This window comes from Schistocerca americana, chromosome 1, assembly GCF_021461395.2.
Source record: "Schistocerca americana isolate TAMUIC-IGC-003095 chromosome 1, iqSchAmer2.1, whole genome shotgun sequence".
Lineage (NCBI taxonomy): Eukaryota > Metazoa > Arthropoda > Insecta > Orthoptera > Acrididae > Schistocerca > Schistocerca americana.
This window is the reverse complement of record NC_060119.1, coordinates 582,384,298-582,672,655: the sequence shown is the minus strand read 5'-3', so window position 1 is coordinate 582,672,655 and position 288,358 is coordinate 582,384,298. Positions and strand designations below refer to the sequence as shown.

General features: G+C 42.2%; 1 protein-coding gene across 1 annotated transcript; it reads right to left on the bottom strand.

The window, feature by feature from the left end:
• Positions 1-76,390: 76,390 nt before the first annotated feature.
• LOC124625179 (zwei Ig domain protein zig-8-like) lies at positions 76,391-262,820 on the bottom strand. Its single transcript, XM_047149153.1, has 6 exons — positions 262,192-262,820; positions 120,471-120,631; positions 91,432-91,642; positions 85,419-85,546; positions 79,931-80,099; positions 76,391-76,768 (listed from the first exon to the last, which is right to left on the bottom strand). The coding sequence occupies exons 1-6, from the start codon at positions 262,253-262,255 to the stop codon at positions 76,572-76,574; spliced, it is 930 nt and encodes a 309-aa protein (XP_047005109.1). The 5' UTR covers positions 262,256-262,820; the 3' UTR covers positions 76,391-76,571.
• Positions 262,821-288,358: the final 25,538 nt, after the last annotated feature.

Below are 288,358 nucleotides of genomic sequence, written 5' to 3'. Positions count from 1 at the left end.
AGACATTTTACAGTTAGTAGAAACAACAGAGATCGATCAGGGTCATTTAACGACAACAGATGAAACCATTTTGGCAACGGCAGAAGACGTCGAAACCAAAATTACAGCAACCAGAAATATAATGGATCGTATCTAAACAATTACCTGTAGGATCTAAATTTTTTTATCGTAAGAACCAGCAGACATTCAACGGCCAATATGAACCATTTCTGCCGGTCGCTGTGGCCGAGCGGTTCTAGGTGCTTCAGTCTGGAACCGCGCTGCTGCTATGGTCCCAGGTTCGAATCCTGCATTGGGCATGGATGTGTGTGTTGACCTTAGGTTAGTTAGGTTTAAGTAGTACTAAGTCCTGAAGACTGATGACCTCAGATGTTAAGGCCCATAGCGCTTGGAGCCATTTGAACCATTTTTTAACCATTTCTCACGTCAAGAGTTGTGGCCACAGTCACACACATACACAGTAGTAACTCAGGATATGCTTACGTACCGAGAACTAGCAATGTACACAATTACAGAGAATAACCACACCATCAGAACTCCAACGACAACAGACAACACTTACAGTATCAAAATATTGGTTATTGGAACAGGAATAACGCATACTGAAGAAGCGTATGTTTTAATAACCAACATAATCGTTCTTTAAAGCAACCAGAGAGCGTTTCTATTTACAGCAGCATTTTCCGAATAATCCGGAATAACAAAGAACAGTGCACATAGCTGAAGTTTCATCACACAACACACAGACATGACAGTCGTGGTCTACATTGACTAAGTGCAGGCGGCAGAAGATGCGCTCGGCGAAACAACACAGGATACTGCTAATTCAGAAGACTTTATCTTAAATATAATCTGTTAGAAGAAATTGGAAATTTGTAGTAAATTCTATGGGACCAAACTACTGAAGTCATCGGCCTCTAAGCTTACACACTACTTAATCTAACTTAAACTAACTTCTGCTAAGGACAACCTACACACCCATGCCCGAGAGAGGACTCGAACTTCCGACGGGGCAGCCGCGCGAACCGTGGCAAGGCGCGTAGACCCCACTGCTACACCGCGCGGCAATCTGTTAGAAGACATCAGAGATTTGCTTTACGAGAAAAATAAGAATCACAGAAACACGTTTGCCACCAAGTGATCTGTATGCAAGAAAAGATATACACATTTAAATACAGTTTTAGATTCAGGTTCTCCCGTCACTGTTACCAGTAATTAGGCTTTCAACAATTTTAATTCACACGGATTTTGTCCTTCCTTACCCTTACTCAAAATTAAAATAAAAGTTGGGGTTGCAGGAATATTACTTGATAACATATTACCGTATTTTTCACTACAGATTTCAAGTCCAGTTTTCGGCAAATTGGATTTCATCCATATTTCTGCCAATACTCAGTGTTTCTTTAGTTTGAAATCTGTTACCAATTTTGCAAACTCTTTCGTCTTGAGTATTTCTTCAGGAGAATTTATCAGAGGATTAGACTCCTTACTACCCGATGAGTCACTACATACGTCGATGACATAGTCATTAAGGAGAGGAAGTGTCACGAACAAAATAGCGCTTTAAACTCATTTTTGATATTTTTTCAAAATATTGTGTTCCTGTCAATCTGAATAAATTGTAATTTGGGAAGAGATCAGTTAAATTTGTAGGGTATCCGATTTCAGTTTCTGATATTAAGCCTGATGCGGACAAACGTCGGCCATTCGAGATGTTGTCACTCCAACAATTAAACGTCAAGTAAGAAGTTTTCTAGGCCCCATAAAGTTCTTTCGTCGGATCATTCATTGCAAGGCTCTGGACACAGCACGGTTGTTTCAGCTTAGTGGTAAAAGTACCAACTTGTGCTGGGACGAACAGGCTCAGAAAGAGCTTGACACTTTAAAATAGGTTTTGCCAGAGGACCGTTAGTTTCACATCCCGACCGTGGACGCGAATTTGATAGGCTACTGACACTTCCAAGATTGGTTTATATCTATTCCAAGGGATTTGAGAAGATGAATTGTTGTTCAAAATGGTATGGCATTTCCAATCTGAGTCATATCACCTTCTGGACTTATTATTCCATCACGGAGCTCGAGCGATCGGCAGTAATTTCGGCCTTCGCTAAATATCGACATTTCTTATTTGAAAGACAGAGATCACCGAGCCTTACAATTTCTCCAAACAGCACACTTTCCCATGATCGATTAATAAGATGGGAAACGTATTTACAAGAATTTAGCTTTACCGTTGTATACATTTCTGGCGTAGAAAAGGTTGTAGCAGATACTTCATCACGATCTCTTGGAGGAACGTAAGTACAACATGTACAGATTTATGTCCGTCCAGTTTCACCGTGCTGTACAAACATCAAGTAACATTCGAAAATTAAGTATCATCTGTCTTAAGGGACATGACAAGGAAACAAGACAAAAATTCGCATGTTTTTACGTACTTCGACAAATTTCATACACAACACGGAAAACCCGATTCGACGAATTCTAGTGAAGTTTAAAAGATGTCAAAAAGCTAAAACTTCAACAACTCCATACGTTGTTCAGTTACACCCTATCATTCCTATTAAACTATGTCATTTATCAGGCGTTGAAGTATTGACCAGTTACGAGTAGTAGACAAAGAGATTCCTAAATTTTTGTAGCTGTACGGCCTACTTCCTAATTCGCTTCGTTGACCTCATTGAGGTAAGCAACTTCCGAAATTGTCTCCGCGGCATTTATTAAGAACTTCTTAGGAAAAGTGGAACATGATGACGAAGCTCTATCGCAGAATGTATCTCAAGTTAGTTAAAGTTTTTGGAATCGCACATTAAAAAATAGGAAGATTATGTCAATTTTTACATCCTGCTACCATGCATCATGTAATCCAGATGAAGGATCATAAAGGAAATTGGGAAACTACGCAGACACAAAAAAACGAAGAAAATGGAACAAATACACCAATATTTTTCACGATATGATAAATTCTTTGCCAAACGATTCTGATCTATTTTCTCGTTATTTAGTGCTCAAAAACAAACTATCAGCAGACGGAATTAGAGAAATCGTACCAGTTCCAAAGTCACGATACTTACATCCTCACCAAACAATAGCCATTACACTAGCATGCATCAAGCAAGCAGCAGAGAAGAGGAAACGACTTCAAAAAGCAGAGACAGAACTTTTCAGGTGCTGAAAAAGACTTCATTAGTTCTGACCGAAAAGGTAATGAAATCATCAGTAAATTATTTTTAACTTACAGTGGTTCTTATCGGATTCGTCGAATTTGTCATCCCATTGCTTTTGAAAAGGCTTCATTACGGACTAAACGCCGCGTTGGCATACACCACGTTTCCTATTTCAGAAAGTTTCGCGAATAATGTCTACTTTTACACTTTTTATACTGTCCACACAATGTGATGAAGAGAGAATGCAGCCAGAAAGAGTACTTTTCTAAGGCATTTTGGAATATTTGCATACATCCAGAATTAAGACAAAACATTATTTCGAACTATATAGGCATTTTATCATTTATGTTGTTAGATGTAAGTGGAAACATTAGACAACCGATATTGATTTTTTTGATGATGCAAGTTGAACAATTTCTTCTATTTGTGCATCACATACATGTCGTCTTACAATTTAATCGCTGTTGCAGATTATATTTCACACATTATGCGTTATGCAATTTATTTTTAGAGCTACAACAAATAGAACAAAATAAAATGAAACGCAGATGAAACAAATGATGAACACATAAGAAATAGGTTAACAGGTACGACAACAAGACAAAAATTAATCTTACAGGAAGGCCATTGCTATACAGTGGCATTTGTAGGTAAAGGTAAAGGAGGTTGGACCCCTGCGTGGATCAAGTAATATTTATTTGAAGGAGTTGTTAGAATGTTGAAAGAATTCGCCATTTCGGCAAGGGCTACTGAGTCGAATTATGGCAGAGGCAGCATTTCTGGGCAAAGTCACTAAACGTTTTAGGTATATTTATTTTCATTTGAAGATGATTAATGTTGTATTGGATGAATTTTAGTAGTGCATTGGGTTTTATGTGGTTTATTTTTAATTGATGAATTGCTGATGTATAGGAAAATGCGAATATGGTTAGAAATCTTGTTGTTTCCTTACCATGCACACTTTGTAATTTTTCAGGATTCGTAACATTTTTGCCTGAGAATAAAATTTCGTGTGCATTGAGACAGGAGGTTATTGATAATGTTGTGGGGAGGATGCTACATTTGATCTGCCATGATGTACTAAACTGTTATTTATTCTGTAGTTCAGTAATATTTTTGCCTGAGAATAAAATTTCGTGTGCATTCAGACAGGAGGTTATTGATAATGTCATGGGGAGGATGCTACATCTGATCTGCCATGATGTACTAAACTGTTATTTATTCTGTAGTTCACTGTTACAAGAGGTTCTCACAGTGATTATGTTCAAAATTTGACAGTTATTTTTCTCATTAGGTCAACACTACTTTGTTTCACATGAGTTCTGTTTATTTCATAATGTTTATCAGTAAGCTTTGTATAACAACCATTTATTATTTACCCTCTACTTGACATATATTTAGAGTACATTATGCTCATACTACTTACATAAGACTTGTTAGTCAGCGCATACGTAGATTAGATGCCCCTGTGGCCAAAATCTCTACTTACGTTATGTTTGAAAGACTGAGGACCACTCTGTAATGAAATATTTCTTTCAGCAGGAACAAACAGGATGCTGTGCACAACAACATGAACCTTTTTTCTCCTATTTCATCTATTTATCTTCCTAGTACTTAGAAGTGCTCGTAAAATTCTGCTGAAAGCAGCATCTGTTGGAGATGTGTTTCACAGTATTAAGATAGGTTTAAACGGAAAAACATTCATTAATGACTGTATAAAGCAGATACGTTCTTTTGTAACTGAGATCTGTCAATGACTTTTTTCACAGATAATGTCACTGTATGTCATTAGTCATTGAGATTACTTTATTTTCCTGATGAGGAATGAACTTACAGTTTTTACTGCAAATGGAATTACGTCATCCGCTTAGCATTAAGATTTGTAAGATTCTAAGTAATGTTGACTGATTCTGTAACTTTTATGTTTTCCCACATATGTAATATGTTACAACTTTTACCTCTAAGTAATTCTTTGATTGCACATATGATCAAGGTTTATGCTTGGACACCTTCATTGTGGTAGGACTAAGCGAAAATATGTACGATTTCACTACACAGACAGAGTAGCTCTCATAAGTTGCAATGAAAAAACACTTCTTTTTCTGATATGGAACCTTACTCTCAGCAGCGCGTTGTAAGATATCTTTGGCTTTGAGTTGTCTGCGGAGAATTTAACAGACTAATGCAGTTTTCTCTGAGTCTGCTTCTAGCCTACTCACACCTGAACTAATCCGTGTGCGCTGTGATTGTCGGCATCAGTGGAATGAAGAGAATTTGTATCTTACACTGAGTCTTCGACAATGATCACTTTAACAAAGTATTCTACAAGACTTTACCGAATTTTGTGCATATATTTTACTGACGACAGTATTCTAAACTCAAGACACTACAAAAACAAGTGCAGTACAAATCTGACATTTGTGGCGAAACTAATTTTTTAGACTATGTGCTATTTATATATATATATATATATATATATATATATATATATATATATATATATATATATATATTTTGTATGAAAACAAACTAGCAACAACTTACAACAAGAGACGATGAAAGACTAACTGCGCTATTTCTATGTCATAAGAACATTCACGTTTGTTAACTTGTATCTCATGGTCACTATGTTTAAGCGTGAGACTGTGTACATCAGTTTATTTCTTTTGTATTCAGTATTCTTATTGTATTATTTAGATTTATGTACTTTTTCATTTTGATTGTAGTATTTCGTCAGAAGTTTTTAACTTCATTTTCGAAGTTTGCAGGTTAACATTTGTCAATTATAAATTTCAATCTGCCAAATTCTGGCCGGAGTGGCCCAGGGGTTGTGAAAGGTGGCTGTAGATAATCTCATGGGCATTTCTCTAGTATTTGGATGCCATGAACGCTTAAACGCCTTTGTATTACCTGAAAGTATAAGTGTGCAGTGTCACTGGAAATGCTATGTTCACTTGGACCATCTTTGCTTTCCAGGACGCACAGATTATGATTCGCACTGTTAACAGAGAGGTGAGAACACGCAGTAGACGATAGTGACGTGTATAGGTAGTACTACCGCATAGGCGCAGTTGCTGAGATGAGGAAGCGAATCATGTTGATTTAATAACTAAATATTTAACATGAGAACAAAGACTGAAGCATTTTGAGAAGGATATTTTCTTATATTGCTTTTGATGATGCAGTAGAGGAGGATTTAATTGAAGGTAATTGATTTCGGATTTTGTACTTTATTGCAGCAAATTGTAGTTACATATCATTGGTGCAGGTATTCGGAGACTTGAGTGTAGGGCAAAATAAACGGGATGCATAATTTTCAATTTGAATCAGGGAGTAGCAAAAATTGTTGAATGTTTAACGTCAATTTTACGAGTTGAATATTCGGAAACATGTGAGCTTAAAGACTGATAAGTTTGTTCACTCAAGAACTGCAATTTTTTTTATAATAGTGTTGTGAAACAAAGAAAGATATATTTTTCAATATAGAAATTTTCTAATTCCTAAACTAACTAAATCTGATGTTATAATTTACCCCAAGTCATAGTCCGCAACCAAATCCATGCGAGAATATGAGTTATCATGTTTACATATTCATATTTGTTATGAACCAAGTACATTTTCCCTTTTGTAAAAAGAGAGCGGGTTGCACCAGGCGCATCTCAATAGTTTAGTTCAACAAATACGATGGTCTTTGAAGACAAGAGCAGCGACACGGTTTTTCCACACTGCAACAGGTAAGCCTAAGTTAAATTAATAAATGGGGCCAACAGTTTACCAGTCTAAAAGTTTAATGATGAACAGTGTTAAACTGAACCAGTATTCTTGCCATTACGAATGTTTAAACAGACTCGGAACCAGAAGGCACTTTCAGGTTACTTTCTCGCAGTCAGATTTCTCAGATTCTCGCAATCATATTATGTATATAAAGTTCCCGAATTCCTATGTCGGAAGTTTACGTAAGCTTTTAGATAGGTTACGTAGCCAGTACGTAAAACTTTTAATCAGTAACAACTGTCTTATTATTTTTACTAATATACTATGTGAATATGGATTGGGGCTAAGAAATGAAAGAGGAAGCCGCCTGGTAGAATTTTGGGCACAGCATAGCTTAATCATAGCTAACACATGGTTCAAGAATCATGAAAGAAGTTTGGGTACATGGAAGAACCCTGGAGATACTAGAAGGTATCAGATAGATTATATAATGGTAAGGCAGAGATTTGGGAACCAGGTTTTAAATTGTAAGACATTTACAGGGGCAGATGTGGACTCTGACCACAATCTGTTGGTTATGAACTGTAGATTAAAACTGAAGAACCTGCAAAAAGGTGGGAATATAATGACATGGGACCTGGATAAACTGAAAGAACCAGAGGTTGTGCATAGTTTCAGGGAGAGCATGAGGGAACAATTGACAAGAATGGGGGAAAGAAATACAGTATAAGAAGAATGGGTAGCATTGAGAGATGAAATAGTGAAGGCAGCAGAGGATCAAATAGGTAAAAAGACGAGGGCTAGTAGAAACCCTTGGGTAACAGAATAAATATTGAATTTAATTCATAAAAGGAGAAAATATAAATATGCATTCAATGAAGCAGGCAAAAAGGAATGCAAACGTCTCAAAAATGACATCGACAGGATGTGCAATACGGCTAAGCAGGGATGGCTAGAGGACAAATGTAAGGATGTAGAGGCCTATCTCACTAGGGGTGAGATAGATACTGCCTACAGTAAAATTAGAGAGACCTTTGGAGAAAAGAGAACCACTTGCATGAATATCAAGAGCTCAGGTGGAAACCCAGTTCTAAGCAAAGAAGGTAAAGCAGAAAGGAGGAAGGAGTATATAGAGGGTCTATACAAGGGCGATGTACTTGAGGACACTATTATGGAAACGGAAGAGGATGTAGATGAAGATGAAATGGGAGATATGGTATTGCGTGAAGAGTTTGACAGAGCACTGAAAGACCTGAGTCGAAACAAGGCCCCCAGAGTAGACAACATTCCATTAGAACTACTGACAGCCTTGGGAGAGCCAGTCCTGACAAAACTCTACCATCTAGTGTGCAAGATGTATAACACAGGCGAAATACCCTCAGACTTCAAGAACAATATAATAATTCCAATCCCAAAGAAAGCAGGTGTTGACAGATGTGAATATTACCGAACTATCAGTTTAATATGTCACAGCTGCAAAATACTAACGCGAATTCTTTAGAGACGAATGGAAAAACTGGTAGAAGCCGACCTCAGGGAAGATCAGTTTGATACTAAAATGTAAACTTTCACGGCCGGAAATATCATGTCCATTATAATTATCCGGGCTGTTATGCCGTGGTCGGTTGATGAATTCTGTGGTGTTTCCCAACGTTTCGTCTCCGGATGTTGAAGATGTCTCCCGCAGTCGGAGACGAAACGTTGGAAATCACCACAGAATTCATCAACCGACCACGGCATAACAGCCCGGGTAATTATAATGGACATGAAGATCAGTATGTATTCCGTAGAAATGCTGGAACACGTGAGGCAATACTTACCCTACGACGTATCTTAGAAGAAAGATTAAGGAAAGCCAAACCTACGTTTCTAGCATTTGTAGACTTAGAGAAAGCTTTTCACAATGTTGATTGGAATACTCTCTTTCAAATTCTGAAGGTGACAGGGGTAAAATGCAGGGAGCGAAAGGCTATTTACGAGTACAATTTGACAGAAACCAGATGGCAGTTATAAGAGTCGAAGGGTATGAAAGGCAAGCAGTGGTTAGGAAGGGAGTGAGACAAGGTTCTAGCCTATCCCCGATGTTATTCACCTGTAAATTGAGCAAGCAATAAAGGAACCAAAAGAAAAGCTCGGAGTAGGTATTAAAATCCATGGAGAAGAAATAAAAACTTTGAGGTTCGCCGATGACATTCTAATTCTATCAGAGACAGCATGGGACATGGAAGAGCAGTTGAACGGAATGGGCAGTGTCTTGAAAGGAGGGTATAAGATGAACATCAACACAAGCAAAACGAGGATAATGGAATGTAGTCGAATTGAGTCGGGTGATGGTGTGGGAATTAGATTAGGAAATGGGACACTTAAAGTAGTAAAGAAGTTTTGATATTTGGGGAGCAAAATAACAGATGATGGTCGAAGTAGAGAGGATATAAAATGTAGACTGGCAATGGCTAGGAAAGCGTTTCTGAAGAAGAAAAATTTTCTAACATCAAGTATAGATTTAAATGTCAGGAAGTCGTTTCTTAAAGTATTTTTATGGAGTGTAGCCATGTATGAAACTGAAACGCGGACAATAAATAGTTTGGACACGAAGAGAATAGAATCTTTCGAAATGTAGTGCTACAGAATGATGCTGAAGATTAGATGGGTAGATCACATAACTAATGAGGAGGTATGGAATAGAATTGGGGAGAAGAGGAGCTTGTGGCACAACTTGACTAGAAGAGGTGATCGGTTGGTAGGACATGTTCTGAGACATCGAGGGATTATCAATTTAGTATTGGAGGGCAGCGTGGAGGTAAAAAATCGTAGAGGGAGACCAAGAGATAAATACACTAAGCAGATTCAGAAGGATGTAGGCTGCAGTAGGTACTGGGAGATGAAGAAGCTTGCACAGGATAGAGTAGCATGGAGAGCTGCATCAAACCAGTCTCAGGACTGAAGACCACAACAACAACATACTTTTGAATGGCTTATTGGCTTGTGATTGGAATACTACTATGGAATCGTCCTACAATTTGTAATCTACCCGTTCGCAGATTAAAACCATACGAAATACTTCGATAGAAGTTGCTATTCTCACAGAAACAGAAGAAGGAGAGATCTCCCTGATAGCCCGTAAACCAATGACCCCAATGGATTTACCCATTCATTTTAAGTGACTTCAATTCCCATTCAGTATTTGCTTTACAGCACCAATAAACAACCGTCAAAGACAGAGAGAAGAGGGAACAGGAGGTGGACAGAGAGGGGGAAGAAATGAAGACAGAGAGAGGGAAAGAGTAGGTGACAGAGAGAAGAGCAGGAGCTGACGAGAGAGAGAGAGAGAGAGAGAGGAGAGAAGGAGAGGGAGAATGAGGTAATGAACAGAAAAAGGGGGATGACGCAAAAGAAAGCGGAAACAAAGGAAGGTAGAAATATTATGGTTTAATGTCCCGTCGCCGGCCGAAGTGGCCGTGCGGTTAAAGGCGCTGCAGGCTAGAACCGCAAGACCGCTACGGTCGCAGGTTCGAATCCTGCCTCGGGCATGGATGTTTGTGATGTCCTTAGGTTAGTTAGGTTTAACTAGTTCTAAGTTCTAGGGGACTAATGACCTCAGCAGTTGAGTCCCATAGTGCTCAGAGCCATTTGAGCCAATAATGAATGCATAAAAATAAATACATAAGCTGAGGAATATTTATTTGTATCCAGTTTCAGAAATTCAGCTGCTTTCGCATATAGTTTATGATATCTGCATCATCGTTCAAATACGGCAGTCAATCCTTGTGACATGATATTTTGTACTTTTATCAAGTTTTTCAGAGTGTCTTTTCTCTGCTTTGTGTTCTCTGATACTTTTACCATTCCTGGGACGAAGATCACCTTTGAGACCGAAATTAGTGACTTTTTTAAACTTTTATTACGTTTGATATTGAGCAGTCTGTGTACCTCTAACCACATCTCCTAAACACGAATGAATGCTTGGTTGTATGAACGTAGGTGTAATTTTAAACACATGCACGTCCGTGAATTCCGATGTACTTTCTGGGTTCAGCCTTGTACAAGAGGCCAGGGAACGGCGATTGAGTTTAATTTTTGAAGGTAGTTTGACGCGTCACTCTGGCGAGAAGCTTAACTACCTGCACTGTTTTGACGTGCTGACTGGCTTGGTTCTTTCAGTTCTAGGTGCAAAGCAAGCGGTTATTCAAATTTTAGACGTTGAATCGACGGAAAATTTTGTGCGAAGGAAACAGACGCTGTTTCCCCCGCCTTCTGATTCGAGGAGACGCCTGGTACTAATTAAAGATACGTCTTGTCGATTGCTCAGTTCGCCTCCTTCAAGTTTCTTAGGTCTCTGTGCACGGAGGAGAGACAGGCTGATTTTTGTACAGGGTTGGTTGATCAGCCACTGAGTAGTCGCTATGCTGAAGTGTGACGAGTATGATGTGCCAGTTACGTGCACACTGTAGGGTGATTTTGGATGTGAGTTAATTAAGACTTTTATGTTTGGAATTCAGCACAATTTTTAAAGTCATTTGCGAAAAGCATTATTGGGCTTTTGAGAGTGATAATATTGCTACCGTTTGGGTAGATTAAGATGGGGTCGAACTTGTACTTTATCCATTCGCCATGCAATTGATACATCGTTATTGCGATTAAAGTTATCGTTTGTTTTCGCTGCACGTCTCGAGACAAGTTGTAATGACTCAACTTCTGTTAGAAAATTTTATCTTCCCTTGTTCTGTGAATGAATTTTCGTGTCTGACTATATGAACTCCCTTGTTAGGTTCCTCAGTCAACCTAATGCTCGTTGAACGATGGTGATCAGTATACTATTAAACAGTTTACTATCACACAATCACAGTGGTAGGCTCTTGAAGGTGTTACATGTTTACTCAAACAGAGGAGAATGCTCCAATCTCTGAGTATATGAACATCTGGAATCAGTTTAGTTCTTTAAACGCCTTCCCGATGCTCATACCATCACGCTTCCCACCTCTTGTAAACATTAACATCAGGTACCAGGTATGAGGCGTTTAGCGAAATTCAATCCCTGACCGGTCGAAATGAAGTCTTGTAGTTAGATTTCCATTGTGAAATTTTTTGTGATAGAACATAGGGCTAAATGCCATTAACTTTTATGAGTCTTAAGTTGAACTGGCACTCAGAGGACATTACTGTATGATAAGCACTATTTTGTTGAATAGTAATCGTAATCTTGTGCCTATGAAACGTCCTGATATATGGCAAAACTTCAATACACCAAGGAACCACGTACCAACATTTAGACGTTTTCGATATCACAATATGCAGTGGGCGCCTAATAACGTGGCTAAGAGGTAGTAATGGTAACGTCCACAGCTCGTAGTCTATGTCTATTAGTTAGTGTTCCTGCTTCAACATCACGGGTCCTGAGTTCGATACCCGTACGGGCGAGAGATATTATTCGCTCCGGGACTCCGTGTCTGTGTTGTCCTAATAATTTAATCTCTTCTTCATCGACGCGCAAGTCGGCAAAGTGACGTGTCATTATAAGTTTGCACCAAGCGGGCGAAGAATTTCAAACGGGTCTCCGCGCTAACAGTATCAATAACAAGGTCACATAATGATAACAATGCCAATGGCCTTGCTGCAGTGGTAACACCGGTACCCGTCAGATCACCGAAGTTAACCGCTGTTGTTAACCCTTGGATCGGTGACCGTGCCGTGCACCTAGCTTTGTTGGCCCTTCTGAGGCCAACTTAGGGCCTACTTGATTGAAAGTAGCGGCTTCGGCCATGAAATCAGACAACGGCAGGGTGAACGGTATGCTGACAACACACCCCTCCGTATCATCATCCAATGACGCCTAAGACACGGCGGTCGGTCAGTAACGTTGGACCTTCTAAGGCCTCTTCGGACGGAATTTAGGTTAATAATAACTACAGCAGTTAGTGGTTTTCCTAAATCTATTAATGAATGTACATGATGTTTCCAACGATTCGAAAGATTTCCTGTAACTATTATTTTCATAATTGATGACAGAAAGTCAGCATAACTTTTAACTTTACACAAACATTACATAGCTCCTCTTTACAGACGAACCAGTCGATGTTACAAACAGTAACCGTACATGTAAGCAAATACAACGTAGGTTTCTGTAATTACCTTTACAATCAAAGTTTTCGTTTACCTTACACGAGTGTTCTATGTGCTCTCTACCGGAAGCACGACAAGAATTCAGAAGACAGTCAGATTCATGCGTTAGTTTTGCGAGCGTGTGTGACGTCGCTACGCCCCATTCCATTAGAGGCAGATTGAATGTTCCACAAATCACGCAAAATCACACACAAATTGTTGTATCGCGAAATCAGACTATAGTGGAGCTCTATGATTCAATTCGAGATCCGTAGCCCCCCCCCCCCCCCCAACGGTCGATACAACGTTGAGGACCTCGTTGTTATAGAAATACACTTCCACATGGGTACCAATCCTGTGATGGTACTTCCCGTTGGAAAATGACTCACCTTTTGTTGTCTTACTGTCGTAGTCTCGACTCGTCGAACCTTAGGTAATGGACGATGGGCGAGCGGGAGAGAGAGCTAGACGGAGGGATGGAGATAGAGAAAGAGGAGGGAGAGAAAGAGACACAGAGAGAGAGAGAGAGAGAGAGAGAGACAGCTGGCTGCTACAGAGAGACCCCGACCAACAGCCTCATGATACGGCAAGGAAACTCTTTCAGTTTTGATACACAAATTTACTTTCGTCGCCAGTTTCTGTAATAATTCGTATAAAAGATATTGTCTTTGGAAATGCGATGATTATCGCGAAGCATTGTGTTGAAAGTAACTGTAGAGGACATACTGTCGAGTAACAATAATGTGACCGTTTTCAGCCGGGATCGTTGCGAGACGTGCAGGAAAAATTCAGTGATGTATTGGAAGGAAACGACAGGCATATGGCGCCAAGCCTAATCCAGTGCGGTGGGCCGCACCGGTAGGTTTCTCGACTGAGAATACTCACCGCTAATACCCGGACTGATTCTCGATTGAATTTAAATCCGGGGAGACTGGTGGTTTCTCTGCCTCGTGATGACTGGGTGTTGTGTGATGTCCTCAGGTTAGTTAGGTTTAAGTAGTTCTAAGTTCTAGGGGACTGATGACCATAGATGTCAAGTCCCATAGTGCTCAGAGCCATTTGAACCAATGTTTTTAGACTGGTGGTCAGGGAAGCGCTGTAACCTCATATTGGCACTCTCCGGACCAAGTACGTACACTTAGAGCTCTATCACAGGTTGCATCGTCCCCCTGAAAGATGCCGTTGTTTTGGGGAAACGCAAACTTCATGTGAGGGTAGACATGATAACCAAGGATGGATGCACACTAGTGCTGATGCACTGGGGCTTCCAATGAGTGCCACGAAAACATTTACAGGGTAATAACGCTCCGTCCTCCTGCCTGGACTCCAGTGACGTTTGCTCCAGTGTGATGCCTTCAACCACTTCACGCCGAATACGCCAACGTCCAGGTGCCATCTGAAAACAGCGCCTGTCACCAATCAGTAGATGCTAAGTTGCGGAACTGGCGTACAGATTCAAGCCTTCGTCGTCGATAAACAGCAGTCAGCATGGGTGGATGAACCAGGTGCCTGCTGCAGTACCCCATGCGTACCAGAGTTCGCTGAGCGGTCATTGACGCGACACCGAACGTAGCCCCTCAGTTCATCTGCACGGCCAGCTGTTCAACAGCTGCAGGTCTGTTCACTTGCACATATCTCCGCAGGCGTCGTTCACCCTGCCATCTACGGGCAGTGGGGCACCAAAGTTGGCATGTGTCAGTTCAGGTAAGTGTGACAGAGGGCGAACGACCACTGGTCACTGTGAGATAGCCACAGTGAACCAGGAGCAGGAACCCACCAATGAAAGCAAACATATCATAGAGCAAACTCGGATGTTAGGTTAAGTCCGAGGTCGAGGCGATATCAAACGTAGGTAAGAAACCGATGGAAATGTTTATGGAGAAAGAGAATTTTTTTAAGACTAACCATAAATCTTGGAAATGGTGTGAGCGGTTTAGGGGTAGCTGCAAGTGACTGGGGCCTGAAATAATAAACAATTACAAACAAACCTTATTTCAACACGATCCATTACGTGGTAGGAAGTGCAACTGAATATCAAGTAACGAGTATAACCTACAACTATTGGTCGGTAGCTTGTGTGGAAATCTGTAAAATGAACAGGACAGTTTTACAAACTTATTAACCATTAAATGCATAACTTAATCAAGAGAGGTTAGTCATCCAGCACTTAAGAACTATTTGTGCCAACTGACACAAGAGATTATAGCTTTTAGGCTTGCAGTTTTAATTTGACTAGAGTACAAGACACCAAAAATAATGTGCAAGACGAAATTAAGTTGAAAAGCTTCCAATGCAGATTACTTGGATGTAAATTAAACTATACTTCCTCAGACTACCCCTTTGCATAACAGGAAATGTTCAAATGGCTCTGAGCACTACGCGACTTAACTTCTGAGGTCATCAGTCACCTAGAACTTAGAACTACTTAAACCTAACTAACCTAAGGACATCATACACATCCATGCCCAAGGCAGGATTCGAACCTGCGACCGCAGCGGTCGCCCGGTTCCAGACTGTAGCGCCTAGAACCGCACGGCCACTCCGGCCGGCCAATAGGAAATGTAATTAGGAAATGTAATCAACAATAGAAAAAGCAATTAAAGTTGTTACAATCAACCATGGTCAACTCTAACTAGAAAAGTCTTACGTCAGTAGAGGCCAATTTGAATGCCAAATTTTGGTTGTCAAATGCAGTTGTATAGAGTTAAAGAAACTGTCGTGAATAATAAATATCGCGTAACCCTGATAACAGAATTACACTTGGTAAAGGGAAATATTTCCTAACAGTCAAATAGAAGAATTACATTGTGCTCACCCACAAGAGCTTCTAGTCAAGCAATAAGGAAAACTTTAAAATTGCAGTTTTAACAGCACGTATGTGTAGAATATTACAGTTAGGAAGTCTAAAAGCTTGCACCGTAAACGAACAGAACAGACAAACATGGCGAGTTAGCAGCACAAGTACCATCATAATAGAAGTGGGTGATTTAAAAAAGCACTCACAAAATTGTAACAAGACATTTCATTTTACTCAGTGGGCCAGTAAGATAAATAAGTGAAGAAATAATCCTGATGAACTACAGCCTTCATATAGATCAGAGTGATTCGGGAACGATAATAGGATTAACTAGGGAAAGAAAATATATTATACCATACATTTTTAATCTACACGTCAGTATTCGCATTGCTTGTGTATGTCCTGCAACATACAGTACACGACAGATGTCATGTGAAATTTTTCATTGCTGTATGTGACCATACAGTACTCACATTACACTCAGATGAGAAAAGTCATGAGCTAGCGAAATACACATATAGATATGGCTATAGTGTGGCTTACACAAGGTACAGAAGAACAGTCTATTGGCGGAGATATCATTTGTACTGAGGTGATCCACGTCAAAAATTTCCATTGCGATTATGGCCGCACGACGGTAACTAAGAAACATAGAACGCCGTATAGTAGTTGGAGGTATACGCATGAGACACTTCATTTCGGAAATCTTTGAGAATTCAATATTCCGATATCCACATTGAGAAGAGTGTGCCAGGAATACTATATTTCTGGCATTACATCTACCATGGACAGCGCAGTGGGCAACGACCTTCATTTTAACGACCGAGAGCAGCGGTGTTTGCGTAGAGTTGTAAGTGCTAACAGACAAGCTGCACTACGTGAAATAAACGCAGAAATCAATGTGGGACGTACGACCAAGGTATCCGTTAGGACAGTGTAGAGAAATTTGGATTTAATGGGCTATGGTAACAGACAACCGACGCGAGTTTCTTTGCTAAAAGTACGTCACCCGCAGCCCCTCTCCTGGGCTGACGACCATATCGGCTGGTCCTAGACGACTGGGAAACCATGACCTAGTCAGATTAGTCCCGATTTCATTGGTAAGGAATGCTGGCCAGATTCAACTATGGCGAAGACTACACGATGCCATGGACCCATGTTGTCAATGAGGAGGCACTGTGCAAGCTGGTGGTGCTTGGTGTTGGCTGTATTTACATTGAATAAACTTGGTCCTCTATTTCAACTGAACTGATGACAGACTGGAAATTGTTACATTCCGCTACTAGAAGACCATTTACACTCATTCACGGACATCATGTTGTCAAACAACGATGGAAATTCTATGGGTGACAATGCACCATGTCACCGGTACACAATGGTTTGCGACAATCCCCTGTTGACTTGTTCTTCAAACTTCTGGACGATTCGAGCTCATGGCTTGGTTACCCACAGCGCCAGACATGAATTCCATCCAACATTTATGGGACATAATCGAGAGGTTAGTTCGGGCACAATATCTGGCATCGGCAACCCTTTAGAAATTATGGAGGGCTGTAGAGGCAGCATGGCTAAATACACTTCTGGAAATTGAAATAAGAACACCGTGAATTCATTGTCCCAGGAAGGGGAAACTTTATTGACACATTCCTGGGGTCAGATACATCACATGGCCACACTGACAGAACCACAGGCACATAGACAAAGGCAACAGAGCATGCACAATGTCGGCACTAGTACAGTGTATATCCACCTTTCGCAGCAATGCAGACTGCTATTCTCCCATGGAGACGATCGTAGAGATGCTGGATGTAGTCCTGTGGAACGGCTTGCCATGCCATTTCCACCTGGTGCCTCAGTTGGACCAGCGTTCGTGCTGGACGTGCAGACCGCGTGAGACGACGCTTCATCCAGTCCCAAACATGCTCAATGGGGGACAGATCCGGAGATCTTGCTGGCCAGGGTAGTTGACTTACACCTTCTAGAGCGCGTTGGGTGGCACGGGATACATGCGGACGTGCATTGTCCTGTTGGAGCAGCAAGTTCCCTTGCCGCTCTAGGAATGGTAGAACGATGGGTTCGATGACGGTTTGGATGTACCGTGCACTATTCAGTGTCCCCTCGACGATCACCAGTGGTGTACGGCCAGTGTAGGAGATCGCTCCTCACACCATGATTCCGGGTGTTGGCCCTGTGTGCCTCGGTCGTATGCAGTCCTGATTGTGGCGCTCACCTGCACGGCGCCAAACACGCATACGACCATCATTGGCACCAAGGCAGAAGCGACTCTCATCGCTGAAGACGACACGTCTCCATTCGTCCCTCCATTCACACCTGTCGCGACACCACTGGAGGCGGGCTGCACGATGTTGGGGCGTGAGCGGAAGACGGCCTAATGGTGTGCGGGACCGTAGCCCAGCTTCATGGAGTCGGTTGCGAATGGTCCTCGCCGATACCCCAGGAGCAACAGTATCCCTAATTTGCTGGGAAGTGGCGGTGCGGTCCCCTACGGCACTGCGTAGGATCCTACGGTCTTGGCGTGCATCCGTGCGTCGCTGCGGTCCGGTCCCAGGTCGGCGGGCACGTGCGCCTTCCGCCGACCACTGGCGACAACATCGATGTACTGTGGAGACCTCACGCCCCACGTGTTGAGCAATTCGGCGGTACGTCCACCCGGCCTCCCGCATGCCCACTATACGCCCTCGCTCAAAGTCCGTCAACTGCACATACGGTTCACGTCCACGCTGTCGCGGCATGCTACCAGCGTTAAAGACTGCGATGGAGCTCCGTATGCCACGGCAAACTGGCTGACACTGACGGCGGCGGTGCACAAATGCTGCGCAGCTAGCGCCATTCGACGGCCAACACCGCGGTTCCTGGTGTGTCCGCTGTGCCGTGCGTGTGATCATTGCTTGTACAGCCCTCTCTCAGTGTCCGGAGCAAGTATGGTGGGTCTGACACACCGGGGTCAATGTGTTCTTTTTTCCATTTCCAGGAGTGTATTTCTGCAGAGACTTCTCACGACTAGTTGAGCCCATGCCACGTCGAGGCGCTGCACGACGTCAAGAAAAAGGAGGTCTGACACGATATTTAGAGGTACTGCATGACTTTTGTCAGCTCAGCGTAAAGTTTCATGCAGTGGAGAATGACTGGGAGTTTAGTAGCTACGGGCTCTATAAATAAACCTTCAACTTAACAGCCGAATAGTATCTTTGGTAGTAATAAAGAAACAGCGAAAAGTAGAAGAAAAATCCCACGAGAGGTGCAACTTAAAAACTGCCTCATGAACACGGAAATGTTAAATGGGAGAGAAGAGGCAAACGTTGGTGCATCCCACTCACGTCTTGCAATTTACACTGGGCAATGGAATTAAACGTTCTTTGAAACCCCGTCATGTTCCGCCAATTTGATGCACAAGTTTTAAATTGGCTCGAAGGTACCTACCAACCATTCCCTTTAATAGTGGGAAACTGTGGCGCCCTGAGCCCTCACGCTCGTACACGACGACGCTTCAAACAGCAAAGTGTCGAAACATACGATAACAAGGTCAGACCTTTGGAGCTGCTGTGACGTCTAAGGTGAGTGTATGACATCACGTTGGTATTGGATTCCATCATATTCGTGCCCAACGCCACCGTGGACGTGTCACACAATGGAGAGGTCGTCACTCCACCCCCGCTACTCACGTCTAACCCCTTCTGTTGACGCCTCTACGATGGAGACTCGCAGTTTTCTAATGGGTGGCCAAGGAAACGATTTCTGAAATGTTTTTCTAGGACCCCAATAAGAAAACTGCTTGTTTTCAACTCTTGGCGTCGTGGTTCTGATCTCTGTTGCTGAAGCGTCAAGAGGCGGAACGAAATATGGTTAGGGGTGCTAATACTACACCATAAACCCACTTTACATCTCACATGAACATCCGATCTTTCGTTGGCTTAAATCGACAGCTATGAGCCTTACACTGCTTGTGTTCATCCCACTAATTGTTTTCCATCTTCTATTACGGTAGTGTCGCCTCGTTTTCTTATTCCATTTACTGGCGTCACTAACTTCCTGCCTTACTTGCTCGTGAGTGGCAGCAGCTGCGCGTATCGGTAAGAGCACTCCCTTACCATCTCTGGAGCGACCCATAGTATTTCCGGGTCCTCCTGTGTCGGGTAGTGAGTGAATAGGAGACGCACCAGCAGTGCAGCCGCGATGGAGCAGCAGTCGCGGACTGTCCAGCAGTCCAGTCGGTCGGTTGGCGTGGAGCAGCAAGCAAGCCCCTGTCGCACAGAGTCGGGCTGGAGCCGCTGACGGCGTGCACGCACGGTTGGAGTGTGAGGTGCTGTTATCGAGTGCTACGAAGTTCGTCACCCACCTATCTTGGACTTGAAAGCTGAGTCTCACTTGACTTACTATCGAGCCGCAACTGTTTACGTTCCTTCGTTTGATCCTGGTTGGCGCATATCGGACGTTCCCTCGAGCAACAACGTGTGTGTATTTAAGTCGGCTAAGATTCCTGCCGTCTTACTGTGTAATTTAACTTAATTTATTCCCTGTGATGTAAGTTCACCAGCGGTATCATCTGCCTTGTGGCCGTTGACGTTCCAGTTACCTGCCCTGGTCGTTGTGTATTTTCTTCGTCGTGTTGTTGCTGTCCATCGCGGCGTGTAGTTCGACAGCTGAGGTGTTGTCGGTTTTGTCGTGTATCGAAATCTTGTGGTCGTTTTGATGGTTGCGTGGAGCGGAATTGATTCGGTTCATTGATCGGTCGGCTGTCTGTCGGTTGGGTTGCCTCCAGCATAAGAAGTCGTTGCACAGGCTGCCTGTCTCACCTAAATGGGCGTTAGTGTTACAGTCCCAGGCCGACCCTTTGAAACTTATGAGCGCCGTTCCTCGTGTGTTACGTAGTAATTTCTCTGTTTGGATTTTAGTTGTTTGGTTGACGTGTGGCTGTCAGTCGAGTATCAATATCTCCTTCAGGCATGAGATTGTTATTCTTTATTTTTATGAAATGTTTTAAGATACCCTGCCCCTTAAAATTGAAACTGTTCTTCTAGGGCTTAAACTGTTAAATTATTTCTTGGTGAGCGGCATTCAGCCGAGTTTTAATATCTCTTAAATTAGCCTTCTTCTCTTGTCCTTAAGGCATCAGATTGTTATGCTTTTGTATGGGGCCTTCAGTCGAATTTTGCATGAAATGTTTTAAGATAAAGACTTCTGCGTTTAATTGAAACACTTTTTATTGCTTAATGTGACGTCTCCAGCCAAGTTTCATTAAAATTAAATTTCCAACACCTACAGCCTGTTTAGATTGAAGATTTAGAAAATATTCTTGGGTGAAACCTCCAGAAGAGCATTGTATTTCAATTTTGCTTAAGCCTTGTGTCTCGGATTTTGAACGTTGCCTTCAGCCGATCTAAAGTTAATCAAAGCAGGTCGATTAAAGTTTTGAGTGTTTTACATCCTTGTTGTAATATTGTGTGTTGACAAGTAAAGTTTTTATGTTGAGTGCAACTGACAGGAGCTCATTTTGACCCCTTTCCACATCTTAATCCGCTCTGTCCAGCAAGGTCATGCATTTCAACCTTGTTGTCACAAGTGTCGCCGAGTCAGAGGGTGACCTCGCTTTACACCTTTGAGCCAAATTTTAATTTCTACGTCGCAATGGGGGAAAATGACGGGAATTCAAAAAGTGATCTTCTGATTATTTTGCGAAGTGCAAAAGCAGTCTCTTTGTCCGAGGACTGTGAAGTTTCTTTCATACATATGCATTGCACAAACCCGTTTTACTGAGAATGCAGTATGAGGTAACTCAAAATGATTGTACAAGAATTTAAAAAGTCTATTCTGTATAAAAAGGAATTACTGCTATCAACAATTATAAAGGAGGTTAAGAATATCTGGCTATTATTGTTTGAGTTAGTCTCGATCTATACGTCAGTCTGCCAGATGTCGTCCAACGTAACGAGCTGCATCTCGCACCACCGACCTCCTTTAAGCACTACATGACCTGCCATAGCTCTGACTCGCCGCGGGAACGGCCTCCGCTACAGTTTCGTAGCTCTGCTTCCTGCAGCTTAATAAAATATTGTAGTGTAGGAAGTTATTCGTTACACGCAAAGCGTCTACTTAAAGAAAATACATGAGAGTCCGATGGCAAAAATGTACACCACAACTCAAATAATTTAGCTTACAATCCACGGGAGAGAAAATCATATTTCCGGTAACACTCAATCAAGTGTGACAAGTACCTTGCTTCTATTTCCTAGGTTTCATTTCAGAGACTTTTAACCGTGAAGTTATTGCTTTTACTCGAAACTTATTTCGAACAGCGAATTCGCACTTAAGGGAACAAGAAATTTTTATTGTAGCATTGATATCCCGACAGAATTATTGTGCGCCTTTTCCCCTATGGGTACCGCTTGCTGTTCAGAGTTACAATATGCTACTGGCCCGAGGGAGGGTTGCACGTGTAGCCGTCCAGTCATGCGTGAAGTATCACATCTGACTAGCGGACCGCGTCGGACCGGATAGCAACCCAGAATAGTCCACGGGTCGCTGGCGGCGAACAAAGCGTTGTTACGACATTGCTGCTTCCATACAAGTGGTCTCTCCACGAAGATACACGTTACTGGAAATGCCTTTGACAATAGTACATCATATATTGTTTCTGAGTCTTCTTTGAACGTGCAGACTGGTGACGTTCATTCCACCTCAAGGAAAACTATTTTTGGTGGAGTTATTGAATGACAATGGCACATTAGTTATTTGTATTAATAAAGTTATCTCTTCGAAGTATTAGACTCCTGCATCGCCAGTGCTACGTTTTCAAAAGCATTCCTGAGGTAACAAACAATGTTAGTAATCTCCAACGTTAAACCAATGAGTTGCAATATGTTAATGGCATTATAGTAAATATGTCCAAAATGTCGATTCTTGAGGCCCACGATAATAGAAGACATGGGCACACAGATTTATGCAGCTGACAGAATAAAAATACCACAAAATAACAGTTATCGCTGAATCCTAGTGAACCTGCCATCAATTACTTTTTTTTTCCGCCATGGAGCGAGGACAAGAGATTCTGCGTACGATCGTTAGTGAGCTGGGCAGGCCTTGGGCAGTTATTCGAAATCATCATCTTTGATTTGGAATTTCTAAAAGCAGTGGGCGAAGTGGCAACCAAACGACTGTTCAAATCGCTATGTACATTCTGTGAGACTGGAGACGTACGATAAGATTTTCGGAAAAGTTGACGTTGATAAAAACCTCGAAGAACAGACAGTGACCGAAAAATCCGTCAATCCCGTAAGTCGCTGACAAGGACAATACACAGAAGAAAATAAAATAAAATGGAGTGTCTCATACATGATTGTCACTTTGGCTTTCGGGGAGGTAAAAGCATCAGGGAGGCAGTTGTTATGTGGCTTTCATAATGGAAGGAAACCTTAGGAAAAATCAGGACATGTTCATTGGCTTTGTTGACGTAGAGAAATGTGAAATGATGTAAGTTGTTCCAGATTCTCTATAGCTGACGCATTCTTCGCAGAAGAGCAGCAACTGTACTGCTGTTAAAGACTATTCTTGTTTAGTTTTCAGTCTCAATAGGACATTTTCAATATAAATTTTTAATATACGATTCGTTTCGAACTATCTGGATCTTCTTCAGATCTACATAGTTGCTTCAGCAAACCGTCCTGTCTGTGTCAGAAGTTCACTTCAGAACACTGTTTCAGAAAGTCATCTGATGCGGAATTCTGATACAGACACGACGGGTTGCTGATAAAGCTACATAAACTGCGGAGATAATAGCTCACCCTTCTAGAGGTTTCAGATACAATCATGACTTATTGTTGGAACAGTGCATATGGAGTACACGAGAAGATTACCTTTACAGGTCAATAACACAAGCGGTTCTGAGGTACAAGGTTCTGACCCAAGCTGAAACAAATATTTTAGTACGTGGTGTAGCCTCTACAGGAGGCTTTACAGCACTGATTCTGGCATCCAGTCGATCTCATAGACGACGAATACTGTCCTGAGACATGCTATTCCATGCGTGCTCGACCTGTTCACATAGTTCTGACAGAGCTGTTGGTTGACGTATCACACTAGTCATTCCTCTCACCTTCATATCCCACACGTGCTAAATTGGAGACAAGTCCGGAGATCATGCTGGCCAGGGAAGTTGCTGCACGTCTTGCAGAGCACAATGGGTTTCACGGGACATGTGTGGACGAGCATTACTCTGCTCAGAAAATGGCAAAGGAATGGCCTAGCACCGTTCTTCACGTTGACCAAAAGTGAACGAGAGCTGTAGATTGTCGTAACCCAGATAATAAAGGCCTGCGGTTTGGCCAGCGTGCATTCGACGAGTCCGCTGTACTGCACAGTACTCACCAGGTCTACGTCGCACGCGCAAACTATCATCAATTGTGTGCAGGCAGAATCTGCTTTCTTCGCCAAAGGCCACGAGGCGCAATTCCACGTAGTCATTTGACAGCACCAGTCCAGTTGTGCACGTCGATGCAGTGACGTGAGTGGTAGATGGCCTAGAGGTGTGCGCACCCATAGTCCCAGTGCTAATAACTATATAGTAACAGTTCGCTGCTGTGGTAGCTGTACGGTCTGCCACTGCTGCCATTACAATACGATGATGCTGTCGTTTCAGATATGGTGATATAGAAGGATGTTTGTAATTAGATGGGCTGATTAAGGTTCAAAGGGATCTCCGTTGAATCGGCCTGTACCCAACATTATTAGGTAGTTACATAAAGTAACGCATCTTTGTAGATCTAACTGTATGAATGTAATATACTGAAGCGCCATAGAAACTGGTGTAGGCATGCGTATTCATATACAGAGATATGTAAACAGGCAGAATACAGTGCTGAGGTCAGCAATGCCTGTATAAGACAAAAAGTGACTGGTGCAGTTGATAGATCGGTTACTGCTGCTACAATGGCAGGTTATCAAGGTTTAAGAGAGTTCGAACGTGGTGTTATAGTCGGCACACGGACGATGGGGCCCAGCATCTCCGTGGTAGCGATGAAGTGGGGATATTCCTGTACGACCATGTAACGAGTGTACCGTGAATATCAAATCTCCGACATCGCTGTGGCTCGAAAAAGATCCTGCGAGAACGGAAACAACGACGACTGAAGAAAATCGTTCAACGTGACAGAAGAGGAATCCTTTCGCAAATTGCTGCAGATTTCAATGCTGGACTATCAACAAGTTTCAGCGTGAGAACCAGTCAACCGCCGGCCGGAGTGGCCGAACGGTTCTAGGCGCTACAGTCTGAAACCACGCGACCGCTACGGTAGCAGGTTCGAATCCTGCCTCGGGCATGGATGTATGTGATGTCCTTAGGTTAGTTAGGTTTAAGTAGTTCTGAGTTCTAGGGTACTGATGACCTCAGAAGTTAAGTCCCATAGTGCTCAGAGCCATTTGAACCATTTTGAACCATTCAACCAAACATTATCGATATGGGCTTTCTGGGCCGAAGGCCTCCTCGTGTACCCTTGATGACTGCACAACGCAAGACTTTACGCCTTGCCTGGGCCACTGACATCGACATTGGACTATTGATGGCTGGAAACATGTTGCCTGGTTGGACGAGTCTCGTTTAGAAATTCTATCGAGCGAATAGACGTGTACGGTTATGGAGACAACCTCATGAATCCATGGACCCTGTGTGACAGCAGGGGACTGTTCAAGATTGTGGAGACTCTGTAATGGTTTGGGGCGTGTCCAGTTGGAGTGATATGGGACCACTGTTACGTCGAGATACGACTCTGACAGATGACACGTAGGTAAGCATCCTGTCAGATTACCCGCATTCATTCATGTCCATTGTGCATTCCGACGGACGTGGGCGATTCCAGCAGGACAATGCGGCACCCCACACGTCAAGAACTGCTGAAGAGTTTCTCCAGGAACACTCTTCTCATTTCGAAACCCATATTCTTGCAGCCAAACTTACATTATTGAGCATATCTGGGATGTTTTGCAACGTGTTGTTCAGAAGTGATCTCCACCCCCTTGTACTCTTATTGATTTATGGACAGCCATGCAGGATTAATGGTGTCAATTCCGTCCAGCACTACTTCAGACATTAGTCGAGTTCATGCTACGTCATGTTGCATCATTTCTGCGTGCTCTCTGGGACCTGCACGATATTAGGCGGGTGTGCCTGTTTCTTTGGCTCTTCAGTGTGTAAACGTAATACGAAGTAATCAAGCGAAATCAGTGTAAATACACAACAGGAACAGATCATGCATATTAGGAAATTATACAAAATAAATGGGTCTACTACTCGAAAAAATCTAATTTCATTCTACAAAATTTACAAATTTAGTAATAGATTAGAGGGGGCTTGTTATTTCTCCTGCAGCTGTGTAGGAACACTATATAACTTAATTAGATTGAAGTGATTCAGGATATTGATCCACAACCACGTAAAATTTGTTTATCAACGAACATTTTTATTCCAGCTTTTCATATGAATCTTATATATATCTAGTTAGATGTAAGTGGTACCCTCACACAGTAGGTTTTGCATTTTCTGATTATGCAAAGTAAACAGTTTCTTGTATGTCTACTTCACATATGCATGTCTTGGTAAAACTTAATTTGCCGTTGAAAGATTGTATTTCACACGTGGCAGGAGAACAAAACAAAATGAAATGAAAGTGAAACAAGTGATGAACACATATGAAAGTTTCAGGGGTACAACAAAAAAGGAATTGTTCTTACAGGGAGACAGTATCTGGCAGCTCAATTTACAGATAAAGGTAAATGAAGCCGAAAGCTTGTGCAGATCAGGTACCATTTGTTTGAAGGTGTTGTTAAAATGTTGGAAAAATTCGCATTTTACGACTACTGGGTCGAATTACGGCAGATGTAGCATTTCTGAGCGAAGTCACAGAACGTTTTAGGTACATTTATATTAATTTGAAGATGAACGACGACGGATTGGAGGAATTAACTAGTGGGCGTGACATGATGTGATAAAAATTTTACTTCGGTACAGACAAGGTGTATTATGTGACATAATTTTAAGTTACGTAGTGATGATGTATAGGAAGATGCGAATATGGTTAGGGAATCTATAATTTTCTAACTATGTACAATTTGTTATTTTTCTGATTTAGTAATTTTTTTGACCTGATAAAAGGATTTCGTTAGCATTAAGAAAGGAGGTTGTTGATAAGGTTGTGGTGAAGGATGCTACATTTGATTTGTCGTGATGTTCAAAACGACACATTTTTCACGGTGATTACGAGACATACTGCCTGTGTTCATGATCCTAATTTTGTAGTTGTTTTTCTCAGGAGTTCAACACCACTTTGTTTCACATGATTTCTGTTTATTCCATGATGGTTACCAGTAACCTTTTTACACCATCTCTTTATTGTTTATCATCTACGTGGCATATATTTAGGGTGCTTTCAGCATCTACTTCTTACGTAAGATTTCTTATTAGGTACATACATAGATTACATACGTTGTGGCAACAAAATTTGCTTGTCTTATGTTTGGGAGACTAATGACTTACCGATAAAATAAGGGTCAATTACCCTTCCTCCCATAATGTCGTACCATACATTATCCCGCCAAGGTCGCTGATGTTCCACTTGTCGCAGCCGTCGTGGATTTTCTGTTGCCCAATGGTGCGTATTATGCCGGTTTACGTTACCGCTGTTGGCGAATGAAACTTCGTCGCTAAATAGAACGCGTGCAAAAAATCTGTCATCGTCCAGTAATTTCTCTTGTGGCCAGTGGCAGAACTCTACACGACGTTCAAAGCCGTCGCCACGCAATTCATGGTGCATAGAATCTCAGCACCGACGTTTTTGAGATTCCCGATTCTCGCACAACTTGTCTGCTACTGATGTGCGGATTAGCAGCTAAAACACCTACTTGGGCGTCATCGTTTGTTGCAGGTCGTGGTTAACGTTTCACATGTGGATGAACACTTCCTATTTCCTTAAATAACTAATTATCCGGCGAACTGTCCGGACACTAGGATGATGTCTTCCAGGATACCCAGCAGCATACATAGCACACGCCCGTTGGGCATTTTGATCACAATAGCCATGCATCAACACGATAACGACCTTTTTCGCAATTGTTAAACGGTTCATTTTAACACGCGTAATATATCACAAAGCAAATACCGTCCGCACTGGCGGAATATTACGTGATACCACGTACTTATACGTTTGTGACTGTTACAACGCCATCTATCATAAAACGAAAAAAGTGGTCCAACCAAAACATTCGTATTTTTTAAGTACTACAGGAATACATAATTAGGAATGGGGGTTCCTATTTAAAAAAAACCAGTTGATATCCGTTTGACCTATGGCAGCGCCATCTAGCGGGCCAACCTCAGCGCCATCTGGTTTCTCCCATCAAGCGAGACAAGTATCGTTCTTTGTAGTGTTTTCGTTTGACGCTTATTTCGTGAGATATCTGGCCAGAACACGATGAATCGACCACCCTGTATAATTTCATTGGTATTTCCCTATTATTGGGATATCCTGAAAGCGCCAGCGCCTTTGTACTCTCGGAAATTACAAGAGTGTCTTTTCATCAGAGATACTGTGCTCACTTGGACCATCAAAAAATGTTCAGATGTGAGTAAAATCCTATGGGACTTAACCGCTACGGTCAGCAGTCCTAAACCTACACACTACGTAACCTAAATTATCCTAAAGGCAAACACACACACCCATACCCGTGGGAGGACTCGAACCTCCGCTGGGACCAGCCGCACAGTCCCTGACTGCAGCGCCCTAGACCGCTCGGCTAATCCCGCGCGGCATTTCGACCATCTCTGCACTGCAAGATGCGTGGGGAATGTGGCTCTCTGTTAGTCGTGCGATGAGGAGACAGTAGTCGGCAAAGGCGTGTTGTGAGGGGTAGAAAGGCATAGATCGATTTGCACGGTTGCAGTTATATTCTGAGGAAGTGGAACATACTGATTTACTGATTGATGATTTGAGATGAGGAAAGAGATTGAAACATTCTGAGAAGAATATTTAATGATGATTATCTTGTTGAGTAATAGAGAAGATTTAATTTAAGATAAGTGGTTTTAGATTTAGCGCTTTATTGCGGCAGCTTGTAGGTACGCATCCCTGGTTCAGAGATAAACCAATCTGAGTATAGGGAAAGATAAACTACCATGCATAATTTTCAGTTTGCATTTGGGGTTAGGAATGCGGTAGGTACTGAATATTTAATGTCATTTTTAAGAGTTGGATTTGAAAAGATCTTGTTTGATGTTAAAGACTGTCTAGGTTGTTCCACTCACAACTGTAGTTTTTGTGTGTATTAATATTTGTGTAGCAAAGAAAGAGATTATTTATCAATGTAGAGCTATTCTAATCAAACAACTAGTTAATCCGACGATATAATTTATAACAAGTCATTGTCTGCATCATTTTTACGGATTCTGATTTGTGATAAACCAAGTATCGTTTGCTTCTCTCTCTCTTGTTTTATTTTTTTGTTAAATGGCTTATTGCACCAGGGGAATCTCAGTAGCTAGTTGTAGCTCAGAAAATGAGACGTGCTTTCAAAATAACAGCAGTGTCACTGTGTTTCTATTGTGCAACAGGTAAGCTAAAAATTAAAGAATAAAAACGAGGACATTGAGCTCTTCCTGGGCTATTTATCAGTTTAACAGTTTAATGCTTCATAATGATCAATTTTCTACATTATTCTTGTCATTAAGAAAGTTTAAACAGATACGGAGCCAGACAGGCAGTTTCAGGTTACTTTTTCGCAACCAGATTTTGCTCACCACTGCCGGCAAGTAGTTTTAATGAACAACAACAATCTTATTATTTTTATTAAAAACAACTTTCAACATCGCATAATGTAATACCTTACGATTTCTGCAGGGTCTCTATTAAGTGGAGTATCCCTGCCAGTAGATTTGTTTACAGCTCCACACCTTAACTACGCCAAAGGGAAAATAAGCATTAATTTCTTGCTCTTGCCACTTGAACTGGGAGGCACTAACCAACCTAAAGGCATACGACCTGTGGTAACCGTCTTTTTAGTCTCCAAGTGATGAAAATACTGATGAAATGTTGTTCAGCACGCCCACCGCAGTCACCATTAGAATATCTGCTCTTATACCCCTTACAACCTGAATATTCTAGTTCCATTAGTCCGTATCCATCCTGCCCCCCTTCCTGTACATTACCATTATTCTGTCCATTTCCTCCTCCTCATATTTGTGCACACCTCCTCCGACCCCCTCTCTCAGCCCAGCCTCTCTTCCTGCCTCTCTCTGTCGACCTACCCCTTTTCTTTTATGTGTTCATCCACTCTTCCCACCTGTCTATCCATCCCCTCGCGTTTCTCTGTCCACTTGCCCCTCCCTCCCTCCCTGTCCATCTCCTCCTCTCCTGTACCTGTGTTCACCCCCTGCTTCTCATTCTCTGTCTGTCCATCTCCTCCACCTTCTTTCTCTCTTCATGGTATCACCCCCTCTCAATTGGAGGTTGCTGGTCATTACCCCTCAATCTCTCTCGCAATATTTCCCTCAAGATAATAAAATAGTATGTGCACCATTTTGTTTCAAATCGATCTAGAATTTCATTACCAGCTTTGGCCACATAAGAACATATCATAATTCACATCCGCCTAATATAGTTCCCACATAAATGCACACATATTTCACCCGTATTTGTAGCGAATTTCGCTGCTCTATTTTTATGGCGTCACATCTTCTGAACTACGTTTCGTACAATTGTATAACTTTGTAGGTACATTGTGTGGCGTATGTGGATGCAGTCTGCGAAATGTGTTGCGAGTCGAGTTAGTAGCGAATAAATAATAAATTTAAACGTCCCTCATCTTGCGGCGGATTTTCGGTGTGTGCAGTTGTAGGATACGTGAGCAGTTTGTTGGGCCAAACAATCCTGGGAGGCAATGGACTGGCCTGCTGAGTGTAGTTGGCGGCTTTACGCTTACTGGAGCCAGCTATTCGACGGCTGGAGGAAGCGTGCCTGCTCAGGGACTTGTTGGATGCCCATGTTGCGGGCTAAATGATGTGACTTTCTGTAGAGCGCAGTAATTTTGTTCCCAAACTGAGCTACTTTTTGGCCTACTTCATTTTGTGTCGTTCTTCTGTCTTCTGTTCTGACACAAAGGTGCTCGTTTTTGCTTTGGGGTCTGACTGTATTTGGCAATTTTATGGACCTATATTCGCGATTTATGGTGAATGTTCCCTAAATTTCAAATTCAGAACGAACGGCCTCCAGAATCGTCGTGTTCTAAAGGCAGCAGTAGCAGATAGTATAGCTACCACAGCACAGATAAGAAGACTTGTGAGCCCATATGTGCGAACTCGAATTGTTGCGAATTGGTTCTTACCAGTACTATGGCACGCACACCCCTAGGCTGTATTTCACTCAAACCCCAGAATCGAGGTGAACGGATCGAATGGTGCCATCAGAGAATCATTTGGAATGGCGATTCGCGGTCTACAACGATGAAAACAAATGCTGCCTACACGCACGTGATCGTAATTTGCGGTATGACGCGCTATGTCTTGGTGACTGTCTCGTAGAGTGCATTCAGCCAAGGCCCAACACTCATCCTGGGGTGCTCTCGTTCACCTTTTGTGTTTGCGTAGGGGAAGCTAACTAGCGTTCGGTATGTGCAGGATGTTTTTAGAACCATTCTAGTACCGTTATTGGAGCAGGTTGTAGATGTGGTTCCCAGAGAATAATGGTCGTCTTCACATTTCCCATGAATTTCAACGCGCTCTACAAGATGTGCAGCAATTTTCTGTTCAGTACGATCTCTGAACTTGTCTACAATAGATCACGTGTGGAATATGAGCGGGCGAGAAGTGAATCATACGACTCTTTAAGCAATAACTTCTACAAACTACGTGTACGGCTCCAGCACGCTTTCAGTCGTGTAGGCGTGGACTAACGAATCCTGAACAATAGTATGTCTCTGTACGATCGATTAGATGCCAGAGTCGGTTCTTGCATTGCTGCACATGGAGGCTACACCAGGTACTAATATGGGTGACTCAGCATGTGTCGTTACCTGGTATCTCAGAATTGCTGTGATCTGTAAATGAAATATTTTCATGTATTCCATATGCACTGTGGCAACAATAAATGCTGGGTGAACTGGAAACCTCTAAAATAATGTCTTACCTTTTTTTAAGGCAGTGTATAATCTGACCTGATTGTTTTATTTTGTCGTTTCCAGCCTTCTGTGAAATTTTTTGTCTTTTATTAAAGTAGTGTTGAAAGTTCTTACTCTAGGCTTTAACACTAAATTATCTGTCTCACATGTTATCTAGTGTTTATTCAGTGTTTTCCAGCATTTAAGTCTTTGATGTTTTGCTTTTCTTTATTAGAACAGCGTATAGTGCTTAGTTTGGCTTTGCTCGTTGGGCCTCCTGGATTTTATTACAATACTGTTTAACGCATTGAGTGCTTGTCAAACTTCCGTTATGCATTCGTTTTGTGTCTATCTAGGATAATATTTAATTCGTTCTTTGTGTGTGTCTATTACAGAATAGATTATCTCTTATTTAGAGGATTGTTTATCATGGACGTCATTGTGTGCTTTGGTCGGTCTGGTAACATTTACCATACGATTTTGTAACACAACTCTGAAAAAGGTGTCTTTTATGCTCAGACAGCTGGCCAGCTTATTAAATCCAATTCGTATTATTTTCTCATTTGCTATTTGCCGAGCTATATACCGGCGTGATAATTATCTTCTCATTTAGCGTTTTTGCCCACTGGGTTTAGTTGATTTCGTCCGTACATTTCGTCGGCTATTACGATGTTTATTTAACTGTGAGTTCGGAATTATGCGCTTGAATTTCTTTGTTAATTTTAATGCCATAATCGGGTGAGTTAATGTAACTTTTGCTCCATGAATCTCGTTTGAGTAAATCTAAGCACCACAGCCTAGCGGGCTTTAGTGTAAGTTTCGCTCAGTCATTGCGCTCTAATGCTCTCTGTGCTTAAGCTTAAGATTCTCCAATATAGTTACTAATTTTTGTAAATCCTGAAGGATCTTCACCAATTTTAAAGTTGTTGTATGGCCAGCTGTCGTTGATTCTGTTGCCCCTGACTATGTCCTAAATGCTATTAACGTTCTTTGCAGTATAATTCTTTCCACTTAAATTTTGTAGCTAATAAAGTGTTCTTATGACTGAGGAAACATGTTCGCTAATAAAAATTATGTGTAATATTGTGTTACTGGAAATGGATTCGCCATGGTAGATACTTATCTTTAGGCCCTAATGCTTTGGAGCAGTAGCGTAGTATAGCCAATTGAGAGTTGAGCAATGTCATACGATGATCAACAATTTTGTAACAACTGCTAAATGCTTGAATTTTTAATCAACTTAAAGCCAGCCTTGTTGTTTTTAATTTGTTCTTAGCTGTATACCTTCTCAATGTAAAAACTTAAGTTATTTGTCAATATACTTCTGCTGTCGTAAATTTTACTTTGTGGTCCCAGTACCTTTCAGCTTCACAACCACCTACCTAACGCGTCATTTGTCTTTCATCATATTGTTGGGGTTGTCTTTGGGAAAAATTTCTAGAATTGTGTGAAATTATGCGTAAAGTTTGTTGCATGTCACTAATTCTCAAAAACTGGATGAATAAAATCGGGTAATCGATCGTAGTGGGCTACACTTCTTTTCCACAATCACCCCTTTGATAGGTATGTGGTTTTTATCCCACAGCGATCCATTCCAGACGGTAAGTGATATGTGTATCAATTTTGGTTGAAATCGGTTCAGTGGTTTAGGAGGTTATGTGTAAGATACATACACACATACGTTTTTATAACATGTATGGATTCAATTTAGAAATAGTAGCATTCTCTCCATGTATGCTGTAGCATATTTTTGGAATTCCAAAAATACTCCAGGAAAGGAAGGTTTCCTCGAAACGTGATCATGTAACTGGGAACCAATATACCATTTAAATTGAAAAGTACTACACTCGAGAAACTTTTGTCACTACCGAGTTGAACAGTCTATGTCGTTACATTAATAATCTACTACATGCCAAGTATCAGTAAGAAAAATCAAATTAAGAAGTGTTATCAAGACTAGATGGAAGGAAAAAATTATTGAAATGGAATATGTTGGAAACTAACTGGAATTTTCAAGGCAGGGAAAATTGTTACGACATTAAATGTACTCATTAATTTGCTAATATCACATGTTCCATGGTAGAAGGTCTTCTTCAGTTTCAAGGTACAAGATGATGTACAACCGTCGAAGAATGGATTAACAGTGATGATTTATGTAACTTATTCCAATATGTGCTGAATTTCGTCACCTCAAAGCTCTGTAACTCAAGAATTACTAATATCCACCAAATAACGCAAATGGACCACAATACATTTACATTTGTGTAACCCGTGATATTCACAAACGGTGTACAAACACAACGTCATGACTCGCAACAACAAAATACAGCAGAAAGTGTCGGTAACTAACTATGGTGGTTCCTAGTGAGGATTTCTTCATGGATTCTGAAAAGTCACTAAATTGAAACACCAACCTAAGATATTCAGAGACTTTTATGAATTAGTGATTTCGGTGAGTCCTACTGAAAGAGGTGGTGCAGAATAATAGAAGAGCTGAGAATGACAGTCAACTACTTTGCGCTTGTGTTAGAACCACGTTTCAGGACATATTGTTTACCATTCTTACACTTTCCAAACGATCATATATCATGCTAGAGAGATACATCCACTTGTCTTCAGTGTTTGAAAGTACTTTTCATGATAGTGTTTGTTTCGTTTTCACAACAAATTTTACTTTATTTGAAATAACAACATTTAAGTTTCGTGCCAGATTTAATTTTCTTTCAAAATAGGTATTGCGAAAGGTTTGATTAGAAATCATGCGCACGGATGTTGAGTGTTTTTAAGGAATCGTTTTCCTTGAAGGCCCATCTCTCGATTCAGTGAAAAACCACTAAATCCTCGAGTTTTCTGTAGGATTCAGTTTCCGCCCTTACATGCATAAAAAAAATTTCTTAATTCAAACTGTTCTAACAATTCCTTGTGGTTCAAAATTATTTCTGCGTAGTTATTCTAGTTAGTTTGAAACTGGAGGTCTTGTGATTAGCCCCCGACTAATATTCTGAAGCGTGTCATAATCTGTGGCTTTCAGGACCTAGTCTCTCCTTGGTATGTAGGTGCCACTTCAGAGGTGCACTGAACAAACTGAGTCATGTCGTCTTTCTCTACAGTTTATTTACGTTTATCAGTAGTAAATGAAACAGGTTTACAATACGGAGGTAGTATATATCGGCAATGGCCGATACTGCATCATGCTAATGTAATTACTCGTCGCTAGCCTTGAGATCTATTGACGGAGCTACATATGATCTTAATGCCACCATAGGAACCTCTAACCTCTCCGCTTTCTTTCTGAAGGGCGATGTGGTCTTGCTGAATCTGAAACATTGTTAAAATTAAAGTCGATCATCCCATTCTCATCTTGCAATCTCCAGCGAAACCTTGCAAAGGTGTCATCATGAATCAATTGAGTAATTATAATCAAACGGTGGAATACGGTGTACTACGATGACTTCTCACTGAGGCTAAGTGAAATAACAAGAAGGCAATGTCTGAATGCACAGAAAAGTAAACAATTTCGTTCGGCATCAGGACAATGCGACAGTTCCCAGCGTCTGCTCTTTCGTGTGGGGAATAAGTGTAGGCCGGTGCTATTTTAGATATTCGCTAGATCTCACCTCAAGCATATTTTAATCGTTCATGAAAGAGCTGCTTACATCGAGGCATGTCTAAGAGAAAGAAGCATATTATGGGATAACAAATGATGAGCTACATCATTGTTTAGAAAGGTGGAATATCCGCCTTTAAAGGTGATTTCAGATATATGGGAAATATGTTGAGGAAGATTAACTGTTCTAGCCAATCCCGATGTAAAGGTTCCGATGCGTAACTTAGATGACGTCATTAAACCGGTGTCAAGGCCACACTCTACGCCTTGTAATTACGTTCAATGTCTCAGTAATGAAGTGTGCAGATGTGGGTCGTTCCAGGAAGCGGTGTTCTTGTAGTCAATCACACGTAGGGTTTCTTCGAAACCACTGCTTTCAATGTTGCATGTGTAGTACCACCATGTACCCCCACCAATCTCATATAAAACAGAAAATTAACAAACAAAAGAGTTTTTGCACTTTCACATCATCTTTAAAGCTGCTAAAGCCGACTGGCGCTGATGTGACTATGAAGTGCAAAATCGAAGGAAAATCCACACATGAACCAAGACTAACCAGATCTCACGTACTGACAGACAGGGACATTCACTACATTTTGAGGTTTCCATTCTTGGGAAAGAAAGGACTGTCATCCCTCCTCAGACGTTCAGCCACTTCAATCAAAGTATCTCCATCAGAGTTATAGAACGCACGCTACATACTTCATGTGAACGAATATACAGGGTGTTTCAGCACACCTGTTACAAACTTTCTGAAGTGACAGAGTGCTTCTGGATGATGCAAGATTGTATAGCAACGGAAACATCTTCCCTGAGTGGTCGTGACGATACAAAACATTAGAAAGGAAAGACACGAAAAGGATGAGGAAACAAGTTTGTTAAGCATAGTATACGAGAAACCGAAAATAAGAACAAAAACAGACAACGATCGTCATAAACGGTGTTCGAGATATCAGCCCTAGAAAGTGATGCAGGTCTCACATCACCGGTGCATTGGCTATTTCCTCTGGGGTACGTCTAGAGTGGTGCATAAAACCCTCGTCAGTAGTGTAAGGAACATGTTGCACGCATCATGGCAACTGTTGGAGAAGGTAGGGACGCTCTTCGTATTTTCTAGAACTTCAGGTATACCTCGTACCGCAATTGTGAGGCCTGCATCACAGCCTGTGGTCGTTATTTCGAACACCGTCCTCGCTGACTATCGTTGTTTTCGTTTTTCGTGTCATTTCTTTCTTGTGTTTGTCCGCCTGGAAAGCGCTACCGATGAAATGAAATGATCGTATGGCATTTATTGGCCGCGATATCCCCTTCGGGGTTCGGCCGCCATATTGGAAGCCTTTTTCGTTGACGCCACTACGGCGACTTGCGTGTCAGTGATGAAAGAATCGAACTCGGACCCCCTGCGTGGTAGGCGTTGACGCTACCGCTTCACTGTGGAAGCGGACAGCGCTACCGATCATGCTCTGCTATGTGGTTTTACAACGTCTAGGTGTATTCCACCTCTCCTGAAAATATTTAACCGCTGTGCCAAAACACACTGTACGTAAAAGTAACGCCATCCGACCTTTCTGATATTAACGGTATTGAAATCCGAAGCTTTATGATAATAAAAGTAATAAACACTATCGGACCCCAATGCAAGATGCAGGTTCCACCTAGCGTCACTGAACAATCAGGGAAACAGATATTTGGAAATGAAATGTATTAACTACTGCGAGTATGTACAACCATCAGCTGTATAAGAGAGTAACGGCAATGATAATTTGTACCTGACTGGGACTCGAATCCAGATTTGTCGCTTGATGCAAGATATCACCTTAACAGATTAGGCTGTCCGTGCCCAATCCACGGCCAGAGCAAAGCTCTATACGTCGTCGTTCTTACGTCACAATCTATGCTTGTACACAAATTATATAGAGGGGAAGACTTTTTAATTAATTTTCACTGCCTGATATCTGCGGATAACTGTAATACTGCAGTACCCGTTTTGTTAAAGAGAACGGTGCAATGTTCCGTAGGACATGCTTGCATGTCCTATATTTTTCATCACATTGTGGGTCAATGTCTTACCTTAAAATACTTAAAGATGAGAACTGGATAAGGTGACTATTTTCGTGATATAGCGATTAATACACAGCGTGCCTGCAATAGCGTCACTTCAATACAAGATCATAGACAGAATAAACGATTAAGAGTAGCACTGTATTTAATTTTATGAAAACATACGGATTAGCGAATGGAGGTAATATGCAGGAAGGAACCCTACAGTAGTAGCATATATAAACTCTGTGGATGGTGCACACTCGTAACCTAACTTTGTAAGTAAACTATACTCTCAAATGACACATTGCAGTGTCATAAAGGGAAAGCGTGGATGCACCTCCTATTAATGTTCTGACTCTATATTAAGTACTCTGCTACATGTAGCTTGCTTAATTGTAACTGCAGCACCAAATAATTAACCTGATTGCTAATGGCAGTCGTATACTTCACCTGCTGCATTACGTGCAACTCAGATTACCAGAGCAGCTCAATTGGCTCAAGTATGAATGCCTGAAAATGAAAGGAAGGCCTATTGCACAGACTGAACTGGCCAAGATGTTGTACCTGATGCCTATTTTGGAGTACACATTACCATCTCATCATCGTTACAGTGAGTTCACAGTATCAGGGTTCTTATTTAGCATTAATCTATCATTGGTCATTGGTAGCTACGCTAATTTGATACAAAGTCTACGTGCTTTCAGAAAACACAAATGTGTAACCCTGCACTATTCCTTAAAACAATAATGCAGATATGCACCTTTGGGTCATGCAGTAATATTAATAAATTGATAAGAGGTTTTATAATTTTATTTTAGATTCAATTTGCAACAAAACAAAAAATAAATGTTGATTTTTCAAATGGTTTTAAGATGTACAAAATAGAAAATTGTCAAGTAATTACGCTGAAGACTATAATAAAAGTTGTTCGTAAATTCTTATTTCGTGTACCAAGATGATAGGGGATTATTTGCCATTAAATAAATATTATGTACAAGTGTCTTTTTCGTTCACTTATTTTGGAATTGAATGAAATACAAATTGACGAAATAAATTTCGGATGAACAGCCTGGTATGAGTGTGCATAGGACACAATATTTCGGCAATCGACCACGTTTCCATTATCAGGTGCGCTGATGTACTGACCGGCGGTGGGCCGGCGCCAGGTGTATATAAGACAATCTCCCTCCTCCCTCTGGCGCTTCCTATGAGTCTGAGCGGTCCGCGCCCCGCGAGCGGTCCAGGTGTAGCGTCCGTTCTCCCGCCGTCTGGGCACTGCGTCCTAGGTCTTCTCGTTCAGGTGGGTCTGCCGGCATAGCTCTCGTTATTCTTCCCTCCTCCCCCGAAGTCGGTACACTCTGGAAAATACGCTTTTTCTTTTTAATCTGGGTGACCGCGGGTTCCCAGGCCTTGCTAAGGATGTAACCGCTGTCACGATTTAGTTGTGGCTCCCTTACTCTAATCTCTAAGGCTTCTTTGATGACACGGTCCCAGCATTTGGAAGTCTGTGTCAGGAGTTTGGTTTGGTCATAATCCATGCTGTGGAGTTCCGATATGCAATGCTCAGCGATTGCCGACTTACTGGGCTGGTGCAGTCTAGTGTGCCGTTGATGTTCTCGGCATCGGTTACTCACAAATGTATGTCTAAGAGTCATGTAACAATATACATTTGTGATATGACAATACTCAAAGCGCGGCCGCTAGAGATTGTATGAATTGTAAAGTGGAAGATCCTAAGACGGTAAGGTTGTTTTACCGAAACCAGTCATCTAAATAGATACTTTACTAGCGATCATGGGTGTCTGTAGTTTTTACGAAGTCTTTTATAACATGGATCGTCCCCATGATGGCAGTGTCAGAAATATTTAAAAGAGATAACTTTTATTCTTTATAGCTGCCTAAACAGTGAATTAGAGAAATGAATAACAAATCTGAGTCTTCTCAGCGTTGCTTGAATCAGATCGGAAGCAGGAAAGTGCATTCCACTGCTTGGCGTGATTGAGTATTACTACTGTTTCTGCAGTGGCTGCCGACATTTTACCTGCACTCGACCGAGATAGGTCACTGGCCTCTGAGGTGTAGGCGTTATGTTCAGGAGTAGCTGTCAGCTCATACCCGATGCTTGGTTGCGAGGTCTCAGATGAAAGTCTCCTCCAGGCCACGATTTTCGTTTCACTTAACGTTCCTCACTTCAGGTTCTTGCTCGTGTTAGTGAGGGATGAGCAGCAGGTTTCACTGACCTTGCCGGATGGTTGACAGGTCAGCATATAGGTGGTACCCGATAGCGGACTATTGTATGTAGACCAGCATGTTGTCGCTGCAACAGCAGTATGATCCGTATCTTGTCGATGCCTGGTGTGAAGTACAGAACATTTATGACACATCCTGGGTACCTGGAGCCGGCGATATTTGCGGCCCCTCGAACCTCTCAGTTGTAACTGGACATCGTTATCGATCGCACAGAACACAGGAGCGTCGCAGCGCGAGTTTCGTACGTGCTGTAGCGAAAGTGACCACTGCGAAACTCTCGCCCTTGTACTACGTTGCTTCAACCAATTTCCGGCCTGAGCAGAATGCAACGGGTCTATTCGTAAGGCAACTAGATTTGTTCTGGTGCCACGGAGTTGACCTACGTAAGTTGGCGCGGTTCCTTCCAGTCTTTGTTCAAGAAACTGGGGAAAACTTTCTGCTTACTTAGCCACAGACCCCGGCGCCAGTTTGCGAGGTAGTCACGCACCATCATCGTTAGGAGTCGCTGAGCTTACGACTTGTCATGGTTAACCGCGCCATTATGCCAATAGCTACTGTATCTAGACTTTATCTTTTCCTTCATCAATATTTCTCTTGGTTTTAGTCCAGCTGATTTGTATCTTTGGGGGATTGAAATGAATCGTCTAACAGTCTCCATTCACCCAAAGAATTGCGGGTTTCGCTTGCAATTTCCGGCATACCGGCAGCCGCAATTTGACGATTGCTTAACAACGTGGTTACTTCACAGGCTCCACCCAGACATCAACTACAGAACTTAGTCTCAATGCGTCTTATTCCATTCACAACTCAGTTCACACGCGAAGAGCGGTCAAGCAGCAGATGGTGAGGGCAGTAGCTGGTGCACATAAGGTCCGAGCTCTGGACTTGCGTATCCATTGTATCTGGAACACCCTGGATTGCAACACATCCATCATGTTGCCCCGGTTCTTTCTTCAGAAACTACGGGCTGGTCTGATGCTACCCGACACGACCTCCTTTGCTGGGTAATATTTACAGTGAAAGTCCTCAATTATGTTACGGATATATTTTCAACTCTGTCTTCCTCCGTACTGCGTGACTCCCTATAATTCAAGGTAAGGTTTTTCACGACAATTTCACACAAATACGATGCGATCAAAGGTATCCGGAAACCACGATTTAATGCGGAATAGACAACTCGATTTCACTAGAGGCGGGTGGCGCCAAGGAGGAGAGAGTCAGAGGCTATTGTGTTGCCAACAGGCAACCGGTAAAGATTGGTCATGAGCAGTGATTTCCAACATGGACACTCACTGGATGTCATTGGATGTAACCAAATAAAAAATCCATTAGATACACTTTAATCCATCTAAAGCTGTCCAGCCGGCCGCAGTGCCCGAACGGTTCTAGGCGCTTCTGTCTGGAACCGCGCGACAGCTATGTCACAGGTTCGAATCCTGCCTCGGGCATTGATGTGTGTGATGTCCGTAGGTTAGTTAGGTTTAAGTAGTTCTAAGTTCTAGGGGAGTGAGGACCTCAGATGTTAAGGCCCTTACTGCTCAGAGCAATTTGAATCATTTTTTGAAGCTGTCCGACTGTTGGTGATGGGGCTGTCATGCGATAGAGGGAAGGAACACCAACAGCTAAAACATGACGAGACACACCTCATGTATTGACGGACGGGGAATATCGAGCATTGCGGAGATGGCTGCCAATAGTCACATGATAACAGCAGATAGAGGCGATCAGTCGTGAGTGGCAAAGTGCCTAACAGCAGTCCATCTAGCAACGCCATCCTTAGAATGTTCGTAGCGTGTACAATAGCCGAGCAGTTCCTTCAGGGCCATACAACTGTATCATCAAATCCAAGCGAAGGTTGAGATGTTGCAAATAGTGACAGCACTGGAGAGTGTATGAGTGTCAGCGTGTGATTTGCAGTGATGAATCACGCTGTTCCGCGTGGTAATCCGATGGAAGTGCTAGGATCTGGCAGATTTGCTCCCCTTCTAGCAGATCGCTTGAGCAGCGAAACGTACCTAATGACAGGAAAAAAGCGCAGGTCATTCCCGATTTTAGGAAAGGCCGTAACGGAGATCCACCTGGTACAGACCTATATCGTTGACGTCAATCTGTTGTAGAATTGCCGGCCGAAGTGGCCGTGCGGTTAAAGGCGCTGCAGTCTGGAACCGCAAGACCGCTACGGTCGCAGGTTCGAATCCTGCCTCGGGCATGGATGTTTGTGATGTCCTTAGGTTAGTTAGGTTTAACTAGTTCTCAGTTCTAGGGGACTAATGACTTCAGCAGTTGAGTCCCATAGTGCTCAGAGCCATTTGAACCATTTGTTGTAGAATTATAGAACGAGTTTTATGCTCAAGAATTATGACGTCCTCAAATGAACATCTTCTCTATAGTGATCAACATGGATTCCAGAAACACAGACCCGGCGAAACTCTGATCGCTCTGTTCTTCCATGAGATGCACAGCGCAGTGGAGAACGACGCTAAGGTTGATGCAGCGTTCCTTGATTTCAGTAAGGCATTTGAAACCGTCCCGCATTGTCGTTTAATTTAAAAAATATCACCTAACGTAGTACTGTAGCAGACCTGCGATTGGACTCAAGACTCTCCTGGAACTCTACACGTCACTCTTAAAGGAACCAAATTGACAGACGTAAAGGTTCTTTCGGAGTACCACAGGGAAGTGTGTTAGCACCGTTGCTCTTCACAATGTGTATAAATGATCTAGTAGAAAGCGTTGGATGCTCTTCAAGGTTATTCGCAGATGATGCAGTTGATTATACCAAGCCGGCCGAAGTGGCCGTGCGGTTAAAGGCGCTGCAGTCTGGCACCGCAAGACCGCTACGGTCGCAGGTTCGAATCCTGCCTCGGGCATGGATGTTTGTGATGTCCTTAGGTTAGTTAGGTTTAACTAGTTCTAAGTTCTAGGGGACTAATGACCTCAGCAGTTGAGTCCCATAGTGCTCAGAGCCATTTGAACCATTTTTTTTGATTATACCAAAGTAGCAACGCCAGATGATAGTAAGAATTTGTAGAACGACCTGCAGAGAATTGATGAATGGTGCGGGCTCTGGCAGTTGACCCTGAACCTAAATAAATGTAACATACTGCGCACACACAAGAAACGAAATCCACTATTGTACTGCTACACTGTTGATGATAGACTCCTGGAGACAGCGTCTACCGTAAAATATCTAGGTGTAACTATCCAGAGAGACCTTAAGTCTAACGAATATATAAAACAGGTAGTGGGGAAATCAGACACAATACTCATTTTCATCGGAAGAATCTTACGGAAATGTAACTCATCCACGAAAGAAGTGGTTTACAAAGCGCTTGTTCGCATGATTCTTTTGTTTATCTATCTGGGATCAGTATCAGGTAGGACTGATAGAAGAGATAGAGAAGATCCAATGAAGAGCGCCGCGTTTCGTCACGGGATCGTTTAGCTGCGAGAGAGCGTTACGGATATGCTAAACAACCGCAACTGGCAGATGTTACAAGAGGGGCGTCGTGTATCACGGAGAGATTTACTACTGAAATTTCGGGCAGAACTTTTCAGGAGGAGTTAGACAACATATAACATCTCTCTCCCAGCCCCACCTCGCCTCCACGTACAGTCATGCTCGAAAGAATCCGAACGAACTGAATTGAATTTTGCCTGATTCGCATGCAACCCGCAAAACGCAGCTGTCTAGCAGGTCTTCTAATCGCTCCTTGGAACAGTCGTTTGACTATTGAAAATGGTTCCAACAAGTCACCACTAGGAAACACTGCTCTGTATCACGCTAACTCAAGATGAAAGGAATATCACGATACCAAAGGTATCAGGCAACACCTTATCACAGATAAGACTGTCCTTAAGCCTTGTAAGCTCACATTTATTACTATAAATGACATACCTGAAATGTTACCACTCTCGTTATTACGTCAGATATCCAATGCACTTAGTAAGTTCGTCGTATTCATGATTTCCTCTTCATAGTAACATACCGTACTTATTATTTAACACAAAATGACATAAAAAATTTAAATTATTCACGTACAGCTAGTCGAGAATATGTATGAACTTCAAATGAGACAACGAACCGTTTCGTTGTGTATAAGGATTCAAACCCAGGTCATGCAGACTAAACAAACATTTCGTGACTGACGGAAACTAACAGTCATTCTTGACTAGGCATACAGAGAGTGATATACCTTGGTTTTAAAGATTATCAGTTAGCAAATATCAACTGTAAATTACATAACGTAAACATTTTTAACGGACGAGATTTCCTACCCTGCTTCTATTGTCCCTCTTAAGGAACTGTGAGAAATGTTAAATATTGCTTCTTCACAAGTACCTTACGGGAAATGCCGTGAGGTAAAGTTTTGTGTGGGACAGGGATTGTAACCAAGAACCTAATCGGATTGCTATCGGGGCACAATCAACTCTGACATATCGGATTTTCTCAACAGTAGTTAGATGTTTTAACTGAAATGACGAGACGAAACACAAATTTTTTCCTTCTCCGGACTCCAACCCCACACCTATCGCTGTTATATTCTGGAGAAGACGAACATTAAATTTGGGTTTGTTTCACCAGCAGCGACAAGTGAGCATGTTTGAACTAGAAATAATGTGACGAAGAGTTTAGTGCTGACTGTGAATCGAGCTCCACACATATCGTTGTTGACTACACACAAACAGGCGTCAGGTACCGAATTTTTCTCCACCAGCAGCTCGGAATAACATCCTTCAACTTACAGTGATCTCCCAAGTCGTTATATGTCTCACTGGGAGTAAAAAACGTCAGATACCGTTAGTATTGACAACGAATGAAAATGCATTAAAAATGAAAATTATTATCCAACAACAGATAGATGTTCTCATGCTAGAGCTAGATAATACAAAATGAAAACTTTAGTGCCGGACCAGGATTCGAACCCATTCATGCGAAATATGTGCAAATGTTGAGAAATCTGCAGTTTTTAAGAAACAACAGATTGTTCTCGAGCTGTATTGTCACGAAGGGATCAAATTTTGCGTTAAGGGAGGTCGGAGTTTTATTTCCTGTTCAGAACCAATTTTATTTACATACCGAAGCTCAAATGAAAGAAGGAATAAGTGTCCTGTGATGCTACATAGCGTTTGTTTCGTAGATAGAAAGAAATAACTAGTATAAGAAAGGTTACTGGTGACAGAGTTTCTACATGTCGCCATTCCTGGCTTTATTGTGCTTCATACTAACATCTACTTCCTAGAGAAGGAATATCATGTTTAATGTGAATTTCAGACCACAAATACATTATACCTTCTTCACCTGGCGTAGCCAGAAGAGAATAGAATCCGTCCCACCGTGTCAAAAATCATCAGCAGAAGTTGGGATCGAATCCAGACCATAATTATATGAACCTATCATCAATCCAAAAGACTACCAAATCCTTTTCTCTGTGTCTCATTTTTCTATCGTAACGCCGTTGCTCCACACTGGATGAGAATTCTGACACACAGGCTCCCTGTAGTGGTTTGCAGTATGTTCACTACATTCACCTACTTGGTTGACCGAATCGCCATGGACTAGCTGCCCTGGCTACCCAGTGTATTCATTCGAGTCTATTTGTAATCAAAGAAATGAAATCACGTAAGTGCCACCTGTACAGAACTGCCAACAGTATTGGGTGAAGAAATCTATATAGGAAGTGTTCCTTCCACTTGAGCTACCCATTTTGCGGTTTCTGTTTGTTGAATACGTCATGCAGTGCAAAAGAAAAGCTATAACTGTATGTCTCTCAGAAGTCCAGATATGGCCATATGCATTATCTCACACCATTGTGGAATGTGAAATTCTGGAGGAATTGTTATTGACTTCTGGAGCTACTGTAGCTACGAGTCAGCTAGTAGTGTAACAGTAAGCATCGCGCACAGTAGATAAGATGTCGTGAGTTACAGAAGTTAATATTAAATTTGAGGTAATGTTGGATTAATTTAGAGTTTGGATAGCATGGAATGAAAATATTTCAGTCTATTGCAAAAGACAAAACAATTAATTTTGGAAAACATTCTGTGTCATACACAACTTGGAACAGGTCACGGCGACCAAATCATATGGAAGAACTGACAGCGATGTATATCGAAAGGTAGTAAGATCCCTTGCCATTAGCTTTGTCAGTATTCCACAGCCTTTTCTAGTGCAAGTAAATTAAGAAAGGCAGCGCGTTTTTGTTATCAAGTAACGTCTTCATCAATTACTTTAGTTTTAATGTAATCTATGTGTAACTACTGATGTTTGATATTAACATGAAAAGAATTCCGTAGACAGGGAAAGAAACTGTTGTTGGACAACTACTTCCATAATGACCAATAGGTATAAAATATCTTCACGCAGATGTGTTCGACAACGGTATGAAGAAAATGGTAGTAATAATGACGGTAATAATCGAATTATCCGGTAACTTCACAATTCACAGTGGATTTTCTACAACTAATAAATTTGCTGATTTAGTGAAAATGGCCTCACATCGAGGCTATGATTCCTAGAAATCTCTTTACATCCTGCTGACATAAGAAAAGCATAATCTCTGCGTCAGGAGCTTGCTTTTACTTAACCATTTAATAGACTTGTATTTCTTCCACTGTGACTAATTTTGTAAACTAAGCACATCATCCATTGCAGCACACTCCTGGGGCTGGGAAATGTGAAGACAATGGTCTGGTGGAACTACCACAGGTGCAATGTGTCGGTTCAGGCTTTTGCCTTTAAGAGGCATAAACAGATTTACTTTACCACTGTTAACCTCAAGAGAAAGACGTTATAGTCCAGAATCCGCATTAAACTTCACGTTCCTTCATTACCAACTAGGCAGAGTCTGTTTACGTTGGGAAATAACATAGGTGGAAGTGAAGGTAAAGAGAAATACTGTCGCCAGTAAACTTAATCAGATTAGAAAATTTTATTTTACTTGATGAATTGATACCAATTTAAAGGAACAAGGCTCTTATTTTACTTGTAATGGACTGGTGCTGGACTGTGATTCGAATTATTATCTCCTCTTGTAAGGATCTGAAACTCTCGGAACGGTATAGTTCAAACATTCCGTTCCTTTTCCCAAGACTGCAATCTTCTCTAGGTCTCGTCCAAAGGTATGTGGGTCCGAATCCTGATCCAGTAAAAAATACTCATAATTTCATTTCAAGCCCTATCACGTGCACACCGGCCTGGTAGTGAAAATTAACGTGCATTTTTAAAGTCTCTTCATGTGTTGCCAACAATCGCAACAGGTGTCGTTATTTCTGGTCAGACACGCACACATCTTACTGTTGGTGCGTAAGCAATTGACACTTAAGCTGTATTCGTGGATGATAAAGAAGGACGGTAGGTGTGCTGTTCGATTGTCGTTCAGGCGCAAAAATTTGTATCCGTATTTTATATTCAAACACATAGCAGCTGGTAAGAAAAAGCGATATGTAACATTTGATTTTACATAGTTAACGATCCGACTACGTGTTGGGTTTGTATCTCCGCCACGGAACTTCTAATCATGTGCTTCATCTTTAAATGCATGCACACTTTGTTACTTCTGAATGGAGGTATGTCAGACATCTTTCGTGTTTAGTTAACAGGGACGAAAGGGTTTTGATAGGAGTCCCGGTTTATTACAGAAACTGTAGTCTTTTATTTTCGAGTTTATGTTTGGTTACTGATATTGGTGAAAATTTTGGTGCTTCATGACTCCTCATGGTTAGTCAGCAATATTATATGTTTAGATTAGATTATATTAATACTTGTTCCATAGATCATGAATGCGACATTACGTAATTATGTAGAACATGTTATTTTAGCGAAAGATTTCTTTACATACCATAATTCAATTTCAGTACAAAAATTTTTTACTCTCTCTCTCTCATTCTTTATTATTTCTCTCTCTTTCTCTCTCATTCTGTATTTTATTTCTATCTCTCTAATTCTTTTTTTATTTCTCTCTCTCTCTTCTCTCTCTCTCTCCCTCTCTCTCTCTCTCTCTCTCTCTCTCTCTCTCTCTCTCTCTTACTTCTCTCTCTCTCTGTCTCTCTCTCTCTCTCACACAACCACACACACATTCCTTTTTTATTTTTATTTGTCTGTTGTGCTTGACTATCGCCGACGCCGGAAAATGTCTGTAAATGAGTTTCTTAGTATTTAGTACACTAACGAAGAAATACAATAACCACTATGAGATATTTAATTATCACACTTAGTTCGCAGTCAGTTCTGAGTATTATTAGTAACTACTCTCCAGTCCCTAAATATAGTTACATAAATGCGAATCAGACGGATTACGTATTGCAGGCCGTAGCAGCCACGTCCTTGAGACGCCAGCTAAGATCACTTACCAGCCCGCTGTAGCATCACATCAATGCGTCTTCCTCCTGCTGGTACTGTAACTGTGATTTGGCGACAATTCCTCAAGAAATTTCACAGTTCACAGTGCTATCGGATAATGCATATGGCAGTATCTAAACATCTGAGAGACAGACAGTTACAGCTTATCTTTTGCACTGCACAACGTTTTCAACAAACAGAAATCGCAAATAAGTAGCTCAAGAGGAAAGAAACACTTCCTACTTAAATTTCTGCATCCTATACTGTTGGAAATTCTTTGTAGGTGGCAGTTACGTGATTTTATTTCTGTGACTACAAATAGAGTCCAATATACGTACTGGGTAGCCGAGGCAGCTAGCTCATGGCGATTTGGTCAACCAAGTAAATTAATGTACTGAACATACTGCAAACCACTACAGGGAGCCTGTGTGTCAGAGTTCTCACCCAGTGTGGCGTAACGGCGTTACGATAGAAAAATGGGTCACTGAGAAGAAGATTTGGTAGTCTGTTGGATTAATGATAGGTTCATATAATTGTGGTCTGGTTTCGATTACAGCTTCTGCTGCTGTTTTTGATAGGGTGGGACAGGGCCACGCCAAGTGAAGAAGGTAATATGTATTTGTGGTCTGAAATTCACATACAACATGATATTCCTTCTCTACCAAGTAGACGTTAGTTTGAAACCCAATTAAGCCAGGAGTAGCGACATGTAGAAACTCTATCACCAGTAACCTTTCTTATACTAGTTATTTATTTCTATCGACGACACAAACGCTATGTAGGGTCACAGGACACTTATTGCTTCTTTTATTAGAGCTTCTGTATACCAATCAATTTGTTTCTGAACTGGGAATACAACTCAGACAGCCGTTACCGCGGAATTTAATTCCTTCGTGACAATACAGCTCGAGAACAATTTGTTGTTTCTTCAAAACTGCAGACTCCTCAACATCTCCACATACTGCGCATGAATGGGTTCGAATCCTGGCCCGGCACTAAACTTTTCATTTTGTATTATCAAGCTCTAGCATGAGTACACCTATCTGCTTTTGGATAATAATTTTGAGTTTTTAATGTATTTTCATTCGTTGTCAACACTAACGATATCAGACGTTTTTGACTCCCAGTGAGACACAGGGCTATCTGCGAGATCCCTGTAAGTTCAAGGATGTTATTCCGAGCTGCTGGTGAAGAAAAATTCGGTACCTGACTTCTGTTTGTGTGTAGTCAACAACGATATGCGTGGAGGTTTATTCCCAGTCAGCATTGAACTCTTCGTCATGTTATTTCTAGTTCAAACATGCTCACATGTCGCTGCTGGTGTAACAAACCCACATGTAACGGTCGTTTTCTCTGGAATAGAACAGCGATAGGTCCTGCGTTGGAGTACTGGGAAGGAAAAAGTTAATGCTTCGTCTCGTTATAACATCGTCAGTTAAAACATGAAAATACTGCTGAGAAATCCGATTTGTCACAGATGATTGTCGCTCGATAAAAATCCAATTGGGTTCTGGATATGAATCCCTATCCCACACAAAGCTCTACCTCATCTTATTTCAAGTAAGTTACTTGTGAAGAAGCAATATTTAACATCTCTCGTAGTTCCTTAACAGGGACAACAGAAGCTGAAAAGGAATTCACGTCCGTTAAAAATGTGTGCGTTATGGAATTTAAAGTTGATGTTTGCTAACTGATACTGTTTAAAATCGAGGTACATCACTCTCTATAAGCCTAGTCAGGAATGACTGTCACTTTCCGTCAGTCACGAAATGATTGCTTAGTCTGCATGACCTGGGTTTCAATCCTTATACACAACGAAACGGTTCGTTGCCTCATTTGAAGTTCATACATATTCTCGACTAGCTGCTCGTGAATAATTTAAATTTTTAGTGTCATTTTGTGTTAAATAATAAGTACGGTATGTTACTTTGAAGAGGAAATCATGGATACGACGAACTTACTAAGTACATTAGATATCTGACGTAATAACGAGAGTGGTAACATTTCAGGTATGTCATTTATCGTAATAGATGTAAGCTTACAAGTCTTAAGGACAGTCTTATCTGTGATAAGGTGTTCCCTGATACCTGTAGTATCGTGATATTCCTTTCACCTTGAGTTAGCGTGGTACAGAGCAGTGTTTTCTGGTGGTGACTTGTTGGAAACATTTTCAATACTCAAACGACTGTACCAAGTAGCGATTAGAAGAGCTGCTAGACAGCTGCGTTTTGCGGGTTGCATGCGAATGCAATTCAGGTCTTTCGGATACTTTTGAGCATGACTGTACGTGGAGGGGAGGTGGGGCTGGGGGAGAAAAGTTGTCTGAATCCTCCTGAAAAGTGCTGCCCCGAAATTTCAGTAGTAAATCTCTCCGTGGTACACGACGTTCCTCTTGTAACATCTGCCAGTTGCGTTTGTTTAGCTTCTCCGTAACGCTCTCTCCCCAGCTAAACGATCCTGTGACGAAACGCGCCGGTCTTCGTTGGATCTTTTCTACCTCTTCTATCAGTCCTACCTTATACTGAACCCAGATAGGTAAACAATACTCAAGAATCTAGCGAACAAGCGCCTTATAAGTCACTTCTTTCGTGGATGAGTTACATTTCCGTAAGATTCTTCCGGTGGCTCTGAGTATTGTGTCTGATTTTCCCACGATCTGTATTATATGGTCATTAGACTTAAAGTCGCTCTGGATAGTTACGCCTAGATATTTTACGGCAGACACTGTCTCCAGCAGTTTTTCATCAATAGGTTAGCTGTACAATAGTGGATTTCATTTACTGTGTATGCGCAGTATGTTACATTTATTTACGTTCAGAGGAATTTAGGTGGCCGAGTGCCAGTGTATTTCAGTGGACCCCACACTGTGTGACTGTGTGCCGGTGATGAGGATGAAATGATGGTGAGAACAACACCCATTCTACAGGAGGAGAAAATCTGTAGCCCGGCCGTGAAACGAACCCGAGCCCACTGCATGGTTGGCAAGCACTTAACTACTCTGCTAAGCAGGCGTACTTGTGTAGAAATAATATTTGTGTTAGTCGCACATCATGTTTACCTGAGTCTGCGACGTTTAGTTGTCACCTGAATGTGCCCTGTGAAGCCGAAATCCGGTTCGCGACCGAACAAACGTAATTTTGCTGCGCATTAATACGTTTCTCCCTTTTTAATACTAACTTAAAATAATTGAAGGTGGCTCATAAGAGTCGTGATCATTATGCCTTAGATAATATTAGTTCTGTCATTAGTGTTTTGAGTAGCTCTATTGGCCTTTCCTGTAATAGACTCTTCCAGCCTACAGATGATCATAACAGATAAAGCCAACTGAGTCGATTAACGATACCCCTTTACGATGTCATGAAAGTATATTTCGCAGTTACCTAACTAAGGTTCCGTGAACAACGGAAGTTACTGCAGTAAATTATAAACCCTTACAGCTGCAAAAGCTCAAAAAACTTGGTATTCACATTAAATTAAACATCTAATCAATATGAAACTTACAATCAGTAATTAAACCATTCCACCTAAGGCTCCAAACACCTAAAGCTCATCGACATCTCACGTATTGAACAATCACTTTGAGAATATTAATGAAGCTGCAAAACGGTGTCCGATCACATTAAGATAAATCATATCTATGTATAGCCGGAATGTCGATTCGTAGCTAACAGCCACATTGGCATGCAAATATTTCGCCTCTTCTGTTTCCTGCGTTCTCATTCAAAATTCCAGCTTTGGTCAGTAATGTTGAGTTTCAACAATAAACGTAATAAATTCCAAATATGAGTCTACCAACATGTTCGCAATCATTATTTCAGATGTCGTGCAGATCGCACCTTTCACTTACTTAACAAAAATTTGTATTATAAGTTTTGACAAACAGCGGTAGTCAAGCATACTTTTACTTTTTAAATTCTTTATTTTTGTTAGAGATAAAAAAATATGCATTTGTAACTCAGATGGCACTGTTCTGGTAAGCACCTTGCTACCGAGCACTGTCAGTTAGCTATGACCTAGGAGTATCTCATTTAGATTATAAGTGTTGTGGATGTATCCACACTTCTCTTGTTTATGGTTTAGTCTGCGTACATAAATATGTAACGTACTGCTATTAAGGATTTAGAGACACAATGGAATAATGTCAGGTCGTGATCGTTCCCAAGAATGCACACGCTCAGGAAATGTTCTAAATTTCACTAAAAAACCTCTTAAGCTGAAAGTTGTCTATGACTGTCGCTTTTTGTAATCTTTACCCGAAATGCTATTTTACTCTGCCCGTTGATACATCAGATATTCTTATCCCCTATTCACGCTCCCTTTTGTACGAAGTAGCCATGTGTTCTTTCCCTTTTTTTTAATGTAAATTTGACGCAGCTGAACACCTTCTGTTTACAAGCTTCGTTTGGCATTAAAAAACCACGTAAACCGAATATCAGTCCAGTTATTAGTCACTAATTATTGGTATGACGTAGTGCAATTCAGCCAAAGTTCGAATACGTGGTTTTCCGTTGATGGAAAGACTGATATTAAAATTCTACATTTTAGGTGCTAAGTGCACTCAAGTAGTATTTTGATTAAATAAAGCAGGAATGTACCAACTGAGAGCTACCAAGGAAGTTTATTACTTAGCTTAAGTTTCAAGTGAATATGGGCGCATCTATCGTTCGAGTTGCTTCTCATCATGGCTAAAGGCTGATGTGAAGTAAGAGATACTATGCAAATTTATTTTTTGTATACATACAATAACACTCAGAAATTTCGGCAACAGCTAATTTTCAGCATTTCATTTTATTCATTTCTTGTGAGCCCTCTGATATTATATGAATGCCATTCTGTTTTAATTTTTGTCACTGGCCTGGGTTGTTCCACACTCTTACTTTCTGATAAACCTTATTACTGAAATCTTATGTAGACGTATATATACAAATATATCACTTAAATGATTGTAGGCTTGGCAGATAGTGGCTTGTCTCTCACACTGGAGAAACGTTACTGAAGTTTATCTACAGTCGGTGCTGTTGTATAATACACGTCTCTGATATATGTATCTGAGGTTTAGAGTGGTATTAGCCAATCAATTTGTGCGTTCTGTTCACCGTGCAGTAGGTGCTCAGAAACGTCTTGTGAAATGTAACGTGTATTAGGTCTCCATATTGAAAGAAACATAAAATCTAACGGAGAACCACATTTTAGTGATTTATTTAAAATTAATAATTTCTGTGTTGTTTCTCAAAATTTTTCATGTGTTTTGTGGATTAATTAAGTATTAATGACCCTGGTATTTTCCTTAAAAACGAAATTCTTAGGTACGTAGGATAACAGATGACACATGAAAATAAAAATTTGTAAGGATATTGCTGGCTGAACGAAAGCTACTTTGCGCGTAATGTAGGCTGCTGTCAGAAAGTGAAAACGAACTAAGTTGTATCAATTGACTGAGACTGATACGCTGAAATTAATTTAAACTTATCAAAAAGTTGTGCGATAGAAATACTCTGCTTCATATGTAACACGATCAGCAAAGATAGGTGAAGAAATATGAATATCAAAAGTACAACGACAATCATGACAGAAGCTTCAAGAAACTGTAAAAAAGAAAACTCGTTGGTTATCTAAGAGCTGCTGGTAAATACCTTTTTTATATTAAAAGTGATTTCATTCTTCAAACCATCACCAGATATCTTAACACATTTATAGCAGCTAACGTGGGATACAAAAGCCGTGGCGTCAAATAACATGAAATAAATAGTAAGTTCCTGTTGTCAAGTAGTGGAATATATTATATTCCAAACAAAACTTCTGCATAAAAGACAGTTTCTAAAGACACACTATGTAATCAAAAGTATCCGAACCCCTGGCTGAAAATGACTTACAAGTCCGTGGGGCCCTCCATCGGTAATGCTGGAATTCATTATGGTGTTGGCTCACTCTTAGTCTTGATGGCAGCTTCCACTCTCGCAGGCATACGTTCAATCAGGTGCTGGAAATTTTCTTGGGGAATGGCAGCCCATTCTTTACGGAGTGCTGCTCTCAGCGAAGGTATCGATGTCGATCAATGAGGCCTGGTACGATGTCGGCGTTTGAAATCATCGCAGAGGTGTTCTATAGGATTCAGGTAAGCACTCTGTGCAGGCCAGTCGATTACAGGTATGTTATTGTCATTTAACCACTCCGCCACAGGCCGTGTATTATGAACAGGTGCTCGATCGTGTTGAAAGATGCAATCACCTTCCCCGAATTGCTTTTCAGCAGTGGAAATCACGAGGTGCTTAAAACATCAATGTAGGACTGTGCTGTGATAGTGACTCGCAGTACAACGAGAGCAAGCCACCTCCATGAAAAATACGACCTCACCATAACACCTCCGCCTCCGAATTTTACTTGTTGGCGCTACACAGGTTGGCAGATGACGTTCACCGGGCATTCATCATTCCCACACCCCACCATCGAATCGCCACATGCCTTACCGTGATTCGTCACTCCACACAACGTTTTTTCACTGTTCAATCGTTCAATGTTTACGCTCCTTACACCAAGCGAGGCGTCGTATGGCCTTTACTGAAGTGATTTTCGGTTTATGAGCAACCGCCTGCCGGGGTGGCCGAGCGGTTCTAGGCGCTACAGTCTGGAACCGCGCGACCGCTACGGTCGCAGGTTCGAATCCTGCCTCGGGCATGGATGTGTGTGATGTCCTTAAGTTAGTTAGGGTTAAGTAGTTCTAAGTTCTAGGGGACTGATGACCTCAGAAGTTAAGTCCCATAGTGCTCAGAGCCATTTGAACCATTATGAGCAACCGATGCACCATGAAATCCAAGTTATCTCACCTCCCGCCTAGTACTTGCAGTGGATCCTGATGCAGCTTGGAATTCCTTTGTGATGATCTGGATAGATGTCTGCCTATTACACATTACTAACCTCGGTCTCTGTCAATCAAGAGACGGGGTCATCCTATACGCTTTTGTGCTGTACGTGTCCCTTCACTTTTCCACTTCACTAACACATCGGATACAGTGGACCTAGGGATGTTTAGGAGTGTGGAAATCACGCGTACAGACGTATGACACAAGTGACACCCAATTGCCTGACCACATTCGAAGTCCGTGAGTTCCGCGGAGCACCCCATTCTGGTCTTTCATTATGTCTAATGACTACTGAGGTCAGTGATATGGAGTATCTGGCAGTAGGTGGCAGCACAGTGCACCTAATATGAAAAACATATGTTTCAGGGGGTGACCGGATACTTTTGATCACATGGTTTAGTGAGACAGGTAACACATCAGTGAAAAAATTACATCAAGATGCAACAGGCTGAAAGAAGTTAACTTCTAACGTACACCTAAAAGGTTTTCATGCACACCCAATGCTAATTTAAAATTAACGAAAATGTCTGTAAAGCTGTGGAACCATAAGAACAGCAACGTGAGGAAAGGAAGGTTTAAATACTGAACAGAGAGGAATAACAAAGATTTGATATAAGGTGCGGAAAAGATCTGTTAAAAAGTAAGTGGACAGAGAAAATATGGAAGAGAGGTGCACAAGAAATGGTATACAAAGACAATGAGACTACGGAAATCCTTTCATGAAGAAGCAGCGTTCTACGTTAGGCTATCTAAGAGGCAGCACTGGGGCGGCCAGAGACTGGCGAAGATTGGCTGGTTTTTCACGGTAGCTGCTAGTGACATTTCTTTTTCCAGTCACAAGACAACTCAGACGAACATGACCTTCGTCATATCTCTAACCTTTGGTTACTTGTAACTTGTTACATAGAGATCTATCTCATCCAATAATGACGTCAAGAATGTACAGCTCTGTATTTCCAACAGAATTTTGTTTCCGTTTTCCTGAGACTAAATTATTTATTAAAAGCTTGGACGTTGGTATGAAGTATACAGAAATGAAAAAATTTAACACGATACTGGAAGAAACGACATGAGACCAATGACAATAGTGTCGTCACCAATCGCTTAGAATAATTGAGCTAAATGGACTGGTAAAATGTGTTCCACATTCAGAAGTACTATGAAGTGCCATCTTATGACAGGTTTCTAGATGATACACAGGCTGCAAAACGCTGCTCTCTTACGTCACACAGCAGGTGTAATCAAGATCGTACCTAGGCCATGGCGAGACAGGACCCCGCCAAGGACCCAGAACAGGGTGTGAAAACTGGCAAAGAGCAAAAGACGATTTAGAAATTAGGTGGGAGAAGTTTTCTTACCCCGTCTTCCTATATTCTGTCTGGGTAATGAGATTATAATCCGAACCCTGGAATGCCATTTAGGAACATTATGACAGTTCCAGTGACTGCAATATCTTGTGAAGGCAGTTTCAAAAAATTAACTACCTAGGGCTGAGTATAGGTGAAACAGATGGTCAGATTTAGGTAGCCTGTCGACAGAATGTGACACAGTGGATACATCTGAATTCAGTGGCATTAACAATGAGTTTACTTTGCTGAAAGCAAGGAAATTGAAACTATAATTATATTATAAACTCAGATCTTGGAAAGAAAGTGTTGTGAAACCATTGTATCCCTTTTTCTTTTATCTAGAATTAATAATTTACGCACTGCTGTAATTAATAAAGAGCAAATAAGGTCCATTCTTTATTATAGGCCTTCACCATACTATAATAAAGTATCTGCCATAAACAATAATACAGATGTTGTTTTACTTTCAATTTCTTACTCTTTTAGAAATTTATTTACTTCAATGGCCCGTAATCTGTTGCGTCTAATATTTTGCGCTTGTATATATTTTAAGTAACATTTTTCACTAACGCTTGGTTTTTATTAAACTTTCCTTGTGAATTACAAAATTTCCTAAGTATGACCAGAAAATTATTGCAGAAATTTAGTTTTCGGGATGAGGCGGGGGCGGGGGATGAGGTGCCGCTTTGGCGCTTCTGCAGGTTGTCATTTCGGCACGGCTGTCCGTGCAACTGCAATTTAGTAATGTGCTACCGTCTTTCACTTTGTGCTCTGGGAGCAAGAGACGTATACGCCCTCTGCGAGGCTATATCTGTGCAGAAACCGTACCGTTCGCGGAAGTATGGTGCCTGCCTCAACTGTGGCGGAAACCGGGAGCTCTACTTGCTCAGCGCCGAGCTTTCTGATGTTCAGCTCTATGACGTCAATTTGCCGGCGCAGCTATACATTGTCGCTGCGGAAACCAGGCGTGCCGCGGCCGCCAGCTAACTGCCCGGCGTGCCATTGTCTGCCTAGAGCAAGCACTTAGCAGCGCCGGCACGCCGAGGTCTCCGGCCTAATGGGTGCCCTACGGTGATGTTTAGTTATGTGAGCGAGGTCAGGGGCTCTTTCCTGTCCCAGTCTCAAAACATGTGAGACATGTGGATGAGACTTTTCATCTGGGTAATTCTGTCATAAATTTTCAGAAAAGGACAAACGTATAAAGCGAGTAATTTGAAACACACACCTAAAGAATCTACGAAGCGTTGCTTGTCCGATGTGAGAAACTTGATTTGTTACTTGCAATGTTGCTGGCAATGTAGGGTAAGCAAACTTGAACGACGTGCACCCATACATTACGAGAGGTTGAGACGAGAAACAGTAAAATGGGGCTTTAGTAAGTGAAAAAACAAAACTTCGTCACTCTATGATTTACCACATTGTAGTTGCGGTATTCAGTCCGAAGACTGGTATAACGCATTTCTCCATACTAGCGCATCCTTCCATTCATGTCTGAATAACAGCTGCAGCCTGCATTTATTTGAACTAGCTTCCATATTCGTTACTAGGTCTAACTCTACAATTTTTGCCCCACATCTACATCCATTATAGAGGTAACTATTTAATCTTCAGTATTTTCCGGTAGCACCACATTCTAAAATCTTCAAATCTCTTCTTGTCTGGAAGCCTTGTCGTAGGTGCTTCGTTGGCACATATGGCCACATATCAGACAAGTGCTTTCGGAAAAGGCTTTCTTAAGTATTAATTCATACTAGATGTTAATAAATATAACCTTCTCGGAAGTGATTGTCTTGCTATTGCCAGTCTGCAGTTTATATTCTCTCTACGTCTACCATAATCATTTACTTAGCTCCCTAAATAATTAAACTCGTCTCCTACTCTTATGCTCTCATTCCCTAATCTAATTCCCTCACCATCCCCTGATGTTACTAAATGATGATGATTATCCAGAATGAAATTTTCACTCTGCAGTGGAGTGTGCGCTGATATGAAACTTCCTAGCAGATTACAACTACGTGCCGGACCGATACTCGAACTCGGGAACTTTGCCTTTAGCGGGAAAGTGCTCTACCAACTGAGTTACCCAAGCACAACTTACGCCCCATCCTCACAGCTTTACTTCTGCCAGTATCTCGTCTCCTACCTTTCAAACTTTACAGAATCTCTCCTGCGAACACTGCAGAACTTGCCCGCGAAAGACAAAGGTCCCGAGTTCGAGTCTCGGTGCGGCACACAGTTTTAAGCTGCCAGGAAGTTTGGTGATGATTACGTTTGGTTTCTGGGACGCTCAACTGCGCGGTTATCAGCGACCAGACGAAGTCACAATTTTTACACAGTCCAATTCGTTTCACAGTCCAATCTAGCCACTCTCACGAATGATGATCTTGATGATGATGAAACGATGAGGACAACACAAACACCCTCGCAGAGTAAACCACCAACCCGGCCGGGAATCGAAACTGGGACCCCGTGATGTTGAGAATCTGACCTTGATTAAGTTTTTTGACATTCAACTATTATTCTTTCTTCTTGTTCCTTTTATTGACAATCTACAATTCGTTCAACCGCTCTTTCGACTCCTTTGGTGTCTGGCAGAGTTAGATAATTATCATCAATCCTCAAAGTTCTTATTTCCTCTCCCTGAACTTTAATTTCGTTTCTGAGGATTTTCCTGGTTTCCTTTGCAGCTTGTTCAATGCAGAGACTCAATACCATTGAGGGTGTGTTCCAATTACGTCTAGATCCCTTTTTAACTAGTGCCTCCCCTTCATTTTCTTCGGCTCTCTTAACTATAAGGTGGTTTCTGTATAAGTTGTAAATAACAGTAAGCTGCCAATAGTTCATGCCTGCTACCTTTAGAATTTCGAAGAGTGTTTCACTGTAAACAGCGTCAAAAGCATTTTGTAAATCTTCGAGTGCTATAAACGCAAGTTTGCTTTTATGTAAGCTATCTTCTAAGGTAAGTCGTGGGGTCGGTATTTCCCCGCTTCATCTCAAATTTTGTCATCACTCTTGTTGCACCTAAGACTGTGCTGTAGTAGTAAGTGATCGTGTATTTGTTAGCCATTGGTAACTTACCTTAAGACCTTATGTTTGAGATGGAATGCCAGGTTTCTCATCAGTTTGTTCAACTCAAAAACTATCCTCTGCATTTCCCCTCTGAAGTGCCCAAGCCATCACACCCGATTGTAGCATATTACACTGCGTGCACGATAGATATGATAATAAACCACTTTTCTTTCATCTGCTATGTTAACTTCCCGCGGAACCAGATCGTGTGTTGCAGAGCAGAGCAGGGAAAAATGCGGTTGCACGTATTCTTCCTCCCAGGGTTACAAGTTAGATAGTCTTCAAAAAGTCTAGTTACAAACTATCCATTAAGCATTTTAACGCACTTCATGGTTTGCACAGTTTCGTACATCACTCATCATACTATTGTTCAGGTTTTCAGAACAGAATACTCATTCTTAAATGTTGACAGCTTTCAGCATTACTGATGCATTGTACACTGGGTGAAATGATGAGGCGTGAAAATCTGGCACTCTGTTGCTTTCTCATACAACTTGAATTGTAAAAGCTACCATCCCTGATGGAACGATGGGGTAAGCCACAACAGAGTTGGCAGGTATGATTCCTTTATTTTTGCAAGGAAAGCGAAACTGTTGGGAACCTACAATTGCTATCGGGCTAAACGTTTGCGTACGAGGAATCCGAAGTGCTTCATGCTTTTGAGACTGTCGTAGTGGGTAAGTATAACGACCACTGTACAACGACAGATAACTCTCCCTGTTGACGACCCAAATGGGCCGTGCCGTCGGCTGCAGACGTAGTCTATGTCACGCACTGTACTGTGTGTAAAACAGTCGCTATAACCGTAGCATAAATAGTAGGAGGAATTTACAACTCCTGCAGCCGTCGAACGTCACATCGTTTTCTGTGCTATCGTCGTGAGAACTGATGAACGCCGCTTTACAATGACGAAAGGGCTCTTGTCTGCTTCCTGCCCGTTAGACTGTCTCATTGCACACCTATTTCTAAGAGACGCGCTGCTCACGTTGTGGAGAAAACCCCCATTTGCTCGTCCTGTCCGTATATCGTTCCAAAATGATGGGGCCCCATTTCAGTGTCAACAGCGTGAAGCATACGACGTAAGGTCAGTAGGAAAACGTCTTATTTGTGGACCGTTTCGTTCATCTGCTCTGATCCTCTAGTGAGGACTAAAGAGAACAAGTACTCTTTGCAAATATTCTGGCTCTCGGTGAATTTGTTCCAGCAACAAATGTACACCGCCACGAATATTTAGCCCAAACCGTAATTTCACGTCATCTGAAGATCTTTACAACACCGAAGAAGACAGGGAGAACATATGTGTTAGAAGGTGCCAGTGGCTATCCGAAATCTGTATTTCATTCACTGGTACAATCTGTTAGCGATGGTACTCAAATAAGTTTACATTTTCTTTAACTTTATGCGCGGAGTGTTTTGGTTTCATTTCTTAACCGTTCTTTAAGATATTTCTTGTGACCAATAAAACTCCTTGGAGTTGATGATACACCGGCAAATTGATACACATGTATACATTCAAAAGAAACATTACAACAGAGTAGAACGTTAGGGATATTACACAAAAATCTATAGGAGAAAGATTTGCTTACAGAATTACTTAGATATTTGTAACCTTGGCTTCAAACATATTGACATTATGTTTCAAACCGGAGCAGAGATAAATACAATCCTCAATGTTAACAAAAAGACAATAGGTTAAGCAGCCCAAACTGTTATCGTGTAGACTAATATTCTAGCTAATGTCGTAGTTCTAAAACTGTAAGTGCAAATGAGAAATGACAAGGAACTATATTTTAGGGCGTTTAGTATCTCAAAAATCACTTAGGATGCTGAATGCCTTATGGTAGGTTACAATTAAGAAATATTCCATGATTTTGTTCCACCATAATTCTGAAATACTTCAAGTAATTTGAATGAAATGTAAAGAAAACCCTGGGAAAAAAGCTTTGTGGTGGTGAGATATCCCCATCATCTCTATGGAACGTTGGGGCTAGGAATAGGTTAGTATGTGATAATACGAAACTATTAACATCGATTACAAAGATTTCAAGGTTCATAAGCTGATTGGTGACAGTTGTGATGACATTAAATTCCACCTGTAGTTTACCAGAACGTACTAAAATATAAAAAACTTGGGAAAGATTTCTTCCTGTGCCTTACCGACATCAGAAATCACTCATGTGCCAATACCCATTGACAAATATTTACACATGAAAGTTCAATGGATTGGGGGAGGAAGAGCCTGCCATAAGAAGTAATAAGAAGACATGCTATAAAACACACACACACACACACACACACACACACACACACACACACACGCACACAGAGAGAGAGAGAGAGAGAGAGAGAGAGAGAGAGAGAGAGAAAGAGAGAGAGTGGAAGAGAGAGAAGCGTCCACATGCGCCGGAGAACGTACATCTATTTTTCTTCCAACCGCAAAGTTTTACTTCAGGTGAGAAAACTTTAAGTGTAGTTTGCTCATTTACTATGAAATTAAAATTGTAATTCGTCTGTAAGAGATAAAAAGATGTTACATTACGAGGGGTTTTCAGTAAATAAGAGCCTGTATGCCCGTATGGTACCACTCTATTGCGCGACACCGGAGCCAACGTCTTGCTGCGTCAATAAGTTCTCCAAATCACCTACGCACTGCTTCCCGCGGAGGGTACCCTTCATTGGACCAAACAGATAGAAGTCGGGAGGTGCGAGATCTGCGCTGTAAGATGGATGAAGAAGAACATTCCTACGAAATTTTTTGAGCTTCTCTGGGATGTGCAGATTTGTGTGAGGCCTCCAATTGTCAAGAAGGAGAAGTTCGTTTGCATTTTTGTGCCGACGAACAAGTTTAAATCCTTTTTTTCAATTTACTGAGGGTAGCATAACAACTTCATCGTTGTACCATAAGGGACGATAACAAACAGAATAACCGATTCAGAGTCCCAGAAGAACGTCGTAATTACTTTACCGGCTGATGGCAAGGTTCTGAGCTTTTTCTTTGGGAGGGGGGAGTGGTAGGGCGCCACTCCAGGGAATGCCGTATCGTTTCTGATTCTAAGTGATGAAACCATATCTTTATCGCCTAGGATGAAGTTCGACAAAAATTGTCACGATTATACTTTTAACTCGTAAGCAACTTACCCTTATATTAGGCAGGGAGGAACCCAGCGGGCAGACACCGTTAAGTACCACAAATAGCGGACGAGTGTAGCAGTACTATCAACAGAGACGTCTAGTCACCTCAAATGAGAATGTCGCACGTTCAAATACTGCAGAGGTCACAGCTCTGTGAGTCCGGCCAGGATGCGGGAATCGGACAGCTTTGCAATATCTTATTGCGATGTAGACAGACCCCTCGCACAGTGACTCACCGTGCTTTTATTCACACACAGGTCTTCGTGGACATTCTGGAAGCGCCTATGAATACCTGCGATGCTTAGGCTTTCTGCGAAAGGAACCTTAACGACAGCGCTGTGCTTCTAACGCACCTCCGTTGCAGACTCTATTCTGGAGGCTACGTTTAGTGCAGTCATCTGTTGTAACTTTACGAGACAACAGTGCTACACAAATTCCGCATTTTTCCCGCCGAAACAGATCAAGGAAAAAATGTTACATTACTTACTGAAACTCCTCATATAGTTTCAGTTCTGTACATTGAAAATATATAAATCCAGTTACTGGCTCTACACCGTCTAATGGAGGTTGATCCTCGGTAAGAAGGTGCGCTATAACGCTTGTAACTTTCTGAAGCTTCTTTACGCCACCACACCAAAATGAAAACTCCATGTGTTTTGCGATGCACCTCAGCTACAATTTGTGTGTTCGGGTGCTGTCAAAAATAAAATATAGGTTCCACTGCTGTTTTTAGGGAGAGACCACTTCTTCTTCGGAATTTGAAGACCTCGACGGTAAACAATGGTTAAGAACAAGTTCGTTGTTGTGAGAAATCGCGTATTGAAGTTTCAATAAAAACTGGTATTTCATGTGCATCCATTGTGATTCCTTAAGTCAGATAAATCATTGTTTTAAATATTTCTAGAGTAAGGACGTATTTTGAAAATCGTTAACTTCATAAAAGAGTTGTTTATAAATTTACCAAAATTATTGTTACCTTTCAAATATGAGCTAACTTTGTCCCACCACTGTTTTCTTGATGGGCTGTTAATGAAACATTATTGTAAATACTAAAAAAATACAAAATTAAAAATGTCCGAACTGTTTCATTTTGTGATACTAAGACTCACATTACCAATATTTCTAATAACAAATAACGAACCCAAAAATTAATCAAAGTATGTGAGTAGAAACAACTTTCGAATCGCATTTGTGTTGAGGAACATATTCACTGTCATTAACTGAGACCTAGTTATCCACATCATACAGATATTTGTATAAATCATCTCCGCGCGGGGTGGCCGCGCGGTCTAGGGGCCCCTTGTCACCGTCCGTGCTGCTCCACAGGTGTGACGATCGAGTCCTCCTTCGGGCATGGTAGTGTGTGTTGTCCTTAGCGTAAGTTAGAGTAAGTAGTGTTTAAGCTTAGGCACCGATGACCTCTGCAGTTTGGTCCTATAGCCACTTACCACAAATTAAAAAAAAGAAAACACAAATCGTCTGGAAAAGCATTTTCCTGGCATGAACTCTGCGCATGGTATCACTATTGGCAGCGGTTGATTTTGTTACTTACCACTGTCTAGACGCACACATCTTGACAAAGTTGGCATTAATGAGGCTCCAAAATTAGAGATAGAGTTGAAAGTCTGGAGTAACAGAGGAGTAACACATTCAGATGGGCTTAACAAATTTTAAGTGCCCATAAAAGTAGCTGATCTTTATTGTTATAAATCTGCAGGACACTAGATAGCCGGCCGAAGTGGCCGTGCGGTTAAAGGCGCTGCAGTCTGGAACCGCAAGACAGCTACGGTCGCAGGTTCGAATCCTGCCTCGGGCATGGATGCTTGTGATGTCCTTAGGTTAGTTAGGTTTAACTAGTTCTAAGTTCTAGGGGACTAATGACCTCAGCAGTTGAGTCCCATAGTGCTCAGAGCCATTTGAACCATTTTTCAACACTAGATAGTTATCGACTTCAGGAACACAGTGAGGTGTATCAACATACATTTTTTGGTGCTTAAAAGGGCCATCATTAATAGATACTCAAATCCACAACTTTTGTTGATGTAAGTACTTTATTTGATGTTGTTTCGTACAATGTTACTGATCCAGTGCTTCATTCGATCCATCAGGTGACAGTGAAGCTTGTTTAATCTCAACTTCCAGTTCAAATAAAAACAAACATCTGCATCACTCAAGTATGGGTTGTATCAACGCAGCCCCACATCACTGAAGAAGAGGACTTGATACGTACTGTCATGTCTACCACTCCCTCTTTGTGTCTGATGTTTTCTCGTTTCTCTGCTGAAACAGCTACTTTTGTTATCATGTCTGAGCAAGTCATTGTTATGGCATCAACAAAACACCTCATTTTAATTGAAAAAGCCTTTCGTTCAAATTAACTTTCAAATAATTTTATCTTGCGTTGTAGGCCAAATTTGTAGAAGATTCAGGGCACCAAAATAAGAATTGGGGTCATTCACAGAGCGCCGTCTCTGTTTGCACGCTAATCTTCTTAACATGTTGGTTGAACCGGATTGACTTGAGGATGGAAAGGCTAAAACCGCCAAAAAATTATCTCTATCAAATATGATGATAAAAATGGAAGAGAACGGAGTTGTCATGTACCAGAATGTTTACGAAATGTGTCACTTGCTCCTACAGGAAGTGCTACTGGCCAAAATTAGAAGGAAACTTCCTATAATGATATGCATGGAAATAAGCACATATTAAGGTAGGGCCAATATGTCCTCCCATTCCTATGTCTGTTATGTAGGAGTGCTGTAGGAGTGCTGTAGGAGTGCTGTAGGAGTGCTGTAGTTCAAATGGACCTGCTGCCATTCTGATTGCGTCATACACATTTGTCACAAGCCCCTCTAACGTTTACACATTATCGATGGGTGGGGTATACACCTCCAATAGTCTCCATAGCCGGAAATACAACAAATTCATTTTCCATGAACAGGAAGGCCATGCTACCGGACCTCCTCTACCAACCAATCACCCTTGAAACGTCGCGGCGAAATACTGCCACACAGTCTGCGCGAAATGAGGTGGAGTCCTGTCACACGTAAACAACAACCGTTTGTGCAAGTGTAAATTTCGCCCGTATTGCTGGTTATGCACCACACAGAAAACGGTGCTACACCGTACATGTAAATGTATTTGATTTAATGTATGGTCCTATGTGTAGGTCACCGATATTTCCTTCCCCTACATTGATACTGAAGCGATCCTGATGCCTCACCTCCATCATTAATCGTGGATTTGCATCAGCGCACACATGTGTACTGTATGACTTTATCGTGCTTATTCCTGTAATTCCTGCCTTCACTACCATATACTACACATCACTGGTAAAAAGTGAAAATACCCGTTTTTATTTGTCTCCGGAAATGCGATTGTAAGACATCTTCAACTGGTTTTGAATAATATTACCCTCATATAGGGATGTGTGACACTTTCGTTTAAGCACCCTATGTATCAAAGATTGTGTCGGATTACGACAGCACAAATCTGAAATCAAATTTGGTCAAAACAAAATATTTTAAAAGTTATTAATGTAGGTTTACCGATGTTTCACTTAATTAATACTATGGGCTAGTAGTCTCCCATATGGTTTCATGTGGTTAGTTCTATGAAGCTATGCCCCGCAAAACTTAGTTCATTACTACAAGTAAGAGATGTTTCTGACTTCCTGCTGAAACTAGTATTGTTAGGGTTTATTTCTAAACAGGAAACCAAGAGCGAAAAAATTAATCGTACAGCGAAATCACACCAAAAATAAGAGAATATAACTTCCGGGCGGATTAAAACTGTGTGCCGGAAGGAGACTCAAACTCACGGCCTCGGCTTTCCGCAATCAAGCGCTCTGGCGACTAAGCTACCCACACAGCTTAGCTTCCACCCTTACCTCGTCTCCTATCTTTCACACTTCACAGAAGCTCTCCTGTGAAACTTTTAGAACTAGTACTCTTGGAAGAAACGATATTGTGGAGACATGGCTTAGCCACAGCCTGGGGGATGTTTCCAGAGTGAAATTTACACTCTGCAACAGAGTGTGCGCTGATGTGAAACTTCCTGGCAGATTGACAGTGTGTTTGCCGGACCGAGACTCGAACTCGGGACCCTTTACTTTCGAGGACAAGTGCTCCACATCGGTCCGGCACACAGTTTTAATCTGCCAGGAAGCTACATGTCAGCACACACTACGCTACAGAGTGAAAATTTCACTATGGGAACATCACTCAATGCTGTGGCTAAGTCATGTCTCACCAGTACTATATCTTTCAGGAGTTCTAGCCTCGCAAGTTTCGCAGAAGAGCTTCCTTGAAGTTTGTAATGTAGGAGACGAGGTACTACTAGAAGTAAAGCTGTGAGGAGCCGCCGTGAGTCGCGCTAAGGTAGCTTGGTAGGTGGAGCACTTGTCACTAAAACCAAATGTCCCGAGTTCGAGTCTCACTCCAGCACAGAGCCTTAATGTGCCTGTAAGTTACGTATCAGTGCACACTCGATGGCAGAGCGAAAATTTCATCCAACTTAAGAGAATATTCAGAAAATATATGCGGGCAATAGCAATGAAATTATGTTTTCACTGAAAGTATTCGTTACAACAATACTTGGTTTCACTACACTAAAATAACGGTCTTTCATCTAAAGCGGTCGATGAGATGTTGATCTATTACTTGCAGCCGATGTTAGATTGACTAATGATGTGGGAAATTTGACAGAATTATAAAACGATTTGGCGAGCAGGGCATGACCCATATCTACTGAAGCCATGCATTAGTTTTCCTTCGACTCTACGTAAAATGGCCGGAGGAGACCAGTAGCATTTGAACCAAAGATGAGCTGATGGCAGGATTAGGCGTAGTGGTACGAAGTAATGTGTTGCTGTACTTTTCAGGGAATGTACCTACTAGAAATTATAGGCAATCATTGGTTCCACGATGTGAAACGGAAGCGCATCATACTCGTCACTTAAGACCACTGCTGAGACTTTGTAAGACACTTTAAAAGGTTCGTGTTAAGCTGATTACCAACTGTCTATTTATTTCAATACTTCTTTAGTGAAATATAATTTTTATACAGTTGTTTTTACTGATTTTCAGCATGTTACGGATGTGTTGTACTCATACACACAGGAGGCAGGTATATGTTGTTGGAAGAATTGAATCTTTAAGAACGGGTCGTGAGTCGTGCTTGGGTAGCTCAGATGGTGGAGCACTTGCCCGCGAAAGGCAAAGGTCTCGAGTTCAAGTCTCGGTCCGGCATAGAGTATTAATCTGCCAGGAAGTTTCAATCAAAATAAAGTTTCTTTACTTGTTACCTACTGTCCCTGAAAACCTATTACTGGGATGGTTAAATACAAGGTGCTTAGAAGAGACAGTGCTCGCTTTTAGAAAATTTAAATTAGCAACATATGTAAATTTAATGCGTAAAAGGTACCGCCAGATGTACTTCATCGCTTAATTTTGCGCACTCCAAATTCATTGATCCTTAAACTTGAATGTTTTAACGTTTAACGTGTGTTACGAAAATAATAATGTTTGACATGTAGGGGTCGAATTTCTCATCCGACAGTGAGTAGAGCTAGGAAGAAGTCAGCAGCGTCAAGGCTCTTATTGGACTATATGTCTTAGAGGCGAAAGGTACAAACTTCTTATCCCTCAGTTAACTTCATTACTTTGGTAAATTCGTTGAAGCATTTACACCATAGCCGGAGGCACGCCAGTGCATTTGACCTTGTGGACCTGATGACATAATCGCATTACTGTCGTAGGTGGGTTGGTAGTGGCTCACCATTTCTTAGCCCTAGGTGGTCAACTAATTGCAGCTGAATGGAGGTATATTTGTGTGATTATATTTTCAGGCTAACACAACAGAAGTCATTGATGAAATACCTGTTCTTGCGAGATATGTGGAACCAAATGAGACAGTACTGATTTATGGTTTTAGAAGATCTGTCTATGCCACTGTGGTTTCCTGCCTTCCTTGTTCCAGTCAACAATGGTGCCTGACCAAACCTACACGTGAGCTTGATGTTCTCTGATTTCTCCGTAGTGGAATGAAGAAATGTGTTGCTTAACTTTTCGGGGAGTGTATCTACTTGGAATTTTAGACAACCCCAAGCTGGTCGGCTTATCTCTTATTATATGCCTACCAGCGAGGAGTGACTCCGTCGCCTCGCTCTGTTGAAGCGAACTTATTAAGGAACGTAAGTCGCCTTAAGGGATAGTTCGTATCTCTTATATTAAATGTACCTCGTAACGATCCCAGACTGACCAATAATTCACAAGGCTTTTGTAAGCTAACTCAATCTTGGTGGAATTCCATTTCCTTAGCATGCTTCAATGAACTTATCCTGGCACCTGTTACTCGTACAACTAATTGTATAGCTCTGAAATGTAACTTGCTGTAATTTTATGACTACCAGTAATTTATCGCCAATAATGTAATCTAAAAATCTTAAACTTGTCAGCTATTAACGTTCCAACATTTTTCATAACTTCAACTTTTTTAAGCAAACACGCGATATAAAGGCATAATGAATCGCTACAAAGAAAGAGATAGTTTCGGTCGCAAAATTTGTTTTATTATGAATAAAGCGTTTCACCTGTTGAAGGCTTTCTCAGACACTCTGAAGAAAAAAGAAAAGCAAATATGCAATTACACAAAATTACAAGTTAAGGTGGATGAGTCTCAGCTGCGCTAAGCTTTTAAAAATTACTGTAAATATTAACACCACGAAATGCTATCAGAGTATTACGTATCACCAGTCATATGTACTGCTCTGATAGCGTCCAGTGAGTGTTAATTTTTTTTTTAATTTTTAATAATAATATTGGTAGTTTAGTGCAGATTAACTCGCAAATTTGTAGAATTAAGTCTTGCTTATCCTTTCGTTTTATAAAATCTGAGGAATCCATAAACAGGAGAAATGCACTATTTGTAATAAAAAAGAAATTGCAATCGAGACTGAATGTAACTATGGAAACCGGTTGCTGTCTCAATCCGCCCATTGTGGAATGGATCGGAGACATAACTAATGGTTTGCAGATGTGAACGTATGTTAATCTGTTATTAAAGATCCCCTAGCTATGTATTGCCGATAGCTTCGAAACAACTGGTAGTGAGCGCCTGGTTCTGCTTTGTTCACTCAGACACTGGGCTGAGGAGTCGCGATGGGTCCTTATTGCAAAGTTGACAGTAACTGTTACTCTAGAGGCTCGCTCCGGCAGAAGCGCGGGTCGTTAGGAACAAGGGCTGTTGTGCAGATAGGACACTGTCAAGATGGGCGCCCGAGAGAGTGGACGCATTTGAGCGCTCTGCTTGGGCACAGTTATGTTCATTGTGTGAATCCAGATCGATACAAAACCAGTGTAAATAATGTGCAACTATCACTCAAAATTGAACGAGACACGAAATGGAATACTAATGCAGCAGCCGCCGTGCCGGGTAGCCACGCGGGGGTTGGCTTGGGTTGTTTGGGAGGTCTCGTAGGATTAGGGAAGGCCGAGCCCTTTCAAAGGAACCATCCCGGAATTTGCCTGGAGTGATTTAGGTTCAAATGGGTCTGAGCAATATGCGATTTAACTTCTGAGGTCATCAGTCGCCTAGAACTTAGAACTAATTAAACCTAACTAACCTAAGGACATCACACACATCCATGCCCGAGGCAGGATTCGAACCTGAGATTTAGGGAAATCATGGAAAACGTAAATCTGGATGGCCGGACTCGGGATTGAACCGTCGTCCTCCAGAATGAGGTCCAGTGTGCTAACCACAGCGCCACCTTTCTCGGTGAAGCCACGCAGTCTAAGACGCCTTGTCATTGTCCGCGCGGCTCCACCCCTCGGAGGTTCGAGTCCTGCCTCGGTCATGAGTATGTGTGTTGTCCTTATCATAAGTTAGTTTAAATTAGATTAAATAATGCGTAAGCTTAGAGACCTATGACCTCAGAAGTTTGGTCCCATAAGAACTTACGACAAATTTCCAAACAGTGCAGCCGCTACGTTTCTCCCGTAATGAGTAAGTCTGTTATAGCCAAACCTGTAGAAGACGGCAATGTGTTTTGCAAATGTTTTAAGAGGTTGCGGGTATGTGGAATCATCAAGGGTTTGCAGTTAAAATCAATACACATTATAAAAATTGAACTGTGTGTGTGTGTGTGTGTGTGTGTGTGTGTGTGTGTGTGTGTGTGTGTGTTCATGTGTGTTCCACATCTCTTCCTGAACCTAAGGACTGCTTTCAAAGAAAAATGGCTATTTGGTTAACAACCATCTACTTATCAAAAGGGTGGGGGTGAAATAGAAGAATAACCCGCAACACATGAATTTCCAGGTATTTATTCATCCAGTATTTGAGAATAAGGGCAATTAGCGACGCTTATCGACCTTTACACATAATTTCGAACCTTTACGAAATGCTTTTTCGCTAACAGCCTATACAGAACGATGAAAGATAGAACGTTTATTGCTTACTGTGTTCCCGCTGTTCACGCAGTACAAATACCACATGAGGCATGGCGTTGAAATTTACTACAATTTTTTTCTTACTACCTGTATCCACCAAACACTTCACAGACAGTACGCACATATAGCACTGAATGTTGCACGATTGGTAGTTCAAGAGACATGACTTCATAAACAGTGAGCCAGGTGAAAATCTGCATCATTATATTTGACGGTTGAGGTTATTATTTTGCTGCTACTAATTCTATTCCCAACACATTTTGCAGATACTATCCGGATATACCACTGAATTTACCTAGCAAGTTATATCATTTTACGACACACATTTCTGGAGATATGATGTAATAAGCAGTAAGCACAATTCCAGACTCGGCAACGTCGAGTTTCTCCGCTAGTTGTTTACAAATGTCCTTTGATTTAATTTCGAGTGTTTGTTATTGGATATCTTAGTGAGGTCTTTCAGGCGCGGTGTTTATTGTGTATCTTGGTTATTACTATTTAAATAGAAACTTATAATGTGTTATTGTTGATGCATTGTTGTGTAAATCTTTGAAGATCTGATAAATGACTGTTTCATTGCCTTGTGGGTGCAGACAGACCGGGACGGCTTTCTTCTGGACTCTGATCGCTTATGGATACTTTCTTTCCCCAGAATTTTTTACGAAAATTAACAGTACCCTGTGACTATTTTGTATGTAAAGTGACTCATCTTTGGAAATTATAGCTACATGCGCTCCACGTCAAATTAATATACTCATGGTGTCACCTCTCCTCTCAGTAGGATATGGGTTTAGCTCCTTATTCTTATACACACCGGTGGTATCTTTGAGGTGTTTCTCTGTTTGGACCTTCCAGAATTCCAGTTGCTGTTCTTTGCTCTATAGATAATTGCATTCTAGTATACGTATGTGTTGTCCGTTATCACGTAGAATTAGCGACACTGTAATGTGTAGTAGCCTGCACACCCTCTTGGTCCATGATATATACCTTAAGGAGTCCTTTCTTCGACAGATATAGTATAGCTAAGGCCTCTCTAAGAACTTTGTCCTTCGAGTTTCCTTACATGTTTGAAGTGCATATCACCTTTCGCTACTTTTTGCCATATGATGCCTCTGCTTAAGTACTGTACTCTAAGGTTGTTTTGATGGGTGTGTTCCATTGACTGGATCAAATGTTTTTGTGTAAGCAAACAATAGTAACTCATGTTGGATTCCTGTACAATAAACGTATCTGTGTAGTATTGGAAAATTTGACTTGCTGCACACTTTCCATCACTCTGTCTCGGAAAAAAAATTCGTACTCAATGTTTCTTTTGCGCTTAAAATAGGAATAATGTTAGGAAAATAGTTCAGTTACTTGGCTTATAATTGAAGCACAATCAGGATAGTGGGATCTTCTACGCTGATGTTATCCCGACTGACAGCGTCCAAAACAAGTTGTTAATCAATTAGGAAACTAAAACGACAGTAGCCCATGCAGTTGCTAGCTTTCCTGTCTATTAATGCTGAACCTGTCACATTTATGGTAAGAATCACAAGGACTTTTTTTGTCAATGTTGATAGGAAGAATAAGGTCATTACGCTCAGGAGTGAACCAATTTTGGATTACCTAATTCAGTATTTCATCTTTCTCAATTTATTTTTCGGTTTGGTTTACGGGTTTGTGTCAGACCATCTCACTTATATTCAATTTCAGTCAGTGTCCAATTAATACTTGTATTACTCATACCTTTGGTAGATAAAACTTCACTATGTTCATATTTGATAACATTAATATGATAAATTCGCAGTATTAGAATCGTCTCCTGCTATAACTATGTTTTAGTTAGTGGTGTCCCTATGCGTTAATATTTTTGAGGTGATAGTGACTTCAGGTTTTTGATTGGGTGTTTGATGTTTAGCAGTGGAAGGGCCTGTTTTCATCTAGATACAAACTCTGATCCGTCCTACTGACTGTATTACTGTGTAGCGTCATATATGAGCTAATGGGTAGTGACAACATTTATTTTGTTGCAGTCTTTCTTCATAATCATTGTGAGTTTATTCGGAGTACACGATTAGTACACAAATATTTGAAATTCGATCCAGATTTTGGCTTTTGTAAACTGCGCTACCTAGTACTTGTCTACATAACCGTACTTACCCTGAATCTCATTATGATAAAGCATTTTAACAATTCTTCTGCAGTCACCTATGAAAACAAGAGGTTCATGACTGATGCTACCAATCTGTGTACCTACCGGCTATGGTCTCTTTTTTGAATTAATGTAAATTGACTCATAATAAGAGTCGAGTGTCCCACGACTTAAAATACACTCCTGGAAATTGAAATAAGAACACCGTGAATTCATTGTCCCAGGATGGGGAAAAGGGAAACTATATTGACACATTCCTGGGGTCAGATATACCACATGATAACACTGACAGAACCACAGGCACATAGACGCAGGCAACAGAGCATGCACAATGTCGGCACTAGTACAGTGTATATCCACCTTTCGCAGCAATGCAGGCTGCTATTCTCCCATGGAGATGATCGTAGAGATGCTGGATGTAGTCCTGTGGAACGGCTTGCCATGCCATTTCCACCTGGCGCCTCAGTTGGACCAGCGTTCGTGCTGGACGTGCAGACCGCGTGAGACGACGCTTCATCCAGTCCCAAACATGCTCAATGGGGGACAGATCCGGAGATCTTGCTGGCCAGGGTAGTTGACTTACACCTTCTAGAGCACGTTGGGTGGCACGGGATACATGCGGACGTGTATTGTCCTGTTGGAACAGCAAGTTCCCTTGCCGGTCTAGGAATGGTAGAACGATGGGTTCGATGACGGTTTGGATGTACCCTGCACTATTCAGTGTCCCCTCGACGATCACCAGTGGTGTACGGCCAGTGTAGGAGATCGCTCCTCACACCATGATGCCGGGTGTTGGCCCTGTGTGGCTCGGTCGTATGCAGTCCTGAATGTGGCGCTCACCTGCACGGCGCCAAACACGCATACGACCATCATTGGCACCAAGGCAGAAGCGACTCTCATCGCTGAAGACGACACGTCTCCATTCGTCCCTCCATTCACGCCTGTCGCGACACCACTGGAGGCGGGCTGCACGATGTTGGGGCGTGAGCGGAAGACGGCCTAACGGTGTGCGGGACCGTAGCCCAGCTTCATGGAGACGGTTGCGAATGGTCCTCGCCGATACCCCAGGAGCAACAGTGTCCCTAATTTGCTGGGAAGTGGCGGTGCGGTCCCCTACGGCACTGCGTAGGATCCTACGGTCTTGGCGTGCATCCGTGCGTCGCTGCGGTCCGGTCCCAGGTCGACGGGCACGTGCACTTTCCGCCGACCACTGGCGACAACATCGATGTACTGTGGAGACCTCACGACCCACGTGTTGAGCAATTCGGCGGTACGTCCACCCGGCCTCCCGCATGCCCACTATACGCCCTCGCTCAAAGTCCGTCAACTGCACATACGGTTCACGTCCACGCTGTCGCGGCATGCTACCAGTGTTAAAGACTGCGATGGAGCTCCGTATGCCACGGCAAACTGGCTGACACTGACGGCGGCGGTGCACAAATGCTGCGCAGCTAGCGCCATTCGACGGCCAACACCGCGGTTCCTGGTGTGTCCGCTGTGCCGTGCGTGTGATCATTGCTTGTACAGCCCTCTCGCACTGTCCGGAGCAAGTATGGTGGGTCTGACACACCGGTGTCAATGTGTTCTTTTTTCCATTTCCAGGAGTGTATTTCCGTATTTCGTTTTCTGGAGCCCATTTTGTTTGGTCTTCGTCTCTTCCGTGGTTCGATAATGTATTCTGTTTACATGTGAGTTTTACGAAGAAAAAAAAGTAGCATGGTTTAAAGTCAGGTCTTTAAAATGAACAATCATAGGACTTGCAACTTTTAGTAGCGAATGAGTTCTGGAAGGGTTCACTGTGTAAATGGATGGTAAGTCCTTTCTTCCAATGCAGTGGTCACATATTTCTTAGTGGTTCAGTAATTGTATCGGTTGAGGTAAGCATATGGTTGTCTGCTGTTACTAACAATACTTAAGTTCAGCAACTCAAATACTTTCTGAAGGTGAATACCGTTCATAACATTACTCTCTACGTACTGCTGGGCCTTATTCAAAAGAATAGTGAGACTTGGAGCTGCCTGGAAGAAGATCTGCAATCTCCATGTCATGCAGCAGAAAGGGCTCAGAATGCTCTCAGTGATAGTCAAGATTATATCGCCGCAAGATTATGACGCCGCAAACAATTGTGTTGAGCGTTAGTTCGTTCTGGCACTCAACAGACTGTAAGTGAGCGTTCACTGTGGTAGCCTTTAATTCGGAAGTGATCGTCGGTGGAAGGTAGTAAGGAGCAGGACTGTTTCTGAAATCTTATATTTAACCACTTAGGACCAGCTGGAGAGATTTCTGATTGAAATATGTATCAGGGTTGAGCTACTCGTTAATTATTTGTAACGTTCTTGAGAACGCTGTCTGTACATTTTATTTTCGTTTGTCTTCAGCAAATACTCATAAAGGTTCCTAAGAGGTTATGTTAAATGTGCGACACTGCTTTCTCCGGTTTTTCTGTGTCAGCTGCTTCACAAACACCATCAATCGGCGAGAGTTCATTACAGTAGAGTAAAATATCTTGATTTAATCATCTGTGGTCGTGATTTTGGTACGTCCTATGCCTGTAACATCTTCAAGAAAACTACAGCCACGCTTGCATTAGGTCACTCACTTTTTAGTGTTGAAACTACATTTGAACAAACCACATACGATTCCTTTAAAACACAATGTAGCTGATTTATTCCAAGGATCTTATTGACACCTGAATGTGTACCACTATAAAAAGAATAAATACCGTCAAGTTAACATTTCCGTAAAAGCCTGATGGATACTATCTTTCTGTACTTCACACTGTGCTGCAGCAGAAATATGGATCCATGTAACTGGATATCCTCACAGCGCCGTTACTATTCAGTTTACCTCTTTCCACATGTAGCACTTCAAGTTACTGTTACTACCAATATATTCTTAACTACTTTTTGAATGGCCAGAGTTCAGTTTTCCAGTGCTGAGACGTTTGGTATTCCGCCGATAAATGCTCAAAATGGTTTCGGCTGGTAAAAGTGTAAACCCAATTATATTGTTTATGAGGAATGGGGAAATGAAACAGTAATTATTATAAAAGTCTCAGTCTAGATTCTCTGTTCAGAAAATTGTCGATAAAATTTATGTACAGTCACAGGAAACACAACTTTAAAAATACAACGAGTATTGATAATACGAACAATTTCAAATCCTCTTGGTACATTTAATTGTCAATGAATGATCTGGAACAGGCCAAAATTTGATTTACCTCTAGACATGTAACACGCACATCATAATTAAATAAAAAATTTTTACGCTTCACAAAACATCCAATTTCAATAAACTGTCGGTCCTTTTCGAGACATTAGATGATAACAGAGCTGAACAATTGTTGAACCACAGGATAAAAAAAAATGCAAATCAATTCAATGAAGGCACCAACGAAGTGCGGACCTCTATCTTTCAGGCATCCGACGATCTCCGGAGGAGAGCAGCTGGTTGCCTGCAGAGCAGGCGCACAGGCGCCGCTCCGCTGCCGCACACCGCAGCAACTGGAGGAGCAGCGGCACCAGCAGCAGCGATGACGTCATCAGCGACCAGTGGAGTGTGGAACCGCCTGCACCGCTGTGTTGCATGGCTGCTGGCAGGTCACCTGCTGAACACCACAGAAAACGCTTCATCTTTAAACTGGTCCAGCTATGGTAAAAAGTTCTTTCATTTTTCTGTTGTGGGGCCGCAGATACGTTTTTCTGAATATCGACGTGGTTCACCGTGTGGCTGTATGCGTGTCTTTCCAGTGAAGCAATGATGCAAGTTCTGTCAACACTTCGTTTTTGTTTGTTTTGTAGTCACAGTGGCATATATTTGCTTGAGAAATTTTGTAGAACCGATCAAGAGAGGGATACAAAAATTGGACATAGGACGGCAGTAAGAAACGAACACGATCGAAGGCCGAACCATCTCCAGCTATATCATCAACAAATGACACTAAGTGTATCAGACGATCCACTTCCTTTTGCGTGTGCAACGATTTGATTAGCTAACTTCGATGCTAATTAAACAGGAAACGGGGCAACATACCGAATTTCTTTTCTTTACAGTTATTTCTTAGCACATCCTACCTGCAACACAGCTACAGGCTTTGGAGATATCCTGTACATAGTAACATTAGAAACAGAGGAACAATCAAATAACCGAACATTTTGTCAACAGGCAGTAGAGAAATAATACGACTCTTGTGCATTCTAATAACAAGGTGAAATTAATTGCAACAAAATTTTTATTTTTTGTGCTATGTAGTTTGCACAAATCTATGTACGGCACAAACTTATTTCGATATAAGAGTCTTATAACGACCTAATAGCAGAAACGACAGTAACACAACAAGAAGATACCAATTCATTCGATAGTGGAACCATGTTGTCATCTAGAAAAAAGGAGTAGCAACATACAAACTTCCTAACTGTGCCAGAAATGACAGTGGTAACGAAGAGATGCTCTTATACATGTAGGCAACATTTATCAGCTAGCAGGTAGCTGTAATAACTACGGGAATTTAAGTTATACTACATGCATTAGGTACTTCGTGTGTTTAGAACTTATTTGAGTGGCTAAAGGTAGGCGTTGTAGGTGTTTTAGGCATATTATACATTAAACTTAGTAGTGTTTCGTAGAAGACTTCTAAGGGTTAAATCATGACTATAGTCCTAAACCAGTAGTTTTTCTTCTAGCTCATGTTCACACGTTCGACAAATTTTTTGGAAGTCACGTTTTGATCGGTCAGGTAGAGATGTCAGAAAAAAAAGCTTGTCAAGGTCTGCAGTGTGATTGTAGATGACACTGAAAGTATTGTATCTCATTCTGTCTGCCCCCTCCCCACACCTCTCTCTCTCTCTCTCTGTCCGTCTGTCTCTCTTTGTGTGTGTGTGTGTGTGTGTGTGTGTGTGTGTGTGTGTGTGTGTGTGTTTGTGTGTGAAGTGAAAAGAGAGTCATCGAAAATACGAAGGAGTAGAAAAGAAGGATTAAACATTTAGAGTTTTGAGAGAATGTTAAACATTAAGAGTACAGAAATGTACTACGTATAACGTGTTTAGGAGGATTCTATGGAAAATCCTTACCAGAGTAGGGGATCGACTAACGCAGTATCTGTCGTGGTTACCAGGAATTGTTATATAGATTCTGGAAGAAGCAGTAAAAGGGGAAAATGTGGGAGGAGTTGACAATGACTAGGATATGCAAAAAAAGAAAAACAGATTGAAGATGCAGTAATAATATACGAAAACCAGTATCAAGCAAAGAAGGGAATGCTGAAAGACGGAAAGAATATGTAAAGGGGCTCTACAAGGGAAATCAAGGCGTTGTAGAATAAGAAGAGCAAGTAGACAGAGTTATAATACTGCGAGAATAATTTGATAGAGCACTGAAAGACGTTTGTAGAAACAAGACCTCTGGAGTAGACGTCATTCCTCAGAACTGCTGGTATGCTCAGACATAGCAGAAGGTATATAGCGTGCAAGGTATATGGAACAAGGGAAATAGCATCTGACTTAAAGAAATAATAATAGAGAAAGCTATTTACAAAATTGACTGGAATACACTTTTTAAAACTCTGAAGATACAAGGAGCAAAGCAATGGGAGCGAAAAGTTATACACAGCTTGTACAGAAACCAGAGAGCCATTATATCAGTTAAAAGGCATTAAAGGGAAGCATTGGTTGAGATAGGAGTGAGACAGGGATGTAGCGTATTCCCAGTCTTGTTCAGTCTGAATGTTGAGTAAGCAGTAAAGGAAGCCAAGGAAAGTTTTGGAGATGTAATTAAAGTTCAGGGAAAACCCAAAATCTGAGTGTTTGGCGATGATATAGTAATTCTGTCAGAGAAAGGAGCGGACTTTAACTGTAGTTGAAGAGAATAGATACTGCCTTGAAAGGAGGATATAAGATGAACGTTGCCATAAGTAAACAATGGTAATGGAATGTGGTCGAATTAAGTCATTTCTTGCTGAGAGCATCGGATTAGCAAATGAGACAGTAAATGTACATGAGGAATGCTATTTGTGCAGTGAAGCAACTGATGACTGCCGAAATCAACAGAATATAAAATGTAGCCTGGCAATGACAAGAAAAGCGTGTCTGACGATCTGAGAAAGAAAAATTTGTTAATATTGATGTTATCTGAAGCATATGTCTGGGACGTTGGATTCTGGAGACACGAAACAATAGACGACAAGCAGATCAGGCAAGAAGAGATTATAAGCTTTTGAAATGTGGTACTGCAGATGAATACTGAAGATTGGGTGCGTAGATTGCGTAACCAATGAGGTGGTACTGAATAAAATTGGGGAGATAAGTAATATGTGGTATATCTTGCTGGAAGAAGAGATACGTTGATAGAAAATGTTATGAGAAACCAAGGAATCTTGTTTGGAACTGGAGGAAAGTTCGGGACATAAAAATTTGAAATAGAGACCAGGAGATGATTGCAGTAAACAGGTTACAATGGATGTGGGTTGCGATACATATTCTGAGATGAAGAGACGGAATACAGTAAGTAGTTTGGAGAGCTGGATCAATTTAGTCTTCGGACTGAAATTCTCAACACCAACAAAGTTACATTGAGATTACAAGCTCAGCACGGGTAAGAAAAGTTGGAGGACAGCATCAAACACCTTAAGGATTGGCGATTTAAAATGAGAATTATTACAAAAGACATAGTATGTAATAAGACATCTTGTGGTCTCAATAAGTGCAAGTAATCTCAGGTTTTATGTAGCGAATCACCTTAGCTCTCTGTATACGAGTATACAGACTTATACCTTTGAGAACATGGACCCGGACGCTGTCTGGAGGGACGTTGTTGGGAGCGCACGTGTAGAGGCCGGTGTCTTCGGCAGCCGCCTTCTGGATGAGTAGCCGGCTGGTGGTGATGGAGCCCTTCTCCGTCACCAGCCTCACTCCTCCTCGCGGAGAATCAAAGTTGATCACCTGGAAGCAGCCCGAAGTAAAACAGAACTTTTGGTAATGTTGTTATCCTGAGTGAAGAAGAGTCTTGTGTCATTGCTATATGGTCGTTAGTGCATGTGGACGAGTCGCAGTAAATCTCCCCATCGCTTCCTACACGTACTCAATCGCATTTAGTTCGGGGCGATGGATAGTCCAGTGCTTTCTACGAGTATGTTCTCCTCCCAATCGCCCCTCCACCTGCGTTGTTAAATGCGCTCACCATAAAACTAAAGTCACAACTTAATGCTCTCCTGAAAAGACTCACGTGGAGAAGGATTACACTGTCACAACCACGTTGACCAGTGAGTACACCGTGTTCCCATATGTTGAGGACAGCATGCCCATGTAACATTATGCCTCCCAACATGACTGTACCAACAAGGCGATCATGTACATTACGTACCCTTATACGGCAAGAGATGGACTCACTTAATGCTGTCAGGAAAATTGTCGAATATGATCGTTTTGCTTGCCTAGGACTTACGGCATGAGTAGACGTAATGTTGCATGGATATACTATCCCCCAAATCTCATCGGCCAACTCTATTGTGACACGGTACTCCTTTCCCATGTGCGTAGCTTAGAGGGTATTTTCGACCCCGATTCCATTTCTATGGGTGACAGTGCATGACCGCATTGAACATCGCAGGTGGAGGAGACTGGCCTGTCTATGGACTGAACTTAAAACTCATGGAATAAGTGGAGAATATGCTACTTAGATGTGTTTTCAAGATATATCAAAAATTTGATTATCTTACAGTTCACGTTTTGGCATTGTTACATTTGATATGTGTTCTAGGAGAAATATTAATTTTGTTAAATATGATGTGCTGCCACTATTATTCATTAAACTTTTTACAAGATGATGATTTAATGTCTGGCATTTCGTGGGTAGAGAATATTTTTCTTAATTTATGGACAATTTTGCGCTTGATGTCCTGCAATATGTCTTAATGACATGAACTCAGTCACGTGGAAATGGCGTAAATGGCCGAAACCTGGGTCGTAATTAAACAAAAATAATGAACAATTCAGTCAACTGGCGGTGTGTTCATTTAAAAATTGTCTTTTGACTGTTGCTAAGAAACATCAAAAGCTGTTTATTCATTTTCATTCAACAGGTATTATAATTTTTCTTCCAGCTGAAGGTGGGCCAGAATAAATGTAAATACGAGTATGTACAGCTGTATCTTACAGGTGCAGCTAGCTACCCATACAATTTTTTTTATTTCTAGAGTCCCTTCCCCTCTTATAAAACAACTTTGTAATTGTACAGATACAACTAGATCCAAACGGATTTCATCCTGTAGACGAAATACGTTAACCGTCACGTCTGCATACAGTCACTGTCTTGCCATACGCCAGTGCTAAATGTCCCCTCAGAAAGTAATCTTAGGAGCAGGTTCAGGTAAACAGGGACGTTTGGCTAACCTCTTCGAACAACCCGTAGCTCATTGCACTATAGCGTAAGCACCACAGTAAATTGTGTAGGAACGTTGTTTATAAACCTCATCAACCACGTTAATGGAAAGCTAGCTTTTTTTTTTGTTTACCTGTTCACATGTATTGAAGACAAATATCTCCTGTTAACGCTTATGCTAAATTTTAAGACCCTACATGCCTGTGTTTCACGTCCCTAAATAATTTCACTTGATCAATACTGTTTACTGATTTATTAACGTTGTTGCAATATTTCTAGAACATAGACACCTTAAAACTGAAATGCACAGTATTAAGGTTCCACGCAATTAGAAGTCCCCGCTGATATTAAGTTGACTGATGATGGCACAGAAATCTGAAAGCAAGTTCAGAACAAAGTGTAATTAATATTGTTGTGGGACTGTAATGTTTAAGTTTCTAATATTGTTTATTATTACGTGAATTCCAGCTTATTTCTGAATATAAGGGTGGGGCAAATAAAAGTGGCCTGGGGAACAAAACTCCAGGGTACAAACAAACGTTACAGAGGAAACGAAATACAGTACTAACCTGAGTATAACATGTGTTGATAGTGACCATCATTCACCTCTTGGCACTTCTGGGGTCTAGCCATCAAGCTGATGAAGGTGAATCGTAGCTGGATTGCTGGAATTACTGCAGTCTTTTCCGAAACGTTCCGCTGCAGTTCTTGAAGACTATGAGGGTTATTGCGATACACGTTAGACATGGGAGTTTCCCACAAAAAGTGGTCAGCTAGGGCTGCGACCAGACTGACCTCTGCTAATAACTCTGTTAAGAGTGAAGACTGTGTAAGTGTGCTCCAAGGCTCGGCCGGCTGTATGTGCAGTGGCTTCTTCGTGTTGGAAGCAATTGTAGGCGTTTTCTTCCTTCGTTAACGCTGGCACAAATCGTCTCGGCCAGTTTTATTTGCCCCACCTTATGTTAGAATTTTGAACTGTAGAACTTCACCACGAATTGTTAGGACTGTTCGTGATTTCTCGTCGCATAGTGATAAAGTGAACGGTGACTATCTATTTCAACATTGTACATGCAGAGCTGATCATACGAGAACAAAGGAAATTTGTGATAGGGCTCTAAGGAACCAAACTGCTGAGATAATCGGTCCCTAGGCTTACACATTACTTCAATCTAACTTAAGGGGAGCCGGAGCTGGTCAAATCCAAAAAATTACGAATTTTCTTTTGCTACCGAAAATTAATTGGAACATTCCTCTTTAATGTAAACTTTGCATTATTGTTCCACTCGCCCTAGAAGTGGAGTTATTACCATTTTCCCCCACGCCTGCAAAGGAAATGGGCGGCCGCTGAATGCATCTAACACCCTCTCGTGACTTCCTGGCGAACCGCTTGGGATTTTCTCGGCCTGTTACGCATACAGCGCCTTATGTTACGCATACAGCGAGTGTGCAAGGGTTGGCTACATTGTTTTCTGTGACAAATGAAGCGCTAAGAGCGCGGAACATCGTCTCTTTGCTGTTTACCGTTTCGAATTAGTTCAGTGTTGCGCCTGTTGTTGGTAGTATTATACATCTTGTGTAAAGCGTTGTTCTGGTTACGATGCCACGTTTTAGTAACCGTGTATATAAGAAGAGGAAGAACGTAGGGAAAAGAAAATTAACACTAATACCAAGTTGCGATACTACAATTACTGAAACAGTGCGTTCTTCTGCTAAGCAACACATGGCCAGCCATAGCCCTGTGACATCTTCTAGAAAATACTACCTTGGGGATGGTGACTCCAAAGGTTTCAAGACTATAGAGGAACTGAAACCATATGGAAATGAATTTGTAGTTGAAAAGTTGGAATGCAACGGGCATGTGCAAAAGCATATGGGTGCACGGCTTCGAAGGCTCAAACAAACTTTGGGTTCAAGTAAGCTCAGTGATGGAAAGACAATAGGAGGGAGAGGCAGGCTTACTGATGAGGTGATTTAACGTTTACAGAGATACTATGGGTATGCTATAAGGCAAAATACTAGTAATGTTAGTGACATGCGAAAAGTAGTGTGGGCAACGTTCGTTCATACTGCCTCTTCCAATGAATACCCCAACACAGCCTGCGCCCAAAAGATTCCTGGTGCAAATATAATGCAAAAAAGGACTATGATCACAAACATGGTTTGCCAGGAGCTGTGATACATGCAATAAAAACATGCAATAAAACCAATTTATCATGACTTAGCACAGCCAGAATTGTTACACAAATGTCTACACGGAAAGACACAGAATCATAATGAGAGCGTAAACAATTTGATTTGGAAAGTGACTCCTAAAAGGGTGTTTGCAAGCATAAAAACACTGCACTTTGGCATTTATGATGCAATAGCAACCTACAACCAAGGGAACAGTGTGAAGTGTGAAGTTCTGAAGGCATTAGGATTTACAGCTGGGGTGAACACTGTACGAGCACTAAGAAATATTGACAGAGGAAAGATAAGAGGAGCAGAAAGAAGAGAAAGGCATATGAAGTATGATGGAACAACAGGCCAGAAAAGAAGACAGAAGAGGAAGCTTTTGGAGGATGAAGAAGAAGACCCTGATAATCCATCCCATAGTGCAGGAATGTATTGAGAAACTTTGATAGCCATTTCCCGTAAATTAGAATTCTTCGAATATAAGGAACATTTTCTCAAAAACCACTAAAGCTAGAGAGATGAAATTTTTATACAGCACTCCTAGTGGTCAAACTTACATTGTAACACAGCCATTTGGCAATATGCTCAGTAGTTTCTTTTCAATTTAATTATAAAACAATTATTTGTAAAATAAAATTGGGTCATTAATAAAAAAATAATTGGAAGGAAACTAGAAAAGATACTCCAAAATCCCTCTGTCATAACTGCAATACTAAACCACTCTATATGTAAAAAAAAATTCAAACTTTTCTATTTCGTAGTTTATTCATAAATGTTCCTCAAACTTAGTGATTTTAACATGGGCAGCATAGGCACCTCCGGCTCCCCTTAAACTACCCTATGGTAATGACAACATACACACACACACACACACACACACACACACACACACACGCACACACACAGGCGTATGCCCGAGGGAGGACTTGAACCTCCGACAGGGGGAGCCGCGCGAACAGTGACAAGGCACCTGAGATCACGCGGCTACACCGAGCGGCATGCTAGACAAGCATTTGCAGTTAACGCATACTTGTTTCAGAATTACCCGTCTTTTTACAGTTCTCTTATTCCTTCATGTCATCCCGAGAATTGTGAGAAATCAGTCACGATCTGTCATCCACTATGAAATGGACCGTTGCCTTGAAGTTAATGGAATAATTTGGGTTTCCTTTCACATGTAAACCGGCTGTGTAGCAATTGATCAGTGTACATTACACGGATCTGCTGTTTAACCTAACTGGCTACACTATTGCAGACTAGTCTCTAGAGTAACTAGACCCTTTGAAATTATGTGGTGCTCCCACTGCACAAAATCACCATCGTTCTGTATCAGTCCAACCACAATGCGGTGCATAGATGATGATTTTGTTTGCAGAAGTTTGAAGCTGTTACGACAAACAGAATGTCAGAATAGAGACGTAATAAGCCAATTAAAGACGAGTAATGAATGGTAAGAAAAAAACAACCGACACCATTCACTACTGAGCACTCCTTGCACAAGTGAACCTGTGTGTTTCTCCATTTGTCAATATGACTGCTTGATCATACTCCTCTAACTCCTACTATACACGGCCACTTTGTAATTATTGAAGGTTTGACTGTGTTCGCGTGTACTGTATCCGGCATCTTGTAAATGACGGGGCCATCTATGACTGCTAATAAGCTGTGACTAAACTTCAGTAGCTTCAGTACCTGTTGAAACGTACCTGCCCATTATGCAGCCATTGGACGCCAGAAGGTGGCTCCGGCGCGAACGTGACCAGGCACGTCAGGTTGATGGTGCTGCCGGTGTTGATGAACAGATCTGGCCCTCCTAGGATCTCCGTCAGCGGTTCTGTAAAACGTTCACCAAGCGTACAGCCGTCTACGATTCCTGGCAGCGTTCTCCATATTTTACCACAAAGCATAATTTAAAACACACTGAAGAAAAAAAATAGTGTACCATGAAGGAGCTAAGTGAAATAAACGAAAGTTGGAAGGCGTGTTTCTACATCTGGTAGATGATGTTTATTCAGATTTCGCACGAGTCGCGTAACAGTGGCGCTAGTAGCGGTAACTGTAACGGCCGCCAGCATTAGTTACCCTCGGGATTGAGCGTGGTGAGTGCTGTTAGTCAAAAATTCCGGGACGTTCCTTCCGCGATACTGCAGAAAGGCTAGACCGGAATTTAGCCACTGTCCGTGACTGTTGACAGCTGGCGGCACGAGAGTGTACGGTCGCAAGAACACCTGGCTCCGGAGGGTCACGTGTCACTACCGGGAGGGGAGACCGTCGTGTTCAGTGTATGAATCAGGCGCATCATACTGTTTTACAGCAGGAACTTCGACAGCAGGTTGCACCACAGTGACACTTCTTTCCAGGTATTGCTGATTTTCACCAAACCACCCTACGGTTGGTCATTTATTGCCTCTTGGCCTCTATGATCGGTGTATGAGACGGTAGTGGATCTGAGTACCAGTTCCATCCGGCACCCACATCCAACCATACCGTTACCCGACACGTGGAGGCCGGCTTTTTGTTAATTTCCGTCTTTCTTTGTTTAGCAGCGTTGTACTTCATAAAAATGGAATATAGCAACTGAAAATGGAAAAATGTAGATTTAGTTGGATTTAAGAAGAAAGATTGGAAAGAGTTAGAGATTTAGTCCCGCAATCTGTATGTCTGAGACTTAATACCTCGGTATGTGCTGCGAGCCATTGACTCCCAGGTATTTAATAAGTAGGGCGTTCCTTACACTATATTCATGTATTCCTTTAACGTAAATGTTGTGTCTACATATACACATTCGCAGGATTATTATGTCAACTACCGTTGCCAATTTCCAATAATACGCCGCCACTTTTAAGGCTAGTTTATATTAAAATGTCAATAGGTATTTACCAAGTCACCATATACATGTTTATAGTGCCCGTTGCCTTGGCAATTTAAGATTATGCGCCGGCACGTTACTAACTACCTTAGCCTAAGGTGTACTACCAAGTGTCCTTGATTAGAATAACGTATTATTACTATATATGCCCACAGTGGAATTAATGTCTAAGTTGGGTATCAGTCTAGCCACTCAATGTGCTGTCGTCTGCATTGTCCCCAGCATTGATCTCTGTGTCGTCCTCCGTGTCGTTATCCACACTGTGGAGTCTATTAGACTGCTGTATATTGCTTGTATTTTGTAAGGTCGTGTGCGTCGGTATTGGGTGTTACATTCGAAATCTAGTCTGCCAGTATATTTAATTGGTCCATTCTGCTTCCTTTCGTAGCACTTCGCACAACTGGCGCTCCGTTCAAATGCTTCAAATGTGTGTGCATTCCTAAAGGATCAAACTGCTGAGATCATCGGTCCCTAGACTTACACACTACTTAAACCAACATATGCTAACAACAGCACACACATCCATGCCCGAGGGAGGACTCGAACCTTCAGCAGGTGGGGCCGCGCAATCCATCACGTGGCGCCTCAAACCGACCGGTCACTCCGAGCGGCCCATGTAAATGGCGTTTGCTTGTATTGTGCCTCTGACCTGTCTGTAATTCGTGCAGAACAGGACTGTATGTTCGGAAGATCTCATCCCCCGCGTGTACAAGTATGTGTGTGCATCAGACTCGCGCGGTTGAGGTGCGTGGGACAAGGCCCATGTCCTCATCACAAGTATACCATGCCGTATCTAGGTAGGCATGATTCATTCTTAACCGTTCCGATGCGAGCGGAAAGAATGTGTGGACTCTGTCCCTTACCACTTGTGCTTCACTCATTCTGCAAGTTTTCCATTTGCCAGAGTTTAAGCTGCTGTTTGTTGTTTAAGGATACAACGGTTATTTGCCAGCTCGGTCTAGTCTACCCATTTTTAGCCAGTACTTTGTAGCCCGATACCTGGTGGTGATACCAATCGAGTAGATTTCGAGCACCATGTGTAGAGCTTCGATTGATATGTTGCTGAAATCTTTCTAAAGTCTAAGAAGGACCCTTCTCCGCCCCGTCTTACCACTGTTCTGTTGCCAGCGAGGATTAGTTGATGCGCACACCTACTTGCTGTACAACTGGGTACCCACTCAAGGAGTGCACACTGGTATGTTTTGATTACTGACAAGAGTAGCCTGTATTGTCCTGAGCTTAGCCTTGCCACTTTGTGTAGTATTCTTTCGCCTTGTCTGTAGTTACTCTGATGTGTTCGTGGAAGTTTAACTTTTCACCTATGCGTACTCATAGCGTGTTCCAGTAATTCTCCTTATGTTTGTGTTCAGTAGACTCCTCAACAGGGTATATGTTCTTTTGTGTCCCGATATCTGGAGTTTGTCTGTCGTTCACTACTGTGCCATTTTCTGTATGATGCCACGTGCCTTCGCTTCTAGCGAAACTGCTACCAGCAGGTCATCTGCGTAAGCGACAACTCCATCAACCCTGTTGTCTCCGTCCAAGAGTTATTGGAGGGGTTCGATAGTGATGTCCCAGAATATGGGTCCACAGATCGATCCCTGTTGGCATCCCTTGGTAATTCTGCTGACTAATTTGTTATTACCCACAAGCTACTTCACTACTCTGTCGCTGCAGCAGTCCAGAAGGCTATTACACAGGGAACGGGGTTCCTCCAACTATCGTAACCTCGCAAACAGTGCTGCCCAGCACAGGTTCTCAAAGGCACATGTGAAGTTTATCGTTGTTGCTACTGCGTGGTTGCTTGGTGTACTTGTAACAATTTAGATTGCTAGTTTAATTGCGTCATCGATGAATTTTTCTTTTCTTAAGCTAAACTGGCGGGGACTGAGGCCTTGGAGAGCTCTGTGAGTCTGCAGTCGGATGCACATTAGCTTCTATTGAACCTTAACCATTCTATTTACACGACACATTGGTCAGTAAGATTTGCGATCTGAAGGGTCACTGCCTCTGGATTTTTGTATGATCCCTGCATTCGATATTGTAGGTATCCTGCCTAGTCCTACTGCGTCACTAACTACTTCTGTTAGGTTTGGGGTGACCTATAGCGATAATGATTTAAATACCTGTGCATGAATATCATCTGGCCGTGGGGCTTTTTTAGTCTTCAATTGTCTTATCGCTACTGCGACGTCTTCCTCAACATCTGGGCAGGTAACAGCAACCGTGTTGTACGGTGTACGTACTACATTTCTTAGTGTTGTTTGTTGTAGTGTGTCTGTGTTCATGACATCTTCGGTTAGCCGTTCACGGAGTAACATTGTGCTGAATTTCTCCATCTTCCATTTATTGTGCCATCATTCTACCTTAGTGTTCCTAATACTAGTAGGGTCCAACAGGCATGGAACTCCAACTCTGAAACTGACATTCGAGACCTTATCAACACAATGCATGCACGTTATATGCTAGCCGTCAAAATTCTGGCGGTTACACAGGTGATTAATGTACTGGCAAATTTATTCCCAAACTGTCATTGCTCTACATTATTTTCTGGTCTTGCTACTTTTTACGTTAATGTATTATTCTCTAATTTAACCAGAACGTCACTATAAAATCCTATAGCTTTCAAAAACAGCTTTCCTTACGCTTCCTTCATGAATAACGTTTCATTACCTTCTCGTCAAAACCAAAATTATTTCATCAGTTATTTGACAGTACGAACAGGCAGTTTTCCATAGCATTTACTTGGAAAATGATTTCTAGTGGAAAAGTCTAAACAACTGCCACTGAAAGAATGATGTCGTATTTGAAGTACTGTCATTTAGCGTAGCGTTTTGAAAGCTTGCTTCACATAAATTTGGAGGCTATATAACTCTTCCTCTACAATAGTCGTCAGAGCTGAGAGACATTTCTTCGTAAATCGGTTGTGAAATGAATTTACCTTGAGCTTGAACACGTAAACTAAACGCAATAGTACGGGAACTAAATCTGCAATTTTGAATATGAGCCAGCATCAGCTCTATGTTGGACTGACGACAGTGAAAATACGTGCCGGACTGGGACTCTAACCTGGATCTTCCGCTTTAAGTGAACGGTCGCCTTAACCGCTTCGGCTATCCATGCACGAATCACGCTCAGACACAAACTTCTATATGTCGTCGTCCATGTGGCACAACCCTGCACTCGTATGCTACGTACACTCACGTCCAGAAAGAAATTATTTATTGAGAGTTAAAGCTCAGGCATTTCCAAACAAACACAAATAATATTGCCAGTGATATTAAGTACTTCTTAATAACACAGGCACTGCTGTTTCGCATAAACCCCACAGAATTACAATGTCTCAGGATACATACCAAATAGTATACAAGAAATCACTTTTTGTAGGCCTCTCTACGCTGCTTCTTTGAGTATTATTTATCTGCAAACGGCTGCAGTAAAGAACTATTTCACCCTGGAAATCGCTTCACAAAGCCGCTAGTTATGATGATATACAGGATAAATAGAAAACACTTGCCGAACGGAAGCGAATGAATTATTGCATCAGTACTGCCCTTGAAATTTTTTATTTATTCTGCAACGTCCCGCATTGTTGAATAAATGGTTAGGCTACTGATAGTGTAAGATGACAGAGGTGAGACGGACGTGTCTACATTACTTTCTAGCAAACTCATTTTACAATTTATGTGACCGACATCCAAGTAACCAACAGATTTCGGAATGTAAAGTCCCAAGCCAATCGACTTTAGCTTTTTCTCCAGATTTCGAATAGTAACTTTCTAAGTCTTCATTTTATTTGCAGTGCTTCCGCGCATATGCGAAGATGGTGTTGTAGTGATGGTTAGTGAATACTTGGATTCCGATTTTCTTCGAAACACAATTAAAATATTTATTTACTCTTTGTATTTTTTATTGTCCTTGTAATTCTAAGCAATGCTCCTTAAAATATGTGAAATTGTTACCTTTCTTAACCTAAGATCTTGATTGGATACATAAGGTCGCATGTGTAGATGACATCGATCTTCCTCTCACAGCTTTTTATCTATCCACATTACAGATAGTTTAATTTTCTTCTTTAACATAAATAGTAAAATGGTCTATTCCACCGTGAGAGAGTCTCATCTGTGCAGGCTTAGACATTCGTTTACTGCACATGGTGGAATCACTGCCTCCATGAAGTACCGACGTATGACCGATCTTTCCTGCTCTACACACGGGGTGATTCAGCTAGCACCTCTGAGGGTTTCATGCAACGTGCACGATTTTCATATTCTCTCAAACTGTTAGTCCTACAGAAAAAAATGAATGGTACATATCTGTAAGACATTTGATGTAGTTAAATTTTGTATCGCGTTAACCTTTCGCTAGAGGTCATAGTTTCGAATTATTCAAGAAAATCGTACAAATGTGACCTCCAAATGTGTTTTTCTTCAATAACTCAAAAACCATAGGCCCTATAGGTAACGTATACATGTACAAAAGCAAACTACATTAAATTTCACTCGAATAAGTTCTGTTCATCCTCTTTACAGGACTGAAAGTTTGCGTGCAGCGAGCGAGAGAATATTGAAATCTAGTTAGTGGTTCTTTAAAGCGTTGTGGGTTTCATAAAACACATAGCTAGGGGCAGCTGAGTAACCCTGTATTCTTGGCAATGTTAGGTGGAGAGATCTTGACCAACCTATAGTGAATTCAGCGTAGACTACAATCCAGCTAATATGCCTTCAATATTGTTCACTACTGGATTGCAGTGTGTGTATGAAGCATTACGCATGCAGTCGCCAGTGGAATCAATTTTCTACCTAGCTGTTATAGCTAATAGACGGCAGAAGTAGCGACCGTTATTTTACCTACGATGCTGAGTTGGACGGCGTGTCCAATGGGCGGCGTGGTGCTGACTTGGCACTCGTAGACGCCGGAGTCCTTCTTTTGCGGGTATCGGATGCGCAGCGTCCAGTCACCGGTAAGCGGTGAGTGCACGGCCTCGAAGCGCTGGTCGCTGGTGTACGTGTAGCGGCCGACGGTCAGCAGATGGATGTCGCGGTGGCGCACCCACGACACCTGTGGCCATGTTACAAGTGAGTGCTCTACGAGAGCAATTTTATCTGCAAAGTGGAGTACAGTTTCTTTGGCAACTGCCCTATAACAACAAATAAGCAAATCCACAACCAACGAGTCATCGACTCTGCTTATATTTCGTTAGACTTTAGATCATACAAACGTAGATGAACCAAACCACAACAAATAGTGCTCTCAACTAGACTGAACTCTACTATGAGGCGACGTATGATAGTAACGTGGTAAGGAAAACAAGAGTATACCAATGCATTAGTGACGAATGCAGGATCATTCTTTGGACGACCCTAGCCGCCAGTGGGACAAACCACTGAAATTTACAGTTTTGTCAAAGGGAAGCTCGTTATGAACTGACACATGGGAACGAGCATTCCGAAAGCAAAGCTCGTCTACTGTTCATATAGGACTGTCGTGAGCGTCGATAGAACGTGGATGGATCCAAGAACCCCAAGTTGAGTAAGATTTAACCTTAGTTCTTATTTATACAGGGTGTCTTCCATAACTATGTCACGTGAAATATCTTTGGAACAGTAATAGATATTCAAAATCAGTTTTCACCAGCATGAACGTACGGCTTAGAAAACCAAATACCGTGCGAAATTTTAAAATGTAAGCGAATACTATTTTCAACACAATCATGTGTGTTTTTAAATGAACACCACCTATTATTTCGTATGCAATCAATAGCATCAAAAATCACTAAAATAATGGCTTTGGTATCTACATCTACATCTACATCTATACTCCGCGAGCCACCTTACGGTGTGTGGCGGAGGCTACTTATTGTACCACTATCTGATCCCCCCTTCCCTGTTCCATTCACGAATTGTGCGTGGGAAGAACGACTGCTTGAAATACGTCAATTACATCCCGAGAAATTACGAACCGAAGTTGACGCTTGAGACAAACGAAGCGCCCAGCTAGCGCACGTCCTGAGACTCAAGCGTGCACCTCACGCTGCCTGTGTCAGGGGCCCACACAATGCGAAGGTATGCACAATCCACAAAAATAAACAAGTAACACGTCTAGTGGAAAGTTACGTTTTTCAAATTGTAAATGTATGATCATTCTAGCGAAATGGCAACTAGAGCTACAATTAGAAATAACACACTTTAATTCACTTTGCTGAAAACATTTACTAGTGCCCTGTCGCCCACAGAAACTGATGTGCATTACATCCAGCATAGAAAAAACACCCACATCTTGACCAATGAAACTGTCACTCGAACATATGTTCGAAGTACCCTCCGTCTGTGCCAGTACACGTTTGCAGACGGATAACGAGAAAGTGCTGCACAGATTGTAGAGTTTCTATAGATACTGCCGCACACGCCGCAGTAATACCATGTGGCATGTCCTCTACTATCGCTGGGGGTTCCTGATACACTCTGTCTGTCACTGAGCCCTATAGAAAGAAGTCTTGGCGTCAAGTCGGGGGACCGTGCTGGCCATGGCACAGTATTTCCCCGCCCCATCCACCTATTTGGAAATGTCGGATCTAGAACGTATCTGGCAACTTTTGCATTGTGTGCGGGACATCCATCATGTTGGGACCACATCGATAGAGGAGTTTCCAATCCTAGATCCTCCACGAGGATCACTAGTGTGTGTTGAAGAAATGATGCATATCGCTGTCCATTCAGTGTCCAAACCTAAAAATAGGGACCTACAATACAGTTAGCAAAGATACCTCACCAAACACTGACACTTCACTGTCGACGATGAGCAACTTGGCGAATGCAGTGGGGATTTTGCAAGGACCAGTAGTACATGTTCCGCAGATTCACATTACCATGATTTGTAAATGAAGTCTCGTCCGTAAACAACGTATTGCATAGGAATACTGGATTACCTTGCAACTGCTGAAGTGCAAAACGACAGAATGCAATGCGGGATTCACAGTCATTTCCGTACAGTTCTTGGTGTAGTGAGGTATGAAACGGGTGAAACCGATGCCGATGCAAGATTCTGCACACACTACTGCGGCTTATTTCTACATTTCGTTAAATTGCTCCTACGCCCACTTGAGGATTGTGTGCTGCAGCAGACAAAACAGCAATCTCATTACCATTGCCAGTCACTGGCGTTGTACGTCGACGTTTTGTGGGAGCCCAGCTTCCTGTTTCCATGAGTGTCTTGCAGATTTTGCCAGATGTGATGGACACCGCCGATCAGGGTAGCGTTCAGCATGCAGTGTCACCGCTGCGGTAGCATTTCTGTGCCATTCGCCACACATCAAAATAATATCTAGGTTTTCTTCATTACTTAACGCCGACATATCGACTACATGACGGCCAGTGTAACAAGCCACATGGAAACAGTTTTTAATGTGGCAACGTATGTGAATTACGTTACCGTATGAGAGCAGTTCCGAAGATCAGATTAGGAGACACTTGCACACTGAATGTAGAGCGTGCCGTGGTGATATTGGTATGTCTACGGCAGGATATAGGTGCCAGTGAAGGCAACCCGTGCTCTGAGCATAGTACTACATGCGATGCTTTACGTTAGAAATTGTGACGCCGTTGCTATCCTTTATAAGCCACACATTTCAGAACTTATGAGGTTTAGAACCGTAAAACCAAGTGTGTTGCCACTAATTGTAGCTCTAGTTGTCATTTCGCAACAATAATCATTACGCGCAGGATATCCATCATTCTAATACCGCATTACTTGACGCATTATAAGAGTTGGTCCGGTTCAAGTAAGGTACAGCTTAAGAAATGGCTAAACTATCCCCCTTTGTGAGAGCTATCAATGAAATATGGGCCGCTGATGTGTTGTCATACTATACCACACCATACATTAGCACTCCACTGACGTAGTACGTCAATCACATCACGATTACCGGCAGCGTGAGGTGCACGCTTCAGTCTTACGGAGTGCGCTAGGTGTGTCCTTCATCTATTTCAAGCGTCAACTTCGCTTCGAAATTTCTCTGGATGTCATTGCCTTATTGTGATGCAACCAACATCATTATTTTTGCGATTTTTAATGCTATTGGTTCCATACGAAATGATAGGGGATGTCCATTTAAAAATACACACGTTTGTGTTGAAAACAATATTTTTTAACTTTTAAAATTTGGCATAGTATTTGGTTTCGTAAGGCCCTGCCGTACGTTCATGGTGGTGAAAACCGTTTTTCAATGTGTATTGTTGTTCCAGAGAAATTTGAAGTGGCAAAGTTAGGTGAGACATACTGTATGTGTCTCATCATTTGTTAGTTACTTGTTTTCTGCGATCACATTTCGATTGTGTTAGTTTTCTTGTATTGTGATGAGACACTCTTACGATTATTTATTGTGTTTACTTTCATGTCATGAGAACGAAATCCACCACGACGGCACAGTGAATAAAACGTTCTCTGACTTCTTGCCGCGTCAGTACCGGGTAAAATTTCGATCTTTCATCTGTTACCTCCATCCTCTTCGTCGGAGGCAACTGATTGTCAGAACTGGGGTTTTGGTGGTCTTATATAGGCAATGGACGGCTTCTGATTACGTAATGCTGTCACAGATGGTGTCACGCCTGCGCTGGTGGGTCCACTCCTCCAGTGGTAGCATAAACACTGCGGAGAATATCTTCTGCCTATAGCTTGCGTCCAAGCACCGCTAAGCTTATGTCCGCAGTCACAGTTGCAGTTCTTCACACACAGTCTTAATTATACAGCCACTTTATTTGTAAAACCCCACTAAGGAGGAACGGATCGGAAAATAGGTCTCATTCCTCGTCTTCCCAGGACTCCATCATTTTTGCTGAGTGTTGAGCCGCAGAAGGGAAGGAACACAATCTGTGGCTCAGACGTGAATGTTGAACGTTTTAACATTTCGTTCTCCTGACGGGCCACCGATTGTATTCCTTACTTTCTGTGATGCTACGTGCAGCAAAATATACAGACAGCCCGCAAGACATTCCGACCGACTAGCTCTTTACACTCATTAAGTAATAAGTGCTATCGACAGGGCATGTCAAATTGATTTCTTATATTTAGATTTCCATAAGGCTTTCGACACCGTTCCTCACAAGCGTCTTCCAACCAAACTGCGTGACTACGGAATATCGCCTCAGTTGTGCGACTGGATTCGTGATTTCCTGTCAGAAAGGTCACAGCTCGTAGTAAGAGACGGAAAGTGATTGAGTAAAACAGAAGTAATATCCGGCATTATCCAAGGAAATGTTAAAACCTCTATAGTTCCCGGTCTATATTAACGACATAGAAGACATTCTGAGTAACCGTCTTATGTTGTTAGCAGATTATGCTTTCATATACCGTCTTTTAAAGACATCAGATGACCAAAACGAATTGCCAGATGATTTTGATAAGATGTCTGTATGTTGCGAAAATTGGCAATTGACCCTGAATAAGGAAAAGTGTCAAGTTATTCACTTTAATACTAAAAGAAATCCGCTAAATTTCGATTATACGATAAGTCACACAAATCTGAAGCCTGTTATTTCAACTAAATACTAAGGGATCACAATTACAAATAACCTAAACTGGAATGATCACATATGTAATGTTGTGGGTAGAGATTACCAAAGACTGCGATTGATTGACAGAACACCTATAAGGTGCCACAGATCTACTTAAGAGACTGCTTATACCACGATTGTCCGTCATATTCTGGACTATTGCTGTGCGGTGTGGGATCCGCATCAGGTGGGACTGACGGATGACATCAAAAAAGTACAAAGAAGGGCAGCTCGTTTTGTATTATCGCGAAACAGGTCAGATAGGGCCACAGTTATGATACGTGAGTTTGAGTGGCAATCATTAAAACAAAGACGTTTTCGTTTCGACGGGATCTTCTCAAGAAATTTCAATCACCAGTTATCTCCTTCAATTGCGAAAACATTCAGTTGGCGCCCACCTACACCGGGATAAATGATGATCACGCTAAAATAAGAGAAATAAGGGCTTGCAAAGAAACATTTAAGTGCTCGTTTTTCCCAAGTGCCGTTCGAGAGTGGAACGGTAGAGAGACAGCTTGAAGGTGGTTCACTGAAATCTCTGCCTGGCACTTTATTGTGAATAGCAGAGTAACCACGTAGATGAAGATGTAGACCTAAGAAGACGAAGGGTAAGCTACGCCCTTACGGGGTAGTCTCTGTCTCAGGGTCCCTGGGTTTTACAACAACCCTTGTGAGTGCGGTAGCAAATACATCGGTGCATCCATTCACACTGTTTCCGACCGCCGTGCAGAACATCTAAGGCATATTAAAAATCGAGGACTGGAGAAATCAGCAGTTGCTGAACGAAGCCTCACAAAAATGTACAAAATACTGTTTGACGAAACAAAAGTTTTGTCCCATGCTTCTATGTACTGGAATTCATTAATTAAAGAGGCTGTAGAAAAAACAATGGTCGACAAGAACTCCAACCGTGACAGCGGATATAAGCGGTCCATGGAAGCGACCTCTTGAGGCAGAGATATGCTTCGCAATGTATACCTACGACAGGGTCGGTGACGCCACCGGCACAGACGTTGACACCATCTGCAACAGCATTATGTAATTAGCAACCGACCAGAAGCCGCTGATGAGCTGCATAATGCTACCACAGCTGCAGTTTTGACGGTCATCTTTTCCCAACAAACAGGATGGAGATAATCGTCGAAAAACCTGAAATGAGGCAGCAATTAGTCCAAGCAGTTATATGCCCTATGTGAGATAATGACTACGTTGGGTAAAACGTACCGCAGATGTAGAGTAATTAGTGTCATACGTCCAACACTGACGTCTGCTTTACACTTACGCTAAAAATGTCCTACTAATCGTTCCAACAAACGCTGCAATGAAGCTTTGGCGTTTGAGATGGTAAACGGCTGATTGTTTTGGAGCACTTAAGTGTACCAAATCCTTCTGTTACGTCTGTATGGCCTGCTTGCGCATGTAGTGCCTTTGTACGCTATCTGTTGATTTTTTTCTAGTTTCTGTATTCCGTTCGTGTTTCATTCCTGTTATGTATTATACCTTTCATTTTGTGATTCAGTTTCTCTACTGTCTGTGTGTAATACGAGGTGACAATTTCGATTGTTGATTTGTTTGTATCGCTTTCTTGTGTAGTTGGAGTCTGTTAACTCTGTGTAACAAACACAATAAAGTTTACAAATTCACAGACACATGACGTACACGATTTGCCTCCATTACGCCACCAATCAATGAGTTAAAATTAATTAGCGAACTCATGAAAACAATGCTTCCCGTACGACGGGATGGGCTTCTTAGGTGTGAACGTGTCTAAATAAAAAGTGTAACATATATATATATATTATCTGATCAAAAGTATGGGGACACACCTACGCAACGCAGACCTGAACTTCGGATGTCATGAGTGGTGAAAGAGTGTTGTGATCTCAGTAGAGACGAGGCTTCAGCAGAACGTGTCTGTCAGGAGAGTAAAATGACTTCGAACCTGAATTAGTCACTGGGTGACACTTGATTAACAAATCCACTGGGAAAATTTAAACCCCTCTTGAGCTATGTAGGTCGACTTTTGGTGACGTGACTGTGAAGTGGAAAAGTGAAAGAAAAATAATAGGAGAAAGGAGACCAGCCAGACCTCATGAAATGGACGAAAAGGGAGCGTCAAACATATCTGAGGGGGTTTGTAGAAAATCGCATGAAATCAGCAGAAGGACTCACTCGTTAGTTCCAAAGCGCTACTATCAGCCCAGCATAGTGCGTTAGAAAGAATGTGTTTCAATAGTCGAGCAACTCATCATAAGCCACAAATTTCCCTAGTCAATACTAACAAACGCAAAGCTTTAATTGGTGTAAATATCGTCGCCACCAGACATGGAATGACTGGAAACGAAAGATTTGGAGTGAAGTTCATGATAGAGTCTGTTGGTATCCGATAGAAGAAATTGGGTTTCACGAAGGCATGGAGAACGATAATTGCCATTGAGTTTAGCGCTCACAGTGAAGTGTGGAGGAAACGGTGTTGCAGTATGTCAAGCTTTTGACGATGTTTCCGCGTAAAGAAACGCCCATTGCAGAAGAGTACATCTTATAGCATTGAGTAATGCAGACAGAACAGGAACATTTGGCTGACTATGATCGAATCAGCATGAGAATACTACTTGTCATAACTTAGCACACGTTAAGAAATTGTTTGTTAACAATAACATACCGAAAAGAGAGCGGCCCGCTTCGGGTCCAGACCTGAGCCTAATGGATATCCTTTGGGATAAGTGAGAAGTTCGACCTCGCTCCAGAGGTCTAACGTCATTACGTTCTCCGGTTTGGAATGCGACGCCATTCCTCCACAGACATTCAGAAATCTCAATGAAAGTTTCCCCAACAGGATTAAATCAACATCGAGATGAAGGGTGGACACAAAGAAGTCTCCCTCCCACCTCCCCCCCTCCCCCCCCCCCCCACCCGCAGAGAAAAGTCAACTAATACTAGGTGGGACACATCTGAATATGTTTCGTAAGGCAATTCTAGATTGTATTAATAGGTGAATGATATCTCCTAGTCTGCTGACTGAAGGGAGAAGCCCTGTAATAGTGAGAAGCAGGAAGTGAATTGTCACTTACCTTCCCCGTAATTGATGTCGCTAGAGACGATCCAATAACTCAGTTCAGTGTTAGGAATGAAAATGGCAGACGCTAAATTAATGAAACTGTCTTAATATTCTCGCGAATGGTTTAGGAAAGTCATGTTAAACCGCACACACTGTCCACAAAATCGAAGAAATTCGTAAGAAATTACTGCGATCGTGCAAGAGCTAAACATGTCTTAACAGCGACGTGAAACTTATTTCATTCGTTAAGGACCAATATATTAAAAACGTTATCAGATTACTGCGTAACAGGTAGATGCGTAACAGGTAACCGAGCGAGGTGGCGCAGTGGTTAGCACATTGGACTCGCTTTCGGGAGGACGACGGTTCAATCCCGTCTCCAGCCATCCTGATTTAGGTTTTCCGTGATTTCCCTAAATCGTTTCAGGCAAATGCCGGGATGGTTCCTTTGAAAGGGCACGGCCGATTTCCTTCCCCATCCTTCCATAACCCGAGCTTGCGCTCCGTCTCTAATGACCTCATTGTCGACGGGACGTTAAACAACACTAACCTAACCTAACCGTAACAGGTAGAACGACAAAGGAACATTGTATTTTCCCTATAAGACTGGGATTTAGAAAATGAAGGCTGATCTTCATACATTTAGATACAATTAATGGTAAATTGCAAATAATATTTGCAGGATTATGTTTGCGATCTTCATGTAGGGAGGCGCACGAAGGAAACATTGCTGTAATTATTTATTCTGCTGCAAAATATTTGTTCGGTTACTGTGTAATCTACCTATGACATGGAAATGGTAATACGAGAAAGGCAAGAGACACAATGAGCTCTGTCCAGTGTGTGAATCTGATAACGTACTAATGAGCTAGTGTATATTTACCTCTGTCGCAACGTAATAGAGTCTCACAGTTTCCGTTATACAGCACTACACTCTCGGACATCTGCCCTGCGTTTATCTTCATCACGTTTTCGTTACTAATTTCATGTGCTGATGTAACACTAATTATTTATTATCTTATTTCTCATTCATTCCGTCATTTGTGCAATCTATTCAGCCCTTGCTGTTCATACATATACAATCAAGAGATGCGGTCTTGTTTGAAAAACCTTGTTATTATCCCAAGTTTCATTAATTCCCATGTTAACTCACAGATAAAATCGCGAAACAATTTGGTATCTTTTCCTTGTGGATTAATGTATTCTCGTTCGTACTTCATTTCTGTGCCAATGTTAAATAACATATCGATGACTTCGCTCATAGTTTTAGATATCGTCGAAAAAGTGAAGCAATTTAAATCACTTAATAAAACCAAGTCTTCCCATTCAGACTGTACACCAATTTGTTTGTTTCAGAGTACGCTGACGCAGTAACTCGAACCTTAACAATTATGTACAGCCGCTCGGTCAAGGAATGTCCGTACACAAAGACTGGAAACATGCACAGGTCATGCAAACATTCAACAGAGCTAGTAGGAGTCATCCACTGAACTCTTCATTTCATTGACGTCGACATGCAGCTGTGATCGAACATTATGAATTACCTCGAAACGGTCTATTGACACACAGTCACCACTGGTTTAGAAAACATCGGTCTTGTGAAAGACAACTAGCACTTTACTCACACAAATTGCTGAGTGCTATTGACAAGGGATTTCAAATTGATTCCGTATTTCTAGATTTTCTGAAAGCTTTTGACACTGTACCACACAAGCGGGTTGTAGTGAAATTATGTGTTTATGGAATATCGTCTCAGTTAGGTAACTGGATTCGTGACTACCTGTCAGATAGGTCAAGTTCATAGTAACTTACTGAAAGTCATCGAGCAAAACCGAAGTGATTTCTTGGGTTCCCCTGGGTAGTGTTATAGGAACTCTGATTTTCCTTATGGATATAAACAATTTAGGAGACAATCTGAGCAGTCGTCTTAGGTTGTTTGCAGATGACGCTGTCGTTTACCGTCTAGCGAAGTCATGAGAAGATCAAAACACATCGCAAAACGACTGAGAAAAGATATTTGTATCGTACGAAGGTTGACAATTGTCACTGTATAATGAAGAGTTTGGGGTCATCCACATGAGTGCTAAAATGAATCCGTTAAACTTCGGTTACACGATACGTCAACCAAATGTAGAGGCCATAAAGTCAACTAAATACCTAGCAATTACACTTATGAACAACTTAAACTGGAAAGAACACGTAAAACATATTGAGGGGAAGGTAAAGCAAACACTGCGTTTTATTGCCGACACTACACTTGTCTGGCCGCTTTTGAAGTACTGCTGCGCGGCGTGAGATCCTTACCAGATAACACTAAAAGAGTGGATCGAGAAAGTTCAAAGAAGAGCTGCATGTTTTGTATTATCGTGAAATAGGGGAGAATGTGTCACTGACATGATACAGAATTTGGGCTGGATATAAAACAAAGGCTTATTTGGTTGGGGTGGAATTGTCTCACGAAATTTCAATCAGTTACTTTCTCCTTCAAATGTGAATAATTTGTTCACGGCGACGTGCATAGGTAGAAAAGATCACTTAATAAAATAACGGAAATCAGAGATCGCACCGGAATATTTAGCATTTGTTCAAGATTGGAACAATAGACAATTATTTGCTTGGCTCGTATGTGCGATTTGCTGAGTATCCATGTACATGTAGATTTAGATGATATATTAGATCCCCATACTGCCTACTTCACCTTCATGGCAATAATGCTTCGTCTTGTAATGGACTCCATACTTTAAGGATACACAAAAAAAAGTCGAGCTGAGAACTTTTCGGAGTTGTTGTTGTGGTATTCAGTCCTGAGACTGAGCTCTCCATGCTACTCTATCCTGTGCAAGTTTCTTCATCTCCCAGTACCTTCTGCAGCCTACATCCTTCTGAATATGCTTAGTGTAATCATCTCTTGGTCTCCCTCTACGATTTTTACCCTCCACGCTGCCCTCCAATACTAAATTGGTGATCCCTTGATGCCTCAACACATGTGCTACAAACTGATCCCATCTTCTAGTCACACACTTCTCTTCTCCCCAATCCTATTCAATACTTCCTCATTAGTTATGTGAGCTACCCATCTAATCTTCAGCATTCTTCTGTAGCACCACATTTCAAAAGCTTCTATTCTCTTCTTGTCCAAACTATTTATCGTCCATGTTTCACTCCCATACATGGCTACCCTCCATACAAATACTTTCAGAAGTGGCTTCCTGACACTTAAATCTATACTCGATGTTAACAAATTTCTCTTGTTCAGAAACGCTTTGGACAACGGACTTGCCGCAGTGGATACACCGGTTCCCGTGAGATCACCGAAGTTAAGCGCTGTCGGGCATGGCTGGCACTTCGATGGGTGACCATCCAGCCGCCATGCACTGTTGCCATTTTTCGGGGTGCACTCAGCCTCGTGATGCCAATTGAAGAGCTACTCGACCGAATAGTAGCGGCTCCGGTCAAAGAAAACCATCATAACGGCTGGGAGAGCGGTGTGCTGACCACACGCCCCTCCTATCCGCATCCTCAACCGAGGATGACACGGCGGTCGGATGGTCCCGATGGGCCACTTGTGGTCTGAAGACGGAGTGCTTAGAAACGCTTTCCTTGCCATTGCCAGTCTGCATTTTATATACTCTCCATTTCATCATCAGTTATTTTGCTCCCAAAATAGCAAAACTCGTTTACTACTGTAAGTGTCTCATTTCCTAATCTAATTCCCGCAGCATAACCCGACTTATTTTGACTACATTCCATTGTCCTCGTTTTGCTTTTGATGATGTTCATCTCATATCCTCCTTTCAAGACACGGTCCATTCCGTTCAACTGCTCTTCCAAGTCTTTTACGGTCTCTGACAGAATCACAATGACGTCGGCGAACCTCAAAGTTTTTATTTCTTCTCCATGGATTTTAATACCTGCTCCGAACTCTTCTTTTGGTTCCTTTATTGCTTGCTCAATATACAGATTGAATAACATCGGGGAGAGGCTACAACCCTGTCTCACTCCTTTCCCAACCACTGCCTCGCTTTCATGCCCCTCGACTCTTATAACTGCCATCTGGTTTCTGTACAAATTGTAAATAGCCTTTCGCTCCCTGTATTTTACCCCTGTCACCTTCAGAATTTGAAAGAGAGTATTCCAGTCAACCTTGTCAAAAGCTTTCTCTAAGTCTACAAATGCTAGAAATGTAGGTTTGCCTTTCCTTGATCTAGTTTCTACGATAAGTCGTATGGTCAGTATTGCCTCACGTGTTCCAACATTTCTACGGAATCCAAACTAATCTTCCCCGAGGTCGGCTTCTACTAGCTTCTCCATTCGTCTGTAAGGAATCCGCGTCAGTATTTTGCAGCCGTGACTTATTAAACTGATAGTTCGATAATTTTCACATTTGTCAACACCTGCTTTCTTTGGGATTGGAATTATTATATTCTTCTTGACGTCTGAGGGTATTTCGCCTATTTCATAAATCTTGCTCACCAGATGGTAGTTGTTTGTCAAGACTGGTTCTCCCAAGGCTGTCAGTACTTCAAATGGAATGTTGTCTACTCCCAGGCCCTTGTTTCGACTCAGATCTTTCAGTGCTCTGTTAAACTCTTCACGCAGTATTATATCTCCCATTTCATCTTCATCTACATCCTCTTCCATTTCCATAATATTATCCTCAAGTACATCGCTCTTGTATAGACCCTCTATATACACCTTCCACCTTTCTGCTTTCCCTTCTTTCCTTAGAACTGGGTTTCCATCTGAGCTTTTGATATTCTTGCAAGTGGTTCTCTTTTCTCTGAAGGTCTCTTTATTTTTCCTGTAGGTTACAGGAGAATATGGGCTAGGGACAAGGAACGAAAGAGGAGAAAGACTAATTGAGTTCTGTAATAAGTTTCAGCTAGTAATAGCGAATACCCTGTTCAAGAATCACAAGAGGAAGAGGTATACTTCGAAAAGGTCAGGAGATACGGGAAGATTTCAATCAGATTACATCATGGTCAGACAGAGATTCCGAAATCAGATACTGGATTGTAAGGCGTACCCAGGAGCAGATATAGACTCAGATCACAATATAGTAGTGATGAAGAGTAGGCTGAAGTTCAAGACATTAGTCAGGAAGAATCAATACGCAAACAAGTGGGATACGGAAGTACTAAGGAATGACGAGATACGTTAGAAGTTCTCTAACGCTATAGATACAGCAATAAGGAATAGCGCAGTAGGCAGTACAGTTGAAGAAGAATGGACATCTCTAAAAAGGGCCATCACTGAAGTTGGGACGGAAAACATAGGTACAAAGAAGGTAGCTGCGAAGAAACCATGGGTAACAGAAGTAATACTTCAGTTGATTGATGAAAGAAGGAAGTACAAACATGTTCCGGGAAAATCAGGAATACGGAAATACAAGTCGCTGAGAAATGAAATAAATAGGAAGTGCAGGGAAGCTAAGACGAAATGGCTGCAGGAAAAATGTGAAGACATCGAAAAGGACATGATTGTCGGAAGGACAGACTCAGCATACAGGAAAGTCAAAACAACCTTTGGTGACATTAAAAACAACGGTGGTAACATTAAGAGTGCAACGGGAATTCCACTGTTAAATGCAGAGGAGAGAGCAGATAGGTGGAAAGAATACATTGAAAGCCTCTATAAGCGTGAAGATTTGTCTGATGTGATAGAAGAAGAAACAGGAGTCGATTTAGAAGAGATAAGGGATCCAGTATTAGAATCGGAATTTAAAAGAGCTTTGGAGGACTTACGGTCAAATAAGGCAGAAGGGATAGATAACATTCCATCAGAATTTCTAAATTCATTGGGGTAAGTGGCAACAAAACGACTATTCACTTTGGTGTGTAGAATATATGAGTCTGGCGATATAATATCTAACTTTCGGAAAAACATCATCCACACAATTCCGAAGACGGCAAGAGCTGACAAGTGCGACAATTATCGCACAATCAGCTTAACAGCTCATGTATCGAAGCTGCTTACAAGAATAATATATAGAAGAATGGAAAAGAAAATTCAGAATGCACTAGGTGACGATCAGTTTGGCTTTAGGAAAAGTAAAGGGACGAGAGAGGCAATTCTGACGTTACGGCTAGTAATGGAAGCAAGGCTAAAGAAAAATCAAGACACTTTCATAGGATTTGTCGACCTGGAAAAAGCGTTCGACAATATCAAATGGTGCAAGCTGTTCGAGATTCTGAGAAAAGTAGGGGTAAGCTATAGGGAGAGACGGGTCATATACAATATGTACAACAACCAAGATGGAATAATAAGAGTGGACATTCAAGAACGAAGTGCTCGTATTAAGAAGGGTGTAAGACATGGCTGTAGCCTTTCACCCCTACTCTCCCATCTGTACACCTAGGAAGCAATGATGGAAATAAAAGAAAGGTTCAGGAGTGGAATTAAAACACAAGGTGAAAGGATATCAATGATACGATTCGCTGATGACATTGCTATCCTGAGTGAATGTGAAGAAGAATTAGATGATCTGCTGAATGGAATGAACAGTCTAATGAGTACACAGTATGGTTTGAGAGTAAATCGGAGAAAGACGAAGGTAATGAGAAGTAGTAGAAATGAGAACAGCGAGAAACTTAACATTAGGATTGATGGTCACGAAGTCAGTGAAATTAAGGACTTCTGCTACGAAGGCAGTAAAATAACCAATGACGGACGGAGCAAGGAGGACATCAAAAGCAGACTCGCTATGGCAAAAAAGGCATTTCTGGCCAAGAGAAGTCTACTAATATCAAATACTGGCCTTAATCCGAGGAAGAAATTTCTGAGGATGTACGTCTGGAGTACAGCATTGTATGGTAGTGTAACATGGACTGTGGGAAAATGGGAACAGAAGAGAATCGAAGCATTTGAGACGTGGTGCTATAGACTGATGTTGAAAATTAGGTGGACTGATAAGGTAAGGAATGAGGAGGTTCTACGCAGAATCGTAGATGAAAGGAATATGTGGAAAACACTGATAAGGAGAAGGGACAGGATGATAGGACATCTACTAAGACATGACGGAATGACTTCCATGGTACTAGAGGGAGCTGTAGAGGGCAAAAACTGTAGAGGAAGACAGAGATTGGAATACGTCAAGCAAATAATTGAGGACGTAGGTTGCAAGTGCTACTCTGAGATGAAGAGGTTAGCACAGGAAATGAATTCGTGGCGGGCCGCATCAAACCAGTGAGTCGACTGATGGCCAAAAAAAAAAAGGCTGTATCTATCATACCCCTAGTGAGATAAGCCTCTACATCCTTACATTTGTCGTCTAACCATCCCTGCTTAGCCATTTTGCACTTCCTGTCGATCTCATTTTTGTGACGTTTGTATTCCTTTTTGCCAGCTTCGTTTACTGCATTTTTATAAATTCTCCTTATTTTTCGAAGATAACTGATTATTTTAGGCGTTACGCATGTATAGTTTTGTTGGGTAACAGTGCGCATTCCCGATTGAAGCTAGCGATAAAAGTCACAACTTCCGTACCGCTTTTCTTCTGATTCCTATTAGCATCAAACAGGAACACAAAGACAGGCATCATTTGAGCTCTGCAGTGAGTGAGTGTGAGACTAGTAAAACAGGCCAGTTTCTTGTCATTTTGAACGGACGTGAAATTGGAAGATGAACCAGCATTTATTACTAATTTGTTTTATGTCAGTCAGTTCTTAAGAGCTGTTACTCTTTATATCATTGCATAGATATGATTTCTAAATCTAACCAACAGAATCTGCTTACGTTAGTGTGTAATGTCAGTGCGCGGTAATGGTACTTTGAATGAGAACAAGTGCGCACCCTGTGAAAAGGAAGCTGGAAGAACCTAAAATGAAGACGAAAGAAATAAGTGAGAAACAACAGCAGAGCGATTTGAAGAATGACAAAGCTGCTCGTGGGTGCTTTACTCAGCAGAAATATATAAACTGAAAGCCACTAGTAAGGAGGAATTACCAGAGCAATTTTAGCAATCGTATGTTTCCAATATTTTGATGTAGACAATTACAAAGATCATGGTGACTGCTCTACTGGCGCATCGAAGTTGTTATCTACATTGAGTAAAGAACATAACAAGCCTGCTTTGCATTTGTGGATAAGTAGGTAAAGAGAAAACATTACTGCATATTCGGGAGAAGACACTCTAAAACTATGTTTGTGATGACTGCGAATCAAAGACGTGCACGTTCTAAAAATTATTATAAATGCAGTGCCTGTTTTGATGGACATGTCCCTTCAGAACAGACACCACACATATAATAATATACAATACAGGCGTCTTGACAGTAACCATAACCTCAGTGCGGATGCACACTATGTCCAGACTCGTGTGAGAGTTACGTAAAGCTGCTAGCAGCAGTGGACGCAACATATGTATAAAAAACAATCACTGTCCAAATAGGCCTTGAAGGCGCAACGTTACCGACCGGCCGCTGTGCCAACCTCAGCCCTTAGGCGTCATCAGATGCGGATACGGAGGGGCACGTGGTCAGCACACCGCCCACCCGGCCGTTGTGTTTTCGTGACCGGTGCCACTACTTCTCAATCGAGTAGCTCCTCAATTGGCCTCACAAGAGTTGTGTGCGTCCCGCTTGGCAACAGCACTTCGCAAACCCGAATAGCGACCCATCCAGGTGCTAGCCAAGCCCGACAACGCTTAATTTCGGTGATCTGACAGGAACTGGGGTTGCCACTGCGGTAGCACCGTTCGTTGCTACACGTGTTTAATGCGATTAAAATTAATTGACAGTCGACACTTCACACGTTGGAGCTGGTTTTCTCCAGTCAGAGCGCTGAATGTCACTACCGAACCGTTCGCCGTTTAGAAACTGCCAAAATTGTTCAGTTCACTTCAATTTCCTTGTCCCAAATTCTTTCTTGATGTGTTTGGATCCAGAATCATAGGTCTTGCACTTGTATTCGTATTTCATCAGACATGATAACTACACCCAAAACAACACGTACACAACGATGTGAACTACATACGCTACAAACACAACTGTAACCAAACACTGCTGGATACTTCCTCACAAGGCGCGATTGGCGTCACGTACACAGTAATCATAACCACAGAGATCGGCTTACACTAGGTGAGCTTGGCAGAACTTAACGTGAAGCCGATATTCTGAAGGCTGCAATTAATCTTTGTAACTAGGTCAGCGCATTCATAAATACTACTATTCAATTCGTCGTAGTGACATAGTGCAGTGCTTAGCATATTAACCCGACGTGTAAAAGAACGGTGGTTCGTGTGCTGTCTAATATAGTGACTTTTTTTATTTTTAAATCTGATCGAAGGAATTTGATCATTATTTTTATTCAAATAATTAGTATGAGTGTTATTTATTTCTGTTCATAATTCATCTCCGCCTCATTTTGATCAGTGAACTGACTCCTTTGCTTGCTCTTATTTTTCTTCCTATCATTCCTTTTTCTTATGGAATCTGCCTGAGTCGCCGAGTGCCAGCGAGGACTGCTCATCGGTTGGTAACGAGACAGCTCGAGTAGCTAGTGTGAGGATTGTTTCACGTAACCTATGATACCGAGAACTTACAATCTCCCTTTAGCACTGAAACTGATAGTTTTCTCTCGTCAGTTTGCCCGTGGAGGTTAACATTAATCTCCGTGAACGAAGCGATGGAGATTTGAGTTCTGCTGCAGATTTTTCACTGCCGGTTTCTCGGATACATTGCACATCAAGACGTTGAGATTAGCTTAGTATATGAGTTTATATTCAAAGCTAAAAATGAGTCGTTTGCGGCAGTTTGGTCGTTGGTGACACAAATTCGGCTGTCGACAGAGCATCACGCATTTCAGATCTTGCAGCGGCCACCTCTAACACTGCTCCGCGTTAGACAGTAACAATACGAGTACTTGTGAAGTGACCCACCGTGTGTGTGTGTGTGTGTGTGTGTGTGTGTGTGTGTGTGTGTGTGTGTGTGTGTGTCACATAGCCGGCCGGTGTGGCCGAGCGGTCCTAGGCACTACCGTCTGGAACCGCGCGACCGCTACGGTCGCAGGTTCGAATCCTGCCTCGGGCTTGGATGTGTGTGATGTCCTTAGGTTAGTTAGGTTTAAGTAGTTCTAAGTTCTAGGGGACTGATGACCTCAGAAGTTAAGTCCCATAGTGCTCAGAGCCATTTGAACCATTTTGTGTCACATACAACAGAGCAGGATCTGCAGCCGATGTAGCAACACTGTAGCGGCAGGTGACAGACATCAAGTGTCAACAAATTTTAATCGGACTATAGTACACGACGAGTTAAGAACAGCGGTTAGTGGGAGGGGGGGGGGGGGGTCGGAAGTGTGTCAGGATAGAAGTAACAGTTAAAAATGACTGCTCACGTAATGAGGGAAATCCGTAAGCGAGTCCCAGCCTGACACAAATATTCACCTTTCGCCAATGAATTGAATTCAATGTTTACTCGGCGGTTGAGATTTGTGCTTTTCTTAAATGATTTCAACACTTGTAGGAATGTGAAAATGAAAGCGACTACATTTTCCCTGTTACTCTGTAACTACAATTAAGTACTCTAGTGCCTTAACAGAATCTGAGAGACAATCTGAGTGAGGATTATTGCCACTCATGTATATTTGATACAAGCTTTCGTGCACAAGCCCTGAATTCCCTTTCCCTTACCACTGCGAATTAATATACCACTGGAGGAGGAATCGTATGTGGTTGCATCATCTAGATATTTGTGCTAAAACTACAGTGCAATGTTTTCTACAAATAAATTGATTTCATGTATTACAAGGGCAGAAAATACAGCAACCTTACAGTCAGTTGTAAGTTCCTTTTTATCAATCGGTCAAAACAATAATTATTGCCACCTGGTTGACTATAGCTCCCCTCCCTCTTTCCCCTTACTCTTTTCCTTTTTGAGAGTTGTCCAACTAACAATCATTTCACAAGAAATATGGTGATGCACTGCCTCTCTAAACGTACCCGTCTCCAGAAGTGTGTTAAACACGAATACAGATGCCAGATTTTCTACCAGCAGGCGTATCATACACTGAGATGGTTGAAGTCATGGGATAGCGGTATGCTCACATACAGACGGTGTTAGTATAGCGAACACAAGGTATCAAAAGGCAGTGCAGTGACGAAGCAGTCATTTACACTCAGGTCATTTATGTGAAAAGTTTTCTGACGTGATTGTGGCCGCACTACAATAACAGATTTTTATCGCGGAATATTTCATTACTTACCGGATCTTTACCGGAGGTTTGCAGATTGTGTCTATTTTATGCCTCTTCAGGAACCGACTAATCTTCCCTGTTGTCGAACCACTAAACGGTAGGAATGCAACCTGCTTGATGTCATTTTCAGAGGTCTTCATCCGTTGAGGCTTGGATGACACTGCTTGTGAGTCTGTCCGTAAGCTGCGTGTGAGTCGTAGTATGTGGGATACAAATGTGGGGAAAGGTAATGTATTCCACTTCTCTTCTTGAAACGTTCACTCTTGAAATTCCAACAGAAAACTCTCCGAGATACGCGACGTCTCTGTTGTAGCGTCTGCTACTGGAGCTGGTTAAGTTTCCTCTCAACTCTCTCTCCCGCAGCGGGATTTTTCTGTCTCTTCTTTTGGTCTTACTTGGCAAAGTCCCATATCTGAGTGCTAATTTGGAAGTATGTAATCGACGTCCTGCGCTTTAGTCTGCGATATTGAATCGCGATCTGTGACGTAACGTGGCAGCTGCCGCTGGTTAATTACGACAGTGTCGGTCAGTGTCTTTACTGAGGCGTGCTTGTGTGTTCGTGTTAAACGCACTAGTTTGTATTTCTTGGCCTGCCGAGTGTTCAGTTATTAAGCAACTTGTTCTGTGAATATTCAGGAATAATGTCTACTAATACGACGTATTTAGCAGTTGTTGAACGTAGCAATAGTGGACGTGAGATTGAAGGCGTAATTTACCCCAGTTTTCCAAAAAATGGGGAGAGAATAAATTTATAATGTTGAAAATGCGTGGATTTGTTCTGAACATTTCTGTGAAAGTGATTACAAACGCGACTTCCAAAACGAATTGTTATGTACACGTAGACGGAAACTGCTGCAGGGTAATGCTGTTCCATCTCATCAAATGCCAAACTGGCACGGAAATAAATTTGTAACTGCAGGTCCTACCACCGTAAATGTTACCGACAGCGTTGTAACAGAGAGAGAACGTCGTCGTACTGCTAGAACGCCAAACAAAAGACCTCACTCAACGTTAATAATCTGGCTCTGAAGAAAGGGCAGCTGGACAGTTCTAACAACACAGACTTTTGTATTGGTCCGATAATCTCAGTTAAAGGACATAAAATTCTAGAACTAATGAAAGAACTGGTGAGTTTCAGGATTAAAAAAGCTCTACTGGTACAAAATATTTAGTGCATGAAAAAAAGTTAAAAAGTAGGCTGCATCTATAAAACGCTAAGTGTCTCAAACTTAGAAGCATAAATGTTTATGCTCTGATGTGAGAACAATACTTTCTCAGTGTTTGGCTCCAGGTCCAATTCGCTGTTTGTTACAGAAAAGAAAGCAAGTACAGTGGAGCTAGAGGACATTGCTATTGCTCTTACTTTGAGAGCTTTGTCTCCTAAAGCATATTCGTGTCTGCGGAGGAAGAACTATCCTTTACCCTGTGGGTCAACATTACAAAAAACTAACAAAACAGTTGTAGTGCCAACCAGGTATTTTGAAACCCATTTTGGAGTTAATTAAAGCTGGGTCAGAAATTTTCACGTCATTAGAGGCAACTTCTGTCGCAAGCTTTGACGAAATGAATGTTGACGGTCGTGTCACCCGATTCATCCGATGGTGTGGTACTCATACCACACAAGAATGTCCAAGTCTTCATGGTACATAGCTTGTTTCCAAAGTGGAAGTAGCAGTATCTAGTGATTTGTTGCAGAATATCACAAAATATATTGAAAGTGAAGGACTTTATATCGTAGCTGTCACATGCGACATGGGTGCCAAAATCTGCTAGTGTGGAAGCAACTTGGAGTGTCTTCATCCAAGACACTTTTTTCGAATCCTGTTCATCATAATGGAAAAGTCTGTTTATTTTATGTTCCGCAGTTGCTGAAATTATTAAAATATCATTTCCTTGATGATTGTATCGCTTTGCCTGATAGTACCGTGATTACAAAAATTGTGATAGAAGATCTTGTTCGTCATCAGAAAGGTGACGTTTCGATCATTCATCACGTATCGGAAGTTCCACTTAACGTCAGTCGACGTGATCGTCAGAATGTCCGAATGGGTGCCCAAGCTGTGAAATATGCTCTGCACAAAGATCGTGAAGAAAGCTTCATTGAAATGGAGAACGATGTTTTCGATGTACTGAACTCGCGATATCATAAAGATCATACAGCTGCACTTATAAGTGGTTACGGGTTTTATATCAGAAGTCAGGAAAACTCTCTGAAAGCATTAATAGATATTTGTTCCAATATGCGAATAGGGAAAAGAAAGGGATTCATTATATCAATAAATTGACTTTTTGTACTCTAAAATGACGTGAGAAATTCCGGGACAACCTACATATTGAGAGACAGACTGAATCGAGATTGTCTAAAAATTTCTTTTCTAGAATTCGAGGTGTTGGTGTATTTTGCAACCATACCACACCTTTCAAAGCGAAAAACAGAATTCGTTTATTTATACTGACCGGAAGTGCAAGTTAAATGCCTTTGTATGTAGGTGCTTCGGCTACAAAGGACGGGAACAAGATTTCTGCTGTTGAAAACTACACAACACCTGCTGTTGAAGTTCGGGAAGAATCTACACGTTTTCTCTCAGGTGATGTATGCATCAGAGTAACTGGTAAATCATTTGACGTCGCTACAGATGATGAACACCTGATCTTAGTCTTCGAGCTAAGTTTTTCAGTGTTTACCAATGAAGACGTGAATGATAAAGCTTTAACATTATCTTCCAAGATACATAGCTTTAAAATGCAAAAACATCTGCAGTGCTTTGGGAAATACGGTAGGAAATTGTGTTGTTCATGTCAAGTCCGCAGCTCGTGGTCGTGCGGTAGCGTTCTCGCTTCATGCGCCAGGGTTCCCGGGTTCGATTCCCGGCGGGGTCAGGGATCTTTTCTGCCTCGTGATGACTGGGTGTTTTGTGATGTCCTGAGGTTAGTTAGGTTTAAGTAGTTCTACGTTCTAGGGGACTGATGACCATAGCTGTTAAGTCCCATAGTGCTCAGAGCCATTTGAACCATATCATTTCAAGAGGGGACCTCATTTGTCCCTCTCCTGACAGGCTGGCTAAAAAACGTTATCTAGGAAAATGATGAGAACCTTAGTAGATTACATACAAGTGAAATATACCGAGCTTATTAGCAAAATAGTTCAGTTATATTTCAGAACAAGAATTTTTATTCGCATTAGTCATTTACATAAACACGCTGAAACTGATGCGATGAAACGGAAATCGACAAAAAAAAAAAAAAAAAAAAATTGCTTTGGACAGCGTCGGATTGTGGAAGCAAGTTTTGAAATTACGGCTATTCTGTTCACAGAAATACGTTTCAAATAAACAGTACACAAATTTAAAACATTTACAATAGTTAGACACCTAAGCACGAGCATGAATGCGAATTTCCCCACCAGTTTTACGTGGCGATATTTCATCATTGCAGCTAATATTTAAAGCATTTCTTTCGGGAACTTCGTTTCTAAATTTAACACTAAGTGCTGTGAACCCTGTCAGCGCAAAACTTGAAGTTAAATGGGATAAGAAGAGACGCGAAAAACATATATTTTGTTATCTCCCGTACACTATAAGCGGAGACGGGTGCTGTAAGGCTGCCGGGTGATGTAACATGTCGCTGCTGACCAATGAGAGTGCACTAACCCGATATGACAGCTATGTTAGTCTACGTTTCTTGGCCTAACTGACAAAACTGATGGCACAGGTCACGTATTCTCGCTTCGTCAGGTTTTCTCAATCGGTTTCAGGTTGGTGCCCACCTTGACTACTAGTTATTGTGTGTGGTCATTCCAGATTAGATCTTTCAAGATGCTAATTACTTGTTCAAGCACATGTAATCACGGAATCAGAAGGTAGTGGATATCGTCGCTTATACACAGATCAACAAAAGTTTATCATCATGCCGTATGTCGTGCAAGTATGTCGCTATTGTATTTCTCTACCGGTAGGAAGGTCACCCCTGACGGTGTTCGGTTGCCATGAGCGCTATCTACGGGCAGAACGCCGCACTCGAGTGGACTGGAGTATTTCAGTTTAAAGTGAAGCACTATTAGCGGCGCATTAGAGCAGTAGAGTGAAATCCATCATGCCCCAAAGATAATCCCAACCAATGCTTGTCAATCAGGAAAGCTACTCAATTTATCCACCGACGTCAAAGTGATGTAGTGTGAAGAAGGAAACCCTTGCAGATGACAGGTAGTGTTGAGGACTTACATCGCACAGGTCCTCCACGTAAGGCAGATGCACAAGATGATCGCTGTCTACGACTTTTGAGTCAACAGAACCGTGGGCTGAGTTCTACACAATTCGCGCGATCGAAGAGGATATTTGACGTGATGTATCGCTTCTGACCACCAGGAGACGTTTGTTTGCTTATTGAGAATCTCCATTACCAATGACCATGGCTAGAACTACGTCAAGCTTCACAAAACATCGGACTCCTTTACAGAATGAATGAAATTATCCAGAATGGCCCTAAGAGGATTGGCAACAGCTGTTATTTGTGGACGAAACTCGGATCTGTTGGAACTCTGACGATCGCAGACAACGTATTTTGAGACAGTATGGTAGACGTACAATAATGTCGTGGTGAACTGATATTGTGAGGTGACATTACAGGGGAGCACGATACGCTACTCTTGGGGCTTGGTGTAGTTTCATCTCTCTACGGTACAGGGCCGATTTTTTGGAATCAGTAGTGAGACTCAGTCATATTTTGACGACAACGGAGTGGTCTGCCTATTCCTCGGACTTGAACCATGTCGAACATGTGTCAGATCGGTTGAAACTAGCTGTTCTTTGGACGTCGGCAATGGCCATGTGTTTCGCGCGATTTACCCAGATCGGTATTACAGAGCTGGAGATTTTGGATCTGGATGACGGTCTCTTCGATATTGTGCCACGACAGGTTCAAGATTGCATGCGGGGTGACGTTGCTCAGGAGGGCTCTGAAGAACCACCATGCGAAATTGATGATTTTCTCGTCACACAAATGTCTTTTTTTATTTGCCAATCTGAGCACATTTGAAAGGAAAGTGCACGCATGACTCAGAGCGTTTTTTGTGTGCCTTGAATGTGAACATTTGTTGATGTTTGTGTTCATGCGCAATGCGTTACATTGATTTCCTATGAGGATCTACCTCAGTGCCTGTCTTTCTCTCACTGTGTACGCTATCCTCGAAAGTTGTAGAGATGCTGTTGAGCTCAGTTAGCCGAAATTGAGACATGGAGAAATAAAGTAAATGAATGAACACAGAAATGGAGATGAAAGCACATGGAGATGAAAGCTTAAGACAGCAGAGTCGGCACCCACTAAATCACAGTCTGTTATAAAAAAGTTCTACGAAAGTTTCAACGCCGTTTTTATACAAAACCAACGAAAACGTGTTAACAGGGCAGTCAAAAAAATGTCTTTACGTGAAGGTAGATGAAGTACTCAACGGCAAACAAAGCAATTTCTGAATGCAGAGTCTCGTGGCGATAACATGGAATAAAATGTTCTCGGGTTTCCAACCTGGTCAATTGCTTAAAATTACACGAGCTTTCGGCCAAGCCCTCCTTGGCCATTGCCAAGTAGTATGACTGCCAATGGGCTGTTGGTACGCCATTATATACGCTAGCTGCCAGCTGTGACGTCACTGGTGCCCGTAACATTGTCACACTTGGACGTGTTTTGAGTCGGCGTTCCATGTGCCCTCTTCAACCGCGCGATCGCTGAATCCCACGCAGCACTGAGCTGCAGGTCACCATCTCTATTCAGGGTGCTTGCGGTAATTTTTATTTCAATAGCTTCCTTTATTAAACTGTTCCAGAACCCGTTAGTGCGGCCGGCCGGTGTGGCCGAACGGTTCTATGTGCTACACTCTGGAACCGCGCTACTGCTACGGTCGCAGGTTCGAATCCGGCCTCGGACATGGATGTGTGTGATGTCCGTAGGTTAGTTAGGTTTAAGTAGTTCTAAGTCGCAGGGGACTGATGACCTCAGAAGTTAAGTCCCATAGTGCTCAGAGCCATTTGAACCATTTTGAACCGTTAGTGCGAGCCACGACAGAGGTATAGTAAAATTTTATGTGGTTTCCGTTTTCTAACGCATCCTCTGCTAACGCAAATTTCTCTGGATGGCGTAGGCGATAATACCTCTCATGTTCTTTCCTGCGTTATTCCACAGTGCGCACTGTTTGTCCGATGTACTTCTGGCCACACTCACAAGTTATTTCGTAGACTCCAGGTGTTCGGAGACCTACTGCGTCTTTAACTGGTCTCAGTAATTGACGGATTTTCGTTGGAGGCCTGAAGATTGATTTGGTCTTGTGTCTTTCCAATAAGCGGCTTATATTTCCCGACACAGAGCCACAGAATGGCAGCAAAGCAAGATTCTTTTCCTGCTCTTCGTCGGTGGTCTTATTCTGATATTTCCCAGAAATCACTTCTTTCACTTCAAGGTCGCTGTAGCCGTAATTCCTGAACACCTTGCGTAGGTGGTTCAGTTCATGGGGAAGTTTATCGTCGTCAGATATTACTCTTGTACGGTGCACCAATGTTTGTAATACTGTGCGCTTCTGTTCTGGATGATGATGGCTGGTGGCGTGCAGGTACAGGTCTGTGTGGGTGGGTTTTCTGTAGACGCTGTGGCCGAGGCACCCATTTCGTTTACGGTGGACAAGGACGTCGAGGTAGTGCAACGCATTATGTTGCTCCGACTCCATGGTGAACTGGATATTACTTTTGATGCCATTGAGGTGTTCCAAAAACTCGTCTAGTATCTCGCGTCCGGGTGGCCAAATGACGAACGAGTCGTCAACGTATCGAAAGAAACACTTCGACTTCAGTGGCGCAGTATCTATGAAAATATCCTCATAGTTCTCCATGAAGAGGTTTGCAACAGCTGGAGCCAGCGGGCTGCCCATTGCTACGCCGTCTGTCTGATCGTAATACTGGCCGTTGTACACGAAATAGGAGGACGTGAGAGTGTGCCTAAATAGCTCGACCACGTCACTTACAAAGTACTGGGAAATTAGGTCCAAAGCGTCTTTGATAGGCACATTCGTAAACAGCGCCGCTACATCAGAACTGACCATAATATCATCCTCACTAAGGCGTAGACGGTTGATTGTGCTGATAAATTCTGCTGAGTTTTTTATATGATGTTCGCCGTGTCCCGCATGTGGAGCGAGGAGCTTGGCCAAGTACTTCGCCAGCTTATATGTCGGAGAACGCATTGTGGACACAATAAGGCGAAATGGCGTCCCGTCCTTGTGTATCTTCGGTAAACCATAACCAGTAGGTGTCTAGGCGCCTGTGGAAGAAGATTCCACTGAAGATCGCTTAAGAAGTTCTGATGTTTTTCTTACTATTCTTGATGTCGAGTCGGGTGGGAGCTTCCGATAAGTATCTTCCTTCAGTAGCGGACAGATCTTCGTATCATAGTCCTCGAACTCCATAATCACGGTTGCATTGCCCTTGTCAGGAGGAAGTACCACAATGCTTTCATCATTACGTAATGCTCGAAGGCCGTTGCGCTCACCCCTGGTCATGTTGGATGCTAGTTACTTCGCCGTATTTCGTCCGCTGTTTCACGTGGGAGCTTGTGGACTGCCTGTTAAACACCGCTTATTATTTCACGGACAGAAACGTCCCGCGGTGAAGGTACGAATTTAAGTCTTTCCTTAAGTGCCGACTTTGCACCCGCGTCTATATCTCTTGCCGTCATGTTGATGACGGTGCGTCCTGAAGATCTGTGGTCTGCGCCATGTTGTTGTTGCGAAAGGCGGCCGAACTTCCCTTTCTGCTTCTCTGTAGTTCGTTTCTGTGCTGACGTCTGTTGAGAAACCGTAGCAGCGTCGACCCATTCCCAGTCCAAAGCTGTGAGTGCTCTTGGTAACTGCAGGTGCAAGGCCATATGAGCATGTCCATTTGCATCCAGATGTTGACTTGTGTTGTGAATCCTTTCTCGTAATAATGTAAATCTGGCACGACGAAATATCCTCCTAATGGCAGCGGTGTTAATATGATGGGATACCATAGGAGACCTTGGAATTTTCTTCTCGTCGCGGCAGCGCCTTAGGAAGTCTAGCGAACTTAACAGATTTGCCTTCATGACACGCAGCTTTAAGAGACGTTGTTCCGAGAACGTGAGAGGTATTATCGCCTACGCTATCCAGAGAAATATGCGTTAGCTGAGCATGCGTTAAAAAACAGTTACCACATAAAAATTGACGATACCTCTTTTGTGGCACGCACTAACGGCTTCTGGGACAGTTTAATAAAGGAATCTATTGAAATAAAAATTACCGCAAACACCCTGAATAGAGACGGTAGCTTGCAGCACAGCGCTGTGTTGGATACGGCAATCTCTCGGTTGAAGAGGGCACATCGAAAGCCGACTCAAAACATGACCATATATGGCAATGTCACGGGCACCAGTGACACCACAGCCGACAACTAGCCTATATAAGGGCGCACCAACAGCCCACTGGCAGTCATACCACTTGACAATGGCCAAGGAGTGCTTGGCCGAAAGCTCGTGTAGTTTTAACCAATTGACGCGGTTGGAAACCCGAGAACATTTTATTCAATGTTATCACCGCGAGACTCAGCATTCAGAAATTATTATGTTTGCCGTCGAGTACTTCATCTACCTTCACGTAAAGACATTTTTTTAACTACACAATTAACACGTTTTCGTTGGTTTTGTATCAAAACGGCGTTGAAACTTTCCTAGAAATTTTTTTTATAACAGACTGATTTAGTGGGAGTCGACTCTGCTGTCTTAAGCTTTCATCTCCATACGCTTATGTTGCGCTACCACCGGATGGCTCAAATGAGGTTATTTGTACCTGTATTTATTAACTATGACATCATCATCATTAGTGGTCTGCCAAAAGGCAGGTTTCCACTTGGAAGTTCTCCAGGCTGTCCGATCTTCTGCCATCCGCTTCAGGTCGGCATAATGTCTTCTTCCCTTTATGCCGTCTATCATCTTGTATCTCCTTCTTCCTCGCAGTCTTCTATCACAAACCAGTCCTCTCAAAGCATCTGCTAGCAAGCAGTCCCTTCTGAATGAATGTCCCCACCAGTTCTTTTTCCTTTCTCTTATAACCTTCAGTAGACATCTTCTCTCACCAACCCTTTCCAATACTCTTTCATTACCCACTCTTTCCATCCAGCTTATTCTCTCCATTCTCCTCCACATCCAGATCTCAAATGCTTCTAACATTTTTTCATCCTCTCGTCTCAGCGTCCATGTTTCAGCCCTATAATGTGCCACACTCCTGACAAAACATTTGCCAAGCCTTTTCCTTAGACTTTCATCTATTTTGACTGGTAACAGTCTCCTCTTTCTGTTGAATGCCTCCTTCGCTATGGAAATTCGCGTTTTCACTTCAAGGTGACATCTCAAGTCTTCAGTTATTGTGCATCCAAGATGACAAGATGACCAGTGGATTTCGTTTGTTATGTAATATGGGAAAAATGATTTCCGGGAATACGCCACCATACAGGGTCTTCAGAAACGGCATGGAAACCTTGTAAGAGTGGCGCAGGGGAGATTGTGCTGAGAACTAAAAAAAATGCGATACGATGCGGCGTGTCCGGGTGATTTAACATTGAAAATAGCCAATCAGGTCGTTACATGAGCAAAGTGAAACACTTGCAAGGGTTAAATTGTTGTAATGTGCAGATATCTGTGGGTTCATGGGTCACCACTTGTTAAAATGCTTATCACCGCATAAAATGAGACTGTTCGCAAGTGATAAACTTAAAGTAGGTGAACACAAGCTACGTTTGTTCGATTTTAGGACCTCAAAGGAAGAACAAGTTTGGCGACATCGTCTCTGGCAAGCTTCTTGAATTTGTGTGCGAGACGAACTGATTGGCTAATTTCAATGATAAATTATCCACTAACTGAACAACATGTCGAATTTATTGACAATCTCCCCTGCAACAGCCTTACAAGCGTTTCAGACTGTTCCCGACCGCACTGCATAAATCGTCATGCACTGCTTCCACTGCTCTGTATCCGTATTAATGTAAAACGTAAACTGTGTAATCTGGGAAGAACATGGAACAACCAGGAAGTCGCTCACCGTTCTGTTTCCTAGGTTCTTGACACGACAGTGCAGCTGCGCTGTCTTCCCGACAAGACCAGTTAGGTTGTTGGGCACTGTGGTGTCGAACTCAGGACCCGCTACATGAGTTGGCTGCTCCACAAGGACGTCCGTGAAGTAGCTATGAGACCAGATGCTACCTGAAACACAATAAAATTTTATTACTAGCAGCAGCGAAGATACAGCAGTGGCGGAATGTTGTGAGTTGTTTTGAATACAGTACAGTGCTCTCCATACTTTCCGGATTGTGTCTTTCTAATACCGTTGACATAAATATCGTACTTTCAAGAGTTTTCATTCATTTCGTGTCTTCTGTTATTTGAAACCTACGTTAATTGAAAACCGGTGTTATGTTACGAGCTAGGGCTAACCTCGGTTCGCTGTCGCTTTGAATCCATTAGTGCTTTGCATAATTTCCTGATAGCGACGGTTCAAGAGTGTTCTTAGAAAATATTGTGCTTTCATGGTTTCCCTTCACTTTATATTTTGTAATACCTACATTCAAGGAACTTCGGTCATGTTACTCCAGGTGCACTTAACACCTGGGGATTAGCTGCACAGCTCACCAAAATATAAGTCTTTCATTGATTATTATTTTCTCACAGTTTAAGTGTGTTGTAGTGCCTTTTAGCTTATTATAAGACCTGCGTCATGTGTGACAAATCTGGATGTTGCCGTAGCTTACTTGGTATAAGATAAACATCTCGGGACTGTGGGTTGATGTTTCACATTGAAAATGCAGCAGGGGAGCAAAAAGGTGTCAGATAAGGCTCTTCCATACAGATGTAGATTATGTAGTCGGGACAAGAAAATCGTGGAACAGGGAAGAAAAAGTGTGCCTTCCAGGCAGAATTAGTAATGGTATATTCTGAATTAGATAGTTTGAATGGGGAAAGAGACAATGGGAACTGGGAGATGGTGAGCAGTAATAGGCAAAAAGGGAAAACTTCGTTTGTTACCGGTAGTAGGAGAAGAGACTCAACCAGGTTTTGAGTATAATAGGTGGCAGCAGACTCGTAACTATTTTACGGCTACGTCATTAGAAAAGTAATATAGATAGAAAGAAATATTGCCATTATGGAAGCGGCACGGCAAAGGTCAATTAGCGAAGGAAACGTTAGGGGTTGAAGATCAGGTCACTAGCGTCATGAAATCTGGCGCCCAGCATAGCCGGGTGGGAGACCACATAGGTGCCTTGTGCAGAGATTTTGATGTCAGGGACAACGTGAGGATAATCTGGGCTGGGGATAAGGTTAAATAGTCTGCCTAGTATTTTACAGTATAGTATTCAAAATGACTCGAAGAAATAGAAGCAGCAAGAGCACACACATGTGTGATGTTTGTTGAGGTTTTGCTGCGACATGACCAGCCCTGGGTTAACGCGTCTGTTAACCTTGGGAACAAAGAACAGAGAGAATTGCTTTTGACTGAAACAAAGTCCGTGGCTGTTGCTGCGATTGAGAGATGGAGCTGCACTAATCAAGACCTGCTGCTGAAGAGAAGGTCAGAAGGAAATATTAGCTGAAAGCGTCGCAGGAAATATAAAAGTGGGTTTCAAACACACAAGACAAAATCGCTTTGATTACTGGCATCACGGGGTCAGAATTTTTATTTTGGAGTCAGGTGCAGAGTACTGAAAAAATTTAGAGCAATAGAAGACCACTATTTGTGTAACAGTTTCCAGAAAAATGAAATTAATTGGTGTCCTCAGAGCACTGGAGGACTGGAAAACAAGATTGCTGAGCATAATGTATGCCTAGATGGTAGATGTTCTGTGTATCTCTGAACACCATGTACGCACAGCGATGGAAAAGTGAAATACCGGGGATCATTTCCGTGTAAGATTAACATGGAAAAAGGAGGCGTAGCAACAAACGTAAAAGTTGCAGACAAAATAAAATATATTTAAACAAATAGATTTTCCGTTGCTCAGACCCTCGTAGCATGTGCTTAAGGTTGTTCGTGCAGCAAATGTCTCTGATAATTGTAACAGTCTACAAATCCTCTCCAGGGAACTTTCAGCTATTTATGTGAAATCTAGATGCGTTATTGAGCTACCAGTGAGACTATAAGAAACGGATAATAGTTTATGGAGATCTCAATGTACATTAAAAGATACAGAAAGGAAATATGAATTATAATTTAATTCGGGTGTTTGAACATTATATCAATAGTCAGTTTTCCAACTCGCGTTCAGCAAAATAGTAGGACGCTGATTTATATTTTTGTAGATTGTGTTCAATTGAAACAATGTATAACCAATTGCTAATTGAGTAGCTGATCATGATGCACTACTGAAAATAAACGGTTCGGCTGCTTACAATCCTAAGGCAGGTTTATAAGAAGCAGTGGGACTTATTAATGATAACGGGTCTCACTGTTTTGAGGGCAAACTGGAAGGGATGGTAAGGGATGAGGTATGCATAGAAAGAGTCGCTAATGTGTATTTCAATTTGTTCCGTACTAAATTTGTATCAATATTTGAAAATAGTTTTCCTAAAAGAATATCGAAAATTTCCATTAAAAAAAGCAAGTAGGGTGTGGATAATTAAGGGAATTAGAGTCTCATTTAAGAGCAAGACGAAGTTTTATGTAAGGTCAGCATATGTAGCGATCCGACAAGCGTGCTGCATAATATGCTGTATTATTGTACGAAAAGTCATTAAAGTGTCCAGAAATACGCATGTCCTGATAGAAATGAATCACACAGATAATAAACTGTATGAAACATTATCGAATGGGAGACAAAATGGCCACTCAATGTACAGTATTCCATAACCACAAAATGACAAAGTTGCAGCTGATAATTCCCTCTGTAAATGTACCAGCAGATAGATGATTAAATGGTTCAGTAAAAGAAGAAAGAATATACATTAAAATGTCATTCCACAAAACTTAGAGCAGCGACAGTTAGCACGGACATCCTTCAGAACAAAAGCTCACGTGCGATTGATTCTGAAAAGAGATTCCTACACAATAAATTGTGACCTTAGTTATATATGCTACGGATCATTGGCGCAAGAAATTTTTACAGACTGGTTAAAGCACGCCATGGTTAACCACTTCATGAGGAAGGTGCAAAGACAGATTTGTACAATTATTGCCCAGTTTTCTTACTGACATCCTGTTCCAAAATATTCGAGAAAGTAATGTACTCAAGAGTAGTCCCACACTTGAGTGGAAACAATTTACTTAGCATATCACAGTTTGGATTCCATAAGGGACGCACGACTAAGAATGCTGTTCATACATTCAACCCTTCAAATAGCAGAAGCCTTAAATAACAATACATCACATTTCGTACATCTGTGATCTTTCCAAAGCGTTTGACTGTGTAGACTGCGTTACTCTCCTTGAACAAATTTTTTATCGAATTTATTGTTTTATGCCGAGCAGTTTGAATCATAGTTAACAAACAGAATGAGAAAGGTCGCGACGAATAATTCGGAGTCAAAAGGTTGAGAGTTTTAGTAACTGGGGGAAAACCACAAACGGAGTTCCAGGGGGTTCAATTTGGCGTCCACTCCTATTCCTAATATATATGAATCATCATCCGTTTAACATTCGACAAGCAAAACTGGTACTTTTTGCAGACGATACTAGAGTTATAACAAATCCAATTACACATAAAACAACAGACGAGTTTGTGAATGAAGGTTTCCAGAGAACTGTTAATTGGTTCTCCGAAAATAGATGCTACCTAAATTTTCGAAAGACACACTATACTCAGTTCTGTCCAACAAGGGGACTCATACCAACAATTGATGTAGTGCATGAGCATGAGTCACTAAACAGCGCCCAGTGCTTCAGATATTTAGGTGTACATGATGCTGATGAAGTCCCATTCTACGAGGAGTATAGGGGACGATGCGGGAGACCCGCACCGCTGTACTAGGCAAGGTCCTAGTGAAGGTGGTTTGCCATTGCCTTCCTCCGACCGTAATGTGGATGAATGATGTTGATGGTGAAGACGACACAATAACACCCAGTCATCTGGAGGCTGGAAAAATCCCTGACCCCGCCGGGAATCGAGAACGCTACCGCAAGACCACGAGCTGCGGACAGGTGTACATACTGATGCAAACTTGAACTAGAAGAAACATATTATTGACCTCAAACAATTAAGTTCTGCTAATTGTACTCTTCGTATTATTGCTAATCTTGGAAACAAACGCAGCAACCTCCTGAAATAACTTGCCCATTTCCACTTAAATATGGTTCACGGAATAATTTGTGAGGTAACTCATCACTTAGAAAAAAAGTATTCATTACACAAAAGCTAACAGTAAGAATAATATGTGGTGTTCACACATGGACATCATGCAAGTACCTTTTCGAGGAGGTAGGCAGTTTAACTGCATCGTTACAATACATATACAGTAGTCACTAATTAAATTCTTCATAAATAATCTATCACAATTTGAGAATATCGATGTTCACACCTCCATCAGTAGAAGGAATAATTACCTTTATTACCTATTCCTGAACCTGTCAGTAGCTCAGAAAGGAGCTGAGTATGGAGCAAGAAAACTTCTTGATCATTTCCCCAATAACATAAAATATATGACAGCTAGCGAAACGAGCTGTATATTTAATTTAAAATCGTTTCATCTACACCCTTTCTTCTAATCTACTGAAGAATTTCTCCTTAAATAAAGGCACCTCCATAAAAATGTGAAGGAAACTTGTTTTCCTACGTAATTCCCTGGTTCCAGCTAAAAATGTTAATGTGTTCATTAAGGTTAACGCTAATCATGTGTACTTGTGGTGTAAACTGACACATTCTACGTACTTCCTACAAAATAATCGTTCAAATGATCTTTCGAACATGTGACTGACTAACAGAATAAATAACTATCTATTCCCCTGCCTGAAATTATATTTTGGTGGGTGGATGCATCGGGAGGCAGTTACATACCATACAGTCTAGGGGTCCTTTACCTCGCATGAGAGAGTATTTCGTTGCTTATGATATTAACGTAGGCCTTCGTATCCGTGTTGTACTTTTATGCCAGTATCTGCTTCTGAGAAAGGCTCTGTGTGTATAACGTTCATGCGAAATAATAAAAAAATTCAGAGAGGCACACTATCTGATTCAGTAAAAGCTGCGTCCTGCATAGTCACGGCACATCGTAAAGTGGCTTGCGGCGTTTAGATGTAGATGTAGAACTTACTGTCGAGAGGCGAGGAGCTGAAATACCTATCCAGGCACCTTCAGTTGCTTATCACGTAGTTTAGCTAAATATATTCAAGCCATGCAAGGTGGCCTTTAAAATCAGCACGGGAAAGTACTTTTCCTTCCTTCTGTGTCGGATATTGTCGTCTACCTCTATGGTCGCATGGTTAACGAGTCATTAATGGACTAAAGAACACATTATTCTATCCTTCCTTCAATAATGAAAAACAGAATCTAGTTCACAAATATTGAGTGCTAGAAGGAAGTCATGCGCGTGTTTTTATTTTTTTTTATTTTTGTTGGCTTAACCTGTTGAACACCTGTAATTAACTTATCGAACGAAGATGAAAATCTGCATCTAAGAACCATGCCAATAATCAATGGAACTTTTATTTACGGATATTGTTCTCAGTTTCCATGGAATTGTATGACCTAAACCACTGAAGTGAAAATGAGTCACTATATAGCTACAAAAATTCTTCTGGCTGCTGTACCGCGTCATTATATAAACTACTTTAATTATAAACTATAACACCTACGTCAAGAAACGCGATAGCAAATGTGATCGGTTAAAGGAAATTCTACAAAAGTTTGCAAGGAAATTCAGGAATACAGAAATGCAGATTGCTGAGGAATGATATAAATCAGAAGTGCAGGGAAGCTAAGATGATATAGCAGCTTGATAAATGTAAAGAAAGGCTGTTTCAGCATACAGAAAAGTCAAAACAGCCATCGGTGAAATTAACAGCAAGGGTGGTGGCACTAAGTGTGCAATGGGAATTCCACTCCTGAATGTAAAGGAGAGAGGTGGCGGTGAAAAGTGAACACTGAAGGCATTTATGAGGGGGAAGATTTGTCTGATGTGCTAGAAGAAGAAACAGGAGTCGTTTTAGAAGAGATAGGGGATCCAGTTTTGGAATCAGATTCTAAGAGAAATTTGAATGGCTTAAGGTCAAGTAAGGCAGAAGGGATAGATAACATTCCATCGGAGTCTGTAAAATCTTTGCTATAAGTGCCAACAAAAGGACTGTACAAGTTGCTCTGTAGAATACATGTGTGACGACATACAATCGGACTTCCCAAAATATATACTACGTGATCAAAAGGATCCGGACACCTGCCTAAAAATGACTAAAAGTTCGTGGCGCCCATCGGTAATACCGGAATTCACTACGGTATAGGTCCATTCTTATCCTTAATGGCAGCTTCCACTCTCGCAGGCATCATACGTTCGATCAGGTTCTGGAAGGTTTCTTGGGGAATGGCAGCCCGATGTCGGTCGGTGAGGCCTGGCACGAAGTTGACTTTCCAAAACATCCGAAAGGTGTTCTACAGGATTCACGTCAGGACTCTGTCCAAGCCAGTCCATTACAGGGATCTTATAGTCGCGGAACCACTTCGTCACAGGCCGTGCAATATGAACAGGTGCTCGATCGTATTGAAAGATGCAGTCGCCATCCCCGATTTGCTCTTCAACAGTTCGAAGCAATAAGGTGCTTGAAACATCAATGTAGGCCTGTGCTGTGATAGTACCACTCAAAACAACAAGGGGCACAAGCCCCTTCCATGAAAAACACGACCATATCATAACACCATCGCCTCCCGATTTTACTGTTGGCACTACACACGCTGGCAGATGAGGTTCACCGGGCATTCACCATGCCCACACCATGCCATCGGCTCGTCACATTGTGTACGGTGATTCGTCAGTCCACACAACGTTTTTCCACTGTTTAATCGTCCATTGTTTACGCTCCTTATACAAAGCGAGCCGTCGTTTGGCTTTTACCGGCTTGATGTGTGGCTTACGAGCAGCCTCTCAACCATGAAATCCCAGTTTTCTCATCTCCCGGCTAGCTGTTACAGTACTTGAAGTAGGTCGTGATGCAGTTTGGAATTCCTGTGTGATGGTTTGGACAGATGTCTGCCTAGTTCACATTACGACCCTGTTCAACTATTGGAGGTCTCTGTCAGTCAACAGACGCGGTCGGCCTGTACGCTTTTGTGCTGTACGTGTCCCTTCACTTCCATTTAGCTATCGAATCGTAAACAGTGGAACTAGGGAAGTTTAGGAGTGTGGAAATCTCGCGTACAGACGTATAACACCTAATCACCTGACCACGTTCAAAGTCTGTAAGTTCCGCAGAGCCCCCCATTCTGCTCTCTCACGATGGCTAATGACTACTGAGGTCCCTGATAAGGAGTACCTGGCAGTAAACCGAAGATGACGAAAGTAGTGAGAAGTATCAGAAATGAAGACAGCGGGAAACTTAACATCAGTATTGTTAGGTCACGAAGCAAGTGAAGTTAAGGAATTCTACTACCTAGGCAGCAAAATTACCAATGGCGAGCGGTGCAAGGAGGACTCAAAAGAAGACTAGCAATGGCGAAATGGGCATTCCTGGCCAACTGAACTTTACTGGTATCAGACATAGGCCGTAATTTGAGGAAGAAGTTTCTGATAATGTACTTGTGGGGCACAGCATTGTGAGGTAGTGACACATGGGCCGTGGGAAAACAGGAACAGACGAGAACAGAATCATTTGAGATGTAATGCTACAGAAGATTGTTGAAAATTAGATGGACAGGTCATGTAACAAATGAGGAGGTTCTGCGCAGAATCGGAGAGGGAAGGAATATGTGGAAAACACTGATACGTAGAGGGGACAGGATAATCGGAAATGTGGCAAGATATGAGTGAATGACTTGCGTGGTGTTAGAGCGATCTGTAGAGGGCAAAACTGTAGAGAAAGATAGAGATTGGAATACATCCAGCAAATAATAATGCTCTTAGCTGAAGGGGTTGGCACAGGAGAGGATGTCGTAGCTGGCCGCATCAAACCCGTCAGAGGGCTGATGACTCAAAAAAATAAAAAAAGCCAACTGTGTGACAATTATAGAGGTATTAGCGATTTGAACTCTGGTCACAAGATACACGCGGAACTAAGAGCGTTTCTTACAGTAGAGCAGACCGCGTTTCGATTTGGAGCATCTTGCATAGATCACTTTTTTTTAGTCGCTAAATAATTAAAAAATACATAAAACTCAGTCATCCCACATACATGGCCTTTACTGACCACGAGAATGCTTTAGATAAACAGAATTAAGTTACAGATAAACTTCTGAAAAGAATGGTATACCCCAGTCGAAGTATGAACAAGTACGCACAAAAAGGAAAACCGTTTACTAGAGACAAAGGAGTCAGACAAAGCTATTCTTGACCACCGACATTATTTAACATACATGTACACGACGTTATACACACATGCGAGAGTAACGTTGTGCAACATTATAAATACAATAATAAAATTAAAAATACGCTCGTATTTGCAGATAATCAAATAATATTAGCGGATTCAGAAGATAAACTACAGAGTATAGTTTGGTCCTTGCACAAAGTAGCATAGGGTTATAATAAGACAACCTCTAAAGGTTAAACGTTACACTAAGATACAGTCATTCAATGGTAAGGGTAATTTGAAATCAAAATAATAATTGACGATAAACCGCTGGGACAAAAATACTTTTGAATATCTGGGATATGAGGTCTCATATATTAACGACAGCGAACAAGAATACAAACTGCAAAAATTCCAGAAGTTGTTAGGTACTATAAATCGCACATTCCTGAGAAATTTTAGAAAAGAGACAGTAAAGAAAAAAATTATAATGTGATGCCAGTACGAGTGCTAATGTAAGGGTCACAGAGTTGGGCTCTAACCCCAAGTTAAAGGAGGAGCACTGGGCGAGCAGAGTTGAGACTCCTAAGACCTTTAGCTGGTTACAGACTCAGAGATAGGATAAATAACAGTGACTGAACGAACGAACTGGGGGTCAAAAGCATAGTTTAGAAAGCAGAAGAGTACAGATAGAAATGTCAGAAACACATTCAAGGGATGTCAGAAGAATTAATAAGAAAAATGTTCAAATGTGTGTGAAATCTTATGGGAATTAACTGCTAAGGTCACCAGTCCCTACGCTTACACACTACTTAACTTAAACTATGCTAAGGACAAACACACACACCTATGCCCGAGGGAAGACTCGAACCTCCGCCGTGACCAGCCGCACAGTCCATGACTGCAGCGCCCCTGACCGCTCGGCTAATCCCGCGTGGCGAAGAACTAATATCTAAATTAATATACAAATATGCATCTTAAGGGAAAGGACTGTTGTGCATCCTAAGAAGAGATAAAAAATCAGATGCATTCCATTTGAAACTGGAACATATAAGGATACCTAAACCAGAGCTGGACATGATGATGAACACCGATGTTTCGACCGTGTTACAACGGTCTTCCTCAGGGCAAGCCTTTCCCCGAGGAGGGCCGTAGGAAAACCGTCAAAAGGTCGATTTTATACGAGAGTCACTCCAAAAGAAATGCACACTATTTTTGTAAAAATACAGTTTTCATTCTGCATGTATGGAAGTCTTACAGCTTGTAGATACATCCTTCCCGGCTATTTTCAAACTTAGTTCAACCTATTCCCGTGAGTGGCGCCGTCACAGCATGTCTTCAAGATGGGTGCTAAATTTAACGTTCGTCAGAAGCAACGTGCTGTCATAGAATTCCTGTGCTGTGAAAACGAGACAGTGGGAAACATCCCCAAGAGGTTTGAAAAGGTGAGTGGAGATGCTGCTGTCGATCGCTGTACAGTTAATTGGTGGGCAAGCAGGTTGCGTGATGAAAGCGGGCATGGCAATATTGAGGATTGTCCTCGCAGCGGTAGGCCTCGTACTGCAACACTCCAGACAATGAGCAGAGAGTTAACGAATTGGTGACTGCTGATAGACGAATCATAGTGAACGAATTGTCATGCCACGTTGGGATAGGGGAAGGAAGTGTTTGCAGAATACTGAAAGGATTGGCGTTAAAAATGGTTTGCGCCAGGTGGGTTCCCAAGATGTTGACAGTGGCTCACAATGAAACAAGGAAAACGGTATCCAGCGAACTTTTCAAACAGTAAGAGAATGGCGGAGATGAATTTCTTGGAAGAATTGTGACAGGTGATGAAACATGGCTCCATCATTTTTCACCAGAAACGAAGAGGCGATCAATGGAGTGGCATCATGAAAATTTAGCCAAGAAAAAAAATTCAAATCCACACCTACTGCTGGAAAAGTTATGACTACGGTATTTTTCGATTCCGAAGGACTCTTGGTGTGGACATCATGCCAAGTGGAACCACCATAACGTCTGATGCATATGTGGCGACACTGAAGAAAATTCTAGTTCGACTGAGTCGTGTTCGACCACACCGGACAAAAGCAGGATGTTTTGCTGTTGCACGCCAATGCACGGCCTCATGTCAGTCAAAAAACCATGGAAGCGATCACAAAACTCGGACGGACGACACTGAAAGACCCGCCTTACAGACCTGACCTGGCTCCATGTGACTATCATCTCTTTGGGAAACTGAAAGACTGTCTTCGTGGAGCAAGGTTTGAAGATGATGACTCCCTTGTGCACGCTGCCAAAGAGTGGCTCCAACAGGTTGGTCCAGAATTTTACCATGCAGGTTTACAGGCGCTGGTTCCAAGGTGGCGTAAGGCGGTTAAGAAGGATGGAAATTATGTGGAGAAATGAAATTATTGTTCGTAAAGGATGTATCTACACACTGCAATACTTTCAAACATTTAGAATAAAAGATGGATTTTAGAAAAACTATTGTGCATTTTTTTTGGAGTGACCCTCGTAGTTTACAATTGAAGTATTTTATAAAATGACGCGGTGCAGCACCCGCAAGTATTTTAATCATTATGACACTGGCCGCGGAAGCGTATGTAGCTACGAGTCACTGCGTAATTGGTGTATGGATACAGGAAGTTCGTAGCATATTATCCCGGTCGGACAACGCAAAATTTCAGACTGTCCATAACCTAGCCTCCAGCCCTCAATGATCTGAAGATTCGCGAGGAACCACACATGGTTCGGATTCTACATTAGATTGTGTATCTCCTTGCCCCAGCAGAATTACTGCAGTAGGTTCGGGGTATCCAAGTCGCACAACAGGGTCCCAGCTAAAAGAATTGCACCAGGTCATTGAGGCGCTTGATGGTGACTGTTATTCACGTAGTGATAAGAAAACAATGATGACTAATACATTGATACTGACATAACGATGTGTAATAGTATTCGTAAAGTAATACAATATCGAAACCGCACTAATCATTCATAGAAATGCTATAGGGTAAAATTTTGGAATCTTTTCAACTAGCCACGAAAAGCTCCAGTAAGTAGGTAAACAAGGCTGGGCGGTATTGGGACCGTCTCACGACGAGGTTTTGTGATCGATAAACTGGCAATGTGGTTTCCACAAACAGACAGGACAGAAAAAAGGGCAGTGAATTCGCACTGTGTGATGCAATGTGAAACGGAAACAATTTTGAAGGCAACGTCTCTGAGACATAAAACAATAAAATAAATTATTTGTAGTGAGCAGTTCTACAGAAATTCATATCTGACAATCCCCGGGAATAGTAGGGCTTATCTTGTTGTTACGCAGTTTCGGAAGTTTCGTCACATTTACTCAAGATACTTGAAATATTGAGAAGGTAAATTAATGAACATCGGAAAAATTTAGGCGCGTATTTATTGAATAGTTAGTTCGTTGTTAAATTTCTGCAAGCGGTATGATAAATTAAGCATACTTAAACTCTGTTCTGTACATCGTAGTGGACGTTCTGATCCTGAAAACCAAATTATTTCTGCTGATAAATTATCTACAAGTTAGATCCGAGATAAGTACACAACGGGCAGCTGCTAGTTTTAAAGTGGTACTGCTGCATATTTCATAGTGCCACACCGGATTCGCATTCCGATTTGCGGATAGTTTTAATGACACAAAACCGAAGTACTTCCATCCAGTATTTATTAGCAGACAGAAAATACGTAGCCACTGACATTAAATATAACCTGTTTACCTCACACGGGTTTTCGGAATGATCAACTGCGCGTACCGCAACATTTATAACCGCCCTACTTGCTGGTCCTCGGCGGTCGACAGATTGCGTTTTATTCACCAGAGCACGCAAAGTTTAAATAATATGCAGTCTGCTGGGACTGCTGACCAGACAAACATGGCGAGCGGAATGCCTGTGGCAGACCAGAAGCCTTCCTCCACCTCTCCAAACACGCGGACACACTGTCTGTCTATCTCTCTCTTTCTCTCTCCCTCTCTCTCTCTTTCACACACACATACACATACGCGCGCACACACACGCACACACGGACGTGCGTGTGCACATAGGCACGTACCAGATATGTAAAGGACACATGCGTGTGGATACACACACACACACACACACACAGTTCAAGCATGTAAATGCGCACACGAAGTTTAGATTAACTTCTGCAACCCACAACGGTCGGTCGATGTTGAGCCGTCCTAATTTCCGAAATTTTCCGGAGTAGAAGAGAAGGGGAATTTCCTAGCTCTCTGCACACACAGTAATGAAGTCATAATAATGCTGTCACATATCCTCTTACCCGTAGGGTGTGTGACTAAATAAAGAACTCAGACGAAAAACAAGGGGAAAATTAAGATTTTATCCTGCTTGATACTGCGTGGGTAAAGAAAGCTGACCCGCGTGTTTTCAGCCACTGAGGTAGTGACACTGACGTTCTCTCAGTCGAGATGTAAATAAACAGTTGCCTTCGGTCACTGGATGTTCGCACAGCTATAACCTCAAATGAGGAAGGCGATTAACTGTCTAACTACAACTGCTATCTGTACTTTCATGGAAGCTGTAACTAATTTCATTCTTACACATATCCCAACGGGGAAAAATCCCAACGCCAAGAGGGAGTTTTGCGAGACAATTTGCAATTGATAGGCGTGTTCCTACATCCGACAGCTGAAGTTTATTGAGATTTCACGTCAGTCGCTTGAGTAGCAATAGTAGCGCCACTATAATCATAAAAATCAGGTTGCTTTGAACATGCGCTGTAATGGTAGTGAGCGTCACTTACCTTCGAGGTAGGAGGTAGAGAGTTGAAGTTCATGAAGAAAGCACTAGTGAGGACAAAGGCGCCATTGTGAAAACGTCACTGTGTTTGAACGAGGTCATATAATTGGACTAAGGGAAGCTGAATGTTCATCTGCGCTATAGCACACAGACTTAGGAGGAATATAGCCACCGCACGTTACTGCTGGCGGACGTGGTCAAGGGAAGGTAAGACCGCAAGAAGATCGGGCTCCGGACGGCCACTTGGTGCTACCGAGAGGGGAGAGGTACCTCAAGGACAGCTTCGAGCTGCATTCCACTGACTCCAAACCACCGCCGTTTGAAGCTTCTGTGGTGGCAAAAGAGAGATCATTGGAAGAGGGGGAGGAGGTATCTTGTTTTTTCTGGTGAAAACCAGTTCTGCCTCGGTGCCAGTGGTGGCTATGTGTTGGTGGCAAGGAGTGTAATTGAAGGCTGCAACAAAACTGTCTGCAGGCTAGACACACTGTACCTATAATGGGATTTATGATCAGAGGTGCGGCTTCGTATGACAGTAGGAGCATTCTCGTCGTTACGCTACACTTCCTTAATAATACGTCAGTCTGGTGATTCGACCTTTTGTGCTGCCACCCATAAATAGCATTCCAGGGATACTCCAGTATCATTAACAAACAGCACTGACCATCCACGTATTGACCAGACAAGTGGAACAGGTACAATACTCCATTCCTAAAACTGGCATCCGAAACTTGTACAACACAACACATGCAAGTCTCATGCTTGCGTTCGACATTCTGGCGGTTACACCAGTTACTCGCGTCCCAGTATTTGACATTGTCAGTGACTTTCCTCTTGCGTAGAGTAACTTGTGAAACTGCTACGTTAATCACTTAAATACGTTAACTTGACAAATGTTTTTTCCCGAAATTCCGTTACCATACATTAAGCATTTCTTGGCACTGGGATTCTTTTGCCAATAATACATACACATACAGAGTGATGCCGTGCTGAAGTTAGAAGCTTTCAGGGTTATGGAGAAGGGTAACTGTATCAATCTGAGGTAAGGATACTCGTCCAGAAGAAAACCTAGTGAAAAGTTATCAGTGAAATGCACATACCTGGCGGGCGAACACTTCCGGCATAAGAAATCGTCCCCCTTCTGTCAAAGGCCTTGGGAAAGAGAGCGGAGGAGCGGACTGAGTTTCGGGGCACTCTCCTGCTCTTGGAGTGAGAAACTATCCCTAAAAGGCTAGAAAAACAGCTTTGATCAACGACATAATGATGCTGAAGGCAATGGAATAACTGCATTAAAGATATGTAATGTGTATGCACCAGACATGTGAGGAGTAATTGCAAAAGTGTTATGATGATGTCTGCATTAGCAAAACAATCCGGTCTAGCTCCCATTCGGATTTCCGAGAGGGAAGTGTCAAGAGGGAGGTGGCTATGACAGAAAAACTGAATTACCAATGAAAGTGAGCTGTGGCTGGCTCATGCTATCCTTTGGATTAAACCTTCGTTGCTATTCTGTGCTCAGTCTCCCTCGGTTATCGCGATTATGCTATTATCCACTCTTTCTGCGGGTAGCAGCAGCGGTGAGTCTCGATATTCGCACCTTGGATTATCTTCGGCGCGGCGCCCGGCGCTTATAATTTCCAGCTAGGCGGTGAGCGGACAGTTCGTCGGTCGGCGTGGAGCAGCGAGGAATCTCCGTGGCATGTAGTTCAGCCGGGCCACCTGGCGGCTTCTATGCGGTGTGTGGTGCTGTTCCTGTTGCTAAGAGGTTCAAAATGGTTCAAATGGCTCTGAGCACTATGGGACATAACATTTGAGGTCACCAGTCCCCTAGAACTTGAACTACTTAAACGTAACTAACCTAAGGACATCACACACATCCATGCCCGAGGCAGGATTCGAACCTGCGACCGTAGCGGTCGCGCGGCTCCAGACTGTAGCGCCTAGCACCGCTCGACCACCCCGGCCAGCGCTAAGAGGTTCGTGGCTCACCGGTCCTGGACATGATAGTTGAGTTTTGACTTAACCTACCAGTAAGTAACGACTGTGCATATTGTGTCGTTTAAGAGTTCGTTGTCGGCTGTTGGGATATTCCCGCGAGTAACAACGTGTGTTTTTAAGTTGCCAAATTTTAGCTACCATCCAGTGGAGCTTAACTGTACTTGGTTATTTGAATTCAAGTGCACCAGCGGAATCTTCTGACTTGTGGTCGTTAACGTTCCGGTTACCTGCCCTGGCCGCTGACGCAAATTCAGGCAGTGTATTTTCTTCATCGTGTTGTCGTTGTCCACCATGGTTGGCAGTTTGACGGCTCAATGCATATTTAGTGTGGGCGCCAATACCTTCTACGTTGTTCCATTGAACTCCCTGTTGTGTGCTGGTCGTGTGAGGCGGAGTTATCTTGTCGGTGGGTCCGTTGACTGTCTGTCGGTTGGGTTGTAGTCGATCGACAATTGTTGGGCCGACTGCCTGTCTCACCTAAGCGAGCGTTAGTGTTTGAATTCCAGGCCGACCATCGGAACTTCTGAGTGCCCTTGGGTATACTGCCATTTCTGGCTTGTTCTTGTTGTTTGTACTTTTATGGCTTGTAGCCGATTTTTAGATTAATGTGGTTTTGCCCTTAAGGCGTCAGATGGTTTGGGCTATCAACCTAATTTAAGAAGTGTTTTTCGTAAAGCCTTTGGCATTATTAAAATTAATGTTATTGAGTCTTAAGTGTTGGGCCTTCAGCCGATTTTGAATTTCAGCTGCTTTGCTCTTAAAGTGTCAGATTCTTGGGGCCATCAGCCTAATTAAGGAACTGTTTTAAGGTAAGGCTTTGCCTTTTAAATTTCTGATTTTGGTTGAGCTTTAAGTTATTGGCTTTCAGCCGTTTTAAAACTAAAGTCGTATTGCCCTTAACCCATGAGATTGTACAGCGCATTCAGCCGCTAATTAAGTTGCAAAACTAAATCTGTGTTTTTTTTATTTTTTCTTGGCTCTTGCAATGTTTGATCAAATAAAAGGTTGTATGTTCGAGTGTAACTGACAGCTGCTTATTTCGGCCCCTTTCCACAACTTAAACTACCTGTCCTGTCCTGCGGGCTTAGAAGGGCATCTCAGAAAGGATAATGTTCTACTAGACAGAGCGTGAAATGTCAGAAGTTTGAACGTGGCAGGTAAGGTAGAGAATCCAAAAAGGGAAATGTTTAGGCTCAGAGCACATGCAGTGGGTGACGGTGAAGTGAAATAGGAAGGATTTCTGATCAGATGGGTAAAGGGTAGTACATACAGCAGCAGAAAATCATAAACGGATGTAGGATTCGTTATGATTAGGAAAGTGGGGCAGGGAGTGAGTTACTGTGAACATTTCAGTGAAAGGTTTGTTCTCGCAGAAACAAGAGCTAACGAACACTGAAAATAATACTCGCAGGCAGAAGATGAGGGGATGATCTGTACGTGGATGTCGAACACTAATTCGGTACTCAGAGGAAAACGAAAATCTAATAACCATGGGGATGGGAACACAGTTGTAGGGAATGATAATAAGAAATGGTTACTGAAGAATATGGTATTGGTAGTAATAACGAGAGGAGAAAGACTAATTGAGTTATAGAATAAATTTCAGCAAGTAACAGTGAGTAATCAGTTCAAGAATCACGTGGAAATGTCCGACGATACAGAAATATTTCAGCCAGATTACATCATGATCAGGGAGAGACTGCGGAATCAGATTTTAGATTGTAAGGCGTACCCAGGAGCATTTATAGGTTAAGATCAAACATCAGTACTGATGAAGAGAAGGCTGAGGTTTAAGAGTGTATGCAGGAACAACCAGTGCAGAAGGAAGTGAGATACGGAAATACTACGGAATTAAGATATACACTTGAAGTTCTCTGAGGATACGATACTGCGATAACAAATAGCTCATTAGGCAGTTCAGTTGAAGAGAAAAGAATTACAACCACAGAGGTTGGAGGAAATAAGGTAGGTACAAGGAAGGTAACGAGGAAGAAACCATGGGTAACAGAAGAAATATTACAGCTGACAGATGATAGAAGGAAGTAGAAATATATTCATGGAATTTTAGAAATACAGAGATACAATTCAATTGGGAACGAAATAATCCGGAAGTGCAGGGACTTAAGGCGAAAGGACTGCATGAAAAATGTGAAAATACAGAAAAAAGGAAGAGTTATCGGAAGAACTAACAGAGTATATACAAAAGGTAGCTATCGGTAAAATTAGAAGCAAACCTTTAGACCAGCAATGGGAAACCCACAGTTAAATGCAGAGGACACAGCATATAGGTGGAAAGGTTACATCCAAGGCGTATGTGAAAGGGAGAACTTGTATGTTGACGTTATAGAAGAAGAAACAACATTTGATACGGAATAGAGAGAAATTCCAACATTATAATTCAAATTTAAGGCTTGGAAGACAAGATCAAATAAGACACAAAAGATATGCAAAACTGCATCGACATTTCTAAAATCATTGGGGGAAGTGGTAACAAAATCGATTATTCACTTAGGTGTGTAAAATCTGAGACTGGCGATATGCCATAAAACTTTGGGGAAATGTCATGCACAGAATTCCGAGTCAGCAAGTACCTGAATTATGGTACAATCAGCTTAACAGCTCATGCATCCAAGTTGCTAACGCGAATAATATGCTGAAAAACGTAAATGACTGTTGCGATTCTGTAAAATAATGATTAGTAAGGCATCAGGAGAGGCCGACAATGACCTTTCACCTGCCTCATGTATATTTGGAAAGGAGGAATCCTAAATGTTTACAAGCTATTGATACCTACAAAATTCCTAGGCTCCGTCACGGGTGGCGGTACTACCGCATATCATTACCGCCTACCCCGCCGACCAACTGTGGAGCCAGATAGGGAGGGAGAATATAAACGGCCACAGAACGGCGTCGTTCGACCGAAGCTGAATACTGTTGGTCAGTTTCCCGCCTCTGACATATAGGGCTGATAGAGACAGCAGAGATTCAAAGAAGAATATAGCATTTCACGGTATTTTCGTTTCGTAGCCGCAATGAGTAATGGAGGTTCAAGTCCTGCAGCTTTATGCAACACGGTGTAGTTTCATAATGTCAGTTGGAAGGCTTAAATTTCTAGAAGAATAAAGCAATCCAGTGCTTCGTCTTACGTGTGTCTTGAATAAAGACCTGGAAGTTGAAGTTAGAATTGAGCGCACATCCTGGCCAACTATCAATTGTTTTCAAAATGGTTCAAATGGCTCTGAGCACTATGGGACTCAACTGCTGTGGTCATAAGTCCCCTAGAACTTAGAACTACTTAAACCTAACTAACCTAAGGACATCACACACATCCATGCCCGAGGCAGGATTCGAACCTGCGACCGTAGCGGTCGTGCGGTTCCAGACTGTAGCGCCTTTAACCGCTCGGCCACTGCGGCCGGCTATCAATTGTTTTGCCCGCGCTCCATTTGCGACTGATTCAGTAAAGGGGAAAGTGACGGAACTAGTACGAAGTACCTAGCTTTGCTTTATAGTTTTAAATTTCTCCGACAATGCGTTACTAATGACAGACGGAAGACGTAACTGCGCTACCGAAACTCCTTAAGAACTGGATTTCCTAAATTACTTTGTGGAGGTTCCCTGTATTCCACTGGGAAGCTAATGGCTTGGAACGTGGAATATCTTGTGGGTTGATCGTAATTGTTACCTTAATTAAATCAAAAAAGTAATTTCTCTTGCAGGTACAAGACAGGTGCAGCTTTAATACCTCTAGCTCATAAACTTTGACGATCTTGTTTTCCTCCATTTGCTAATGATGTGCAGCCCCTCCCCCCCTCTCAGATTGCTGTTTTGTCTTGACGTCTTTATCATATTTCCATTCCGCAACATCGTCCCCGGTTACATTGTGTCTATTTATTCCGCCTCACATTGACAAAGATAGTTCAGAGAAGCGATCGTCCATTTACACCGATGAGCAAAAACGGTTAAGACCGCCTGTTTAATAGCATGTTGTTCCACTTTTAAAACACAATACAACATAGATTGAGCCTGCTATGGACTCTATATAAGACCTTGACAGGATTACAGAAGTACATGGTACCAGATGTCTGCGCACAAGTCAAGCAGTTGCCGCAAATTATGGGATGGTGGTTGACGGGAATGCGCCTGGCGCCAGATGTGTGTTCTAATGGGTGCAGACAGGCACATTTGCTAACCGACACGACAACGTGAGTTCACTGTAATGCCCCTGAAACCACTGTAGTACGAGCCTAATCTTGGAACTTGGACAGTTATCCTCATGGAAGATGTCATAGCCTTAGGGGGAGAGTCCAAGCATGAAGCGACGCAGTTCGTGGCCAATAATGGTCTACACAGGAACACATACGCGTCGTGTGATGTGGAGCTCGATGTTCCACAAGCGGCTTGAGACGCTGTGCTCCGAAACACTTCTTCCTGCACCACTATTGTACTGTGTCGTTAGTTCTGCCACAGATTTCATGCCTATCTCGAATTATACAGTGGAGGATCCTGCGACCTCTACGTTTCGTGATGAGACGTGGTCGTCCAATACCATGTGGCCTACAGTTATTTCACCATCTTTCAACAAATCACCATAGCTGCTCACGACGGTAAAACGTTAACAGGCGACCAGCTTCACCGTTTCAGAGATTCTCGTTTCCAGCCGCAGCTACACAACAGTGTGGCCTTTGTCAAAACCACTTGTATCAGTGGATTTATGCATTTGCAGCCAGTATCTTCGCTATAAAGACAGCCCACTCGCCTCTCTTCCGCTTACATTCCTTCCTTACTGCATCACGTGCGCAGTACTACCAGGAGGCATTCAACGTCATGGTTGTAATTTTTTGGCACATCATTGTATCTGCGACATTCAGAACTCAATGAGCACGTAACATTTCTGAAACATATTTCAACAAAGCTGTCTTAAGATTACTAACAGCTGAATTATGACGAAACGCGTTTATATTTCCGCTATGAAGGAACGAAATATTCAAAGTTCTTCAATAATTTTGGTCGTATGCTGCACAGATTTAGCGATGAATTTTTAACACATTACAGATTCGTTGCCACAAAAATTCCTTTTCTAGAACATATATCACATTTTTGCCAATTTTATTCGTTTATTAAGCTCTTTTCGGACGGCTGCTGCAGTCGAAGAGATAGTAGCGTTATTCCCAGTTCCAGAACCAGCTGAGTTATTTTTCCTTTACTACACTACGCCTTCTCTACTAATAGGGAATTTACTTTCTCGACGTCTGTTGCTATTTTCCGATCAGTGTGCAGCGTGAAAGATACGATGTCATGAGTTTTGCTCCTAGGCCATTGACCAGGTTCACGGAAAGGCTTTTTACCAGTGTAGGACACAGTATTGCAAAGTGTTTACATAGGTAGGCACTATAGACCATCAACAAATGAGCAACTCCGAAATCCTACCTGCTTCACTTATGTAGTCCTACAATCATTTGTGATACGTTCTGGATGTTATTGGATTCTTACATTGCTTATACTGCAACTAAACAAGGAAAATTTATGTCATACACCGCGTTGCTGTGAACTGAAACACTAATACGTGGAAGAAAAATTTTCGTGGTTTAGTTCGATTATTGGTGAAGTCTCCAATGAGTTTGGTAGTGGTGTTCAAGGTTTTAAGTCTCTAGAGCCGGATATCATTTTATTTAACAATTCAATGAAAATTAATCTTGAAAGAGTTAGGAGTGCTCTTTTGTAAGAAGCCTGCAGCTTACAAATTGACCCTTTCATACTCTCCAGACAGAAAGACATGCAGCAATTTTAGGTGTAATGCCCAAAACTAGCAGGCTTTGCTCTTAAAACAAAATATTTTCTTTTCTAACCAATAAACGTTTGTAAAAGTACATTTTCTTCACTGAAGAACATTAATCTGTTGACCGTAATGCAGTGAGCAGTGTGACACAAATAAAAAGAAATAGAAGTCTTCGTAGACAATGTCTCATAGATTTAACGTATAGGGACTAGTTAGGTTTCACTACCCACATCGTCTGTCACTAGTTCCTGCAACTGATCGGCGTGGCTATGGGAGCGCCTTGACGTCACTGCACGAGTCTTATTGGGGTGGGTGGGATGAAAGGGGGGGGGGGGGGAAGCCGGGGATGCACTCGCTGTAGGGGAATGTGTTGCGAGCCAATGTGTGCGTGTATGTGTGTGTGTGTGTGTGTGTGTGTGTGTGTGTGTGTGTGTGTGTGAGTGACCAGTGAAATTTACCTTGGCTAGAAAACGAAATTTTACGACAAAACTTAACATTTATTGTAATAATTAGCTCCGCCATATTGTATATAAACATAAGAAATTACGCAAGAAATAACAAACATTAAGAGAGATTTAGAAAAAGTGTCAAAGACTGCTCGCTATACATTTATTGTAATACTTATTTTATATTTATTTGGTCATCAGTCTACTGACTGGTTTGATGCGGCCGGCCACGAATTCCTTTCCTGTGTTAACCTCTTCATCTCAGAGTAGCACTAGCAACCTACGTCCTCAATTATTTGCTTGACGTATTTCAATATCTGTCTTCCTCTACAGTTTTTGCCCTCTACAGCTCCCTCTAGTACCATGGAAGTCATTTCCTCATGTCTTAGCAGATGTCTTATCATCCTGTCCCTTCTCCTTATCAGTGTTTTCCACATATTCCTTTCCTCTCCGATTCTGCGTAGAACCTCATTCCTTACCTTATCAATCCACCTAATTTTCAACATTCGGCTATGGCACCACACCTCAAATGCTTCGATTCTGCTCTGTTCCGGTTTTCACACAGTCCATGTTTCACTACCATAAAATGCTGTACTCCAGACGTACATCCTCAGAAATTTCTTCCTCCAATTAAGGCCCGTATTTGATATTAATAGACTTCTCTTGGCCAGAAATGCCTTTCTTGCCATAGCGAGTCTGCTTTTGATGTCCTCCTTGCTCCGTCCGTCACTGGTTATTTTACTGCCTAGGTAGCAGAATTCCTTAACTTCACTGACTTCGTGACCATCAATCCTGATGATAAGTTTCTCGCTGTTCTCATTTCTACTACTTCTCATTACCTTCGTCTTTCTCCGATTTACTCTCAAACCATACTGTGTACTCATTAGATGTTCATTCCGTTCAGCAGATCATTTAATTCTTCTTCACTCTCACTCAGGATAGCAATGTCATCAGCGAATCGTATCATTGATATCCTTTCACCTTGTATTTTAATTCCACTCCTGAACATTTCTTTTATTTCCATCATTGCTTCCTCGATTTACAGATTGAAGAGTAGGGGCGAAAGGCTACAGCCTTGTCTTACACCCTTCTTAATACGAGCACATCGTTCTTGATCGTCCCCTCTTATTATTCTCTCTGGTTGTTGTACATATTGTATATGACCCGTTTCTCCCTATAGCTTACCCCTACTTTTTTCAGAATCTCGAACAGCTTGCATCATTTTATATTGTCGAACGCATTTTCCAGGTCGACAAATCCTATGAAAGTGGCTTGATTTTTCTTTAGCCTTGCTTCCATTACTAGCCTTAACGTCAGAATTGCCTCTCTCGTCCCTTTACTTTTCCTAAGGGCAAACAGATCGTCACCTAGTGCATTCTCAGTTTTCTTTTCCATTCTTCTGTATATTATTCTTGTAAGCAGCTTCGAAGCATGAGCTGTTAAGCTGATTGTGCGATAATTCTCGTACTTGTCAGCTCTTGCCGTCTTCGGAATTGTGTGGATGGTGCTTTTCCGAAAGTCAGATGGTATATCGTAGACTCGTATATTCTACACACCAACGTGAATAGTCGTTTTGTTGCCGCTTCCCCCAATGATTTTAGAATTTCTGATGGAATGTTATGTATCCCATCTGCCTTATTTGGCCGTAAGTACTCCAAAGCTCTTTTAAATTCCGAATCTAATACTGGATCCCCTATCTCTTCTAAATCGACTCCTGTTTCTTCTTCTATCACATCAGACAAATCTTCACCCTCATAGAGGCTTTCAATGTATTTTTTCCACCTATCTGCTCTCTCCTCTGCATTTAACAGTGGAATTACCGTTGCACTCTTAATGTTACCAACGTTGCTTTTAATGTCACCAAAGGTTGTTTTGACTTTCCTGTATGCTGAGTCTGTACTTCCGACATTTATATCTTTTTCGATGTCTTCACAGTTTTCCTGCAGCCATTTCGTCTTAGCTTCCCTGCACTTCCTATTTCTTTCATTCCTCAGCGACTTGTATACAGAAATACAAGTCGCTGAGGAATGAAATAAATGAGGACGTAACATTTCTGAAACATATTTCTAGAAAGCTGTCTTACGATTACCAACAGCTGAATTGTGACGAAACGCGTTTATATTTCCGCTATCAAGGAACGAAAAATACAAATTTCTTCAATAATTTTGGTCGCATGCTGCACAGATTTAGCGATGAATTTCAACACATTACAGATTAGTTGCCACAAAAATTCCTTTTCAGCCGGCCGGAGTGGCCGAGCGGTTAAAGGCGCTACAGTCTGGATCCGCACGACCGCTACGGTCGCAGGTTCGAATCCTGCCTCGGGCATGGATGTGTGTGACGTCCTTAGATTCGTTAGGTTTAAGTAGTTCTAAGTTCTAGGGGACTTATGACAGCAGAAGTTGAGTCCCATTGTGCCCAGAGCCATTTGAATCATTTGAACCAAAATTCCTTTTCGAGAACATATATCACATTTTTACCAATTTTATTCGTTTATTAAGCTCTTTTCGGACGGCTGCTGTAGTCGAAGAGATAGCAGCGATATTCCCAGTTCCAGAACCAGCTGACTTATTTTTCCTTTACTACACTACACCTGCTCTACTAATAGGGAATTCACATCCTCGACGTCTGTTGCTATTTGCCGATCAGTGTGCAGCGTGAAAGATACGTTGTCATGAGTTTTGCCCCTAGGCCATTGACCAGGTTCACGGAAAGGCTTTTTACCAGTGCAGGACACAGTATTGCAAAGCGTTTACATAGCTAGGCTCTATAGACCGTCAAGAAATGAGAAACTCCGAAATCCAACCTGCTTCATTTATGTAGTCCTACATTCATTTGTGATACGGTTCCATATGTAATTGGATTCTCACATTGCTTATACTGCAACTAAACAAGGAAAATTTATGTCATACACCGCGTTGCTGTGAACTGAAACACTAATACGTGGAAGAAAAATTTTCGTGGTTTAGTTCGATTATTGGTGAAGTCTCCAATGAGTTTGGTAGTGGTGTTCAAGGTTTTAAGTCTCTAGAGCCGGATATCATTTTATTTAACAATTCAATGAAAATTAATCTTGAAAGAGTTAGGAGTGCTCTTTTGTAAGAAGCCTGCAGCTTACAAAATGACCCTTTCATACTCTCCAGACAGAAAGACATGCAGCAATTTTAGGTGTAATTCCACAATACCGGTACCCAAAACTAGCAGGCTTTGCTCTTAAAACAAAACATTTTCTTTTCTAACCAACAAACGTTTGTGAAAGTACATTTTCCTCACTGAAGAACATTAATCTGTTGACCGTAATGCAGTGAGCAGTGTGACACAAATAAAAAGAAATAGAAGTCTTCGTAGACAATGTCTCATAGATTTAACGTATAGGGACTAGTTAGGTTTCACTACCCACATCGTCTGTCACTAGTTCCTGCAACTGATCGGCGTGGCTATGGGAGCGCCTTGACGTCACTGCACGAGTCTTATTGGGGTGGGTGGGATGAAAGGGGGGGGGGGGAAGCCGGGGATGCACTCGCTGTAGGGGAATGTGTTGCGAGCCAATGTGTGCGTGTATGTGTGTGTGTGTGTGTGTGTGTGTGTGTGTGTGAGTGACCAGTGAAATTTACCTTGGCTAGAAAACGAAATTTTACGACAAAACTTAACATTTATTGTAATAATTAGCTCCGTCATATTGTATATAAACATAAGAAATTACGCAAGAAATAACAAACATTAAGAGAGATTTAGAAAAAGTGTCAAAGACTGCTCGCTATACCCTAGGAATCCCATGTTGTATAAAGTAAACAGTGAAGGATTTTATCATTTTTTATCATGGACATAAGGTCGTCGTACATAGAAATGTCTGATGATACATCGAGTGGAAAATATTTAAGAGCCTACCTGTCCAGAGACTGGTGTGACGCAAGTCTCCATGTTACTCTATCCTGCGCAAGCCACTTCATCATCGGATAACTACTGCAGCCTACATCCTTCTGAATACTCCTTTAGAAATTCTTATCTCCCACAGTTCCCTCCGGTTCTAGTGGATGTCTCAGAATGTATCCTATCCACTGATCGCTTGTTTTAATTAATTTGTTCCACAAATTTTCTCGTCCTCCCCCCAATTCTGTTCGATACCTCTTCATTAGTTATGTCATCTACCCGTCCAATCTTCAGCATTTTTCCGTAGCACCACAATTCAAAAGCATAGGGTTGTCAATATTCAAAAAGTGAACAGAATGGGTTTGCTACATCAGAAACAAGTAACACGGAGTAACTGACGTATTACGTAATAAGTGCTACTAGTGGCTAGAATATAGCAAGTGCTGCATCGATTAAACGATAAGTAACACGGTAAAACAGAAACTTCCGTTGTCATTTCTAAGTTATGGGCAAAAATCTTGTAGTAGTGATGGATCTCCTCCACGTATAAAATTGGTTGATCCATCTACATCATAATCCGAAAGCCACCTAATGGTGTGTGGCGGAGGGTACTTTTGTTACCACTACATTATCCCTCCAACTCTGTTCCACCCGCAAATAATGCGTGGGAAGAATCATTGTCGGTATGCTCTGATTTCTCGAATTTTCTCCTGGTGATCATTACGCAAGATGTATGTGCGGATAAGTAATATGTTGTCCTACAGTTCCAGAAAATGCTGTCCAAAAATTTCAATAGTAACGCCCCATTTGTAGCATCTGCCAGTGGAGTCTGTTTAGCATCTCCGTAACGCTCTCTCGCCAGCTAAACGATCCTGTGACGAAACGTGCCGCTCTTCGTTGGATCTTCTTTATCTCCTGTTTCAACCCTACCTGATACGGATCCCAGATAGATAAACAATACTCAAGAATTTGGTGAACAAGCGCCTTATAAGCGACCTCTTTCATGGATAAGTTACATTTCCTTAAGATTCTTCTGATGAATCTGTGTATGGTGTCTGTTTTTCCCTCTATCTATTTTATGTGGTCATTCCACTTAAGGTCACTATGGTTAGTTACCCCTAGAAATTTTACGGCAGACGCTGTCTCTGGCTGCTTGTCATCAATAGTGTAGCTGCACAGTGGTGGATTTCTTTTCCCGTTATCCGCAGTATAGTACATTTATTTACGTTCAGGGTCAACTGCCCGAATCTGCACCATTCATCAACACTCTGCAGGTCGTTCTGAAACTTCTTACTATCTCATGCCGTTGCTACTTTAGTATAGATAACTGTATCATCTACGAATAGCCTTAAAGAGCACCGGCCGCTGTTTACCAAATCATTTATATATATTGTGAACAGCAACGGTCCTATCACACTTCCCTGTGGTACTCCGGATATTACCTTTACATCTGTCGATTTAGTTCCGTTAAAAGCGACGCGGTGGGTTCTGTCTGCAAGAAAGTCTTGAATTTAGTCGCAGGTTTGTTTCGATACTCCGTAAGCTTAAATTTGTTTCATTAAACGGCAATGCGGGACGGTGTCAAATGCATTACTGAAATCAAGGAACACAGCATGTCAACGGTGCTGCGGATCTCATGGAGGAACAGAGCGAGCTGATTTTCGTAGGAACTCTGTTTGCGGAACCCATGTTGATTTTAATAGAGGAGATGTTCAATTGCCAAGAATGTCATAATTATTGAGCGTAAAACTTATTCTATAATTCTATAACATATTGACGTCAACTATATAGGCCTATAATTTTGTGTATCTGTCTTACGGCGTTCTTATAAACGGGACTAATCTGGCCTTTTTTCCAGTCGTTAGGTATCATTCTTTGCTTAAGCGATCAACGATATATTACCGCCTGAAGCCTTTCCGCTACTAAGGGATTGTAGCTGCTTTTCAGTTCCTGTATCGGTTATTTCAATATCTGCCATTTCGACTTTCGCACGACGATTGAGAGGAAGGAGAATGTTACGATCTACCGCGGTGAAACAACTTCGGAAGACAAAATTCAGTATATCGGTATTCTCTCTGTTATCTTTGGTTTCGGTGACTGTGTGGTCGTTGAGAGAATGAATAGATGATTTTGACCCACTTAATGAGTTTGCATACGACCAATATCTCTTCGAGTTTTTACTCAGGTCGGTTGACAACGTCTTACTTTGAAAATCATTGAACGCTTCGCTAATTGCCCTCCTTATGCTCATTTTCGCTTCGTTCAGCTTTTGTTTGTCAGCTAGGCTTTTATTTCTCGTGAATCTGAGATGAAGTGCTTTTCTAACACGGCTATTAAACCATGGTGGATCTTTCCCATCCCCTAAAAGCTTACTAAGAACATACTTGTTTAGGACGTATTGAACGATGCCTTTGAAATTTTTCCATTGTTTCTCCACATCTTCGTCCTCATTCCCATAAGGGAATGTTACTGCATGTGTCTTTGAAACGGCGTATTGAGATCCACTTAATGTTTATTTGCTGCCTCCATGTATTTACATTAGTAGATTCCACATTCCAATACTGCTGCGAATATAATCTGCTTAAATCCTTTTTGTCTGCACACACGAGTCCACGTCTTCCCCTGAAGCCTAAGATTAAGTATGTTTATTTGTTTGACTGGCATCTCGCCTATCAACGCTTGAATGATACTCATTCGTTCGATAGAATTCCAGTAAGGAAGACGTCAGCATTATCGCCAGGTTTATTTCAAGCTAAAACATTGCTCTAGCTGTAATGGCTCACAGCGTATGGTCAGACTCACGTTGATGTCAGAAGAATACAGTACGTTCAGGTGCCGCAGTTTCTTTTGAATTTTGTGTTTTGTGACACATTACGCCGTGAACAAAGCCATATGTCACATATACATTTGCTTTTTTGAATTTACGCCGGCCGAGGTGGCCGAGCGGTTCTAGGCGCTTCTGTCTGGAACCGCGCGACTGCTGCGGTCGCAGGTTCGAATCCTGTCTCGGGCATGGATGTGTGTGATGTCCTTAGAATAGTAATGAAAATGGGATTTAAGGACGGTACAATTAAGTGTGTCAAACGATGTGTGATTACTCGCTCTGGAATAAATGAGACTTTTATAATACCTAGAGTTTTGTGCAGCATCGAGAAGTAACACAGAACGACTGAAACAGCTAATCGACAAACTTTCAGCATTAGGCAGTTAAGATCATCTAAATAACAAGGGTGCAGTTAAGAAGAGCGTGTCTCAGTTTTGTCACTGTAATACACCAAATGTTAAGGAGAAGTCAGTAGTTATTTCGTGCCATAGGTGCAAAGAAAAGAGTAACCTATTTCGTGCCCCATCCCACAAGACTTTGCGAGATAACTGTTTGCTTACGTCTGACGTTATAATTTGTAGACTTTATTAGTGTTGGTCTCGGTAAAGTTCATAGACAGTTGTGTTATATTCCTATTTTAAGGAAAGATGACGATTACTCCAGGTGCCTCCATTCGATGCTTTCAAACGTTTTGTAGAACACCTGTAAGTCGTTCGTTAAAATTAAAATCTTAAGTCAAGAAACAAACGGTAATTGTATCCTGGTATGCAAACACACCGAGAAAATATATTATTATGAACATGAGAACGAGGTAAAATATGGTTATTACTATCAATTCACTTCTATTGACGTATAGCGATGAAAGATTAGTCCATCTTTCGCTGAATAACTGAATTACGACTTAGTAACTTGAGCACCTTGGTATAAGCCAATGACATGTGATTGTTTAAAGGTTCACGTTAATGGTCTGATTTAATTTTTTTATTTGTATGTAACACTGATGGAATTGATATGTTTGTTGTTGTGTTGTGTTGATGTATCGACGAATACATATTTATTGTTTCTTTACCAATGCTGATGTAACAGCAATCTGACGATCTACTACGTTACACTATATCTGATATCACGACAGCTTACACATTTAACAAATCCAGGGGAAAAGCATACAAAGGCAAAAAGGGTTTGTACAGGGACTCTAGTTCCCTTGAGGTATCACTCCCTAGACATCAGCTGCAGATATCAGACCGGCTTTAATTTCACTGTTCTGAAATTATCATACAATTCATAAATTAAAGATTTTATCATCGTTTGTTGTCTTTAATCAACAACTACATGTATTTCGTTTCGGATCTGGAAGTCTTTAAATTCCCAGGATCCGCCCAGGAGTAAGACAATATCCTATTAGTTTTATTTGATCCATTAAATGATCGCTTCTACAGAATTATTGTAATCCACGACTTTGGCACTAAAAAGGCTTGTCATATATCACACAACAAAAACCAAACACGTCTTCACAGGTAGGCACATTGTTTCATGTTATTTTTATCTGTATTCATACATCAAATCGTCTGTCAGTAGCAACCTGTCAACCATTGGCAGTCACCCAAGCATTCTCAAGTTCCTGAAAACACACACACACACACACACACACACACACATATATATACACTCAAACACACACAAAAGAAACTGAATCCCCAGTTACGTATTGTCAACAAGGCCCTAACGGTAAACGATTGCAATCACCACATCAACGATGGTCCACTAAAACTACCGGACAAGACACAAGCGGAAACTGCTAGAAGTATTAGCCATGTAAAACATTGTACACTATGTAAACTCACTAAACAAGAAAGAACGCTACCGTTACAGACTTAAGTCAAACCTCTTAAATGATCGGTAGCCGAGGGAGGGCTTAAGATTTGCAGAAGAATAAACCCATCACCATCAGCTAATGAGCTGTTTTACAAAAAACGTTATTCAACATGTACAATAGACACTATCTTCTCAAAACTGTGAAACTTAAATGACGTTTTGTAATACTTGTAGCAGCAATTGCATAGAGAGGAATTATAAGGTGCTTCTTTTTAGGTCATCAGCCATCGGACTGGTTTGATGCGGCCCACCACGAATTCCTCTCCTGCGCCAATCTCTTCATCTCAGAGTAGAACTTGCAATCTACGTCCTCAATTATTTACTGGATGTGAATGTCTTCCAGTCTCTGTCATACTCTACAGTTTTTGCCCTCTACAGATCTCTCTAGTACCATGGAAGTCATTCCCTCATGTCTTAAGAGATGTCCTATCATCCTGCCCCTTCTCCATATCAATGCCTTCCACATATTCCTTTCCTCTCCAATTCTGCATAGATACTCCTCATTCCTTACCTAATCAGTCCACCTAATTTTCAACATTAGTCTGTAGCACTACACCTCAAATGCTTTGACTCTTTTCTGTTCCAGTTTTCCCACAGTCCATGTCTCACTACCATACAATTCTGTAATCCAGACGTACATACTCAGAAATTTCCTCATCAAATTAAGACTTCTATTTGATACTAGTAGACTTCTCCTAGTCAGAAATGTCTTTTTTTGCCATTGCTAGTCCGCCTTTGACGTCCTCCTTGCTCCGTTCGTCACTCACTATTTTACTGCCAAGGTAGCAGAGTTTCATAACTTCACGTAATTCCTGACCATCAATACTCATGTTCAGTTTCTCGCTGTTCTCATATCTACTATTTATCATTACTTTCGCCTCTCTTCGATTTACTCTCAATCCATACTCTCAGCAGATCATGTAATTCTTCTTCACTTTCACTCACGATAGCAATATCATCAGCGAATCGTATCATTGATATTATTTCGGCTTGAATTTTGTTTCCACTCCTGAACATTTCATTTATTTCTATCATTACTTCATCTATGCTGGCCGTGGTGGCCGAGCGGTTCTAGGAGCTTCAGTCCGGAGCCAAGCGATTGATACGGCCGCAGGTACGAATCCTGCCTCGGGCGTGGATTTGTCTGATGTCCTTCGGTTAGTTAGGTTCTAGGGGACTGATGACCTCAGATGTTAAGTCCCATAGTGCTCAGAGCCATTTGAACCAACTTCCCCTATGTACAGACTGAACAGTAGGGACGAAAGTATACATCCTTGTCTTACTCCCTTTTTTAATACTAACACTTCTTTCTTTGTCGTCCATTCTCATTATTCCCTCTTGGCTGTTGTACATATTGTAAACGACCCGCCTCTCCCTATAGTTTACGTCTACCTTTCTCAGAATCTCGAACATCTTGCGCCATTTTACATTGTCAAACGCGTTTTCCAGGTCGACAAATCCAATGAACGTGTCTTGATTTTCATTCAGTATTACTTCCGTTATCAACCGAAACGTCAGAATTGCCTCTCCCGTGCCTATACCTTTTCCAAAGCGAAACTGATCGTCAGCTAGGGCCTTCTAAATTTTCTTTTCCATTTTCTGTATATTATTCCTGTAAGCAGCTTGGAAGTGTGAGATGTTAAGCTGATTGTGCGATCAGCTCTTGGCGGAATTGTGTGGCTGATGATTTTACGAAACTCAAGGTATGTCGCCTGACTCATACATTATACACACCAACGTGAATAAAATTTTGCTGCTACTTCCACAAATGATTCTTAGAAATTGTGATGTAATGTTATGTACCCCTTCTGCCTCCATTGATCTTAAGTCCACCAAAGCTCTTCTAAATTCTGATTCTAAAACTGGATCCCCCCATCGCTTCTACAGCGATTTCTCTTCATTCTTCTATCACATCAGATAAATCTTACCCCTCACAGAAGCTTCCAATGTATTCTTTCCATATATCCGCTCTCTCCTCTGCATTTAACAGTGGAATTCCCGTTGCACTCTTAATGTTACCACCCTTGTTTTTAATGTCACCGAAGGTTCATTTGCCTTTACTGTATGCTGAGTCAGTCCTTCCGACAGTCATTTCTTTGTCGATGTCGTCACATTTTTCTTGCAGCCGTTTTGTCTTAGTTTCCCTGCACTTCTTATTTATTTCATTCAAATGGGTCAAATGGCTCTGAGCACTATGGGACTTAACTGCTACGGTCATCAGTCCCCTAGAACTTAGAACTACTTAAACCTAACTATCCTAAGGACAGCACACAACACCCAGCCATCACGAGGCAGAGAAAATCCCTGATCCCGCCGGGAATCGAACCCGGAAACCCGGGCGTGGGAAGCGAGAACGCTACTGCACGACCACGAGATGCGGGCTTATTTCATTCTTCAGCCACTTGTATTTCTGTATTCCTGAGTTTCCCGGAATACTTTTGTACTTCCTCCTTTCATCGATCAATGGAAGTATTTTTTCTGTTACCCATGGCTTCTTCGCAGCTACCTTATTTGTATCTACCTTTTTCTTCCCAACTTCCGTGATGGCCCTTTTTACAGATGTCCATTCTTCCTCAAATGTACTGCCTACTGAGCTATTCCTTATTGCTGTATCAATAGCCTTAGAGAACTTCAAACCTTTCTTGTCACTCCTTAGTATTTCCGTATCCCACTTCTTTGCATATTTACACTTCCTGACTTACGTGTTCAACTTCAGCCTACTTTTCATCACTACTATATTGTGATTTGAGTCTATGTCTGCTCCTGGGCACGCCTAACAATTCAGTATCTGATTTCGGAATAACTGTCTGATAGTGATGTAATGTAACTGAAATATTCCCCTATCACCCGGCCTCTTCCAAGTTTACCTCCTCGTGATTCTTGAACAGAGTATTCGTTCTTACTATCTGAAATTTGTGGCAGAGCTCCCCTCTCATTCATTTTGCAAAGCCCATATTCTCCTGTAACCTTTTCTTCTACTCCTTCCGCTACAACTGCAGTCCAGTCCCCCATCACTATTAGATTTTGATCTCACTTTACATACGTATTACCCTTTCAATATCCTCATACACTTTCTCTATCTTTTCATCCTCAGCTTGCGACGTCAGCTTGTGTATATGAACCATCGTTGTCAGTGTTGGTTTGCTGTCGATTCTGACAAGAACAACCCTATCACTGAACTGTGCACAGTAACACACTCTCAGCCCGACCTTCCCATTCGTAACGAATCCTACTCCCGTTGTACCATTTTCTGCTGCTGTTTAAATTACCCTATACTGATCAGAAATCCTTGTCTTCTTTCCACTTCTCTGCACTGACACCTACTGTATCTAGATTGAGGCTTTTCATTTCTCTTTTCAGGTCTTCTAATTTCCTTACCACGTTCAAGTTCCTCACATTCCACACCCCGACACCCCGAATCGTAGAACGCTATCCTTCCGTTGATTATTCAGTCTTTTTCTCATGATAATCACCCCCCTGGTAGTCCCCTCCTGCAGATCCGAATGGGGGACTCTTCTGGAATCTTTTTCCAATGGATAGATCATCATGACCCGTCTTGAATTACAGGGCACATGGCCTGTGGATACACGTTACGTGTCTTTAATGCAGTAGTTACCATTGCCTTCTGCATCCTCATGCCGTTGGTCAATGCTGATTTTATAAGCTTTAGGGACAGGTTCCCACCACTAGGACAACAGAATACCCTGAGCTTCTGTCCGCTCCTCCGCCGTCTTTGAAAAGGCCATTGACAGAATGAGGGGTCACTTCTTATGCAGGAAGTCTTCAGATGTAGACCCGTGGTGCGGCCCGTTACTAGTTTTAGTAGTTTTAGGTGATATCGGTCTCTGCACCCATGGTCTAGGGTTAGGTTCTTAGATTCATAATCCAAACCTCTTATGTCCTGGGTTCGAAACCTGCTGCTGTTTAAATTTTAATTAATAATACGAAATCGGCAAATCAGTTTTAAAAACCATCAGTATTTTCATCTAGGTGTGTTTTACAGTTACTCGTTTATTATCATATGTTTTTTATGTAAAGATCGTCGTTATCGTACACCTATGTATTTTTATACAATCTCATATTATTATCTTTTATGTGTTAACGATTTTTAAATACAGCCTTTGTAAACTTTGGCGGAAGGGTGGTTATAGTCAGCTGCCTGGCATGGCCAATTGCGGGGAATAGAAAAAACAATAAAGAAAGAAAATAACCGAGAGAGGGGTTGGCTCCACTAGTGCGAGCGAGAGAAGGTATAGTGTGTGGAGCCTGGTGCCGCTTTGACAAGCCGAACAGAGTCCCAAGGCGCGGCGGCTTGAACAACAAGCTGTTTGGCACCGTAGTTGGAACGTGAAAAGGCTGTGTGCAGCCGTTGTACTTAAGGAACGATTGAGCCGTCCGGTGGACGGTGATCAACTATTTCTTTATTCGGTGACCACATTCCATATACATAGCCACGAGCTAGCGTGTGCTAAAACTTAGTCTCTCCTCCATTTGAGATGACTTTTGGTTTTCCCGGCCAGTTACCAATTACTGATAATTAGCTACGACATTTCCGATTTACCTTGGGATCGACTGAGTCATTTACTTCCGTTCTGCCAGGTATAACCGTGATCTTTTTGTATATTCACGAGGTGTAAAAGGGTGATAAAACAAGCCTAAGTCACTTTGAAATCAGGTTGCTTCCTCATGCGTTTTGGTTAGCACGATGTGAAAATTACCTAGTGGAGTAATGTTCCATTTTGGAGATCACCGATATTTTGGATTAGTTTGTTGGTTTAAAAGAGGAAGGGAAGGGACGAAACTGCAAAGTTATCCGTCCCTTGTTCCCAGCAAAATAATTACACAATCGAAAGAAGAAAAGAAAGGAGACCTACAGCACAATAGCAAGAGAAAAGAAGAAACAGAAGAACGACACAAGGACAACCAACACTACTACGGACAAAACAGGAAAAAAGAGAAACAAGAAACAGGTAGAATTGGTAAAAACAAGAGAGCCGATACCGTGGCTGGCCGACCACGAGAATAGAAAGGAAAAGGCAGAAACTCTGCGACACATTAAAACATACATCCTAAAGTCATTAGAATGGAGAACACAAATGAACATAGGACATGCTCTAAAAACTTATATACACTATTGGCCATCAAAATTGCTACACCAAGAACAAATGCAGATGAGAAACGGGTATTCATTGGACAAATATACTATACTAGAACTGACATATGATTACATTTTCACGCAATTATGTTCATAGATCCTGAGTAATCAGTACCCAGAACAACCTCCTCCGGCCGTAATAAAGGCCTTGATGCGCCTGGGCGTTGAGTCAAATAGAACTTGGATGGCGTGTACAGGTACAGCTGCCCATGCAGCTTCCACACGATACCATAGTTAATCAAATGTAGTGACTGGCGCATCGCGACGAGCCAGTTGCTCGGCCACCATTGACCAGACGTTTTCAATTGTTGAGAGATCTCGTGACTGAGCTGGCCAGGTTAGCAGTCGAATATTTTCTGTATCCAGAAAGGCCCCTACAAGACCTGCAACATGCGATCGTGCATTATCCTCCTGAAATGTAGGGTTTCGCAGGGATCAAATGAAGGGTAGACCACGGGTCGTAACACATCTGAAATGTAACGTCCACTGTTCAGAGTGCCGTTAATGTGAACAAATGGTGACCGAGACGTGTAACCAATGGCACCCTATACCATCACGCCGTGTGATACGCCAGTTGGCGATGACAAATACACGCTTGCATTGTGCATTCACCGCGATGTCGCAAAACACGGATGCGAGTATCATGATGCTGTAAACAGAACCTGAATTCATCCTAAAAAATGACGTTTTACCATTCGTGCACCCAGGTTCGTCGTTGAGTACACCATCGCAGGCGCACCTGTCTGTGATCAGCGTCAGGGGTAACCGCAGCCATGGTCTCCGAGCTGATAGTCCAAGCTGCTGCAAACGGCGTCGAACTGTTCGTGCAGATGGTATTGTCTTGCAACCGGCGCCATCTGTTGACTCAGGGATCGAGACGTGGCTGCACGATCCGTTACAGCCATGCGGATACGATGCATGTCATTACGACTGCTGGGTATACGAGGCCGTTGGGATCCAGCACGGTGTTCCGAAGTACCCTCTTGAACCGACCGATTCCATATTCTGCCAACAGTCTTTGGATCTCGACCAACGCGAGCAGCACTGTCGCGATACGATAAACCGCAATCGCGATAGGTTACAATCCGACCTTTATTAAAGTAACGTGATGGTACGCATTTCTTCTCCTTACACGAGGCATCACAACAACGTTTCACCAGGCAACGCCGGTCAACTGCTCTTTGTGTATGAGAAATCGGTTGGAAACTTTCCTTACGTCAGAACGTTGTAGGTGTCGCCACCGGCGCCAACCTTGTGTGAATGCTCTGAAAATCTAATCATCTGCAAATCACAGCATCTTGTACCTGTCGGTTAAATTTCGCGTCTGTAGCACGTCATCTTCGTGGTGTAGCAATTTTAATGGCCAGTAGTGTATAATGATAAAACCCACATTCACATATAAAACGGCTAACTTACTTAGCCGATGAGGCGTTTTCAGCTAAAATTAATGACAACGAGTCCGGTAACTGAAGAGTCCGTCACAGGGCAGTCAAAGAAGGACAGCTCACCAAGATATGTGCCACTGTCAGCCGTTCGCCGCACCGACACTGATGTGGATCATCACGGCGGAGGAGGTAGCCATGCGACACGCAAGCGGGGCCAGTTCGGATTCGGCAGAGAACCATAGACTCTCTGCGAGAGGCCCGCATGGAAGATTGCCACACATTCGTAGTCTTCTTAACGGCACGCATTTCGTTGTCCTTGCAGCGGTTATGCCATTTCGTCTCCCAAAGAGGCAAAACCTTGCAGCTTAGTGCTAAATGCAGGTCAGTTGCAAATAAGTCGAGCTCCATAAGCGTTTGCCGTGTAGCCTGTTTGGCCAACCTGTCGGCAAGTTCGTTGCCTGGGATATCGACACGACCTGGGATCCAGACAAACACCACTGAACGACTGGACCGTTCCAAGTCATAGATGAGCTCCTGGAGGGTCGTTACCAAAGGATGACGAGGGTAGCACTTGTCAATAGCTTGTAGGCTGTTTACAGTAGACAGTATACAGAAGAAACGACTCCCCAAGGCTTGAACGGATGTGCTCAAGAGCACGAGGTATAGCTACCAGCTGGGCAGTGTAAACATTACATCCATCATGTAAGGAGTGCTGTTCAGTATATCCTCCCTGGACATACGTGAAGCCGACGTGGCCATCAGCCATCGAGCCATCGGTCTAAACCAGTTCGTGGCCTCAGTACATGTCAAGAATCAAGAGGAAGTGGCAACAGGGAGCCAGAATGGTTACTGAGTTCTTAGGGCAACGTGAAAGGTCCCGGCGAAGCCCAGGCCTAGGTGTACACCGTGGAGGTGTACGAGAGTGGACCTCAAGTATAGGTGGTAAAGGCAAGGACTCCAGTTCAGAAAGAGGGGATCGGACACGAACTGCAATTGGAAGCCGTGGCCTGGGCCGCCCATGTGGGAGATGAACCTCCGTGGGTGGGGAGGGGGACGATGATTTGGATGCACAGGAGAAATACGAACGTGTGAAACGTAACTGCCCAGCAGTTGTGCACAAGTAACCTTCAATATAGGGACTCCGGCCCCCACAAGGACGCTGGCCACCAGAATCGTCCTAAAAGCTCCTGTCGCTAGGCGAACGCCACAGTGGTGCACTGGGTAGAGTAAACGCAATGCTGAGGGGGCCACCGAAAAATAAACCAGAATCTCATAGTCAAGGCTGGATTGAACAAGGGCCACTGGAAATAGAGATACACTAAATACAGAGCCCTGCAGGACCCCATTCACCTGGTTATGAGGGGAGCTATGGGAGACACCTACATGGACACAGAAAGTACGAAGTGACAGAAAATTTTGGACAAAAAGCAGGATCGGGCATCTGAGACCCCACTTGTATAATTAATGTAGCAACGATATGATGTAGCCAGGTAGTGTTATACGCTTTTCGTAAATCAAACAAGAAGGCAACTAGGTGTTGACATCTGGAAAAGGCTGTTCGGATAGCAGACTCGAGGCCGCCCTGACATGGAGCCAATAGGCCACGTGCCTCCGGGACCCAACCCAACCGCGGACACATAAAACGTTCCAACAGCTTAGAAAGAACCTTCGTGACGCTGATGGGCCGATACCTATCCACATGGTTTTTTTTTTTTTTTACCGGATTTGAGCACCGGAATGACGGTGCGCTCCCGCCTCTGCGATGGAAAGACGACATCGCACCAGATCCGGTTGAAGATGACGAGCAGATGTCGCTTGTAGTCAGATGAGAGATGTTTAATAATCTAACTGTGGATCCGATCTGCCTCAGGAGTTGTGTCCGGGCAATGTGCAAGGGCACTGACGAGCTCCCACTCTGTGAATGGTGCGTTATAGGATTCACTGTGGCGTATAGGAAAGAGAGTACTCTCACTACCAGCCGCCGTTCGAGAGAGCAAAATTCTGGGGAGTAATTCTCCGACGCAGAGGCTCGAACAAATTGCTCAACAAAGTGCTCAGCAAATCGCCTTTACGTGGGGAGATAACTTACCATTGATGTTGACACAGGGAACATCTGTTCGGGTCTGGTACCTGAAACTCGTTTGATCATTGTCCAGACTTGAGAAGATGACATTTTGTACCCAATGGTCGAGACACATCTCTCCCAACAGTCCTGCTTCCGTCGTTTGGTAAATTGGCGAACACGGGCAGGAGCCATTTAAAGGCTATGAGGTGCACCAGGGAAGGGTGCCACTTATGCCGCTATCTATTAGAGCTCGCCGACGCTCCTTAATTGTTTCAGAGGCTTCCGGCGGCTACCAAGGTACTGCCTTTCACCGTGGGCAACTCTGCAGAGCGAGGGATCGTGTTCTCTGCCACGGAAACGATTTTTATAGTCACCTACTCAACCATGTCATCGATGTTACCGTGTGGGGGAGATTCAACGGTGACAATAGAGGTGAAAGTTTTCCAAAAATGGTTCAAATGGCTCTAAGCACTATAGGACTTAACATCTGCGGTTAACAGTCCCCCAAAATTAGAACTACTTAAATCTAACTAACCTAAGGACATCACACACATCCATGCCCAAGGTAGGATTCGAACCTGCGACTGCAGCAGCAGCGCGGTTCCGGAATGAAGCACTTAGAACTGCTCGGCCACAGCGGTCGCCTGAAAGTTTAACATTCCATCTAGTTTAAAGCCCATCTGGGCAGGTGTCCATGGGCCTGATGCTGTGGCAGTGACAGGAAGATGGAAAAGTGGTGACTACCACACAGGTCATCATGTGCTCTCTAGTGGGCAGATGGGAGAGGTCCTGGGCTGCAAATTGATAAATTAGTGGCCGAGTAACTACCATGAGCCACTCTGAAATGTGTTGCAGGCCCAGTATTTAAGAGGCTTAGGTTGAACTGAGACAGTAAAGTTTCGACATTTCTACCTCGGCCAGTAAACAAGGTGCCACCCCACAAGGGATTATGGGCGTTAAAACCTTTCAAAAGTAGAAAAGGTTTAGGGAGTTGGTCAATCAGTGCAGTTAATACATTAAGGGATTCTGCACTATCTGAAAGAAGATATACATTGCCAACAGCAATTTCCTGCGTCGTCCTTATACTGACAGATACAGCTTCAAGAGGTGTTTGAAGGGGTACAGGTTCACTACAGACAGTTTAGGACATAAACGCTAACTCCACCAAACTCTCGATTATAGTCGCTACGCTTCCTGTAAAATCCCCTAGAGCCATGGAGTGAAGGGGTCCACATTGCTGGGAACCAGGTTTCCTGGAGGGCAATGCAGAATGTGGGTGTAAAGCTTAACAGTTTCCATAGCTCAGCCAGGTGATGGAGAAAACCGCCTCAAGTCCACTGAATGATGACGTCTTCATGAGACTTGGAAGGCATGGAACATTCAAAGAGGCAGTTTACACCTCAGGATCACCTGCCGCTACCGACTTTTTACTTGAGCGTCTATATCCATTGCGTCCGAGGGTCCGGCGAGATCTAGGTCCTCAGTGGACGCCAGAATCTCCACCTTACCAGCTGGTAGTCGTGGTGTGGGCGCCACCACAATTCCCTTGGGCTTGGAACCTTCTTTTTGGATTTTTATTGCTGCTCCTTGGGTTTCCCTGGCTGGGAGGACTTCACTGGTTTAGTCTCCAGGACTGAGGATGAGCCACTAGTGGGTGTCGTCTTTCCCACTAGGACGAGCCTGGGAAGGGAGTGACACAAGGGACCCCTTCCCAGCAACCTAAAGAGAGGAGCCGAAGAACAGTTACGCTTCTCCAGATCCGAAGTGGGGACTGATATCCCCAATGGTTTGTTGGGGTGGGGGGGGGGGGGGGTTGTTGCTCCCAAAGTATATGGTAGTAGGTGGTGCGGAGCAACATGGGGTAAGTGCCCCCACTGTCAGTGGCACAGGTGTAGTCTTCTGGTTCTGAGAGGCGACAGGAATGAGAGGAGCTGATAGGGTGACAACTGTTCTCATGGTGGTGGCATAAGAAGTCACAGCCACAGGATGTAGGTGCTCAAATTTTCTCTTAGCCTCAAAATAGGTCATTCGGTCCAGGGTCTTGTATTCCATGATTTTCCTCTCTTTCTGTAAAATCCTGCAGTCTGCCGAGGAAGGCGAATGTTGCTCTCAGCAGTTAACGTGGATGGGAGGCGAGGCACATGGAGTGTTGGGATGTGATGGACGTCCACAATTTCGAAATGTGACGCCCAAAGGACAGTGGGAAGACATATTACCGAACTTCCGGCACGTAAAGCACTGCATTGGGGGAGGGATATATGGCTTTACATCACAGCGGTAGACTGTGAACTTGACCCTCTTGCGAAATGTGTCACCCTTGAAGACCAAGATGATGGCATTAGTGGCAACCTCATTATCCCTCAGACGTCAATGGACGCGCCAGACGAAATGAACACATTGTCGCTGTAAACTGGCGAGCAGCTCGTCATCAGACTGCAAAAGAAAGTCCCTGTGGAATATGATACCATGGACCATATTTAAGCTCTAATGGGGCGCGGTGGTAACAGAAAAACCTCCCAACTTGTCACAAGCGAGTAATGCCCGTGCCTCTACAGAGGATGTTGCTTGTATCAAGACTGACTCAGAGCGCATTTTGGACAAGCCCTCCACCTCCCCAAATCTTTCCTCCAAATGCTCCACAAGAAACTGAGGCTTCATGGACATGAACGATTCCCCATCAAATCTCATACATACGAGGGACCAGAGCGATATACCTTCTCTGCCATCATTAGCCTGGCGTTTCTTGCATGGTGTGGCCAGGGAGAGGAACGATTTGGGGTCATATTTCTTAGCACTGAAGTAGGACATTTCCCGCTTGGAGACTGCTGGCAGCAGACCACCAGCAAGAGACGATAACTACGCTTCATGGCGTGTCATCCGCCCTGATGCCATTCACTCAGACCAGGGGCCCTCCCCACAGGCGCCACCCAGCCTCAGCAAGGGCTACCTGGCAGGACGCCCATTGCCGCAAGACCCGATGACCCAGGGCGTTGTGCATCTATTCCTTGGCATACGTGGGGAGTTAACACCGCGGGCATGAACAGAGCGATCCCTGTGTTGTCAGGGGGCTACAACCAACAGTGTACATGGCGGCCCCACCACAACGGACTGGCTACTGTCCTGGATATTAGGTGCTAAGAACATGGTCATTGTCGTCGCAGAAAGCAACACTGCATAGTGCATGGCGGAGAACGCACCCAGAAAGGTGTCCCCGCCCAAGAGATGAGAATGAGCGGGACTGCAATGTGACGACGACAATGAGGACTAAAGATCTCAATGCACAACGGGCGAGATGCACCATGTAAGGGGCCCATCCCAATTGGTTCACTCCTCGGGGAAAATTTAGAAAGATGGAGGTCAAACCCGGCAGGGGACCATCACATTAAGGCCGAAACGTGTGAGACTCCTTTTAGTCCCCTCTTAAGACAGGCAGGACTACCTTGGCCTTTTCTAACCCCCAAACCCGCAGGGGGAGATATTTTGGAAATCGATGGCTTGTACACAGACAAGAGCCCACGTCTGCTTGTTAGTTGCTGCAGCATCATAATTACAAATTTAGAGTTTTGGCTTTCTTAATAACGTACTGGTAAGGAAATTTCTTGTTATCTATGTTACAGTAGTAACCCGTGTACATGACTGACGACAGTACTGAAGTTCTATTTGGGCCTTGATATTTTCTGGTAACTCCAGCGGCAGCACACTGGCGCTAATGGCGTATTCTAAATGTTGAATGCTTCTATCTTGATGAGATTATCCACGGCGCAAAAAGATACATACACAGTGTTATCAAAAGTATCCGGAAAACCCTAAAAAATACTTTTTCATGTTAGGTGCATTGTGCTGACACCTACTGCCAAGTACTCCATATTAGCGACCTCAGTGGTCATTACACATCGTGGGAGAGCAGAATAGGGCGTTCCGCGACTTCGAACGTGGTCCGGTGATTAGGCGTCACTTGTGTCATCCGTCTGTACGCGAGATTTCCACACTCCTAAACAACCCTAGGTCCACTATTTCCGATTTGTTAGTGAATTGAAAACGTGAATGGACACGTACAGCACAAAAGCGTACAGGCCGACCGCGTCTGTTGACTAACAGACACCACCAACTCTTGAAGAGGGTCGTAGTGTGTAATAGGCAGACATCTTAATGTTAAAGCAATTACAGCCTCGTTTGACCAGGTTTCGACACTTCTATGAGTGCCTTCATCAGACATCAAATATTAAAATTGGTCTATAACGTAATTACAAAATTATGGGAAAAATTTAGTATGAAGGTGTAAGTACTGACTAACAGTACATGAAAGAAACAGTACTTACAAGTCATGTATGAGATAAATATCAAGCGTTAAAGGTTTTATTCACACAATTTTTAAAAACAGTACATGGAAGCGAGCCAATATAGACTGTTCGTACATACAAAGCCACAGGTAGCAACAGACTGAGGCGCCCAGGTTAGCAACAGTGGGCAGGTGAACATTACACCAAGACTGCCATCTAGTAGCCGCAAGTATAAACTGGCTACTTAAAAGTCAAATAAATACAGGCGAATATTATAGTGAACATTATTTAGTAGATGACGTAAAAAGCAATATTTTGTTTGAAAGCAGCAGATAAGGTAACATTTTGTCTGCATCAGTGCTTAGAAGTACAGTACAAAGGATGAAAAAACCATCATAGAATATACAAAGAGGGCTGAATGACACAGCCTGTAGAAAAACGATATAACATGAAAAGCAGAAAATATAAACCATTTAATAAACGAAAACTTATGAACTAACTCAGATGGAAAAAACGTTACGGTAACTGCATAAGGAAACCAGAAATCAAATATCAAGTGACGGCTTTATAGCGTTGAAGAAGCTTTTAGTACGTAATCATAGCTGATCAATGAGAATGGGGCTGTTATTTCGAGAAAGATGTTTCAAAATTTCTAATTCTTCTCGGTGAGCAAAATGTTGATATCGTCAACCGCTTTAGGCTCGTGATCTGTAATCAGATCTTTCAAGAAAAAATGGACTAGCACCCAAAATTCCTGTTTTGGTGACCACCTTTTGTCAGTACTTACACTTTTATATAAAAAAATTCCCCATAAATTTGTACCTATGTAGTAGGCACTCTGTCTTCAGGCAACAAGTGGTCCATCCGGACCATCTGACCGCCGTGTCGTTCTCAGCCGATGATGCCGGTAGGAGTCGCATGTGGTCAGCACACCACTCTCCCGGCCGTTTCGATGGTTTTCTTGGCCGGAGCCGCTACTATTCGGTCTCGTAGCTCCTCAGTTGGCATCACGAGGCTGAGTAAACCCCGAAAAATGACAACAGTGTATCCAAGTACAGTCCACGCCAGACAGCGCTTAACTTGGGTGATCTGACAAGAACCGGTGTATTCACTGCGGCAAGGCCGCTGCCGCTTCTGTTATTGGCGAATTTGAATATTTAATTTCCGATGAAGACGCTCATAGAAGTGTCGAAACCCGGTCAAAAGACTAAAATTTTGTGGCCGAGGGCTGTAATTGCTTTAACATTAATTTGTAAACGGTTTCTGACTACGCATCCATGTTTAAAACTTTATGGCAGACATGTATCCAGGCCATCACACAGGAATTACACACCGCATCATGATCTACTGCAAGTATTATGACAGTTAGACGGGAGGTGTGAAAACTTTGATTTTATGGTCGAGCGGCTGCTAATAAGCCACACATCATGCCGGTAAATGCCAAACGACGCCTCGCTTGGTATAAGGAGCGTAAACATTGAACGACTGAACAGTGGAAAAACGTTGTGTGGAGTGACGAATCACGGAACACAATGTGGAGATCCTATGGCAGGGCGTGGGTATGGCGAACGTCATCTGACAGCGTGTGTAGTGCCAACAGTAAAATTCGGAGGCGTAAGTGTTGTGGTATGGTCGTGTTTTTCATGGAGGAGGCTTCCACCCCTGGTTGTTTTGCGTGGCACTGTCACAGCACAGACCTACGTTGATGTTTTAAGTACCTTCTAGCTTCCCACTGTTGAAGAGCAATTCGGAAATGTCGATTGAATCTTTCAACACGATCGACCACCTGTTCACAAAACGCGGCATTTGGCGGAGTGATTACGCGATAATAACATCCCTGTAATGAACTGGTGTACACAGAGTGCTGACCTGTATCCTACAGAAACCCTTGGGATGTTTTGGAACTTCGATTTGGTGCCAGACCTCACCGACCGACGTTGATACCTCTCCTCAGCGCAACACTCCAGGAAGAATTGGCTGCCATTTCCCAAGAAACATTCCAACAAGTGACTGACCTTACGCCTCCGAGAGTGGAAGCTGACATCAAGGCTAAGAGTGCTCCAACATCATACTGAAGTCCAGCATTACCGATAGAGAGCGCCACGAACTTGTAAGTCATTTTCAGAGAGGTGTCCGGATACTTTTGATCACATAGTGTACGTTCACTGAATTAGGTACTGTCAGCCAGCTGAAATCTTCTCACTTGTTGTAAATTTGAGCGAGATAGGCAGAGCTGGTTAATGTTATTAATTGTCATAAGTTACTGTGCGTTTCCGCATGAGGCACGAAGTCTTATTGATTGTTTTCTTGAAAGGTCACGCCAAATGGTAACCATTACTTTCGGATCAACGTTTGCCCGGCTATATATAAATACTCGATCACTACCAGCTCAGCTGTATACATGATGTAGTTTAGTTACAATATTTATATGGCAAATTCAATTATTTTGATAAGCGCTTCATTACTTTAAAATTTTGATTATGGCGCGCATAGGTAACTGCTTAAGTGTTTTGTTTGGTTTCCTTTTTGACTTGGAGCAGGGGTTGAGAACAGCCTCTTCGGCGTGTAAATTAAAATTTCTGCAAATGTACAAGATTAGTTAACTGTTCAAGCTATGTGTAATTGCTTGAAGTTGAGCTAATAGGTATTGGAGTGTTTAAAATCTTGTCACTCTAATGCTTAACAATGTAAGTGTCTACGCAAAAAGCGACATGAGGTAGTGGTTAAAGAATAGTATCAGTAACACACTGGCCATAGTTTAATGAACATCTGTATGAGCATCGGCAGCAGCGCCTCTGTGTGTGTATTAGTGGTATCACCATTCCCATGTTCTTTATTATAATTGTGGTACTTTGCCATAACCGAATGGGTTCTTACACTTCACTTTTTATACACTTTTAAGTTTTTTTAAACAGTCTAGAAACTATTCGCACTAAGCATAACTATCCCGTGTTGCTGTAGCCATTAACAGCCGCGAGTGCATGAAGTGTTTTCAAGTTGTTAACTCAGAAAAATTACGTGACTTTGTTACCGTCTGTTCTTTCTTAAAGGAGAGTAAACTTTAAATTATTAAATTATCATTACTAATTGTAAATTTAAGGAAAGAAATTATTTGGGGGCAATATTACAGTATACTAAAAATTTTTTCACGCCTTTTACGGACATATGGAAAATTTTGTTCTCATTATATTTTTAATACTGTAAATAAACTGATAGTTAAGTGTGGACTTTGTCTTATTGGTAACTAGTATCTTACATCTCAAAAACCTAGCTCGCTACTATATCAGACTGTTGTAGATAATGGGCGAGACTGTTTTGCTGCGGACTTCTCTCTCATGTTTATATACTGTTTTCAGAAAACTAACGAAAAGACGCTATTTGTTATACAGACTGGTAATAAAAATGAAATATAGCGTAGCATGAAAAATGTCTTTTTAATGATGCAAAGTGTCACAAATTTTCAAAAATTAGCAGAATAATACGCAGTTTCGGCTTCAAATCGGTCAGCTTCTACTTTCAGTCTATAGTCATACCACAGTAGCGTTACAAGACTACCATGAAAGTATGCAGACGTAGCAGTAGTGGTAGATACATAAAAAAATCCTGTTAAAAGAATCATTAAATGCCACGAGTAAGTGAATAAAACACACAATAACAGACAAAGCAGGCACTAACATCAGAACTTTTTAGCAAGTCTTTCACTTTCATTTCTACAACGTACGAAATTTGGCTATCGACAGGTAACTTATGCGGGAAAGCGGTAGCATGATTTCTTTGCTGACTGTTGATCTGCCTGCATCGGCCCTTTCGCAGAAGTGAAAGTCTCGCCCCAGCTAGATTAGAACCTAAAAATAACGCAGTCCTTCCACCCGATGGGCGGACACATCATCGCTGAGCTAGCATAAAACTTCCAAAGAGTGCTCCCTTGTTATCCCAACGATGGCCAAGATCGAGAATTCGTAACGCAAATGGCGATGTAAGCTGAAATTTCCTGTACTCGAAACCCTAAATTTGCTATATCTGTGTCATCCTGTTAGTGCGACTAACTCAGAATCTACACTGAAGTGCCAAATAAACTGGGATAGGCATGCGTATTCAAGTAGAGCAATCTGTAAACACGCACAATACAGCGCTGCGGTCGGCAACGACTATATAAGACAACAAGTGTCTGGCGCTGTTGTAAGATGCTGCTACAAGGGCAGGTTACGAAGAAATTGTGAGTGTGAACATGGTGTTACAGTCGGCGCACAAGCGATGGGACACAGCACCTCCGTGGTAGCGATGATGTGGGGATTTTCCCGTACGACCAACTCATATGTGTTCCGTGCATATCAGGAATCAGGCAAAACATCAAATATCCTATATCGTTGTAGCCGGAAAAAGATTCTCAGAGAACGGGACGAACGACGACTGAAGAGAATCGTTCAGCGTAACAGAAGAACAACCCTTCGCTAAACTGCCGCAGATCTCAATGCTTTTGGAACCGAAGGCCCACTCGTGTACCCTTCACGACCACGTGACACAAAGCTTTACGCCTCGCCTGGGGCAGACAACACCGACATCGGAATGACAATGATTGAAATCATGTTGCCTGGTCTGACGGTAAAGAGCGGATGGACGTACGGAAATAGAGACAACGTCATGAATCTATGGACCCTGCATATCAGCTGGTGGAGGCTCTGTAATGGTGTGGGGCGCGTGCCGCTGGAGTTACATGGGACCCCTGATACGTCAAGATACGACTTTGTCAGGTGACAATTAGTTCAGCATCCTGTGTGATCACTAGCATCTACTCACGTCCGCTGTCAATTCTGACGGACTTGGGCAATTCCAGGAGGACAATGCGACACCCCTTACGTCCATAATTCCGACAGAGTGGCTCCGGGAACACTCTTCCGAGTTTGAACACTTCCGCTGTCCACCAAACTCACCACGCTTGAACTTTATTGAGCATATCTAGGACGCCTTGCAACGTGCTGTTCAGAAAAGATCCCCAACCCGTCGTACTCTTACGGATTTATGGATTCATGGTAGCAGTTTCCTCCAGCATTACTTCGGACGTTAGTGGAGTCCATGCCACGTCGTGTTGCGGCACGTCTGCGTAATCGCGGGAGCCCTCCACTGTATTAGGCAGCTGTACCAGTTTCTTTGGCCCTTCAGTGTATAATTTAAATGACAAGAGAGTATCCGGTGACATTCCCTGGATAATTCTGAACAAATTCAGAAAGTAAATCGTAGGTCTCGTAGCTGCCCACCGTATTCTGCAATATAGCCAGTTCACCATTAGACAAGCGACAGACCGACTATGTTTCCTCATCTGATGCGAATCTCGAGCTGTCTGGCATCAGGGACGACGACTTCCACTGTATTGACTGCAAGCACCAACATCATTACCCAGGCCACTGAAGATTTGCACTTGACTTACGCATTTGAGGTTGGCAGCATAACAATTTAACAAGTGAAAAACCGGGACCCAGGAGGATAGGCTAGAGGTGTGATTCTATTCCAGAGCAGTTATTGCTGCCGACCGTGATGTCGAAGCGGCAGTGTAGTTGGGTTCGTTTCGTGTGAATATAAAAGGAACATTATGTACTGTTCGTACCATATGCTTGTGCAGTACCGAGCTTTGTTTCGTTGTGATTTAGAAAATTCAGATAGATAATGCCATCTCCTGCACCAAGTGTGTCCGTAAACGGACTGGCACTGAAGTTATGGGGAACTCGTGACATTAACAAACAGGAGAAAGCATATGTAAGTATTCATGGACTGCTGTTAGTTCCTGCCGATAAAGCCCTGGGAGGATCATTAGTAGCTCTTGGAAACAGAGCAAAAATAGTAGCAGGTAAGGGTTATTGCAAAAGTTTAAAGACTTAGACGTGAGCAGTAAACATTCCGAACCATATTGATCAGATAATCTATTTTTAGCCACCCCTGGAATAAATAAAAATCAGCGTCACCCAGTCAGCGACTTAGATTCTGATGCAATTCGCTTGCGTATTTATTCTTACTACAACAGTAAATAGTATTCTACGGTACCAAAATTACTTGTGTCGTTAAGATAGACAAATTTTGAGGTGATGGTAAGTACTGAAGGAAAAAGTGGCTATTTTTACTGCTCGGAACACATTCTTGCACAAAATAGTGGCCAAACGTGTTCATTCCGTAATATGACTAGGAAGCTGTCGCTAAATGCTGGACGGGTGACACCCCAGGCAGTAGCGGTCCTCAGCTGACGGGAAGAGTGGTTACGTTAATTGTGGTCCATGCAGGGTCTTCCAGTGGATTTATTCCTTATACAATTTTTAATTTTTCGTTTTAAGAAGGCGGGCGACTACTACAAAGATAGCCCGCCCTGTTAGCCGTGCTGTCTGACGCACTGCTATCCGGGCGGGAAGCCGGACCGGTCCCCTGCGCGAATCCGCCCTGTGTGGCGGCCAGTCTGTGAATGGTTTTTAAGGCGGTTGTCCATCTTCCTCTGCGAACGCGGGCTGGCTCCCCCTGTTCCGCCTCAGTTACACTACGTCGATGATTCCTGCGCAAACACTTTCTCCACGTACGCGTACACCATAATTACTCTACCACGCAAATATTTGGGGTTCCACTGGTCTGGTGTGAGACGTTCTCAGGGGGGTCCACTGGGGGCCGAACCGCACCCTGGGTTCAGTGTGGGGTAGCGGTGGGGTGAGTGGACGGACTGCTGTAGCCTGTTGTGGGAATGTGAACCACTGAGGGCTGCGACGGGGACGAAGCCTCTCCGTCATTTCTAGGTCCCCAGTTCAATACAATACAATACAATACAATACAGTACAATACCACGAAGATACACACCACACTCGATTTGTTGAGTGGTTCAGGAACCTTATAAAACATTTTTCGGTTCTTACAACAACTGAAATGAACAATGCTCCATACGGTCGCAAAGAAGTTATGGTACAGTGGTTACAGGCACGAAATATTACTGCGGATATCAGTATAAGAAAGCTTTTTTTATATTCGCTGTTGAAGGAAATAAGGCTATAACGCCTGTATACGTGACGAAAGTGGCAAGGAGCATCTACCATATCACTGCCATTTAAATCCCATGGAGTGAGATGAAGACATAAGGAAACAATCCCGTCACGTCAAATGAGATGGAAAGGCGATTCTGTGGAGTTCTTGCACTCTTGCACTCTCGTAGCGTCATGGAGGAAAATTGTCGGACACGTTAGAAAACGTATTCAAGCAGCACATGCAATGGAAGGTATCTTCAGTGACCACGAACAGGTAATGACGACGATGATGAAAAATAGTTTGGTGCTGCTTCCGACATCAGCTGCGACGATTGGAGACGGACGGAATTAGGCCTTCGGTGCCATAAATTTGTGGGTCAAAAGCTATGAATACCGGTTATAAATCGGTGAACAAGAAGTTGCTGTCTCGGTTATTATTTATTCAGTGAACTAGGTACCATATTGTTTTCAAGGTATCGATTATCATCAACTGCAGATTTTCTTTCTATCGAAAGCGAGTTCTTTGTTGCACTCGTGTCTCTATTATTATGTGGTTCTTCACTTGCTACCATTGTGGTAGCAACTCAAAAACGAATTGTTATATAAAACTGTTCTTGCTCAATAGCTTACATTTACGAGATGGAACGGAAAATTGTATCGACGGCTGCTATGTGCTTAGCTACTGCAGTACAGCCAACACGCAAACTTGAAGTGCAATGTCTCGCCGACGCAGGTATAATATGGCACAATGAGTTTCGCTCGTATTTCTGTAATTATGGTATAGGCCTACAGTATAGATATGAATAATATCCAGATCCACCGGTTTAACTCCAACATTATATAGAAAGAGCTAGAAAAACTGTTTCAGCAGTTTCCTGTTCTTGTAGCTATCAAAGGTATTTCTGTTTTTTCAGACTGCGAACTAAAAAATCTCGTTCACTGGAAACAATTCACTTGTTTAACCCAACCAGACTCTTAACATTCTGTGTAAATAACAGTTATTTTAATATCACACCTCTGAAGATCGTTTTCCTTATGAATGCTTGCATTATCACCACCTCTGATTCATAGTAACAGAAATGAATAGACCACATACTCTAACACTGGTTGTGGATGTTATCAAATTTCATATGCTGCGAATAACTTACAGTTTCCAATCACAAAAGAAAACCGTACTTGGGAATTTCTCGCAGAGATCGAAAAATAGAACTCAAAATCTGCGAACATAAACTAGAGATCACTGCAATGTATTCTTAAGAAGAACTGTAATTTACTCTATATAAACCAATGAGACGAATAGTATCGTCTAATAAAAGCGACTGCTGTGTAAGTGCCGGTCAAGAGTTTTCAATAATAGCGAAAACTGTCTAATGAATGAACTTTTCAGACATCTTAAGACAGAGGTAGACGAAATTAACAAGAGGAGGTGAGTATAGGACGGAATTTCTGTGAAGCATCTCGCGTATATTTCTCGTAGTGTTTTTATCATTCGTTTTAAACTAACAAATATTCTAGGCAATTGTTAAAACACACTACTGTCTTAAATATTACGGCATTTGTGACAGGATTTGTACACGTGGACAACGCTGACTGTAATTTCATTTCCAGTTGGAGACTACTGGAGAGAAATAATAATGCTTTCAAGATAGCAATTACGCACCTCACTTTGTCTCCTGAGGCAGTTGCTCGTTGCCTCTTGCTTAATTAAACAGTTAATGGGCACACAAATAGGATAACAGAAGGTCAAATCGGCAGGGATAGTAGACACATCATTCTTCATATCACCGTAGAATATCTTCAAATAGTTAGGCGTGGGTAAGACAACTAATTTAGATGAAGAGAGGTTGATGAGACTAATTAAAGAGTTCGAAATGAAACCTACCTAACTTCTCCCGCTAACAAACTAAAAATACAGGTAACTGAAGATTTCTTCGAGTCGTTTCAAACACTTCGATAAATTGAGGTCGCAGTGGAATGAACGTGCTACCCAACACCACGGTCATCCCAGTTCCGTTGCTAAGCAGGCCCCAGCTAGTTTCCTATAACTTCATCGAAAAGCTCAGCAATAATATAGCATCAAGAAGAGGGTCAAAGATAGAGAATAACAGAGTCCACGAATTACATGGAATGAAGCATGTCACTTTTCAAGGAATCAATATGATTTAATCTTGGTTTAACAAGCCTAATTACATAATAGTAGCCCTGAGAGATGCAGGATGTGACAATTACTTTCTACAGTATCTTTCTCAAGACCGAAATTTTTCAGCCGCAGGCGTTAGCGGATCCATGTTCCTTGTGTGGATACACTGCAAGAAATCCATGTTCCATTATCACGCTTGGAGTTATTGTTCCGTCGCGGGTTCGAATCCCACTAAATCAAAGATTCTTAGTAAAAATCTTCAGCAATAGCAGCCGAAGAAATCCCGCACAAACAATCACCCCCATTCTGCCAACGGCCTTGTCAAAGAGGTTGGAGCAGTGGGCAGAGGTTCAGCTAACTCCCTCGCTCTTTCGGTGCGGATCTGCATCTAAAGGCCGAATAATCAGCTGTGATCAACGTCATGAGGATGCAAGCATTGAAAAACACTGCGTTAAAACACATAATTTGTGTCGACACGATGGGTTAATTGAAAAAGTGTCATGATTATCTCTCCATTGGCAAAAGATTTCGGACTAATACAACAGTCGGATCTCCAGGAGGGGGTTGGCAACTGGGAAGTTAACATGAGAAAAAGACTGTACAACAGACGAAAATATGACGTTCTATCACTCTGGGAGGGGAACATCAGAAGCTTGGATGTGGTAGGGAAATGTTACGGCTCAATCAAGATATTGTGGCGGCCAGTGAAGAGGAATGGAAAGACAAAGATATCTGGTCGGATGAGTATAAGATAATACCAACAGCAGCAGACAATGGTATAACGTTAGTAGGATTCGTTATGAATAGGAAGTTGCGTCAGAGAGTGAATTATTGTGAGTAGTCCAGTGATAGGTTTGTTCTCTTCAAAATCGACAGCAAGCCAACACCGACAACAATAGCTCAGGTATATACGCCGACATCGGAAGAAATAGAGAAAGTATACGAGGATATCGGACGGGTAGTTCAAAACGTAAAGGGAAATGAAAATCTAATAGTCATGAGGGACTGGAATACAGCTGTTTGAAAAGGTTTAGAAGGAAGTATGAGCTTGTTAATATTGATGAGAGAGGAGAAATGTTAATTGAGTTCTCAATAAATTTCAGCTAGCAACAGATAATAAACTGTTCAGGAATCACAAGAGGAGGAGAAGGTATACTGGGATTAGGTCTGGACATAACGGAAGGTATCAGCTAGACTACATCATGGTCAGGCAGAGATCTACAAATCATATTCTGAACTGTAAGATGTACGCAGGAGCAGACATAGTCTCAAATCACAACTTAATATTGATGAAAAATATTCTGAAGATTACGATGCTAGTCAGGAAGAACCAATAGGCGAGAAGGGCTGTACGGAAGTACGAATTACATGGTTATGCTAAGGCTATAAGTACTGCCAGAGGCAACTCTATAAAGGGCGATCACGGAAGGAGAATCTAGGCACAAGGAACTTAACTGCGAAGAAATCATGGACGCAATATACTTAATTTCAACTAGAGAAGGACTTACAGATATGTTTAGGGAAATTCAAGAATTCAGATGATTTATCAATGAAATAAATAGTAAGTGGAGGAAAGCTAAAGCACAATTTCTGCCTGAAAAATACGTAGAAATCGGAAAAGAAACTATCTTCGGGAGGGTGACTCAGCAAATACAAAATCAAAACAACCTAAGGCGAAATTAAAAACAATAATGGTAACATGAAATGTGCAATGAGAAATCCGCTGTGAAATGCAGAGAAGAGAGCTGATGGGTGGGAAGGGTAGATTGAAGACTTCTATCAGGTGGGGACGAATTGTGTGATGACGTGGTAGAAGGAGAAACGAAAGTCGATAGGAAAGAGATACGGGGTTGAATATTAGAATCAGAATTCCGTTTTAAAGACTTAATATCAAATAAGTCGGAACGGAAATTCCAATGGAATTTCTAAAGTCATAGGGGGATGTGGCAACAAGGCGCCTCTTTACTTTGGTGTTTAGAATGTACGTGTCTGGTGATGTACCACCAGATTTTCGGAGTAGCATCATCTACAGAGTTCTGTACATTGCAAGATCCATCAAGTGCGATAATTATCGCACAATTAGCTTAAGAGATCATACATCCAAGTTGCTTATAGGTACAATATACAGAAGAACGGATAAGGAAATTGAGGGTCTGTTAGATAATGATAGGAATCGTAAGGGCAGCAGAGTGGCAGTTCTGAAGTTGCGGCGGATAATGGAAACAAGACCAAAAAAAAAAATTAAGACACATTCACAGGATCTGTTGACCGGCGAAATGCGCTCAACGACATAAAATGGGGAAAGATGTTGGAATTTCTGAGAAAAATGGGAGTAAGCTACTGAGAACAGCCAAGAGGAAACTATAAGAGAGGAAGACCGAAGTGTTCCGATTCAAAAGGGAGAGACAAGGATGTAGTCTTTCCACCCCAACTGTTTAGTCTATACATGGAAGAAGAAATGACGGAAGTAAGTAAGAGGTTCAATAGTGGGATCATAATTTAAGGGGGAAAGTATATCAATGGTAAGATTCGTTTAAGACATTGGTGTCCTTAGTCTGATCGAAGGATCAAATGATCTGTTTAATGCAATTAACTGTCTAATGAGATGGACTGGGAGTAAATCTAAGAAAGACGAAAGTAGTGAGAAGTAGCAGAAATGAGAACAGAGAGAAAATTGACATCAGAAGTGGTGATCACGAAGTAGATGAAGTTAAGCAATTCTCTCATCTAGGCAGCAAAATAACCCATAACGGACCGATCAAGAATGACATGATAAAGAGATAATAAAGCACTCTAGCAGTGGAGAAAATTGGCATTCATGTCCAAGGGAAGTATACTACCATCAAATTTAGTCTTTGAAGAAGAAATTTCTGATAATTTACGCTTGGAGCACACCGTTGTATGACAGTGAAACACATACTGCGGCATAACCAGAAAAGGAGAGAAATGAAGCATTTGAGATGTGGTGGCATCTAAGGATGTTGAAAACTTAAATGGACTGATAATGAAAGGGATAAGGAGGTTCTCCGCAGAATTAGAGGGCAGAGGAACGTATGGAAAACACCAACAAGAAGAGGGGACATGATGACGTCAACGATATTAGAGGGAGCTGTCGACGGTAAAAGCTAATACTGTGAGATGAAACGTTTGCCACAGAAGAAAAAAGAATCTTACAAATTCTAGCCGCAGCAGGTCGCTCTCTGATTCAGTTTTAAGTTCGTCTGGTAAAAGAAGGGCGAAAATAAATGTTCATTCATTTTGTCTTAAGTGCCAACACTCAAAAGTTCCCGAGAAAATGATTTTGAAAGTCTTACATTACTTCATGAGTTGGCACTGTTGTACCAAGCAAGCTAGTAGCTTAGCGGCAGGCTGTACAGTTTCGAATTTTTGTGTTGCGTGTTCAGATCATATCCTATTTTCTAATCTTGTCCTTTCGTAGTCGCGGAAGCATGTGACACCAAGAAATATATTGGAGTTATATTAAAAAATAAGTAAATATTTAAAAGAGCATTAAAATTAGACTTAATCATCGCAGCTGATATAACATAGCGTAATTAACATTAACTAAAAATCAAAACATATTGATTGCAGTATGTAAGTTGTTATTTTTAATCTTCAAGAGGAACAGTGTATTCTGCAGTAACGTGCAAAGTTACATACACCACAGTGATATTCTTTAACGTGAATATCATTAGGAAATGATCTAGGGATAATATCTCGGCAAACCAAGCATATCAAAGCACTTTCCCGAAAGCTGCGGTCTGCAGTTGATTAACTACCCAGGAGTATATTTTATTGCTTCTACTTGTAATTGCAGTGCAATGAGGAAAGGGTCCTTCTGTGATGAATGAACAGTTTGAATGGGTGAATCTAATTGTTCACCTGTCAGCAAAAGTATACGTCGCAGGGCTAACAGAACCGTATTTACTTTGCCGGTATTACTTGTAATGAATACGTCGATATTCCGGTTCCTTTGACAAGCAGGCGATGGAATAAAGTGGGACAGCTTTGCGCATCGGAGAGCCAATATTTTACAGAAATGGTTCCATTTTTCTTGTTCCGTAGTTCAATGAGTAAAATCGTAACCCTTGAAGGATCACTTATTTGTCTGTCTGGTTGCCTGTTTTATCCTTTTTTTCAGAAATGGGCAGAGGTAACAAACTAAAATTTATGTTGGTAACTAAGGTCTGCGGTTTCTTGTCGCGGTAAGTAATTTGAGGCTCTAACCCAATAAATTATAATATGTGTCATTCGAACTCTTATATACACTGTGAGAGCTCGAGCTGCACACTGAGAAACATTGAATAATTCACATAATTTCACCCACTAGTAACTAATTTGACGTGCACAGCTCCATGGATATCAACTGCACGCATTTGCCCTTTCCAGGAAATCGTTACATCCTGAAAGCTTATTCGGTAGCGTGTACAGAGGGCAACGACTGGCCCTTTCATGGAAACATCTAAGTAGCAAAGTGGACATTGTGTACAAACTGCTAGACAATTTCCATGAACGTGCATTAGAGGTATGTAAGTCGATATCCGTTATTCACTTCAAACAGAATTCCGTGTCTGTTGCTTACGTTACAACTGTGTTTGTTACTTCTGCGGAAAGGCCCCAAGCGATAATGTTTACATTGACAGAATTTTACCTACGACGGGAAGTGCTGTAGCGGGATATTTCTTCCATGATTCTGAATCGAGATTTAGGCATCTTATTTCTTCCCAGTGATATTACGAGCAACTTTAATATAAAAAAACCGTTCTATTATGTCTTGTTAGTGTATTAAGAGGGTCGACACAATAGAACTCGTGCCTAAGACATAATCGTTCTTTGCAGCCATATCAAACCTTTTAGTTTCAAAAAGCATGGAAATTAAATCCTGTGCTACGTATTCTGCAGAAACAATTAAGCAACAGCCTGAACAAAACAATACCAATCAATACACAGACCAAATCTCGGAACGCTTTAAATCAAATTACATATTGAATGTGTAATACCACTTGTAGCGTATCGTTAACGTATGAGCCGAGATGATATGATTCAAATCGCAAAGCGTCATTCGGTGAAATTTGGAGAACCCCAAAATTGGAGAGAGACCGTTTACTCGTTTTGTAGATAACACATATACAACAGGTTTAATAATATTTTATTTTGGTGATCATGGCTGCAAACAGTGACCTTTAGAATGAAATCTTCCTGTGTCACGTGTTTAAAAAAATTACACTGATTAAAGCTTCATAGTTATTTAAGGTAGTTAACATTACTTAGAATTTCAGGAAATATGCAAATATTTCTTAAGACAGATTTTTAGCTTACGTTAAGCGTAATGGAGTATTTAACGAGGTTATTAGTGCTCATTTTATTATTGTGAGAATGAACATAATTGTTCGAACCACATTGTGCATAAATTGTAAATGTCTGTTTTGAACCAATAATGGGTTTTATAGAACTGTGTATTTCATTTCCAAAAAAAAATAGGGAAGTGTGTACTAGTGTTTACCACTGAAAATATGGAAAGCCTTTGGATTTTTTGTTGTCTTTCTACCAGCAATTTCCGTTTATGTTGAACGAAAAATGGGGGCAGCCTCGTAATACAGAACTGAAAAATTATGCTCGTATTACTGTGGGTAATCCACTGAAAAATCGTTATGTGATGAAACCAACTGAAGCAAATCATAAATGAAAAAGTATTTAATGGCCGTTTTCTGCAGAATTATTGTGACACCTATCTCACTCGTATCATTACAGTTCATCAGCTCATCACAATTTCACCGATGTTTTTATTTGTACAGGTATGAATTCTTTATTGATTTTTACCTTCGTAAGTGCTTATTGGTGCTAATATATTACCGATGTGATATACAGCAACAACATTCTTTTTGACTGAAGTCCATAGTTAGGACACAGTCTAGTACTGCAGACAGCAACACCATAGGCCGGCAACAAGGTGAAGTACAGTGGACACGGGTATTTTTTAGCCTCTATGAAGCGTATATTCATGGTTTCCCCGTAACTGCGTCATCACGGGTATCATAGATGGGTAATACAACACTGCGGAATGTCTCATCTGCGTTATGTAAATGTACTTTAACTGTTGTCACATGATCTATCCCAGGACGGATGTACGGACAGTTACGATTAAATTGCAATCACCGGTGAGACATCACGTGGTGCAGAGAGGAAGACACTGGCCGTCGTGTTTACTAGTTATCCCCTGACAATCGAGAAAGGATGAAACCGCGGTATATGAACTCAAGTAGAGGTATGATATATTTCATTGCGGGACATTGAGCGAACCCTGTATATCTGCAGAAATGCGGGAAAATAAGTCACACAGACGCGAATGTAGGGAAAGAGGTACGTCTCACTGAATTGCATTACAGTGTTCTCTGAACATATGTTAGAGGCAATGTCGCTACCACGCACATCAAATGTTATTTTCAGTTAACAGTACGTACAATCATTATTGCCTAATATACTGAACAAATACAGTGACTGCGATTTTGTAATAAGACTGGATGTGTCATTTACTGTTGTAGAGAGAATCAGTGGCTTCCCAATTGAGTTGTGAGGACATGTTAATTTTCCTCCATGCTGTGGACCGTATAACTATACCTCTGGCAACACACATGACTCATGGTGGCCTTTCTACCTAGTGTCACAAAATCATAGTGCTTTGTCTACACCAGGGCTTCACAGCCAACACATTTCACGGGTAGACCGGGAGCAAAAGATACCTTTACAAATAAAAATAGAGGTGAAATTGTGATGAGCCGATGAGCGGAAATGATAGGTATTAGAAAGTTGTCGGAATAATTCCATAGACAATGCCCATTCAATACTTCCTGATTTAAGAAGTGCTTCAGCAGCAGGTACCATACACCCTCCCCTCCACTGTCACGTCACACTGTAGGGCTGGATAGTTAGCTGAGAGAGGATGGCGAGTATTTCTCAGGCAGATCAATTTTCCAACCAGACGTGTGCAGTCCACTGTCAACGAACTTTCACTACTGTGAATAAAATCAACTAAAAACGGAATGCTGCCACATAATTTCATTGCCAAGTAGCAACGTATTTCTCGTATTTCTTAATCAGATTATACACATGTAACCATGTTTAATCAACTCTCACTCTATCAACTTTCTCGTTCTTATTTCCGTAGTACAAGAACATCTGTGTGCATTGTAGATATAGCGAGCAGGGCTCCCACCCGAAAACAAATTTCTCAAACGCGTATAACTGCTCCTCATTGTTGAAAATCATTGTTCACAAACGTAGATTCAATGCGACGTTGATATTGCCCCTAAACCCTTTGTTTAACATAGGAATTAGATACCGTGGGAAATTTTTTAAAGGACATAATGTTCGTCGTTGACTATAGAAATTATATAATTCGCAATTGAAATTTCGGCTTTTGGGCATTTATCAACTGGGACTGCAAAGAATTCTGCTTTAGCACACGTCAGATTTTAAAATTCTCCGACATGTATACATGTCATCGTCATGTCGGAAGATTTTCAAATCTCAGATTTTAAAATCCGCCGACATGCATACATGTCATGGCCATGTCGGAAGATTTTAAAATCTCACATTGAATACGGAGAGGAAAACATCAAAATCACTCTGTGGTACTATCACTTTTATAAATCGAAACTATATACCTCCCGTAAGTATAATACGTCGATAGCGTTCTAAATCGCTTACAATCAGACTCCTTCGATGTACACAATTCTGAAAAACGAATTGCCCTTCGTTTGACCAAGTGATCCTTCCCAAAGTGACAATTTCGTTTTGAATGCTTGTATGAGTCCGATGAAATACGATGTCAAAGAATCTTACCATGAAGTGAAGTGTTCAGGCATTCAGATGCCTATTTGTAGGAAATGCTAGGCCACTTTTCCATGAAGACAATACTATTTCAAGAACATACACGTACTCATTTACATAAACGTATCTACACGTTGTTCATTGCCATCCGAAAAAAAAATGAAAATAAAATTTACCAACTAGGCGCTCCTAAGCCAGTGCACCTTACGGTAAAACTGGGTGCTTACTTGCTAGCTATCGTTATCTTCAAAAAAGTTCTCAAATAGGCACTGTTGAAGCCCACACGTATGTTATAAATGGTACGAACTACACTCATTACACTTTTCAAAGTGACTTTCTTTGGGCATACATTCCCTTGGTGAGTGATGCAGGCTACACGTTAGGTTTCATTTGGTACTGTAAGTACTTACGGACTTGGCAGTAGAGGAAACTATCCACATCCTTCAGGAGCATGTCCCTCCAGACATCAATGCGACTTGGCTGAGTTCTGCCTGACTTCAACGTACTTCAAATGTCAAGGAAAATAATACGAGCAGACAGACGGCGTAGCAATGAGGTCTCCCTTATCGCCGCTGGCAGCCGGCATATTCATGGAAGCCTTTGAAGCGACGGCCCTTGGTTCAGCTCCTTTGCGCCCACGTTGCTGGTTCAGATACGTGGGCGACATGTTCGCTATATGGCCTCATGGTGAAACGGAGATACATAAGTTTCACGAATATTAGAACAACATGCAAGGGAAGATACAGTTGACGGTCGAAGCAGAGCAGAATTGTGCAATTCCATTTCTAGACGTCGAAATATACAGGACAACGGACGGCACACTGAGACACAGAGCGCAAGCTTTCACATATAGACAGGTATCTGCACGCACAGCTCTACCACCACTCAGCGCAAAAGGACTGTCATCCGTTCTTTGGCAATCCGTGCGCAGCACCTAAGTGATGCTCAAAACATAACACCTAAGCTTAAAAGGCTACACACAACGTTTCTAGCCAATGGCTACAGCCATAAGTCGATCCACACAGCCTTGTCGGCGAATACAAGTAAGCAAGATAAGCAAGAAATAAACAAACTGGACCAACAGTGCGCTTGTCTTATATGAAAAATGTTGCTGACCAAATAGGCAAACACCTTCGCAGTGGCAGAACATCAGTAAGATTGCGGGAAAGAAATAAAATTCTGCGAAGCCTGTGTGTTGGTGCAGCAGCCGGTTACGACGAAATGCATAATCAGAGGCCATCGAAATACTTAAACACACAAAGAGCTCGAATAAGGAGGATGGATTCAGGCTTGTCCCATCTTGACTGTTAGCAGTCAAAGCCCAACAGATCGCACTGTCAACACGAGCCACGAGCACTACCGGCTAGTAACTACCGCCGGCCGGAGTGGCCGAGCGGTTCTAGGCGCTACAGCCTGGAACCGCGCGACCGCTACTGTCGCAGGTTCGAATCCTGCCTCGGGCATGGATGTATGTGATGTTCTTAGGTTGGTTAGCTTTAAGTAGTTCTAAGCTCTAGGGGGCCGATGACCTCAGATGTTAAGTCCCATAGTGCTCAGAGCCATTTGAACCAACTAACTGCCGCCGCGCGGCCGACGTCCAGCGTTTGATATATAGCAGCCAACTTCTCATTCGACGGTGACCACCAGTCATGGCACATAGCACAAGACCCAGTAGACAACAGAGGTTACGTTCTCCCGCTTCCGTAATAACCTATTAAAATAAAGTTCCCTCTTCTTCTTCCTAAGTGACCAATGAAATGAAGTACCTTTTTAAAATTATGACGTAATGGCATGCGCAGTGAACAGTAATAACAAAACGTAAGGGAACCCAGAAGGCCGCTGCTAACCAGCATGCAATCCCCTCCCTCTGGAGTGGTGGTGTGTGTGTGTGTGTGGGGGAGGGGGGGAGGGGGGGGAATTAAAATCGAATAAAGGAAAAAAAATGCCGCTGCTACCGTGGCCGAAACGTTGTTTTTTTTCCAGCAGTAGTTTTATACAACATGTCAAGGCTCCATACCCCGAAAGCTTCTATGTCGACTGAATCTGGCCGCGGAAGCCTATGGAATTATATTCTTTCATTTTCTCAGTCGCGCTAGAATCCAGATTTATTTACAACATGGTTTTCGCTTCATGTCTAGACACAGAAACTAATAAATTCCACGATAAACCTCTATTTTCCACATTTTATTCAACTTGGAGCGTTGTTTATTGTCATCTCGTAAAATAGGGAGCATTGCCGGGGGCCGGCGTCTTGCTGACACGAAACGTCGGCGTCGTAACTCGGCGTCTTGGTCAGGTGTGTCCTGAGAAATAGTGAACACCAGTCACGCCGAGGCATAAATATGGGACCCGGCGAGCAAAGCGAACCAGTCTCAGGATACATCTGATGAAGACTCCGAGTTACAACGTCAAAGTATCGTGTTGGGAAGACACAGACTATCGGCAGTGCACCTGATTCTACGAGATGACAATGAACCCCCGGGAAAGTCTAAGAAATTATGTTCTTCATTGCTACTGACAGCTGCAGGTACTCTTCGTCGCCTCATGTTCACTGTTTACGCATCTGATAAAAATGAGTAGCTACGCCTTGACGCCTGCCGCATTGGTGGAGCGGTTCTAGGCGCTTCAGTCTGGAACCGCGCTACCGCTACGGTCGCAGGTTCGAATCCTGCCTCGGGCATGGATATGTGTGATGTCCTTAGGTTAGTTAGGTTTAAGTAGTTCTAAGTCAAGGGGACTGATCACCTCAGTGTTAAGTCCCATAGTTCTCAGAGCCATTTGAACCATACGTCGTGACTAACTCTTTACAATGATTAACTAGCTGAACGTCGTCCTCCATATCATGTGTGCCACGCAAGACTGCCATTGTTGTTAATGGCATCAAGCGAAACTGAAGATTCCTCCTACTGAAATGCGAAGACATTGCCGATAGTACACAACGCCGACTAGTAATGATTGCTTAGGTGACTTCTCTAAGGCTGCCCCATTTCACAGTTGGCTGTGGTCCAATGTTATCTCGATCACCGGGTGTGTGGGCATCTCTCCTTACTTCCCCCCCCTGACGCAATTGCACAGCTCGCGAGTAAGAGCCTGATCAGGCGTGAGTGCTCCCGCTCAAAACCTAGGAGTTGTTAGAGACCGGTCGGCTTCAAGGGTAGTTAACCTATTTTACCTACCACCCCTTCTGCATCGCTGTTAGTAGTAAGATTTTCTAACCACCCACAGTAGCTATGGTTTCTAAGGTATGGTAGTAAGTTTGCATCAGAACATTTATAAACAGATTTACAACAAGTTAGAGCATATACTAATAATAGCCAAATACTGTGTCAAAGTGTTTTGAAAATATTTTTAGGACCTATACCGCCTAGCGCTGATCACGATACGGAGCAGGTTGACTACCACTACTCTAGACAAAGCAAAGTGTTAACAGGCACTCTAGATGATGTGATTAAAGTTTTGCAGAGACAGGAATTTGGAAATTTGTCGTAAGGTCTTATGGGAATAAACTGCTGAGGTCGTCGGTCCCTAAGCTTACGCACTACTAAATCTAACTGAAACTAACTTACACTAAGGACAACAGACACACCCATGCCTGACGGAAGACTCGAACCACTGACGGGGGAAACCGAACGGACCGTGACAAGGCGCCCCAGACCACGCGGCTCTGCAGTGACAAATACGGATGGAATTTATAATAGTTCAAGGAATGTGATAGCTTCAATAAAAGAATGAATGAATGAGTCATCTAAGGTTGGATTGTCTCCAATATACTGACAGTCACTAGCATTCGATAAATGAACAACTAAAGTAGCAAATGTTTTTACTAAAATTATTAGTAATGATAAGAGCGCAAAGGAGTCATAGAAATACTCAAGTTTCCTAGTACATAAAATGTATCTTTACACGACAAAAAGGATGAAAGATCTGTTTACAATACACTTTACGCTAATACGTCGTTGATTATTAAATGGACTGATGTTCGAAACTATTTTCAGGGATATTGTACATTCACATACAGCGATTCTAAGAACTCACCCATTTACTGACTACTTTTCTGCTACAACATTGTCTTTAGATTTACCATTTCACATTATCGATACGCTTATACCACGGTATAAAGGAGCAGCAAATGAAGCAACTATATTGACGGAAGTGTTTGGCTCCCTTCTATACATTGACGGCAGATGAATCTAGCAACAGAAATGTGCTAGAAATAACCTGTTCAAGAAGTTATGATTAGTCAAGAACAGCGACGCTATTTGGAAACTGTATGTTTGTGCCTTACGGTAAACATACATTTCATTCAGGTCAACAAGTCCACGGGACAGTTACATGTCACTTTAATTCCCTACTACTGTGTAGAGAGGTACAGTTAGATTTTTCAACGAAACGAACCATTTTAGAAGTGATAGGTGCGCAAACTCTCTTTCTGAATATTTCGGCTTGGGAACTAATAATAACCTCCCAAAACAAGTAGCATTATTATACTGAAGTTTGCTGACGCATTTTCCCGTACTTCAATGTAGTTATTCATTACGTATCCAAGAAGGTACATGACAACTGTTGTATGATTAGCAACTCGCTGCAGTATCATTTCTTCAACATAACGGAATTATTAAAAGTGAACGAAAGAATCTCTACACATGACTGACAATGATACCCAGATTAAGGTATTTATAAACAACCATACCAAATCATTTCATACAATCCTATAATGTGTGGCAAAATTCTTGACTGCATCTCAGCTTTGATTGTCTGTCGTCCGAAGAATGTTTTTTCAGACAATTTTTAGCCAGTTCACAGTTCGACTACATTGGCATTCCTACGACAGCTACATGTTGATTTCACGGAAATGTTAAAACATACCGATGAGTGGAAGGTCTAACGATTGAGAAGGCTTGGTCATATACTTCAAGTTATGCGAAGTAGATGTCAACGTTCTTTTAATATGGGGAACCACTACATTTTGCGTGATGTAAGTCGATTCTGAGAATGGTAACCATTAAGAGGTATAGTTGAATTCTTTTATCTAGGCGACTCGCGCATGCCCGCCCAGATGCGGGAGATTGCTGCGTTGCCAGTTGCACATGACGCACGAGCCAAGAGAAGCAGCACCATAGTATAGTTCGCAAGCTTACGTTTAGGGGGGAGCGCGCAGTTCATGAAGTAAAGCCACCACGGCCGCATTAACCCTTTCGCTGCTACAAAGACGTGTTCCCTGCATTCCGCGCTGTGCGCGATTTTGTCACTGCACTGCTCGCCTGTGCACACACATGGTGTTCCCACTGCTTTGACACTCTTATCATTCGATTCCACAAAAACTATTGGGACCGAAAATTAGATTTTTACACATCTTATTGACTGTTACCTTCCCCTCATAAATGACTTAATTTTGTTTCGATGTTCAACGCAGTTATTATGCAGCATTAGATGTAGTAAACCACTGCACGAAATTTAGAAGATTTTGCAGATGTAAAAGTCCATAGAGTATACTTTCCGTTTGGTCGATTTTAGTTGCCACAATGTTGAGAATGAAATGTGGACAAGATACCTAATTTTCATATAAAATTTACTGTATAACAATATCTCATTTAATTTAAGTACCACATAGGTGTCGTATGTAATATTGAGAAATATTCCATCTTTCGCGACTGTAACAAAAGTTTTATTTACACCGGGCATGTTTGGCTTATTTTAAAGTACTTCAATCAATCAAAAGGAAGTAGACAAAATACATTAAACAAACCTGTGGACTTACAAAAACATTAGGACTTGAATTTACCGTCTATCAGTGAAGTGGTCTGAGCTATGTCAAATATAATTTTTGTGTGTGGCACACACAAACAGCATTTATTTGCTAAAACACTGATCAGCCGACAAAAACGTTGAATATTGTGTTACCGCAGCACAAAACTACGAAAGGTGACTTGGCAATGGAGGAGACAAAATACTGTCCACTGAAGATGCAGAAGAGGAATATATTTCAATACCATTGGTAAAACTGCGACTGTGGAACAAAAACAAGAAAGAGGTCATGAGTACCATTGTGTATGTGCCATACCTTTCATTGATTGAGGTGCTTTAAAATAAAGCCAAACGCGCCCGGTGTAAATAAACCTTATAACAGTCGCGAAAGACGGAATACTCAATATTACATACGACACCTATGTGGTAGTTAAATTAAATGAGATATTGTTATACAGTAAATTTTAAATGAAATTTAGGTATCTTGTCCACATTTCATTCTCAACATTGTGGCAACTAAAATCGACCATACGGAAAGTACACCCTAAGGACTTTTACCTCTGCAAACTCTTCAAAATTTCGAGCAATGGTTTACTACATTTAATACTGCACAATAACTGCGTTGAACATCGAAATAAAATTAAGTCATTTATGAGGGGAAGGTATCAGTCAAGAAGATGTGTAAAAATCAAATTTTTGGGTCAAATAGTTTTTGTGAAATCGAATGATACGTGTGTCAAATCAGTGGGAACACCATGTGTCTGCACAGGCGAGCAGTGCAGTGATGACCAAATCGCTCACAGCGCGGAATGCAGGGAGCACGTGTCTGCAGCAGCAAAAGGGTTAATGAAGAGACAAAGCACTAGAAATTTCAAAAAATTCCATTCACACAAATAAAATTCGTAAAGTAGGACACCTCTATATTGTTTTTAAATAAAGAAAATTTTAAGCATCGCACAATGTTTGAACTTATAACCTCTCGCTTAGTATCCCAGACCCTAACCGTTACGCTAACCCAGCTCACGTCACAATATAACTCAATGAGGACTCTAACAAGTCACGCAAAATACTGACAAACACTGTGGGTATGACTATGAATTACTCACACTTCGTCGAAGTACAATAGGAAATAAACAATTACCACTGTTCTTTATTGCGAAAAAGCGGTTCGTGAGATTGATGCAAACACCTTTCCTTGCTATCGCCTGAATTAGGAGTCTTATTGCTTGTTTGGTTTAATTAATTAATAGAATATGAAGCAATTGGTATAAAGAATGCTTTTTCCAAACTTTCTATAAAAGAAAGTCTGCTATCAAGACATTGCTTTTGTTCTATTACTTTATTTATGACTGAACGTTTCTAAACCTGAAGACACTCGTCCGTGTTCTGCACTGCAGTCGAGATCTGGCAACGTCGTCCTTTGTTCATTGGCTGACTGTGTTTTGTGACGTCAGATGCGCAGAACAAACCTAAACTCGGCCGCTAACATAAATGACGCGCACTTTAGTGGAGTAATTCATGATCCCCAATAATGGCCATTCCTACATTCAGAAGCCACTGAATTGAAAATTGAAACAGAATTCGTCATGAATGACAACCTGTTGGTATCGGCATGGCGCTGGGCTGATAGAAATATTATCAGTTGAGGCCACAGTAGTATTATGTGCATGCATTCCACAGAATTGCAGGTATTGGCGACCTGTGAGTGCCATCCTTTGTGAAGGAGCTCCATTGACAGGAGGATGACATCCCCCTCATCCCGCGCTAACTTAATATCTCTCTGTCTATTGTGGTGTAATACCTGCCGACACCAATCTATTCGCCCTTCGTTTAAAAATGTCAATATATTGCCCAGCAACGGCAGCAGTTTCGGAACACGACAATTTACAAAAATAAAGACCGACAAATAGCATCGTCTCGCCCTCAGAAATTTGTTAACCTACAATTATACTCTCCGCACCACTAAAAATATCCATTGTACTTACCGAGCACAGTATAATGCAGACTTTCTCGCGAGACGTAGACGCTCGTAATCAGTCGTAAATACATGTTGAAGTAAGTGCGTGAAAACCAAGGGTAATGCTCAGAAAAGTGAGTATTAGTCTTAATATATTTATGTAGTCATACTTTTTATGCGATTTATTTCCTTTTCTGGGATAAAGATATAGACTAGTTGCGTAAGAGCGTTTGACATCCGTCGAGGTCATTGATTTAAAAGATAGTGAATGCTCAATCACTGAACATAAGAACACGTAAAAATTTCAGAAACTTGATGGTAGCATACGAATAAAAAAATTGCAGGCCATTTCAGAATTAAATCAAAATGTGTACGATACCTAAACGACTAATGGGATAATTTATTAACTTTATACTTTCGGTATAGTCCGGGGTCGATCTGAAATCGAACTCTTTAGATATCTCACTTTGAGGGACGCTGTCAGCAAAATTTCTTTATTGGATTGTCGATAGCTAAGACATAAGATTTAACTACCCGTCGACTACGTCTCTAGAGATGAGAATGGGATCGTAGTGGAGAGTGAAATCGACCATTTGCTTCTCAAACGAATCGTCCCCGCATTTCTCAAGCTCTTCTGGGTAAGGTCCAAAAATCTAAATCAGGAGATATGTGATTCAAATTCCCGGCGACTACTAGGTCACTAGAAAGGAGCACGGGTTGGGACCGTAGAGGGAAGCCAATGTTTGCTTCTCAAAAGGACCACAGTTTGTCACAAGCACTTTTGAGTAACCTCAAAAAAACTCGTGCCACGTGTTCCTCGTGTACTGCAGGTGATAGTAATTGTAGCGGTTATCATACAATGAACACATAATCGTAGTTTGGCTTGCGCCATGTTGGGGGGCACTTGCCTGCAACTTGTACTACCGTTCACCTCAATGTTCTGCAGAATCCGGTCTCCAAAACTGATGTTCGCACAGTCCACGGCCTCCCCGCATGTTCGTTGGTCCGAAAGGATCTGTGATTTCACAAACGCACAAAGAGGACTTGAAATGTTGTCTGATGCGTTTGGTGTAAATTCCAATGGTCAAATGGTCATCAGTCCCCTAGACTTAGAGCTACTTAAACCTAACTAACCTAAGGACATCACACACACCCATGCCCAAGGCAGGATTCGACCCTGCGACCGTAGCAGCAGTGTGGTTGTGGGCTAAAGCACCTAGAACCGCTCGGCCACTGCGGCCGGCTGTGTTTGGTGTACGTGGGGGTACTTGTTTCGGTATAGCTGTGCTACCTCTTGACCCTATATCGTCTGATTGGTCGTTCAAAAACTCCATTTCGGCTAGTTTCCGGCATGAATATCGTACCATTCTGCTACGTATAGCATGGTGCGTTAATCTCACAGTCTAAGAGCACACAAGGAACACACAGCGCGTGGTCAGAGGAACTGCCATTTGTCCCATTCGTCAACGCCCTCTACTGGGCTACTGATGCGTTTTCCCAATGAGGAATCAGTCCCCTCCAGTTTCTCTGTTTTATTAATGTTCAACTTGTACATATAAAAGCATATGTATTACATTCATTCCTGAGCGGCTTATTTCAACCAGCATCACCTGGAAAAATCAATAAAGACAAAAATCGTGTTTGATATACAACGACCAAAGAAGTCGTATTATAAGCGTTCTGCAACTGAACATCGTCGTATGCAGTATTTACAAAATTGTAGCATCTGTTGGTTAAAACATGCTTGTAGTCCTTAGGAGACACTTTTGTGTGCAAATGTAACAATGACAAAACTTGGAACGGAACATAACAAAAACAAGCTCAAACGTGTGTCAAATCTTATGGGACTTAACTGCTAATGTCATCAGTCCCTAAGTTTACACACTACTTAACCTAAATTATCCTATGGACAAACACACACACACCCATGCCCGAGGGAGGCCTCGAACCTCCTCAGGGATCAGCCGCACAGTCCATGACTGCAGGGCCCAGACCGCTCGGCTAATCCCGCGCGGCCGCAACATAAAGAAATTTTTATAGTATCTTGAAAAACGTTATACAGACGCTCCTGACATTTTATAGGCGCCTTCCATTTCGAGCCTATGTAACCTCTAATATCTAATATTCCAGATTAAAATAATAATTCTGCAATACTATCGTTGATTAAGTGAGATAGAGCACTAGCTAATAAGAGTAATTTAAGTGTTGGCATAACTAGATTACGATCAAGAACCAGCATTATATGAGTGTGGCATAAGGAAAACAAAGAATGATCGCATGTATTTCGGAATCGATACCCTACTAAATCCGAGTCTTATACATACCACTGCCACATCTCGCTAAGTATTTATAGGATTATGGTTTAAGATGAAACATCCTTTCTCCAGATAGACACAATGGCTTTCATATCGCCTGAAGCGAAAGTTAGCTGTTACAGCAATTCGATACCGCCGTTAATCCAGTAGGAGGGGTAGCGTCTCTGATTCATAATCACAACGTCTTCGGTCCCGGGTTCGATCCCCGCGACTGCCTAAATTTTGAAAAATAATCAGCATTGGCGGGCGAAGACTTCCGGCATAGGAAGTCAGTCTCATTCTGCCAACGGCCTTGTGAAAGAGGCGGGGGTGCGGATAGAGGTTCAGGGCACTCTCTTGTCCAAGGGGTGGGAAATTGCCCCTAAAGGCGGAAGAATCAGCAATGGTCAACGACATGAGGATGCAGAAGGCGATGGAAACCACTACATTAAAGACACGTAACGTGTATCCACAGGACATTTGGCCTGTATTTGAAGCAGTGTCATGATGATCTCTCCTTTGGCAAAAGATTCCGAAATAGTGCCCCATTCGGATCTCCGGGAGGGGACTGCCAAGGGGGAGGTTACCATGAGAAAAGATTGAATAATCGACAAAAGGATAACGTTCTACGAGTCGGGGCGTGGAATGTCAGAAGCTTGAACGTGGTAGGGAAACTAGAAGATCTGAAAAGGGAAATGCAAAGGCTCAATCTAGATATAGTAGTGGTCAGTGAAGTGAAGTGGAAGGAAGACAAGGATTTCTGGTCAGATGAGTATCGGGTAATATCAACAGCAGCAGAAAATGGTATAACATGTGTAGGATTCGCTATGAATAGGAAGGTAGGCCAGAGGGTGTGTTACTGTGAACAGTTCAGTGCCCAGGTTGTTCTAATCAGAATCGACAGCAGACCAACACCGACAACGATAGTTCAGCTATACATGCCGACGTCGCAAGCTGAAGATGAACAGATAGAGAAAGTGTATGAGGATATTGAAAGGGTAATGCAGTATGTAAAGGGGGACGAATATCTAATAGTCATGGGCGACTAGAATGCAGTTGTAGGGGAAGGAGCAGAAGAAAGGTTACAGGAGAATATGGGCTTGGGACAAGGAATGAAAGAAGAGAAAGACTAATTGAGTTCTGTAACAAGTTTCAGCTAGTAATAGCGAATACCCTGTTCAAGAATCACAAGAGGAGGAGGTATACTTGGAAAAGGCCGGGAGATACGGTATGATTTCAATTACATTACATCATGGTCAGACAGAGATTCCGAAATCAGATACTGGATTGTAAGGCGTACCCAGGAGGAGATATAGACTCAGATCACAATAATGTAGTGATGAAGAGTAGGCTATAGTTCAAGACATTAGTCAGGAAGAATCAATACGCAAAGAAGTGGGATACGGAAGTACTAAGGAATGACGAGATACGTTTGAAGATCTCTAACGCTTCATACAGCAATAAGGAATAGCACAGTAGGCAGTACAGTTGAAGAGGAATGGACATCTCTAAAAAGGGCCATCACAGAAGTTGGGAAGGAAATCGTAGGTAAAAAGAAGGTAGCTGCGAAGAAACCATGGGTAACAGAAGAAATACTTCAGTTGGTTGATGATAGGAGGAAGTACAAACATGTTCCGGGAAAATCAGGAATACAGAAATACAAGTCGGTGAGGAATGAAATAAATAGGAAGTGCAGGGAAGCTAAGACGAAATGGCTGCAGGAAAAATGTGAAGACATCGAAAAAGATATGATTGTCGGAAGGACAGACTCAGCATACAGGAAAGTCAAAACCACCTTTGGTGACATTAAAAGCAACGGTGGTAACATTAAGAGTGCAACGGGAATTCCACGGTCAAATGCAGAGGAGAGAGCAGATAGGTGGAAAGAATACATTGAAAGCCTCTATGAGGGTGAAGATGTGTCTGATTTGATAGAAGAAGAAACAGGAGTCGATTTAGAAGAGATAGGGGATCCAGTATTAGAATCGGAATTTAAAAGAGCTTTGGAGGACTTACGGTCAAATAAGGCAGAAGGGATCGATAACATTCCATCAGAATTTCTAAAATCATTGGGGGAAGTGACAACAAAACGAGTATTCGCGTTGGTGTGTAGAATATATGAGTCTTGCAACATAACATCTGACTTTCGGAAAAGCATCATCCACACAATTCCGAAGAGGGCAAGAGCTGACAAGTGCGAGAATTATCGCACAATAAGCTTAACAGCTCATGCATCGAAGCTGCTTACAAAAATAATATACAGAAGAATGGAAAAGTAAATTGAGAATGCGCTAGGTGACGATCAGTTTGGCTTTAGGAAAACTAAAGGGACGAGAGAGGCAATTTTGACGTTGCAGCTAATAATGGAAGCAAGGCTAAAGAAAAACCAAGACACTTTCACAGGATTTGTCGACCAGGAAAAAGCGTTCGACAATATAAAATGGTGCAAGCTGTTCGAGATTCTGAAAAAAGTAGGGGTAAGCTATAGGGAGAGATGGGTCATATAAAATATGAACAACAACCAAGAGGGAATAATAACAGTGGACGATCAAGAACGAAGTGCTCGTATTAAGAAGGGTGTAAGACAAGGCTGTAGCCTTTCGCCCTTACTCTTCAATCTGTACATCGAGGAAGCAATGATGGAAATGAAAGAAAAGTTCAGGAGTGGAATTAAAACACAAGGTGAAAGGATATCAATGATACGATTCGCTGATGACATTGCTATCCTGAGTGAAAGTGAAGAAGAATTAAATGATCTGCTGAACGGAATGAACAGTCTAGTGAGTACACAGTATGGTTTGAGAGTAAATCGGAGAAAGACGAAGGTAATGAGAAGTAGTAGAAATGAGAACAGCGAGAAACTTAACATCAGGATTGATGGTCACGAAGTCAATGAAGTTATGGAATTCTGCTACCTAGGCAGTAAAACAACCAATGACGGACGGAGCAAGGAGGATATCAAAAGCAGACTCGCTATGGCAAAAAAGGCATTTCTGGCCAAGAGGAGTCTACTAATATCAATTACCGGCCTTCATTTGAGGAAGAAATTTCTGAGGATGTACGTCTGGAGTACAGCACTGTATGGTAGTGAAACATGGATTGTGGGAAAACCGGAATAGAAGAGAATCGAAGCATTTGAGATGTGATGCTATAGACGAATGTTGAAAATTAGGTGGACTGATAAGGTAAGGAATGAGGAGGTTCCACGCAGAATCGGAGAGGAAAGGAATATGTGGAAAACACTGATAAGGAGAAGGGACAGGATGATAAGACATCTTCTAAGACATGAGGGAATGACTTCCATGGCACTAGAGGGAGCTGTAGAGGGCAATAACTGTAGAGGAAGACAGATATTGTAATACGTCAAGCAAATAATTGAGGACGTAGGTTTCAAGTGCTACTCTGAGACAAAGAGGTTAGCACAGGAAAGGAATTCGTGGCGGGCCGCATCAGACCAATCAGTAGACTGATGACCAAAAAAAAAAAAATCCAGTAGGTGTATATTACACGATTGCCAGTAAGGCCTAAATTCGAAAATTTAATGTATTCTCCCAAAACTGATAACACTACAACGAAAATTTTACTGAATGCGCCAATTGTAAAATGAAATTCATCCACGTATCTCTTGAAGGGACATCCACATCTGCAGATATTCATCATCAATGATTGAAATTATTTATTTATTTAAAAGGAAAGGACAGCCGGGTTTTAAGACATGTGTCCCATTTTCAGGTGCATATTAAAATACGAGTACATTAAGGACGCATAGCTGAGGTTAAAATACTTTAAAATATGTACCAGAGATGCAATATTTTAATGTATTGAACTTAATTTAAACTCAGTCAGCCATCCTTGATTAACTAACATTTTGATATGCATCCTAAGCTGGAACAAAAGTACTAAAACCTTTCCGTTTTAGAAATGAATACTTTTTACAAATATAGTGGAATTTATCATTGATAGAAAAGTTCATTCCATTTCTCCTCAATTACTGATTGATAATGTCTCACATTTACTTGGCACATCACGTAAGGTATTTTGCCAATTACGTATCCAATCAAGGTTTTTGAGGAGAGATCTTACGCAATGCGATTATTTTTTTTACCAGTTGGCCTCCAATTAAATTTTAGCAACAGAGATACTGAAACAACTATGCTTCTATTAAATAAAGCGAGCTGCATCTTTCATCGGCACCCTATGTCTCTTGAAAGTTAATATTTAGGGCATGGAAGGTCTGAGAGTTAGCAGGGGTGTCTTTAGCAAAAGACCATACCTAATGCCGACTTTGCTAGCCATACATATTACCTTTTGAAAATTGGTTATCAGTATCAAATTGCGATATAACTGCACTCTAGTCCTCCAGTTTTAGTGTGTATTATGTGCTTTTTTCGGTTTTTGCTACACTGCAATCTTCAGTGAGATAGTTTCAGTGTTCTCTAAGACCTGGCCTGTTATCGAAGTTAAACTACACTCCTGGAAATTGAAATAAGAACACCGTGAATTCATTGTCCCAGGAAGGGGAAACTTTATTGACACATTCCTGGGGTCAGATACATCACATGATCACACTGACAGAACCACAGGCACATAGACACAGGCAACAGAGCATGCACAATGTCGGCACTAATACAGTGTATATCCACCTTTCGCAGCAATGCAGGCTGCTATTCTCCCATGGAGACGATCGTGGAGATGCTGGATGTAGTCCTGTGGAACGGCTTGCCATGCCATATCCACCTGGCGCCTCAGTTGGACCAGCGTTCGTGCTGGACGTGCAGACCGCGTGAGACGACGCTTCATCCAGTCCCAAACATGCTCAATGGGGGACAGATCCGGAGATCTTGCTGGCCAGGGTAGTTGACTTACACCTTCTAGAGCACGTTGGGTGGCACGGGATACATGCGGACGTGCATTGTCCTGTTGGAACAGCAAGTTCCCTTGCCGGTCTAGGAATGGTAGAACGATGGGTCGATGACGGTTTGGATGTACCGTGCACTATTCAGTGTCCCCTCGACGATCACCAGTGGTGTACGGCCAGTGTAGGAGATCGCTCCCCACACCATGATGCCGGGTGTTGGCCCTGTGTGCCTCGGTCGTATGCAGTCCTGATTGTGGCGCTCACCTGCACGGCGCCAAACACGCATACGACCATCATTGGCACCAAGGCAGAAGCGACTCTCATCGCTGAAGACGACACGTGTCCATTCGTCCCTCCATTCACGCCTGTCGCGACACCACTGGAGGCGGGCTGCACGATGTTGGGGCGCGAGCGGAAGACGGCCTAACGGTGTGCAGGACCGTAGCCCAGCTTCATGGAGACGGTTGCGAATGGTCCTCGCCGATACCCCAGGAGCAACAGTGTCCCTAATTTGCTGGGAAGTGGCGGTGCGGTCCCCTACGGCACTGCGTAGGATCCTACGGTCTTGGCGTGCATCCGTGCGTCGCTGCGGTCCGGTCCCAGGTCGACGGGCACGTGCACCTTCCGCCGACCACTAGCGACAACATCGATGTACTGTGGAGACCTCACGCCCCACGTGTTGAGCAATTCGGCGGTACGTCCACCCGGCCTCCCGCATGCCCACTATACGCCCTCGCTCAAAGTCCGTCAACTGCACATACGGTTCACTTCCACGCTGTCGCGGCATGCTACCAGTGTTAAAGACTGCGATGGAGCTCCGTATGCCACGGCAAACTGGCTGACACTGACGGCGGCGGTGCACAAATGCTGCGCAGCTAGCGCCATTCGACGGCCAACACCGCGGTTCCTGGTGTGTCCGCTGTGCCGTGCGTGTGATCATTGCTTGTACAGCCCTCTCGCAGTGTCCGGAGCAAGTATGGTGGGTCTGACACACCGGTGTCAATGTGTTCTTTTTTCCATTTCCAGGAGTGTATTTAGAAACATTAAGTCTTCATGTTACATAATTCTCAATACGTGTTTTGTATAACCGATCAATAATTCTTATAACTTACGTGATAACTTCTACCAGATTAAATTTTGGAGGGTAACAGACGAGGTACTGGCAAAATGAAGCTGTGAGGAGGGTGCGTGAGTCGTGATTGGGTTGGTCAGTTTTTAGAGCACTTTTTTCGCGAATGGCAAAGGTCCCGAGCTTGAGTTTCGGTCCACCATACAGTTTTAATCTGCCAGGAAGTTTCAAATCAGCGCACACTCTGCTGCAGAGTGAAAATCTTATTCTGGAAACATCCACCAGGCTGTGGCTAAGCCATGTCTCCGCAATATCCTTTATTCCAGGCTTGCTAGTTCTGCAAGGTTGGCAGGAGAGCTTCTGTGAAGTCGGGAAGGTAGGAGACGAGGTACTGCCAGAATTGAAGCTGTGATGAGTGGGCGTGAGTTGTGCTTGGGTAGCTCAGATAGTAGAGCACTTTCCCGCGAAAGGCAAAGGTCCCGAGTTTGAGTCTCGGTGCGACACAGAGTTTTAATCTGCCTGAAAGTTTCAAATCAGCACACATTTGGCTGCAGAGCGAAACTCATCCTTTCTAAATTTTTAAGCTGCTAATAATATTTATGCGCTTTTCAAGGTTAATACACACACACGTAATAAATTTAGGTTTTAGCACCAGATCTGGTCAACTTGTGTACATCTGATCTCTCTGTAACAGGGTCGACAACTTTCAACTATGCAGAAAATCTGCGGCGTCAGATTTGCGAAGACACATTGCCATTTTCAAGGAACTCGGAAAACCAATAAAAATGCCTCAAATGGTTCAAATGGCTCTGAGCACTATGCGACTTAACTTCTCAGGTCATTAGTCACCTAGAACATTGAACTAATTGAACCTAACTAACCTAAGGACAGCACACACATCCATCCCCGAGGCAGGATTCGAACCTGCGACCGTATTGGTCGCTCGGTTCCAGACTGTAGCGCCTAGAACCGCACGGCTAGCTAAAATGTCTCAATCTCATGTTTTCTCTGATGTGTCTATACTCGAAATAAACCTACTAAATTCCAGGCGATCGCCATTATATTGCTTGAATACCAGCAAGCAGTGGAGTAGGAGGAGGATTAGATTATTGTTTTACGCCCCGTCGACGACGAGGTCATTAGAGACGGAGCGCTAGCTCGGATTAGGGAAGGATGGCGAAGGAAATCGGCGTGCCGTTTCACAAGAACCATTCCGGCAGTTGACTGTAGACACTTAGGGAAATCACGTAAAACCTAAGTCAGTGTGAGCGGAAGCGGGTTTCAACCGTCGTCCTCCAGAATACGAGTCCAATGAGTTAACCACTGCCCCACCTTGCTCGGAGCAAGCAATGGATTTCAACATGAACTGCAGTTGTCAGAAATGTGAAGTAGCACTATCAATTACGAACATCAGTCTCTCATAATACCTGTTACAGGGTCATCCGTCATGAAATTACCGCGACATACGTGGAAGAAAAGTAACTGGGTTAGTACAGACAGTGACATTTGTGCACAAAGCCTCCGATGGTGGGAAAAGCCTCATCTTCTCAATGTATTGTGGCTATAAATATGATACTATCAAACACGTCGTAACGAGCTGTAGCGGAGGAGCTTATCCTGGATATCTAAGAGACATCTTTGATATGAGAGAGGAAGCCCTTCAACGGATTGAAAATTTAGGTATTAATTCGTACATTTAGTGTTTTAGCACGAATTATTTTTTAAGATTATACTATTCATGTACGTTAATTGTACTTTAGTTTATATTGCCAATAACTAAATAAATCTGTAGTAGTCCAGTACTGAGACTGTAGGCAATACTAAGCCGACAGTTTTGCCAGAGATATGAGAAAGAAAACTCTACAAAAAATAACTGTCATTGACCAAGATGTTTTATATATTATTACTATTATACATTTTAACCTCAAGGCAATGGTTAGTAAGATTACTATGGGCGTACTCATTTTGTCCATTTTTCCCTAATTTTTCCTTTCTTTTACTTCAAATTCCGTGTTCATAATTTTGTTTATAAATTCGTCTCTCTCATTTATCATTTAGCTACTAGTTCAATTGTAATCTGGGTACATTTTCGCCAGACGCCACTGTTTTCTATTTTTTCAGGGAAAACATATAAAAATGATCTTCAAACACTCTTCCATCCCATTCATAGCGCTCACCAGATATGATGTGTGTTATGTTGTCTCCAGCACTCCCTCCTACCACTGCATAAATATTTCCGACTATACTAACTGTTCCCGATATTCGACATTTTTTAGTTCCTATTGATTGGGCAACTTCGTTAAAATAATTAATATAAACGAATTTTGTAGCGTGGCCGAGCGGTTCGAGGTGCGTTTAGTCCGGAACCGCGCTGCTGCTACGGTCGCAGGTTCGAATCGTGCCTCGGGCATGGATGTGTGTGATGTCCTTAGGTTAGTTAGCTTTAAGCAGTTCTAAGTCCAGGGAACTGATGACCTCAGATGTTAAGTCCCATAGTGCTTAGAGCTATTTGAACCATTTGAACATTTCTCTACAAAAAATTGCGTTGGCAGTTCGATCCAGACTTAAAGCTTACAAGCACAGTAGCTTCGTAGTCACAAGACTTGACGAATACAACAATGTATTTGTTTGCTCTCTGCTATTAAAATTCACTAAATTCTTAGGTGGAATTTAGATAAATGTCTATATTTCAGACATTAGTCTTACAAATTGTAAGAGCTCGACTAAGCCTGTGGAGTAATAAGAGGAATCGATGAAGACAACAAAGAAGTCGAACCTGGGAAAGAATTTATGTAGTCCCAATTTCTTTTACAGTGAGAGAGAGTACTGTGAACACATACAAGATTTATGTTTGCTGGGGTCAGAGTGTGGCAGTGGGGGCGCATTTTAAGGTCACTTAGCTCTGTACGTTCTTCTCCAATGACTCGAAAACACTCTCTCTCTCTCTCTCTCTCTCTCTCTCTCTCTCTATATATATATATATATATATATATATATATATATATATAATATGAATATCCTGATAAATCCACCACGTTTTCAACAGATAGGTTTGGTTGTCAGGGGCTCGTTATTAGCCAGTCAACTGATCGTAGTAATAGAAAGTATATTTATTTTGCAAATATAAAGTTTTTCAAATGGAACAATTCCTATTGACACTAACAAACCATAAGCATGGTAAACTCGAATGTCTGTGGTGTTTGTTGCAGGATTCTAGTGCAAGTAGTTTACGAAATACCATATTTTGAAACGTTTCCACACAAACGCACTTGTTTGTACCATTCAAACCGCACAGTTGCAAGGCACGATGTTGCTATGTTCTGTTACAGTGTGGTTGTGTGTTCCTTCAGCGAATTACGACTTGCTACTCAGTTAGTGTGTGACACTTCTACTGTAGCAGTAGGTTGGGAGTGGACGATGGGACTTATCAATGGAGTACGGGGATTGCAGGAAGAACGCAGTTAGTTTTTTTTTACGTTGAATTCGGAAAGATATCCCAATACACGTCAGCGTTCTCGATAGTTATCAACCTCTTCAACCAGTCACGTGAAAGTGGTAGTGAAAGAGAAGGAAACATGTGACGACTGCCTTTGGAGTTGATCCGAACTTTAGTTCCCACGCAATCGCACGAGGAAGTGGCGTGAGTCAGCCAAGTGCTCTACACATTGTCCATCGACATACGTTTCACCCCTGTCACATTTCTCTCCATCAAAAGCTGCCTACAAGCGATCACGAGAATCATGGTAACTTCTATTCATGGGCCTTAAGCAGAATACTCCAGATGTATCATTTATATTGTCTGGTGACACAGCCACATTTACCTATCATTGTCAGGTAAAGTGATGACCACACGATTTTGAACAGTCTGGACTGCGCAGGTTCGAAACCTGCCTCAGGCATGGATGTGTGTGTTGTTCTTAGGTTAATTAGCTTTAAGTATTTATAAGTTCTAGTGGACTGATGACCTCAGCAGTTAAGTCCCATAGTGCTCAGAGCCATTTGAACCATCAGCTCATAAGCCCAATTTTCATAGACGAAACCCTCATCACGCATAGGTATCGCAATCTCCTAACAGACCATCTTCCACGGATCCTAGGAGACGTTCCTCTGCACACTGGGGGACATGTGGCACAAAAACGATCGATTGTCCGTCTTATACTACAGGAAGTCCTTGAGCATGTCTTCACGACTTACTCCAGTCGCCGCGTGGAGTGGCCGCTCGGTTTGAGGCGTCTTTTCACGGACTCTTCGGTCCCTCCCGCCGGAGGTTCGAGTCATCCGTCGGGCATGAGTGGGTGCGTTGATCTTAGCATAGTTTAGTTTAAGTTAGTCTAAGTAGTGTGTAAGTCTAAGGACCAATGACCTAAGCAGTTTGGTCCTTAAGGAATACACACAAATTTGAACACTTTTTTACTCCAGTCTTTGGGTTGGGCGCAGGGGATCTTTACTTTGGCCAGCTCGCTCCTCGGATTTGATGCCTGTGTTTTATGTGGGGAAAGATGAAAGGCGCTGTCTACTATGCCATACCAACTACGCATTGATGATATGCAAGACATATTACAGCAGTCTCCTCTAACATCTCCGATAAAAAGCTAGCACGTGTGCAGCAGGCATTCCATACCAGACTGAAAGCGTGAGTTGCCACAGTCGGTGGTCGTTTTAAAAACAACCTGTGATAGTCAGTTTTCTCATTACAGGTCAGAAACCACGTAACTAGTGTTTGTACATGTGTTATTCTTTAGTGTGTGCTACCACAGGAATTGTGCAAGTGTGGAAACATTCCAAAATACGATGTCTCATAAATGACTCGCACAAGAACCCTTCAACAAACACCACTGAAATTCTAATTTACTCTACTTTTAGTTTGTTAATGTCAAGAGGCACTGTTCCATTTGAAGGAGTGTATGTTCCAGAAAAAATACAATTTATAATTACTATTACAATCTGTTGAGTGGCTAACAATATGAGTGCATGAATACCGATCCAATCCGTTAAATCGCACCTCCACGTTCCTAGTTCTACGTTATTCCACCTATATGTATTCCTTTCCTAAGCCATTTGACGTATTCTGTAATTGAACTGGAGACAGAAACATATTCACCATTTACTGTCAGTGAGAAGACGACAGGAAAATTATGGTCATAGTTGCTTTTAATGTTCCAAAATGGCACGGATAATGCTCCAAAGGATTGTATTGAAATTATTGTTGACCGAGTAAGCCTACGTCCTTACATAGAAAAAACGTATAGCTAAACATTCTATGAAGCTCACTGAATGGGGTATGTACATTTGAAGAATGAGATTTTCACTCCGCAGCGCAGTGAGCGCTGATATGAAACTGCTGCAAATTAAAATTTCGTGCCGAACTGAGACTGGATCTCGGGACCTTTGTCTTTCGACGGCAATTGCTCTACCAACTTTTTTTTTGCCTACAATGTCCAAATTTTGTCAAATAGTGGCTAGTTAGAAGTTAATGAAGTAACGAAATGAATAAAATTGAAAATTTCCAAATGAAAATGACATGTCGACATCACTGATAGTACAAATAGAACAGAAACATGCTCCTCTAGGAATGAAATGAAATTCAAGTGGGGCGCGACACCTCATCACCACCCGACGATCGATAGAGCATCAATCGACCCGTTCTCCAGACGTTGGCGTAAGACTGGATCGTCTTCTCGAAAGGCTCCGTTAAGTGTGATCGATGTCTGTCTCGGCTTACTTCCTCTATCTCATTTCTCACCCGTTACACACAATCTGGTCGGCGGGTTGGAAAAATGTTCGCCGCAGATAATTATCGAAGACTTGCATATTTTTCTTATGCTATTGCAGCTTCGCGTGTCCATCCAGGAGAAAATCCCAAAAGTCCATTTTGTCCTTTTCCGATTCGTTGTATGCGTAGCCCACAACCATTCCCCCATACCCATATCACTGCATTTGTTTTATGGACAGGAAAATAAGATTCTTGGAGGAAAAGGGGTGTGTCCGATGAAATTGTGTGAGGGGCGGTGCGTAACATGAACGCCAATATCTGTCGTGCCAAGTGCCACACCGGAGCCGCGCCACTACATGCTAAACGATATTCATTAGTGTCCACTGTTGCACAGCTTAAACACAATACAGTGTCTGCCAAATGAATCCGAACTTCCTATTTACCACAGCATACCATGTTGAGCGTACCGACGTTGGGAGGTAAACGTTCGGTATAATGCGCCATATCTGTCGCTAGTTCTTGTCTGGCTACTTCTTTTCCAGGGTATTCCTGGGGCACTGGCAGAATCATATTTCGTACTCATCTCGCGTCGTCGGTAGCCGTGTTGTTGGGAACAGTACTCCCATCCTCAGATAATTCACCACACCCGGCCCCCAGGCCGCTGGATTACAAGAGCACGATACCACTCCCATCCGCCAACTGAGCTACTCAAGCATGACTCTCGACCCGTCCTCACACCTTCAATTCGGCCGCCTTTATATTGTTCCGCACCTTCCAAACTTCACAGATCCTTCTCTGCGGGAACTTAGCAGAGCCACCACTCCTGGAAGTAAGCTTGTAGTTTAACAGGGCAGTTTATACAGGGCGGCGATTACCATGTGACAGGATGGAAAAACTGGTTCTTTCAGATATGACTAAAAATCTTGAATAAAATGAAAATATCTCTGCGTTTCTGTTTCAGTTTACAATGGAAGTATGTATATTGCCGTGTCTGCCTCATGGGCAACCGGGATGGGTTTCTTAGCGAAAGCGGAATGATATAAGGAAAAAGAAGGTAATAGGTGTTGGAAGAGAGCCTGAGGCAGATGCCCTACAGTCATATCCCCTGGACCAGGGACAATACACAAAAGATCGTGAATCAGAAAGGTCTTTGTGCAGGCAGTCGTGTGGCGTCTCTCCCACACCTCCTGACTGGTTATTGAAAGAATGCTCAGCTAAACTTTGTATTTGTATGTGTTCTGGTAACTCTTAGACAGTGTTCCGATAAATGTAGCATTCATGTAGCGGTCAATTATACATGGTACATGATAACGACGTCCATGCTGCGATCGATAATTACTATTCACAGTAGAAAATAATCCGTTATGCATATTAATGTGTTACTAGGCATAGTTATATCACCCTTATTCCCATAACACCAGCAATACACGGCATACCATTTTCACGAAACGCTGGTGTGCGTGTATAAAGAATTATTTTTCCACGCAAACTGCGAAAATGTTCTACTTTAAGTATACAGTATGTAGTTTAACTACCAAAAGGGGAAACAGTGAAACGAAGGGTGCGTCTTTATATTCTCAGACTCAATTCGCAAATGGAACAAGGTTGTAGAATGAAAAATCTGCATTGAATGTTCTCCGCCATGCTCCACACTCTGGACGTCAAAGTATCCCGGCAGATACACTCCTTAAACCAAAAGTGTTCAGCCCTGCAGATTTGTGATCAACGGCGAGGAAACTGAGGGTGCTGACTACCGATCGGTGGCGTAGCTCGTCGATGTTAACGGTCAGTGCGCATCAAAAGCAACTACAGCGCAGCGTTCCAGGCAGGGGCCGCAGCGACTCGCCCGCCACGCACAAGGGTGAAGCAGTGGGCAACGCAAACTCACAGTGGGTTAGGGATGGGAAAGGCCGATCGGTTAAAACCGATATCTGTTTTTATTTTTGAATAACCAGTATTTTCCGGGACTTTTTTGGTCTTGTGTATCAAATGTATTTTCCTCTTTTTACAAGTAACTGAGCAAAAAAACTGGAATATCAATTAGCCATAGCAGCAGTGCTATAATTTTTGTTTTTTAAAGAAACCTTTTTTAGAAAGGATAAATTTGTATTCGTTAAATTTGCATTAGCTTGAAATATTGTATTATTATAAAAATGGGAAAAGCAACAGAAAAGATCAGCAAACACGCGGCATAACAATTGGTACAGCAACAGTGAGACAATACCGTCCCTGCTGCCGCGCGATGTGGCTTCAGAGACTTATGTATGTCCATAGTGCAGGACTTGTCCCTATCTGGTCTATACCTCAGTTTAAGACTATCGTCGCCGGACATTAATTGTATTGCCGAATGGCACCAAACCAACCGTGCAAGTATTTTTACGAAGTGGCGTAGCAATGAAGTACAACAATTATTGGTTTTAAAAGTTATATATAGGCTACCATATCTGCGAAGTAAAGAAAGGGAAGAAAATTATCTTGAATGTAAACAAATCAAGAACTTAATAACAATTCCTTCATAGTACACAATAAAAACAGATAGTAACTGATCTGCTGCCTGTGTCTATACAATTAGTCTTCCTCAGCTTGTAGCGCTTGAAAACGACAAATTAACACGAAAAACAGAACTATTGAGCCTGACATATCACCCTTTAACGCCGACTACACGTAATGGCAGAATAGTGATACGATTCCCGACCACAACAAGATTTTTGAGCAGAGTACAATTAAATTAGATTGAACAGGAGAGTACTGGTGATTCTTTTTGTAGTATTCGGCTACATACCTTTTTTCGAAAGAAATATCGAACGGTGGTTGAAGTAAATTTCCCTTTGTTTGGCTATTTAATTTAATTTTTTCGTTGTACATTTATTAGATGAATAAAAAATCCTAATCTGCGTTATTTCAGGACCCAGTTATTTTCTGCGAGTTTAACACTTAAAACTGTGTGGGTATAACCTAAAACAAGTTATTTCAGCGATAGGAGCCACCCCTGGAGTGTATGCCGCACTGAGACACAGAGGCCGGAAAAAGCAGTAGGATAACCGAGTCGAAGCATTATAGGATAGGTTTTGCACATCAGCAGAATGGTACTACCAATTGAACTGGAAAGGAAACACCTACGCGAAACTATGGAGATAGATTGATTCATATTGTATGGAAACAAGGCTTCACAAGATCATGGGAAAAATTATTAGTCAATCCCTGGAACGAACATACCCTTCGTAGCACTCTGGACTGTGCAAGACAGTTACCTGGCTGATATGTGACGCTGCACACCTTAGTAAGTTATACAAGGTTATTTTTCCCACCGTGCACAAACTCAACGGATTGATCGATGAAAGCATACTAAACAAAAAACCTCTAATGAAATTATATCCGGGAATGGTTTCCATACTAGAGACGATTTATTTAATAATACCATGTTACAAAGGCTGCGGTCTAATACGTGCTGTACCATGCAGCCACAGTTACAGTATGCGTAGTTTCCTCCGAGAGGATGGTACTGTTCCTCATACGTCATGCCCTAGCGCCCTCTCTTACCATAGTCATTGATAATGTTGTGTCCACGTCTCTTGCTGACTCACCTTGCAGTGGATTCGATACATTCTGGTACACAATGGTTCCCTATTGAAATCGGGAGCTTGCCGATTTGATGTTTACTTACGGAAAGGCAAATGGCAACGGGCGGCGGGCAGCAAGATTGTATCAGGAGACCTATCCCCGCTGGCAACAACCGCAGCATTGAATGTCTGCAACAGTGTCTTGCCGTTTGTATGAGTCAGAGTCGTCTCAGGCAGCAAGAAACCATGAAGGTCGCTTTCTAAATGTTCGGACCCGAGAACTGGAGAAATATGTGATGAACGCTGTAGAAGGCGGGTGCGGTGTCAATACAGGCGGTGGGCCCGCCATTAGAGGGTAGTCCAGACGACCATATGGTACATTCTCTACGCCAATTGTCAATACCCTAATTCTCCATGACAACCGTTACTACCTTTATCACTTACAGCGTTAGCAGAGCTTACTAGCGACAAACTTTACACATCGGGAGCAGTTTTTTCTCACTGGTTTCTTCACCAGTCAACCACGATTCATGGATTTCATCCATCTTATTCATAGATGAGGCCACGTGGTAGCTTCAACTTTCATACCAATCATATGTAGGAAAGTATGCAGAACCCCCCAACCCCACACATACGTATTTACGTATGTATTAAAGCGGAGACCAAGAAACGAAGAGAGGCGCCGTCCCACCGTAGCCCTCAGAGGTTCACAACCCTACAACAGGCCGCAGATGTACAAGCACCCCATCGCCGCCCCGCATCGAACACAGGGTAACTGTGCAGTTTGCCCCCCAGTGGAACGTCTCATACCAGACCAAAGTAACCACAAACGTTCGCATGGTACAATAATTATGATGCGTGTGTATGTGGAAAGTGCGTTTGCGCAGCAATCGCTGACACACTGTAACAGGCAGAAGAAGGGCATTCAGCCCGCATTTGCCGAGGTAGATGCAATACCACCTTAAAAACCATCTACGGGCTGGCCGGCATACCGGTTCTTGACACTAATCTGCCAGGCGGATTCGTGCCAGGGACAGGCGTGCCTTCCTGCTCGGGATGCATCGCGTTAGACAGCGCAGTTACCCGGTTGCTGCAAATCATCAGGATCACTGCAGCTGGAATGTGAGGGCTAGGATAATTGGGCAGCGTATTTTGTGACCAGTCTCCCTTCTACGTCACCTAAAAGGGCGACTTTGCCTCCCCTGCTGCAAGAAGTGCCATTGATGATTCGAAGGATTATGTGGCTCCTTCGTGATGTTGCTCCTGCCCACGTCGCTGTTAACGTCGGTACGCATCTCAGTTGTGTCTTGCGTGGTCGATGGATCGGACGAGAGGGTCCAGCTGCATGCCTTGCTCGTTCACCGGATCTCAATCCACGCGATTTCTTGTTTTGGTGCCATCTCAGAAGTATCATGTATGCAGAGCCCATTCCAGATGTGGATACAATGGAGCAGCGAAGCCAATATAAAACATTAGGTACAGCTGGAGGAATTTCATTTTTAATAGAAGTCATACCAGCTGTGTCCCGTCTTAATCCAGTTTGAATAAGGATGTACGAAGCAATGGAGCAGCGTTTTCTTGCCGCCTTTGACACTATTCGGATGCAGCCTGGCCGATGTGAACATACGAGACAGAACATGCTACGGCGCGTACACACCATTTTCGTCACATTCCATAACTGTGGCTGCGTGGTACAACGCATATTAGACAGCAGTCTTGTTAACAACGTAACACTGAGTAAATGGCTCCTTAGCACTATGGGACTAATTTTCTGAGGTCATCAGTCCCCTAGAACTTAGAACTACTTAAAACTAACTAACCTAAGGACATCACACACATCCATGCCCGAGGCAGGATTCGTTCCTGCGACCGGAGCGGTCGCGCAGTTTCAGACTCTAGCGCCTAGAACCGCTTGTACATGGTGGAAAAAATGACGCTGTATATTCCTGAGCTGGTCAGTCTTGGCGCGATCTGCAAAGTATAGTAACTGAAAAAAATTCACAAGGCAAGGGTGCTAATAAAGCTTATTCCTACATGACCGGTTTCGACAGAGCTATGCTGTCTTCATCAGATCTTATGGTTTGGAATTCTTGCAGTATGTTGTCCATCAGCGTTACATGTCGTATCACGCTGTATACGTAGTCCCCGTTACCATGAAGATCACTATGCAATATGAAGTGACTGTTGAACAATATTTAGTAAAAATTCTGAAACGTAAGTTCCAAAGCGACGGTATAGCTCTGTGGAAATCTATCAGACAGTAAAATGCTTTTTTATCTTGAGAAGTTTTCTTCAGCTAACTTACGTAAGTAATGGTATAGTGGTGCACATGCGCCAGTCTGTGGTATAGAATCTGCGCAGTAAAATGAGTTGACGCGTAGACGTGACGGGAAGGAGCACCACCACACAACCCAGTAGCAGTTCGCACCAAACATCATTTTTGCTGCAACTTCGTATCAGTGATAGTAAGGACTTGTCATCAGGTCTAAATTTCCTTCTTCAGATGGTGACCAACGATCGTAGTGATTTTTTCGCAAACAAGGCCTCTAAAGTAAGCGATAACATTGATAGTGCAAAGAACAGCGAGGAACCTCAGATAAATTCTGTAAGCCTGTTACTAAAATAGCCGGCCGCGTAAGGAGAATTCTACGGAAGACTGGTATAACGTTTTTCAGTCGACACAAGTGATAAGTGTTGGTTAGGTTGGTGGTGTTTAACGTCCCGTCGACAACGAGGTCATTAGAGACGGAGCGCAAGCTCGGGTTAGGGAAGGATGGGGAAGGAAATCGGCCGTGCCCTTTCAAAGGAACCATCCCGGCATTTGCCTGAAACGATTTAGGGAAATCACGGAAAACCTAAATGAGGATGGCTGGAGACGGGATTGAACCGTCGTCCTCCCGAATGCGAGTCCAGTGAGTGATAAGTGTTTTTCTAATCTAAAAGAGATGTAATTTCAGATCATATCTGGTGGTCAGAGTGTGGGGCCGGCTGGTGTGGCCGTGCGGTTCTAGGCGCTTCAGTGTGAAACCGCGTGACCGCCGGTCGCAGGCTCGAATCCTGCCTCGGGAATGGATTTGTGTGATATCTTTAGGTTAGTTAGGTTTAAGTAGTTCTAAGTTGTAGGGGACTGATGAGCACAGATGTTAAGTCCCATAGTGCTCCGAGTCATTTGAACCATTTTTTGTCAGAGTGTGTTGCGCGAGATGTTGCTTTAACTTACAGACATGTTCCAATTTCCTCAAATTACTTGTATCGCTGTGAAAGTCTTTCCTTTCAGAAAGCAGTCACATAACGTTAATCTTGTAATTTTCACTCATGGGTCAAAATTTTGTACAACAAGTAAATACCGTCAGGGTGTTTCCATTACAAGTGCTCAGATTAAATTTTAAAAAAAGAAGAAAAAAGAAGTAGGAGGTTTTCAGGACACAATGTTACGAGCATAAGGAATAACACCACCGATTACTATAAAATGGAAAAATTCGCACTAGTAAATGTTCTGGAAGATACTGAAATCTGTCATTATGCGCATCACAAAAAATAGCGAAGTTCTCGATGAACAGATAAATATTTAAGAAAATCTACTTTCCTACTGTTCAAATTGTCTTTTATGTGTTCTTATGTAACTGAATCTCCATGCTTATTTTGCATCTTTTGCTGTATGTGCCATGTAACTTCCTTGTTTTCTGTATTTGCCAAGTTCGTAAACAGATAAGCACGCAGTATCGCTAGGCAAACACGGTGTCTGCGAGCAGAGATGTATCCGCAGGCATCCAGCCAATTGTTACAGCTGGCCTGCGTTTCTCGCTACGTTTTCGCTTATGTACAGCACTTTGAGTACTGTGTGATGGACGCTAAAAGCCTACGTGTAAAATGTGTCATGTACAATGTACTTATGCCGTGCGGTCCTGACTTGCGGGCATTTTAAAAATTCCACCACATGCCGTCCGCGGCGACGTCTGTTAGATTGAAATTCCATAGCACATGTTTTCGTGACTTAGCATTTCCAGCTGCGATGGAGGTGGAATGCCTCATGAACTGCAGTGGTGCAGAACTGGCTAGCGGTATGGGAGCCTCTAGGTTTTTCTTTGGTATGGACGGTATGGTCGAGCTCCGTAATGTTCTGTGTTCTTCCTATTAGCTGAAGTGCTTCAAGCACGCGGCCTGAGAGAGCCATGTGATCGACAATTCCTGTCTCTTTGTATCTGTTCCATGTCCGAACAACATCGCTTTGTTTCTTTCCGAGACGCCTGGACACTTCCCTTTCCTGGCACAAAGTGACAATGCGGGCGCGAACGGTATTGACCGTTTAGGCATGGTTGAACAACAGAAAACACGAGCCGTGTACTTCCCTCCTAGTGGAGTGACTGGAACTGATCGGCTGTCGGACCCACTCCAACTTCTAGGCACTGCACATACGTTGTTGTTTACGTCTTTGGAGGGATTTACTGACAACTCTGAACAGTCAACGTCTATCGTCAGGTGTTCTGGGAACTGGAGTTATGCAAAACATTTTTTGCTATGTGTATTTTGTCCGTTACTCACTTGTCGGATGTTGGGAGCAGAATATAGATTTCTTACTTTCTGCCAGCTCTAGTGAGAGTTGTTTCTCGTAGGGACTAGCAAGATGAAAAATATTTGGAAATTAGTGGTAAGGTCTTATGGGACCAAAATTCCGATGTCATCGATCCCTAAGCTTACGCACTACTTAATCTAACTTACACTAAGGACAACTCCCACTCCCACGCCCGAGGGAGGATTTGAACCTCCGACGGGGGGGATCAATCCGGACCGTGACAATACGCCTAAGACCGAGCGGCTACCCAGCGCGGCCACTATCAAGATGACGTCATCGTGGGTTCACGGTGATTGTAGTGTGTGTTTGCGATCATAATCACCTGTTATGAAATGCGCTGATTCCACTGTGAATATTTTAGGAAACGGCTGAAGGTTGGTGGTTAGGAATGTGTGTTGTTTGTTAGTGTGCGAAATGTGTTTAGGAATAGTAATTAATATTTGTCGCTTTTATGTTTTGCAGCAGTGAGCGTGTATTTTGTCAGCAGCCCTAGGCACTACTTGTACTGATAGATAGGACAGCTTGGTTGTGGAAGTGGAAAGGTAGGCCACAACACAGACAGACAACAGTATTCACAATTACAAGCACGGAAGCTTTAATGATCTTCCAGCAATGAAGGCTCTTAACAAATCTCAATTAAGCAAGGACATAAACTTGCTTACAAACATATGTTAACCTTCATCCAGTGAATAACCCCAATAAAGAATTACCAATCAATAAAACGTAGATAAAGGACTGCTTTACAAGAATGCTTAAATTAAGTAAAATCATAAAAGGTAAGTTACAAATTTTATGTTAAGCTTCAATAGGTGAATAACCCCAATAAAGAATTCTCTTTTAAATAAAACATAGATAGGAAAATGCCTTACCAAAATGCTTGATTTGTGTAAAATCATGAAAAGCTGAGTTACAACATTTCTCACAAACTACTTAGGAATTTACAGCAAATAAACAAGTTTGATCTGTTTAACCAGAAGGTAACTGCCAAGTCCAAGCGATCGAAGCCACTCAGAGCGGATGACCGCCCCAACGCTGGTTATCAACCGACATCGTCACGGCCCAGTGGCAACCGTGCTAAAACAGACTAACGTTTCGGTAAGCGACTAACAGCAACACAGGAGTAACAGTGACTGAAAGTCGGCGTACGCCTTACGAAACACGGCACACCCTGAAGCGGGAGCAGGCACAACTGACTAGCGGCCATACAACCGCGAGCAAACAAATCTTACGCCGCCCGTACTAACGCGGGAAATGATAGCGAGCGACAAGACGCCACGAGCAAAGCAGCAACCGTGCCTACCCCTCGACCACAGAATGTGCCCTGTCTCCTTGTCTACGGTAATACAATTTATAGCACAGAAGAATCGATTTAATAATGGCATTAGTTCAACGAAAGATCAGTTAACAGTTAGGTCCAGTAAAGATTTACTAACGGATTTACCTTCAAACCAACTTTCGGACCACAGGCGGAAATTAGTAAACTTGGCATAAGTTTTCACCAGACCAATAAACAAGAAATCAAATTAAACAGTTGCCAAAAATACAGTCACGATACTCAAGCCCTTGAAGACCTTGCTATCTTACTCACAGTTATCGTTAACGGCGAAACATACACAAATGAATGACAAGAAATTCACCATTGAAAGCAAGAAAACAACAACCCACAAAGGTTAAATTAATTAATTTGCAGACGAGCCAGTCACTGAAAGCTCAGTTCCACAAGATTAGGACTAACCTCACTCGGCAGCAATACATTTGTGTGTGTGATAACTAGGTTGCCCAAACAGGACTCCAAAATCCAAAACAACAGGTCACACGTTAGCTGTCTTGTTCTCGGATACTAGGCACCACCGGGCTAAGACAATCGCGACGAAAAACAATCTCTGAAATTACAGCTGCCTGCAGCAAACAAATGGGTCAGGGTGCCTGAACGTAAAGCATAAGCCACTGTTCCAGCCGGAGCGTATCCTTTTCAGCATTGAAAAGGATACGTTTTCCATACGGACAGAACAACACACGTGGGCATAAAGGGAGCAGCAGATGCGTACGAAGCAAACTATACTGCGCCAAAATACGACCCACGTCACGTCCACAAACCGGAGCACTGCTCCCGGAGCTGGTGTCTGCTCGCTGGACTGCCGCAACTCTCTGTCCCCCGGAAAGCGATGCTGACTACCGCCTCGCTCAACGCTCCCTTCTCGGCCGTGCTCGACAACTCTTCTCTTGTCGCCTCAGAGTGCGGCCGCAATGTCCGTTCTCCCCTGCTGTCCGCCCAAGACTCCCGTACTCGGACTCACTCCCCCGTTAGGACCCGCTCCGACAGGAGGCGCTGGCGATCGCACATAGTGCCAACCTCAACCAGAGGAGTAATCGATAGCGTCTTTCGCCCGAGAGCCGCGCCACGGCTCACTACTTTTAGTGTTATTGTTTTGGATCCCTATGGGAAGTTTCCTTCGTGACGTGCCGGTCCAATTGGAATATTTAAGTTTGCCATGATTGAGAAATGTTTGGAGGTTCAGTTCTCGAAAGTTCATTAATGATGCCTGGTACTTGGTACTTGTGTTGTGTAGCGAACAATGGACATGCGTGGTCTACCTTCCTCAGTGGCGATGTTAATGTTTCATCTGCAAAGTACTACACCGTGAACTGCTTTATTGCCATAGTCACAATTTAGCTTAGTGTGCTGAACACTACTAAGGCTATCGCTGTATTCCTGGTTGTACTGTTACACAGGCTAGTGCCTGCCTAGTTATGAAAGGGTTAGCTTCACGCTTTAAATTGAAAATCCAGTTGAAGTAACTCCTAGTGCCATTAGCTGAGTAAAAGTTTATCAAAAGGACTTTCTGGCATAGTTCGAAGTACGGTCAGTTTGGTCACAATTATGAAATTGTCAGTCGTCTAGCTTAAGTAGGTTTGTGTGTAGCTTAGAACAGCAGCTCCCCTGTCTTCTAGTGACTAATTATCTTTATTACTAACTGGGCACATGGAGAAATACTAAGAATGTTGCCGCTCGACTGTGAATTCTTGTTTCGTAGAATCTTTGTTGCTTTCACCTTTAAAATATACTGATGCCGGGAGTTTTCTTTAACGCATTTCTGATTAAGTTTTAGGGTATTGGCTCACGGAATGTTTTGGCGTGATTCTAAACGTCATCCGCCAGTGATGTTGTTGCTTGAAGTGATATCAAAGTCCTTACTCAGATTGTTTCAGAATTAGTGTGCTTGTCTTTATCAATGGCGTCACAATCTCAGGGGTAGAGGAGTGCGCGCCGTCATTGCCAACGACACACCCCCGGTCCAGCTGGGTCAGGTCTTCATATCCAGTACGTGGACCACGTCGAGGACGTCGAGCGTTCTTAAATGGCGTCACATCTGTGGTCTCACTCATGAAATTAGAGAAAGAAGCAAAAGAAAAGAATAACCGACCCTCCGTTGAAAACACCAACCGCCTCATTCGCCAGTCACGCTCCCTGCCATCACAAGAAGCGTAGGATTTCTATCTTCGTTTTATTATTTTCTAATATTCGATCTGTTTTAGTAATATACCATAATTTGGTTATCGTAATTTGTAATATATTTTTACCGTCTACTCCGATTTCTGTGCGCTCTTCTGGCCCCTCTTCCTCTCTTCCGTCCTTGTAGCTGAAACAGCTCTTCCTTATCCAGTTATCTGTTCTCGGTACTTCAGCTGTAAAACCCGGTTCCTGTTGTTTAGGATTGTCAGCATAAACGCAGGTGTCCTAAATTGAAGCAACAAACCACTATTTCCCAGTCCTGTGTCTAATCACGATATAATCATACAAACTGTTAACACATGTCCATATGATCGTGTACTGTATGGAAGTTGGCATACCTGTCAATGGACGACCACGCCAACGATGACATCAGGGCACCTACCAAACGGCGTAGTGTTTGCCAGATAGTCCCATATCCACAATCAACGGGTACACAGTCACAGATGATGTAGTATGGCAGAGAGATGACACCTACTAGACTCTCCGCGCCGGAGGGCCATAGAAAGAAAGGAAGCAGGACTGTCGCTAGTTGATGTGACCCGATGGCTTGATGTTGTTTTTCGGATGTGGCGACCGTGACATGACGATTCAGCCATAGAATTACATTGCAACTGGCATCTGACCTTCCAGCGTCCACTAGACGTGTTGTATAGAGGCAAAAGATGTACAGAAGGCTTCGGCAGAGTGCCCTTTATTTTTGGTGACTATGTGAACGTCTGACGCGTCTTCACAGAAGTGAACGTGTACAGTGGAGTCGGTATCATGCTACCTTGATGGTCGAACAGTGATCCAGTGTTGTTTCCACAGGCGAGTCCCGATTTGGTCTGGAAAGTGATTCTCGACGGTGTCGCATCAGGAGGGAACATGGAAATTGACTTCAGAAACCAAACATTGTGGAAAGAGAACGATATCGAGGAGGATCCCGAAAGGTGTGGGCATGGATTACGTTCACCGCTCGAACAGCTCTTCGTGGTATGGATGCGTGAATCGGCAAGGTTTACCTGGTGTCAGCTGTCGTGACAAGATCATGGGACCTCATGCGCGATTTTTGCGAGATGCTACGGGTCCAGGTTTCGTATTGATAGACGACAATGTTCGACCTCATACAGTGCGGGTTAATGTTTTCTTGCAAACGGAAGCTATTGCATGCATAGCGTGGCCTCCTCGGTCTAACGATGTGAACTCCATAGAGCATGTTCGGGATGCCCTAGGGAAACAAGTTATATCCCGTCTGCATTCACCAACTACTGGCCCAGACTTGCAAGCAGCTCTGCCGGAATAACGGACGTTATTGATTCAACAATAGACTGACGACATCATTCACAGCATTCCCCGACGTTATCAGGCCATTATTGCTGCCATTTGTGGTCAGCCCCATGCTGACCATATAACCAGTTGTCGGAATGTGTGTGCAAATCCTTTAAGTTGCAAGAATCGAGAAACATTTGTGCATATGGCAGTTACATTGTTCCTACTATACTATCACCTGTTTATATTGTTTTATGGCAAAAATAAACCCAACCATGCAAAATTCCAGTTTGTTGCTTTAATTTTGGACACCAATGTACTTAACGTAATGCGAACTGGTTATATACATTGTACTTACGACGAGTTGTCACATATCTATCAATAATAATTCTATGTATAATTGCCTGTGCTTCATTTCACACTTATTGTCTGTCTTTTGTAGACATTTGCGAACCCTTGAAAACGGTGTAAAATACCGTAACCAGTAGCGTAAATCTCTTTGGTGCATCCGGAGCTGCCATAAGACAAACATACAAACATGCTCATAAAGTAAGGATAATGCTGATACATGGCGAAACAACGCTCTGGTGGGCGGTTTGCGGGTTTAAATCACCTCGGTGTATGACCATGCGGAGCATTCGACGTGTACTCGTCGCACAGTGGAGCTGGCTGCAGTCCACATACGCAGTGGTATGTTTGTGCATGTCAGAGTACGGTGCAGTGGGTAAGTGTGCAGACGTTTTCAGACGTGCTAATGGTGACTGTCTTGAAAAAGGCTCAAATAACACATAATGGCTCAAATAACACATATTGAGGACGTTATGAGGGGTAAAATACTAGGGCGATCGGTGGCTGGTCAAACACCGCAGGTCGTAGCACGCGACCTCAGTGTGCCACAAAGTGTGTTCTCAAGATTATGACAACGATTACAGCAGAGAGGAAGCGTGCCTAGGTGCTACAGTACGGGACGTCCATAGTGTACAACACCACAAGAAGACGGATATCACACCATCAGTACTCGCAGGCGGCCACGGAGTACTGCAGGTAGCCTTGTTCGGGACTGTACCGCAGCCACTGGAACAGTTGTCTCCAGACACACAGTCAACAGAAGACTGATCAGACGTGGTTTATTCGCCCGGAGACCTGCAAGGTGCATTCCACTGACTCCTGGCCACAGGAGAACCGTAAAGCCTGGTGTCAAGAACACAGTACATGGTCACTGGAACAGTGATGCCAGGTTATGTTCACGGACGAGTACAGGTATAGTGTGAACAGTGATTCTCGCAGGGTTTTCATCTAGCGTGAACCAGGAACCAGATACCAACCCCTTAACGTTCTTGAATGGGACCTATATGGAGGTAGTGGTTTGATTGTGTGGAGTGGGATTATGATATGTGCACGTACACCCCTGCATTTCTTTGACAGAGGAACTGTAATAGGTCAGGTGTACCGGGACGTCATTTTGCACCAGTGTGTCCGCGTTTTCAGGGATGCAGTGCGTCCCACCTTCCTCCTGATGGATGATAAAGCACGGCCCCACCGAGCTGCCATCGTGGAGGAGTACCTTGAAACAGAAGATATCAGGTGAATGAAGTGGACTGCCTGTTCTCCAAACCTAAACCCCGTCGAGCACGTCTGGGATGCTCTCGGTCGACTTATCGCTGCACGTCTTCAAACCCCTAGGACACTTCAGGAGCTCCGTCAGGCACTGGTGCAAGAAGGGGAGGCTATACGCCAGCAGCTTCTCGACCACCTGATCCAGAGTATGCCAACCCGTTGTGCGGCCTTTGTACGTGTACATGGTGATCATATCCCATATTGATGTCGGGGTACAGGCGCAGGAAACAGTGGCGTTTTGTAGCACATGTGTTTCGGGACGATTTTCTCATCTTATCACCAATACCGTGGATATACAGATCTGCGTCTGTGTGTTCCCTATGTGCCTATGCTATTAGCGTCAGTTTTGTGTAGTGCCACGTTGTGTGGCACCACATTCTGCAATTATCCTTAATTTACGTGCATGAGTGTAGTTACCACACGCTGATATTTGCATCATCTACGTTAGTAGCTAAAGTTAAATACATCGACGTCTGCACTACGACGTTTACTTCTGGTTTTCTGTTTTCTCGATTAAAAATGTACGCAGTTATTTTGAAATATAGAATTATTAACTTTATCTTACGCTGCTTTAATCGAACATTATGTCTTAGTGGCCATTCAGTTTTTCATTATTTTTTTTTTTTGGACAAGTCTTAGGTCCTGTGAATGAGACTTGCTTGAAGATATCATCTAACGCTTAAACAGCTGGTACCCTTAATTGTCACATAAGTTCATATCCACAAGGAGAAATGTTTAGCGGCAAAAGAAGCGTACAATGACCACGATGGCAGAAACAACTTGAGCTGGACATTATATGGTGAACACACAGGATGCGCTAATTACGCGTGAACGGAACACGTAGAAGTAAAAGAATAACATGGATGTAACGAATACTTCAGCTTCGATGTATTTAAAAGAATGGCTTCATAAAACCATCAAAAAGTTTTATTATCTATATTTATTCATGGACAACGAGGTTTGGTATGGCAAACATCTTTAAATTGCGGATTAATGGAAAATAAACTTAAATAAAGGAGTCTCGGTTAGAATTTTATGTATTTGCTTCAGAGCGAAAAGCCTCTGCCTGCTTATCAGAGCGGTTTGAGAAAGCATCGCTTGCTCTTATCTCACATAGTATACACATAAATAAAGTTTTGCTTCACTCCGGTTCCCAGAACTCCTGAAGATAGACGATGACTGTGGATATTGTATCACAGACAGAGTCCCACAGACTATTCAGAGATGTCACTAAACCCTCCCAGTGATGTAAAGAACCATGCATGAGCAGCGCCTGTTAGACGAAGGAAGTTACTTTGTGCCACGAAGGGCTCTCAACAAGGGAAGTGTACAGGCCTCTCGGAGTGAACCAAGGCGATATTGTTCGGTCGTGGAGGAGATACAGAGAGACAGGAACTGTCGGTAACATGCCTCGCACAGGCCGCCCAAGGGCTAGTACTGCAGTGAATGACCATTGCTTACGGATAATGGCTCGGAAGAACCTTGACAGCACCGCCACCATGTTGAATAATGTTGTCGAGCAGTCACAGGACGTCATGTTACGACTCAAACTGTGCGCAATAGGCTGCTTGATGCGCTACTTCACTCCCGACATCCATGGAGAGGTCCATCTTTTGCAACCACGACAACATGTATGGGTCCAACAGCATGCCGAATGGATTGGCATCACGTTCTCTTCACCGATGACTGTCGCATATGCCTTCAACGGGACAATCGTTGGAGACGTGTTTGGAGCCAATCCGGTCAGGCTGAACGCCTTCGACACACTGCCCACCTAATGTTTTGGCGTGACACTATGTGGGGTCGACGTGCGCCGCTGGTGCGTTGTAACGGTAGTACGATACGTGAATGCCATACTCCGACAGATAGTGCAACTATATCGGAAGCATATCGGCGAGGAATTCGTCTTTATGGACTACAATTAGTGCCCCTAACGTGTCCATCTTGTGAATGACTTCCTTCAGGATAACGACATCGCTCGGCTAGAGTGGCCAGCATGTTCTCCAGACATGATCCATATCGAAGATGCGTGGATCCGATTGAAAAGGGCTGTATATGGACGACGTGACCCATCAACCTCTCTGAGGGATCTATTCCGAATCTCCGTTGAGAAATGGGACTACATGGACCGACACTTGCTTGATGAACGTGCGGATAGTATGCCACGACGAATACAGGCATGCGTCAATGCAAGAGGACGTGCTACTGGGTATTAGAGGTACCGGTATGTAAAGCATTCTGGACCACCACCTCTGATGGTCTCGCTGTATGGTGGCACAACATGCAATGTGTGGTTTCCATGAGCAATAAAAAGAGCGGAAATGACGTTTATGCTTATAGCTATTCCAGTTTTCTGTACAGGTTTCGGAACTCGTGGAACCGAGGTGATGTAAAACTTTTTTTGATACGTGTATTTCGCGAGCTATAGATGAATGGAAACAGGCGGAAACCAGGTCTATAGATATCCGTTTGTCACGATGCCACACTGCAGACTGTTAATGGAGACATGGGCATGTTGGAATAGATTTTCAGATATGTGAATGGCACGAAGACTCTTTAACTCATAGATCCCGGTACGTTGTCCTCGACTACGGGTGTTCATTACAGACGGGAGTCTCGTTAGAAGTGCCCAATGGAAGCGTAAAGGGACTGCTAAAATATAGGGACTGCTAAAATATTATGAAAACGTACATGATCAAGCGCCAGAGCTGGTAGCAATTTTCAGCTGTTTGCTGATCATGCTGTGATGTACGGGAAGGTATCATCACTGAGTTGCTGTAGCAGCTCACAAAATGATTTATACAAAATTTCGAGTTGGTGTGATAAGTGCCAGCTAGCTCGAGGTACAGGAAAATAAAAGTTCATGAAGATCATTACGGAAGGCAAAACCGTCATGGATGAATACTGAATCAGTAGAGTCGTCCACTTGAAAATCTGAGGGTAACGTTGAAAAACGAATACTCTGTTCAAGAATCACAAGCGGAGGAGCTGTACTGAGAAAAAAACTGAAACACACGGGAAGTTACAATTAGATTGTATCATGATCAGGGAGAGGTTCATAAATCAGATGGTAAGGCGTTGAAATAGCAGATATGGATTCAGATCACAATTTTGTAGTAATGGAGAGTTGGATGAAGTTTAATAGAGTAGTCAGGAAGAATCAGTACACAAAGAAGTGCATAAAGATGAATGAAGAGGTACGCTTGAAGTCATCTGATGCTATAGACACTGCAAGATGGAATAGCTCAATAGGTAGTTCATTGAAAAAGGAATGGGTATCTCTAAAAAGGGCAGACACAAAAGTTGGAAAGAAAACTGTCCGTTCAAAGAAGGGAGCTGAGAAGAAACGATGGGTAAAAGAAGAAATACTTCTCTGGCCAGTGAAAGAAGGAAGTACAAAAATGTGCAAAGAAATACAGGAATACAGCGATACAAATAACACAGTAATTAAATAAACAGGCAATACAGGGAAGCTAACGAATTTTCACCAAAAATGTGAAGACATGAAAAACGAAATGATCGTAGGAGGTAGTGACTGAGCATATTGGGAAGCCAAAACATTCTTCACTGAAACCAAAAGAAAGGTTGGTAACATTAAGATTGCCATGAGAAGGCCGCTGTTAAATACAGAGGAGAGAGCGGGTAGGTGGAAAGAGTTTACTGAAGGCGCCCACTAAGAGGAGGACTTTTCTGACGACGTGTTGGGAAAAGAAACAGGAATCGATATAGAAGAGATAGAAGATACAGTATTAGCATCATTGGTGGAAAAGGCAACATAACGACTATTCACATGGTGCGTGGAATGTATGAGTCTATTGATACACCATCTGACTTACGGAGAAGAAATCCACACAATTTCGAAGATAGCAAGAGCCGAGAAGTGCGAGAATCACTGCAAAATCAGCTTATCAGCTCTTAAATCCAAGTTGCTGACAAGAATAATATACAGAGGTAAGGAAAAAAAATTGAAGATGTGTTAGATGACAATTACTTTGGCTTTAGCAAAGGTGATGGCACCGAGAGGCAATTCCGATGTCGTGATTGATAATGGAAGCCAAATTAAAGAAAAATTAAAAGACGTTCATAGAATTTAGCGTTAGACATGTAAGATGATTCAAGATGTTCGAAATTCTGAGAAAAATAGGGATAAGCTATAGGGAGAGACGGATAATCTGTACTAGAACCATGAGGGTATAATAATAGTGGAAGACCAAGTATGAAGTGTTTGGAGTAAAGGATGGAAGAGTGGAATACAGCCTTTCGCTCCCACTGCTCAGTTTATATACTGAAGAAGCAATGACGGAAATAAAAGAAAGGTTCAAGAGAGGAAATAAGATGCAGTGTGAAAGGATGTCGATGACACAATGTCCTGATGACGTTGCTATTCTCAATGAAAGTGAAAAAGACCTACATAATATTCGGAATTAGTAAAAATATGGTTGAGAGTAAACTGAAGAAAGACGAAGGTAATGGGAAGTAGCAGAAATGAAAACAGCGAGAAACTAAACATCAGGATGGGTATTCATGAAGTAGATGAAGTTAAGAAAGTCTCCTACCCAGGCAGCAAAATTACCCACAACGGATGGAGCAAGGAGGACGTCAGACGCTGACTAGCAAACGCAAAAATGGCATTCCTGGCCAAGAGAAGTCTACTAGTGTGAAACATAGGCCTTAATTTGAGGAAGAAATATCTGAGAATTTACATTGTGAGTACAGTACTGTTTGGTAGTGAAACACGGAGTGTGGGAAAACCGGAAGAAACTCGAAACATTTGAGATATGGTGCTACAGACGAATTTTGAAAATTACTTCGAATAATAAGGTAAAGAATGAGGGGGTCCTCTGCAGAATCGATGAGGAAAGGAATATCTAGAGAACATTGATGCGGAGAAGTGACAGGATCGTAGGGCATGAAAATTGAGGATCTAGGTTGCAAATATTGCTCTGAGGTGATGAGGTTGGCACGGGAGAGGAATTCATGGTCAGAAGACTGACGATTAAAAATAACAAGAGAGGAAGTCAGAGAGAGAAAGAAGTGGAAAGACCATGAGAGGACTGCGGTACAGGTACCGAAATGTCGACTTTGGTTTATTGGAAGAATTTTAGACAAGTATTCTTCATTTATAAGACAGGTTGCATATACTACGCTAGTGCGACATGTTATTGAGTGCTGTTCGATTATTAGGACTCAGCACCAGGTTGGAGTAAAGGAATACATCGAAGCAATTGAAAGGCGGGACGCTAGATTTGTTACCAGTAGGTATTACGGTGTTGCCTCGAGAACTGAAATGGGAATCCCTGGAGAGAAGGAGATGTTCCTTTTCGAGAACACTATCGGGAAAATTTAACGAATCGGCATTTGAAGCTGATTGCAGAACGATTCTACTGCTACCGACATACATTTCACTTAAAGACCATGAGGATAAGGTCGAGAAATTAGAGCTCATACAGAGGCATATAGAAAGTTGTTTTCCCTCATACTACGTGGATGTGGAACAGGGAAAGAAATGACTCGAAGTGGTAAAGATATCCTCCGCCACAAACCTTACGGTGGCGGCGCAGTATATATATATATATAGACGTAGTTGTAGAACCATAGCGTCCAGTACGTAACTGTTTGCAGTAGTTGCAACATACACTTGTATGTCACATATGCTACAGCAAAATCCTTATATGAGACCGAGCAGCCTTTGTTCAGCTTTATGTAGTGTTAATCTATTATTTGAAGATGTTCGCTTGCCCGCAACTTGGAACTTGTAGTCTTTGATGATTCAACGTGATTATTTATGAGAAACAGCAGCAGTGGTTGAATGTAAAATTGGCCACTAGATTTTGTTTTGTAGGGTTATGATCCCTTATTTGAAATGAAACACTGTAAAAGTTCTTCGTAGGATGTCGAATGATTTTTATATTATGAATATCAGAAACTGTTTGGTTCTAGTACTTAATATGCCGCAGTAAACGTCGTTTTACAGATATGCATTCAAGCTTATCTTCTGCCTAATACCAGTTTCTTGTGTTTCTGTACTGTGACGCCTTTCTAGATAAGATTTTTTTTTTGAAAAGTGCAATAATTATTAGCTTGATCTGCTGTGAATTCTTCGTGTTTAACTATAACAAGCGGCCAAGGCCAAGTGAAACTAATGGTAATCCTATCTGAACATCGTTGTGAACCAGTAACTTAATAAAACGAGAAAAGGAAGCAGCGTAGCTGTGACAACTCATAAACGATGACTTAGAGACGTCGGAGATGCTAAGGAAGCGTCTGGCAAGTCAAAGTAACTGGCAAATCAACGAGATCAAATAGTGCCGAGAAACAACAGCGAAAAAAGAGAGCGAACAGTGAACGCTGAAGTCTCCGGCCTCTAGAGGGAGCGAAAAGATAAAGAGAACAAAAATTAATGGCGGGTACAAAGGGAAAGATCCAGCAGCACCAACGCCGTAAATAAACAGTGTAGGAGAATCAGACGGTGAAAGTTCCAGTAAAGGGGAGAGCGAAACAATAAGAGTTCCAAGGACACGCCTAAGTTAGATTCCCAGTGTTAAGAAGTTATTTACGTAGCCACGTTTAGTGCATGTTTTCATGATAACATATGTGGAACAAAGGAAAACGTTTGCCTGCTGCTTTGGTGTTTCAAGTAAAGATAAGAAGTTCGTGCTAAATGCCAGTTTTTGAATGTGGATAACTTTTCCGTATAATTTTTCTCATTAGTTCACACCGTGTATTCGTGCAATTACAGCACAGAAAATAGCCACACCGTTGATGTGACAAAATTCTCGTATCCAGCAATTAAAAGTACTGGATCTGGCTCACAACGGAACATTCCCAAATGTCAATAAGGGATCTTGATGAAGATTGGCTTGTGTATAGACAGGAAAAGCAATACTTTTCTTGAGTCTAATCTCACTTTTAAGAGTAAAACGCATCCCGAAGGTTAATTTGGCATATTAGGTTAGGAGGGAATATCTTCAAAAACATGACGTACAAAAATGTTTCTAATGGGAAAGTAATATGTAATTAACCTTCTTTAAAACTGTATAACTGCATTTTGAAGCAATCTGAAATTTTGCGAAATACCAAACCACCATTAATTATTCCTGAAAAATATATTCTTCCTTTACAGCATCAATTAAAGAAGGTTTTAATACACATACATACATGTGTAATAAAGCTGGTTTGTGAAATACGATTTTTGAAAATAAGCTGTACACTAACGTCATAAACATTCAACAGAACTAGGTCTGAAAATCGTCTCGTAATGTTCGTCCATAATCGAAATCAGTATACATTTTACGACTGTACTTATGCCGTCGAGCTATTTGGGATCATCAGGTGGACAATTTCCTTCTCCTGGGGTATGATGGTCAAAATTGTTTTCTCACACTGACCACCCGCCTTTTCATAGTTTTAAAAGAAACTAAAGGTGAGTTTGGATGTAGAATTCTGAAATCAATTTTCAAGCCCTAAATGTACTTTTGGCAGAAAATCGAAAAAATAGAACGTCTGATCAGCACAAAAGACATCTCAAAGATGTGAAGGAGCCTTTCGAGAACCAAAATGTGAACGTCCTCTAAGGTGTTCTTATGGCACTACGACTGAACGCGTCATTGTATTTAGTCTACGTAAGGACCGAATTCCGGGGCGAATCTATGTAAAATTTAGAGGTTTTAATCACTAGAATCCTAGCGTCCCACATAATTCAACTTTAGAATACATTTCCAGTTGAAGCGCCATTTCACTCGCATCCTGTGGTGTATCAATTATCCGTACAGCAGCAAAACTACGTCTGCAGGAGAACTCGGAACATGCACTCTCTTCTGGAAGTGCATCGCTCCTGTTTCACAATGGTGTTAATGTGGGATGACACGTATAAATTATTTTGTGAGGCACACACGTACATAGTAAACACGACAGTGGAAGTGACACGAAAATTCGGCTACTTATATGTAATCCATTAACCTTTCCACCTATTCACTTGATAAAGACGGATAAGATTCATTGTCAGATGGTGTGACATTTCTTGCGCACTGCCACTGAGTTCTCTCGTGAGACGACAGACATGTTTAACTACACGAAACCCGCAACATTTCCCAATATGGCAAAGAATTGTCTCTTTATTTGACTCTAAAACTACACAACTCTCCTGGGCTTAGTATTATTCTTTGAGGCAATTTTCAACCACAGACGTGTGCCACCAGCGCTCAGAGAAGTTTTGTATTACAGTAGCCTTGCATCGTTGGTGCTTCATCAAAAAGAGTTAGAAACAAAATCTATCCACGATAGGAAACTTTTTACCTTAAACTGCAGGAACCATGTGCTGCTTAGAGATCACCACACCACATTTTAAGCACTGTTTTTGTTAATGATGGACGTCATTTACGAGGGTTACTGTTACAATCTGCGTTCGGTCGTGAAATGGAAACTACAGAGAAAATCCAAACGTATTTTACAACATTTTGGTACACTTTGCTTCAATTTCTCTCCATAGTTACTGCTTCGAGTAAGACAACTTCAGTAACGTGGTACCAACGATCAAATACCAACTAGCCATAGAAGGCTGCCCGTGATTCCTGCCAATTTCTTACGCTGGTCTGCACCTCGTTTTCCCTGTCAGATTTCTGTCCACATAGTGTCATGTGAGAAAGAGATGAAAATCGTAGAATGGCAAGTCCGGGACGTATAGTAAGTGATCAAACACTTCCCACTGTAAAAGCTGGGTGGTCGTCTTCCTTGTGTCTACAGTTACGGTGGAGAACTGTCATGAAGAAGGATATGCATGACGGTTATGTTATGTGGGCTACATAAAATCAAACGGAACGCCTCAATTGGACTTTATGTGTAGTAGAACCGCTTACACTTTGTTCTTGCTACTAACTAGCTGAATTTATAGGCCTATAGGCACAGAAGCGATTTAGTAGCTTCCTTTCGTGTAAGTGTGATATGACAGTAAAAATGCAGTTGAGTCGATGCCAGTAGGAGGCGATATCAGCTCCTGTTCCCTTCCTCAAGGGTTTTGGAGAATGTAGATGTAATTTTTAGTTTCACAGACCCTCCCCCAAGAGTTTGTGTGAGTACTGACATAATTTGTAGATCCATAGAAGTATTATTGACAAAGAAATCTTCAGATTAGTTTTCCGCTTTGATGACCAGCGAGTTGCAGTTCATGTCTGTCTTCCAAAGCTACCTAATACCTCTCCTCATTATTAAGACGATTTGTGCAGAACTATTCTCATCATAAAGGCAAACCTGAAGATTTTATTTGCAAGCTGAAATTTCTTCATTCTTGTTAATCAGGTTCTACGCTGTATCACTGTTCACCGAGGTCCCTCTAGTAGATTTCTTATTTCTTATGGGCTAAAAGTTATATGTGGACTCTTTCTACCCTGCGCTAACCTGTACTTACTTGATATTTTATGCTTCATTTTACCAATAGACTGAAGTTGTCAGCCAGCCGGAGTGGCTGAGCGGTTCTAGGCGCTACAGTCAGGAACCGCGTGACCGCAACGGTCACAGGTTCGAATCCTGCCTCGGGCGTGGATGTGTGTGATGTCCTTAGGTTAGTTAGGTTTAAGTAGTTCTAAGTTCTAGGGGACTGATGACCTCAGCAGTTAAGTCCCATAGTGCTCAGAGCCATTTGAATTGAAGTTGTCAGACGGGGTAAATCGTCATTATTGTCAGTTAATCCATTTACACAGTAATGGCACTTTTGCAGTGTGGACCTAGGAAGATATAAATAATTTCAGCTTCTGAATCAGTACATGAAACTATTCATTTTAATAAATAAATAAGAACGGTGATCGGTCTACTGGTTTAGGAGATTTCGGTTTTTCACAAGGATGATAACAATTTTGTTTAGAAAATTTCTGTCATCCCGCACTAACTTAGCTCTACTAGTAAATAGTTGCTACCATTGTACATAGACCTTACTCGATCTCAGAGCTTCAGAGCTCATATCGTATAGCTGATACGGACACGCATCAAAGAGAACAAGTAACCTTAAAAGCGTTTTGGAACAAATGAAGAGTAAAGCTTCCTATTAGAATAGTCCTGGGTGCTGCACGGGGACCCGGGTCTGGGAGATTCGGTTTTGGGTAGTCAAGTGCCGAGCTATCAAATGATGACTTACCACGCATCCTCGCAACTTCATTTCCATTAATACCTCTTCTCCGTATTTCCTAACTTCATAGAAGTTCTCCTACATACCTTGGGGATCTAGTACTTCTGGAGGAAAGGATATCGCCGAGAAATAGCTTAGCCACATCTGGGAGACTTTTTCCAGAATTCAAATGAAGAGTCTCCTTAATAAATTCGCAAAGCGCTACCGATAAAACCAAAAAGAGGACATACAGGATCGAAAGCTTAATAGCAAATTCATAGGTTTTCGGACATCCGTAAGAATTCTTTACTCAAAAACCTATCTTCCAACTTTTACTGAAGTAGAAAGCGCTTATTCTTTGAATATTCCTCTCTTCGTTGATTTTGATCGAAACGTGGCAAAAAATTTGAACTCGAACTAATTGTCTTCCATTAGCTACTAGTTATCCACTTATTAGTTTTTGAATATTACTCTCTATTTACAAATGCACGGGAACATAACGGTGCTGACGTTGTTACATACCGTACGACGATCAGCTTAGTCACAACTTGTTTGACTCTGACAATGGACTGCAAAGTTTCGAAATGACTTATGTATTAAATAGAGAACTTTACTTACGGTAGCTGATGAGATTTACTCCTGTTCATGACATAATCCAGGATAATTTGAAATTCCAAGCGCTGAAGCCTTTGAGAATCTCGTTTCGTATTAGTGCAGTTGATGTCAACTGTTGGTATCATTCGACGTTAATAGTGGTATTTCATGCTACACACAGCTCTTATAGAACTGTTAATCGGTTAGGGCCGAACAGTGAAAGCGCATCTATGGTTTATGATAGCATCGGGATTTTGACATCGACTTCAGTCTTTCAAAACGCAGTCGACAGCAAGCAATAGGTACGATTCCACCGTGGGAGTTTATTATTAGGAAGAGTGGTATCATATGTTAATTTAAAATCAACAAACTGAAATTAATGGAATGATTGGTGGTGAAAGGAATTAAATTCTGTGACGCCAAATAATGCCATTTAAATGCGTTAATTCTTTACTTTCCATGTAATATACACTGCTGGCCGCCGTAAATGCAACACCCTGAAGGAAGCATCCGAATCAAGTGAAATTTACACCATGGGTTTGCAGGGATGAGATATGCAACTGATTAGAATTTCAGCACAGACGCACATCATGCGCGCCTGTGGCGCCACCTCATGGTGCCATTTAAGGCTTGGCGATTTCGACGAGTGTACGTTCGGCACGTATGTTTACCTTGTGGTTGTTTCACAAGACGATCAGTTATGCCTCGTAGACAACAGCGAACATCGTTTGATCAAGTATCCGAGTTCGACAGAGGAAGGATAGTGGCTTACCGAGATTGTGGATTATCATACAGAGAAATCGCTAGTCGTGTTGGACGAAACCAAACAACTGTAATGCGGATATCTGACCGTTGGATGCAGGAGGGTACGACGGACCGACGTGGTCGATCGCATTCACCTCGGTGCACCACTGCACGTGCTGATAGGCAAATTGTGCGCATGGCAGTGACGGATCGCTCAGTGACATCCCGAACCATAGCACAGCACATTGCGTCTGTAACGCATCATCCAGTGTCTGCGCGTACCATTCGACGCCGTTTCCAGCAGAGTGGTCTGTCCGCAAGACGTCCATTGCTTCGTGTACCATTGACGCAGAACCACAGACGTCTCCGTCGCCAATGGTGTGATGACAGACGAATGTGGACGGCAGAATGGAATGACGTTGTCTTTACTGACGAGGCACGCTTCTGTCTGAAGCACCACGATGGTGGGATTCGAGTGTGGAGACACCGTGGAGAGAAGATGCTGGACAGCTGCATTATGCACCGCCACACTGGTCTTGCACCGGGTATTATGGTGTGGAGCGGTATTGGATATTACTCTCGCACGCCTCTAGTATGCATTGCCGGTACTTTAAATAGCCGGCGCTTCATAACCGAGGTGCTGGAGCCAGTTGTCCTTCCTTACTTTCAGGGCTCGGCCACAGCCATATTTCAACAAGATAATGCGTGACCACACGTGGCACGCATTGTCCAAAGGTTCTTCGTCAATAACCAGATTGAAGTGCTTCCCTGGCCGACTCGCTCTCCGGATCTTTCGCCGATAGAAAACGCATGGTCCATGGTTGCTCAACGAGTGACCCAGATTACATCCCCAGCTGCCACACCAGATGACCTTTGGCAACGTGTGGAAGCTGCTTGGGCTGCTGTACCCCAGGAACACATCCAACGTCTCTTTGACTCAATGCCGAGACGTGTGGCAGCGGTGATCTCCAACAATGGCGGCTACTCTGGCTACTGATTCTGGCAGGAACCACATGTCACAGACGTCTGTAAACGTAATCATTTGATACTTGGTCAACATGTTATCTACAAAATAAATTTTGTTGTGCTACCTCTTGTCTTTCTTGGTGTTGCATTTACGGTGGCCAGCAGTGTACATTCCACGTGAAATAAAAACTAGCATTGGAAGGCAGTTCAAACGTAAACAGCCAAATTAATGAAAGCTTTGTCCTTGATACACATGACCAAAGATCCTCGTTTCGTTAACTGTACCGCAAAAGATAAGGTATGCAGAAGTACTGTGAATTGTGACACCAAATGAGTCGAACTAAATCCAGTGCAGTGAATCCAATAATTAAATCACTGTAACACAGTATGAAATAACAAATTTGGTGGAAATGGGGGTCCTGAAGTTTGATGAGTGTATCGTAATAATGAGAGAGCCAGCTTGTGGATTTCGAAGCAGGATCTCCAGGCTATGGTGAGCAATTGCCTTAAACAACTGACCATTAGAGTCAAGCTACAGGTCTGACCGAAACTTTGTCATCGTTGTAACACTCGTTTCCTTTTACAAATGTTATAACAAAAGTTTCCGCCAAAGATAATGTAATAATGGCAACAGGAGACGCACGAATGTGGCAAAGAGTGCGGGCTGTAAGGCAGACTCAGGGTTATTAATATTCACTGACATCATGGGATGGAAATGTTTGCCATTCAAAGACAGTCTGTCCTGCGGGCATGACAACTCTGTTTCATCCACAGTTCTATGCCCTCACCAGTCAGGCTGTGGGAAAACAACCACTGTTCAGTGAGAGTCATACTTAAAAATGTAAATAAACAGTTAAAGCAATTGAAGACAAAATAATTTTTCCCGTTTTATATTATTAAGAACAATGGTTTTTCATTCCTAATCTTTAAAACCATTTTCTCGTGTTCTAAAACTCATTATCTGATTTTTGAGATCAAGATAAAAATGAAGGACTTTATTAGATTCTGTTACACTGTTCGCACCGGAAAAAGATAAACTTGTAATAGGAGGACTAGCATGTACTGTGGGAACTGGTCTGTTAAAGCAGTTAGATGGTTGATTTCTCCAGATGTTTACACTGTGAGAACGTCGAATGATGTATTGTACTGGAGTTGGGATAAGAGTGATTATGTCAGCCAGGAAGGGGAAGGAGCTTTGGTGAAGAAGAGTTTGTAGATATATGACGGGTGGGACGTGCTGGTATGGTCTATGGAGTGTTTCAGGATTGGTAATTATGGAAGAGACCAGTAGAACGTACTAATTACTTGTGACAACCTTGATATCAAATTGCGAAAACCAATATGATACAAATTTCCGTTGAACTGCTAAGTTCAAAATTAACTTCAGCAAAGAAAAATCTTGTAATTTGGTAGTTCCTCTGCTTAATATTAAAAGATATCGTGTCTTTCCCATCAACAGTTTTGGCATGTTGTAATTATTTCGAGGGCCGCTGTGGCCGAGCTGTTCTAGTCACTTCAGTTTGGAACAGCATGACCGTTACGGTCGCAGGTTCGAATCCTACCTCGGGTGCGGAAGTGTGTGATGTCCTTAGGTTAGTAAGATTTAAGTAGTTGTAAGTTATAGGGGACTGATGACCTCAGATGTTAAGTCAAATAGTGCTCAGAGCCATTTTGCAATTATTTCGACGTTTGATCGTGACTTATTTTCCTCGGACAGGTACATATTGTGAATAGTGATGTTCTCTGCTACCAGAAAATATCATTCTAATAATTAGATGACGCGGGGTCATAATTAAACTGACCGCGTTCCGTGTGCAGCTATATACACTTCGGGATGCCGAAACATAGTAGGTATGTCCAGAAATCGGTGTGATCAGGGAGTGCGCTGAAAAAATACCAGTGTCACTTTCTGTCATCAGGTGACAACGAAGGAGTCAGAATGTGAAATATTTCCACTTTTGACGTCGGTAAGCTGCTAGTCCCTTAGCAACACGTATTGCTTTCTTCTGTGTGCTTACTCGTCTGTTGGTGTAAAGGCTTAAGGAGGTTGAGAAATCCTGTACGAAACGCAGTGGGAGCTCTCTATTGCGGGAATATCGGTGACCGAAGCAGCAACGAATATGATAGAAAAATTTGAAGAAACAGCCGAATTAGGAGGTGCAGCAGGGACAGGGAAGCTACCCATTCCAGCGGCAGTTGTTGATGATGTTGCTGTAGCCTTAGCCGACAGTCCAGCACATGACTCACATTCTGAGTGCTTGAGCTGTGTCGCGGTATTTATCTGGTCCCAGGTCAGCAGTTCGAAAGGTTTTCCTACGCATTATACACCGACATCTTACAAGACACAGAATGTGCATGAAATGAAGCTCCAAGATACACTCCAAAACCATGAATTTGCCCTTCGTTTTTGGGTGCGCATTGTTAGGCTTAAACGTGACCAGGGAATATGGTATGGACTAAGGAGGCAAATTTTGCTCTACACGACGCTGTGGAGGCACGGAACTTGCGCATATGGGCTTCTACTCCGCTACATGTTCTGTAGAAACATCCACTGCACTCAGTTTACGTGACTACGTGGTGTGGTTTCAAAAGTTCCTTCATTCTCAATACATTTTTCTTCGTGGAGATAACACCTTGAAGTCCTGCTAGTGTATTATGACATCTCTACGTATGAGAAACTGCTTTGCAAGAATGCAACTGTGTCCACATCAGTTTTTTCATGCAACCTGGAGCGACACCACATCACTGTTTTCGAGCAAGATACGGCGACACCACATGTCGCTTGCCAAATGACGAATTTGCTTCGAGAAATCTTCGGTAATGACCGCTTCATCTAGACAATGTCAAGGTGTACGACCTTCCAAATCCCCCGACGTTAATCTATGTGTTTCATTAAAATACGTTTTCGAATCCTGAACAGAAAGTGAATACTAATCGCCGTACAGTATTATCTACATCTGTTCAGTTTCGTCGGTGAAAATACGCTTAATATTTCAGATATGAAGGAAAGTCTAGGAAGTATCAACAGCTATTAACTGATATTAATTTTTTATTACCTTCCACTTAAGGTTATCCATATAGGAAGGAAATTACTCTGATATCTAAGTACTGAGAATTAAAGGAAAACCTTTCTCTCATGGGGAAGCAAATGCCAGAATTAACCTCTAATTTTATTAATCGTTGCCGTGGATACTGTAAAATACATAGTATTTTGCCCGATACAAAATGCGAAGATATCAAAAAGTCTTACGCCAACACATTTTGTGTCTAAGAGTAGTAACGTGGGCCATTGCTTTTGTAAATATCACAGTCTCTTGCCCTTCTTAAAATGGTGAAACCTTGCAAAGAAGATTCGTTGTCTACATTATACGGTATTCTGTTGACCTACTAGCAAAGATACAGAAAGAAATTTGTTGATGTACTCAAGAAATGGTTTTATGGTAATAAAGAAAGCATTTATTAGTTTCATATTTCCGTGGTAGAAAATACCGTTGGCTGTCTGTGTGAAACTAATAACCGAATAGTTTCATGGTCTACAATACGAAACGCTTTCAAGAAACATTTGTCCGAGAATATGAAGGCAAAATTAGATCTAAAATCTAGCCAAGCGGTCACGCGGATGAAGAGCAGTCGTAATTAGTTAAAATGATGTAGAATTAGGAGAGAGCTACGAAGATGTATCGTAATGTTCTAATTGTCTCCCAAAAACAATTTGGCGGTGCTGATTTTTCCAGTCTTGTCATTCGCCCGTCAGTGAATTGTCTTGAAAACTTCAGTTAACTCTTCTCATTAATTTTATCTTCTTTTTCACAGGGAGTGCCAGAAGTCTCTGAAGTGTAAGGCAGAGAAAACTGAGGACCGTTCTAGGAGAAACTTGCTGCACTCAACGAGTAAAAATGCCCAAGGGAACAATGATGATCTGCCGTCTATTTGCCGAAATGCCTTCCCGCATTGTGACACTATTGTGAGACGGAAAAGGAATTTACAAGCCTTTTACATGTTCCTGACAGGCAAGCCAAGTGGCTAAAGGCACTTGGGAAAGTCAAGCATTCAGTTTTTGGGACTGACGTGCAGTCACACCCGCAGATTGCATTGTCAATGAACAGGCCATCACTGACATGTGTTATGGCAACCTGGTAGACCTGTTACGCTCAGGTATGCTCTCCAGGGGCGTTCGTCTACTGTCTGGCACTCCACCGGTTCATGTCAAATTGCAGCTGACAAAACGTGTTCATATGACCTTAAGATCTTGCAGCAGCTGCTTTATTCTCCCGATCTCGCACCAAGTTAATTCTCTTGTTACGTGGTCGCCCATTTGACAACACAGATGACGTCATTAATGAAATTGAAGAGTGTTTTAAGGCCAAATCTGCAGATTACCCCAATCAGTGAATTCGGAAGGTCAAAAATACTGGTAAAAATGTGTAAGTATGGATGATGCATACATAGAGAAGAATTAGTAGGATTAATCAACGCAAACTGTCTGTCACATCTTATAAGGCGATATTGAGAGCTACACAATAGCCCCTCGTAGTAGGAATGTGCACGTTTGTGCTATGAGTCGGCAAAGACTGCAACGTCGGAATGGTCAATTGAAATACTACTGCGTAAGCAATGCGTGTATCAGAGTTTTATTTGAGTTTCTGTGCACAGGTGTATTGTGTAAGAAAATCTATTTCATTCCAACAGATATTTTATCAGAGTTACATCTGATGCGGCGTTAGATTTCTCGCCGATTTCTTACCTCCACCGGTATGATTCCCACATCATCATGGTGGGGTGATAAAATGTAGAGATCCGGATGTTTCAGGTCCAGGGCAGTTGTGTAATTCGAGATCTTACAAGCGCATTAGAACTGTATTACATTCAATGAGGGTGTCAAGGCTCGTTAGAGGCCGTCTGTGTTCATGAGGTACACTGCTTTGATCTTGTAATTTTCTATATTTAATAAGGAAGTAGATATTCGTGAGCCAGCATGATCGACTTTGATTGGAAATGTATATGACCTCGGTCCTGGGTTCGATCTGAGTCTCCTAATAAGTTCTGAATAAAAAACATCAACAATGGTGTAAGGATTTCGGTATAAGGATTCACCGTCGTTCTGCCAACGGCTTTGTCAATGAGGGCGGAGGAACTGACAGAGATTCGTAAGAACCCTTCGTCCAGGGACATCAAAATGTCCCTAAATGGCAGAGAAATCGTCAATGATCAACCCTAAACAGAAGCAGAACGTCACGATGATCCGTCGACTGGTAAAAGATTCCGCATTAGTCCTCGGTTCAGTAAGCGAGGAGTAGCTCACCGAGGGGAAGGAAAACATGAGGAAAAGTGGGAATAACCAAGGAAATATAGTACACTAGGAGTCAGAGTGTGGGAATGTCAGTAGTGTGAACACGGTAGGGAAGGGTGGAATTGTAAGAAAGGTCTCGGGCTAGATACAGAGGAGGCCGTCGGAGTTGTCACCCTGTTCTCTCTCTGCTCATTGGTGATGGGTGTCCCAATCCAGATGACGTGGAAGGACGTTTTTCGATAACGAAAACGCCAATCTGTAACTATTAGAAGAAAAACAAACTACTCGCGTTGTTTGGTTATTTTCAGATACTGTATGTATCTCGGAAATGATATTGTCTCGATCGAGCAGCACGCCGGAGTGTGTGCGCCGCCCTTGCTTGTAATGAAATCAACTGTATTCGTTGTCCGTCGATCTTTTCCACTTATAAGTGTAGTGACTGCATCACTCGATAGCACGATGCCTCCATTGACCTGAGATAACTAAAAATTCCTTGCGTGTTCGCGATAGAGCCTTCAGTTTAAGCGAACTTGCTCACTTTAGTTCTTATGCCCGGTTTGAGAATGGTTATTCAACTGTTAAAAAATATTATGGAATTTGCGAGGATATTAAGTTGTTAATTCCGTCGTCAAGGCGTCGCTAGGTCGCATTTAAATTATCACTAGTTCACTTGGCACTTTTATGTTATCCGAAGACTCAGTCAATTTCAAAAATACACTTTAAATGTCCATTAAACGATGGACGCGACACGAAGAATTAAAGTTGAATCAAGGTTTATTGTCTTTCGTAATTATTGTTTGTCCCTACGCTAAGCACACACACCGATATGGCTTTCAGGGAATTATGTGCGTTAACATCAGTAATCCTGACTTTGACGATAACTTCTGACAATACGACGAAATTGTAATCTCTTCCTGATTGAGTTTACTTGTGGCCTACTCAAGTCTAATAATCGAGTTTATGTCACCGATCAGTCTCTTTCTGAGTCCTTTGATGTTCGTGACTATTAAGTATCACAATGCCTAAGTCCCATCACAAAACAGTAATCACACGATTCAATTTTCTGTCACGTACATGAAAATCCCGTTATTTGTCTAACGGTAAAGATGATCCTATTTTAGTCCGACTTCTGACTTATATTTCCAGGCTGTTCGTAAAAGTTTAAACTTCAAGTCAGTTTCGAAACAATCTTGCAGCGTTTAACATGCGTAATACTGTTGACAAATACAAGAGAGAAGTGAAGTTAACGTTTCCATTGTCGAGCTACATTGTAGTCACAGCGAACTTACAGCTCGATGCGGCTACAACTCTCTTCTAGGATAAATGTTATCATTGGTCGATTTATGGTTTGGGCTATTAACCTTCGTAAATAATAATTGAATCTTTACTTAAAGTTTCTGTTTTGTATCGTGTGGTATTCATTCATTTAGTCCTTTCTTTATGATAAGCATTTGTATTTATACAACATCCCTGTTAATCAAACTGACAAGAGTAAATTTTATTGTCAGAAGTTTCCGTCACTGTCAGGATGACTAATTTTTGCTACAAAAGGGTGGTCATTATGGGATCTGTATTTGGGGTGTTACAGAGTGATTTCGAAATAGCATAAGGATTTCTGACTTAAAGAATATAGAGTAATATTATCACTCGAAAATAATGGTATAACGTGATTGGTTACGAGTAGTAGGATAGGGCAGACCGTGTGTTACTTTGAACACTTCAGTGATAAGATTACTCTCTTCAGTATTGACAGTAAACCATGGAGAGAGTATATGAGGATATTAAAAGCGTAAATCGTTATGTAAAGGGAGATGGTTATTTAAAGATCATAGGGGGGCTCGGAACATGGTACTAGGTAAAACAGTGGAAGACGGCATAAAATGAGTTTGATTGTAGTTACAAGACAGAATAAAGACTGATTGTTGGTTGGGGTTGTTTTGGGGGAGGAGACCAGACAGCGAGGTCATCGGTCTCATCGGATTAGGGGAGGATGGGGAAGGAAGTCGGCCGTGCCCTTCGAAAGGAACCATCCAGGCATTTGCCTGGAGCGATTTAGGGAAATCACGGAAAACCTAAATCAGGATGGCCGGACGCGAGATTGAACCGTCGTCCTCCCGAATGCGAGCCCAGTGTGCTAACCACTGCGCCACCTCGCTCGGTAAGACTGATTGTGTTTTGCAATAAATAAAACATAAAAATGAGTGAATGCAATGTTAAGAAACCACAATGAGAGGAGGTACACGTGGAAAAAGCCTGGAGATACGGGAATATGGTTTATATGACGTCCACACAAAGATTATGAAATGAGAAATTAGTCTGTGCGACGTACACGTGGTCAGATATATATCAAAATTCATAAATAATAAAGATTAGATTGAACTTTTTGAGAATCGTCCAGAGGACGAGAGATACCGAAGATATGAAGAATAATGAGATGCGTTTGAAGCTCTCCGAGGCTGTAGTTACTGCCATAATGAATAATAGAGTGCCTAATTCAGTTGAAAAGGAATGGACAACTTACAAAGCATTATCACAGAAGTTGGACAGATAAACATACACAGGCTGGAAGACTGTACTGTTCTATCAAGTTGGTGCATAAGATCATAGGGATTTTATTTTGTATGTTGATATTATAGTTGCTATGGGTTTATTATCAATTGCAGTTTTTTATTTGTAACTTGCTGCTGGTATTTGAGTTTACTTATTGTCTTACTTACATTTGGAGACCGAGAGTGGAGCTGTGGACGCTAGATACTGAAGTGGCAAGTGGAGGATTCGGAATGCTTCCGACATATTCTTATGTTTGGGTTCAGTCATGGGTTACAATATAGGGAAAGACAGACATATTAGCTCAGTGTATGAGAATATTGCCACTGCACAGAGCACCGCAAGAAAATGGTTTCAAAGTTTTAGGGAGGATCACTTTGACATTAGTAGCTTTTCAGGCTCACGAAGACCTTTGGGGTTTAACGAAGATCGTTTAAACGCTTTAATCCATAATAATCATAGTCAGTGTACTGGAGAACTGATAAATCTGATGAAGAGCGATAATTCCACAATCGTGCGATATTTGTACGCAATGAGGATCATGAATGAATAGGGCGTAAGTGTGCCGCATTCTCCAAGCCATAGTCGCAAAACACAGCGGTTATCCGTATGTGCAATTCTACTTGCTCGTACTAAACTGGGTCGTGAGCAACTCCTTCCATTCCTATCCCATATCGTTACTGTGCCGAGAAGTGGCGTCCGTATACGAACATAAAGAAAAGAAAGGAATCGTTAAGCTCAAACAAATTAGTAACGCCCTGTAAAAGATCTGCAGCCGTTCACAAAATATAAGTCTTATGGGACAGGACAGTAGATTAGGAAATGAGACACTTAAAGTAGTAAAGGAGCTTTGCTATTTGGGGTGCAAAATAACTGATGATGGTCGAAGTAGAGAGGATATAAAATGTAGACTGGCAATGGCAAGGAAATCGTTTCTGAAGAAGAGAAATTTGTTAACATCGAGTATAGATTTAAGTGTCAGGAAGTCGTTTCTGAAAGTATTTGTATGGAGTGTAGCCATGTATGGAAGTGAAACACGGACGATAAATAGTTAGGACAAGAAGAGAATAGAAGCTTTTGAAATGTGGTGCTACAGAAGAATGCTGAAGTTTAGATGGGTAGATCTCGTGACTAATGTGAAGGTATTGAATAGAATTGTTGAGAAGAGGAGTTTCTGGCACAACTTCACAAAAAGAAGGGATCGGTTGGTAGGACATCTTCTGAGGCATTAAGGGATCACAAATTTCGCATTGGAGGGCAGCGTGGAGGGTAAAAATCGTACAGGGAGACCTAGAGATGAATACACTATGCAGATTCAGAAGGATGTAGGTTGCAGTAGGTACTGGGAGATGAAGAAGCTTGCACAGGATAGAGCAGCATGGAGTGCTGCATCAAACCAGTCTCAGGACTGAAGACAACAACAACAACAGTGGGACAGGAATGGTGTGGAGTACTACGAATTGCTTCCTAGAGGTGTAACCATCACTACTGCTATACTACTGGCCATTAAAATTGTTACACCACGACGATGACGTGCTACAGACGCGAAATTTAACCGACAGGATGAAGATGCTGTGATATGCAAATGATTAGCTTTATAGAGCATTCACACAAGGTTGGCGTCGGTGGCGACACCTACAACGTACTGAGATGAGGAAAGTTTCCAACCGATTTCTCGTACACAATCAGCAGTTGACCGGCTTTGCCTGGTGAAACGTTGTTGTGATGCCTCGTGTAACGAGGAGAAATGCGTACCATCACGTTTCCGACTTTGATAAAGGTCGGATTGTAGCCTATCGCGATTGCGGTTTATTGTATCTCGACATTGTTGCTCGCGTTGGTCGAGATCCAAAGACTGTTAGCAGAATATGGAATCGGTGGGTTCAGGAGGGTAATACGGAACGCCGATCTGTATCCCAACGGCGTCGTGTCACTAGCAGTCGAGATGACTGGCATCTTATCCGCATGGCTGTAACGCATCGTGCAGCCACGGCTCGATCCCTGAGTCTACAGATGGGGACGTTTGCAAGACAACAACCATCTGCACGAGCAGTTCGACGACGTTTGCAGCAGCATGGACTATCAGGTCAGAGACCATGGCTGCGTTTACCCTTGACGCTGCATCACAGACAGGAGCGCCTGCGATGGTGTACTCAACGGCGAACTTGGCAAAACGTCATTTTTTCGGATGAATCCAGGTTCTGTTTACAGCATCATGATGGTCGCAACCGGGTTTGGCGACATCACGGTGAACGCACACCGGAAGCGTATATTCGTCATCGCCATGCTGGCGTATCACCTGGAGTGATGGTATGGGATGCCATTGGTTACACGTCTCGGTCAACTCTTGATTGCATTGACGGCACTTGGAACAGTGGACGTTATATTTCAGCTTTGTTACTACCCGCGGCTCTACCCTTTATTCGATCCCTGCGAAACCCTGCTTTTCAGCAGGATAATGCACGACCGTATGTTGGAGGTCCTGTACGGGCCTTTCTGGATAATGATATTGTTCGTCTGCTGCCCTGGCCAGCACATTCCCCAGATCTCTCACCATTTGAAAACGTCTGGTCAATGGTGGCCGAGCAACTGGCTCGTTACAATACGCCAGTAACTACTCTTGATGAACTGTGATATCGTGTTGAATGTGGATGGGCAGCTGTACCTGTACACGCCATCCAAGCTCTGTTTGACTCATTGCCGAGGCGTATCAAGGCCGTTGTTACGGCCGGAGGAGGTAGTTCCGGGTAGTGATTTATCAGGATCTATGCACCCAAACTGCTTGAAAATGTAAGCACATGTCAGTTCTCTTATTATACATTTGTGCAATGAATACCCGTTTATCATCTGCATTTCTTCTTGGTGTAGCAATTTTAATGGCCAGTAGTATATTTATTGTCAACACATGAGGCCTCTATCAAACGAAGTCCAAGACCAAAGACCAGAAATACTGCTGAAAGTGATGCTGTTCCACAACAGCGCCAACCGTCATACTGCTAGACTGACAAAAAACGCTATACACGACATTGGATGGGAAGTTATTTCGCACTTAATTTATTCGCCTGATCCTGCACCCTCAGGTTTTCAACTTTCCTGCTCTCTAATGAACACCCTTCAAAAAACTTGCTTCAGTATGAAAAATGTGCTTCGAATATGTGTCAACGAGTTCTCAAAGCCACGTGATTCCAATGGTCATGGAATCGGGAATTTCAAATGGTTCAAATGGATCTGAGCACTATGGGACTTAAGATCTGATGTCAACAGTCCCGTAGATCCTAGAACTACTTAAACCAAACTAACCTAAGGACATCATACACATACATGCCCGAGGCAGGACTCGAACGTGCGACCGCAGTCATCACGCGGTTCCAGAATGATGCGCCTAGTACCGCTCGGCCACACCGGCAGGCAATCGAGAAGTTACTCCATCGTTAAAGGATATTGTAAATAGTGATAGAGAATTTGTTATTAATGACAGGTCTCTGTTATGTGTATCTGTTGTGTTTATTAAACTTATGGAGAATCACAACGTACTTAGGCAACATCCTATTATTTCACTAGGAACAATTCCTGTTCAAATTCCTCAGTACGTTGCAGCTGTGAACCGTGATCACAGCAGTGTTCTGTGCAGTTTGTGTGCATTATCTCTGATCGTGGGCAAATTATAGACGTCCGTACAGTGCATGCTTCCGCAACAAAGACAGCCAAAGCGGCACCATAGGGAAGACCTAGACTCCATTGAGGAAAAGTTTAAACACATGATTGGTTGCGCTACAAGGTAGCCGAAAGCAGACAGTCACTGAAGAGGATTATCACAAAGAATAAGACGACGAAAGCTGAATGAGACACTATAAAACTAAATTTCGCACTAGCAAACCCTGACAGCACCTAATCTACACGAAGGGATCACCATAAGGATAAAAAACAGCAAGGCGAGCTAGAATTCCAAAACCACTCATCAGTGATGCAAATACCTGTGTTTGGAATACGATCCGGGAGATAAAACCTCGACTACGGAGCAATGGAAGAAAGGCATTTAGTCGAATGGGTCTTTCGTTACATTCTTTCCAGTTTCTGGCCGTGTCTATGTACAAAGAGTGAAGCAGGCGGTGGTTCGGTCATGATTTGGGCAGACATATCGCGGTATAAACTTCATGGGCTCACTACGACATCACATTACTGCCAAGGATTATGTGACTACTTTGGCTCATCAAGTCAATTCCAAGGTGCAAAGTCTGTCCTCCAAGGAAGATGCTGTGTTCCAATACAATAGAGGTCCTGATCCCAAAGATCGCATCATCCAGCACTGGTTTTGTGTGCACGAGAGTGAATCATCGTATCTTCCTTGGCCATTACAGTAATCTGATCTCAACGTTTTTGAATTTTGCCTTCTACTTGGGAGAGAAGAACGTGTCAACCCCATTTACCTCAACCATTGTTACATGAAAATGCTACATTTTGGAAAAAGGATTTCATTCAGTTCCCTTAAAAACCATGTCGGACCTGTATTTATCAGTTCCGGGACGACTGGAAGCTGTTTTGAACGCCAAAGGTTTTCCTACAACGTATTAAGCACGGTGGTAACGTATTACGCTTTTGTCTTTTTTGTAGTTTTTCCACCACATTTAGGTGCAAGGAAGGTTACAGCGAAGACACCCAGGGTAACAAATGAATACTTCAGTTGATCGATTGTGGAAGGAGGTATAAAAACGTTAATGGAAATTCAGACATAGAATAACGCATCTCATTTAGCAGTGAACTACACACATCAGAATGTGTTTTGCATCGCCCCCGTTCCCAGAACTCCTGAAGATAGACGTTGACTGGGGATTATTGTGTCACAGTCTCTTTGACTGTTCAGAGATGTCACAAAGATGTAAGCAACCATGCATGAGCAACGCCTATTAGACTGAGGGGGTCCGACAACCGATCACTTCCAGTCATTCCACCAGGAAGGAGGTACACGGCTCGTGTTGTCTGTAGTTCAACCATACTTTGCCTGTCTATACCGCGGTTCGATCGCGTCCACGTCGTCACTTTGTGCCAGGAATGGCTCTCAACAAGGGACGTGTCCAGTTGTCTTAGAGTGAACGAAAGCGATGTTATTCGGACATGAAGGAGATACAGAGAGATAGGAAATGTCGATGAGATGTCTCGCTCAGGCAGCCCAAAGGCTATTACTGCAATGGATGACTGCTACCTGCGGATTATGGCTCCGAGGAACCCTGAGAGCAACGCCACCATGTTGAATAACGCTTTTCGTACAGCCATAGGACGTCATGTTACGACTAAAACTGTACGCAATACGATGCAGGATGCGCAACTTCACTCCTGACGTCCATGGCGAGGTCCATCTTTGCAACCACGACATCATGTAGCGGGCTATGGGCCCAACAAAACACCGAATGGACCGCTCAGGATTGGAACCACGTGCTCTTCATCGATGAGTGTCGCATATGCCTTCAACGGGACAATCGTCGGAGACGTGTTTCGAGCCAATCCGGCCAGGCTGAACGCCTTATACACATTGTCCGCCGAGTTTTTTGGCGTGGCATTATGTGGAGCCGACGTACGACGCTGGTGGTCATGGACGACAATTCGCGCCCCCATCGTGCAAATCTTGTGAATTACTTCCTTCAGGATGACGACATCGCTTGACTTTCTCCAGCATGAACCCTATCGAATATACGTGGGAAAAATTGAAAAGGGCTGTTTGTGGTCGACGTGACCCACCAATCACTGAGGGATCTATTCCGAATAGCCGTTGAGGAGTGGGACAATCTGGACCAACAGAGCCTTGATGAACTTGTGGATAGTATGCTACGACGAATACATTCATGCATAAATGCAAGAGAACGTGCTACTGGCTATTAAAGTTACAGCAATCTGGACTACAACCTCTGAAGTTTTCGCTGTATGGTAGCACTATTGGCGATTGTGGTTTTCCTGAGGAGTAAGCAGGGAGGAAATGATGTTTATGTTGATCTCTATTCGAAATTTCTGTACAGATCCAGGAACTCTCGGAATCGAAGTGATGCAAAACTCTTTTGATGTGTGTGAATAGGATACGAGGTCGAAATGGCTGGAGGAGAGAAATAAAAAGTTGAAAAGGAAATGGTATTCAGGATGATTTATCATACGTATATGACGAAACAAAGATCTCTGATATTAAAGCAATGACACCAAGATTAAGAGTTTGATGGGAGTTCTACAGCCATATGCAGAGAATAGAGTGGATAGGTGAGTGGAACACTGAAGGCCTCTGCGAGGGTAAGAATTTCTCTGATGTCGTGATCGAAGAAGAAATGGCAGACATTATGGAAAACATAGGGTATCAGAGAAGGCGGAAGGGATAGATAATATTTCTTCGAAATAACTGATATCATTAAGTGACGTGGGAACCATGTGACTGTTCATGCTGGTATACGGAATCTATGAGTATGGAGACATACCAGTAGACATTTGGAATACTGTCATGCACAAAATCCCGAAGGCGGTAAAGGCACTTTAAGTGCGAGAACTATCGCGCAATCAACTTTTGCCTCACGCTTTCAAGCTGTTGACAACAATAGTAAACAGATAAAAGAAAAAAACAATTTAAGGCATGTTATACCGTGATCAGTTTGCTTTCGTAAATGTAAGAGCACCAGAGAGCCAGATCTGATAATGGAAATTAGAGATAAGAGTAAGCAAGAATATACCGACCTGGAAAAAGCGCTCGGTGTTATAAAACTGTGCAGATTGTTCGAAAGTCGCAGAAAAGCAGGAGAAAATTGCAGGGAGAGACTAGCAAACTGAGTAATGCTTAGTAGTTTCTCAATATGGGTAGGAATTGGATATACGTTCTAATCTTCATCTTCCATTCTCTCTGTCAGTCTCTTTGTCCCCCGTAACTTCGTGTCTTTGTCCATGCCATGAAGTCTTCCGCTCCCCCCCCCCCTCCACTCTCTCTCTATATCCATCACCTCCTCCTCTTCCTCCTCCTCTCTCGTCCATCTCTGCCTTCCTCTCTCCGTGTCCATCTCCTCCTTCCTCCTTTACCTCCCGGCATTCTCTACTCATCTCTTCTTCCCATTTTTCTCTGACCTTGAGCGTTGTTTATTGTCATTGAAAACGGGACCCTGAGAACTAAAGTCACTTAAGATTAATGAAATCGCTTGAAATCATTGTTATACGGGGTATGAAGAGACCACGCCAACTGTTGAATCTGTGAAAATAATATTTTCAATGATCGTACCTTGCACAGTTTTAATCAGGGAACATGCAAAGTTGCAAAGTTTCTGACTATTCATATTCCGTAGTAGTTTTCTAATAATAAGCCATTATAGCATAAATACAGATTCCGTGTATTCTGTTAAAACTGATTGCAAAGAAGAGAATAAGATAGCACATATTTTAAAAAATAAATAAGGGAAAAATATACATGGGAGAAAAAACTTCTGTAATGGTTTAAATGCTCTGCTGACTAATTTAAAACTGCACATTGTTCCTTAAAAATATCTAGCCTATGTCCCTCTGCGTGTTTATTAGGGTACCGTGTAAAAGTTTGCAATAAATCGATCGGTGACGAACTTATCGAGATTGTTGCTAACAAGTGTCCATGTTATAGAAATTTGTGTATATTAATATATTATATATAATTTAACTAAACATAGTCTTTATTCGTTCGAATGTTTAGTACACCACAGTGTAGAGTTAAAGTAAATCGGTCAAGAACTTACAGAGATTTTGGCTAACAATGTTCGAATAATAAACCCATATTGTCCACGACCACACGAATATTTAGTACAGTATCCTGTGTAAATTTGAAGTAACATTTCGACATATTTAGTGATCACGTTAAGTAACGTCTTCTTTTTACATAGTAGTACCAAAGAACCCCATAATACTTTATAACTGCAAAATAATATGGCAATCGTGTATAACTTGAAATATTGATTTGACAGCACATTTTACCACGAATACTTATAAAAAATAAAGATATACATATTGAAGTAAAAGTATCCCTTTAATGAAACCAGGTCTGCTGTCATTCGTATACAGTTTCTACGTCGCTTTAAGTACTCCTTGTGCCTTCTCGCTCTGTATATCTCCTCCACCACTCTGTCATTCATCTCCTTAGCCCCACCCCTCTCTCTGTCTCTCTACTCCTCTACTGTCTCTCTACTCCTCCTTGAGCCTTATTTGTCCGTATTGCAATTACAAGTTCGGTGGTAATATGATAACTGTATTGTCATAAGCCATAAATAAAACGTTTCTATTTGCTGTAAAAACAGATATCGGGAAATAAACAAAACTGCACATCTTCACAGAAGAATAAGCACTACATTTTCACTCTCGCAGTCAGTTTTAACAGAAATCCTGGACATTCAGTCTAAGTACATATAAATGTTCATGCGAGTGACCTGTACAAATCTGAAATAAATTGGTCAAGAAGTTTTCGAGAGTTTTGACTAACAACATTTCCGTAATATTCATTATACATACATTTATATATTATATAAAAATACGGCCTATGTCTGTCCGAAGGTTTATTGCAGAAACGTGTAAAATTTTTAAGTAAATCGGACAGGTACTTATAGAGAATTCTGTGAACAAGATAACTCCTTCCTAAATTAAATATGTAAGAATGTATTTGTATACCATAATTGGGCCTCCAGTAGGTGCGTGGAAACATTAACATGTTCGAGTGAAAGGTTGTGTCAAAATTGAAATCAATCAGTGAAGAATTTTGGGAGATTTAAGACTTTGAACCAACGAACTTACAGTACTACATTTTTATTTATACAACAGGTAAATGTACAAGAATGAAGAGGGAGCATTATGAATGGAAGACCAAGAACGAGGTGCTCACATTGAGACGAAGTAAAACAGTGATTCAGGTTTTCCCCCCAATGCTCAGTCTATCGGAGAAACAATGAGGGGAATAAAATTTTGAACAAGAATGTGATGAATGTTTGGGACGATTTACTGAAGATTTGCTATTCCCCCCATGGAGGTGAAGGTGACTGAAAGAATCTATTGACTGAAATGAACAGTGTATTGAGCACATACTGTCAATTGAAAGTACACCGGAGATGGACGAAAATAAGAATAGCAGAAATGAGAGTAGCGAAAACTTATCAAAATTTCAGACCATGAAATAGATCATGGTCAGGAATTATGCTCCCTAACCAAATAAATGGCGGACGAAGCATGAAGAAAATGAAAGTGAGGTAGCACAGGCAAAGACAGCGTTTCAGGACAAAAGAAGTCTACTAGCAATTCCAGCAACAGATTCCATAGTTTCTTACAGTGGTCTGCCTAATACTGTTAAGATCGACTGAACATACTCATCGAATTATTTTCGAACTTGAAATATTGATTTGACAGCACATTTTACCACGAATACTTATAAAAAATAAAGATATATTTATTGAAGTAAAAGTATCCCTTTAATGAAACCAGGCCTGCTGTCATTCGTATACAGTTTCTACGTCGCTTTAAGTACTCGGATATGCTTGAACGATAGACTGTATATTTAGAGATGTCAGTTTCTCTCGATAATTTCGAATTTCACATAGGCGGTATCGACCTGCCGTAGGGCCAACACCGTTGAGACAATTTTAGCTTAATATGCACGTAAAACTTTAAAACTGTTTCCTGGATCTGACTAACATTCAAACTACAGCTTAGCACGGTATACGGCATAACGTGAGAGCTTGTGTGGAAGCGACAGTGCTACCGAGCATAGTTCCAGTAATGATCTGTCACACCACTTTAGTTTCTTATAAATCTTAAATGCAGTATGAAGCCCTTTAAAGAGTAAAATAACTGTGAATATACTACGAAAGTGAAAAAAACCTACTGCTTAATTTCCTACCATTTGTACAGGATAATCCTGAACTAAGTTGTAAAATAGCATTAGGGGTGAAACAATCACGTCTGAAATGATGTATTAAAAGTCGGACGGCGAGGACCTGCAACACTTAACGGTTGATCTACGGATGCATGTTGTGCATTGGAAGATCAGTGGAACATGTAAGCTGATAGGAAAACGGTTCAGTTTTCCTTCAACCATTAGGTAAATGTACTATGATAGTTGGTATTACGTCTTTCCAAAGTCGATTGCACTTGCTTTTATACAACTCTTAAATAATTACAATGTTGCAATTAGCTGTACACTTTACCTATTTGATTTCTGACATAGCGAATATACAACGTCTTTCTTGCTGTTATTTTGTTGGCAACGTTTTGTTTGTTATAATATAACGTATGCTGTTCCACACACAATTTGTTTCATTTATTTATTGCAACACACGTATTAGGAAATAAACCGAATTAGCGACATCGTTTGTAATGTATTACGACAATCATGTATGATGTTCGTGATGCATGAGCTGCTTCCGTTATTGACCTAAAGTCAGTTACGTGACACTTTTGAATTGGGAGTAAAATTCTCATAATAACAGACGAGCAGAAAAATTCCATTACTATCAACGAATAAATTAATTTCCAGCATACATGTAAGCGCTTATGGAAATTCCGAATCGTTCTACATCAACGAAACACTTCTGTTAGCAAAATTTCAATGAATTTTTATTTAACAAGCTGTCGAAGATGACTGTCAAACAACATGCAATGAACCAGTAATACGAAGATGGTCCAGGTACACTGTGTGATCAAAAGTATGCAGACTCCTGGCTGAAAATGACTTACAAGTTCATGGTGCCCTCCATCGGTAATGCTGGAATTCAGTATGTTGTTGGCCCAGCCTAAGCCTTGATGACAGGTTCCGTTCTCTCAGGCATATGTTCCAAAGGTTTGTGGCAAGGTTCTTTGGGGAACGGCAGCCCACTATTCACGGGGTGCTGCTCTGTGGAGATGTGACGATGTCGGTCGGTGAGGCCTGGCACGAAGTCGGCGTTGAAAACATCCCTTAGGTGTTCTATAGGATTCAGGTCAGGACGCAGTGCAAGCAAGTCCATTACAGGGATGTTACTGTCGTGTAACTGCTCCACCACAGGCTGTGTATTATGAACAGAAGCTCGATCGTGTTGAAAGATGCAATCACCATCCCCGAATTGCTCTTCAATAGTGGGAAGCAGGAAGGTGTTTAAATAATCAATGTAGCCCTGAGCTGTGATAGTACCACGCAAAACAACAAGGGTTACAAGCCCCCTCCACGAAAGACACGACCGCACCATAACACCACCGTCTCCGAATTTTACTGTTGGCACTACACACGTTGGCAGATCACGTGATCACATTCACCGGGCTTTCGCCGTACCCACACCCTGACATCGGATCGCCACATTGTGTACCGTGACTCACCAGTCCACAGAACATTATTCCACTGTTCAATCGCCCACACCGAGAGAGGCGCCGTTTGGCATTTACCGGCGTGATGTGTGACTTATGAGCAGCCGTTCGACCATGAAATCCAAGTTTCCACATCTCCCAACTAACTGTCACAGTACTTGCACTGGTTCCTGATGCAGTTGGGAATTCCTGTTTTGTGGTCTGGATACAAGTCTGTCTATTACAGATTACTACCCTCTTCAACTGTCGGCGGTCTCAGTCAACAGACGAATTCAGCCTGTATGCTTTTCTGCTACAAGTGTCCCTTCACGTTTCACCTAGCGATGTATAGGAGTGTGGAAATCTCGCGTGCAGACGTATGACACAAGTGACTCCCAATCATTTGACCAAATTCGAAGTGCGTGAGTTCCGAGGAGCGCTCTATTCTGCTCTCTTATGATGTCTAATGACTACTGAGGTTGCTGATATGGAATGCCTGGCAGTAGGTGGCAGCACAATTCAACTAACATGAGAAATGTATGTTTCTGGACGTGACCGGGTGCTTTTGATCACGTAGTGTAATTAGCTACAATTTTAACAGCTGGAACAACTTTTTTGCGAGGGCCCCCGGGGTGCGAGGCCGTCAATGGCTGTCGACGTCACCGACGCCTAAAGCCACCACTGCAGAATATCTAACAATAAATCACTATTTAAATATATCGCTCTAAAACTGGCAGTATATTTACAATGTGCACCTGATACTTTTATAGGCCGGTACGTCGATATCGATGCTTTTTTCGATTTATTATAGCTGATCATAGTTCTTAAGTATAGATACATCGGATTCCCGAAATTTTTTAAAATCTCAGCTGTCCTAGTCCTCCATGAGATCAAGAAAATAGTAGATACAGGTACCAAGGTAGATGCGTTCCTTGACTTCCGAAAGGCATTCAGTACAGTTGCGCACTGCCTCGTAAATACGAGCGTACTCAACATCAGACCAACTGTTTGATTGTACTGAAGAATTTCTAGCAAACAGATCTCATATCTACAATCAGCACCTGATAGTTTTATAGACCAGAGGTCGATATCAATCCTTATCTGATTAGAGTTCTGAAATATCGATACGTCGAATTCACGAAATTTTTAAAAATCTCAGCAGTCCTTGTCCTCCACGAGATCGAGAAAACAGCGTACCTCAGTGGAGTAAAGAGGACCATAATTCTTCGCATGATACGTAAAAGCCTTAGTAGACACCGTCGACAGTAGCATGAGGATTTTCGCGGAGCTGTTACATACATAATAATTGCAATGCTCGACAGTAGAGGTGACATACAGGAAGAATTTCAGAGGATCCTTACCAGATAGGACTGACTGAGTATATCAAAAAGTTAAAGAAGGGCAGCACGTTATGTATTATTGCGAAACATGGGAGAGAGTGTGACTGAAATGATACAGGATTTGGGCTGGACATCATTAAAACAAAGGCGTTTATCGTTGCCACGGATTCTTATCACGAAATTCAAATCACCAACTGTCTCCTCCGAAAATGAAAATATTTTGTTTGACACCGTCCTACACAGGGAGAAACGATGACCACGATAAAATACGGGAAATCACAGCTCGTACGGGAAGATATAGGTGTTCGTTGTTTCCGAGAGCTGTAGGTGATTAGAATAATGCGGAAATCTGAAAGTGGTTCGATGAACCCTGTGCCAGGCACTTAAATACGATTTGCAGAGCACCCATGTTGATACATTGATAGCTAGCTGCTGCGAATGGCAACTGACCTACAGTTAAAGCTGGCATCCATCCCGATCTATCGAGACCGTCACCGTTACGGACAGTCTTTTCCCGATATGGCGATAAGACTCAATTTAGTCCCGATTTAGTAAGATAGTGTTACGAGCTATTCTCAAGTACTAAAGTAAAGCCATATGCTCGCACAACATGATAGTGCAGCCTGAGTTAGACCCGTGGTCTAGGGGTAGCGTCTTGGATTCATAACCAAAAACGTGTTCGGTCCATGGTTCGATCGCCGCCACTGCATAAACTTTGATAAATAATCAGCATTGGCGGCCGAAGACTTCCGGCATAAGATGTAAGCCTCATTCTGCCAACGGCCTCGTCAAAGAGGGCGGAGGAGCGGATACAGGTTCAGGGCACTCTGTTGTCCTATGGGTGGGAAATTGCCCCTAAAGGCGGAAGAATCAGCAATGATCAACGACAAGAGGATGCAGAAGGCAATGGAAATCACTGCATTAAAGACACGTAATGTGTATCCATAGGATATGCGGCCTGTAATTGAAGAAGTGTCATGATGATCTCTCCATTGGCAAAAGATTCCGGAATAGTCCCCCATTCGGATCTCCGGGAGGGGACTGCCAATGGGGAGGTTATCGTGAGAAAAAGATTGAATAATCAACGAAAGGGTAACGGTCTACAAGTCGGGGCGTGGAATGTCAGAAGCTTGAACGTGGTAGGGAAACTAGAATATCTGAAAAGAGAAATGCAAAGGCTCAATCTAGATATAGCAGGGGTCAGTGAAGTGAAGTGGAAGGAAGAGAAGGATTTCTGGTCAGATGAGTATCGGGTAATATCAACAGCAGCAGAAAATGGTGTAGGATTCGTTATGAATAGGAAGGTACGGCAGAGGCTGTGTTACTGTGAACATTTCAGTGACCGGGTTGTTCTAATCAGAATCGACAGCAGACCAACACCGACAACGATAGTTCAGGTATACATGCCGACGTCGCAAGCTGAAGATGAACAGATAGAGAAAGTGTATGAGGATATTGAAAGGGTAATGCAGTATGCAAAGGGGGATGAAAATCTAATAGTCATGGGCGACTGGAATGCAGTTGTAGCGGAAGGAATAATAGAAAAGGTTACAGGAGAATATGGGCTTGGGACGTCGAATGAAAGAGGAGAAAGACTAATTGAGTTCCGCAACAAGTTTCAGCTAGTAATAGCGAATACCCTGTTCAAGAATCACAAGAGGAGGTACTTGGAAAAGGCCGGGAGATACGGGAAGATTTCAGTTAGATTACATCATGGTCAGACAGAGATTCCGAAATCAGATACTGGATTGTAAGGCGTACCCAGGAGCAGATATAGACTCAGAACACAATATAGTAGTGATGAGGAGTAGGCTGAAGTTCAAGATATTAGTCAGGAAGAATCACTACGCAAAGAAGTGGGATGCGGAAGTACTAAGGAATGACGAGATACGTTTGAAGTTCTCTAACGCTACAGATACAGCAATAAGGAATAGCGCAGTAGGCAGTACAGTTGAAGAGGAATGGACATCTCTAAAAAGGGCCATAAAAGAAGTTGGGAAGGAAAACGTAGGTACAAAGAAGGTAACAGCCAAGAAACCATGGGTAACAGAAGAAATACTTCAGTTGATTGACGAAAGTAGGAAGTACAAACATGTCCCGGGAAAATCAGGAATACAGAAATACAAGTCGCTGAGGAATGAAATAAATAGGAAGTGCAGGGAAGCTAAGACGAAATGGCTGCAGGAAAAATGTGAAGACATCGAAAAAGATATGATTGTCGGAAGGACTGACTCAGCATACAGGAAAGTCAAAACAACCTTTGGTGACATTAAAAGCAACGGTGGTAACATTAAGAGTGCAACGGGAATTCCACTGTTAAATGCAGAGGAGAGAGCAGATAGGTGGAAAGAATCCATTGAAAGCCTCTAAGAGGGTGAAGATTCGTCTGATGTGATAGAAGAAGAAACAGGAGTCGATTTAGAAGAGATAGGGGATCCAGTATTAGAATCGGAATTTAAAAGAGCTTTGGAGGGCTAACGGTCAAATAAGGCAGAAGGGATAGATAACATTCCATCAGAATTTCTAAAATCATTGGAGGAAGTGGCAACAAAACGACTATTCACGTTGGTGTGTAGAATATATGAGTCTGGCGACATACCATCTGACTTTCGGAAAAGCATCATCCATACAATTCCGAAGACGGCAAGAACTGACAAGTGCGAGAATTATCGCACAATCAGCTTAACAGTTACGCATCGAAGTTGCTTACAAGAATAATATACAGAAGAATGGAAAAGAAAATTGAGAATGCGCTAGGTGACGATCAGTTTGGCTTTAGGAAAAGTAAAGGGACGAGAGAGGCAATTCTGACGTTACGGCTAATAATGGAAGCAAGGCCATAGAAAAATCGAGACACTTTCATAGGATTTGTCGACCTGGAAAAGGCGTTCGACAATATGAAATGGTGCAAGCTGTTCGAGATTCTGAAAAAAGTATAGGTAAGCTATACGAAGAGACGGGTCATATACGATATGTACAACAACGAAGAGGGAATAATAAGAGGGGACGATCAAGAACGAAGTGCTCGTATTAAGAAGGGCGTAAGACAAGGCTGTAGCCTTTCGCCCCTACTCTTCAATCTGTACATCGAGGAAGCAATGATGGAAATAAAAGAAAGGTTCAGGAGTGGAATTAAAATACAAGGTGAAAGGATATCAATGATACGATTCGCTGATGACATTGCTATCCTGAGTGTAAGTGAAGAAGAATTAAATGATCTGCTGAACGGAATGAACTGTCTAATGAGTTCACAGTATGGTTTGAGAGTAAATCGGAGAAAGACGAAGGTAATGAGAAGTAGTAGAAATGAGAACAGCGAGAAACTTAACATCAGGATTGATCCTCACGAAGTCAATGAAGTTAAGGAATTCTGCTACCTAGGTAGTAAAATAACCAATGACGGACGGAGCAAGGAGGACATCAAAAGCAGACTCGTTATGGCAAGAAAGACATTTCTGGCCAAGAGAAGTCTACTAATATCAAATACCGGCCATCATTTGGGGAAGAAATTTCTGAGGATGTCCGTCTGGAGTACAGCATTGTATGGTAGTGAAACATGGACTGTAGGAAAACCGGAACAGAAGAGAATCGAAGTGTTTGAGATGTGGTGCTATAGACGAATGTTGAAAATTAGGTGGACTGATAAGGTAAGGAATGAGGAGGTTCTACGCAGAATCGGAGAGTAAAGGAACATGCGGAAAATACTGATCAGGAGAAGGGAAAGGATGATACGACATCTGCTTAGACATGAGGGAATGACTTCAATGGTACTAGAGGGAGCTGTAGAGGGCAAAAACTGTAGAGGAAGACAGAGCTTGGAATACGTCAAGCAAATAATAGAGGACGTAGGTTGCAAGTGCTACTCTGAGATGAAGAGGTTAGCACAGGAAAGGAATTCGTGGCGGGCCGCATCAAACCAGTCAGTAGACTGATGACCAAAAATGAAAATATAAATACATTGCACTGAGTGATTACAGCAGTCTAATAGGTTGAAGTTTATACTAGACGCCACTGTAAGCCAGATCTGTGGGCGATCTAGACCTGAAAGGTGATCAGACTAGTAATAAAACCCATCAACCGTCTGCACTACAGCTACGGCTAATACCTACGCTCTCTTTACGGATATAAGATTATGATAGACGACATACACGAATTCAACGTTTTGAATTGGTCATCCGTTTATAGTGAGACCTATTCAACATCTACAATCATACCAGTCTGAACATTGCTTATTCCTTCGGAGTACAGCCTCACATAATGTCTCCGACCAATACCTTTACTGCTTTATAACTCTTAAAACTTAACAACACGCGAACAGGCCATGGAGGCCCAACGGTACTGACCCTCAGCTCACATGCGTTACTGGATGCGGTTATGGAGGGTCGTGTGCTCAGCACACCGCCCTCCCGACCGTATGTCACTTTACAATACCGAAGCCACCACTTCTCAATGAAATAGCTCTCAGTTTGCGTCACAATGGCTAAGTGCACCACGACTGCCAATAGCGCTCGGCAGGCCGGATAATCACCCATCCAATTTCTAGCCCAACCCGACAGCGCTTAACATCGGTGGTCTGACGTGAACCGGTGTTACCACTGCGCCAAGGCTGTTGGCTTTCTGATACTTAACGGAATGAAAAGACAGAAAGGAAGATTCGGATTTATCTTCATCCTGAACGAGGAGTTCATTTTCGGCGGAGCACATATGAGTATTATGTTCAGTTTAAGAGCCAACGATACTCTCGCTTTATTTGTCACTTGCTGTTACCCGCTGCTTCGTTCGCATATCAATACTTTTGTTATGAAGAGTGACTGTGATCTAGTAAGCTAGTAATTGTACAAGACGTCTGAATACATAGTAGCGTACAGACGCATGTATAAAGAAAAACATATGCAGCGCCGCTATGTAGAATGTGTTTCTGCTATTTTTCTGTATGTCGAATCTGAAAGCATGCATTATATTCTCCAATTACATTTAAAAAATGCTTCGACTTAATACATTCGTGTAGAGGTAGAGATTCTAAGGGTGTCTCTTGCTCACTTACTATAGATCTGAGATTTCGCCACCAGAGCAGCACATACCAAGCGTTTCTCCTTTTCATTTTAATCCGTTATTGTGTCTACATTATTGATAAATCTCCCTGTTATGACTAATCTACGATTAACATAATTAATATATCATAATTAAATTCAGGATGACGAGACGGCTCCTCGTTCCACATGAAAAGTTTCGTCTCTGATTGTCAAACAGCCTCTAAATGATGCCGTCGTTGTGTCTGCAAGTGTCTTGGAAGCTACAACCTCAGCATCTAAATTCTGACGTATTTGCGACTGTTCTAATGTCTCTGCAGCTCTTAACGCCGCCTGGCGCTGTGCATCCAAGTTCTGGCGGACGTTATATTGCTCTGAGGTCTTTTGGATTCGAGTGACTTTCGCAGCTTGAGCTCTCTTAAAATTATGTGCTATATCAGACTTACAATTGGGAGGCTTACAGTAATAGTTTTAAATGTAGATCTCGGGCTAAGCGTCCCATTTTATTTGTTACATCTCCAACAAACGTCTCCAGCAATTCCAGGTGACGTAGGAACTCAATGTCATAAGCCATGCTCACAATAACATCGGATTTGCACTGTCACTGGATAATCTACTAACACCGACAGTGGCCGACCATTGCGCCAGTGCCGTCAGCATACCACTACCGCATACCACATTAAAAATGTTAGTAAAGCTCAATAGGTAGGAATTTCTAAAGTAGCCTATGGCGTTCCTCAGACCACATGCCGTGTATTATACAGGTATTCTATTCTAGCTGTCACCCACGGCTGGGCTTGCGCATCAGCAAAATTAAATGAAGTACGCGTATGGCTTTAATGACAAGGAGACCCCGGTTTGAATGTTCTGGAGCTTGTGACGTCTTTTTATTTGACGCAGTGTGGTGAGTTGTATATTGTTGATATCAAACTAATGAAGGCAAAGCATACTACCACATGCGAATAGAGGAAAAGAAACCACACATTTGGGAACTGAACTGCGGAACCCAGTAGCGTGTAAGATCAATGCTAACCAGATCAGAACAAGCTGCTAATGCACGACACTCTGCGGCTAGAAAGTGACGGGTTTGTGGCTGATGTTAGTACGGAAATATGGATGAAACACATAGAGGATTGTATAAACGTTGCGTTCTCTACGTTGAATCGTGTTATGTAGAATATGTCAAACAGTAAAAGCATTTTCATAACTATGGTAAAGTGCAAAAGTCAAAAATATAAATAACTTTTTCATAGAGTAGTTAATTTTCCGTATTTGGCATCAAATTCTTCAAATAAAAAAATGTGTTTACTACACACTTCCTACAGTAGCTTATGCCCTTCTTCAGCTTTCAAGCTATCTTCATACCAAACTTTATCCAAAAGGTTCAGCGGTTTAGTCGTCAAACCGCAAGAGACAGAGTTAATTTTGCATTTGCAATATTATTACGGGTTATTGTCACTTCTTTGGTAAACCGAATTGAGAAGGACCACTCGACAAAATGACAAAACACAGTAAGCTCACAGGAAGGATTAACGGCAGACTACTTAGTATAGTATTGTTTTTGAAAGTTGGAGTAACTTTAAAATACAGTCAGCTTACACGTACTTTTTCTCTCATCATAAATACAGTAATTTTTCTTAATATAACAATGAAATTGAAAAAATCGGCCTTCATTTATCAATATACTGCGGCACTTCTCTTAATTTTAATACGTTATGTCGCTTGGAATACATTTTACGATATTTCGTATTTTTTAATTCCAGTTTCTATTGCTCAAGTATTTGCCATAAGAATAATGAACTTTACTGAATAGGATTCTATTCGGGACAAATCTTCGTGCATCGTGCATATAACGTGTGTCTCAGGAAATTAACTAGCTCCAAGGCTCACTAGTAGTGGCCGCTCTGTTTGTACTAATGAAAATATGTGTTCGCGGAATTCTATAACTGAAATGGAGTGTCACAACAGGTGTGAACAGGTGACACAAGATTTCACACCACATGCAGAGTGCAAAAATTAAAACAAATCTCAAAGGATTTTTCCATATGGCGTTACAAGTAATCAAATCAACGCACCTACTTGAAACAACTACATACATTATGTTTAAGAGGTATATAGGTTGGTGGCATGTTAACTACACAATATCTCAGCAAAGCAACTGCTCGTCATCCTCATGTGCATTTTTCAGAACATCAGCCGTCGCAATGTTGAATACTACTTCAGTTGGTAGAGCCTCAAACAGAACATTTAAAACATTCTTAGGAACTCGTTTCAGTCAGACGGTTCACTCTGTAAGACTTAAGGACCTAATGACAATTCTACTGTACATTGTACGTAACAAATAGTCCTCAACAATTCGATACATTATCTGGAACCCAGGAAGATAATAACACACAACATTATTAAATCCGTAACATTATTTTCATGTCGACGAAATATACCTCATTCATTGTTTTCTTGCATTATATGAAAGTATTAATCAAAACCGTGTCTCACAAGGTAAATTTTAGAAACAAAATATGGAAGAAGATTGACAACTATGTTGTTATACAGTTTCTCCTGGACTGGTGGGTTGCAATGAATGTTATATTGCGTTTTTTTTCGTTGAAAAGAGTTACGATGATGGACAAAATTTTTGTTTAAGTATGTATAAATACTTGGAAATTTTAACAATTCATCTTCAGTGTCTGTACTTATATACAGATCCTGGGAATTATTATTTTTCCATAAATTGTTTCCTGATGTGTTACTGACAGAAGATGTGTTGCTCACGGAAGAATCAGAGCGAAGTTTCTTTATATTCTTAGTACCTCAAGCAGTTTACACGTACTTTAAATAATAGAAAAGAAGCGTAGTCACTATGTCTACAGTTATAGCTCGCTCTTATTACCCAACAAGTATCTGCGTAGAATGTTCTATGACAAACCATAATATTATCTCGTTAATGTCACGAATCAGCCATAAAGAACTGGATATTAGATTCCTTCACAAACCGAGAAAAGAATTCAGACGACGGGCTTGTAATATGCAGTATGAAGATAGATGTACGAAGTCAACATTTACACTGTTCTCATTCACTATGTTCACTTTAGTTGAAGCACTATAACGAAGTGATATTAAGACATTAGGAGAAAAATAGATCCTAACAAAATAAATGTACTTGCCTCATTAACTTCGGCTTAACTGCAGGGTCAAAAAATGTCATTATTGAGAGAAAAAAAATTTTCGTTTTGAGTCAACTTGGACCAGAGACGCATGGAACGGCATGTTTACGCACAGTATTGTTTACAAAAAGTTCACAAGTTTACCACGCAGTGGACGTTTCCTTTACCTGTCTAGATATGCAGAGAGAGAGAGAGAGAGAGAGAGAGAGAGAATGGTAAGATTGTTCGTTGCTGACATTCCCTGTTAGTGAAAGGAGGTTTGACATCAATGTTACCGAGATCGATGTTCTTAGAAACTGGTCTCCGGCTTGTACGGCAATGAACAGTATGATTTTGAAAGAAAGAACTCAAAACTTACCTATGTTAATTAGGATAAAAGCGTCCAATCCTTAACACACCTCAAAAATTTTCTTAGGCATAGCGGTTGAGTGACCAGAGAAATAATATTTGCAGCACTGTCATATTTTCGAATATTGAAATACTAAGCTATCCTAGACGCAAACAAAAAACGTATGCTTCATCGGTCACTGAAGCTTTACCTTTAAATGGCGGAATAGAATGCGTGACTAATTTTCCAGATCCGCAGGTTACGATTTAAGGACATGTTCTAAGAGTGATTTAATGCCCCTTCGGCGACGTTGTTAGTAATGACGGGGGATAAGCTCAGATTGAACACGAAAAAGTACGGAAATAATCGTATCCTTTTCAAAGGAACGAAGCCTTAAAGTTCCTCAATTGTTTCTGGGAAACAATAGCAAATGCCAGGCTGGGTAACCAGACGGCGCACATAACCTCTGCCTTCATGAATTCGAATCTATTGTCTTTCTCAACCACTAAACCACTCTCACGAAAGGCACATATCCGAAATTACGGGTTGGCTACTGATATTGTGCCTACACCATTACTGTGAAGTTTATGTTCGTTCATCAGAGTGAGCACGGTTACACGACATCCATGTGTCCGGAAAGCAGGAGGGCCGATGTGTTATAATTGAAGTTAAACTTTCTAAAATCTGTATACATAACACCACTGGATAGAAGGACATCAAATTACAACTGAATATTATCGGAGAAGGGGGAAAACGTATGGCAGATGAAAAATAAATGGTTACAAAATATAGCGATAGATGGCGCTCTAAGCAATGTAATTTAATAGTGGTCGACTATAAAAGACAAATGAATCATACAACAATGCCAAAAATGTACGTTTGAAGTTAAACCAACTGTACTACTCAATGCGCATGGGTGCACAGGTGCAATGCTGTTAGTTATGTAAGCCCATCCAACACGGCAAGGTCATATCACATCGGACGGGAAAAGTCGGTTTCTAATTGTCTTTAGGCTCAAAACCGAATAAAAAGCATCAATCACATTGGTTCTTAACTGTGCTGAACCAAAAACCGTACAAAAATCATCAATAAAAATCAAATCAGATTATTAATTTCCGTGTCACTGGTGCAAAACATTTTCAGTATGCTGTTTATTGTTTCCTGCAACAAGTTAAAATCGAGAAACAGTATGTTCCACAAATGATCGACATGTTTCCGGGGTGAAGTTCAGAATGTGTTGCGCAATCCGTGCCTTCAATGCGGCTAAGTCTGCAATCGGAATACTGAACACAATCTTTCAGATAGTCCCACCACCAGAAATCACACAGATTAACATCATCGGGACAGCCAGGCTGCTTGGAAGTAGTCACTGATAATTCTAACTTTTCCGAACTGGAGCTTCAGCAGCTACTTAACTGGATTTGCAATGTGCTGAGGTGTGCCATCTTGCATAAAAATGTTTCCATCTACACATCCACGCTGTTGGAGAGCTGGAATGACGTGGTAACGCAATACACAATCACAGTGCTCACCAGTGATGATACAGGTAACAGGACCAGAAGAACCTGTCTCTTCGAAAAAATATGGCCCTATGACAAATGATGCCGTAAACCCGCACCACACAGAGACCTTTTCAGGATGAAGTCGTATTGGTTGATTTCGGTGTGGATTTTCCGTTGCCCAATTTCCACAATTATGTATTTCGATATATTCTCGCAGATGGAAGTGGGCTTCGTCCGTCCACAAAATCTTTTGTGGCCAATCATTGTCCACAACCCATGGGCGCAAGAAATTCCAAAGCAAAGGTCTCCCTTGTTGGCATGTCAACAGGAAGCAACTCGTGCACATGGGTAATTTTGAATGTACAGCAAAGAAGGATGTTTCATAGGATGCTACGCACTGTGCTCACGGGTATGTCCAATGTTCGGCCAGTTCTCCGTGCACTATACGTTTCCACACCACCACTCGTCGCCTCCTGCACTGCTGTGGCCACTGCTTCCACTGACGTCGAATCAATTCGTTTCCGCGATCTAACAGATTGCGCAGCAAAAGACCCCAATTTACAGATCATTTTCTCCAGACCCACGCCAGTCATCTAATCACTGCCTTTTTTCAAGTCCTTCAGTGCCCGCAGCTTCTGCAGAGTGACGTGTGCACAGTTATCACTCTTGTAACACAGCTTTACAAGCAAAGAGGGATCCTGCATTGAGACAGTCATGGCAAACGTCGCTGACGCGAAAGGAGGAAGAGCGGTGTACCCGTCGTGTTTATACCACTTTCCTTGGGTCGTGCGCAAGACAGGTGTCTTCATTTACGTATTCTGACTCATACAGCGCATTCTATGATCAATTTTCACAATATTTTTTTTCTTCCGCCATACGGTTTCGCCTTTCTCCGATAAAATTACGTTGCAATGTGACGTCACTCTGACAAGTGTTGTTATTTGCACCGTTTCGAAAGTTTAACTTTAATTATAACCACCCCGTATTTCCAGCTTCCTGCTTCACACAACGATTCTACATAAAATGTCTTCACCACTGTAGTGAGGAAAAAGGCGAAGCTGCTCACATAGACCATGTATTCTCAGAAACTGGTCAAAGCAAGAAATTCTACATTGTTACTTATATGTATTAGAACTAAGCTACTGCCGTTTTACTACGCTAAATTTACTTCATCATGTATGTTATCCTGTAATAATTTATTTACCTATGGAATGAAAGGTCGATACCGCCTAATGGCTAATCGCAGAACGGTATTTGTGAGAGTAATTAACCTGGTGGGAACAACAAGGAACTGGACATAATAAATAGTGTTATCATGACCTTCTAGGAAAAATTTGGAAAGACAGTTTTTACGGTATTCCGACTCATCGGAGAGATTATTTAGTAAATACAGCATTTTAATTAAAATAATTTTTATATTTGTACAGTATAACTAAAGAATATAGCAAGAAATACTATCCACGAAAAAATTACTTCTACAGGCATACTGAGAGAAAGCTACTCCAAAAAGATTAACAAAAATAAATTAAAATCAAATTTGAGTTGAAGGCGACAGGATTATGGAAAGATGCTGAGTAGTGTGGAGTTTTGTGGATTGGTTAAAAGTACAACGAACTGCTTAGTAAGGACTAGAGACAGAGAAGTCACCTCAATCCGAAAAATGAAGAGACTGCTTGGAGGAATACTGTTATTGACCGAGGAGAGAGTTGATCTCTGAGAAAAAAATCATTCCGGCAATACATTGATCTTTCGCTATGCACCGACCTGAGACAGTCATAATTCAGTAAACACACCACCTGGTGGCAAAGTTGTTCCATGCAACAGTGCCAATAACTCTCCAATAAACCATACAGCTCCTTGTGGAAAGAAGAATTAGTATATGTTCCACAGAAACAACCGTTATAATTCACGTTCGTGATTTAACTATGAGGCAGTACTATAAAATGCGCTAAAATCAGAGCTGTAACAAAGGAAGGGAGCGCAATCATTGGCATTGTAAATGTAAATTTAACATTAATAGAAAAATCTCTAATGTAAAGAAAATTTTAAACAACATGTGACTAGGGCCGAATATACAGTACAAGTAATTTTTTTAAGATTTTATAATCACTATCGATAGTGGAATTAGTACGAGTGGCTAGGAAAGAGGAGACTACAATTTTGTAGTACGTATTAGAAAGTAATAACTAATTTATAGATCATCTATGAAGCCAGAGCGGATAAAGCAATTATACAATGGCAAGAATTTTCATTGCATGTATGAAAATAGTCGTAAAAAATGCCACAAGCGAAACAGGGTATTATGAGAAGGAGACTACCCATACGACGATCTCATATAGTTCTGGAGGCTTATATAGGAAACAACAAGGGTAATATAGCACTATAATGTGTTTTCTTCCATACAGACTGCTGGGGTGACTTATTTCTTGTTTTCTAGTTTGAAGTAAAGGTTTTTGTGGGAATATTTTGCACATGGCAATTGCTAAAGCATTAAAACGAAGTAACTGAAAGCTACAGTTGTTACTAACAGTGTTGGAATCATTGAGTAAATCATGATACTACTGTGAATGCAGTAAATATCATTTTCAGTGAACAAATCAGTGAATATACGAGTGAGCTTTTTTCGGTTATAAACGTTAAAGATGCGCCTACGCTAGCGGGACACATCACAAATCATTTCTGCTTACTGTGAAGTAATTTTGTAGGATGAGGTTCCTAATTTCGTGTAATATTAAACAACTGCCAGTACTGTCATCCACATCCAGTTTTCAGTTATTATCCAGTAACAGTTTAACACAAAGAAAGTTTCGAACGCAAGAAATATCATCAGATTATAACCAATCTGCTGCCAGTAATGTGAGCGCAACTCTACGTAAATTTATTCAGCACTCACCATCCAGTGCGGGGGGTAGCACCAGCAGCTGCAGCGTCAGCAACATTAGAAGACGGCTCTCCATGTCTCAACACATATCACAGAGTCAGTGTCACTCAAAAAGTCGTTAGGTAGGATATTTTCACACGCAGGCGTTTTTAATAAGGTGGTATTTACGGCAACGAGACGCTTATCGTACGCAAACACATTACGACTTTGGGTTTGTTACCTTCTCTGCCGAATAATAGAAAAAGATGCAGCGTACTGTCGTAAACAGATATGATTATCGGCCTACATGTACGCTCAATCACAGGCTGGATGAATTACAAATATATTAACCGCAGTTTTGAAACAGTCACTTGACTTTCGTAGAATATAACAGCTGATGTGCATCGTTTGGCTCGTCTACATAAACTGTTCATGAAGATATGGGACATGGAATTTCCTTCAACAGAACTGATACCTTGGTCATAAGTCGTTACACAAACAGTGTTCGGTCTGTAAAGTGGGCTAAATTTCTTTGAGAAATTGGTCTTAGTACGCAGTTCACTGACAAATCAGGGTTTTTTAAAGTTCATTATACTATGCTAGTTCCGTTTGCAACTATGTGACCGAATGTCACTTGCTATCGGGCAGCGCGGTGTGATGGATCGCGGCGGCCCCAGGACGCGGAGCGTGTGCGCGGCGGGTCAGCCTACATCTCCCACCGCCCGCCTGTCGACGCGACGCCTCGGCCGCAACTGCCGGCTGCCGAACTGCGGCGACGCTCGCCAGCGACCGGCCTGCCCTCTGCCGGGCCGCCTGCGCTCCAGCACCTGCTGCACACAACGGGCCCTTGCTTTTCCCTAGGCGGTCGCAAGCACACCTCGGGCGCCGAGCACCCAGAGACCATAGTCAGCTCACAGTTACTTAAGGAATATGCAAGAAATAATGCGGGAGGCACCTATTCAGCCAATCTCCAAGCATGTAAAAGAAGCAGACAACCACAGTTGCCAGATCTTCATACCCGCCAGTATGACACTTGCCTTTCCCATTTTGATGCATTTTCAGACAGCTAGATATCCTGTGGAATCGTTCACTGAGATTGTTTTTGTATCTTACAGTTGCGTGGTTAATTGTTAATGTGTTAGTAATTTGTTAGTTATCACTACAGCTTGTTATGTGTTATGTAAAAGCAAAACTGGAGAAAAAATGGCTCAAATGGTTTCTGAAATGATTGGTCAAACTATAAGAAATAAAACACGTCAGATAAATATTTGACGCTCGTTTGAATGATGCACAAAATTATGGACAGCAAATGCGACTTCACAGTCTATGTAATTCGACAGACAAATAACCTCTAAAATTCTAAGCTATACAGTGAACTATAAACTTTCAATCGACGCCTGAAATGGTGTACATGATTTCCATCATAATTAAAAGATGTATCAAATTTATCTCTAATGTATTTTATTTCTTATTTTTACAAAAATTATGCCACAATACGATTGACTGGTTATTTCAAAACTTATTCATTTGGAAACGTTTGTTATTTTAAGTTAAATATCACATCAATGTCAATTTTCATGCACAAACACTACATTTACACAGCTACCAGCAGTTGTTGAAATAGTTCAGATTTCTGTCATACCATAAAGTAAATTTTTTCGTTAGATCCAAATATTTTCAACGAATTAACCCTTTTTCTTTTGCAAAACAGACCTCATTCTGGTTACTTTGATAACCCATCTGTCCAGTTTTTACTCTTCTGTTCACTATGAAAATTCGGACAACAGTCCACTGTGCAAAATTTCCTTCAAATCACTTGTTAAGTTTTCCTTACTCAACTTGATTTCTTTCAGTGGCTTGAATCTTTCTTTATAAAACCAGTTATCACGCTGGTCAAGTCTGATATCCCACTTTTGTGTTTCCTACGCTTCACGTGCTACGAAAGTTCTGAAAAAAAGTCTATCGTGTAATTTCTACATAGTCTTCACTATTCTCTCTGAAACGTCTGACCAATATTATAGAACAATGACCGAAGCACGTCCGACAAAGATGGTTTAGTGGGAAAGTTTGGTGACGCCCTCTTAGCTGGGCGAATACCGTGCGAAGGTTAGGTCAGGGAAGTAGTTTGCACGTTACGTGGTCTCATCGTCAATAATAGCTACTGACAATGTCACCATTTCATCTGACGTAGAAAAGACGCCAAGCATCGAATTGTCGAGGTAGGTGATTATTTTTAATCTCCACATACGACGGATGGGCGAGATCGACGAGTCGACATAGAAGTTTTCTGGGTTTGGTACCGCGTCATAATGTAAAGCTACTGCTGCTATAGAAAAGCCAACGTTTCGGCCACGATTGCAGCGGCCTTCTTCTGGGCCTAATAGTGCGTTCTAGCTATGCAGTGTCCTTTATATTTTGTTGTTAGTGTTCACTGCGCATGCCATTACGTCATAATTTCAAAAAGGAGGTAAGTTTATTGGTCACTTAAGGAAGAAGGAGAGGGAACTTAATTTTAATAGGTTATTGCGGTGGAGGGAGAAAATGACCTTTGTTGTCCATTGGCTCTTGTGTACCATGATTGGTGGCCACCGTCGAATGAGAAGTATGCTGCTATTGACCAACCGCTGGACGTCGGCCGCGCGGCGGCAATTAGTCGCCGGTAGTGCTCGTGCCTCGTGTTGACAGTGCGGTCTGTTGGGCTCTGATTCCTGGCAGCAGAGATGGGCAAGCCTGAGTCCATCCTCCCTGTTCATGTTGTTAGGGTGTTTGAGTATTTCTATGGACTCTCTGATTTTATGTTTCGTCATAATAGGCTGCTTGGCCAACACACAGGCTTTATTTCCTCTCCGCAGCTATGGTGGTGTTCTGCCACTGCGGATTTGTTGTGTTGCCCTAGACGAATATAAAGCTCGTGCTCCCGAATGCGCGTTGCTATTGGCCTACCAGTCTCGCCGATGTATGCCTCTCCACATTCGCATTCCACCTTGTAAACACCTGCAGTGTGTAATGCATCCACCTTGTCCTTGGTGGAGCCTAGCACGTCCAGGATCCTACGACCACTATAGAAGACAGGCTGCACCCCATCGCGGCGAAGGTGTTTGTCTATTCGGTCAGTAACGTTTTCCACATAGGGTAAGCTTACTGTTGGCTGCAGTTTGTCTATTTTCTGCTTATCTTTCTTGCTTGTGATCGTCGACAAGGCTGTGTTTATCGACTTCTGGCTGTAGCCATTGGCTAAAAACGTTGTGCATAACCTTTTAAGCTCAGGTGTGATGTTTTGCGCATCACTAAGGCGCTGCGCACGGACGGCCAAAGAGCGGATGACAGAGTTCTTCTGCGCTGGGTGGTGGTAGGATTAGGAGTGCTGATACCTGTCGGTATGTGTAGGCTTACGATATACTCTGTGCCCCAGTTTGCCCTCCGTTCTCTTGTACACTACGACGTCTAGAAATGGGATAGCACTATTCTGTTCTACTTCCAGCGTGAACTGTATCTTCCCGCGCATACTGTTCAGATATTCGTGGAACTTGTGTGGCTCCGTTTCACCATCCCCCCTATCTCCGCTGGCAGCCCTCGGTTCAGCTCCTTTACGACCACGTTGCTGGTTTAAGTACGTTGGACGACACGTTCGCTAATGGCCTCATGGTGAAACGGAGCTACACAAGTTTCACGAATATCTGAACAGTATGCACGGGAAGATACAGTTCACGCTGGAAGTAGAACAGTATGGTGCTATCCCATTTCTAGACGTCGAAGTGTACAAGAGAACGGAGGGCAAACTGGGGCACAGAGTATATCGTAAGCCTACACATACCGACAGGTATCTGCACTCCTAATCCTACCACCACCTAGCGCCGAAGAACTCTGTCATCCGCTCTTTGGCAGTCCGTGCGCAGCGCCTTAGTGATGCTCAGAACATCACATCTGAGCTAAAAAGGTTACGCACAACGTTTTTAGCCAATGGCTACAGCCACAAGTCGATAAACACAGCTTTGTCGGCGAACACAAGCAAGAAAGATAAGCAGGAAATAGACAAACTGCAGCCAACAGTACGCTTACCCTATGTGAAAAACGTTACTGATCCAATAGGCAAACACCTTCGCCGCGTTGGGGTGCAGCCTGTCTTCTATAGTGGTCGTAGGATCCAGGACGTGCTAGGCTCCACCAAGGACAAGGTGGATGCATTACACACTGCAGGTGTTCACAAGGTGGAATGCGAATGTGGAGAGGCATACATCGGCGAGACTGGTAGGCCAATAGCAACGCGCATTCGGGAGCACGAGCGTTATATTCGTCTAGGGCAACACAACAAATCCGCAGTGGCAGAACACCACCATAGCTGCGGAGAGGAAATAAAGCCTGTGTGTTGGCCAAGCAGCCTATTATGACGAAACGCAAAATCAGAGAGGCCATCGAAATACTCAAACACCCCAGCAACATGAACAGGGAGGATGGACTCAGGCTTGCCCCATCTTGGCTGCCAGGAATCAGAGCCCTACAGACCGCACTGTCAACACGGGGCACGAGCTCTACCGGCGAGTAACTGCCGCCGCGCGGCCGACGTCCAGCAGTTGGTAAACAGCAGCAAACTTCTCATTCGACGGTAGCCACCAATCATGGTACATAACACAATAGCCAATGGACAACAGAGGTCACGTTCTCCCTCCACCGCAATAACCTATTAAAATTAAGTTCCCTCTCCTTCTTCCTTAAGTGACCAATAAACTTACCTCCTTTTTGAAATTATGACGTAATAGCATGCGCAGTGAACACTAACAACAAAATATAAAGGACACTGCATAGCTAGAACGCACCATTAGACCCAGAAGAAGGCCGCTGCAATCGTGGCCGAAACGTTGGCTTTTCTATAGCAGCAGTAGCTTTACATTATGACGCGGTACCATACCCAGAAAACTTTTATGTCGACTGACTCTGGCCGCGGAAGCCTACACAGTTTTAGAAGTCGACGAGTTTACGCAGACCCATTTGAAATAGCGAAATTTCGTTTAAGGAGATCGGCCACTGGCTTATTAATTGGTTCTGTTCACTTTCGATACAGACACATTTTAAGATAGAATCATGACGGAAATCACCCACAAAGACTATCTCGAGACGCCACGGGCCACACTTGGTCAGCAGATGTTCACGCATTGAAGGTTTGCCCACCATCTGGATATGGCCATTGTTGCTCAAAGTCGTTTATTATCGTGTGATGAAAAGTAATCGAGCAAAAGGAAACATAACCTTATGTAGGTATTCGTCTGTAAACGTATCGCTACTATTTAAATCCAAAAGAGTTGATATGGACCAAAATGCATAAGCAATAATAAAAATTTCGTTTTCTGGCCGTTCGAGGCACTCAGCGACGAAACTGTTAGGATTGTTAACTTAGGAAGAAATCCGTTAATGTTGCGTAGCGCATCATCGTAAAAACATGACAGAAGAAAAGTTTTTTATTTGTTCTAGGAAATGATCATGTCATTAAATTCCAGCCGCTGTGCCCGAGCGGTTCTATGTGCTTCGGTCTGGAACAGCGCTGCTGCCACGGTCGCAGGTTCGAATCCTGTCTCGAGCATGGATGTCCTTACGTTAGTTAGGTTTAAGTAGTTCTAAGTGTAGGGGACTCATGAACTCAGATGTTAAGTCCCATAGTGTTCAGAGCCATTTAAAGAAAAATTAGAACCATTTGTCGTTAAACAACTGTACTGACACTTTCACTTCAAGCATCAGTGCTACCAACGAGAGTAATGACAGTAGAGTGTCAGTGTCATCACGGTGTCAAGCACACACAGATTCGGCTGAATGATTTGGTGTGCGGTTTAAGTATATGCATATGAAAATTATATTTTCGAAAGTTTTAATTATTAATAAATACTCTGTATACAATGTGAATCCCCTCTGTCTTATAATTGTCTGAATAATGAAGTATTATGTTACGTATTACTATTCCTCTTTTTCCACGACGATAAGATTCCTCACCTCGATTGACAACCATAATTTTATTCGCTATTTTACAAGTAAGAAGCAAGTTTGATTAGAAGAAGTAAGAATAGGTTAAGTTTAAACCTATCGCTCTGTGTCCCACCATGAAACGAAACGAGATTCAGCTGAAGTATCAAGCGCGGTTTGGAGATCTCCAGCAGATATCCAGTTTCGAGAAAATGAAAATATAATGTTCGAATACATGCTCTCTCGGCGATCTCCATTAATAGTGTATTCTGGGGCTTCAAGGCACGTCAGGTGGGTCTGCCCGCGAGCTTTCGGCAGAGTTCTCCTCTGCCACTGTCATGTGATCATCTGTTGCCTAAATGCCGCTGCCGTGGTTATAGAGTCTCGCCGTCGTCAGTGACGTCACTGGTGCCTAGTCTCCCGCCATATACTGCAGTGTTTTGGTGGCGTTACAGCCACGCCCTCTGCAACTCCCCGATACAAGGATCACAGGCCGTACTCAGTAGCAATCCACAGTCTTTAGTGAGGGTGCTGTCTGATAGTGTGATCTCTACTGCTTCATGTCCTTTCGTGGACACTGTAAATAATCTTAGGATAGAAAACGACCTGGCTCTCGCCGGTCTCAACTCAGATCATGTAAGAATATGAAGTTCAAAGCCATTGGTCCGTTTAAAAATAAAAGTATCATAGAACGCAATTCGGTATCCGGTTTCCAGTGTATGCACCGCAACAGCTTAATTTCCGGGATGGAGTATAGTGTAGATACTCTTTCCAACATATACCACAGGGCATTTGGCATATTCCAGGTGTTCTAAGGCCTACATTGTCTTTCACAGGCTTCATTAGTTACCGGAACATTGCTGGGATCTAAGGACCTTACGATTTGGCGTTTCTTCAGGAGACGGACAATCTTTCCTGTTATTGAGCCACAAAAAGGTAAAAACGCAATCTTCTGTGAACGTCTTCTGTTTCGTGGTCTAGATGAAATTGTTTTCGAATCTGTCTAATGTAACCGTTTTCCTTGAAAAGTTTGTATAAATGGCTCAGTTCCCTCGCAAGGTTTTCAGCGTCGCACACGGTATCAGATCGATATGCCAAGGTCCCCAGAACAGGCCGTTTCTATGCTGTATGGTGGTAGCTAGCGGTGGGTAGATACCAACCCGTGTGGATGTGCTTGACAAAAATGCTGTGACCGTGGCATCACTGGGTTTAAGGCGGACAAAGAGCGGTCTTTCTCTGCTTCTCTCATTTGCAAGTCTATAGATCGGCTATCCGATGGTGCTCACACTTTGAAGGTGTATCCTTCTTACGTACGTTTAGCAGGATATAGAACGTGTTAAAATGTATGTGAATTCCTAGGCTTCCACACTACCTAAACTATTTTATGCTAAGAACTACACACACACACGCATGCCCAAGGGTGGGCTCGAACCTCCGGCGGGAGTGGCCGCGCAGTCCGTGACATAACGCCTCAAACCACTCGGCCACTGTCCTTGAACGTTCGACACACATCTCCTCTGACATTATCGAGTGGTCAACTGCTGCCAGGATGCCGCGCTGCCGCCAGTGACGTCACTAGTGCCTAGTGTCCCGCTATATATGGCAATATTTAGGTGGCGTGACCGCCGCGCTCGCTTCGGTTCCCTGATCACACTATCCAGGTCGTACTCAGCTACAAGCCACAGTCTTTACTGAGGGTGTTATGTGATGTCTTATCTCTATTGCTTCAAGCATTAATTACGCTATCTTAGAAGCCATTGGTCCGCTTAATAGTATACGTACGTCGAATGCAGTCTTGTGAGCGTTTTCCTGTGCATGCACCGCTACAGCTGATTTTTCAGGAGAGCGTAGGTGGAAAAACCTTTCATGCTGTATGCGAAGCTATTCTATAGTTTCGACAGTCTGACCGCACAAAACTGTCCACACTTTCATGGTATTTTGAATATTTCAGGTGTTCGGAGGCCTATGTCATTTTTCACATGCTTCATTAGTTGCCGAAACTTCTCTGTAACCTGAAGATTTTCATGATTTCACATTTCTTCAAGAGCCGGTCAATCTTCGCTGTTACTGAGCAACAGAAAAGTAAAATAGCAATTTTCTTCTTGTCTTCTTGGATGTCTTCTATTTTCATTGCTTAGGTGAAACTGCTTGCTAAATATGACTGTTGTAGTAACCGTTTCCATTGATATAAGAAGAAAGATTAGCCGAATGTTGGTACTGGGAGCTGATGGTTGGAGAGATTACATCGTGTACCGTCTACGGAAATAAGTCAATAGATGTTGGTCTTTGAAGAAACCATCTATACAATGGGAATTAACCCCCTCAACGTCAGTTAAAGCCTGAAGATGATGTACTGAATCACCTAAATTGGTAGCCATATAACGAATAACATGGAAAAGAAGACTGTAGGTGTTCGATTTTATTACATCTTTATTACATTTTTTGCCTTACTGACTCATCTGTATTCACATCCTACAGTAAAATCAAATGTGCTATACGACAGTATCAACTGCATCTCCAAATCAGAATTTATCATCAACTGGGAACATGTTAACACATGTTTAGTATCAACAAGTCTCGCACCCAATAGCATCAATGGATAAATATTTGTCATGGCCAAGCCACTCACGTAACTACTCTATTTACTACCATGACAACATACGCAATGTGGCATCCAGCTGCTAAATTAGTAGTTGTTTCTAGATCATAAGTTAGGTGAGATCCCAGTTATGTCACCAGCTGTTCAGAATGGACGGTAACAGGACTTAGGAATGGGCACTGAAGTACATATTTTAAAATAAGGACAGGATGATATGCTAATATGGGAACATTTAATTCAAGTTAATTCAAGAGGTGCACGACTGTCTGTGGCTTGGAGGAGCAATTCTAACGAAGTTACCAAAGAGCGAGGAAAGGATGAAAATTGTCTCTTCGGAGGCAGATGGCAGAGAGAGAGAGAGCCAGTACAGAAATCCACTTTAATAACTCCTCGTTTCTTATTGGTGGCTTACTGTAGATGATGCATGGTAGCGTGACTTTCCAGCAGTATCCAACCATGGAAACTATTCTTAACTATGCTTACCTAGCAATACAGGTCTGTACTAAGCGAGAGCTACGGAAGCAATCCGCAAACAATTAACAACGAAAAGAAAATCCTTCCATTCAGAGAGTTTGCAACAAATTATTCCCGATTTCCTCAAAACGGAGGAACACCTGCGACCAAGTGGATGATTATGCAGACACGATTTGCAGTGTATTGATGTAGATGTAGATTATCAACTAATATAGCACGTCAGTAGTAAGTATTGAAAGGAGAGCTGCAAGGCGGAAGAAATATATAGCAGATCACTATTAGCGAAATTAACTTGGAAGTAATATAGAAAGCATAAAAGAATTAGATGAAGGTAAGGTGGAAGATGAAGCAGTAGAAGAATTCGAAAGATACTTACGAACTTAACCTGAAACAAAGTCATTGGCGTAAACAATGTTCCTACAGAGTTTCCGAGATGCTTTGTAGAGGCAGCCATGACAATAACCATTCCTCCAGGAATTATGTTTATTTGAAGAATATCAAATACCAGCAGACTTCAAGAAGCATTAAACAACTCAAATTTCAAAGAATGTAGGTACTGACCGTCGTCAATATGACTGAACTGGCAGTTTAATCATTCACTCTTGCACAAGAGCGAAAAATCTGGTAGAAGCCGACTTCAGGGAATATCATTATGGATCCTATACAAATGTAGCAACACTTGATGCCGTACTGAACCTACGACATATTTTATGAAATGGACTAAAGAAAGGGAAACCTACGTCTATAGCATTTGTAGATTCATTGAAATCTTTCGACAATGGTGATTTTAACAGTCTCATAGAATTATTGAGTCTAGTGGAAGCTTTTTACAATTTGTATAGAAGCCAGACAGTTGTTTTAAAAGAAATATGACATGGAATATGTGATCGGGAAAGAAGTCATGGGGGTGCAATCATGGGGGTGCAACGTGTCCCGAATATTATTCCGTCTACATAATGAGCGATCAGTAAAGGGAACCAAGGAGAAATTTGGATTTGAAATAAACACGCTGAGGTTTGCTGATGACGTCTTAAATATATCACAGACAGCAAAGGACTTAGAAAAGCCTATGAACTGTATGAATAATGCTTAGAAAAGAATTTAAGTGATGAATATCAGAGTAAGAAAAACAAAGGTAAAGAAATGTATTTCAATTACATCAGGTGCTACTGAGGAATGATATAAGGAAATGAGATAGTACAGGTAGTAGGTGAGTTTCGCTATCTGTGTGAAAAGTAACTGATGGTTGTAAACGCAGAGGGAGGAGGAAGGGAGGGGGGGGGGGTAGACAAAACGAAGATCAGTCATAACAAGAGAAGAATATCTAAAGAAAGGAACTTGTTAACATCATCATTGTCATCATCATCATCGTCATCATCATAATCTTCCTTCTTGCTGTTAGGCCTCTTCACATGTCACTATCTCCTCAAGAAATTCTCGTATCATCCTCTTCCTTGGTCGACCTAGCGATTTTAAACATTTTGGGTGGCGGCACAGCATCAATTTTTGGACCTTTTTTGAGATCTTTGGTTGCAATTGTTTTCTCCAGCAGGTTTGATAGTTCTGAATATAATATGTGATTGATTTTCGGTAACATCTAATGTACATTTGGAGGGCTTATTTCAGTAGTAGTACAAGTCCACTACCTCCACATTTCTCCCTATAATGCTTCTGAAATTAATGATCCAAACAAACAGAAAGAAAGGTTCATTTCTAGCATGAAGCTATATGCTTGAATATTTCCGGTATCTCAACTGCAGATTTTTCAGCGCTCATTTAACTTTAGGATCTCAAAATGAACAAAAATGTGCTAGTACCACAATTGAAATAAGCACTTCATTTATGTCTTGGGAAGTATTTTTTAAAGATATTCGTGTTGAGTGTTACTTTGTATAGATGATGAATGTAGTCGATAAGGGATTTAGACAAGGAAATGTTGGAAGGTTAGAAATATGGTGCTACAGAATAATGCTGAGGATTTGATGGGTACATGCAGTATCTAGTGTGGAGGTAATCGAATTGGGGAAAAATGTAATTTAAAGTACAACTTGAATAAAAGAAAGGGTCATCGCGTAGGACGTATCTTAATGTGTCAAGGAATCATCAGTTCGACAGGTGAGATAATTGTGTGCGTGAAATACGTAGAGAGGCCAAGGGAGGTGTACAATAAGCAGGTTAAAATGTATTTAGGTTGAATTAGTCATTCAGAGACGAAGGGTTTGCACAGGATAGACTGGCGTGGAGAACTGCTTCTAACCACAGGTTTGAGACTGAAGACTGCACTAACAAAGAAAACAGTAACTGTAGCTTTTCTTCCTGCGTTCGACCACGTTAGACCTGTTCTGCCTTAAAGTCACCTGAAAAAGTTAGTCTGAAATTGTAAACTCATATGTATTTTTCGTAATTAACATTTACGGTGATCTAATCGAACTTCTTTCGCCTTGGTAATGTAGGACACATCAACTGTATTAACACGAAGAATACTGTATCGTTACACATTAATTATGATACGAAATTCTGAATACCATTTTCTGCTGGGTCAAGAAGACCTGAATATACTATTTTTTCTGGTTATTCCTTAGTCATATTTACACGCAGACTGACTGAGTATTTCGGCATTACCTACTAATGTTTCCTGTGGTCATTATTTATTTTCCGTATGTGCATTAAGACACGGTGATAAAACCAAAGTAGAAGAACACTTACTATTAAAATTTATTAATTAGCTTACAAACGAACAATTCTGCGCATGTGTTCCTCGACTAGAATGTTACTTTGTGGCGAATTTTAAATTTCCACATGTAAATTTGCTGTCTGAAATGCTGCTCAATATTGGCACAATCGACTATCATTTTTCCTTCGTTTATTTTATAGCATTACCAAACGGCGTTTTACGTTCGTCGAGAAACACCTTCTCCTAGCGCTCCGCGGCAACGTTGTTACATACAACTGAACCAAAATCGAAATATTCAGTTGGTGTTTAATGTATGCTTTTATTTGTATGTAAAACAACAGTATTTCGTTTCCACTGTAGCATGTTATTTACAAAGTCTCAAGGCAAGATATAAAAAGCGATCTTCATGTAACACATTAACGAGAAAATAAACTTGAAGCATCTATTTTATTAGGTTAGACACGGTGCAGACAATCGGGCGGTGCTCACAGATCCTCGTTTGCCAAATTTCCCGTTCCTCTCTCCCATTTGCGTCACTAGCCGAATAACGCTTCAGAGGGCTCAAAAATCTGCGGATTTGCCGAACTGTGGAGGGCGACATCATTATGGAAGTGTTATAATCAGCTGACACGGTCCAACAGGCGCCAAAGTACTTATCTAACGAAGAGCCTCTTGTCGGCTTACATCCCACTCCGGCATCGGCTCTGACGTGTTAAGGAGCTTGAGATAAGGCAAAGCCGCGTTTAAGCAGAATCCTCCAACTCCCTCCCTCTATAATACGTGATGGGCTCACGATCGATAACCTTGACACTGTTCTCTGACGTTCCGTTGTTGGCCTAAATTTCAGAAGTTAGGTACACGTATACACTAAAGAAGCTGCATACTAGCATAGGTACTCACACACCAACAATCACACACTCTTACCCCCCCCCCCCCCCCCCACACACACACATGGAAAGATGTGGAGAAATTTAAGGAAACACCAAAAGCAGACAGCATTATAATATCTATTACGGTGCAGGAAAACCACTGGAATTCAAAACAGTTTCCAATCGTCTCGAAGATGATAAACAATGTTATCAAGGAAACCTTATACCATTAAGCCCGCAAAATGTGGCAATTTCAGGTAACGTGGATGGATAACGAGCACGCACCATTCCTCTACAGTAGACCACAATGACCCTATAATACTGAGATATGGTGACTGTCGTGACCATGGAAGGTGCTACAGTTATACCTCGAACTCACAAAGCCTGTACTGCAGGATGCGAGCGTTATGAACAGTTCCTGCCATCTTTCAAGCCAGCATCATCATTTTGGAGCCAATACTGTATTACGGCGTCGACTGGATCGGCAACAACGGTCATTTAATTCTTGGTAGTTACACGGCATTCAGGGATACCCGTGAGGCCTGGCTTACCACGATACTGCTGAGCAGATCATCACCGAAATCTCACCACGGCACACTGTTGAGACTTTAATCCTGCCTGAAGTTTAAAACAGTTTGGAATCAGACTTATCCGACCAAATGGCATTCTGCCATTGCGCCCAGGGTGAGGTTTTCGTGGCTTCAGAACCAAATTTCCAGTTACAGTCATTTACGTCATAGGCCAATGATGACGGGCTATGAGCTCGAATATCTGTTTGGCTTATAAAAAACTCAAGAGTAGCTCATGGTGTGTACAAAATGTCTAACAAATTCCAGCTTACCCTCCAAATCCCATATCATCGAGCTCTGTTCGTATCGTTTTGATGCTGGCAGGGTTCGCAAGTTTTACATTAAGTTCTGCAGTGATTCAGCGGCTGTCATCGTCTTATTTTCCGTCACAACTCCGTCAGAACAAGCCTCGGAAGCCCAACGGTACCGACAGACCCCCGTCTCATCTCCAGCCGAGAGGCGTCACTGAATGGCAATATGGAGAGGCATATGAACATCACACCGCTCACCTGGCCGTTTTCACTTTTCATAACCGGAGCTGCTACTTGTCAGTCAAGTAGCTCCTCAATTGGTCTCACACCGGCTGAGTGCACCAAGATTGCCAATAGCGCTCAACAGACTTGGACGGGGACCCATCCAGGCACAAGCATAGCCTAACAACGCTTAACTTCGGTAATCCGATGGTAACAAGTGCTACCACTGCGGCAAGGCCATTTGGCTTTTTCGTCACGATCCTCTTCAGTTACTGCCTGCCACGATCACTCAGTACTTAGCGGATGATGTTGTTGCTTGTTTCCCTGTGTACAGTACAATTCTTTGATACGGTGTCTCTTGGAGCACTAAAGTCTTGACTACCTTGGTTATGGGAGTGCTCACCATAAAAGTGCCAATAGTTGGTCGACGTCAGAATTAGCTTCAACATAACCAAGAATTATGAAAGAAGAAAGTAATATATTCCTTAAGTTCACAATAGCATAATCCCAGGCGACATAGCTATGTAGCAGAGAGAAACAGCCAACACTGTAAGTCGGTCATCAACATGAGCACACATTGCTACTTTGGCACCAATCTCAAGCCCATTCAGTATAATGTCCACGGTGTGTGTGTGTCTGGGTGTGTGTTTGTGTGTGTGTGTGTGTGTGTGTGTGTGTGTGTGTGTGTGTGTATGTGTGCGTGTATGTGTGTGTGTGAGAGAGAGAGGGTGAGAGAGAGAGAGAGAGAGAGAGAGAGAGAGAGAGAGAGAGAGAGAGAGAGAGGCATATTTGTGGCCTCTTGTTATGTGGATCTACGAGCAGTACCTCGAATGCAACAACATCTTTCAGAGACTTGAAAGTTCATTTAAGAACCTGTAACAAATTGTTAGGCCAACACAGTGAAAGGAGAACTACTCAGCACCCGTAAAGACGCAGGCCCCAAGAGGACGTATCGAACAGGGCCTCATGTCATTACCTCCAGCCCGTCTTCCTAAAACTGCAAATTTCCAGCTCTGTATTCAATAGGTCGTCTAACGACCAACTTAATTCAGGTGTTTGTCTGAAGCAATTGATTCAATTATTCATACAGTGTAGTCATAACCGTGCATTACATGTTACAGCTGTGCGTGTGAACACGCTGCATGTCAATACAAAGATTGTAGCATTCAAGTAACCGTGATCTGCCATTTGTGATACTTCGTACTGTCTTTAATACCACAACGCTACTGGGTAGAATGAGGGTATTCCAAAACCAGTAAATCTCTTGCTGCTTATTGCAATAACATCAGTGTCACCGCTGCCTTAAAGGGCCATTCGGTACTTCTGCTCCTGATGATCTGCGTAGGCAATTTCGAGTACCAGTGTTTACCTGTCTGGTCTGTACAGGGTCAGCCGACTTCACAGTACATCCCAATTGATCGCTCCAGGTCATCCGAAGTAGGATCGAGGTTGCGCTAACGCAGTGTGAAGGCATACTCTCATAACCTCAGGTTAGAGTTTCGCTTGTGGGCTGCAGACCTCAGCCTGCAAGACCTCAGCTGAATAGCATGATACGCAGTCTTGCTAGTCGAGCCGACAACAGGAGCCACCACCAGAATGTCACCGTATCACTAGTAGTAAGCGTCTGCTGTGGCTGACGAGATGTCACGGAACTGTATATCTAAATGAATGAATATTAACTTGCTAATCATTTTTTTATTACTGCCAAAAGGCGCTCTACAGTTTCTTCTACATCATTCGTACAACATAATCACCTCTCGGCACCTCTACTATTTGGTGCCATCAGTGGTCCTCCAGTAACATCAATCCGATATAGTTGTCCTGGAGTGACTGATAAACCAGGAGAGGATGTCACAGCATTATAAACAGCCTTCTGCAGTCTCGAATGACGTCTGAGAATACCAGCTACTACTGCACCAGCTGTCTTTTGTAGTTTTGTTGTGACTGTGATTGCACGTAGAGTTTGGCGTGCAATGTGCAAAGTAACTTCTGCCAAACCTGAGAAACGAGTAGATGTGTCTAAATATAGGGAATTTGAAAGGAACCTTATTTCGTACTCGTGAGGTGGGAAAGCTGTAAATGAACTGGACATAGTGCACTATGTAGTAAAATGGCACTAGTAATTTGCACCACTTGTAGACACTATGGTAATGCAGCACACCGTAGTACTGACTGTTGCTATGTAATTATTATACTTAAGGATTATGTACGCTTATTTGTTGGGTGTAACTATGTTTATTGAGATTTTTCTGTTGCTTTTAAAAGAGGAAGTGTTTTCATCCTATTAGTCTTGTAAGATCAAATGTTACAATGAGTTTTAATAATAACGGTGATGCTGTAGCCAGTGTCATAAAGCAGTTATAGAAATTGTTAAAGGGTAATACACAGCCAAAATTGTTTGTAAGACGAGTTTAGTAAGTAACTACAAGCTTTGTAGGCTGCGCAACAGTCACAGTCGGCTTAATATGAGGTGAAGGCAGTAGTGAGTGTACCCTCCTTCTCCAGTGATTCTTCAGCAACTGCTACAGAGGACGTGACAGTAATCGCAAATAATGTTTAAGCAACAGCCAAACATAGATGAAATGTGTCTACAATTGTCCATTCTATGTCTAACTTGTGAAAAAACGTATGTGACGTATCACGAGACTCACAGAAACGCTCGCACATTCCAAAAATTAGCAGAGGGTTACGGCAGATGCAGCGTAAACAGAACAATGTAACATATTCGGAGTGAAGTTGAGTGGATTAGTGAGTAGATTAGTGCAGAATGCCAATGAAACTGTCGAAGCGTTTATCGATAAATTCTAAATGTGAATGCACAGAAGTATGAGTTGACACGAAATACAGAAACGAATCGAGTCATGCTCAGACAAGCGGAAAATTAGTCTCCTGCGGAATTTTCACGTAGAGTCCACACAATTGCAAGAAAGTGAATAAGATACCAAAGCAATGATGGACGACTCTTTGGCTTCGAAACAGAATGTTATCGGTGTGATACAAACGAACGCAGAAGCAAGAAACTTGTTAAACGAAACAAACAGAAGGAGGTGTTGAACGAAAGCTGGAATGTTTTGCCCATCAGGAAAGACTCCCAGTAAACGGAAATACCGCTAAAGCGTTTGCTGAGACAGCATGCTACTTCATGGGCTTAGTACACGATAGGGAACATAAATTTTGGTAGGCAATGGAGCGCATGTAATTGAGAGTCTGGAACTGATGGGCAGGAGGGTATAAAACATTCCAGTATGCAGAATGATATTTTCACTCTACAGCGGACTGTGCGCTGACATGAAACTTCGCAGCTTCCAGTACCTTGTCTGCTACCTCCCAAATTTCATAGACGTTCTTCTGCGAAACTTTCAAGACTGGCACTTCTGAAAGTTTCATATCAGCTCACATCCCCTACAGAGTGAAAATTTCATTTTGGAAACACTCCCACGCTGTGGCTAAGTCACGCCTCTACAATATTCTTTTTGCCAGAAGCTCTATTATTGTAAGTTTCGTTTGAGAAGTTCTGTGAAGTTTGGAAGGTAGAAGACTGGTACTGGCGGAAGTGAAGCTGTGAGGATGGGTAGGGAGTCGTGCCTGGGTTGCTCCATCCGTAGAGAACTTGCCCGCAAAAGACAAAGATCCCAAGTTGAGTCTCGGGCGCCACAAAATTTCATATCAGCGCACACTCCGCTGCAGAATGAACATTTCATCGTGGGAATACTCCTCTGGTTTTGGCTACGCCCTGTAACCGTAGTGTACTTAATTCAGAAATGTTAGTTTTGAAAATTTCGGTTGACAAGTTCTGTGAAGGTTTGAAGCTAGAAGACGAGGTACTCGCAGAACTTACGCTGTGAGGACGGATTGGGAGCCATGCCTGGGTAGCTCAGTCGGCAGTACACTTCCCTACGAAAGACAAAAGTCTCGACTTGAGATGCGAACAGGTGCACAGTTTTAATCTGCCAGGAAGTTTCATTCCTGGATGCAGATTATGTGAAGAAGAAAATTATGATGTGGTCCACTGGGCACAACATAGCTCAGTCTTAAGATAGGAGCTAAAGAGTTTCTTGAATACACAGAAGTGTAGCAAGCTGTGAGACACAGATTAACTACGACTCTTGGACTTGGCTTCCTCAATCAGCCAAAATTGATTTTGGCGACGCGCAGTTGAACGTAGAAGGAATTCATTTCTCAAGGGTGTAAGGATTGCAAATGTTTCAGCATCACATGTTATACCAATTGTGAAGACGTCAGCAACTAAACGGCTATATGTGCATGAAAGACAGTTTTGCATATCCAAGTACCAACAGGTAAAGGAAAGTTGATTTGGGTAACTGTGGATTTTGACATAAGACAACGAATTTTATGGGTGGTTTAGCCACTGCTGAACTATGAAGCATTTAAATAAAAGGCATTGTGTTATACATAGAAACATAAAATGTGTCCTTCATATGAATGGCGAACTTATATTTCCAGCAGGCCTGAATGGCTTTGGGATTGTCGGCGCGAGTTTCCTGAAGGGTTAATAGTAGAAAATTTGGATTTACTCAGTGAGGATGTTATTGGTAAATCAACAGATGTTCATAGCCTCAAACAAACAGTCAATGCATGTATACTATGTGCCAAGGTTGGTCACTTTAAAGACTATGAACTGGAAGCCGTGGAGACACTGTTGTAAAATACTATGACTTGTTCAGCTCTGATGGTCCATTGATTCCAACAACCACAAAATAAGAAACTTCCTGGCAGATTAAAACTTTGTGCCGGACCGAGACTCGAACTCGGGACCTTTGCCTTCCACGAGCAAGTGCTCTACCATCTGAGCTACCGAAGCAAGACTCACGCCCCGTCCTCACAGCTTTACTCCTGCCAGTACCTCGTCTCTTACCTTCCAAACTCACATGGTAGAGCACTTGCCCCCGAAAGGCAAAGGTCCTGAGTTCGAGTCTCGGTCCAGCACACAGTTTTAATCTGCCAGGAAGTTTCAATCAGCGCACACCCGCTGCAGAGTGAAAATCTCATTCTGGAGCCATAACATAACATCGGATTACATCGCATTCCAGCAGTCGAAAATATGTCTACAAGACGTCATACAGAGTAGCAATGGGGCTATAACTGCTGGCATACGAATTTATATGTCAACAGCTAACTGAAGGCGTTATAAGTCATAGCGATCATCCCTGGTAAGCCAGTATTGTCATTGTACTAATAATGTCATTCGATGGAAGCAGCAAGTAAAGATCCCCTGGTGAATACTGTTTCCTGAATGCACACACTATAACAGATGTGTATACAATCCCAAATGTCAGAAAATCCTTAACAATTTGGGACAATGTAAATACTTTTCGACAATGGTTCTGGGAAGAGGTTATCACCAACTTGAAGTATATACAGAAAGAGGACTAAAACAGAACTCACAGCACCCTCAGGTCGCTATCGTCAATATCAATGCTGCAGGATGCAATCTGCATTATAAAATGCTCCTGCTAAGCTCTAACGCTTGTTAGATGGAGTGATTCATGGGTTGAAACCAAAGACATTTATCGTTGATCTTGAGGATATAATACTTGTATGTTAAAAATGGTTCAAATGGCTCTGAGCACTATGGGACTCAACTGCTGAGGTCATTAGTCCCCTAGAACTTAGAACTAGTTAAACCTAACTAACCTAAGCACATCACAAACATCCATGCCCGAGGCAGGATTCGAACCTGCGACCGTAGTGGTCTTGCAGTTCCAGACTGCAGCGCCTTTAACCGCACGACCACTTCGGCCGGCTGTTGTACGTTAAATGTTTGGATGAAGTGGCCAACAAACTGAGAATGGTACATCTTGCATTTAGTATAGGAAAGTGTCATATTGCTAAAAGAACAGTTTATCATATTTATATTACCAGACAAGAGGGAGTGAGACTGGATTCTCATGTCACATCAGCAGTGTACAATTATGAAGCAGTGTGGACTACAAAAGAGTTGCAATCATTTATTGGCTTATGTAACCATTATCATAAAAGCATGAAAGAATTTAAGGTTTAATGGACAGCAGAGTGTCAGGAATCTCTTCAGAAATTGGAGGGAATACTAATATCAGATCCTGTGCTAGCATTCCTTGAATTCGAGAAGGAATTCACACTTCTGTATGATGATAGTAACATGCATTAGCCTTTTTTCTGAGTCGGAATTACAGTGGGAAGGGAGGTCTGGTGGAACATCTAGTGGCATACACATTTATACCGTTCAACAAGGCTGAGCGAAATTACTCAACAACTCAAAAAGAGATGTTGTCAATAATATGTGGAATTCCTTATTTTTGTTGTTAATGGAATTGTAAGAAAGTTAAATTGGTAACAGATCTTGCACCCTTAAAGTAGCTGATGGGCCAAAAAGGCTCTATAAATCCATTTACAAGATGGGCACTCAACTTGAGTGAGTTTTATTATGAAGCAGGGACATTACAAGCCTTACGTAAGAATCAAGCAGACTAGGGAAAGGCACAGGCAGCTGACAAGCAATGCCAACTGTATAAAATGCAATCTCTGTTGTTTGTAAAACATGAGGACTTACTATCCACTTCCACAAACACTCAGAACCAATGTGGTACAACATGTACCTGACCATACATTACAAAGGTGTAACAGGTCAACTGACAAATGAGTTTCAGAAAGGTTTTAGTTGGAAAAACGACATTGTGATGTGCTACAGTAAGTCAAAAACTGTGATAAATGGGCCTCAACAGCAGATTTAAGTCATCAAGAAACAGAGTCACAGAAATTACCAGGAGCTGAAAAACTGTTGCATAATGTAGTAACTGATGTGTTAGGACCTGTCAACTGAACTTCAGCTAGTAACCAATACATATTCACGATCGCGAGGAAACCATTGGTTACTCAAATTTGGAATGTCAGTGATGTTCATCGTAGGCTAGCTCTGTGGTCAGTCTGGGGAAATAATTACACCGTTTACTGTGAATCAAGAAGCTACAAATGAGCCCATCCCATCATCAAGTGAATGAGCAAACAGAGAGAGATTTCTACGCAATTTTAAACATGTTAAGCCATTATGCAAATAGCCAACATGTAGACCTATTTAAGTTTTGTAGAGAGCACATGTAACTCAGAAGTGTAACAGGGACAGGTCTTTCACCATACAAAGTGGTGTGTGGGTGGAAAATACTATCACCTTTCTATGTGTTTCAACCTAAACTAGGAACACAAGATGAATCATTAAAACAATTTCCAAGATGGTTAAAAAACGTTTAGAAGACAGTAAAACATGCCTACAAAAAGGTTTTTCCAAATGAGGAATGTCTTGAGTGATGTGGAAATGGGTTACCGCAAAAGAGGATGCACTAGTGTATATTGCTAGCAAACCTTTATACCCCAAAGAGCAAAATGAAAAACTCTTCGTGAAGCATCAAGGACCATACTTTCTTTCGGGTCATCGGTCTTCTGGCTGGTTTGATGCAGGGCACCATGAATGCCTCTTCTGTGTCAATCCCTATATCTCAGAGTAGCACTAGCAACCTACGTTCTCAATTATTTGCTGGATGTATTTCAATCTATGTCTTCCTCTACAGGTTTTGCCCTCTACAGCTCCCTCTAACACATGTCTTAATAGATATCCTACCTTCCTGCTTCTTCCTCTTGTCAGTGTTTTACACATATTCCTTTCCTCTCCAATTTGTTGCAAAATCTCTTCATACTGTATCTTATCAGTCCATCAGATTTTTAACACTCGCCCATAGCACCACATTTCAAATGCTTTCATTCTCTTCTGTTACGGTTTACTCTATGTCCATGTTTCACTACCATACAATGCTGTGATCAAGACATGAATTCACAGAAATTTCTTCCTCAAATTAAGAGCAACGTCTGATACTAGTAGACTTCTCTTAGTCAGGAGTGCCATTTTTGGCAGTGATACTCTCCTTTTGCTGTCCTCAGTGACTGTACACAAAGAGCTTCATTCATTGCAGGTGCTCTGCTTTGTTCGGTGTTGATGTTGAGTTGACCACAATATATTTTTTCCCAGTCTGCAGCTGGACTCTTACATAGGTACTCAATCTAGTTTCCAGGGCAGTTCTATCCTCTCGCTGCTGGTACATTAAGAGATCCATCTCCAGACTGTGCTCTGTTACGCTTGGTGTCGGGCTGACAATGAATACTGTTTCAATGCAGCAGAAATCCATCATAGTGTATGTTTAGGAAATACTGGCCACTGGAAAAATAGCGAAAAAATTAACTGTTCTCCACAAATGGTCCACAGCATGCTACAGCCCCCGCCTACATATCCCAGTGGGAAGAGGCAGAGCTCGCCAGAGGGGAGAGGCTGTGACTGCAGCATGTGCAGTGAATGGTAGCCGTTGAGGCCACAGTGGGAAGTCAGTATTCAATGAGTTTGGAATAACCATTCCGCTTCTGCAGTATATTATCAACAATCTCCGGTAGTATGAGCACTCAAAATTAGTGTCTATGGAAGTCTTGCAAGTAAATGGTCACGCATATGAAAAGTACATACATTTTAGACTCATAAATAACAATACAGAATAATGGAATGAAGCCATCTATTCACATATCGAAAAGAAAACATAGAAATTTTTACACCTAGCAGCAAGTTACATTTCGCATTGCCCTCTCTTCGTTATTTCGTAACTTTATTTTTTTGGGTCATCAGTCTTCTGATTGGTTCGATGCAGCCCGCCACAAATTCCTCACCTGTGCGAGACTTCTCATCGCAGAATAGCACTTGCCACCTACGTCCTCTGTTATTTACTGGATGTGTTCTAATGTCTTCCTCTAAAGCTTTTGCCCGCTACAGCTCCTTCTAATACCATGTCTTAACAAATGTCCCTCTCCATGTCAGTGTTTTCCACATATTTATTTCCTCTACGATTCAGTGCAGAACCTCCTTATCAGTATATCTAATTTTCAACATTTTCCTGTACCACCATGTCATGAATACTTCGATTCACTTCTGTTCAGTTTTCCCACAGTCTATATGTGACTAACATACAATGCTGTGGTCCAAACGTATATTCTCAGAAATTGCTTCCTGAAATTAAGGCCTATGTTTGACACTAGCAGACTTCTCTCGTGCAGGAATGCCCTCTTTGCCAGCTCTATTCAGCTTTTCATGTCCTCCTTGCTCCATCTGTCATTGTGTATTTTGTTGATTAGGTAGTACATATCCTTCACTTCATCTACTTCTTGACATTCAATCCTAATATGAAGTTTCTAGTTGTTTCCATTTCTGTCACATCTCATTCCTTTCGTCTATCTTCGATTTACTCTTATTCTATACTCCATGGTCATGTGACTGTTACTTCAGTAGATCACGTAAGTCGTCACTCATCAGCGTATCGTTTCATTGATCTCCATTCACCCAGAATTTTAATTCCGCTCCTGAAACTTTGTTTTATTTTCTTCATTGATTCTTCGATGTGCAGCCTGAGCAGTAGAGGTGAAACAATACATCCCTGTCTTACATCCTGTTTAATCCGAGCACTTCGTTCTTGGTCGCCCATTCTTGTTGTCTCTCTTGGTTCTTGTATATTTCCCGTCTCTCTCCATAGCCTACCCCTACTTTTCTCAGCATTCCAAATTTCTTACACCTTTTTACGTTGTCGAACGCTGTTTCCAGGTCGACAGATCTTACAAACCTGTCTTGATTCTTCTTTAGAATTACATCCATTATCAACCTCAAAGTCAGAACTGCCTTTCTCCTGCCTTTATTTTTCCAAAGCCAAACGGATCGTCATCTAACACATCCTTAATTTTTTCTTCTTTTGCATTCTTTTGTATATTATTCTTGAAAGCAACTTGGATGTGTGAGCTGTTAAGTTTGATGTCTTTGGAATTGTGTGGATGATATTTTTCCGAAAGACAAATGATATGTCACCAGGCTCACCCATTCTACACGCCATTGTAGATAATGGTTTGGTTGCCACTTCCCCGAGAGATTTTAGAAATTCTGTTGAATGTTATCTATGCCTGCTGCTTTATTTGATCTTAAGTCCTCCAAAGCTCTTTGTAATTCTAATACCAATCCGTTGTAAATCGATTCTTGTTGTTTTTCTATCACATCAGACGAAAATTCCCCCTCATAGGCGCCTTCAATGTACCTTTTTCACCTATCCACTCTCACCTCTGCATGTAACAGTGGAAATCTTCTTGCGCTCTTAATTTTACCACCCTTGCTTTAAACTTCACAGACGGTTGTTTCGATTTTCCTACATGCTAAATCAACCCTTCCGACAATCATTTCTTTTTCAATTTCTTCACAATTTTCTTGCAGCAATTTCGTCTTAGCTGCCCTGCACTTCCTATTTATTTTATTCTTCAGCGACTTGTATTTCTGTGTTCCTGAGTTTCCCTGAACATTTTTGTAATTTCTTCTTTCATCGATCAACTGAAGCATTTCATATGCTATCCATGGTTTCTTCACAGTTACCTTGTTTGTACCCTTTTTAGATATGTCATTACTCTTCAACCATATTGTCTGGTGACCTGTTTCATATTGCTGTGTCTATAGCGTTAGAGAACTTCAAGCGTATCTCGTCATTTGTTAGTACGTCAATATCCCACTTCTTTGTGCACTGATTTTTCTAACTAATCTCTTGAATTTCAGTCTACTCTTCATCACTACTAAATTGTGATCTGAATCTATATCAGCTCCTGAGTACGCCTTACAATCCATTATATAATTTGCGAAAGTCTGTCTCACCATCACATAATGTAATTGAAATCTTCTCGCACCACCTGGCATTTTCGAACTATATTGCCTCGTCTTGTGATTCTAGAAGAGATTATTTGCTATTACTAGCAGAAATTTATTGCAGAACTCAATTAGTCATTTTCCCGTCTCATTCCTTGTCCCAAGCCCATATTCTTTAGTAACCTTTTGTTCTACTCGTTCCCCTACAACTGCATTCCAGTTCACCATGGTTATGAGATTTTCGTCTCCTGTTACGTACTGTATTACCCTTTCAATATCCTCATATACATGAACTATCTCTTTATCTTCAGCTTGTGACTTCGGCATGTATACCCTAAATGTCGTTCTTGAAGTTGGTTTGCTGTCAATTCAGATAAGAACATCCCTCTCACTGAACTGTTCACGGCAACATACTCTCTGCCCTACCTTCTATTCACATGAACTCTACTCCCGTAATACGATTTTCTGCTGCTGTTGATATTACCCTATATTCATCTGACCAGGAATCGTCGTCTCCCCTCCATTTCATCTCACTGACCCCAAGTATATCTAGACCGAGCCTTTGCATTTCGTACCATCCAACTTAGTAAAGCTGTGAACTCAGTCTACGATACTGTTGTCGATGATGAATAAGCAAACTGCCGAGGTCACGTAATTTTACTTATTTTACCTAAATTTGGCAGTTTTACGAGGATTTTCCGTAATTTCAACGATTTTTACCCAATGTCAAGAGTTAAAACTGCAGCTCTAGACGAGTTCTCATGTCAAGAAATCTTCTCATCGTGTTGGTATTGGCCAGTGATACTGCAGCGAGGTTCTCAACTCTGTATCATTCCTAAGCCGACTCCTCCGTTACTTTGAGTGTTAATACATGTGGGGATATTGTGAACCCTTTTACGCTTCCTACATCAAGTGTTCCAAAAACTGTTTCGTTGTGTGATAAATAACCAGCAGCAGATTAGGAGGTGCAGAAATTACTTTCCTTAGCTTCAAAACATTATAATTTGTGGAAGATTTCATTACGACATGCCATCTCTCCCAATGTGGATGGGAGTCAGAAAGTATTCTCACATTCGTAGGATAAAGTCGGAGCTTGAGACATCTCACCAACATCTTTGATGGATATCTCCAGAGCAAACGAATCATATCCGTAACAACGCCCTGTTCTCATTTTCGAAACGGTCTGTCCGTTCTTTTGACCTATATGTTGAGGATACTGAGAAAAATTCTAGATATTCTCTCTCTAGGCATTTTTTAACTTTTCCGCTGTCGTCAACCAACCCTTCCTGCAACAATGTCTCCGATTTAATTTGGAGCAGACCTTATGTAGGACGGCAGTATACCCTCGACATTCGACGTCTCGTGAAGGAACAGAACGAGCTGTGTTTGAAGTACTCATGACACTTCGGTATTTTGCTTTCGGAAAGCGTACACAATCGATCGACGCTAGTGATACAGGCTCGTACTCTCATTCCAGTACCGTAACTGCCGTCCTGTGAAGACTGTAGATACAAGGCTGATACGCTTCAGAGTGTTGAGGTGGAATAACAGACGGTAAAGAAGAAGAAGAAACGTACGGTTTATGCATGGTGGAGTCTCAGACGGAAGGAATTTGAAACATTTTACGTAACTCACTAGTGCTATCAATTCTGGAGTATTATTCTAACGTTAGGAGTCCATACTAAGGAGGTACCCGATAGAGAGAAATTGTTGTAGAACATAAATACACACTCCTAAGGTTACACGGTTCCGCACTTAAAAATGCAATAGTGTTAAAGCGGTGTGGCTTCCAATATATTAGTCGTGGAATGCAACGTTGTTTACACTCCAGTGCACGAAATATATATCAACACTGCAAGTATTCTATGCATACTCATTATGGCAACGATCTACA

Excerpts from the sequence above, each read along its gene's own strand:
- LOC124625179 (XM_047149153.1), bottom strand. The coding sequence starts at position 262,255 with ATGGAGAGCCGTCTTCTAATGTTGCTGACGCTGCAGCTGCTGGTGCTA. Across the intron at positions 120,632-262,191 it reads GCTACCCCCCGCACTGGATG|GTAGCATCTGGTCTCATAGC; the intron begins GTGAGTGCTGAA and ends ATTGTGTTTCAG. Across the intron at positions 80,100-85,418 it reads AATGGCTGCATAATGGGCAG|GTGATCAACTTTGATTCTCC; the intron begins GTACGTTTCAAC and ends GGCTGCTTCCAG.